The following is a 288,358-nucleotide window of genomic DNA, read 5'->3' as shown; positions in this document are numbered from 1 at the left end:
TGTTATATGTCACCTAGAAGGCATTTATGTAGAGTTAATAAGGTCTAAAACGGTTTGGTTATGAAAACAATGTCTGTGCGTGATGTCTGTTTATGGCTCAAGGCCTTGACTGAATTCCTTGCTGTGCTTCACACAGCCCTGATGAGGAACAGTGGCACAGAGTGAAAAATGATGAATTAATAGTGTAAGTTTAGGTTGGAGTACGGCATTTTCTGTAATTGAGATTTGATTCAAGGAGGAACAAAAGGTGTTACGGCACCTGAGGTTCTCATTCCCACACAATATTGTCCCGGCAGGAAGCAAAATGTTCCTGTGAATTTCTGGTTGATTGTTTGGTTTTGCTTAGCGCTAGCTTGATTTTATCAGTGCGCTTTGGCTTGTGCTCTTTCTCGTAAGCGAGAGAGGATAGTTTTATGCTTGGACATGTCTGCAACGGGCCCTAGTTTATGTTATTGTTATTAGTGTTTTGTTGGTTACGTCTGTTTTCGTTTTTGTTACAGTGCACGGGAGAAAAAACATCTGAGAGGTGTGATCCACCGGTGGTGATATGGTGATATTTTGTGAGTTCATGATTTAACAATCAGCTCTTTAAACCAGGCCTGAAAGATTGAAATTTAAAGCGCTATGAAATATTCTTACAAAAACAGTTGCAAAGTGTGCTTCTCCATGATTGTAATTGGCTTGGGAGAAATTCACTTATAGGGAACACTGAGAAGTTCTGAGTCTAAAAGGATTGCACCGAGTCAATCCGGCCCAAAAAACAACAAGGAATTGTTTTCCTTTAAAATGATGACGTCATCTTGCTGGTGATGGAGGCTCGAATAGGTTGCGCGGGAGACTCCATTATCAGCAACATCTGGTATGAATGTGTATGGAGGTATGCATGTGAATGGACTGTGATGGACTGACGACTAAAAGTTTTGACTGACTTGATACTGAGACAATGACTGCACTCACTTTAGGATTAGTAAATGCCAATAAACAATTCATAAACAATTCACCCAGCCGACAAGAGAAGGGTGGATGCTTCGCTTTGTTTTGTTTTGTTTTTTCAGGAGCAGGAGGATAAGAGAGACTGGAGGAGGAGACTCTAGCTTCACATAAGTATGAACTGCAGACTTAACACTGTGGTTGCTGATTTTGAGTTACTGATGTTTGCATTAAGAAAACTGTGCTATATTAGCTGTGTTTTGATTAAGGTATCATGTTATATTATTGGGAATGCCAAATGCTACAGTGGAGAAGACTTTTGATACCACTCATGACTGGAATATGTTATTATTAACCATAGCAGGCCACTGTAAAAAGTCAATTAAATTTTATAGAGGAAAATCGCCAAAACCTTAACAATACCTATGAATGGCTTGCCACATTCAGAATAGAGATATGCACTAACAAACATTGGTCCACGTGATTTAGGTTCTCATTTGAAATAGTAAGTTATTAGATGTAGAATATAATTGACAGGGACATTTGATAGGATGTGGTACTGCAAAAGAACAAGAGCAAAGTAAATAAAGAAAATATTGTGTTTAGTTTGGATAAATTCAAATTAAAATGTACCATTACACTCAGAGGATCAATATGGAATAAAACATATGCAAAATTTGTAGGAAGTACATGACTGATAACTGTTCTGTCCTGAGCGTTTGTTTCTAGAGCACCCACTTGACCACACCAACAGTTTCTCGCCACCGAGGAGGGGTACTTGCAAAAAGAATAAAATAAAAATCTGAGTTTAACAAAACATTTTAAATGTAAATATCAAGCTTACCTTTCTTTTTCCATGAAATGTGCTTGTGGGCACGCCAGCCATTTTGAAAAGGTGGGCAAAACAATTGGCAAGGCCACACCCCCACACATGTGATATAATTTTAAAGGTACTGTTGCCCTCTCTAAGAAACATCAGGACTTAGAGGAGTGGCAAGTAGAGTATGCGAGCTACAAGCAAAAACTAAAATGTGTACTACAGTGTGCAAAAATGAAATACTGGGTCATCAGGGGGTCATGAGGGACATTTATAAAACTAAAAGTCCCACTAACCTTAAAGTGCACTTGAAAAGCTCACACAAGAAGGTTAACCTAGCTTACCTAGAAGACCTCATCAGGGGGAGCACACTCCCCCTCCTTGAAGAGCTCACCCACTCAACCCGCATCCCCAGAAAACAGCTAACCCCAGATAAGGCAGCGTGATGTATCCCGAGACAACAGGACTGGGACATCTAAATAAAGGTGTGAAACAATCGCCTTCAAAAGGTTATCAATTCACTTCAACCAAAATTAGGACCACTCGGTGCGGCAAGAGTTAATCGTTATTAGTCTCAACACCCAAGGATAACCAGAAGAGCATGACTGATATGATGGGACTGGGATTTTGCTACACTTAAGTATTGCAGACACAACTAAAACTAAACTAAACTAGCAAACAATTGGTAAAAACTGATTAAAACTGATATAAAATTGAAAATCTGAAGTAGAAGCTACATAAAAATAAAAACTAATGAAAACTGCAAAACTATTACAACCCTGGTCCAGACTAAGATGGCGTTGGACATCTTCAGGGCAGAAAAAGGGTTGGTGTGACCAAGGTGTGGTTTGGCTTGTTGTATGTACATTTCAAAATGTTACAGCTCTGGATGGACCAGTTACCAGGGCATGGAAGGATGACAGACTTTATTACATGAGGAGAAGGGAAATTTCCAGGATTGAAGATCCTCTGGGATGACAAGGCTGGAGCAACGGTACTCGAGAGAAGAATTTCTGATACTTTCTGAGATATGATGACACTAACCTTCTCTTTTAATTGTCTAGCTCCAATGAATTGACACAGGGAAGTGTGTCAAAAAGGGGGAGTTGAGTCCAAATATCAAACAATGGTTTTATGAACATCTGATGACTTTATTTTTGTGTTTAATAATTTAGGTATGGTAAAACTTAAGCATATAATGGGTTAGACTTAGAGATGATTCATTAATTTTTGATTTCTTTTACACACACATAGATTATGATTAGAATAAGTCCTGAACATAATATTTTGAACCAAATTTGAATCATTAGAAGAACAATGGATAACAATATTAGATTATCAAGGCTAGGGAGAGAGGTGGTTTGGTTTTCTCTCTCTTGCAGAGAAAGGAACAGACACCAGACGGGGACCCGGAGATATGAGGACCCTTCACAGCAGAGACAGATGTAGGGACTGCCGAGACAGCAACTGGGGTCAAGTGTCATGACGTTTGGGCTCCTGGAGAAGATGGATCCCACAAACACAGCAATAACCATGAAGGGGTTGGCGAAAACCAGGAACACCAGACCAACGAGGTTCAAGAGGCTCTTGGCAAAAAGGGGGACACGGCGGTGACCCCAAAACACACAGATCCTTGTTTGAAATCGGGGCAGAATAATCCCCAGAACTGTGCAATGACTAAAGGGTGGTCTAACCCCGGAGGTCGAAGAAAGAAGCTGAGAATCACCCAACTGGAAGACACTGGTAGCTGCAGCAATAGAAACAAAGGTTAAAAGTTCCTTAGACAGAGGTTCTAGTCTAAGTACATTTGAAAGGTATAAGGTGACATTAAAAAAGGGGTGGAAAACTGGAGCACCAAAATAAAGCTGTGGGAAAATTGGGAGTGATGGGAGTGTCATCTGTAACTGCTGTTATGGTTGTAAATCTAACTTTGCTTGCATCTGAACTGCGTGAACACAGAGGTCATCCCACATATGGTCCACCCGTTAAAGGGGGACAGAGGGCCTCAGGATCAAGAAGATCTGGACCTTGCAAATGCTGGAGTGCATGTTGTAAGTGATCTCTTTCAGAGATCAAAAGGGGGAATTGTTAGATTATTCTGTTATTATATGTTACCTTATATATGTAATCAAAGTAGTTGAATTAGAATACTGCTGTAGATCACATTATACCCTTTAATATAGAGTGTGTGAGCTGTATGTAGTTTAGTTCTCGTTATACTTTTGAGTTAACAGAACATATTCACATATTAGTTCATTAGATAAATGTGCATCACTCTGTATCCTTGATCTGCTGGGAATGTGTTACACTGTTTTCTTGACATGCTTAATTGTTGAATCATGAAGAGAAGGTTGTAAGCAGGAGACTCTGTGTCTAAAGACAGGGGAGATAGATAGACCACATTCCACACCCCCACCTTACAGAAAGCAGAGAAACAGCTGCCGAGGTCATAACTTAGGCGCTGTAACAGAGAAAGAATGTGATGTTTTGGCTTTTACGACTAGCTGGGGGCCACTAGAGAGTATAAAAAGCTGAGCAACCCGTCACCATTTTGAGACATGCTGTCGAACCTCTGCAAGCATCTCTCCCGTCCGGACGTTGTAATGCTCTGACTGTTGAATTGTATGAAAATAAATGATTGTTGATTGAGCATTTATACACCGAGTATTGTCCTTCCTTCAGCCCAAAGATTCAAAGAATTGGGAGATTTCAACAACAGCTAATTCAGCTCCCCTCAGAAGGTGATGCTAAAGTTGCAGTGACTGTGGAAAACATGACTGACCACTGTGGTCGCACTACACTGGGGTGGCTGCACAATGTTGATGCTATCTACATGCCACATGTAAAATGTATGGAGGGTGAGCTTTCTAAGACATCAGACGCAAGTACTTCCTTACCCACAGTGCAGTCCAGTCAGACAACAAAAACTGAGCCCTGGGACCCAACAGTGGATTTGAGCCATCTGACAAGTGACCAACAGCAGCAGGTAAAACAGATGCTGAGGGAGATACAGCTAAAAGACAAAGTGCCTGTGCAAAAGACATATAATGCAATCCCCAGACACCTTTATCAGGAGGTAAAAGCACACATACAAGACTTACTCAATCGGGGCTGGATCCAAAAATCTTGTTCTTCATATTCTTCGCCTGTGGTATGCGTCAGGAAGAAAGATGGTGGCCTTCGCTTGTGTGTAGAGTATAGGCTCCTGAATGCAAAGACACTGCCCGACAGACATCCCATCCCGAGAATACAGGAGATCCTGGAAAACCTTGGGGGCAACTCCTGGTTCACAGTATTGGACCAGGGAAAGGCTTATCACCAGGGTTTCATGAGTGAGAACAGCAGACCCTGTACCGCATTTATAACACCATGGGGACTCTATGAGTGGGTGAGGGTCCCATTCGGCCTTACTAATGCCCCAGCAGCATTCCATGGAGGGATGCCTGGGAGACCTCAGGGATGAAATGTGTGTCCCCTATTTGGATGATGTACTCGTCTTTAGCTCAAGCTTCGAACAACACATCCAAAATGTGAGGAGAGTGCTACAGCGACAAAGAGAATGTGGTATCAAATTAAGGCCACAGAAGTGTGACTTTTTCAAACGTGAAGTCTGCTATGTGGGGCGAGTGGTTTCAGCAGAGGGATACAAGATGAACCCCAAAGAAGTTGAAGCAGGGCAAGCACTGAAACAGGAGAAACCATCGACCGTGAGAGAGGTGAGAAAGTTGATGGGTTTCCTTAGCTACTACAGACCCTACATACAGGACTTCTCAAGGACAGCCAAACCCCTCTATGAACTCTTAGCAAAGCCTAAGTCTAAACACAAGCAGCGTGGAAAGAGTAAGGAGTGCCACCGCAAATCTGCCCAGCTGCCACCATCCCATCCAATCCAGTGGATGACAGTTCACCAAGAGACATTGGACAAAATGGTAAACCAGCTGACAAACCCACCCATCATGGCATATCCAGATCTAGAGAAGCCATTTGTTCTTCATGTAGATGCCTCTGAGGATGGTTTGGGTGCAGTCTTGTACCAGCGTCAAGGGACTGCCCTGAGAGTCATAGGCTATGGATCACGGACACTGACAGCTGCAGAAAAAAACTAGAAGCTACATTCAGGCAAGCTGGAATTTCTGGCACTGAAATGGGCCATAACAGAACGCTTTCGTGATTATCTGTTTCATGCGCCTGATTTTACTGTGTACAGTGACAATAACCCGCTGACATACGTCATGAAGTCAGCGAAACTTAATGCAGCTGGACACCGCTGGGTGGCGGAGTTGGCAGATTATTGGTTCACTCTTAAGTACAGGCCAGGGGCAACGAATCGAGATGCAGATTTCTTATCAAGAAGAGGAAAACCCATTGAAGATATCATGCAGGAATGCACAGAGGAATGTCAGCAAGATGACATTGAATGTATTGGGAAAGCCGTAGAGAGAGAGAAAACAGGGGAAGTGAACTGGATCTCAGCTGTCACCTGTAATGTCAACGCGCTGCCAGAGGGATGCATCGCCTCAGAACCAATTCAGCCGTTTGCAGTTGACGACATCAGGGACGCCCAGGATGCAGACATAGCCATAAACCGAGTTTTGTCCCTGAGTTTTGAACACACACCTACCTGAAGCATAAAGAAAAGATGGCGGCGAGTGAGGCAGTTAGGTACCTTCTTCGGCAGTGGCCCCATTTGCAGATTGATGGAGATGGCATTCTGAGGCGTGAGACCACCAGGAGAAAACAGTTTGTTGTTCCTGACTCATTAAAGCCCATGGTCTATAAACATCTACATGAGGAGATGGGACATTTAGGAGCAGACAGGGTGGTTGCTCTCGCCAGGGAGCGCTTCTTCTGGCCTAAAATGAGGCAGGAAATGGAGCACTATGTCACTCAGGTGTGTCGCTGTATAAAGAAGAAGAAGCCTAACAGAATAACCAGAACACCAATTCAGAGCATTGAAACCTCTGCGCCGTTTGAGATGATATCCATTGACTATCTGCATTTGGAGAAGTGCACAGGAGGTGAAGAATACATACTCGTAGTTGTGGATCATTTCACCAAATATGCCCAGGCATATGCGACAAGGGACAAGTCTGGGAAGACTGCGGCAAGAAAGCTCTTTGATGACTTTATCATGCGCTTCGGTTTCCCATCCAAAATACACCATGACCAGGGGAAAGAATTTGAGAACAATCTTTTCCGCAAGCTTCAAGGCTACTGCGGTATCAGCCATTCTCGTACCTCCCCGTACCACCCACAGGCCAATCCTGCAGAGCGCTTCAATAGGACCCTCCTAGGTATGCTTCGGACACTTGATGAATCTCAGAAGTCAAGATGGAAAGACCATTTGAACAAAGTAGTTCATGCCTACAACTCGACTGTGCATGAAGCAACAGGATTTTCTCCATTCTTCCTTCTCTTTGGCCGTGAACCAACCTTGCCTATCGACCTGCTCTTCCCAAAAAGAGAAGAAGAGAAGAGTCAGTCACACAGTGGCTATGCAGAGAAATGGAGAGGAGTTATGCAAGAGGCATATACAATTGCGAGGCAGAACATGAGAAAGAGTGCAAGAAGGGGACAGAAAAACTACAATCAACGTGCATGGAGCTCTGTGCTTCAGCCAGGTGACCATGTCTTGGTGAGAAATTTCACACCCAGAGGAGGTCCTGGGAAACTGCGCAGCTATTGGGAGGATATGATTCATGTCATCACCGAGAGGAAAGGTCCTGATAGTCCAGTGTATGTGGTTGAGCCGTTGCAGGGGACAGGAAGAAGACGAGTGTTACACCGTAACCTACTGTTGCCGTGTCCTTACCTGGTTGAAGAGTCTGGGGTGTGTGAAAGCAGCCTGAAAGAGAAAAGCCGTGGAAACAAACAGAGACAGTCAGCAAGAAGACATCATCAGACCAAGCCCGATACTGACCAAACAGACACAGGCAGTTCTAGTGAAGACGACTGTCACATGTGGACAGCATTCAGATATGCTGATCCACCCCTCAACCCAGAAACAGAGGATTTCTGCCCCCGGAGTGACGCACTCGGAGAGAAGTCTTTATTTATTATTATTATTAACCTTTATTTTACCAGGAAAAGTCCCATTGAGATTAAAAACCTCTTTTCCAAGGGAGTCCTGGCCAAGAGGCGACAACATGTTAAAATTACAAAGTTACATACATGATTATAAGTAACAATTACATTTTAAAAAACATTTTTCTCTGGCTCTCTCAATTTGGACTTAAAAGCATTTAATGAAATAAGATCTGCTATCTTCCAGTCTTTTTGCATCATGTTCCATGTAAAAGGGGCAGCATAAGAAAAAGCCCTCTTTCCCAGTTCAGTTCTGGCAAATGGAACATTGAGCAGAAGAAGATCGCTTGAACGCAGGCTATAAGAAACAGTACTCCTCCATGTGAGCAGATCGCAAATATAGGTGGGCATTTGTCCAAGCAGGGCCTTGTAAATAAGATGCACCAGTGATCAAACCTCCTGGAGGACAACGAAGGCCATCCCACTCGAGCATACAGATCACAACAATGGGTCAAAGCCCTACAGTTTGTAATAAACCGTAAAGAGGCATGATATACTGAGTCAATCTTAAGTCCGAGCCTGCTTTCAGAGCAGAGGGGCATCCTGAAGAGGAACAGGTGGAGGAGAGACGCAGTTTGGAGGAGGAGGTTGAAGCTCCAGCGGTTGGACCCGAGAGTGACCAGAGTGATGCTGAGACATGGAGGCACAAGCCAAAGAGAGTTAGACAGCCCCGGCGTGTCTACAAATATGAAAAACTAGGCCAGCCAACTGTTCAGCAATGGAGCACGTGCCCTGTCAGTGTGAACAGCCCTTCAAGTGCCATCCATCATTCCTCTGCCCCACCATCATTCATGTATCCTTTACAGTATGAATAGATATAACAGAAAAACACAGAGTCAACTTCACAAGAGAGTTTAATCTAAGCGTAACATTACAGATGCAGTTCATGTTGATGTAGTATTGACACATGTTACAGTTAAAAGAGAAACAGGTACTCTGAGCATTATTACTATAATAAATAGAGGGAAGGTTTATCATTCTAGCGTCAAAGAGTACAGTAGTGAGTACAATATGGGTTTAATGAACTCATGGTTTTGAAGTGTGTAATCACATGATGTTGGGGTGTAAATGGTATTTTCCTTGTCCCACTGCAAAGATTCGGCGGGCCTACCAATACTTCGAGGGATAACCCACCCTTCATTACAAAAGGACAATGAACATTTAGTTTTGTATCGTGACCATGAGAGACTTGTCCTGAGATACTAAGAGAAGGTATAGCCTCTCACCCAGTAATGTGTAATATGTGTGGAAATACTTGTTTGCTCACTCATCTTTGGTTAAATGTTCTATTTTTGGTAAATTGTCAGAGATTAGAAAGAAAAAGTGTGGCAACATTTTTCTTTTGTGGGGGAGGGTGTTGCGCTCTAAAAGTAGTTATAAAACTTAGATTTTTCCGAATTGTTGGGAAAATCTTTAAAGACTATTCTTATTTAATTGTGTTTTGTTTTTGGACACATTTCTAGTTATTTTAGTAGTTTACTGGCTCCAGGAGGTCAGAGTTCAGATGTGTGATGTCATCAGTAAGCGCAGAAAAAAAAAAAAAACAGTGTCTGAGACGTGAGGGAGCGATGTTTTGCTGATGATACGCTATTCTGCCTGTAAACTCCAAACCTGAACTGAGGAGAATAAAGTTGCAAGAAAAAGGAGAATGGAGTCATGTCTCTCTGAGGGTGCAACACAAGCGGAGAGTGTTTGCTAGCACTGTCCGTAGAAAACACAATTTTTACCGTTCTTCCCACTGTAAACACCACTGTTTTGTTCAGAAAAAAACATTGCGTGTATTTTTTATCATAACTCTGGTTTATGTGGCACATCGACACACCGAACTGGTATATAGCTTGAAGTCCGCACTTTCGAGCCAAGTTGAAATGGAGACTCTGAGTCGCTGCATCTTGTTGCTGTGTCGTCTTAAATTGGTCATGTGATTTTGATGCGCCGGCGTGTCCGTCGACCCCAGAGGGGTAATGCAGAAGGATGCAGGGGGTAGGGAAGTAGAGAAGGCAGAGAAACCACACTCTATGCAAGAAAAAGAGTGGCAGGCCGTGATTTGGGCCTTAGAACAGTTTCGACCCTATGTGGAGAGGTTTCACGTGACGGTCTTGACTGACCACAACAGTCTTAAGTGGCTGATGTCATGCCCAAACCCCACTGGCCGGTTGGCGCTGTGGTCCCTGCGCTTGCAGGACTTTGACTTTACCATTGTACATAAGGCTGGGGTGCACAGCAGGGTGCCAGTTCGTAAACCCTGAATGTAGTGCTTTAGTACCTGTAAGCTACAGCTTTAGTGAACTGGACATGTGCGTGCTTAATAAACTGGCAAATTACAGCGGGATTCAATTAAAACAATTAAAGTGAACCAAACTGGTCTAAATAATACAGAAAATCTAACTCAGAAATGACTAAACACCACCCCCTGGTGGACACAAATGTGCGGCTACCCAGGAATAGACTCCATCTTTACTTTGGGCAACTCAGTCCACAAGGGTGGCGCCATTTTGGTCAATTCAACATGGGTAACTACAGTGTCTTGTGGCTACACAAACCACTGGCAAACTCTATACAAGCATCACACAACATAAACGGGCAAGTATATGATAAGTTACAACCATAGGACAAACAAATACAAGGGACTTACTTATCCTTCACGAACACCCGCGACACATGTTCAGTGCAACAAATCAGCTCCACCAGCACTATCACGGTGAACCAGTGCAAAACAAACCCAGGAGGGGAGGAATGTACCATCTTAGCAGTAGCTAGAAGGGGTGCGTGGAACAGTCATTATACACAAATCACAAGGGGTTTTATACATTTAGCACATCTGAATCTGTAGAGTCAGAGCACTGTTTTTCATCTGCTCACTCAGAGCAGGAAATTAATCTCCTACAGACTGTTCTTTCTGAGCCCGCTTCTCAGACCCCTTGTGCTCTAGTTCTCGGGACAGCTACGAGCCAGCATTCCCCTGCACCTGTCTCAGTTTCCCAGGTAAGGGCTCTGGTTTCCAGGAACCTACACCACCGCCTGTCCTACATCCACTCCAACCATCACTACACCCTGCAGCTCATTCAGCACCCGTTCAGTCACCACTAGCTCAGTCTTCAGTGTCCCCGCTACCCGTAGCTCAGTCTTCAGTGCCCCAGCTCCCTGTAGCTCAGCCATTAGCTCCGTCACCTGTGGCACAGCCAGTAGCCCTGTCATCAGCAGCTCCGTTTGCACCTGAACCATTAGCTCAGTCACCCTCAGTATAGTCCCCTGTGCAGTCGCCCTCAGTACAGTCCCCTGTGCAGTCGCCCTCAGTTCAGTCCCCTATAGCAGTTCAGTCTCCTGGTCAGCTACACACTCGCCCACCTGGTCAGTTACACATTCAGCCAGGGGTCCCAATACCCTCTGGTCCTGCACCTGCTCCTGCTGGAGGCTCGAGTTAGCCAATCCAGTACTCTGCACCTCCTGCGCCGCCATCTGCCTCATCCGCTGGGGATTCTGGAGAGCCCGGCCAGCACGTCCTCGTCTCCGCTGGGGGTTCTGGAGAGCCCGGCCAGCACGTCCTTGTCTCTGCTGGAGGGTCTGAGGGATCCATCCGGCCAGCACCATAACCATCTGCAGCTGCCACGCTGCTGTCTGGTCCTGCCTCGTCTGGTCCTCTGGTTGCCACGCTACTTCCTCCTCCACGCCTAGCATGGCCGGCTTTTCCACAGTCATCTCCTCAACATCTCTGGCCACTTCGCCGCCATTGCCACACATAAGGTCGGCCTCCTGAACTGCTTCCATGTCGCAGCCGCTGCCTTCCGTGCGGGCGGCCTCCGGACCAGCTCTGTCACCTGCGCCACCCGCCTGGTCGACCTCCCGACCTTTTGAATTATGAACTGTTGTGCCGTCGCCCTCCAGCCCGGCCCCCTGAGCTGACCTGTTTTGAATTTTTGTGCCGGCGACCTTCGGGTTGACTCCCTGAAATGAACTGCTTTGGACCCCTGTGTCGCTGGCCTCCGTTTTGGCCTCCTCACTTGTGTTTTTGGACTCTGTTCCCTGTGACTCATGGTCGACCTTGGCCCGCCTATTTTGTTTTGGGTTGTTTTCAGGGCCCCAGTGCCTTTTGTGGACATTTTATGTTGGCCTGTTTTCTGTGCTCCCATGTTTCTAGTGGACTTTTTCTTTTGGTTCCAGACCAAAAGTAACAACTGGAAAATGCATGATAAGACAAGAAGAAAAATATTGTTTACTGTAATACAAGAAAATGTATACTAACTGTAGTAAAACACTAAAAAAATGTATCATGTGCATTGAAAAAATTCTGAAATAGTTCAGGCATTGGCAGATTTTTAAACTGTGTTAAGTAAAATATATTAAACTCCAGATAAAACAAAGTTGATGAAAAGAAGTGGCTGACTCACCAGTTTCTTTTCAAGGCCACAACATTAATGATGTTTATCGTCTTATCCACCGTGTTCTTTGTAAACTTGTTCAATGCAGAAGTTGAGAAAATATCCCAGTGCAAATACAGAGAGGACGTCTCATTGTCACTGGTGAGTGTGTAAGGGAACTATGTGTTCTGTGGTTTTGTGTGATGGTTCTGATTACCAAGGTTCCGTGGATGAGAGGACACCCAAGAAGCTTCTTCAGAGAGCTTCTTCAGTTGTTGAACTGAAGAAGCTTCTTGAATGAGAGGTGAAACGTCTTCAGGCAACTTAAAGAAGTTCAGACAATTTTCTTTCTAATACATGTTCGTCTTTCTGAACATTTACTGTATTATTTAAACCAAATGAATGGGATTAAAAATCTTTACTGAAATTATTGCATCGAATGAGGATTAGAACAGGCCATATCTGATCAGCCAAAATTAGGAATAACCGTTCTGTTATGTCTTGTGTGTGGAACTGAGCATGCATGTTTGTTGTTCTCACTCAGCTGTCCTTGAATTTTAGGTGTGGAAAAGTTAGAAATGAACTGTTTCTGTGTGTGTGTGTGTGTGTGTGTGTGTGTGTGTGTGTGTGAGTGAGAGAGAGAGAGAGAGAGAGAGAGAGAGTGTGTGAGAGAGAGACAGAGAACAGGGGCAAAGCTGATTGTTTTTTTTTTTCTTGTGAGGATGGCCTTGAAATTTGAAGTGGGAAATAGAAAGCCTCATTCTCTCCTAATCTTTGTCATCCTACTTTTTTGTGAGATACGAATAAGATGATTGAACCGCAAAAACAAAATCTCACAAATGTATACTTGCTTTTTATTAGCACTATGTGCAGCATGACATTAGACTCACTTTTTTAAACTCTACAACTACAACACATAAGCTCACTGTTTGCCAGGCACAACATATTTGAATGCTTATATTCAAATATTTACTCTGAGACTAACTAAGATTTGAATGAGATGTCCGAACCACAAAACAGCATGTTAATAACTAACCTTGTGTTGTGGCTGAATTGTCTCAGATGTTCTATTGACTTAAGTTTGGTCTGTTTTCAGCATATTTTCCCTGCATCTGATTGCATGTGTCTCTGCCCGTTGGGGACTCTCACACTGACTTTTATTAAAGGGAAAAAAGTAAACATTCATCATCCATCTTCCCCCTGCTAATGTGTTTATTTTATCCTTTACATAGCTCTGTGGGTAATCACTAGATACCATACCAGTTAGCTTAACTTCAGTTACACTGTTTAGTTTTCTGACTTCATTTATGTCCAAAATGATAGGTTTTAGTGGCTAGTGGCTACAATGTAGCTTGCCATCACCAGTGTGTGAATGTGTGTGTGAATGGGTGGATGACTGGATATGTAAAGCGCTTTGGGGTCCTTAGGGACTAGTAAAGCGCTATATAAATACAGGCCATTTACCATTTACCATTTTCAGAAGCCCCTCAATCAGAACATGGTATATCATCTTTAGATGGAAACTAGCAAGCTAACTTCAAACTTAGTTAAACAGACAGAAGTAGAACACTAGTACAGTTGTCACCACTAGAGTATGTAAGAGCATTACAACCACTACAGGGGTCAAGAGCATTAATACTACTAGGCAGAGCTATAACATGGATGACCTAGCAGCTCCCCAAATCTATAACCAAAACGTCTCTATCGCCCCCTGGTGCCTGGCTGCAGTATAGGACTGAGGCCAAACTAAAACAAAACGATCCTTTTTTTCCACCAAGGATACTTTCAACTATTATTAGTAGTTCATCATCACACTGATTTGTGTTCAAGGCATCTCTTTTCTCATAAGTTGGATTCTGATTTCTAACTTTATGCTCTTAAATTGGGGTGCTACATCAACATGACAGCTTTGATTGCCAGTTGCAGTCACAGAGAAACTTGCATACTGTATCTCTGTTCAGGAATCACAGATAAAGCAGAGAGGAGGTCCAGCGTTTACTTATTCCAAAAATGCCACTGTTTCAAACCAACAGCGTAAGGTGTTCTCCATTAAACTGGTCTAACCCTGTCTCGCCTTTTCAGTGAGGCAAATGTGTTTGTAAAATAATCAGTAATTAATGTCCTTGCTAAAATGGTTGTCTGTTGTCAGGGAAAGCCATGTTTATTACTTAATCCATGCGCATGAATGAATTTAGCCTGACTTAAGAAATCCTGTTCATTAAAGCCAGGGCTGTAGTTCAGACATTAGCTCTGCTCTGACTGTAATGAACTGAAGGATGTTCAAACCTGCAGCTGAAACAGTTTATATGAGAAAAAGAGTCATTGGGCTTGCTCAGTCACATATTAATGCTATCATTATTGTACTTAAGTATACTGTAAGAGCAATAAGCTGGACTCTTTAGCTCCTGGGCAGAGCTGTTTATTAAATATGTACAAATAGCTGCATGTTTCTTTCTCAACATCTGTAAGGATGGTAACACCATTTTTTTTAAAGTGTGGACCTCATTATGGCAAATGTCTCCTAATTTTAATGAGACATGAATTACAAAGAGGATTGAAAATATTCTCACTGTATTCTTCACTCACAGACTGCCTGTCAAATCAGTTCCAATTCATAGCTAATATCTCAGTTTGTTGACAACACAGCTAGTGTCCACAAAACAAAAATATATTTATTCATGTTTTTACTGACTTTGTTTTAAGTACTCGGGTACAAAAGCAGTCAGAATACTCTTAATGGGATATTGTTTACAAAGTATTCTGTACAGCTTAAATTTAAACACGAAGCATTAATATATTTTGTACAATGAGGCTGCTGATCAGATCACTGCTGATAATACCATATGTACATATGTCTCTGTTAGGTGCTAAAGTAAAAACTTTAATCTGTAATTCTTTCACACTGTGATTTGCCGATAGCATGTGTTATTTATAAGGTAATTCCGAGGCAATCACTTCAGAGTACCCAAGAAGATAATTTATATTTTAACTATTTAACACTATACAACTGAATGTAACATCACTATGTTAAAGTCCAGAGCCTCTGTACATTATCTGAGGATGATGTGAGTACTTCTAACATTACACAAAGCACAGGTCACTATCAGACTGTTTATGAAGTGCTGGGTTTGTCCATCTTCTGGAACGGGTCTACAGTGGAGGTCTGAAGATTTCCCTCATAGGGAGCTGCTGGTGAAGATTGTGAGTCCTGCTTGATCCCTGTGATGAGCTTCAGTCCTCTGGATGTTTCTGACAAGACGTGTGCCTCAGTGGGTCAATGGGACATCTGGAGCAGGACAGCTGGATGAAAGGGAGGATTTTTTCCTCCAAAACCTAACTTACCCAGGAAAACCAGCTTGGTCCTGATGGCCTGCCTCATTTTTCACCAGGGTGAATGTAGCTGTTGATCATATTATGGACTCTGGCTACTGTTGTAAATGAAAAGAAGGATTTACGTTTTTGTAAATGCTTCTGCCAGTCTGTTTTCAAATCCACCATTTTATTTATTGTTTTCAAGTTACCAGGCAGGAGAGTGCTCTTTGGGTGTGTAATGGAACTAAAACTGTTTAAATCTTCAACTTTATATAATTTTCAGTCTTACCCTAAAATCTGAAAGGACAACATTTCAATCAATCAATCAATCAATCAATCAATCAATCAATCAATCAATCAAGGCTTTATTCGCCACATGCAGGTTGCTTTGCAGTGAAACCTTTTAATTTCCAGATAATTTTGATAGTTGCATGCCCGCACTTCTTTTTTTTTTCTTCATCAGTTAAATTTTACTTATATTGTGCCAATCACATCAGCTGGTTCAAGGTGCTTTACATTCTAAGGTAAAGACCCTACAGTAATACGAAGAAAACAGAGAAAACCCCAACAATCATACGACTCCCTTTTTACAGGAAGGAACCTCCAACAGAGCAAGTGTCAGGGAGGCGCAGCCATCTGCTGCGACCGGTTGGGGGTGAGGGGAAAACGTTATACTTGCAGATTCAGGCATGCTAAAACAAATAAGCAGAAAATCATACTCTGTTGCTTAAAACAACTTTGAAAGACTGCATACCGAGAAACATTTTACAAATATATTTTTACAAAATATATATTAGATCTCTGTTTTAAGTTACTTTATAACTGATAAATAGAGGTACCATTTCTTTCAAAAGTGTCCCCACTTTACTTTGAAAACTTTTTCACAAGTTTATTTTTTTACTCTTTCCTAGAAACAGTTCAGTGCTGTAATTACAAGTAATAAGCTGTCATTTTAAAGAAACTGTTGTGCAAGAATTAATTATTTCCTATCAATTTATAATAATGATACAACACTGATGACATTTGATGCTTATTCAAGATCATCTCCTCAAAGGCTGGAGCTCTCACCTCTCTGAAAAAAATGGGGCAGAAAGCTATTATGCTTTTATTTTTCTCTCGAGGTTCCCACTTCCTGGTGAAAGGAGTCATGACAGTGCAGTGTCACAGTCTGGCAGAGGCAGTGTTGCAAAAAAAAAAGGACTCAAATGGAGACTGAAACAGAATGTGAAACATGAAGTGGATTAACAGAAAATGGGCAGTTTATCAAGGCTGGCAAAATAAATACAAATAAAGGGCATGGGTGAAACTAAACAATAACCTTAAATTGGGTGAACTAAAACTAAAACATGAAAAAACCTTAAACATGGAGAACTGCCATGGATACCTGGAGACACGACGTGAAAACACAGATGACCTGACAAGGAATGACTGAAAATACACAGACGTAATACACACAGGAGGATAATGAGGGAAATGGAAACACATGGGGAAACAGCTGACACACATGAACATGATGATGTCACAAGGGGAGAGTAAAACTAAACACAGAACACAGGAACAAAGGACTTCTTCAAAATAAAACAGGAAACATAATGAGACACAGACATGAGAACATGAACTTGACAACATAAGACACACGGACATGAAACACATGAAGGGCAAGGGAGACTTAATATGGGCTAAAAACACAAGGGGAAACTAATAAGCAAATGAACTTAGATAACCCAATGAACTTAAACAAAAATCATAAACATCAAAATAAACTAAAACTCAAAAAGCTGGGTCAAAAGACCCAGAATTGTGACATGCAGGCTTCTAAAAAAAGGGTGATGTGGATGTGGATCGACTGTGAAGTAGAGTAACTTTAACAAGAACATAAAAACGCCAGTGGTCAGCCAAGGATAAAAATCTGGAATAAAAATAAAGGCCTTCTGTATTATTACAGGAAGTGCACATAAACCATTGTTTTTTCTTTTTCTTTTTTGATTTTGACCCCAGAGGGTTAAGTGATCTCCGTAGCTCTGTTTTGGAAGTTCAGTTAACGTTAGAAATAAGTTTTGGAATTCTTCACAGTACAGGTGGAAGTCTTTTCTGAAAAAGACAAGAACATAAAGTCAAGGTAGCAGTCGTCTCTTGGACATTCTGTACTACTTCAACACAAACTTTCACAAAGTATATAAACATTCCCAAATAAGAGCCAACATGTACAGAACACTGCAAAGTGCCATAAAGGCACAGAAAGTGCCAGTCATGCCTGAGACAAGCCCTATTATTCCACAGTGTATTTGGTTGGTTCCATTTTTGTTGTTTCTTTTAATTCAGTTTCAAAGTAATTGTAGTTACATAGAGGAAAGAGTGGCTGATCCTGTGGGGGCAAATTTCTTAGTACCAAAAAGTGTGTGTACATTGAGGTTGTGGAAAGAGAGGGGAAGAGATATTGACATTGACAAGAGAAGGAGGAGTAATGAAAAAGAAAATGGACAAAAAGCGTCCAGTAACTCATCTTCGAATGTTTTTCCAATAACGTATGTTTCTAATAAATGCACCAGTGTTGTAAGACTTTAAGTTCAACTGGATAAATATCTAAAATCTAAGACACACAGGCAAATCTCTGGTCTGCTGGGTGCTATGTAATGAAACCAAAATACCTGCCAAAAGGTTTCAACAGACGTTCAGTACATTACTCATATTAAAAAAAGAATGATGATTACATGGTGCCCCCTGAAACAGTGCTCACCTACCCACTTTTCGTGTTGATGAATGACAGCTCTGTGGCTTTCCCCTGTGTCAATGTTATGTTACTGCTTAGTTAATTTCATGTTTTAAATGTTAGTAAATGCGCCGCCCTGTGGTCCCTTTAAGTCGATATTTTGTGACAGTAGAAGAAGAGTTAGACAGGAAGTTCATGTTTTCTTGCGATACTGCTTCAAGATGGCTGCTCCACATTCGTGTCCTTCTTTGGGTGTTTGTTAAAGCATTGTCTGTAAGTACTCAATGGTAAAAGCAACGAGGCACTCAAAGTGCTGTCTTTATGTGTGATGGACCACAGTTAACAAGTTTTCTATGTGCTATTCATATGTAAATGAGATCGCCAGTTCATATGCTAATTAACGGTGCTAATCGTCATGCTAGCTCCTCAAATGCATTGTTAGGTCATTGGCACATGTTGTTGTTAACAGTACAGATGAGTAATGTACATTTCCACATATGTTTTATTGTTACAGTTTCACAAAATGAAAGAACCAGTAAACTTCTCAAGATCTCATCTATTGTCTGGAGTTCCTGGGTTCATGTTTAGCTGTGTGGATAGCTAGTCAGACTTCTAGCGAGGCCATTTACAGTCAACCTGAATTTCATTATCAGGATGCAGGAATGGTGGCACATGTTGCAGCTGGGACCATTTTTATGTGAAGTTTGTGTAGCTGAAAAGGTTTATTGATACTGGAAATAAGTTTGTAAATTGAACTTTTCAACTTCTTACCTTAAAGAAGCCACATACAGGAACCCTGGTTAAGATATTTGGACATATGAAGACACAATGCATACTTTACAGCACCTGCATACTCAGCAAAAGAATAAGCTATGTTCTGTTATTATTCACAAGGGGTCACCACCATGCGTAGCTTTGCATGTTTGATTTTTACAGCAGATGCTTTTCCTGACACAACCCAAAAGGGAGTTGTTTCCTCCCATTTGTTGGGCAAGTCTGTAAACAAACACATTATGTAACCACAGAGCAACTGATCATAAGAAGACAGTTTTTTCTGTTCATTTGACTATTTTACATGACTTTAGTTAACTTATTTTCAACTTAATGCTAATTTTTTTTTGTGAGTCAGGGATCAGGAAGATAACGGTACTCCAGAAAATGAATCAGTGACATCAAAAGAAATAGCGACTGGGAGAACGGAGAGGGTATACGCTTCTTTTCTCTAAATTACAATAGAATCGTACTCATTTATTTACTATTAATAACCTTCACGGTAATATATACAGATACAGATGTGTCAGTATTCATTATGTGCGTGTTTCCCTGGTAGCTCTGTAAACACAGATGCAGCTCTGGCAAATATGGCAGAAAAGGACTGAAGTCATAATCAGAGACATGGCGGCATTCATCAGTGATGTATACGCTATTTAATTAAATTACGACATTTAATAATTAAAACTAAAATGCACTAGTAGACACAGAGCAAGAAGAACAAAGGGCATCTGTTATGGAAATATATCCCAGGGTGTAATAAAAAAAAATCTGAATATATACATTTGATCAATAAGAGAAAAAGGGTTTGCTTTTTTGTGTCTGTAACCTTGGTTTTCAACTAGCAAACATGGTGGATGTAGCTGTTGGCATGATGATATTGTATATCATTTCGATTAGTTCTTTATCTTGTCAAGGTCCATGTCATCATTGTAAATTGTTTAAGCTGTACGTTACTTGATGTTTTTATATTTTATGTAGTTAAAGTTTTGGTGCTTTTATTTTGAAAGTTAAGCTCGCTTACAAGTCACGCTAGTTTTCCATTTTGGGGAGAAAGAAGGAGGAAACACCTGTAGCGCGTAACAAGAATGATCTCTGTTGAAAGTCATGTTAAGTGGACTTTAACTGCACACTGTTAAAGGAAACCTCAAAAGAACGGTGACTAATTTCCTTTTTGCAGCATGCAGCCAACGAGGTATTTATTGATTTATCATGTTTGTTGTACAGTGTCACTTTTTGGTGCTGTATCTTACGTTGAGTTTTATTTTGTTAATGCTGTGTAGTTTTCACGGTGGCTTTGGAGAGAAGTCTTCAAATAAACCAGTGACAGAAAACTACTGTTAAGGTTCAAAATATTGGGGATGGACACCAGAGGAAAAACCCACAATAACAACACTGGTCCGGTCGGGTTGAATCAAACGATGATTTAATGATCACACACGTGGGAGATGGACACTGTATGCAGACAGCCTCAGATCTCAGCTCAAAAAACACATCACCATAGTTTTATGAAATCGGGGTATTAGAACGCCCCTTCATGCGTAGTGACAGGTGTAATACAATCAATGTTGACAATTTTATTTAACACAAAGAATAACATTGTCTCCTTCTCGAGGGCAGACGCTGACTGCCCCCGTCTCCTGGAACCGTCTGTACCCTGCTAAGACACAACATGGCAGCTACAAGGACTCTTTCATTTGTTAAGACCATCAGTGTGTATTGCTCTAAATCAAGTATATAATATTAAATGAATATTGCTGGATCAGCTACTTCTACTTAAAACATATTAAAACATGACTAAGCACAAAATCACCAAGAATAACATCTTATAAGTGCTGTGTAAGCGCGTGCGGCCTTCCAAGCTCAAAGCCTTTGCCCTCCATAGATCAGCCAGACTCGCGCTGGCTGTAGCTTTTAACCTTTAATTACCTTGAGCACAACTCTAGAATAAGCAACGAACTGCAATATGTATGGAATGATCATGGTTACATCTGCAATGGAAAATCATGTTATTATTCTGGTACCTGTAAGAAAAGATCAAACTAAAGTTATAACAATCACTGTAATGCAAAGGATAATGTAAGGTCAAAGACTTCAATTTATGTTTAATGCAAAGCTGGTTATATACTTCTAATGAACTAATAATGCCATATTAAAATAATGAATGATAATGAGAAAAACATCCCCTCCATATTCTACACTACTTAAGTCGGTAAGCTGACTTAGTATCCGCCCACCACTAACAAATAGTGTTGTTCAAGTTATTAAAAAAGTAATTAGTTACTTATTAGAGATAAGAGACAACTCTTTATTGTTATTGCACAGTCATACTTAGAGCTTTTTATTGTCATTGTGCGATTTCTTGCACAGCTGGACCACAAAGGTGCAAAAGTAAAGAAAAAATAAATAAATAAAAAGCAATATATATGTACACATATATGTGAGTAACTATATGCATGGTGTATGCATAGAAACATTGAAACAGAAACATTGTGGGGCTGTATAAAAGGGCAGTTATGTAATATAATAAATAAATAAATAAGGGTGGGGGGCTATTGTCATTTAGGGTGGGGGTGGTAATTCCACTGAGACCAAAATATTGCACAAAAACCAAAAATATTGCATATGAGCCAAAAATATTGCACAGAACACGGAAAGACTGGGATATTGCACATAGATGATCAATAGTAGCGTCAGAGTGGTTGCATTGGAGAAGTCTATTCACACTCTTAGTTTGCTTTAAGAGTTCCTCATGGGAAGAAGCTGTTCTTTAGTCTGTTGGTTTTGCACCTGATGGATCTGAACCTTTTTCCAGAGGTCAGGACGATGAAGAGGTGGTGGTTAGGATGGAGGTGGTCCTTTATAATTGCCCTGGCTCTGGAGAGACATCTTGAACAGGCAATTAAGTCCAGGGAGGAGAGCGGACAGCCGATCACTTTCTCTGCAGATCTGATGACCCTCTGTAGTCTCTTCTTGTCAGTTGCTGTGCAACCAGCGTACCACACAGGGATGGTGTGCTCCAGCACACTCTCGAAAGTGGCATGGTAGAAGGACACTAGGAGGTCAGTCTGCAGCCTGTTCCAAGACCTGCAGAAACGCTCCTTCATGCATCAAGGACGCAGCAGTCTGTCACTGAAGGAGCTCTGCAGTTCAGCAACATTTACATGCATGGGGTGGGAGACTCTGTCCATCAGAGATGTTATTTTGGCCAGAGTCCTTCTGTCTCCCACTACCTGCACTAGGTCCAGGGTGCATCCCAGAACAGAGCTGGCCTTCTTAATGAGTTTATCCAACCTGTTCCTCTCAGCTGCCGATAAACTGCTGCTCCAACATACAACACTGCAACAAATGACAGATGCCACCACAGAGGTCTTTAAAAGCGCTCCCTGGACTCCAAATGACCTCAGCCGCCTCAGCAGGTAGAGTCTGCTCTGACCCTCCTGTAAAGAGCATCGGTGTTGTGGCTCCAGTCTAGCTTATTATTCAGGTGAACACCCAGGTACCTATAAGACTCCACTATCTCAATGTCCACTCCCTGGATGTTCACCGGTGTCAGTGTGGTGGGTCTGCATCTCCGGAAGTCCACCACCAGCTCCTTGGTCTTCCCGGCATTGATCAGCAGGTGGTTCTGCTGGCACCAGTCCAAAAAGTCCAGAGTCCACTGTCTGTACTCTGAGTCATCCTCACCTGTGATGAGGCTGACTATGGCAGAGTCGTCAGAGAACATCTGTTGGTGGCAGCGTGGGGAGTTGATGGAGAAGTCTGTAGTGTAGAGGGTGAAGAGGAACGGTGACAGCACAGTTCCCTGTGTGGCCCCCGTACTGCAGACCAGCGTATCAGAGACACAGCCCTGTGACCTCATATACTGTGGGCGTTTTGTGAGGTAATCCAGTATCCACTGGGACATGTGGTGGTCCACTCCCAATAGCTCCAGCTTGTCCTTCAGAAGTCGTGGCTGGATGGTGTTGAAAGCACTGGAGAAATCAATGAACATGATCCTCACAGTGCTTCCAGGCTTCTCCAGGTGAGTCAGAGCTCGGTGCAGGAAGTAGATGATGGCATCCTCCACCCCGGTGCCAGGTTGGTAAGCAAACTGCAGCGGATCCAATGAAGACCTCACCAGGGGGCGCAGATGGTTTAGAACCAACCTCTCCCTGCACACCCATCCGACAGCCTCTGAACCTCAGCTCTGTATGCTGTCTGTGGTATCCTCTGCAAACTTAATCACTACATTGTCTGGGTGTGTACTGACACAGTCATGTGTGTACAGACTGTGCAGTAGGGTACATTGAGTGTCCATTACTGATTACTTATCTAAAAAAAAGCATTCTGTTACATCACTGATTACATATTTTCAAAAGTAATTAGTTAGTTAGTTACTTTTTAAAAACATGATACACAATACTTGTTAAATACTAAATACTTAACAAAGCAATATACCTTTCATCCCAATTCTATTTTTTCTGCATAATTCATCATATAAAATTGGATAAAATAGAAAAGTCTCTTTTTAAAAATTTTTTTTATTAGTTGTAATCTTTTAATTTTATGCACATTGCATTAAGCAAAATTTCAATTATTTGCAACAGTCTTGAACAGTCAGATTTGAAGTTTAATTTTTTTTGCCGTGAAAATAAATTTTCTTCCCATGCAGAGTGTACAGCAGACGCTAATGCTTTTGTCACTTTTTACAGAATCAAACTATCAAAGTAATGTAAGTACATCCACACTTTTAACGCTACATGGTCGTACTCTCTCCCGCACTCCATATTATCGCTTGTTGATCTACACACGTCTGTTGCTGCCACAGACGTTGCACGCTTGTATGTCATTGTCATGAGACACTTTCACAAACAAAATAATGGTTAAGTAATTCAGTAACGCAGTGTGCTTATGGGAAAGTAACAGTGATTAATAATCTAATTACTTTATTTTGCAATAGTAATCCCTTACTTGTTACTTGAAAAAAGTAATTGGATTACACGTTTCTGCCCGTCTCTAGTCATTAATGATGTCTTGTATTACTGAATGCAGCTTTCTCTTTATGTTTACTAAGTTGATAAGGGAATTTAGTTTTGTTTGTTTTGTTTTTGTACACAAATTGTTATACACAGGTTCCAAGAGTACATGTGCAGTCAATAATATAATAAAGTGTTATATGACTGCTTTGAGAAAAAGTTTAATCAGTGTGATATGTAAAAAAAAGTATGCAGCATGTTCTTTCTCCACAGTGCTCCAAAATAGCTTTCTCAGTTTCACAGGAATTAAATAACAGGAAATAACAAAGTCAAAATAGCAACTGAAGCTGAATAAAAAACAAATACTGTAAACTAACATAAGACAACTAAAAAAAACACCATAGCCACAGTAAACAAAAAAACTAAATAGGTACCAGAGTTCAAAGATAGTATCAAAAGAAGAATCCAAAACTGAATGTATCAAATTTAAAAATCTAAAATTTAAACATCAGCAAAACAAACCAGAAGCTCCAAACTGAAATATAATGAAATTCAAAGCGAAGTTGAGGCTCACCCATAGATCAAAGTTTTGACATAATCACTGGCTTCCTCTGCTGAAACAAAGTCCTTCTCAACACCCTTATGTGTGATGTGAAGTCGTGATGGATGAAACAGGCCATACCGAACACCTTCAATGCCATGGAGTCGCTGCTGCTGTTGAATGCAGCACGAGTCCATGCCACCCAGCAAGTTTAGTCGGGGGAGACTGAGATAGTCAGGTCTTCAACTTTAATCTCTAGCACGTCATAAAATGTCAACACAGTCAGTGTGGCAATGAAGCCTGCATACAATGACTTGTGGACAGTCGCTAGGCTTAGTTGTGGGTTGGAGGGTCCTGTGGGAACGATCCAAAAGTAGCTCCTTCCCCAGATCAAATGCTTCTTTTAGCAAGGAGGCTACGGCAGCAGTGGTTCATGTATCAGGGCCCTTCGGTACTCCCACTATCCTAACTAACTTTGTTATGCCGCGTCCTGTATGGGCAGTGTTGGGGAAATGACAGTCTTCACTGAATTGAATTATGAATTAACATACATGTTTTTATTGAGCATTTGAAGAACCAGCAAAAAAAAACATAAACTCTTGTAGAGGACATAAAGTCAGAGATAGAAATGACAAGGAGCAGGTGCATCTAGTACAGATAGAACTGCTATCTATCTGATAGAAAACCCACAGAGCTCAGCAGCCTGCGCAACAAATTCTGGATCCTTGGCTTTTAGTTAGCATTAGCAGCACATGCTGCATCCGATGTGAAAGGACCTTTACGTTGCGCACTGTGACTCACAGCAATCGTCCCGGGTCAGCCCTGACTTTGTGTTAAACTAATCTTAAAGTAATAATGGTATTTCTAACCACTGATATACCACAACTTTATCCTTTCAACAGCTACTGAAAGTTAGGGGACCTAGCTTCTATCGGATATTTATATAGAGATCCTCCAGCTTCAAACTGTATTAGCCTTCAAGGACCTATAGTTCAAAAAAGCGCCCCTCCGACAGCCAAACCCATCTGTTCTCTGACTGGATTGTTAAATTTGTGATTAACATGACATTGGCCAATCAGATGAAAGGAAGAAAAATAGGGTCAAAATTCGTACTTGTAACTTGAAACTTGAGTGCACAGTTTCACACGTATTTTTTGGCTAAGTCCACACACAAATCTTTTTTACGAACACACAAATTCTTTTTACACATACAAATCCTGATTTACAAGTACAAAACTGATTTACAGTACAAAATATTTATGACCACAATTTGAGCCCATAGTCCTGGACTCCAAGTCTTCACATTTATTTTCCAGCTTGGCTACGTGAGCTGTGAGGCCCTTGATGGTTTTTTAAAAAATCTCAGCTATATCAGCAGAGAACACAGTGAGTGCGTGCTCCATCTCCCTGACTGTACCTTTTAGCTCGGATATGGTAGCGTCACTGGAAGCTTTATTGATCGCCAGCTGCCTCTTCACCACTTGCAGGTCGAACTTAATGGTAGACAAAGCATCACCCAGAGTATCCTGAAGTTCTTTTTTAAAAATATTGGTGATATCTTTCCTCAGCGAAGCCAGCAACTCAACCTCGAGATCTTCAATACCAGGATTAGCTTGGCACGAGGGGGCTTTGCAGGAGACAATGGCTCACTCGAGGATGTGGTTGCGGTTTGCAAATTAGGCCTCAGTTGTGTTTGAATAGTACTGTGGGTTGTAATATTTTTTGATGCCATTTTACGCAGGCCCGAGTAAAACCTCTCAACACAACAAACTACAGACTAAAACAGGACTAGAATTATGGCCAAAAAGCGCAAATGAATAACAATTTAATCGAAATCGGCGGGAGCTCCCAAACTTACGTCCTACTCCATCAAAGCTCAACCGGAAATCCCCAGGGGATCAACAATATATCTTATAAATATATACTGGTAGTTGAATCTGTGATTTGATTTGGCAAAATAGGCAAACTAAAAAATTCAGCATATTTGGCCTTGTGACAGCCGCTGCCACCTATGACATTTTATTTTCTTAATACTAATTTTTGCTTACTACTTTTCAAATTGCTCTTTTCAACCATCCATCTTCCTCTGCTTGTCCGATTTAGGATTGGGGGGGGGTTATAACTTGACATAAGTGCATGCCTTTGAACTGTGGTAGGAAGCAGGAGTACCCACAGAGGACCCATGCAACCATGGAGACAACATGCAAACTCCACACCGAAAGCATTGTATTGTATTGTATCTTTATTTCAGACATATACAGAAAAAAACAATATATACACAAGTACACATACTTGCATTTACAAATACGAATATATATGTAAATACACACACGTATGTGCTCAGATAAAACAAAAAAATAAAATAAATAAATTAAAACAGAGTCTAAATGACATGAAATGACAATTATTAGGTCTGAAATGGAGTAGGAAGAAGTATAACATACTTATTAATCCCTACCCCATGCTCAACATTCTATTGAATCCCACTATTCACCTAATTCCCATCATCACTTACCCCACACAATAAACAAGGAGAACATGTATAAACATAGCTACAGTGATAGATATAATTTAGATACAATTTAGCATAGTTATATATACAATGGGTGATCAACTTTATCAGTTTCATATTCTTCCAAAAGCAGTTTTCGAAACATCTTTATAAACTGACTAATGCTTGAACATTGCTGGAGGTCCACAGTAAAACTATTCCACAGTTTTACCCCATAAATAGTAACACAAAAGGTTTTAACCTTTGTCCGTGCTTTAAGAGTCTTCAGATTTAATTTTCCCCTCAATTCATAGTCCCCTTCTCTGTCAAAAAACATCCTCTGTACATTTCCTGGTAACATATTGTATCTGGCTTTGTACATAATTTTTGCAGTTTTATATTTTATAAGATCCATAAACTTCAGAATTTTTAATTTCAAGAACATGACGTTAGTATGGTCTCTAAATCCTGCTTTAGTAATCATCCTGATTGCTTTTTTCTGAATTTTACATAGTGGTTGAAGTGAAGTTTTGTATGTATTTCCCCAGATTTCCACACAGTATTCCAAATATGGCAATATAAGTGAACAGTAAAGTACCCGGAGTGATTTGGAAGGCAAACAATGTTTAACTTTGCTCAGTACAGAGATGCTTCTTGACAGTTTAGCTTGTATATGCTTTATGTGAGGTTTCCAGCAGATTTTGTTATCTATTAGCACACCCAGAAATTTTGTATCAGAAACTTGCTCTACTTCAACATTATTTATTAACAATTTTGCTCCGGCATCTTTTTTACAATTTCCAAATAACATAAATGTAGTTTTTTTTTTCAAATTTAGTGATAACTTTAAACCCAGGATCTTCATTCTGTGAGGCAACAGTACTTCACACCATGCCACTTGAAGCCAATTTATGTAAACTTATGTCAAACTTATTTTACATCATGCCCCAAATACACTTTTACCTTGTGGACCAGACCAGGGAAACTCCTGTTTCTATCACTATACAGACATTTAACTACAGTTCCCTGAGAAGTCTTAATATACAGAAAGGATGCACAATTTTAACTGTAGGTCTCAGTTTTTCTACATAATAAATGTAAAAACAGAAAAAAAAGGTTATGGTAGCTCATTGACTACACAAATGTTTGAGTAGATATTTCTACACTAGCTAGTGAAACACGACAACTTTCGGTCATTTAACTATTGATCAATTATTTTTCCTTTGTGCAGTATCAATAGAAGTGGGAGATGTCTCTATCAATAGAAAAAGTATGGGTGCCAGGGTCAGCCTTGTGTTTGATATGCCTGATGTAAATAATAAAAATGTCTTTTCATGCCTGAGCATTTAGATTTTTCCGAGTTTAATCTTTAGAAAAGGAAGATGAGTTTCTCCCCCAACCCACTTTTCTGCATGAAAGCTAGTTTTGGCTGCAGGTGGTAGTGGGGGGCAACCACAGGGGTAGCTCCACATGTATTAATTTGGAAGATTCATTTTATTTATTTGTTTAGGAATCTGAAAATCTTTCACTGGTTGGTGAATGTGTAGACCACTATACTATAGAGCCACTAGCTCACTTAACAGATAATACCCCAATATAAAATCAACAACAAGCTTGCACTTCTCTCACATAGGGGTTCTAATTTTAATTTCCTGGCCACTCTACTCATTACGAAGTGTGTCATAGTGTTTCGGTGCCCACACTAGGCGGGTGACAAATATATCACGCTTGACCCAAATGCTCTGGTCCCAGCAGTACTTTGGAGACAGCAGCCTGCTTGGCTTATGAATCCAAAGTACTTGTTTAGGAGTTGGCCGTCCGACTGCGGTCTGGGGTGTGGGGCCTCCCTGCTGCTGCGGAGTCGGGGTGGTCTGCCTCTCCCCACCGCAGGGAAAAGGGTAACACCACCTGGGTCTGGGTGCAATTCCCCCCTCCAGGGGCAAGGGTACCTAGACCCGGTTTGTAGAGTACGCTTGGGGAGTGTGATTGTGTGTACAGCGTCTCTTTATGTCTGTCTCCACGTTGGTTAAGTGTGGAGTGAGTGCATATGAGAGCATGAGGGTGGGAATGGATGTTTGTATCTGTGTGTGCCTGTATGTCTGTGTCTATATGTCAGGCTGGGTATCAGACGCCACCTCTCTGGGGACACCTCAGGCCCTCCAAGGTTTGGAGGCCTATCTCCACCCACCACCACTTCCCCTGCCGGTGGCGGACTCCCTCAGGTGTCGGTGTGTTGGTGGTTCTTTGTGTCTGGGGGTGGGTGTCCGGGTGCACACCGGCTCACTCCTTGGCGGCCGCTTGTCGGGGCCTGGGGCCTGGGGCTCGCTCGGGCCCCTTTGGAGGTGGGGTGCCCCCGGCCTCTCGGCCTAGGGCTCGGTCACTCAGGCGCAGCTGGGGGCCGGCGGAGCTCACGGGCGCGTCACTGCAACTCCCCCTGACTTCTGCTCCGCGGCTGCTGGGCGAGCCCTCATCTGGGACTCTCCTCAGCTCTTACTGGGACAGTGGCGCGGCTGCCCCTCTGTTGGTCTTCCATGGTCTCTTGTGTTCTGGGGGCCTCTGGATGTCTGGAGTTTTGATCTCCTCCATACCCGCTTCACACCCTGGAGGACGGGGCTGTGGCCCCCCCACACTCCCTAGCAGATCATTACATGGAGAAACCTTTGGAATGCAAGCATGCTGATCCACACAGGTATGCACACATGGGTATTCACAGACGCGGACTAAAGCTTTCTTGGCTGCTGCCTCAAAGCACACTGTGCGCTGTCTATCTTGCGTGCTGCACAATATCGTTTATTACTTAGTAAATACTGATATCTATGACTAGCTAGTTTATTGTGATGGTGCTTTGTTTTCTCTATTATTATGTTGCTCTTTGTTGTTTGCTGTCTCCTCTGTTTGTTTTTGTTTGTTTGTTTTTTTTTTTTTTCTCCATACAGGTGACCCAGGAGTTTTTTTTTTTTTTCTCTCTCTTCCCCCCCCTTCTCACCGTCTCTTCTCCCCTTTGGGTTTTCTTTCTTTCTCTCCCCCTCTCTCTCTCATTCATTCCCCCTGTCCTATTTATTAAAAAAAAAAAAAAAAAAAAAAAAAAAAATGACAAAGGATGAACTGAAGCTCTGCCATCACGTAATGTCGCATACTGCTGTTTCTGTCATTTAGAAAAAAAAAACAAAAAAAACAAAAAACAAAGTACTTGTTTAGATGGCTTTCATCGTGCCACAGAGCTTCCACATTATTAATAACATGTTTCACAGTATCATTTATCAGTAATATTTCCTACAGGGTTTGTATTGCATTGAATATGTCTGTCATCACATTGACCTTTCTATTTTTACAGGTTGAGTTCATTTTATACACAATGCATAAATGTGCTTGAAGTTATTACCTTAAAAGGCAAGTAATGTAGAAAGGAGAAGTTATATGTCGGTGTAAGGTTATATGTACGTGATGTACCCTTGTCTGCACGAATTGAACTTTTGCCCGTCTGTCACCATGTATTTTTGAACTGCATTAACGTAGGTGTGATATTTTGTCCTATAAAACCAGAACCCAATGTATTCTTGTCAGAGCAACCCATTCCGTATGCTGACGGTTGGTTGTTCTCCTGTGATAATAAAACTCATCGTTTGATTGCACTTTTCCGGAGCCTCCGTCGTTTGTTGTCTGGTCTAAAGTTGATCGATCTCGCAACAATATTGTACACAGAGTCTGCTCATGTTACCTTTTTCCAAAAGACACTGTAAATAGTTTCAGCACGTCACTGCAAATAAACTTAATTCATTTACTTTATTCTGTTTCTGCATTCAACTCCTGCTTGCTGTCGGAGTATGACACTCCTATAATTTTTCACATTGCCTTTGGTGCATATCTTGAATATATGGAAATAAAACCACAGATGACCAATGGCAGATAGTAGAGAAATCCAGCACACATTGGCCTGTGCATTGAAAAGCACGTTTATTGACAGATTAAACGTGAACTCCCACTTCTTTGGCCCTGTCATTTCCCCGATGAACAACATTTTAATTGCGAAGAAAGTTGTGGCAGATAGACAGAATCAAACCTTAAAGAAAAGGAAAAAACAAACATTAAGCCTCTATTTGCATTTCTTTGTGAAAGGGATATTGCTTGAAATAAGAAATTGTTATATTATAACAGTTTGTAAGGTATTAATAACAGGCAACAAAGATTTGACCTCATTAAAAATGGTTTTATGACATTATTAATTAGTAAAATAGTAACACTTTTATTCAAATGTATGCCTATTTTACTTCATTGCCTCATTCCTTTTTCATTACATTTCCTTCATTTTGATTAATTATATTGTATCTTGTTCTAGTCAGGCACATGTTTATTTTAGTTAGTTGGTGTATTTTTGTATTTTATTCAAGTTGGTTACCGTATTTTTATTTAACATGTAGTATTCATATAACATAAAGGGATCCAGTGGCCTTTACAGCTTAAAGAGATGAAATCTTTTACAGTTATAAAACTTACACATACTTACATTAGAATTAGGGATCTCTTATCATGCAAGTATTTAATGTGGGCTAAGATTACCTAACATCTTTGTTTGCAGTAACACTTGGTAGCCACATGATAGAGCTGTGTCTCAGGTGTTCATTAAACTCGGTGCTGTTATGAGTGTCACTCTTTCTATGTCACTCTATGCCTCTTTCTCTTCTTAAGAATTGATGCTCAGTCTATTGAAGGTTTCAAGCTTCGTTTGGCGTGATGTCCCGACGATCTATTGTGTAAGTGACTTGGAGCAATGGAAGGTTAAAACAGCATTCACGCTTACAGATATGATTTAAACATAGGCCAGGCCGAAAGCCAGGAATTCATTTAGCTTCTAATTGCATTTGAGCTTGCCTAGTAACAAGTGACAGACGAAGAGCCAAGAAAGTGTAAAGTCCCCAGGGACTATTCGGAGAATGAGTTTAATTACCATGTATGGAAGAATGTCCTAGAAAGAGGAACGTCTCTGTCTATTTTAGCTATGTTTAATTGATTATTTACTGTAACTGATGCATATTATGTTCATTTGTGACACAGAAGGGGTTGAACCCTGACATGAATAAAACCATTCTGAAATGAGCTGTTTGGTGAAGATCTATGCTGATGTGTTGCAGTGTACATCTTCCCACGCGTGTGCTCAATAAAATCATCGTTTGACTATCTCTTCTGGGCCAGTGTTGGTTTTGTTCCTTGCCTCAATATTTTGCATTCATCTTCATAAATTGAACACAAATTGAAAACATATTGAACAAGCAAAGAACAACAAAACCCAATCTGATCAGATGTCTGCGTTTCCTACAGTCTATTGCTCAGGTGCCAGTGGTTAGATAAGAACCTACTCAGCAAGTGACAGCTGTAATTTATTAAAAATTCCTAATAAAAGATGAAAAGATTCTTACAAAAGTAGTTAATAACTCCTTTAGTGCATCAGCAAGAAAAACTTTGATGATGATGGAAAGGAGACAGCAGCTCTGGCCATAAAACTGTCATGCTAAAGAGGTGCAAGCTCATTCAGCACTTTTAGATTACTGTTAATGAGAATGTTTGAATGTACCAGGTCTAACAATGTGGCTCAAAGAGTTGGCAGTTCGTCTTGTAATCGGAAGGTTGCTGGTTCGAGCCCCGGCTCATGTCTCGGTCGTTGTGTCCTTGGGCAAGACACTTCACCTACCGCCTACTGGTGATGGCCAGAGGGGCCCATGGCGCTTTATGGCAGCCTCGCCTCTGTCAGTCTGCCCCAGGGCAGCTGTGGCTACAACTGTAGCTTGCCTTCACCAGTGTATGAATGCGAGAGTGAATGAATAGTGGTATTGTGAAGCGCTTTGAGGGGTCCCGAAAAGTGCTATATAAATGCAATTTATTATTATTATAACAAGATGTTTTGTCAACACACAACCTTTATTTTTCATTCATATTTTAATTCTCCCTGTAGATATTTACTGTTAACCATGTTCAAGCTTTTTAATTCAGCAGATATTTTTGTTATTAATATTTACTTCACACTTTTTTTTTCAGTTGTCCTCGCAGGAGAGCCACTGCAGACATATGCTTTATAGAATATGATGCTGAACATTAAACAGCATATAAAGTATATAAAAATTAGCTCAGTCTTAAACATATAGAGCAACAATATTAATCCAGGTGACACTGATGGGGAGCATTTCCTGCAGATTCATTGTTTTTACTTTGATACTTTTTGCTCTTTAGGCGTTGTTATAATATTTTGATGATTGTTTTCCTAAAGGAAAATTTCAGCTAATGGCAAATAATAGTAAATCATTTTTGTTAATATAGTAGATATTTATTCAACTAAAAAGGTAATAATATTTACAATTCTTCAGCTAGAAAGGAGTTCAGAAAGGTGAGGATCACAAGTGGTTATTAAAATGTGTTCAGAATTTGCAAATTGATGACTATTCATCTCATATATCATGCCAACCAAATAAGCTCCCTTTCTGATATGATATATTGTACACTTTGTTATATATTGGATTATTTAATTTAGCTCAGTCTGTTACTGTTCTTATTGTCTTAAAGCAACTGTAACAACATAATTTCCTTATGTATTAATGAACTATTCTAATTCTGAAGCCTGTTAAAATGGGGAACATAATGTGTCCAACCTTCTCACAGCAAACACAGAAAGATGGCTTTTGACTGAAAACATTAGGGGCAAACATCCCCTCCCAGATGACAGATGCTTTCCGAGATATGGATATCGGTCTTAATCAATGTTTCAAAGCATGGTTTCTGCTTATCAGCTGAAACTTGTAGATGTAGATTATCGCGCTTTCCTCACCAGTTGTTTGCACTCCTCCGCTCTATGCTTCAAATATTTAGTTACTCCTTTGCCTCCAAGAATGGGAATGGTCCTTATAATAAATGTAGCCTTTTATTTTGTTTGTCGAAGTACGTGGGCCTTATCAAAACACGGTTTCTACTTCATTAACTGCAGATTACAGGCGTAGCAATAGTTTATCTAGCTCTTGTGTCACCAGCTGAAACCTCCAGCCCTTCCCTGCTCTCTCTCTCTGTTATTTAGTTACGTCCTGCCCTCCTTTAATGGTATTGGAACTTGTAACAAATGTAGCCTTGTTGTAGGATTGGAGGTATAAGTGAAAATACCTCCAAAATACCCAGGCAGCCTCCTGTAGCCCTTTACTGATACATGCAAACATACATGGAAATCCAGTTAATAAGGTAAAAAAACAACAACAAAGAAAAAAAAAATACAATTGAAATAAACTTAAAAGACAGTATATCCCGTGACCACCTTTATTCTTGAACACAGACACACTTGGAACTCAGACAGTTTTCGTGTAATCTTGTGTAAGTAGTGTTCAGGAATAGTTCTCCAGGTGTCTTGACGGACAATCAAGATTCCTCTATGGATGTTGGCTGCCATTTATTATATTCTCTGTGAAGATGCATTGCGCTCCATTGATAATTTCAAATTAAAATTTGTGGGAAGGTCAGTCCATGACTGCTAATGCTACACTGTGTGCTGTTCCACCTAAGAATGCTTTTATGCTAGCCAATCACATTGTTTCCATTTGGTATTGCATGGTGGATCGAAATTAAATGGAATTGTTTTGCATTCATAATTACCTATCACCACCACTATTTTACAGATGACCGTAATGTTTTGCTGGATTTTTTTCCATTTCTTAAGAACATTTTATTTCACTGAGTGGCCTCTTACCCATTCGGCTACAGGTGCTTTAGTGTTAACTTTTCTCAGAAAGTTATTTCTGGTCACTCTACCTAGTACGAAGTGTGTCATAATGTTTTGGTGCCCACACTAGGCGAGTGACAAGTATATCCTGCTTGTCCCAAATGTTCTGGTCCCAGCAGTACTCTGGAGAGAGCAGCCTGCTTGGTTTATGAATCCTAAAGTACTTGTTTAGATGGCTCTCATCGTGCCACAGAGCTTCCACATTGTTTATTTTATCCTCCATGATCCCCAGATAACAGGCATCTACCAGATTTGACAGATAGATTTGGGGTTTCTGTCATAAGTAAACTGGGCCTTTGGTAATTTACAATAGTGGGCATGGAGCAATGCCACAGAATCACTCAGTGCCTCAGACCCAAATCTCCCCTTGAACTCCTGATCCACATCAAAACAGAAGACATAATGAAATCTGTGACGGATCTCTGACTCTATAGCGGACACTAAAGACTTTATGTATTTTCTTTGAGGTACCAAGTGGGTTTGCAATTTCAAAATCATCCACATAAAGTATTATTGACAATTTCTGTCCCTCTTGTGAGTAGAACATTTTCTTCAAGCACATCATTTTTTTTCAACAACAATTGCAAAGATGTGAGAATAGGCACATACATATAAGTGTGCTTTGACGATTCAATTAAATACTCCACAGGTTTGCCATATGGAAAATTTTCTTCGTAATATGATTTCCTCCTCTTTGCTGTAGATAGAGATCCTTCAGATGTGGCACATTTATGTAAAACATTACTATCAGAAACTGCCTGACAAATCTCATTCACCAGTTTATCCGTATATGTACAGTTGTGCTTTTTCAGTATATCTACAACTGATTTTCTAACCAGAGGTTGTGATAACAAAAGCAACTGATCTATATGCTCAATAATCCCCTGTGTTGCTCTCTGGGACACATGGAGAATGGTCTGCATTTTCAAGAAAAATCCAGCCAGATTGTTTTGCAAGTGCTCTTCTAAACCCTCAATTCCACTGATTTCACTGGTGGATGCCACTTGATTGTCATCTGATGACTCTATTGAATCAAGTTGCATGTCATCTTTTTGTTCTACATTTATAACACTTTGCAAAATGCCTTCATTGTAACTTGTTGAATTTTGGTGGTCTCTGCATTTGTGGGCATTGAAGGTTGAGTATACATTGGTTTTAAAATTGCAGTTCTTGAAAGGACATGGAACAGTTTCTTTTCGTTTTAAATGCCCCCTCAGATGGATAAACATTTGGCTTTCAATAAATGGCTGCTTAAAATTACACACAGGGCAACAAAATCCATAATTATTCAAATCTAGATAAGAACCGTCTTTTCTTTGCATGGGAGTGTGCATTCTTGACATGTGTATCTTTAATGAATTAAATGTACACATGCATGTGTTGTAGAGACAGGGTAAGGGTGAAATTGTGGAGTACTGACCATGGTTGAGCCGATAATTCTTCAACAACATGACTTTTATGGCAGTAGAAAAACTACACAACTTGCAATTCCACATTTTGATGCCAAATCGTTTTAAAATCACCTTTACTGGCTGTCTTTAGTGCAGTGCTGGATGATCTCTCGGCATGCTACTGCTCCTTCAATCGTCAGACTGTAATAACACAAAACCCATGAGGACAGAAAGCTAGCAGAACAGTTTTTACTTTTAGACTTTTACTTCACTTAAAAAAAGTCAATCTGAATAACACAAGCTTTGAAAACAGTAAGAGTTATTCTTGCACTACAGTTCATTTTCAATTCAGGTTGGTCAACTACTCTATACGTTATAAAATAATAAAACAATTTTACACAAGTGAAGTACACAATAGGCTAACCCTTGGAAAGTACAGAGTCAGAAACGTTTAGGTTTGATGCAGGGCAGCTTTGAAAAGGTAAATTATTTCACGACTAAAATGCCACTAACCATCATATTTAAAATTTGTGAAGGTGAACTTGTCCACTAAACTCTTAAAATTAACACTAAATAAATCTTCTACTATTTTCACTGTGTCAAAAGTAGGCTACATTTGAACTTGATAAAGTTCAGAGTCAGAAAAGCCTAAACACTGATTTTACCAAAGGTTTTGTGCCATGCAGTATGCAAAGAATAGACAACTTACTATTTGATTGAAACAAGCCACCAACCGTTAATTTTTTAAATTGTGAAGGCAGACTCCATACAGCGCTAGGCGGGAATTGTGTGCTGGCAAGCTAAGTTACGAGCTACTACAACAAAGTAGTCTGATAAATTACAACGAAGTACAACTAAAACAAAGCAATCTGATAAATGTACGTTTTGTTATGCTGTAAGCCTAGTTGTGATTGTCAAACTGAGCATAACGACCTTTCCCTACAGAAACGAAACTGGATGTGTCAACAGCTTTTATTTGTTCAGAAAAATACTCTCCCCAAATCTGTTGCCCATGAGCACAACAAAACCTACTGCCACTGAGTTGTATATATGAAATAAAGTTATTACAGTTTGGTAGAAAACACATACGGATCACAAATACTGACTATATAACAAGATGATCTTTAAATTGTACTTTTAAAGGAAAAGAGAAGTCCAGTCAAACCAGTTTTCTTTTCTGTTAACAATGACCTGTTGTTCAGTAAAATACTCGTGTGAAATGCACTATACACAGGTACACACACACACAGGTCTTTATCACCAGCTTCCACATTTCTTTATAGTTTTCCCAGGTTATGATATGAACACAGTCTGACAGCTGTCGGTCCCAGCTGATTTCCCTCTCCCTCCGCTCCTCTCCGTCTCACTATATGTGGACGCTTCATCTCTTTGCTCTTTAATGCTTTGCTTCTTTTATTGATTTTATTGATTTTTATGCTGATTTTTTCCCTTTTTTCCTTATGAGCTTACCTGCGATAGCTTCTGGACACTCATAGATCATTAGGACTAAAGTGTTCTTAACAGAAACAGCAACATTTTTATAGTTACCTTATCCTCAGCGCTCCGTGTGTCTGTGGCCTAGACACAGCTGAAGCCTGATTACAGCGTCTGGGCACCGAGCAGCCTCAATAGCCTGGAAAGGGGCTAACCGCTAGGCTAACTAGCAACAAGATGCCTTCCCTCTCCACAGATGACTACCACAGCCTCCTGCAGAAGATTGCAGTACTGGAGACAAAAATTCATCGCTTAGAAGTAAACGTGGAGGTAAATGGACTGTGTGGAAATGAAACAACCTTGCCTTTGATTCAAAACAATGGCGATGAGCAAGCTAGTACACAGCTAAGGAGCACAGATAACATGACCAAGAAAGTAGACTCTGTGCATTATTATAAATCCTCAAGTGATAATCCCCCCTTGGACTGTCTTGGTGCAAAACCAAGACATAAATCATGTCTCCTGGAAGGGGGAGGACGTACCACAGGCAGGGCACAGCGAGCTGAAATCTCTGAAACCGACTGGCTTTCACTTCCTACGAGACAGAGAAGCTCTTCTACCCCTGTATACGGGAGGAAACAGGACTGGACAACCGTGAATAGGAAGAATAACAACAAACCTCCAGAACAACTGAATGTGAAACTGCAGAACAGATTTGCTCCACTATCAAAGGACCCTGGATCTATATCGGACAACCATCCATCTAAAAGCAGCGAAGTAAGGTCTGAAAATCTGTTGAATAGCAAAAGACCACAGGGAAAGCTCTGATTGTGGGTGACTCTGCCGTAAAGGATGTACAAAGGATGTGCGGTAAGAACACTAAAGTCCTCTGCTTTCCTAAGGATATGGTCAACAACCTGAAGGAGAGAATTCTTCAAATTGCAGATGAATATCCAACTGTGACAAACATTGTTCTGCATACAGGGTCAAACGATGTGTCCAAACAACAGTCGGAGGTTCTGAAACGGGACTTTACTGGATTATTAAATACTGTAAACTCTCTGAATGCAGCTGTATTCATCAGTGGACCTGTACCGCCGGTCAGAGGAGGAGACGAGAGATTCAGCAGGTTGTTTACACTGAATAAATGGCTTATATCAGCATGTGCTGACCACTCAGTGCATTTTATCGACAACTTTAATATTTTTTGGGAACGCAGGCATCTGTTCAAAGCAAATGGATTTAATTTTAACAAGTCAGGGGTGAAACTGTTCACCTCCAACTTGTTTTATTCCATACGTCATCCATCTGTGCTTGGTGCCAAGGCTGAGATAAACGAGGAGTTATCTCATAAAGAGGAACAAACAGTACTCCAAGAACAGACAAAGCCCAGCAGAAACCTTGAGGACTCGGAGCTCCATTTGCCCCCACCCGGGAAGAGCCTCAGAAAGGAGAGACATCTAAGGCATCTGAGGAAGAGCCTCAGAAAGGAGAGACATCTAAGGCAAGAAGAGGGGTCCCTATTTGCCTCCAACTCTCTCAACAACACCAACGACCAGGACAAGGGACCACGACCTTCCCCAGTCCCCCAAACCCCTGACAGGCCATCACCCTCCTCCCCCTCCCTTTCTCCCTCCTCCCCACACCTGAAATTCACTGAGGAGATGATGGAGCGGGTCAATGCTGGGCTCAGATCTACCCCCCGTCCCAATCCCTTTTTGTCCCCCATAAACCCGCCACCAGAGCGGCCAAAGGTTCGCCATCGAGCCCCACCCTCAACAGAGCAATTGAAGTCACATTGCCCAGCCTCGCCCCCCTTCGTTCCTCTTCATGCCCTGTCTCCGCAGTCTGATGTGTGATGTGTAAAGGGTCCGGGCTGTGAGGATTATGGCAGTGGTGACTTTTCCCAGGAGAAGCTGGGACCCTGTTTACTAGAAGGTTTTAAAATTTCTGTACTTTTAGGTGACAGGAGACATGTGGCCTGGTCAAAACACAGAGAGCTGCACTCTAAAAGATCTTTAAACATAGTAAACATACCTTGTGTGCCACAGACTGCTCCCAAACACGAGGGGACAAGTAATACCTCTAAAACACTTAAGTTGGCTTTATTGAACGTTAGATCTTTAGCTGGGAAAACATTTTTAATTAATGATTTAATCACTGAGCACAGCCTTGATTTTATGTTTTTAACTGAAACTTGGTTGGACCAAAGTAACAGTGGAGCTGTTCTCATCGAGACGACCCCTCCTAACTACAGTTTTATCAGTGAGGCCAGGGTGAGCAGGAGAGGAGGGGCCTTTGGAGATCATTAAATGTCTTATTTAATGAATCATTTCAATGTAAGCAGCTATCTCCTGGAAGTTTTCAGTCTTTTGAATATGTGGCTTTACAGCTGAAGGCCCCATCCAAAGTTGTGTTTCTTAATGTTTACAGGCCTCCCAAATACTGCACAGACTTTTTTAATGACCTCAGTGAACTGCTGTCTGTGATCTGTGTTGATTTTGACTGTGTAATTATTGTTGGGGATTTTAACATTCATGTGGACAACCCTCAGGACAAAGGGACTAAAGACCTGAGTAACACTCTGGGCAACTTTGGGCTGACTCAGCATGTAACAGAGGCCACACATAATAGAGGACACACTCTTGACCTACTGATCTCCAAAGGCCTGAGCATTTCAAAGGTTACTGTGTCTGATGTGGGCCTGTCTGATCATTACTGTGTTTTCTTTGAAAGTAAAATCTCAGCCCACACAAATATATCAACAACAGTGATCACAAAACGGTGTATAACTGAACACAGTAGTGCAATTTTTAACCAGGTCTTCCCATTAACACCTGACCTGTCCAGAGGGTCAGTCAATGAGCTCGTCAATAGCTTCAATGCTAACATGTTAAATGTAATGGACACTATTGCTCCCATTAAGGTGAAGGTTATCTCTGGAAGGAAAAAGTCTCCATGGAGAAACTCCACACTGGTGAAAAATGAAAAAAGAGAGTGTAGGAAAGCTGAGCGCAGATGGAGAAAAACAAACCTCCAGGTTCATTATGACATTTATAAAGAGAAACTTCACAATTATAATTTACAACTGAGGAATGGAGGTCCTACTTCTCTGACATCATCACTAAAAACAGCCATAATGCTCGGGTCTTATTTTCTACAGTTGACAGGCTAACAAACCCTCCTGTGTCAGTGGCAGCTGAACTTCATTCGACCATGGCCTGCAATGACTTTGCCAAATTCTTCACAGAAAAAATCCAAAAAGTTAGACAAGCAATTGGTACATCAACAGCAGATCCAGGATATGTACTGTATCCACCAAAAAACTGTTTAAACACCATGAAACAGTTTCAACCTATTAACAGCAAAGACCTGGAGGACATCTTAGGTAAACTGAACTCCTCCTCCTGCTGTTTAGATGTCCTGCCAACAAGTTTTTTCAAAAAGGTCTCAAAGACTTTAGAGTCAGACCTGTTACAGATCGTCAACTTTTCTTTATTATCAGGTGTGTTTCCAGAATCACTAAAAACTGCTGTAATCAAACCTATACTGAAAAAGGACAATCTTGACAAGACACAAATGAACAACTACAGGCCGATCTCAAATCTCCCATTTTTAAGTAAGATCATTGAAAAAGCAGAATAATTGCTACGATGCCTTCCAGTCAGGTTTTAGACAGAACCACAGCACTGAAACCGCTCTGACCAAAGTGTTTAATGACATATGTCTGAATACAGACAGTGGAAAAATGTCAGTCCTAGTTTTACTGGATCTCAGTGCAGCATTTGATACAGTTGACCACAACATATTACTCAAACGACTGGAGAACTGGACAGGTCTTTCAGGAACTGTACTAAACTGGTTCAAAACATACTTAGAAAACAGGAAATACTTTGTATCAATAGGTAACTTCACATCTGAGCAGACAAGTATCACATGTGGAGTTCCCCAAGGTTCCATCTTGGGACCCCTTCTGTTTAACATCTACATGCTCCCACTGGCACAGATTATAAACAACAACAAAATAAACTATCACAGCTATGCAGATGACACACAAATATATATCACAATGTCACCAGGAGACCGAGGCCCTGTACAGGCTCTTGGTAAATGCATTGAGGAAATCAATGACTGGTTGTGCCACAATTTTCTCCAGCTAAACAAAAACAAAACTGAGGTAATAGTCTTTGGCGCCAAAGAAAAACGATTACAGGTCACCAGAGAACTTCAATCTATACATCTAAAAACCACAAACCAGGCGAGAAATTTGGGTGTAGTGATGGATGCAGACCTAAACTTAGAAAAACACATTAAGACAATAACAAAGTCAGCTTACTATCACCTCAAGAATATTTCAAGGATAAAAGATCTGATGTCTCAACAGGACCTGGAAAAACTAGTCCATGCATTCATCTTTAGTAGGCTTGATTACTGTAACAGCATCTTTACAGGTCTACCTAAAAAATCAGTCAGACAACTACAGCTCATTCAGAACTCTGCTGCTCGAGTCCTCACTAAGACCAAAAAAGTGGACCACATCAGTCCAGCTCTGAGGTCTTTACACTGGCTGCCTGTCCGTCAGAGGATAGACTTTAAAGTTCTGATGCTGGTCTATAAAGCTCTGAATGGTTTAGGACCAAAATACATCAATGACCTCCTGACCCAGTATGAACCTTCCAGATCCCTCAGGTCATCTGGATCCGGTCTTTTATCAGTTCCCAGAGTTAGAACCAGACACGGAGAAGCTGCATTCAGCTTTTATGCTCCTTATATCTGGAACAAACTCCCAGAAAGCCTCAGATCAGCTGAAACACTCAGTTTATTTAAATCCAGGTTGAAGACTCATCTATTCTCAGCTGCATTTGAATAAAGCACCAAATCCACACTTTTAAGCTTAAATTTCAAAACTTACATTTAACTACTGATTTTATCTACTGTTCTGATTTTATCTGTTTTGATTTTATATACTGTTTTGTTTGTTTGTTTGTTTGTTTGTTAATTAGTTAGTTAGTTTATTTGCTTGTTTTAATCAATTTTAAATCATGCTTTTTATTTGTTCTTGTTTCTAATGTCTCTGTAAAGCACTTTGAATCACCTTGTTGTTGAATTGTGCTATACAAATTGCCTTGCCTTGCCTATAAAAAAGGAAGGAAACCATTATCAGTCCAAATCGCCATCAGCTGTTCTCACCGGCATCTCCAGCACCGCCCCGTTGAGCCCACTGCACCACTCCTCCCCTGCAGCCGCGCCCGGGACCACACCTCTGCCACACGCCACACACCCCCACCGCCCGACTGAGGCCGGGGAGCCGTCCGGCCGAACCTACCCCCCCCCCCCCCCCCCCCCCCCCCCCCGAGCGAGAGAGGAAATCGGCCACTGCCATCTGCGCCCCCGGCCTATGGACCACCTTGAACTTAAAGGGCTGTAAAGCCAGATACCACCGGGTGATCTGGGCGTTGGCATCCTTCATGCGGTGGAGCCACTGCAGCGGGGTGTGGTCCAAGCAGAGGGTGAATGAGCGCCCCAGGAGGTAATAGCGAAGGGAGTCGACCGCCCACCGGATAGCCAAGCACTCCTTCTCCACAGTGCTGTACCGTCTTTCACGCTCTGCCAGCTTCTGGCTGATGTAAAGAACGGGACGGACGGGCCCCCCTTACCTGCTGGAACAAAACGGCCCCCAGCCCTCTGTTCGAGGCGTCAGTCTGCAGAACAAAAGGGAGGGAAAAGTTAGGAGTGTGAAGCAGCGGCTCCCCACAGAGAGACTTTTTCACCTGCACAAACGCCGCCTGGCACGGCCCCGTCCACTGAACCAGATCCGGAGCACCCTTTCGGGTGAGATCAGTCAAGGGGCTGGTCAGCTGCGCAAACTCTGGCACGAAACGGCGATAGTAACCTGCCAGTCCCAGAAACCATCTCACCTCCTTTTTAGTCTTGGGGCGCGGGCAGGATGCGATAGCCGCCGTCTTCTCCACCTGTAGACGCACCTGCCCGCCCCCCAAGTGGTACCCCAGATACTGTACCTCCCTCCGTCCAACCGCACACTTCTTCGAGTTGGCCGTGAGCCCCGCCCTCCTCAGGGACTCCAGGACCACGGCCACCCGCTGCACATGCTCCGCCCAGGTGTCGCTGTGGATGATCACGTCATCCAGGTAGGCAGCAGCATATGCAGCGTGCGGACGCAGCACCCGGTCCATGAGGCGCTGAAAAGTGGCAGGGGCTCCGAACAAGCCGAACGGAAGCGTAACGAATTGGTACAACCCGTACGGAGTGGAGAAGGCCGTTTTCTCCCTGGACTCGGCAGACAGGGGAATCTGCCAGTAGCCCTTGGTTAAATCCAGTGTCGTGAAAAAACGGGCCGTGCCCAGCCGATCCAGGAGCTCGTCGACCCGGGGCATGGGATAAGCATCAATACGTGACACTTCATTCACCTTGCGATAGTCGACACAGAACCGTATAGACCCATCCTTCTTTACCACAAGAACGATGGGGCTACACCAGGCGCTGTGCGACTCTTCTATCACTCCCATTTTCAGCATTTCAGCCAATTCCCTCTGAACGATTTGCCGTTTATGCTCAGGAAGCCTGTAGGGCCGTGAACGCACCGTCACGCCAGGCTGCGTTACAAAATGATGCTCAATGAGAGACGTTCGGCCGGGCAGGGGGGAGAACACATCTGCAAACCGCTGTTGTAACGCGACAACGTCCGCTCTCTGGGCCTGTGTGAGATGGTCATCACAAGGGAGGGAGGCGGGGATGATGGAATGTGGCACCTCCGGCCCCAACTCATCTCTCTCCTTAACCAGGCTTACCAGAGAAGCGGTCTCAACCTCTCTCCACTCTTTAAGGAGATTGAGGTGATAAATCTGCGTGGCCCCTCCCCTGTCCGACCGAGCGACCTCATAGTCAACGTCCCCGACTCGCCGTGCAACTTTGAGCTGGAAGAAGGGAGTAATACAAGCACTTTGTCTCCCGGTGAAAATTGCCTGAGTCTAGCCCCTCTGTCGTACAGGCGTTGCTGACGCTGTTGAGCCTGGAGCAAATTCTCCCATGACAACCTCCCCCAAGTGTGGAGTTTCACTCTCAGGTCCAACATGTACTGAATCTCATTCTTAGCGGGGCTCGGACCGTCCTCCCAGCTTTCTTTAATCAGGTCGAGCACCCCACGCGGCTTCCTGCCGAACAGCAATTCAAAGGGAGAAAATCCCGTGGAGGCCTGGGGCACCTCCCGCACTGCAAATAACAGAGGGTCTAGCCAGCGATCCCAATTGTGTTCATCCTCGTTAATGAACTTACGAATCATGGACTTTAAAGTCTTATTCAGCTGCTCCACCAGCCAATCCGTCTGAGGGTGGTAGACGCTGGTCCGAATAGATTTAATGCCCAGTAATTCGTACAGTTCCCGCAGTGTACGAGACATAAACGATATGCCCTGGTCAGTCAGTATCTCTTTCGGGATTCCGACTCGGGAGATGACCTGAAACAGTGCCTGCGCCACACTCTTTGCAGAGATGGTGCGCAGCGGGACTGCTTCCAGGTACCGCGTAATTGCATAATCCACCAGGACTAATACAAAGCGGTAGCCGCGTGCACTCCGATGAAACGGCCCGATGAGGTCCATGCCAATGCGATCAAACGGGACCTCTATGAGTGGGAGCGGGCGCAAAGGCGCTTTTGGTATGGCCGGCTGATTAACAAGTTGGCAGTCCGGGCAGGACGCGCACCAGTGGCGCACATCCGCTCGGATGCCCGGCCAATAAAATGAGAGTTTTTTCGTATCCCATATGCCCTGCCATGGGGTTATAATGAGCCACCTGGAAAATCGTTTCCCGGCGGCCCTGCAGCACCAACAACTGGGTGTGAGTCTCCTCCGTGCGAGTGTCACGACTCACTCGATATAGCCTATCTTTTGATAAAATGAAGCGCGGGTAGGTCCGCACGGCTTCAGGGCGCACCACGTGACCATCAATCTCAATCACCTGGTCAAAGGCTGAGCGTAGGGTGTCATCACGAGACTGCTCCAGTGGGAAATCACCCATGGGGGAAACCTCCGGAGCCGGCGGGGCTTCCCGTGAAGGACCCGCCGTCTCCCCCTCCCCGGAGTCAGTGTCGGACGACCCCGCGTCACCGCTGAGCGCTGCACAGACACTACATGCTACTAACGGTCGTGATCGCATCCCCGCATACTGTCCCAACAGATGATGAAACCCCGGCCAATTTGTGCCCAGAATTAGGGGATGCGACAGGCGCGGGCTAACCGCAGCCGTTACTCTATGCGTTTTGCCCTTATACTTTAATAACAGCGGCACTATGGGATACCTGTGAACATCACCATGAACACACTTCACCTCCACCTATTCTGCCTCCAGCAATGCCCCGGGGGCGAACCAAGCCTTGGTCACCGGGGACTCCTTCAGGACCAAGCGTTCAGTTTCAGAGTCGGTGCGTCCACGGTGAGCCAGATCACCCCCCAGGCAGCGACGGCCATCTGGGACTGTCTAGTGGACGACTTCATGGCTGTGCCTTCACTTGGAGACTGGCGGTCCATCACAGAGGGATTCCATGAGCGCTGGAACTTTCCTCTGTGCTGTGGAGCTCTGGATGGGAAGCACGTCCAGACAAAGGCACCCCATATATCATATAGGAGACACACACATTGATATACACTAAATATTTTTTTCATTTCTTTTTTGTGGTGCCCAAATTTATGCACCTGCTTGATTTTGTTTAAACAATTATTGCACACTTTTTGTAAATCCAGTAAACTTCTTTTCACTTCTCAAATATCACTGTGTGTCTCCTGTATGATATTTAACTGACATTTTTTATTGTAACAACCAACGATTTATACAGGAAAATAATGTCTATTAACAAGGTTGCCCAAACGTTTGCATCCCACTGTATTAATATATTTTCTCATTAGTATAATATGAAATAAATTCTACATGTGTCAAGTCGTGTGCCAACATTTGCTGTGTAGTAGAACTGAGACATTAGTCATTATAAAAAATTTATTTGAAATAATATTAAAATTCTCAAACAGAAAAACATTAAACATAAATATATGAAATATAAGAATTTACAGAGAGACAGGAATAAAAAGGACCAGCTGCTCTCCAGAGCAGGAACAAGGCTGAGGAGGAAATGCTCCATTGGAGACTGGTGTGGCCTCTTCAGGGATACCAGGATGGCCAGTCAAACTCCTGAAACGCGCGTCAGTGTAGCGCGTTTCAGGCGTTTTCGCGACGCAAATCTGCTTCCGAATTTTTGCGGGAGCCGCAATCGCGGGTCATCGCGCTTTTCCATTAACTTTACATGTAAACCTGACGCTCTGGCCGCCTCTATCGCGTTCGGTGTGAACACACCGTTAGACTAAAACTGACATAGTTACGTTTATCCTACCATAAAACAAAGAGAAGGTACGAACTCTCCCATGCTCCAAGGATGTGGGTGTGAATGACCGAGCACTCTGGAATGCACACAAAGTCTTGTAGTGAACAACAGCCTAAGTCATCAAAAGGTCAACATGCAGTATTCTACCATATGCAAACTTATATCATTAAAAGATTATACTGACTACTAAGTGCAATTTTCTATTGACACTGAGATACCGACGAGGCCTCCTTGCAAGTAAATCGATCGATCGCTGTTGCCTTGTTTTTCTTTCACGGGAATAAGTCCTGGATACAGCGGGGTCTGAGTTTAGACCCAACAATAAGGCTTATAGGTTCAGAAATTGGTCAAACTACCAAGAAGTTGAGTTATGAAAATAACCCAGCATTTTTTAGTATGTATGCCATTATGTTTTTGTTTTTGTTGACAATTTTCCTGCAAAGAAAAATGAGGTAATCTATCTTTTAAAATGGAGCATTTTATTCTTTTTCTACTTAACCGATTCAAGGTGAGTATATTATTAGAATTAAAATTTTGACTAAAATGAAGTTTGTATCTCCATCTAATAATAGCATTTTATTATTACATTAATATAACACAAGGTAACACAAGGTCCATTAGGTTTTGACAGAAATAGCTGGTAAAAACATCTTCCAAAGTACTTACTTTCACTTTTACATCAGTACAGACGCTCAGTTCAACTTCAACTTTCTTTTTCTAGTATCTGTATTTCATAAATACAGAATGTCTGTACTTTTGCCACCTGTTGTGGTCTGTACTTTTTTTTCCCAGCAGTGTACAGTCTTAAAGTACACTGAATGTTTACCCTTCATGATACGTGTCATATCAGTTAGACCAGGTGTCTGCAACCTTTCACATCCGGGTCCACGCAAAAGAAAACACTGGGAACCGCAAATACTTTTGACATCTAAAATGAAGATAACACTGTATATATTGTTTTTTTTACCTTTATGCTTTGGGTGAACAACTAAGGTGTATTGCTTATGAAATCCATGAAGTGCTACAGAGAAAATTACATTTTATTTATGTAATTAACACATTTTGAACTATTAAAGAAATATAACAAAAGGAAAGACACCCAGCTGAACTAAAATGATCCAGCAAACAAAAACTGCTGTCAGCCGCCACCCTTTGGGATTTTGGAGCCTTGACCTGACTTTTAAAAAATAATTGGAAAAAAAAGCACTATGCTGCTAAAAGATGAAAAATAGATATTTGCAAAATTCTGCCTAAATATGTATTTTACCTGGTTAATGTGTGTGGCGGGGCGTGGTCTGCAGCGCTGCTGCAGGGGAGGCGGACGCACCTGAGCGGCACCTGCAATCACGCCTCGCCATCTTTACGTCTGTGCTATATGCTGTTGTGTTGGTGTGTGTCGGGCTGTGATCAGCAAAGAGTTTTTATACAGTTAAATCGAGGTGTTGGATATATCTGTGAATCCAGGTAAGTTTACTTTTTTACTTTACTTTCCTACAAGTGAACACGTACAAAGTAACTCTGCCAATAATAATAATAATAATAATGTAAATAAAATTAAAAAATAAAATGTACTCCTGACTCCTCATTAAATTTCTACATAAAAGAGTTGTCACTCACCTACTCTGTGACTTATATAGTAACAAATTTTATCTGTGGAAAAAATGTAGAAAATGTAAAATGAATTAATAGGATGTATTATTATTTAGTTCACAGCAGATAGTAGGTATTTCATCCTGTTCTTCATGTAGTGGAAACAACACTTGTGATACTGTAGTTTTTGTAGTTTGGGGCCCTCTGGAGATGAAGTCCAATTTAAATAATGACCCTTCACAATCCTTCAGTGAATTTTCACATTTTATGCACTATAAATACTGAGTGTTGTTCAACTGGCAACCATGTATGAATTTTGTTTAAATTTTAAGCATGGAAGATTTAGACTACAGTACTTTTTTTTCATTTCATTTTTAACAAATTTCTTGTTATTCTCATCATTATCACTAACACAGGTTTTGGCCAGGAATCTCATGGTAAATGGTTGCTGTCTCTCAAGAGGTACAAATAAAACTGGTTTTACTGGACTTGTGCATTCAACTGAGTCAATGGCACCAGAGATAATGTAAAAAAATATGTATGTTCCTCATATTTTTAATAAGACAGGTTGTACCAGTTTAAGACACTCCATTTTGTGCTCCCTGTCTTTTGGAAAAACATTTTTGAACATGTCGATGAAATTTCTTGAGAACCCACAGACATTATCAAATCTATGGAAAGTTCATAGAAGGGGCCAACTGAACCTTCAGGATTTGAAAACTGTTTGTGTAGAAGAATCAGCTAAAATCACAGTTGATGCATGCGACTAGTTTCTCCATACAGGAGGTGTGTTGAAGCTGTCATCACCAGCAAAGGATTTTGTATGAAATATTAAATACATTTCTGTAAACATATTCGATACTTGACTGGTTTTTCAGTTCTCATTATTACGCAATTTTTATGGACAGCTATGGGTTGATTTATTTGAATGTGTTGATTCGATGGGTTGCTACCAACATGCCAGTAGCACCTTTAGAAATACTTTTACTTAGAAAATTGATGTGTTCAATACTCATTTCACCTTCTGTATGCTACACTATACTGTCACTCAGTTCTAAAGCTACTTCCCACCAATGTCCATCTGCCTTAATTAAGATAGCCACAATTTTATGACATAATGGTTTAAGTTTCAATGGTAAAAACATTAATGGTAAAAACAAGCTATAGATTGGAGAAATTAATCCTAGATGGTCAAAGGAGCTTGCAAAGAAAAGCGTCTGGACTTCTTTAAGTTGCTTGAAGACGTTTCACCTCTCATCCGAGAAGTCAAAGGAGCTTGCAAAGAAAAGCGTCTGGACTTCTTTAAGTTGCTTGAAGACGTTTCACCTCTCATCCGAGAAGTCAAAGGAGCTTGCAAAGAAAAGCGTCTGGACTTCTTTAAGTTGCTTGAAGACGTTTCACCTCTCATCCGAGAAGCTTCTTCAGTTCTAAGGTCAAATGGTGGACATATTTCCATACATTTTGGGAGGAACACCCTTCAACTGGTGCGGGAGTATGAAAGGGAATAGCGGATTATAGGAACCATCTCCGTTTCAACCTAAGATGTAGACAAAGCAGAGTTGTTCCTAAGAGCCTGCGCCTTGGATCCACTGTCAGGGGATACAGAGCAGACTTGATTCTACAGAGAGCACAAAATCACCTTTTAAGTGAAAGGATAAGACAGGTCCATTTCACCATAGATGCCCTCCAGATCAAGATCAGCCAGACCCTGCAGGAACTGGAAACCCTTCTACCCTCTCCAATCTTAGAAGAGGTTTACAAGTTTGTGGACAAGGTTCCTATAATCCGCTAGTTTCCTTGATTCCCTTTCATACTCCCGCACCAGTTGAAGGGTGTTCCTCCCAAAATGTACGGCAATATGTCTGTGAAGGTTCTCAGTCATCCAGGTCATCGTAGTCAAAGGAGCTTGCAAAGCGTAAACCCCCGCCTCTGCGAGGGAGGATAAGAAGGACAGACGCAACAACATTGTCATCCCCTATGTAGCCGGTGTATCAGAAAAACTCAGGAGAGTTTTCTCCAAGCATGACATCCCGGTGCATTTCAGACCCAGCAACACGCTCAGACAAAAACTGGTTCACCCGAAAGACAAAACGCCAAAACACAAACTTAACAATGTGCTGTATGCTGTACAGTGCAGCGAGGAATGCCCAGACCTCTACATTGGAGAGACCAAACAGCCACTTCACAAGCGCATGGCACAACACAGAAGAGCCACCTCCACAGGACAAGACTCAGCAGTCCATCTGCATCTTAAGGATAAAGGACACTCTTTCGAGGATGCCAATGTTCACATTTTGGACAGAGAGGACAGATGGTTTGAAAGAGGAGTGAAAGAAGCCATCTATGTCCACTGTGAGCGACCATCTTTGAACAGAGGCGGGGGTTTACGACACCAACTCTCTGCCATCTATAATCCAGTTTTGAGATCCCTTCCCAGACGCCTTAACGCCCACTCACATCCTGGGCCATCTGACCTCAGGAATTCGCATGATAAGGTGGGGCCAGGTTTCACAATGAACACACCCGAAACTCTGGCTGATTGGGACCCACACCCAGTTTCCCACCTTGGCTCAGGCGATTAGAGGATCATCAGGGGGTCCCTTTGTCCCTCTGTGGGGGGATACTCCCACTAGGTTTATATCTGGGACTCTCCACCATTTGACCTTAGAACTGAAGAAGCTTCTCGGATGAGAGGTGAAACGTCTTCAAGTAACTTAAAGAAGTCCAGACGCTTTTCTTTGCAAGCTCCTTTGACTACGATGACCTGGATGATTGAGAACCTTCACAGACATAATCCTAGATGCCACTAGATCATTTTGATGTTTGGGTCAAAGTATAGGATAGTATAGGAGGAGTTGCAGATGTAGCTTAGACTTTGGATAAAATGAATCAAGCTTTCACATTCACGGATTTACATCAATTGATCTTAATTGTAAAAATGAGCAATAGACTTTGTTGGTCTAAAACAGTTTTGAGCAGTTTATAATTTATGGATATGGCAGGTTATGCAGGAAATGAATGCAAGATAATGAAAATATCTTACATGAAATAAGATACTTTATTACTTTACTTTATTTATCCCAAGGTTGGGCTCACTATTTTTTTTCTTTTCAATAATGTCTAATTCTGTCAACCAGCCATCCCTTTCTCCTCCATCAGAACGCCGCTTAAGAAGAAAATGACAGGGCTGTTTTCCCTAACAATGAGGTAGGAGCGTGGGCCAAGATGGTGGTGCTGTTGGTAGGAATGTGTGTGTGTGTCTGTGTGTGTGTGTCTGTGTGTGTGTGGGGGTGGGGGTGGGGGGGGGGGGGGCATTATTATTATAGAAACTGGATTTTGAATTGTGAGTTGACAACAAACGAGACTCTTCCATTGTAATCAGAGGAGGATTGATTTCACTTTGCCTGATTCTATTTTATACAAACTTGTATCAAGTGAAGGAGAGAGCATTTCCAGAAATCTTTCTAACTTATTGTTTTCCTTACCTTGTTGTTTTATCTGTAGGTATAAAAAACATAAAAATAACCATAATGTCCTCAATTGATTTTAGACTTTCTGGAAAACATTTTGGCTGCCACCATGTCAGTGTTTTGGAGCCAGACATTATTATTACTACCTACTAGCCCACTAGTGACCTAACCAATTGCAAGGAGGTTTTCAGTGCAGTACCATATACAGCTTTTTGACTAGTTTCACTACAGTGGCTTTTAGCATTGCAAGCAATAGCGGAATACACATTTTTCCCCATTGATTGATGGTTCCCAAAATGTTCACCAACAGCATTGTAAGCCTGCATGACTCGGGCTTTAGCAATCTTCATGAATTACCTATGTAAAGATATTTATCTGTTAATTGATGCTAAATATTGGTATACCTGTCAAAGGAAAAACAATGAAGTGAGGCCCAAACTTTATTTGATTTATTTAGTATTATTTTTAATATTATTATTTTTTATTAATTTCTCTAAGTAAAAAAGATGGAATCCTCTACTGTCTGCTGTTGGTCATCCTCGGTTCTACTTCCTTATATACAAGGTATGTATTAAGGCACTATTTTCAAAAACATATTGATACGTAATATCTATATGATGTAGCAACCTTTTCAAACAATTTATTTTGTTGTTATGTCTTGTGGTGCTTATTTTTCCGGTATCAGATATTTAAGGAACACTATCCTAATGATAAAATTGCACCCTGAACGAGAACCAAGCCAGCGCATTAATTTGGATGACACATTTGACTTTGGGTAAGAGATATTCAAAATTTGGACACCATTGTCTGGTAATTATAATGTCCCATACTTGTATTTGATTTTTAAGATGTTGTTTTTAGTAGAATAAACACATGTAGCTTGTGCACACAATTTAGGAAACTTCTGCATCAAAGTACAGTTAAAATAAAATATTTTTGGAGGTTAATGTTACAATAGCACTTGTGACAAGCAGACAGTAACCAAATTTGAAAGTGTGTTAAAAAAAGAAGAAAGAAAAACCAGAGCGACATGATTAAAGAAGCATTTACACAATAAAACACAAACTAACTATAGAATAAAATAACCTGCTTGGGAGTATTCATAATAGGGCTGCCACGATTAGTCGACTAGATCCCAAGATCCCAAAAGACGCAGGAATAAGTAGTAGGATTTAAGAGTGTAATAACGGACTGAAACAGAAGATGGCAGCACTGCATGTACAAGGATGCCAGCTGCCGTTAAACCCCGAAGAAGAAGAAGCTGTGTCCCAGAATTCATAGCACAGCCCAGCCTAGTTTCCAACAATGGCGGCAGCTAGTTAGTTTTAATATTACTCTTATTATTCTTTCTGGGTCACAAAATAAAGTTTAACATATTTTTAGGCGAGAATGTAGCTGTGTAAACTTCTGCTCAGTTTATCAGGACGGCACATATTTTCAAAAGCGCTCCGACGTTTTCGGAGACGTCTGTTACCCACTAGCTCGATAGCTAGCCGGGGGCAAGGCTCACTAGAGCCCGTGAGAACACCGGACACCCGGCTAATCATTTTCAAACCCACTGCCGTCTTTCGCTACTCAGGTTAAACATGATATATAAGTCACTTAGATAACTTGAAAATGTTATAGTTTGGCTTTTTTTTTTTTTGTATTTTATTTGTTCCTGAGTAAATCGGTTTGGCTGAGATTAAAGTTATAGTTTTTACACAGCTGAATAAACCTCGAGCAGACAACTGATTATCAGAAGTGTGAGATGCTCGAGAATTTACTCCGGTTTCCTGTTATATTTTAGATAGCAAGGAGTTTATTAAACTTCACCAAAACAATCTGCAAATTTCATTAAAATTTAATAAACTATCATCTCGTCTTTATTTTTAGTTAGCACATACAGGGCTCTAGAGTGCGACCAATTTGGTCGCAAATGCGACCAAATTTTTCAGTGGTGCGACTAAAAAAAATATTTGGTTGCACCTGTGCGACCAACTGTTCGGGTAGCAAAAAAAAAAAAAAAATCTGCAACCTTCCCTGTGGTCAACAACAGACACACATTTTGCCCCTATCGTGGACTAAACCAATCAGAGATAGTCAGGGGCGGGACCTCTCTGATTGGCCGTGGTCCAGTTGAAAGTGCAGGTGGAAGTGGGAGGTGAGTAGCTTGAATAAAGCGATATCAATTCATTAAATCCTGAATCGACTTTTAAACATAACTGTGTTTTGCCAGAAACGCCAGATTCTCAGATTAAAGCTCACAAAACCATTTCAACAACAACCAAACAGCAAATGAGAGCAGGTACACGGATTCTACACAAAGACGTAAACATAGACCTGACGCATCAGAATCAGCTTTGTCTTTCTCGGCTTTCTCACCCGATGGCCCGCAGACGGACACGCTGTCGGAGCTTAGCGATCCTGATGCGTCCGGTCCACGCTGTGTTTACGTCTTTTTGCGCTGATTCTGAGCTGCAGGTTTTGTCTCTCTCCAACCAAAATTCACCGAGCCAGCAGCAAAAGAAGCAGCAAACTGCACTTCACATTTGATCAATGTCATCATGAATTTTGCTGTTTTGCTTCCACGACTATTAAAACCACACTCCATGCACATCCTGCTCTCTCTCTCTCTCTCTCTCTGTACTTCAAGAACAGTTTCCCGTCTCCAATCTCTGTTTTCTGTATTATTCATTTGCTTATTACCCACCAGTCTACCGTTGTTTACAGCGCTGTGGCTGCTGTCTTTTTATTTTCTTTTTCTTTTTTTCACTTAAATGACCTCGGACAAGAAAGCCTATTTTTTCTGTTGTTCAATACTGAAGAAATTTAAACTTTATATGCAGAACATTGTAGAATATTTTTAAGGTTATCTGCTATAAAAAGCCAGACCAGGAAAATCTCCTTCATGTTTTTCTGTGTTTTATTCTCAGTTACTTTCACACAAAGGCATCTGCTGTGATGTTCACAATTCTGAAGAAGTCAGTACTGATAAATGATCAGAATTATAATATTTCTGACTCTCTGAGGCTAAGTTGAATCGAATCGGGACTTTGAAAACCGGAATCAAATGGATTATAGAAATCAGTGATGATACCCAGCCCTAGTGAGCAGCCTAGGCACGACAGAAGTGGATGTAGCTGTAATAGGAAAAGAACTATTGCTAACTTTTCTGTTAAGGCCTGATCCTTCTGAAATTCATAGCCAGTGCTCTGACACGGTGTCATCAATCTTTGAATGCTGAAAAAGCACAGTGTATCCAGAAAAACACATTATATTATATAAATTATTATAAAATTTGTGTGCGCCTAACTTTTGTGCTGGTACGCCCATGGCAAAAAGTTAGTCTAGAGCCCTGACATACCTTAAACACTTAAAGCTGTAAGCTAATGATAGTTATATAAGAGCAGATGCTGCTGGTGCGATAAGCTGTACGTTTTACGTCCAATGGATTTGATTAGTTGACTAATCGCAAAAATAATCGGTGACTAGTCAACTATCAAAATAATCGTTTGTGGCAGCCCTAATTCATAAGTAAGATTTTTTTGTGTTTTAATTTGTTTTGTTCTTTTAATCCAGGGCCAGACCAGCAGTTCAGACATCAACATCTTGGAATGCTCCTATCATCTGGGAGGGAATGTTTGATCCAAATCTTTTTGATCAAAAGCACATAGGAGAATAGTCATCAGTGGCCCTTACTGTGTTTGCTGTGGGACGGTCGGTTCCTCCATAAAAACTGTATTCCTTGGCTATTATACAGTGGTGCCTTCTAGTTAATAGAATTGAATAGAATGAATAAGAAATGTAGGCATGCCTACATGGCTGAATCAGTTCAACATGGCGAATTTAAACTGTAAATTCACTAGCCCACATAAGTAATCATGAGGTGGTGACTCTAGTTTTAGTTTATGGGGGGAAATATGCCTTATACCCCTGCAAAAGGGTTGCAAATGCATACGATAAGATCCACAAGCACAAACAAATGTTTACAAATGTGTACATGGATTTCTGTGTAACTTTTGAGGAGTCACAAATATGTGCTCCAATTCATGCTCAAATACAAAGAAATTTGGCCAAATTTGACCAAACTGTTTTGAAATCCAGACATCTAAACCTGAATAAATTTGCGCACAGACATCAACGGTTAATATTATTATTATTATTATTATTATTATTATTATTATTATTAGCATTATAGTCATGTCTAGGTCTTTTCTTGCTTTCTTGCATGTTGCCTTCTTTGTTGCTATATTTTTTTTTTAGCTTTTAAAAATGTAATTGGTAATTAGTATCTGGAGTAGTTGGCCTTTATGACCCATAACCAATAAACACCAGCTTGCCTTGCTGTTTGTTGGGTGTGGACGATTGAACCTTGGCTCAGATTGAAATAATTACTTTTTGTGCATCAAAGATAGTGAAGAAATATACAAACAGGATGGTTTTTGTATTGTTTTGCAATAATTTACAAATAAAAAAATCATTTGTTTTTCTCTGTCTCTCATTAAGGTACCTGGATGCCTACCTCAAGACTTTCCTCATCTCAGCAGAACAACATTTTATGTTGGGATTACCAGTGACGTATTATGTGTTTACAGACTTACCAGACAAAGTACCAAACATCACACTTGCTTCTCACAGAAACATAAAGGTTATCCAGGTGGGAAAGCACACCAGGTGGCAAGACATTTCTATGATGCGAATGAGGACAATATCAGAAGCTATACAGTCAGAGATCCGTCACAGATTTCATTATGTCTTCTGTTTTGATGTGGATCAGGAGTTTAAGGGGAGATTTGGGTCTGAGGCACTGAGTGATTCTGTGGCTTTGCTCCATGCCCACTATTATAAATTACCAAAAGCCCGGTTTACCTACGACAGAAACCCCAAATCTAAAGCCTTCATGGAAACTGGCGATTTCTACTACCATGCTGCTATCTTTGGAGGAACGTGGCAAAATGTAAAGCATTTGGTAGATGCCTGTTATCTGGCTATCATGGAGGATGAAATAAATGATGTGGAAGCTCTGTGGCACGATGAGAGCCATCTAAACAAGTACTTTTGGATTCATAAACCAAGCAGGCTGCTGTCTCCAGAGTACTGCTGGGACCAGAGCATTTGAGACAAGCAGGATATACTTGTCACCCGCCTAATGTGGGCACCAAAACATTATGACACTGGCTAGATCGAAAATCAAAGTTGGAATTATTTTATAAGCAAGGGGCTAGCTTGTTAAACGTATATATAGACTTAATTTTATTGGATTATTTGACAAGTGAGCTAGTAGAATAGCTCGTCTTCCTTTTCTGAAAACTCATCTAATCCAGCTAGGTAAATCTAAATGCTTAGGCTTGGAGGACTGTTGTTCCTTTCTGTAATTATGTTGCAATATTATATATTATTTTGTAAATATTTTAGGTTGTGACTAAATCTGGAGACTTTAATTATAGCTTGGTGGCTAACAAAGGTGAAAATTCTGCTCATGTACTAAAATCTTAAAATACCATAAAGAGAAGCATATCCTCTGACCAGTAGGTTTTTGTGGAATATTTATGGTGTCAAGAAGACAGACAGAAGTGAATTAAAAGGCCTAAAATCCAACTTTCATGGGTGTAATGTAACAAAGAGTGCAGTGACAGAGATTTATGCTTGTGCTTTTGCTGATAGTTATTTTTGCTTTAATCAAATCATGACTCTAATCAAAATATGATCAAGAGGTAATAATTTAAAAACGAAGTGATTTTATTATGCATGGGCAATCAGAAGAAGTAATTTTTGGGTGTATTGTGATAAGGAGAGAAAGCAAATTCTAAGTTACAATGAAGTAATCAGAATTGAAAACTGTATGTGAAGTACAAAGCAATGTATTTCTAATCAAGATGATAAGAAGATGATAAGAAATCAGGCTAAAATTATGCAAACTGAAGTGAAATTATGTTGAATAAATGTGACAATTGTAATAAAGTAACTCTTACTACAGAGATAAAGTGAGGCAGAGAAAGAACACTGAGATGTGCTCAACATCAAATGGTTGGACTGACAAAACACTGGATGATGGCCATGACATGAAGGAAAGGTGAAAAGAAGAAGAGGACTATAAGACCCTTTGCAGACGGTGTCCTCTGCTATATAAAACACTGCATAGACACTGTTACAGCAGTCAAACGGATCCGGGCTTATCCCAACCAAAAGCCCTGGATGACCCGGGAGGTCAGGCAGCTGCTGAAGGAGAGGAACATTGCGTTCAGGTCTGGCAACAGGGATTACTACACCACAGCCCGATCCAACCTGAAGAGAGGCATCAGAGAGGCAAAGGGGGACTATAGGAGGAGGATCGAGGACCATTTGAAGAGTAATACCAGCCGGCAGGTGTGGCAAGGCATCCAGCACCTAACCAACTATAAGATCAATCTCGGAGCTGCGGACGGTGACCTGGAGCTGGCAGAGGAGCTGAATATCTTCTTTGCCCGCTTTGAGACCAGGGTACCGGAGGTATTGGAGCCACAGCAGCAACACGCCACCCATAGCAGCACCACCCTCACCCTGGAAGAGCACGAGGTGAGGCGCATGCTGCAGGCTGTTAACCCGAGGAAGGCGGCGGGTCCTGATGGTGTGCCAGGTCGAATATTGAGGGATTGTGCAGGACAGCTGGCTGGGATCTTCACCAGGATTTTCAACAAATCCCTCGCACAGGCGACTGTCCCACTCTGCCTGAAGTCCTCCACCATAGTCCCCTTGCCTAAGAAGCCCCACATCACCGGCCTGAATGACTACAGACCGGTGGCACTCACCCCAGTGGTAATGAAATGCTTTGAGAAGCTGGTCCGCAGACACATCACAGCAGCCCTGCCCCGCAGCCTGGATCCACACCAGTTTGCCTACAGAGCAAACCGATCCACGGAAGACGCTGTAGCCACAGCACTCCATGCTGCATTAACTCACCTGGAAGAGCATGGTAGCTATGTGCGGATGCTCTTCGTGGATTACTGCTCAGCTTTTAACACCATCCTTCCACACAAACTGGTGGCCAAGCTACAAGACCTGGGGCTTCCATACAGCACCTGCATGTGGATCAATAGCTTCCTCTCGGGCCGTAGACAGAGAGTCAGAGTTGGCCATCACACATCCTCAGCCCTGAGTCTCAGCACTGGCTCACCCCAGGGCTGTGTGCTCAGTCCACTGCTCTACTCTCTCTACACACACGACTGCACTCCTCGCCACCACAGCAACATCTTTGTGAAATTTGCAGATGACACCACAGTGGTGGGGCTCATTTCCAAGGGAGACGAGTCTACGTACAGAGACGAGGTGGAGCAGCTGACGTCATGGTGTAAGGCCAATAACCTCCTCCTCAACACTTCAAAAACCAAAGAACTCATAATAGACTTCAGAAGGAAAAAGGCAGAGATCCAACCACTATTCATAAATGGGGACTGTGTAGAAAGGGTGGCAAGCTTCCGCTTCCTGGGAGTCAATATAGAGGAGAACCTTTCCTGGAGTGTGAACAGAGACTGTACTTCCTGAGAATTCTCAGGAGGAATAACATCACACAGAGACTGCTGGTGTCCTTCTACAGAGCCACCATTGAGAGTGTTCTAACTTACTGCATATGCATCTGGTACACTAGCTGCACAGGGGCTCAGAGGAAAGCACTCCAAGGGATCATTAACACCGCCCAAAAGATCACTGGCTGCCCTCTCCCCACACTGGAAGTTCTACACAACGCCCACTGTTTTAAAAAGGCCCAAAACATCATAAAAGACACCTCACATCCTGGCCACTCCCTGTTCGAACTGTTGCCCTCAGGCAGACGGTACAGGGCAATCAGAGCAAGGACTAATAGACTCAAACACAGCTGTTATCCAACTGCAATAACACATCTGAATACTACAAAAAAATGTCCATCACGCCACTCTTGTGTTAATCTATGCACGGTCTGAAGCATGTGTGTGGGAATGTATGTGAATGTTTTACTGTTATATCTTATTAGTATTTTAAGTATTCTATCTATTTTATTTATTGAATTTTATTGTTTTATTTATATTTTGATATTGCTAGGGATGATGCAATGATCGGGGACCATTCTTAATTTCGTTGTTCTCATGACAATGACAATAAAGTTTCTGATTCTGATTCAGATAACAGTAAATTACTTAAATAAGACATTCTATCTGCAATTAAAGGTAATTTTGTGGATATTCCCTTTTTTGGATTGTTTTTAAATTCTTTTTTAAAAACTACTTTTTAAGTAATTTTGCAGCAGTCATGAAAGAATGGGGTATAATAAGCATGCTGGTGTTTTGGAGAAGGTGACTATTGAAGATCAGTTGGAGAGAAAGAGTCTCGATAAAAATCCATAACTGTATGTAATGATGTGTCTGTGAGATGGTTAGAAATATTTGCTTCTCTAGTGGCTAAAATTTTATTTGTGAAGACATTCATTAAGTCATTTCTAGTTAAGGTTAAAGGAATGATTTGGTCAACAGAGCTGTGACTCACTGAGCTTAGCAATAGATAGCGAAGAGAAACTGATGAGTTTCTTGTATTTTCTTCAGCCAGAGATAAATAGTATGGAAATCTTTTTGTACCATTCTCCTCGTGTGTACACCAAGGAAAGTGGTACAAAAAGGAGGACTGATGTTTTGTTTGAATCAGAGTCAAACAAGAATACAACAGCAAGTTGAATTATGCAGTGATATAGTACTCCATATGTATCCATGTGTAGTTTGACCATATAGGCACTACTATAATTCTAAAGCAAAGAGGAGTGAAGTCCCTCTACATTTCTTTATCGACTCTACAACTAGTCAAGGGTAGGGATGGGTACCGGTATTGGTTCTGACATAAACGGTAGTAACCAGACCGAAAAGCAACGCACATTTCTGTGCTTTATTTCTGTGCTTTTTTCCCCCTGAGATGTCATACACTTTGGATTCCAGCCAATCATTTTACCTTTGCGAGCGTAGTAGGCGGGCCCAGATACGTACGTTCTTTTAGAGCAGAGCTACAGATTAAAAATTCCCAAAGTGAAGCGGTCAAAGTCTGGCTGTACTTCACAGCAAAAGATGCAAACTCAGCAGCCTGCAACAAGTGCTTTAAGGTGATACTGTGCAACCGAGGTAACTCCTTGAATCTGATGAAACACCTGGCGACGTATAGCATTTTGTTAAAAGCCGAGAAATGCGCCGTATTTGATAGCTTGCTGCGAGACCTCACACCGTGCACATCGACTGCGCGTGGGTTGCCTGTTGTCTGACCCAGAGTTAGCAACATCCCCCAAAAACACGAAGAGGAGAGTCCTGGCCCCTAGCCCTGCCAGTGTAGCAGAAATGATGACGGATGATGATGGCAGCAGCAGCCGTTCTTCTCTGCATGAGTAGCCTAACGTTGTTCGTGTGTAATTTACGTTGAGTAGGCTAACCACGTTATTAAATTAATGCATGTAAGGTGAACTAGCAAACACTGTCGTAGTTACATGCGGCTGTCTTCTTGTTTGATGGCAGATACTCCCTTCACCCTGGCCAAAAAGGCTAAAATGATCAAAGAAAAGGTGGAAAACAGCTAAACATGAGAGGTTTTTGGACAAAGTTTGTTTTTTCCATTGTTTAAGCACTGCTTCCAGCCAAGAGTGATGCCATAAATCCCCTATAGCTGCAGAAAAGGCTAACATTGTTATCTTTTTACAAAAAAACAGCTGAACATGAGAGGTTTTTGGACCAATTTTGTGTTCTCCATTCTTTAAGCACCGGTTTGAGCACCGTTTAAGCACCGGCACCGTTTCAAAAGTACCGGTTTGGCACCGGTATCGGATAAAACCTAAACGATACCCATCCCTACCCACCTGTGTACAAGCATGTGCAGCAGCTGTAGAGGCAGTGCAAAAATCTGCTGACATAGTTTTAGGACACACTCTGACTGTTAGAGTACCTCAAGCAGTAACTTTTATACTGCTACAAGCACATTTGCCTTTCTTAACACATGCTAGACAACTCTCCTATGCTGGCACACTGCTTTTGCAATCCCACATCAACATAGTGAGATGTGGACCTTTAAATCCTAGCACATTGTTGCCAACGCCTGTTGTGATATTTTGATACCATGGTAGCATTTACAGGATATTGTTTTATAGTGATATTATACAGGAAAACTGTTACTCAATAAGGCCCATTTACTAGTTGTTTTTCTCTTTCTCTGTGACCCAAGAATTAATGTGTAAGAATCACAGGATGGTACCTCAAGGTCGAAAACACCACAGAGATCACTTCCTTACTCCCATCTTCCCTTCTTTATCTCCTAGAAAAGAGCTTGTTAAAGGCCAGGTGGTTTGTTTCAGAATTCACTAATGAAAGAACTCTGTATTCTATGTCTAGGAGTGTATTTTGCTGGGATAATCATAAATTGTAGCTGAACTGATAAACTATACAAAGGATACTTCTTTGCTCAGAGGGCAGGAAGACGCTTCCTTATTTGGTCTGTACCGGTTTGAACTGAGAATCTGCTGACACACGAACCTTTTTCCTCTATATAAACTGTTGTCTGATGAATAAACCTTTGAGTTGATTTTGGGAAAGCAACCTGAAGCAGTCTGTGTTTCCTTGTTCTCCCAAGCTACTCCCGGCGCTGTAACTAACCTGCTGAACGGCATACCTGAGTGTTACTTTGAATAATTTTGAATCTTATGGGGTAAAGACAAAACTCTGCTTATAGGTGCCCACGCCTCGGAGGAAACCCGATCCACGGAGAAACCGGGGACCGAGATTTCTTTCAACGTCCATAGAGCGAAAAGCACATTGCTGCGTTGAAAAATTAGAAAAGGAAAACTAAGCCACGTGCTGACATTTACAGTACACCACAAGAAGGTTTCACTGACATCTTTGTTGACGGTTCAGCATCAAAAAATGCACTGGGGCGTAACTGTGTAGGATATGCAGTAACCACAACAGACACTATAGTGGAAGCAAGAGCCTTGCCACACATTCAGCTCAGAGTGCAGAACTGACTGCAGTAATCAGAGCATGTGAAATACATGAAGGACAGGACATTAACATCCACACAGACAGCCAGTATGTATTTGCGGCAGTTCACCACTTTGCAAAAATATGGGATAACAGAGGAATGGTTACCTCCTCTGGAAACCCAGTTCAGCATGCAGATTTGCTGAAGCAACTGTTACAAACAGTACAACTGCCGCGACATTTAGCAATTTGCAAACGTGCAGCACATCAGAAGGATGACAGCAGCCATAGCAACCACAGTCTTATTAACAACTCGTGAAAATCACACCATTCCACTGTCTGTAATGCAGGACGAACAAAAAGGAGCACCATCAAAAGGACAAAAGCAATGGCTAAAACACGGAGCAGTACTAGACACTGATGACATAATGAAAATAGCAGGAAAACCCATTCTTCCCAAATCATTACACAAAACAGCCGCTCTAGTGAGCCATGGTTTAAGCCATGTCTTATTAGGAGGGATGATCTTTATAATAAACCAACAATTCTACACTATAAATTTTGAAACTTCAGCAAAAGAATATGTGAGAACATGTATGACCTGCCAAAAACACAATACCCAAGGTAACTTAAGACCAAGAGGAGGACATTTTCCTACACCACCTCACCCATTTCATACAATTCACATGGACTTCATTGAATTGAATGAGTGTCAGAGCTCAAAATACGCTCTAGTAATTATAGATGTTTTCTCAAAATGGCCAGAAATCTACCCAGTGAAAAAAGCAGACGCAATCTCAGTTGCAAAGTGTCTATGCAACCATTTCATTCCAACATATGGAATTCCTACTCTGATAAGATCAGATAATGGAACCCATTTTGTAAATGACGTGATTCAATTCAATTCAATTCAATTTTATTTATATAGCGCCAAATCACAACAAAAGTCGCCTCAAGGCGCTTCATAGATACAGAGAAAAACCCAACAATCATATGACCCCCTATGAGCAAGCACTTTGGCGACAGTGGGAAGGAAAAACTCCCTTTTAACAGGAAGAAACCTCCGGCAGAACCAGGCTCAGGGAGGGGCGGCCATCTGCTGCGACCGGTTGGGGTGAGAGAAGGAAGACAGGATAAAGACATGCTGTGGAAGAGAGACAGAGGTTAATAACAGATATGATTCAATGCAGAGAGGTCTATTAATACATAGTGAGTGAGAAAGGTGACTGGAAAGGAAAAACTCAATGCATCATGGGAATCCCCCGGCAGCCTACATCTATTGCAGCATAACAAAGGGAGGATTCAGGGTCACCTGGTCCAGCCCTAACTATATGCTTTAGAAAAAAGGAAAGTTTTAAGCCTAATCTTAAAAGTAGAGATAGTGTCTGTCTCCCGAATCCAAACTGGAAGCTGGTTCCACAGAAGAGGGGCCTGAAAACTGAAGGCTCTCCCTCCCATTCTACTTTTAAATACTCTAGGAACAACAAGTAGGCCTGCAGAGCGAGAGCGGAGCGCTCTAATAGGGTGATATGGTACTACAAGGTCATTAAGATAAGATGGGGCCTGATTATTTAAGACCTTGTATGTGAGGAGCAGGATTTTGAATTCAATTCTGGATTTAACAGGAAGCCAATGAAGGGAAGCCAAAACAGGAGAAATATGCTCTCTCTTTCTAGTCCCTGTCAGGACTCTTGCTGCAGCATTTTGGATTAGCTGAAGGCTTTTCAGTGAGTTTTTTGGACATCCTGATAATAATGAATTACAGTAGTCCAGCCTGGAAGTAATAAATGCATGAACTAGTTTTTCAGCGTCACTCTGAGACAGGATATTTCTAATTTTAGAGATGTTGCGCAAATGGAAGAAAGCAGTCTTACATATTTGTTTAATATGTGCGTTGAAGGACATGTCCTGGTCAAAAATGACTCCAAGGTTCCTCACCGCGTTACTGGAGGCCAAGGTAATGCCATCCAGAGTAAGAATCTGATTAGATACCATATTTCTAAGATTTTCAGGGCCGAGTACAATAACCTCAGTTTTATCTGAATTAAGAAGCAGAAAGTTAGCGGCCATCCAGGTCTTTATGTCTTTAAGACATTCCTGCAGTTTAACTAATTGGTGTGTGTTATCTGGCTTCATGGACAGATAGAGCTGGGTGTCATCTGCATAGCAGTGAAAATGTATGCTATGTCTTCTAATGATACTGCCTAAGGGAAGCATGTATAATGTAAACAGAATTGGTCCTAGCACTGAACCCTGTGGAACTCCATAATTAACCTCAGTGTGTGAAGAGGACTCTCCATTTACATGCACGAATTGGAGTCTATTAGATAGATATGATACAAACCACTGCAGCGCAGTACTTGTAATACCTACAGCATGTTCTAATCGCTCTAATAGGATATTATGATCAACAGTATCGAACGCTGCACTGAGGTCTAGCAGGACAAGCACAGAGATGAGTCCACTGTCAGAGGCCTTAAGAAGATCATTTGTAACCTTCACTAAAGCTGTTTCTGTGCTGTGCTGAGCTCTGAAACCTGACTGAAACTCTTCAAATAAACCATTCCTCTGCAGATGATCTGTTAGCTGTTTGACAACTACTCTTTCAAGGATTTTTGATATGAAAGGAAGGTTGGAGATTGGCCTATAATTAGCTAAGACTGCTGGGTCTAGAGATGGCTTTTTGAGTAAAGGTTTAACTACAGCCAGCTTGAAGGCCTGTGGTACATAGCCGATTATTAGAGATAGGTTGATCATATTTAAGATCGAAGAATTAATTAATGGCAGGACTTCTTTGAGCAGTTTTGTAGGAATGGGGTCTAAAAGACACGTTGATGGTTTGGAGGAAGTAATTATTGAAGTTAACTCAGAAAGATCAATTGGAGAAAAAGAGTCTAACTTAATATCAATGGTACTAAGAGTAGCTGTAGATAATATTACATCTGTGGGATGATTATTGGTAATTTTTTCTCTAATGATAAAAATTTTATTTGTGAAGAAGTTCATGAAGTCATTACTAGTTAACGTTAAAGGGATGGTTGGCTCAAAAGAGCTCTGACTTTTTGTCAGCCTGGCTACAGTGCTGAAGAGAAACCTGGGGTTGTTCTTATTTTCTTCAATCAGTGATGAATAGTAAGATGTTCTGGCTTTGCGGAGGGCTTTCTTATAAAGCAGCAAACTATTTCTCCAGGCTAAATGATGATCCTCTAGATTTGTGACACGCCATTTCCTCTCCAGATTACGAGTCATCTGCTTTAGGGTACGTGTTTCAGAATTATACCACGGAGTCAGGTACTTCTGATTTGAGGCCTTAGTTTTCACAGGAGCTACAGTATCCAGAGTCGTACGTAGTGAGGAGGTGAAATTATTAACAAGATAATCGACCTCTGTTGGGGTAGCGTTCAGATAGCTGCTTTGCTCTGTGTTGGTACAGGGCATTGGAGATGATAACAGTGGGTGGATTATATTCTTAAACTTAGTTACAGTGCTTTCAGAAAGACATCTACTTTGATAAAGTCTACTCTTCACCGCTGTGTAATCAATTATTGTAAAAGTAAATGTTATCAGGAAATGATCAGACAGGAGAGGGTTTTCAGGAAACACTGTTAAATGTTCAGGTTCGATGCCATATGTTAAAACAAGATCTAGAGTGTGATTAAAGTGGTGGGTGGGTTCTTTTACATTTTGAGAGAAACCAATTGAGTCTAATAACAGATTAAATGCCATGTTGAGGCTGTCATTTTTAGCATCTACATGGATGTTAAAATCACCCACAATAATTATTTTATCTGAGCTCAGAACTAAATTAGATATAAAGTCTGAGAAATCAGACAGAAACTCTGTGTAAGGCCCAGGTGGACGATAGATGATAACAAGTAAGACTGGTTTCTGAGTTTCACAGCTGGGGTGGACAATGTTAAGCATCAGGCTTTCAAATGAATTAAAAGTCTGTCTTGGTCTTTCATTAATTAATAGGCTGGTGTGAAAAATTGCTGCCACACCGCCCCCTCGGCCTGTGCTTCGAGGTTTCTGGTAGTTAGAATGGCTCGGGGGTGTTGATTCATTTAAACTAACATAATCATCCTGCTGCAACCAGGTTTCTGTAAGGCAGAGTAAATCAATTTGTTGATCAATTATTAAGTCATGTACTAACAGAGACTTGGAGGAGAGAGACCTAATATTTAATAATCCACATTTCACTGTTTTACTCTTTGGTTCAGATGTGGATACTGTATTGTTCTTTCTTTGTGATTGTTTATGTTTAAGTTGTTTGTTGCTGGTTTTTAGTTTGTTTTTTGTCTTTTTGGAAGCTGACACAGTCTCTATGGAGATGGGTTTTTGGGGGGGTAGCAGGAGGAGCAGCAAAGTATCTGAAGCACTAGGTTTCAGTTTGAAACACCATTGTGCCTACCATCCACAGAGTGCAGGATTAGTGGAGAGAACAAATGGCACTATAAAGCAAAGGCTCAGGAAAACGATGGAAGAAACTAGCAGACCATGGTCAGAATGTGTAGGCCTAGTCAAAATGTGGATGAGAATAGCACAAGGAAGTAACAAACTGTCCCCATTTGAAATTATACATGGGCGACCTTTTCCACTACCAGTTACTAGCGAGCCACTAGATAAATCAATCTGTGAAACCACTCTGGCGGATGGATGACTTGATTGTTGATAAACAGAGAAGTTGTTCTGAACAATAAACTGCCACAAGACTCTTTTTCACCTATTTCTTGCAGGTTGAAGCCAGGTGATTGGATCCTTGTCCGAGTACTCCAAAGGAAAAATTGGAGCTCGCCGCGGTGGGAGGGTCCATACCAAGTGCTTCTGACCACTCCAACTGCCTGCAAAATAGTGGAGAGACCCTCCTGGATACATCAGAGCCACTGCAAAAAGGTCGAGGTCCCAGAGGATTCCACTTCCTCCACAGAAGTCAACTAGTAAGGGAAAGTTTCACCCTCACTTGGTTGCTTCAGTGGTGAGGGGTAAGTGCTGATTGAGCATTGCTTGCACTTCAACCTCCAGCCATTGGCCAACTCTGAGGGTGTGACGGACCTGTACACAGCCATGGGAAGGTGGACCCTCCTGGTTACCTTGACTACGACGCTCACCCTTACAGGACCCCAGCTGATGCCGGAAACCGTTGAACCTCGAGGCAGACAGAAAAGATGGACACACGACAACTCTCATCTAAGAGACATGACACAAGACCACATCCACCCGTGGATGAACAATGCCTGGTACCGTTTTATCCACAACAGGACAAAGGCAGAATCTGCAAATACACTGTTATGTCTGTTCTCATATGCCCAGCGCGTCGACACACCCCACACTATATGGTGAATATATGAACAACACTCAAGCAAAGTGTGCAGCTAGCTTTGCTGGCATTGGATTCCAACACAGCCAAATCACCACCAACAATACAATCTCACATGCTGTTGGACTTAGTAATGGAACATGTGATCAACTCTTCTGGATCGATTTCAATGTGACAAACACATTATACATCCATCCACTTCCCAGTGTTCCTGGACCAACTCCCAGGGAAGAACCACTCCATGTGTTATCAACAAGAGAAAGGTAACAGACCCCTTGGAAACACCACAAACTGTGTCCAAACTGCAGGCCATGGAGAGGGCGCCCCTGTGAATATGAGTGGACCTTCTAACGGCATGTACTGGGTGCAAGGAATGGCCTGGCTATGTGGACAACGGGCATATTTCATACTGCCCCCAGGCTGGACAGGAACATGTGCTCCTATATTCCTGTCAGACCACACTTTCAGGATGACCGCAGTAAACACCACTTCTACAGCACTCCGGAAAAGAAGATCAACGTTCCCAAAACTTCAACCACATGACCCGATATGGGGAAGCGACGTACCCAAGGAATTCAAATTATGGACTACCGGACAGTAAGTACTCCATTCATTGTTCCCCTGGGTGGGAACTGGAAAAACATGCTGAGGATTGAAACTCTGGACTATTGTTTTGTACTCTTCTTGAAGGCTTCGTGCAAGATCAACGAACAGCAGAATGAGGAAAGCGATGCATTACGGATTGCAGTGATGCAACACCGAGTAGCTCTGGTGAGGTCGTACCTTCTCTTTGTTTTATGGTAGTGTAACCCAACCAGTGCAGGGGCCTCCCTACACCCCGGACTCTGCATTGTGTAAGTTTGTGTTGGATTGGGGTGCACAGTAGAGAGACCAGTCGGACACAGGCGTTCAATTTGTGGCTCGGACCGTGCCGTTTATTCAGATGCTGGGGCAAACACCACTCCAACTCTGCTGCTGGCCCTTTGCAAATCACAGTAAACACTGAACCAAGATGGCGCCCGCGCGAATGAGAAATCTGAACTACGGTGTCCTGCAGAGGACAAATAGTCAAAATTGCTTAGCTCTACCATACATATGCAGCTCAACAGCGACACCTTGTGACTTATTCCAGTCACTGCCTTACAGTAGGATAAATGTAACTATGTCAGTTTTAGTCTAAGTGCCTTTTGTTTAGATGAACTGAAGTCCTTATGGGGTCACACTCTGACCCCCCCCCCCCCCCCCCCCCACACACACACACACACACGTATAAACATCCACATTCCAACGTATACACATCCACATTCCAATGTAAGGAACAAACGCACCTACTGATGTATAAATAAAGACTAGGGCAATGGCAGAGCACGAGTCCCTGAGCTCTCACTCTCGTGCGAGCGCTCTGTGGCTGCATTTGCTGCAAGTAAAAGCTGTGTGTTTCTCCTCTCTGATTCTCAGCTGAAGAAGTGTCTTAGAATACATCTCTTGACACTCAGAAACGCACTTCGAATCTCATTACGAATGACCCCGACGATGGCCTCCTCTCGCTGCCTTTTATTGAAAACGTTCACACAATAAACAATAGTTTACATGCACCTCCCCTCGTAACCCCCCTTGGTTACAAAGACAAGGCACTGTATGTGTGTGTGTGTGTGTGTGTAGGTGTGTGTGTTCTCTTCAGCACTGTAGCCAGGCTGACAAAAAGTCAGAGCTCTTTTGAGCCAACCATCCCTTTAACGTTAACTAGTAATGACTTCATGAACTTCTTCACAAATAAAATTTTTATCATTAGAGAAAAAATTACCAGTAATCATCCCACAGATGTAATATTATCTACAGCTACTCTTAGTACCATCGATGTTAAGTTAGACTCTTTTTCTCCAATTGATCTTTCTGAGTTAACTTCAATAATTACTTCCTCCAAACCATCAACGTGTCTTTTAGACCCCATTCCTACAAAACTGCTCAAAGAAGTCCTGCCATTAATTAATTCTTCAATCCTAAATATGATCAACCTATCTCTAATAATTGGCTATGTGCCACAGGCCTTCAAGCTGGCTGTAGTTAAACCTTTACTCAAAAAGCCATCTCTAGACCCAGCAGTCTTAGCTAATTATAGGCCAATCTCCAACCTTCCTTTCATATCAAAAATCCTTGAAAGAGTAGTTGTCAAACAGCTAACAGATCATCTGCAGAGGAATGGTTTATTTGAAGAGTTTCAGTCAGGTTTCAGAGCTCATCACAGCACAGAAACAGCTTTAGTGAAGGTTACAAATGATCTTCTTATGGCCTCTGACAGTGGACTCATCTCTGTGCTTGTCCTGCTAGACCTCAGTGCAGCGTTCGATACTGTTGACCATAATATCCTATTAGAGCGATTAGAACATGCTGTAGGTATTACAGGTACTGCACTGCAGTGGTTTGTATCATATCTATCTAATAGACTCCAATTTGTGCATGTAAATGGAGAGTCCTCTTCAAACACTGAGGTTAATTATGGAGTTCCACAGGGTTCAGTGCTAGGACCAATTCTGTTTACATTATACATGCTTCCATTAGGCAGCATCATTAGAAGACATAGCATACATTTTCACTGCTATGCTGATGACACCCAGCTCTATCTGTCCATGAAGCCAGATAACACACCCCAATTAGTTAAACTGCAGGAATGTCTTAAAGACATAAAGACCTGGATGGCCGCTAACTTTCTGCTTCTTAATTCAGATAAAACTGAGGTTATTGTACTCGGCCCTGAAAATCTTAGAAATATGGTATCTAAGCAGATTCTTACTCTGGATGGCATTACCTTGGCCTCCAGTAACGCTGTGAGGAACCTTGGAGTCATTTTTCACCAGGACATGTCCTTCAACACACATATTAAACAAATATGTAAGACTGCTTTCTTCCATTTGCGCAACATCTCTAAAATTAGAAATATCCTGTCTCAGAGTGACGTTGAAAAACTAGTTCATGCATTTATTACTTCCAGGCTGGACGACTGTAATTCATTATTATCAGGATGTCCAAAAAACTCACTGAAAAGCCTTCAGCTAATCCAAAATGCTGCAGCAAGAGTACTGACAGGGACTAGAGAGAGAGAGCATATTTCTCCTGTTTTGGCTTCCCTTCATTGGCTTCCTGTTAAATCCAGAATTGAATTCAAAATCCTGCTCCTCACATACAAGGTCTTAAATAATCAGGCCCCATCTTATCTTAATGACCTTGTAGTACCATATCACCCTATTAGAGCACTTCGCTCTCGCTCTGCAGGCCTACTTGTCGTTCCTAGAGTATTTAAAAGTAGAATGGGAGGGAGAGCCTTCAGTTTTCAGGCCCATCTTCTGTGGAACCAGCTTCCAGTTTGGATTCGGGAGACAGACACTATCTCTACTTTCAAGATTAGGCTTAAAACTTTCCTTTTTGCTAAAGCATATAATTAGGGCTGGAGCAGGTGACCCTGAATCCTCCCTTAGTTATGCTGCAATAGACGTAGGCTGCCGGGGGATTCCCATGATGCATTGAGTTTTTCCTTTCCAGTCACCTTTCTCACTCACTATGTATTGTGGAGCAGGGAAATTATTTTACTGCTATTGTTAAATAATTGTCATCATTACCATTGCATTAATAATATAATCTGGAGTTTATATTGCATTCAGATGTTTAAACAGTGTGTGTCTTTCAGAGAGACTAAGTTGCAGGCTGACAGGAAGTTGCAGGTTTGCAGAGTGTGCCTTTTGCAGAACTGAAACCGAAAGCAGAGTCTAAGTGTAGGTTATTTTGAGGAGCATTTGAGGACGAGACACAGACAGTTAAGAGGTGACACAAAGAGCATGTGAGGTCAACACATACACACATATTAGTTAGACTTATTTAGAGGAGAGATCAGTTATGTCTAGACAAGAAAGAGGAACAATTCACTTTGAGACAAGAACGGAAAGTACCAAGCCATGAAAATAGAAGATGATTTTCTGGGTGAAAAGTCATGATGATGTTGATCTGATCTATGTATAAAATGTACCGGTGACGCATGAAGGGGCGTCAGTAAACAAACCCTGATGCTATAAAATATCTGTTCATGCTTTGATTAAGTCGAGGACTACTGGCTGTCTGCGTACAGAGTGTCTTCCCACACGTGTGTTCATTAAAATCATTGTTTGACCAAAGAGCTTCTGGACCAAGGCTGGTTTGTACTCTCCTTCCTCAATTTTGAACCTTAACATTTGGGGGCTTCGTCCGGTGGTTGAGGAGGGAGGATTGGAGGTGTAGACGGTGATGTATGGTCCGTTGTGGTCAGACAGGCAGGCGTGACCCGGCAACCAAACTGAGGGGACAGGCGCCTTTAAAAAGAGGTAGGCACAGGCCTGTTGATTTTATCCGAAGTGTGCTGAATTGGATGATAAAATTAAATGTCTATTCAGTAAAAGTTGCCGGTAAATGTCTGCTTTGATTTTGATGAGAATCTCATGACAGTACTGAGGATTTAAAAGCAGTTGGACTGCTGGTAATGATTGAATGCGGTTGGACCGCTAAAAGGAAAAGCAGTTGGACTGCTGGTAATGATTGAATGCGGTTGGACCGCTAAAAGGAAAAGCAGTTGGACTGCTCAATGTTTTTAGTATCTTAGGGAATTTGGTTATTTTTTGGGCAGCAAAGGTTGGACCTTGGGTGTTGGACACTTTTAAATTGAGTTAGGGACTTTAGAGATGAGGCCAGAAACTGTTGGACAGATACTGGTTAATTGATTACAAAAAAGTTGGACTTTTATCGGTTAGACCGTTAACTTAAATTTTTCGAAATTCGGTAGGTGTTAAAAGGCATAAAATCTGTGCAGTTGTAAATATAAGACGTCTTTGTGAATATAAAATAATAGATCTCTGTGTGAAAGGAGTCTGAGGCAATGCTGGAGCTATTTTCAGACGGTGTGTGTGTGAGTGAAAATGCAAATGAGTAAGCAGTGAACTGTTTAAACCACGGTTGGTTTTACAAATACTGCTGCAAACATTGCTGAGTGTGTGTTTAAAATGCCATTTATGTTTATTAGAGGACTATAAATAAAGTTTTGAGTTGCCGTAGTGGATGTATAGTAATTGACTGAGTTTGGATGCAGATATATAAATATATTGAGTGCACTGTATATACTTAAGACTAACAAATCACTTTCAGTAGTAACTTTTCTCCAGCATTAGTTGCTGGTGTGTTTTATTTTTAATTTCTTGTGTGTGCGGTGAGAATTAATGGAGGTTTCAATTTTTTGTTTGTTTGTTTTTTACTTGCTCTTTTTGATTCCTCAACTCTGGTCACACTTTAGGTGTGTGAATGCGGTGACTAGAAGGTTTTGAATGATGAATAAAGGTGTGAGAGGTATTTCTTGGGTGATGTAAAGTAGGATGTTTTAAAGTTTGAAAGTGTTTTTAATTTAAGAGAGGCATGAGTGATGTTATAAGAGTTTAGTTTATTTAAAAGGTGTGTGTGAGAGGATTATGAAATCATTGTGTGAATGATGCTACATTTTAGATCAAAAGTTAGTAGAATTACAGAGGGTTTGTAGATTGTAAATACAAAATAAGTTTGATTAGCCTGGAGAAACAGCAGAGCAGCTGCGTGCTGTGTGTGTGTAACAGGAAATGGTGTGGGTGACAGGAAGTTTGCATGCCCATATAAGGTGACGAGTGAGCACCCAGAGAGAGAAACAGATGAGCTAAACTCTAGGCAGATAAAGCGAATGGAGGTTTTGAGAAAAGAAATGAAAAGGATAGTAATCGTATGCTTTAGTGTGTTAATACAGGTTCCAGATAAATGAAGGTGGACTTCTCTCAACCTGGAATTTTGAGTACGGCGCCAAAACCACTAGAGTAGCATAATTGGGAGAAAACAGGCCAGATTTTGGCTTAAAATTTTACAGCTTGACCTCGCACTTGTCCCCATCCTGAGAAGAAGCTCAAAGGACAGTTAATCTCCTGATGAAGACCGACAGAACATCGTGGACTTGAGAAGAATTAATAGCAGGCAAAAGACAGTGCAACTGAAACCACACTGACGACACCAGCAGCAGCATGAAAGGAACCACGAGGTGGAAACATGTACTGTAAATTACAGGCTGGGCAGTTGAACAGTGGGATAATGAACGGTGGTAAAGCACTGGACACTGATTGTCAGATTTGTCTTGCTTGGAGTAATCTTGAAAGGGACGAGTGAAAGGATCAACAGAAAAGAAGAAACCACGTGATGAACCATGCACGGTGGACAGCAGGCTGGTAAGAACAGTGTGACATGACTGTTTAAAGGCACTGAATGTGGTATTTTGCCAGGCTGGGACTTGATCCAAAAGGAAAATACTGAAGAGAAACAGAGAAGAAACAGACTGTGTTTGCTGGAATTCAAGACAACAAAAGGACACTGAGAGAAGAGGACGGTGACCAGTGAGAGGCGAAGCTGGACGAATTCGACTGTGAGAATAGAGGGTGTAATTGGACTGAAAGTGAAGCTTGAACTCATGATGGTTTAGAGATGTCCACCGTCACAAAGAAAAAGGGGTAAACAAGAATAGAAAACACACATACACAAAGTGTTACATGTGAAATTATTTCTGGAAAGAATCAGAAGTGAGATAGTTTTGAATTAAGAAATCAGAGAAAAGATGCATGAATTAAACCTGACTATAACATATAGAGGCAATGAAGAAAGCAGCTTACACTTACTGAACATTAACAAAATACATAGGAAAAGCAATGAAGACCTGCTTACACGTATATACATGACATAAGTTGGGATTTCTGACCAGAGAAAGGGAAACGGGTAGTTTATGTACTTATGATAATAATGAAAATGTCTCAGTTGTGTTTCTATAGGGGCGAAACAGATCTGGATCAATTTTCCACGTGCAGCGGTCGGAAGAAACCTGTAGGTTAACTTGACTGGACATGCCAAGGCAAGTTTCTGGTTGAATTGTTCACAGCGCCATGTCTCCATAAACCTGACAAGTGGGCCCTAACTTCTGGCTGAGGAGCAGGAAGGGTGTTAATAAGGTGGGAATTTAGAATTTGGGTTAGCAAATTTGGGAAAGAGAACTGACGGCTTAAGTGGAGAATTGTGCAGGAGTCTGACACACTGCAAAAGCAACATATGCAAATTCACATACACAAACAGAAAATGCATTAACCTTATAAAGACAAGACAAGCTCATGGAGTTTAATGCATAGACACTGATTAAACCTGGCTAAGAACACAAACATATGCAATGAAGAACAGCTTGCTATTTTGTATGAATGACACAATGGTGTGAATGTTTAATAAAATACATTTGAGTTTGTAATTGAGGAATAGAAGAAGCCATATGACAAAGGGAGTTATGAAAACAAAAAAGTGATTAAAGTAGTTTTAAAAAGAGTGACTTAGGAGTGCTCTCGTACTGAGTGATCAAAACCAGTGATAACTGTAGAAAGAAATAACATAATTTAATAAGTTGGGAATGTTTAAACATATGTTTCTGTTGTTACAGCTTTTTGAGAGATGACTCAGTATGCACATTAGCTGGAGTGAGTGGTGACGTAGGAGCTTCCTGTATGTGTGTGACTGAGGAAGTGACTTTCAGGAGAGGAAGCATGGCAGACAAGAGAAGTGCAGATTTGGGTAGGAAATTTATAGTTTAGTGATATGTTGTTGTAAGGGGGTTATGTTTTATGCTGAATTGAAGTATGTTACAGAGCATAAGGGGGTGATTTTTGTGTGCAAATTGTGTGGTTTTAATGAGACTTTCGGTGTATTGAGGAGGTGAAATTATGTGGTGGCAAGACTTGTGTGTTTAAGGTTGTTGAGGTTGTTGTGGTGAGGGGTTGATTCTGTCAGTTAGGTTGTTGTTGTTATTTTTGTTTTTAATAGAGGGAGTTTTAGGAAACATGGACATGTCTAAAAATTGGGCCCATTATTTTGTAACAGTGCACTTAAAGAAAACCTGTCGGGTGATTTTGTTTTGTTTTTATGAGCTAACAATCAGCTCTATTTTTTCATTTCTGTTTTAAGCAGGCCTGCAACAGTGAATAACGGCGCTGAAAATATAAGGGGGCTCTCCAGATTACAATTGGCTGAGGAGAGCTACCTGTGGGGACTGATCAAGGTCGTAAGTCCCTGTAAAAAGGATTTTATGCGAGTCGATCCAGTCCAAAAGCATAAAGAAATATTTTCCTATGGAAAATAAAAAATGACTGAGCTCATTTTGCTGAGGGTGGAGTATCTGATCGTGCGGGAAGCTCCACTATCAGCAAATACATGGTGTGACTGCATGTGAGTGAATGTGTGACTGCATGTGAGTGAGGATGAATTAATGTGGACAAACAATTTGTTTTTACCAGAGAAAATTTCTGTTTTGTTTTGTTGACTGGGGTTAGATTATGGGATTATAGTATATTGTTGGGAGAATGCCAAATGTTAAAGGGGAAATATTTTTTGATGTAACTCAGTTATCATTAATTGAAGAAACACATGACTGATAACTGTTCTGTTTTAAGTTTATTTTTATGACATAGATTGGATCATGAGTGGGGAAAACTGAGCATTTTTAAGTTTTGTATAGTATCTTGACACATGAAATGTATCAAGATAAAGGGGGGTTTAGGGTTTAATAATTTAATTGTTTAATAATTTAGGATCATTTTAGGACCTTTTGGGTTTTTGATCATTTGGATATGGTAAAACTGAAACTGTTATTTTTAAGTTAAGGTTAAAGGATTAAAAGTGAACTTGTCACGGTTTGCGAGGCAAGCCGTGTGGAGTTGTAGAAAAGGACCCAAAAGGCGGCAGCTCTGGTGCAGGTGAATATTTATTTACAACGGTGGGCACAAAACAGCACTGGTGGAAAAACAAGAAACCGGAAACCTAAACTGGGTAAGCTAATAACACAAACCAGAAACGAGGATGCAGGGAGGTCCGGGGAAATACACAAGAGACGCAGGGAGACCGAGGGGAAACAACACAGACGAACCAGTAACTACCATAACAGAAGACACAACTTAAATACACCCAGAGAACACAGGGAGATTACACACAGGTGGGGAACACAGGTGACACTGATAAACATAACGAGACAGGGCAGGAATGAACACAACATTACGCATACTGACGAGAGACTGTCAAAGTAAAACAGGAAGTACACAGAGGTTCAGACAGGAGGAGAGAAAGCACGGGGAGAACACAGACATAACAGGTTGGGGGAAACATGGAATAAACACAAAGAGAGACGAGAGCTCATAAATAGACAGAGGGGCACAAGGGGGTAAGAGTCACAAAGGGAAAAAACACTTAGGGAACACCACAACAGGACACCTCAGAAAACCTGGCCTAAATAAGGAGCGAAAATACAAGGAACCAAGAATACTGGGCCAACATGGCCCAGGACCATGACAGAACTGAATCCTGTTTAGAAGATAGAATGCCGGTTTTTCAAAGCTGTGAATAATTCTTAGAGGGAAAATTAGTGAGGGTTGAAGGGGTAGAACAGCTTTGATTTCTTTTTGATTTCTAGAAGTAGTGGTTATAATGTAGGCTTACACATAGAGATATTACATAGGAGGTATTTTTAGGATAAAGGGGGAGCTTATAAATAGAAATGATTTTTATACATATTGCATTTTGTGCTTTTAAAGGAGTTGTGGCTCAAATTTGTCTCTGGAGGGTCACGAGCCTTTGGCTAGCGCTATGATTAGCCAATCTACTGTGAGGATAATATGAGTTCATGAAGGATTGCACACGCTTACAGACACAGAGTTAAGAAACACACATGACAGTATTGATTCCAGGCAAAAGGCCTTAAATTCATTTAGTTTTTAACTGAACTTAAAGAAGGACCTAAGAGGAAGGAAAGCATATATTTTGGTTAAGTCTGATAAACTAGAATTAGGAGGTATGGTTACATTAAAGGAGCAAAATGAAATAAAAAGGCTATACCAAAACGGGTTATAACATAGGAAATGTGAGGTTAAAATGAAGTTAACACATAGGAGTTGTTTCAAGGCAGCATTTAGCTATGATGAAATGTATACAGGAGTGATTGCTTATATGCTTAAACTTAATTGATTAGAATGGTTGTTTTCTTTTGGAGTAGAGGAACTTGCAGCAGCGACAATTTGTGCACAGGATGTTGATGATCAGATAAGGGAAAATAGAGCGAGCAACCGGACGTGAAAGCAGGGCTTAAAGAGTTTAAAGGGATGAGTAACGTTGAAGAATATATATACATATAAGTCAATAAGTTAAGAAGATAATTAGGATCAGGCTTTTGATTAAAGAGTCCCAGATAGGATAGGTTAGGGAGGTGCAGGAAAAGGTGTTTTGTTTCCTTTGCAGAAGATCTCGGCGACCACAGGAGGGACGAGGATCCTGGAGATCTCGAGGTCCGAGACCACCAGAGAGGGTCTGAGCGAGGACACAATGTATTGCGACCTCTGGTGTTCCAGAGGTCGAGAGAGGGAGTGTGGAGCAGGGAAATTATTTTACTGCTATTGTTAAATAATTGTCATCATTACCATTGCATTAATAATATAATCTGGAGTTTATATTGCATTCAGATGTTTAAACAGTGTGTGTCTTTCAGAGAGACTAAGTTGCAGGCTGACAGGAAGTTGCAGGTTTGCAGAGTGTGCCTTTTGCAGAACTGAAACCGAAAGCAGAGTCTAAGTGTAGGTTATTTTGAGGAGCATTTGAGGACGAGACACAGACAGTTAAGAGGTGACACAAAGAGCATGTGAGGTCAACACATACACACATATTAGTTAGACTTATTTAGAGGAGAGATCAGTTATGTCTAGACAAGAAAGAGGAACAATTCACTTTGAGACAAGAACGGAAAGTACCAAGCCATGAAAATAGAAGATGATTTTCTGGGTGAAAAGTCATGATGATGTTGATCTGATCTATGTATAAAATGTACCGGTGACGCATGAAGGGGCGTCAGTAAACAAACCCTGATGCTATAAAATATCTGTTCATGCTTTGATTAAGTCGAGGACTACTGGCTGTCTGCGTACAGAGTGTCTTCCCACACGTGTGTTCATTAAAATCATTGTTTGACCAAAGAGCTTCTGGACCAAGGCTGGTTTGTACTCTCCTTCCTCAATTTTGAACCTTAACAGTATTAACAGACCTCTCTGCATTGAATCATATCTGTTATTAACCTCTGTCTCTCTTCCACAGCATGTCTTTTATCCTGTCTTCCTTCTCTCACCCCAACCGGTCGCAGCAGATGGCCGCCCCTCCCTGAGCCTGGTTCTGCCGGAGGTTTCTTCCTGTTAAAGGGAGTTTTTCCTTCCCACTGTCGCCAAAGTGCTTGCTCATAGGGGGTCATATGATTGTTGGGTTTTTCTCTGTATCTATGAAGCGCCTTGAGGTGACTTTTGTTGTGATTTGGCGCTATATAAATAAAATAGAATTGAATTGAATAGGTAAGGATGTGTGTGTTATGTGAGAATGTATGTGTGTTCTCCTGCTGACCAAAAGGGTCATAAAAGCAGGAAGCAACATCCAAGGCATAAAGAGGGTAGTGTCCACCACACCCAATTTATGGTTCACCCTAGATAACACAGTGAAGCCACAAAAAGGGCAGGAAGCTTACCAAACATCAAACAAACAGTCACAAGGATGTGCTTGTGATAACACTACAGCCCCCACCCAGAACCTCAAGAATCTGGGGAGGGGGACAAAAGAATTCCTTTCATCACAGAGTTAAAACAATGTAGAGATGGTAAGCATAAAAATGACAACATTTAATAATTCACTCTGACACTTATAGGTTCAGAAGTTGGGTTAGTTTGACCAAAAATTGGTTCAAAAGTTGTGACTCAGGAGTTGGGTTGGCGATGTGCTGGGTTCTTTAATTAACTCCCAGGCTTGAATAATTTTGTCTGTTTATAGGTTGGGTGACTTTGATCAAATATTGGGTCAAAATTTTACCCAATTGTTTGGATTGAAGACAAACCTCAGAGAGAGCCAAATCATTCCTTACAAACCACCATTTTCAACTAGACTGTGACCTGATCAGATATCACTGGACTTCTCCTCTACTGTGAAGTAAAACATGGTAAGTACTAAATGCTAAAGTACAGCAACTGCAAATTTCATTGCAATAATTCAAAATTTCACTCAGTAGTTTGTATGGCCCCTACATTCTTGTATGCATGCCTGACTACGTTGGGGCATGCTCCTACTCAGATGACAGATGGTGTCATGGGGCCTCTACTCCCAGTGAGGCCAGCGCTTCACTGAGCACAAAGTTGTATCCAAGTTTCAAGCTGTGCTGTGCAGGCATCACTGGTATGTAGGTGCATAGCAGTACATTACAGTAGGCCTACTGTTAATTTATACATAAATACCCATTAAGATGTAATAAAAAAGCAGTATAAAAGCACAAATTCTCTTGCAAGTTTCATTAACCTTTCTTATCTTTCTTTTATGTAGAGATGCAGCACTGTCACTGGAGTTTGAATCAGGCAGCAGGAGCATGGCAGCAATATATGTTTGTATAACTGATCCCAGCACATTAATGACAGCACACCATGAGATCTGCAGTAAAACTTTTAAATCCAGAATAATTCACAGCTGAAAGAGAAAAGTCCAAAATAAAGAGAAATTTCACAAACTACATGTTGAATCAATACAATGTCATATTTATAATTACAGAAATTAAATTCTTGATTTATACACCCATGTCTGTACACTCTTTGTATAGCCCCTGCTGCAGTCCACGTTCTCCTGTCAGTCTGATCGGCTCTTAAGAGGGGAATTCATAGAAAAGTGAGTGTTGATCTCTCCTGATACAAACACAATGGCTTTCAACAACAGCAGACAACTTGTTTTCTTCAAAATGATTTTTTTTCTGTTTTTGACAATGAAAAACTGACAACTGGTGAGACAACTGCTGAATAGAACATTTTCAATATTCTTCATTAGTGAATCTTGCTTTTACATTTATTTAATTGTCTGATAAATATTGACCACATAAAATATTTAGTTACAAACCGGTGTTAGTGACAAATGATGTAGAAAGAATACTTTGTTTTTAACTGCAAAACAACTGTGCTGTACGTGTGCTGATAAATAAAAAAAATCTCATTATCACAAAAAATGGTGTAACTTAATGTTCATTTCAATAATTCAGATTACCATGAACAATCTGGGTTACTAAAACGTCTATAAAGCTCTGCAACAAGCACTTCCTCCGAATAATTGGTATAACAGCTCAAAAATCATTATTGCTTATTAACCATTATGGCACATTTTACAACATCAAGTCTCAGTGATTATCCACTGTATGCGTTTTCACTGGTTTCACATGTTCACAAACAGGACATTAATAGACTTCCATAACACTTGGGTCAAGTTTTTGTTTCTTTTCATTGTGACTAAGTTCTCAATCAAGCCCAACTTGTGAAATCTCAGGCATGAGCTAATTAAACACAGCTCCTTCTCTAATAATAAAATTCATAATTTCCCAAGTATTATGTAGACTCCTGGGGATACCAGAGACATAATGAGAAGGTGTATTTGAAATCTTTTGGATAAAATATTCACTCTGTATGATCTGAAAGGAATTTTGAAACAGAAACTACAAACACTGTTGCTGTGAACAGTGAGCTGAGTGTCACAAAATTGTTAACCTACAGTTCAATCCATGTTTCTACAATCATCTATGGCAATGAGCAGAAATAAGATGATCACTGATATGGGTGTTAGCAGTGTGTTTACACTAAAGGCCATCCTGGCTCTGCCAGGCACAGAGTTAGGAGCCCAGTTATTTGTCTCACACCTCAATCTTCACCGGGACAGTGGCGCAAACGATAGAGCTGCAACTTTGCACTGAAAGGAGCTGTTTTGAGTTTGCTGTTTGAGGATGGCCTGCAGAAATGAAGGTTTGCTGAAAGTGTAACCTTAGAGGAGCTGGAGGAGCTTCTCTACTGGTCTCTCTGATGGCAACAAATGGTAGAACGAGGATGAATAGAGGAAAAACTGACTATTACCAGCACATGTACAGCAAATAATGTGTAGTGCAGTGGAATGAAGAGCAAATCACAGCAAAACAACTCAATTTGCATTCATCACCTTAAAGTCAACACACACTCAATGGAAAACCCTTAAAAGATTTTAATAATGTTGACTCAAAAAAGTAACAATGATCTCATGAAAAAGAGGCACTACTAGTGAAGATCTGAAGACACCAGTTTTGTTTTTGCTCCCTCGTTAGCACCTGTACCTACTGCACCAAGTATCATTTTCTTGTCTCTACAAGTCTGAGAATGTGTCATATTCTAGTTGCAGAAAAATGTCGTATGAAGGAGTAAACAGCCGAACTCAGATGGGGTTTTTTCTCTGTTAAACATCTTTATCACTAATTTCACACCTAATTAGAGCACACAGTAAAGAAGCATTGCATGTCTGACATTAGACAAGGAATTACTAAGGCTTTACTGAACATATGGACAGAGCTGTGCACGATAGCACCAATAGATGTTTGCTTAAAGTACACACTTGTGTACCTCTAAACATTCTCTGCATGGACAATGCTCAGTACATTTAAGGAGTTCTTTATTCTGCCTTTGTCACAAAGAACTATTCAATGTAGCATCAACACTTTGCTGTTTTTCAACTATGAAAAAAAGTACAAAAGGGGCTGGGGCCATTAGTAAAAAAATACAACTAGTACATCATCTAGAAGAAAAACCCAAGTGTCAGTATGGATGATAATTTAAGCAGACTGGCAATATTAAATTAAAAAAATCAAGCAGCAGCAGTTATACAAATACACCTCTGTAGTTTTCCAGCAGTAGTTAGTGAGAGAGACAAATTGTCTCTTTTCACTTCATTTCTCAACAGAACTTCAGCAAAAAGCTGAGACCTGTAATGCTTTCTCCCCTAGAGATGACATTTGTCAATGTCCCCTGTAAACTTAATGATGGTTTTTGACACCTAAGTCTCTTTCTCTTTCATATATATATATATATATATATATATATATATATATATAGAGAGAGAGAGAGAGAGGGGGGGGGGTTATTTCTCATTAACTTCTAATGCCACAAAATAACAGAAACCATTCAGTCATGAAAAGAACTTCAATGTTTACTCCAAAGTAACATTTCAAAGAGTAAAGTGTTAATCATTTGATGTGTTCATAGTCTTATACATGTGTTGTAAAGTTAAAACTACAAAGGCTCGTGAAAAAGCTGACCAACATTTGGAAAGCCCAATTGCACACTACCACTAGCACAAAAGACTTGAGCCAGCACCTGGCTCACCTTGGTGGAAAGGGGGAATATGAGATTTTAGTATTTAACTTACATTACATGTTTGTACCCTCATTTTAGGCTTTAACCTAAAACTCCAGTGCATTTGGTCACACTAGCCTCCATCAGGAAGTGAAATCATCAATCCATGGTTTGTCCGTCAATCTTTTGTTTTGGTAGTTTTCCACCAGGAGCAAACTTACACAAGTGGCGAGAGTGAAAAAATCCACCAGTAAAACTCCACCAGTGTGAATCTCCAAATACTGAGCCGCACACATGCAAGAGAAAAGTAGTTTAAAGTCTACTTTAATTAAGCATTAGCATGTAAAGTATATAAATCAATCGGCAAAGTTTACCTTCTGCCTGTCTGACTGAAAAGTGAGAAGCTGAAACCATCTTTTAATTTTATTCAACTAAAACTATTTGAAATTAACTTTAGATACTCAGCTGTTCCTTTACTAGTTAGCTCCAACTGCTTAATGGAAAAGCAAACCTATTCTACTCTTGTGTATTCACACTGTGCTTACTGTACCTTGAATATGCAGTACAGATCTGTGTCTGGGTTTAACAAAAAGCAGTAAAAATGTGGCAAGAACCCCCAAAATGCAGAGCACACCACTGCATCTGATTTTCATTGAGATTTCTCTCTCTCTCTTTGTTTTTTTTTTTTTAATAAATGTGGATACGCCTTCATATTAGGTGTGATAAAAGGATAAAATTAACTGTTCCTACATGGGTTTTATTTAGTTTAGTACTCCTTTTTCATTGTGAGGTTGTTACGTCTTTAGTAAATAAACACCTCTCTCGTGCTCACACCCTGGTTACAGTATTTCAAGACAAAATGAACCAACATCACTTGTTTGTTCACTTCCAAGTCAAAAATTCTGCTTTTTCTTTCTTTTTTCCAGCGTACAAAGTGGTCCAGACTGACTCCTGGGCTTTCAGCTTTGCCTCTGCTGACATGATGCTACAGGCTAACAAGCATTGCAGAAACTGATGAGTTAAAATATTTGTGCTTTCCATTTTTGCCTCATCACTGATGCCATTTTGCATATTTTCATTTGCCAGGAAACCCCTCCTTTGGCTCATTTTCATCTCTGGTTGCTGCACAAGGTTTTCACCACAGGTCTGAAACTTGGGCCTTCTATACCTGTTCGTTTGTCAGATGTGTTAATGTTTAATTTTTCTCTTTTTTTGTTTTTGTTTTACCAATTAATGTATATCTGTCCTTCATGCAACATTATGTTATGATACAGCGTACTTTACAGGGTTGTGGTTAAAGGCAAGGCTATTCCAGGTAGATGTCCTCTGTAGGGCATGAGAACTCCACAAACTCTTTATAGTACAGCTGGAAGGCTTTCCTGAAAAGAAAAACACATCACGTCACATAAACTTAATCACAACATAAACATTTCTAATCGAGAGCCAACAGGTGCAGAACATTACAAAGTGCCAGACATGCCTGAGAAAAGCCTTAAGGTTTTGTTTTTGTCATGATCCTGGGTCTTTTGACCCAGCGTTTTGTTTTCTATTATTGTGATTTTGGTGCTGTTCCTCCTCAGTTTAGTGTTTATTCTTTTCTGCCCGTGTATTCGTGTGTCAGGTCCGCGTTTCTTTGTCTGTGTCCTTGCATGTGTAAGTTCCTGTTTTATAGTGAAGGTCTGCGTCTTATGTGAGTGCTTTCAGTTTGACTCCCTTGTCTCGTCACGTTAATCACTCCAAGCTGTGTCCCCCACCTGTGTGTAATCTCCCTGTGTTTCTCTGAGTGTATTTAAGTCGTGTCTTCTGTCATAGTAGTTGCTGGTTTGTCTGCGTTTCTCCCGCCGTCATCCTGTGTGGTTTTCCCTATGTTCTCTACGTCTCCCTGCATCTTGCTTTCATGTCTCAAGATTTCAGGTTTGTTTTTTGTTGTTTAGGTGTTCTTAGTTTTAAGCTCACCCTTGCCATCTCTGTTTGTATCTACATTGGCTAAATAAACTCACTTGCACCAGAGCTGCCGCATCTTGGGTCCTAAATAATTCACACACGGCTTGCCCCGGCAACCTGTGACAGTTTTCTATTTTTTATTCCTTTGAATGAGCTCAATTAAGTTTAAATTGATTTCTGCAGTGTATTTATTTGGTTCCATTTTGTTTTAGTGATTGTTTAAGATCACTTATCACTTTCAGAATAACAGAAGATTTGCTGAGAAGAGAAAAACTGGCTGATCCTGTCAGGTCAAATTTCTTAAAAGGTAAAATGTTTCTAGTAAATACTGCACCCGTATTGTGAGACTGATGGGGGTTACGTTGACTTGCCTGTTTTCTTAACCTGCAGTACAGTGCACTTTCGTGGACACACTAAGGATCTGAAGGGCCTAGTATGAATCAAGATTAATGGGTTAGTGTACCTGGCTTAAACACCATAGTAACTTATACAAGTATTATTTACAGCAAGTTTCAGTGCTGTAAAGATTCTCTGCTGGCGGGATATATTTATATATGCAACTTGTTAAACCGTATCTCACTAAAACCACCAACTGATGCCCAAAGGAAACTTAAAAAAACACAACTCACCCTACTGACTCTGCAAGAGGTTTGGTAGAATTTTCAGACACAAATACGTGGCAGGCAAATCTCTGGTCTGCTGGGTGCTTCGTAATGAAACCAAAATACCTGCAGAGAAGTTTTAAAAAAGACATTCAGTATATTACTTTGACACCTAATAATGATTAACTCCTGCTTTGTTTTATCAGAGAGCAGGAAGAGGTCCAATATTCTTGAATATTTATCTAATAGTGAGACCTTGTGGCAATTTTAGTCTCGACAGAGAGAGCAGCATAACTGCTCTCTCTGCTTCAGTTTTTACTTACCTGCTGTTTTTTGGGTGATAGCCACAAAAGGAGACGTTCTTTAACTGGAAGAAGTGACTGCACTCGTTACTCTGTCAACAGAGGATGCATAAACGTCTAAGATTAACACCAAGAAGCAAACATTTCAAACCCTGTTTCATATATTTTACTTTTATTGATTTTTCTTTTTTTTGCTTGCTGATAAAATAATTAAAGCTTTTAATTTAGACTAGTTGGCGACTGCAATATTAAAATATATCAAGATTGTGCATCACATTGTATTATCTGAACATCAGATCTTGATAAAAGTAAAACATTAATTTCTCAATTGTTTAAACAGATGAACTTTAAATTGATAATGATCCCATATACATACATAGAATTCCCACAGAATTCTTAGTTTCTTTTCGCTGAAGTAATTACTCTGGCCTGACACTAACACGTTTGTCTGCAGTACCAGTCGGCAGCCACATGGTGGCGATGTGTCTCATGTGTTCCTTCAACACTGTGCTGATAGATTATAGCTTCTCGCTCTCTTTCTCTGCCTTACTCTTCAAATATACACTCGCCAACCTCTTTATTAGGTAAACCTGTTCAACTACAAAAAAATGCAAAAATCTAAATAGCAAATCGCAGTGTAGTAACCCAATGCATTTAGATGTAGACATGGTTTAGACAACATGCTGAGGTAAAACTGAGCATCCCAGTTATTTCTGCCACACAGGCTGGTTTGAGTACTGCTAACAACTAGGAGCCTTTTCTTCTTCAGAAACAAAATATTTTAATTTGAAAGAAAATCTTTATCAGTTAAAAACACATGAACCAAACCATGCATCACTGAAAAAGTGAGATCCTTAACCTTTTCACCTTTCCAAAAGATTGCTGATGAGCTTTTATTTGATTAGTCTGTGAAGTTGCATGTAATTATTTCACAGTAGACATACACAGGCTCAGTAAACGTCTTACTCTGTCACAAGCATAATAATCCTCTTGAACTGAAAGCTTGATGCCCTTCACACTGATCTCCAGGATGCATGAGGAAGGTGGGTTATACTTGACTGTCATCCTTCGGTTAGTAGCAATCTGTAAGACACGTGTTAGATTGTTTTTGAAAATGTTACTAGAATAAAGCTCTTCAAAAGTTTCCTTTACCTGTGAATATGCAAACAAACAAATTGCAAACCTCTGCCAAGGCAGCTCTAGCTCTGGGCAGTATTTACTTTTAAGGGGATAATATTGTAGTTTGAATGTATTAACTTTAAAGTGCAATTAAAAAAAATTCAATTTGGGGTTAACTTGAAAGTAAAATATAGGCAGTGAGGTCAACTGAAACAAAAGGCACTAGAATTTAAAACAAAGGTAAAAGACGTTTTTCAAAGGTTTGACCTTAAAAAAAAGAGGTCAGAGTAACGTTATGCAAAACTTATGATCCCTATATATCATTCCCTATATGCGTATATGTCGTCAATAAGTAAGAGACATAGTCTTCTGTTGAACTTAAAGGAGAGGTCAGAGGTCAAATGTGACAAGATAAAAACAACTCCAAGAATAATAGTTACTAAGTTGTAAAGGCTTTAATGGATTGTTAACATCACAACTTTTTGAGCTATCAAAGCAAAACAACACAAAGGCACACAAATGCAACTTAAACCCCTATGGTGTTGAGTTTAGTTCTTTTATGCCTCTGAGTTTATTTGTATCTCTCATCTCTTGTTTTCTTGTCTCTGTCTCATCCCTGTGTCTCCTATGACAGAGACATGTTCTCTGTGTATGTCTCCCAGTCATGTCTGTATTTGGTCTATGTCCCTCTCTCTCTTTCCCTTCCGCGTCTCTTGCTCCTCTTTCCCCCCACATGTCTCGTCTCCTATAACTTACACATGCGTGAAAAACATGAGCTTACCTTCTGCATAGCTGCACACAAAACATCGTTTCCTTTGTGATAGGGTACTTGAACTGACCCCAGAAACTTTAGGCGGTATCTGTCAATCCATTCATTGCTCTTTACTGCACAGAGAAAAGCAGAAAAACAACAACAATGACAATAAACACAAGAAGCAAGATGTGTAAAATGTAATACTTCATACAGCACTATATTCCAGCTACAATTCAGTCACTAGCTCCTTTAAGGGAAAAGAATACATTTTTGAGCTGTCGATCAGTACCACTGACTAATAATCTGTTATAGCATTGCACTTCACATCATTTCATACTTTATCCCCTGTTGCTTGCTGCATACACCACCTTGGGATTTCAAAAGTAGAGTAAAACACTCCCTGGAGTGCACATTAACCCCACATATCAGAGCACACTCCATGCAAGAACCCTGATAGGCTTCCCATCCACAAACACAACTATGCCAGAGGTACTGAATCTAGAAAATCTGATCACTGATGACATTTCTGATGTTCATGGCATGTAAACAGCCCCCCCCCCCCCCTTTTTTTTTTTTTTTTTTTTTAAGCCTAAAGCAGCCATCTCTCTCTTTACTAACATATTCGTGGCCCACTCCTACAAATCCCAGCACTATTGGTACCTTTGTAGTTCTCCGTGTCCTTGGTCACCTCTACAGCGTAGTAGGCCGGGAAGACCCCACGAGCACCAGTTCGCATATTGTAGCCCTCATACCAGTAATCCTCTGCCTGGACCTCCACCAACAGCGGGTCATCCACCTCTAGCTCCAACTCATCTTCGTGCCGAGGGACAAACCTGTCGAGAAAGATGTGAGATTTTTATGTGCTAACTGCTCCACAAAGTAGCTCTGAATTTAAAATGAAATTTAAGGTTTAAAAGTCAAACACGGGTTTCCTACGCCTGCTTGTCGTTACAAGGAAATTTTTAAACAGTGTAAAGAAAAAAATAAAATCAGTGACTTAAATGCAACTTATGTCTGTTAGCTGGTCAGGTGTGTTGCTACACAATATTACACACAACCCAGGGTAAAAATGAACTACAATCAGTTCCTTGCTTACAGCTATATATTAGTAACACTGTATTTTTCCATTTGATGTACAGTGTGAGGACACTTTAAAGAAGGCCTGTCAAACTCATTTTACACTGTGGGCCACATCCAGGTCATTTTGATGTTAAGTGGGACAGATCTAAAAACTCCCCTTTCTAAAGACATTTAACCACAAATTTAATCTCCAATACAGTAATATCAGAAAAAGGAAAAAAAAAAAGGAATTTTTGTCATTTTCATGTTTTACATGTTACTTGTTTACTTTGATGTAGTATGAATGGCTATGGGGGAGGTCTGTATTACTGTGGAAAGCTGTAAAACCTATGCAAATACAGTTACAAATCCAAAATTTACACCCTCCTTACCCTTTTTCTAAAGCCATCCATTGGGTTGGACTGAAGTCTTTTCTGGGCTGAATCTGGCCCCTGGGCCTTATGTTTGACATACCTTATTTCCGCCACTAAATTTATTTGTATATTTTTTCTTTGCCATCCATAACTCAACATCTTGAGCTATATGTCCAAGCTAAAATTTCAAGAAAATAACTCAAGATTTTAAGGTAGCTCAGTCAATCAGGAAGCTCTGTGAAGGTACGTCATTTCCTTGTTACCTGTAAGCAAAAGGTGGAAGGCATTAGCTACCAAAGCTGAAGCTGTAGGTCATGATTGAGTCAACTGCTGAGTTCTTTCAGCATGGTTTCAGAAATGATGAAATCTCTGCGTTATTAGCTAAAAGGCATGCTGTTATTATCAGCACGCAGCAGTTTGTACATGTTTACACTGGTAGCTCATGGATACTATCACTACCCAAGGTTGAGTGTGCCTGTGTCACTGCCATCTGTTTTCAGGTAACAAAGAAATGTCAACTTATTAACTAAAAATTTGGAGAAAATAACTCAAAATGTCAAGTTATGGATGGCATTTTTTTCCAGTGGTGAAAACTTCCATATGACAGAAAAAAACCCCAGAAAGCAACTGGTGCAGTTATAGGAAAGTCTCAGTTTTCTTTTCCCAGTTACAATTACGTCATTCTTGGATAATAAAAAAGTAGGATCTCCCAGTTTCTTCCAGTTAAATTAATGCAAAACTGAGGTCATACTCTTTGGCCTTCTACTTTTAACTGAGTGCTTGGAAGATGACCCGGGCTCTTTGATACTATTAAATTACAAGTTATATAATTCTAAACTAACCTCATCTTTGACACAAATTGGAAATTTACCAAACAAATAAATGCTGTAGTCAACAATCTGCAGACTAAAATCTTTTCTTAAAAGAACAGGGAGTACAGGGAGTTTTAAGAACCCTTTTTTAGTTTTATTGAAGCACTTTGGTTTTAAATGTGCTGTAAAATCTACTTATTTATTTTAATAAATAAGTAAGTAGGTCAGGATGGAAAAATTGCGATGATGGTTTATCATTAAAACACTTAAAAAACACACCTTTCTGTTAAATGCCTGTAGATTGGCTCATTCTAAAAAAAAATGCTGTTTGACTTATTTGAGTTATCTGAAAGCTGCTGGATGAATTACTCATTTCTACGAAAGATTCATTAGTAAAGATGAACACCAAGCATTTAATACTTCAGGTGATCATCTTTGCTTACACAATCTGGTCTGTTTGACCAAAGACATAAGAGGCTGGATAGGAAAAATAGAATCTCAAATGTTTATAACGGTAACTGACTGGGAGATGAATGCCACACTTTATTGATAATATAAGCATAGTGTGTCATTTGATATTACCGCAGTGTTATTTCATCAATCCACACAAGTTTTAAACATTATTACAATATCAAACCCTAAGACTTATTTTTCCCATTTCTTTACTATGGTTTTCACAATTCATTAACATCATAATCAACAGAAGTGACAGCACACACTACATACTGTCATTTTTCACGGTTTTACAATGTCTGTTGGGATTACAGCGAGGATGGTAGTGTAACTGTCATTACCTATAGACTGCTCGGTGGCTCTGATCCTTCTCCTCACCATTTATGATACAGGAATATAAACCAAAGGATTCTGCACCTTGAATACCAAAAAAAGGACAAAAAAACAAGAGAGATTTATTTTAAAATAGGAAGTAAACAGTATGCAATGTCAGCCTTTGTGTCAGGCTTGCAAAAAGATTAATGACACAGGCTTATAATTTGTAACACAAGTCCAAAAAAGACCACAGAGAACATAATTAGGAGATGCAGCATTTACATGTATGCATTCTCTGAGACATAAATCACACTTTAATCAGGCATGAAGCAAACGTGCATTGTGTATTTCTACCTACATTCCCCTGAGACCTTTGTGACTGCTGCCTGAACTGCTCAGAAAAACTGCTGCAGCATTTCTAATGAGACTAAAATACATGGATCCCTTCCAAGAGACCGGCCTGGACTATTAGAGCAAATACTGTAAACACGCGTATCTCCTAATCTCTGTCTCCATAACATGAATTGCCTCTTGTGCCCATTAATGCTGGCTCTTTAACAGACACTATGATGAGGGTCAATGTGTGGCTGGCAACAGCAATTGAATCAGTCCTGCAGTCCTCAAACAGAGAATTCTCATCTCCCTCTCAGTGCAGCGCTCTTTCTCATTGAGAGATCACAGATAGTCTGTTTAAGCAACATCTCTTAGACAGAGCCTGCAGCTTTAATAAGATATGACAAAGGGATCTTCATTGTCCCCACAAGATTTCTAATTCTTTAGACCCCTTATCATCAAAATAGTCCAAATTTACTCTTAAATCTTACAACTTAGATAACATTTTTAGGTTTTAATGGAATTCACTAAAAGTTAACTGTGTTAAAACAAAACTTTACAGTCGTTTTACAGATGTTGAGCATTTGCAAAGCACTGATTTATCTGACAAATCATATCATATCTCTGATAAAATAAACCTTGTTGACTAAATATGGTGACACAAGAAATCAATTTTGTCCCGGCTAAATACTTAACCACATAAGTGGGCATTGGGTGCTGTTGGAATACTACTACAAAAGTAGTAGTTAATAGCTAATTAAACAGGTAATACTTACAATTCAATTAGACTTTCTAAGTCTCTTCTAGGCTATTAATACTCAGTAGAATATCTGAGTAGATATTTTCTGAATTTCACAATCAGTGCATTGTTGTTCTGCTTCCTACTGAAAATGAATGAATCTTCCAGTGGAAGTGACACAAAATTACATCAAGCAATGCGCCTTTAGTCAGTTTGGGAAGTTTTACAGTTTTATGGAAGTGTTATGTCTAGAACTTCAAATGCCTCACTAACTTCTTTCTAGATGTGTGTTTTCTCACATCCCCTTAACAAGCTGGCTGAGCACCTTTTCACTAAACAGGTAATTTAAATGTCCAGTCTACTGCTTTTATTCTCGAGACTTAAAAGCAGAAGTGACATAATTTTAAAATAAATAAAAAAAATACTACTGCTTTGCAAATACAGTACATAGTAAATGTAATAGCCAATGGTTATACTGTGTATCAGTACGGCTTAGTATTGTATTACTCCACAGTTAGGACAGCCATGTGGATGACTGTGTTTAGTGTATGACAAAATTTTGATTCCTGAACATTCCTGTGGCTTTGCTTCATCAGCTGCGCTGCTTTAAGCCTTGAATAGCAATTGTTGCCAGTTTGGCTAGACACCACTGACAGTGTATATTTAAAGAGAATTAGGCAGAGCACCAGCCAGTAGTGCTGATAAACTTCCTGGCATTTACAAGCAAGTCTCAGAAATGTAGTTAATGGATTAAAGGGAAAAATGTAAAAAAAACCAAAAACAAAACCCCAAACTGCCATCAGCACTGTCAGACGACCACATTTGCTAACCAAAGTGAGTTTCTTCAAGAAGTCTTTATACTACTACTACTACTATTACGCAACAAAAAAACAAACCAAAAGCTAAATGCTAGCCATCGCCACCATTTATGTTTGGAATTGAGTTTTTACCAGACTTACTGGAGGAGCGAGAGCGCCCATTCATGAAGACATTGAGGAACTTCTTGGAGAAGTGGAGGTCCGCCTCTGGAGTAGAATCCTCAGATAGGCACGCTGTGGCCTCTCGACGCACTCCTCCCATACGAGGGTCATGCTCCTCTTCCTCTTCCTCATACTCCTCTCCGATGGCTGACTCGTATGGAGACGAGACACAGTTGTCATAGACGGTGGCCGAGTCGCTGTCATCGCTGTAGCCTTGGTAACACTGCCGGAGACTGACTAACTCCAGCTGAGCATGTTCATCCACCACCAATGTATATTTAACTGAGTCATATGTCAGGCCGCTGGCCTCTGAGCTCATGGAAGTCCTCGGTGGGGCAGCTCCCTTTACCCCTCCCTTTCTCATCTTTGCATCCATTATTAACCTGTCCACATCCTCGTCGTCCCCACAGTAGCTTTCATCTGTGGCATCAACGTACTCAACTGATGACCCAGCCCTGAGCATTGCCCCAGCTCCTGTACTTGTCCCCTTTAGGCTGAGGTCCAGTGCATGGGAGGAGTGAGCTGACACAGCCATGCTAGGTGGCGTGATGAGGGACTCTACACAGGAAGCGTATGACGGTGGGGGGACATAGATCTCGTCTTCCTCATAGATGGAGGGGTTGGTCCGGTCCGGGAGGGGCTGATAAGGAGGTGGTCCCTCTGTGTCAGAGCTAATGGACATGCGTCCCTGCTCAGTCTGCTGTGAGAGGAAAGGCCGGTCCTGGACGGTGGGGGGTTCCAGGGGATCTGCGGAACGTTGCACAGGAGTCAGATAGATCTCCTCTGTTGGCTCTATATGAACATCTGTGTGGTATCTAATCCTCTCCCTGTGGGACCCACTGCCATCTGCTTTCCCTGAAGGATATAGAGGAGCTGGTGCATAGTTCTGTGGTGGTGGTGGTGCCGGTGGCTTCTCCTGAATCTTGGACCGTGTCCCAGCCCCTGCAGATGAGCTGTGCGAGTGTCCCGAGGTGTGACTGTGTCTGCAGGGGGCGTCGGTGGAGGTCCCGCGGTCTTTGGTCTGCGCTCCCCCACCGTGCACCTTGTCCTCGTCGCTTAGACAGCTGTGCTCACGTGGAGGGGTGAGGTCACCTAGAGGGAGTGCGGGCGTGAGCAGAAACATGCAGACACCCAAGCAAACACACATGCAGACGCAGATGCACAAGCAAAGCCCAGACGCGCACACGGAGCAAACATACGTGATGCAGAAACGCAAACATGATGGACAAACAAATGCGCACACATGCACGAAGACAGACATGGCAACGAATGCACAGGCAGATAAAATAAAGCACACACAGAAAGAGAGAAAAGTAGAAATGGTTAGGTAACGGATGTCAGGATTACACAGCCAAATCCCCATTACTCATCAAATTCAGAGTGTGGCCAGGAGAAGGTGATTGACGTGTTATGTCATAATCCATTGGCAGGGGATTCAGACATCATTCCCGAGTATTTTAAATGGTATTTAAATAACAGAGGGGCTAATTCAGGACAGGACTGATTTCAAATTAAATCTGTTTCATTTTCATTTAAATGTTAAATCTGTGCACACAAGAAGCACTGCAAAATTGAAAGAATTTTTTCATTCAGTGGCGGTCCTAACCTGTTTGGCGCCCTGGGCGAACACACCCTCTGGTTCTAATTTTGCACTCCAGTATGAACACAAATCCCCCATATCGAGGATCATCACAATTAACCTAATAGACCTAAACCTTAGTTCACAGATTGACTTTGTCTAAGGTGTATTTCTGGGATTTCACACAACCCAGGATTCAAATCATGAATACATAATGGGCTTGGATTTACAACATTATGAATGAAATGTGCTCTACTTGGAAGCAGCAGGGCCCCTCCCCTTTCGACGGGTTGTGTGTGAGACTTTAAATCATCAAACTGGAAAATATAAATTTTTAATTGTTATTGATCCCTTTACCCCGAGTCCTAAAGTGTATATTTATTTTCTTACTCTTCTTATATATATTGTTTGTTTACTTGCACTGCTGTAACTGAAGCCTACTGTACTGTATGTAGCGGAGATGACAAAGTTTTACTTTGACTTCAGCAGTAAGCAGGCGCACCGAGGGCTCTCGCGCTCACTTTTCACGTACAGAATTTCGAAAAAACATTGGTGCAAATTATAAGTCTGTATCATAATGTCTGGTGTTTTCGTGTTTGTTGGGTTGTTTTTATTTTGCGAGTTGGTTATTAGATGCTGCTCCAGCCAGCCAGAGAATCCCCCGCCGCCCCGCCCTCTCCTCCCTGTGCCGCAAGCACCAGGCGCACCTCGCAAACGGAGGGCGCCCTTACTCCCAGCAAATGGGCGATAGAAAACCGATCGGTGCCTATGCCATTCCTAATATGCGCTGGCATGACGTCGGGGCAGCATGAATACGAGCAATGATCTGGCAAACAGATTTACATTTGTTTTGTTCAGTGAGTCTGACATATCAAATGACAAATCGACTATAGTGCTCGCAGTCACACCTAATGAAATTCAATCCAATCCAAATAAAACCAAACTACCCAGACAGCAACACTGTAACACTTGCCATTATTTCAATTTATATAATTTATAGGGCATGGAATAAAAGGGCATCATCTCACAACAATGTGCTTTAAAAGCTCTAAAGTTTGTCCCTATTACTTGAATAGAACATAAAAGTTCATTTCGCCTGAATTTGGAAGCTTGTTCCCCAGATTTGCCTTTAAAAGGTCGACTTAACACCTAATATTTACGTTTTTCTAACTGTTGGCTGTGAATCTGGTTACTCTAGCTTTGGATGGTGCTCTTCAAAGAACAGCATCAATGGGCTATGACAGCCTCTAGCTAGCTTTAAGCCTCAGCTGGCTTCCAAACACGCACAATATACAGCATAGCCTCAGCTAGCTCAACTTGTCCCAGCAGCTAATCCAAGGCTGAGCAGTGTCCCCAAGGTTCAGAGGGACACACAAGCTGTCAGACTCAATGCAAATCACACACGCCGACACTGACTGAATGTTACTAACACAACAATGGATTCTGTCCAGCACATCCCAGTTACCATCAACTAAATGAGAAAATGTGTCTAAACTAAAACATGACTCATAAACATGATGTGGGGAAGCTCACCTGTTTTAAGGGGCGAGGATGAGCCTGAAACCTTCTCCTGCCAACTGTACTTCTTACCAAGGGAGTTGTTGTTTAACGTGTCCTGAAAAAAGAAGAAGAGGAAGGAAGTTGAGAGAAGGAACAACAGATGGATAAAAGAGGAACAGAGATGGGTTTGCTCACTGAATTCTGGATCCTGACACAACATATACAACTTCTCTGTGTGTGAGTGTGTGTGTCTCTCTCTTCCTCTCGCTTCTCTCTCACTTCATATACACACATGCACACACAAACCTTTTATTCTGTTGAATGAGCAGGAACTCTTTTGTCCATGCTCCGTGGTGTGCATTTAAAGGGACCTGACATTTACACAAGCCACTGGGAAACACACTCACGCAGTCAGACAGCCTCTTTAGGCTGTTTTGGGGGGTAATTGCTGATTGAAGTCATGAAACTTGTGAGGTTTCCTTTCTTTCTATACATTTCTAAATATGGAAATCAAGAAAGAATAAAAGCAAAATCAACCTTGTTACAAAAATCTATATGAACATCTTTGTGGTATCTATATGACACTTTCATTTATAAGTACAGAAAAAGAGAGGTTGCTGATCATTGTCACTGATGAAAGGAGTCATTTAAAGAGCAGCTTATCAGTGATTGGTGAACAGATCATAAAGGGTGTGGCTGCTCACAGTGACATCTCTGCTGAATTAAATACAACTCAGTGCATCCAGTCCACACCCACAATCAGTCACAACACAGTGACTGAAACACTTCTCAGCATGATATTAAAGTTGTTCTTAAGCCATGTTTTAATCTCTTTTTAAAATATATGTATAAAAATGCAGCAACCAATAAACTAATTGATCATGGCATCTAGAATAGGCCGAAGAAGCCAGCAGTGTTTCCAGAAAATTTGGCATTTAGCCACCAAATAGGTTTTAAAAGGAATTATTCAAAACCTGCCAAACACGCTTATGAATCTAATCATTATCACGACTGATATATTTTGTGACTCAGTGGCTTATTTTAACGGCTTCCACAGAAAGACTATGGTTTAACACTCAGTTGTAGATAACAGAAGAGTTAAACAGAGATTTTAACAGATGGAGAGCTGGAAACTCCTGTGACGACAGCACGCACAAAATAACATCTTTTCCTCCTCCGTCCACCCACTACGTGTGACTCACTTTTCCATCTACGTGTACCAGGCGGAGACAGGGCTGTTGCCATGGTAAAGAGTGAATCAGCAGGTAGGAAACAACTGCATATATCTGAGGACTCAGAGTCCATGACTAAAATCTGTGTGAATTTGATACAACAGAACACAAGCTTGCCAAGTTGAAGTGTTTGGAGACCTTGGAAGCTGAATGAATGAGATGGGGCGCCTTAATTGACAGCTGTCTCAGCCTATCACAGCTGCATCTTGTGTCACCCTGCCATATTTGGATTTTCTGCATGAATTTCATTGCAAATTGAGCTAGCTATTAAAACCAGGTCAGCTTGAAACTTTATAAATCAATTTTAAATGACAACATGCTACTTGTTCTTGCTGGTATCTAAGCAGACCTTCCTTATAGTCACACTGCCACACAAACACACATGCACTTCAACATATGGAGCATGCCCGATAAGTAATTAGAGTTAGATTAATCCTTTCTCGGAGGGACATCTGTCTCTCTGCCCACTGAATCACTTCAATTGGGAAGCAAAAGTGGACACAGTCTGTAAAGCAGCACCCTCCTCAGTACTGCAAAAGATTTATTATACTGTGCATCTTTGACTACTCGATATTTCAAATACTATAACAACTAAAAGGTGGACAGAATCAGAACTGGTTATTCATTTTAAAATGGATAAAGAAAACTAATTTTACCTCATTTATTTGACCACTGCACAAGGAAAAAAGGTTTTTAAATGATGAAATTCAACCTCTTAACAGTCTGACTCGATGTGGCACTATTGACATTACTGGATTAAAAAATACTGCTTTTGAAAAAACCCTCAGTGTGTTAACGCTGATCAGAGATGCTTTTGTTCAGACATGGGACTCGCTGCAAAACGATGCAGAGCAAATATGCCGTATACTTTTGCATTTCTGCACACTCATTGACCTGGAAACAGTCGCCCAGTGTACACAACCTACTCATCTTCTAACAATTCAAGGTCTGAGAAAAAACATTAATGACTGGAAATCATCCTAAATCTTCTGTCTCATTCCTGCTGTGTAAGGATGCACACTGTGAAAGTCTTCACTGTCACCTCTGCCTCAACTGATTTAGCCATGCTGTCTCAATAACAGAACAATACTTTAATAAATCTACTTCAGCGATGACAGATCAGGTTTTTTTTTTATAATGCCATGTGATCTTCTCAATCTATCAATTTTGATGGTATTTCAGACACAGATTTTGTTTTGTGTTTCGTTTTACTAAAACATAATATTACCCCGATTTCCTTGATCACACCTGATGATATTTTTTATGACCAAAAAGTATTTTAAATAATAAGTATCTAAGTAAAAACGCGACACCCGCAACTGCTAATGAATTTATCTGGTATAAAATGCAGCCTGTTGATCTGTGTCTTCACTTTCATTGCATGTATTAAACTTTTTAAAGAAACCTCAACAGTAAAGTATTTCAGCACTGGTTTAAATGTTTTTTTTCTAGTTGCTGTATAAAAGGTAAAAATGAACAGTGCTGGAATAGACAAGAAGATTTCCCCAGTTGAAACATAACTAAGACCAATTACTTCCTTTATACTTTTCATTTTTGACAGCTCAAACAACCTACAGGAACAAAGCGGAGCACTGAGCAGAGCAGACTTTGCTTCCAGATCAAGTGCAAAGCAAAGGCAAACAGGCTGTAGACGCTTGGCTGATCACGCTGACTGCCTGCACTCAAGGAGGCCAAACTCACTCACTGTATACATTACTATGTATATGACATAGAGGTAGTTCTACATTTCAGTGAATCAAAGGAAATATTTCTAGAATTCAAATGTAAACATGAATAAAATGATTTAATTTGTTTTCTTGAATGACATGGTTTTGCCTTTTTTCTCTCAAATTAATTCCATCACATTAACAAGTCATGGCAACAAATCCTTTATTATCTGAATTAACAGTGTAATGTATCATGTAACATTATTTCTGACTCTTTAGCCCATTTTATAGTATTTTGTTCGGTTATAAGGCAAAGTATCTGTATTGTTCATCCAACCATATTCTCTGAAGCTCTTTTCACCTAACAAGTTCTAATCCACTCACTACATGCTACTTTTCCTTCCCAGAACTGAAAGAAACATCAGTGACGCTTGTGCAGGTGTTGAAACATCTCCTGGAGCTAGCTAAAGGTTTTGATTTTGTGCACATTAGATGTGTCTTATTTGAACTTGGACACTGTCCTCAAGTCAAGAAGATCAACGTATTAGCAAGAGGCTATAATGATGAATGTCCTGGTCTAGTAATCATTACGGATATAAAGGAGGGAGTCAAGAAAACAATAAGATGAGGACCTCAACTTCAAGTAACTCAATAAGTAATTATTAACAAACTACAAACACTATCTGAACCAAATCAGTTCATACTTTACCATGACAACCAAGGCTTTTATAACCTTTTGATCCAAGTCATAATGTTTTCCTTATCTGAACAAAGTACTTCAGCCCTCATCACTATCTTTCACTCTGATGTCTACCACCTACTCAAACCATAACTATACCACTGTCATTATCAAAACTTAATTAGCAGATTGTAATGCTCAATTTTTAATTCATAGGTTTTACTGAACAAAAAAAGAAAAATCTAAATGTGTGCTCTATAGTGCAAATACATTTTTTAAACACACCTTCACTGTCGCAGTAAACCCGAACATGGTTGCGCACATTTGTATGGCTACACCGCTGCTCTTTATCGATACTTTACATTTTTTAGTTCCCATTCCAAAACTAAAGCCTAAAACTACCCTAAAATGTCTTCCTTCTTAGTGCTGGTCCTCACTTAGATTGATTTACATGGACACACACACACAGACACACACAGACACGAATGGTCACGAGCTCAAGCGCCATTGAAGCAAACAGAGACGGGCACCAATAGAAAAAAAGAAATGACAGTTGAGGCTATTGTTCAGTGGAGAAAACACATCCTGTCAGAGAAGCAATTGTAGTGAATCCAGTGGTGATGTCAAGTAGGTTATCCAGTTATATTTACAATTTCAAACATAATATTTGTGCGAGAGGAGGCTCCAATATAGGTGGAGTGAAAAAACACTGAAAGAAAAACACTGAAACATTCCCACAGTCCTCCAGAATTACTCATCAATATTTGTCCACCTGCCACAAACTGTTTAACTGTGTGAGTGAATGTGTGTGTGTGTGTGAGAGAGCGAGAGGATAAGATTAATTCAGGCTATACCTGTGTGCGTGGCACGATTGGGAAGAGGTTAAGGGTCGTGGGTCTCTTGGGCCGGTAAGTATCCATGGTAACAGGTGCTGCAGGGTCCTTGGTGACTGGCGGAGTTGAAATTGCAGACGCCTTCGAGGATTCTTTGTCACCGCGGTAACCGTCAGCACCATCGATGAGGTCCAAATGCAGCATCTCTGCCTGAAGCTGGCCGACTGCTCCTAGCTCCGCCTTCCCCGACATGCTATTGGTTCCTCGTCTCACACGGCTCTGCAGGGATTGGAATAAGCCCGACATCAGTCAAGACAGGGAAGAGAGAGAGAGAGGAAGACAGTGAGAGAGAGTGTATGTGGATGGGATGAGGAGATTTAGCTAGCCAATTGGAAGCAACTCTGTCTTCAACAGGAACACATTCACTGCCAACACACAGTGCCGTTTAAAGCTGAGACGGACTATTTCTAGCATCAAGCTTTTCTACCTGACAGAATTTACCTGCAGTAATGAGGTTAGAGTAAAAACTCAATCTGCTCTGCTATTTCTCATTTTATCTTTTTACTTTTAAAGCTAAGAAACCTATTCTATTAAGAAAATTAGTACAAAAATTTCAAAACAAATTCATGATATTGACCCTGGAAACAGGAAATTGTTAAAAATATTCACGCCCCCAAAAGAAACAGATATAATACCTCTGGCCTTTCGTGCAGCACTGCAGTTGAATCAATTTGTTAATTGCTTTGATGATGAAACCTCTCAAAATCGATGACTCCGTTAGGCTAAACAATCAATTCATAAAACAAGAGTTGGAAAATTAGGCACATTTATTTACTCTAACGCTAATCATACACAGTGTGCAAGATATGAGTTTGTTGGCAAAAAAGAAGAAGAGATTCACTGCTGCTGAAACAACACACAAGCAAAGCATTTGAGAGACAGTAAGTCAGAGGGCACTGGGACAGTACAGTCTGCTTCACTTATCATCACTATCCCTGCAGCTACACATACAAAACAGACACACACACAGCACATGGCAAGTCGTTGCTAAGCCTATTATAGTCTTTAGTGCTCTCTGTTTGCCTCACATACAGAAAAACCTGTAAAAAAACAAATGCAAATAAAACAAGAACATGAACAATGTTGAACAACTGTTTTGGAGGTCTGCCACCTTCTACAGCACAATCAGAAAAAAAAGTTATTTAGAGTTATTTAAAGTTATGAATCTAAAATAATCTATTTCGTTTTTACAATTTGAGAGACATGAGCAAAAAAACAAAATGAAACAAAAACAGTATAGTTGCTCTAGAACTAAAACCTAATTAAACTTAATGCTATAACATTTATTTTTGATACTAAGTAATATAGTATTATCAAACCTTTATTTATTTATTTATTCATTTTTGTTTGTTCATTTGTTTTGTCAGTTTTAGCATCTATAAAATTTAGTTTGGATCCAAGTCATATTCTTTTTAAACATCTGTGCTAGTCCAGATTAAAGTTAACGGTGTTTTCTCTAGGCTGACTGTGGGGTGAGGCTGCAGTACTGGATCGCCCCCTCAAGGCAATGGTAGGAGAAACACTGGTGTAATTCTCAGCTGCCATACAAAACACAGTCACAGTCACCTTAAACTATTTTAGGAAACAAACCTCACAAAGGAAACTGTGAGGAAGAGAAAAAAACCCCATAATTTAATAAGCTACTGTTCTGTAAATACTTCATACACCGAGAAATCACAAGTACCAGGAATGTATTATAACCAATATCGTAAAGATTTAAACCTTTGTTGTAACAGACAGCACTCCTATTAACCGAATTTACTTGTTGCAGACTGTAAGGTAACAGTTGCTGAATGGAATGGAGGTTAATTCATTTCTGTTGGCTAAGTGTTGCCTTCAAGCACATTTGTATGCAGTGAGACACTCATCCCAGATATCCAGAGGTCTCTCACTCCCAAGAAAGAAAGAAGCCTGCCTGTCTTTGAAATAGGACTGCTATAATGGTTTGCTGAACAGCCAAAAGCTAAAGTGGAAAATGTTCATCTAATTGCATTCATACTCAGTCCACATTTATTAGACTTATATGGTTTAGTCATTTACCCATACAACTGTTTTGAATCAAAACGAGGGCAAAAGCAAGAATAAAAGCTCCTTTAAAAATACAGACATAAGCCAAACACAAAGATTGCCAAGATGCAGATATTAACTGTATATGGAGATCGGTTGTTTACTGCCGAGTATATATCAGACCATGGATTACTTTCAAAGATGATACAAGAAAGGACTGACACCAACATGTAAAAATTTAAAAATATATATATTTTCCATAATCTTAGATTGCAGACAATCATGAATTCTATGTTTGGAGTGTGAGTTTACATGTAATCTCTACTAGAGGTGTTTTTATTATTTAGTCAGCTTGATGCCAGCTGTCGTAGATCGGATGGTTGCATGTCTAATATGCTGACAATAAGTAACTGCAACAATATTTGCAATAAGCATGTTTATATGCATTTACATGTGACAGAGCCATGACTTAAGTTCATGGGAAGAGGCTTGAAGTGAGGAGGAAGAGGATATCATTGTCTTTTTTCCTATGTGTTTTCACACACATAGTGAAAACACATAGTGAAAACACATAAATAAAACAATAAAACATAGGTACGACCCTTCATATCTTATGTCTGAAGTTGCAGCCATGAATTAAAATGTTCCTCCCTGCAACTTGAACACCTACAAGTTTTCTTCCCTTCCATCTTTGGCATGCTACATATGTCTCCAGCCACATACATAAAATGTGATTAGACAGAACATCCATGTCCATCTCCACAACTGTGGCTGGGCAACATGATGGCTTACAGCTCTTATAGTGTTACTAGATTAATTCTTTATTTGTGAGAATGCATCAATTTGTTGGAAGACACAGTCACACCTTATTCAATGTATATTTATGAGTATAATTCTTTTTTAATGCCTGACTATATCTTTAATCCTTTTTTGATCATCCTGTATAGCAGGGATCAGGCACAGGGGGGATTGGGACTGCTGTTGAAGGTCACTCTAAGATAATATTAATACTGAGCAGATCTGAGATCAGTTTATTGGTGTGGCCCTCCACAACAGGTCCAGTTTCTCATGTGACCTCCTCGGTTAATTAATTGCCCACTCCTGCTACATAGCTATCTGTATGCTTATCTACCTTTCCATCCTCTTATCCACTTAATAATCTTCCATCAATCTATTATCCACCCATTTATCAAGCATCCAGCAGTCTAATGTTCTATATTCGATTCTTGTTCATTCATCCATCCATTTCAGTCTAGCTGGCATTTATCCCATCCCATCTATATACCACCTTTCATCATTCAGTCTAACAGTTATACTGTTTATAAATAACTGATGTTGTTGATGTCTTAAACCTGTGTTTTTTTCACAGCAGAGATTATGGGAAAATGATGCTTTTTTTTAATACAGTTTGATGTCAATTTTGTAAACTATGGCTAGACTTATAGTAATACCGGTGATCAAGTAGGGCACAGTTTGGGGCCTGCAGCCTTCGCTGCCTCTTCTTCCCAGCTAGTGTTGTCATGGTCACTACTGTTCATCGTTCATATGCAGTCATGATTTATCCAGCTATCTATTCCTTAAACAATCCAATTATCAATTGGTCATCTTTAATCTACAGCCATATCCAACCAACCATTTACACACACTGCAAACACCTGTAAGTGGCATGTGATGAGCAGTGAGTTTGTGTTGTAGGGCAGCAACGTCATGTCAGTGTCTGTCTGTGTCTAATAACAACAATCCTCCCACCAATATTTTTCTTTTGTCTACCCTCACTCTCCTTCACTTCACCTTTTCACCTGCTAAAAATCAATGCCTCCTAATGGAGCCTGCAAATGCTCTTCTCCTCTTCTTGTTTATGATGAGAAATTATTACTGGACTCTGAAGAGCCCTGCCCCCTGTTGCTAGGAGACAAGGGGATCAGTGACTAAGGAAATGATGCTGCCTTGAAGACGTGATGCTCTTCTTTCTCCCAATCAGAGCAGCCGGAGCAGGGGAAACACAAGGAAAGACTGAAAATGTCAAATCACCCCAAACGTACTGCTCAGCTGCAAACCGAATGCCAGAAAAATAAAATATAGAAAGAGAACATTTGAACCACGCCGACTTTGAAAGGACCTGTATGTGTTTGTCAAATCCAGAGTTTTGGCTTCACTCTGCTCTTATAAAATACAGTAAAGTATTGCATTTTATTTCATTTTTATTAACAAACGAGCAGATAGATAGATATCTATATATATATATCAATTTGGCTTAAATGAATCATGCAGGAGAGGGTCGGGCCTTGTAAGCGTCTGTTCATGTCAATGGGAATACATAAAGGTAATATCAGAACACTGCTGTCATATCAGTTGCTCTTTATTAACAGTAGCAGAGCCAAACAGGGCTTCTCCTGTTTCTGTTTGCATTGATGAAGCAGCTTCCTCTCCACTGTTACCATGTGTGGATGAGATGACGTGAGCGGTATCCATGGGGGCAGTGTGCGTGTGTGTGTTTGTGTGTGTATAAGTGCCAACACTGCATGTATTTTCAGCTTTGACATGTGCAGTAGGTGAGAGAAACACTGTTGCCATGGAAATGGGTCTGCTTCTCCACTGGTGTTTTGCTAGACCCTCTTTCACTCCCTCTCTCTCTCATTGCTCCATTTATTTTCTATTGCTTCCGTCCTCACTCTCCCTCAGTATATCACTCTCCTTCTACCCTTCTGGATTAAGGGGATCTGTTTCACTGATACTTATTTATACAGGTTCACCTTTAAAACATTTTTATGGGCACCTTATATTTTAAGACAATACTGTTGAAGTGCATTGCAGTGCATTACAAATATCAGTAATTAAAATAACACACAAGGGACATGACACCTTTTTATGAAGTTCAATAGCTCAGATTTTTCCAACTTTCTCTAAAAGGTTTTTCTCTTTTTGTTTCTGTAAAATAAAAAAATTAATCATTTCAAATATTTACATTAAGCAAGTGAATTTAATATAAATAAAGCAGAATCTAGACATAATACAAAGCCTTGATTCTCCATGTGTGGTAAATCTGTGTGTAGATGCTGCTTTTTGTGTGTTTTTGCAGTCACTTAAATATAACTGGCCATCCTATCTGACTCCACCCTGACATACGACATTTCAGCCATCCACACACAGCAAATGACTCCTAATCAAATCCATTCACCCTTACACTTGGGCATGAAAGCACTTCCCTTTCTCTCTCACTGATTTTTATAATGCATGTTGTCACTTTATGTCTCTCAGAAGCACTAAATATCTTTAAGTCTCATTCTGGACATCAGCTGCTCTCCATTAACCCTTCAAGAACCCTTCACAATAGCCATGTGCACACTAATTTAGATAAAAGCCCATTTTCTCTGTCTTCTTCAACAGAAGCTTCTTAACTGTGGAATAACAAGTGACTTTTGTTTCATGTTTGTGTGTTCACCACAAAAATGAATCAAAGAATCTATTTATTTACATTGTCATAAGAGCAAAAGAAGCAGAAGTTTTGTTTGAGAAGAACATTTTGGGATAAAAGCACCTAAATAGTCTAACAATTCAGGCCTATTTGGTGGTAATTTGGATTTCTTCAAAAATATACCTACAATCTTGTTGATCATGACATCTCCTCAGGCGCAGGAGTGTTGTTTTCCAGATGGCAGAGACTTTATGGGTGAAATGCACGTGGTTAGCTACAATGATTAATATCAGTTAGCTCAGCTTTTATGTCCTTTTATATTAAGTTTATATTTATTATCATATACTGTATACCCCAATAAAATGCCAGGAAATTATGGAAAAATATATATATTTTCTACCCAAGTCTAATAAAAAGAGATATAAATCAAAGAGAGATTCTGATACAGAAGGAAAAAAAACACACCCATCTGTCTCCCTGTGTTAGCCCTGCGACAGACTGGGGACCTGTCCAGGGTGAACCTTGCATCTTGCCCTGTGGTACCAGGGATACCCCCCCGCGACCCTGATAAGAATAAGCAGATGAGAATGGGTGGATCCCGTCCCATCAATTATTTGAAGTACTGTACAAAATATCTTGTTCCTACCACTATTAACACTACTTTCAATCTGTGCTTACTTCTGCCTCTGGTGGCCAATTTGGGCCTATTTTTAATCAGCCAAGCTACAGGACTGAACAAGCCCCAGAGGAGACATGGCTATGTGGTTGATGGTATACGCCTGTGGCAATGGGACTCAAAACACCTGAACTTAAAGATTAAAAGGTCAGGTGGAAAACTTCTGTCCTTATAATGTTGTTAGCCCACTGTCCATCCACCCACCGAGCAAATACCACAGTGCACACCTCTGTGGCCCCCTACTCAGGCAGGCACCACACATGTCTGGTGTGTGTGATGTTCCTTCCATGTGACCGTTCATTATTGATGAGACCAGATACATTTTCAGTCTCCCATCGGATGATGAGATCACTGATGAATTCAGCTCTGTGTGTGTGTGTGTGTGTGTGTGAGGGCTCCCTACCAAATATTCTAAAGCTGCCCTGCCTCCTCATAAATTTTTAAAACAGACTGGGCCTCTAAAACTCTGTGCACTTTAAAATGAGAAGCAAAGACAAGGCAGTGCCCCTAAGGTCTGTGATTACAGCTGAAACATAAAGAATGTCAGTCTGTTTCATCAAGCTGATTCAGTCTTTGATCCTTGCTTCTGTTTTCCATGGTTAAACATTCTACAAGAAATGTTTTCAAGCACATCATAGTTCACATGACAAACTGAACAAAATTAGAAGGACGTGGAAAAGAAGGACACAAAGACCAAATCAGTGGCTAATAAGGTTCTTATGGTTAATGTCATTTAAAAAAAGCTGAACATTTACACTTCCAGCATACTGAGGAAGATGATATGCCATTTGTTGAATTTGTGTCTACTATGGTTGTCAAAAAACCTCAGATATTAACTGATAATAAAACTAATGTTTAAATACTAAATTAATCGTTTGCAACAAAAATGATTTTTTAAAAAATTTCCATCTTTACCTCCTCCAACTGGCACAACAAGCACAGAGCCCCTCCCATCACTTACAGCTAAAGGAATTTAAAGAGGAAAGCATCTACTTTAAGAACACTGAAGTATTAATCCAGTATTATAAATGCTACCCTGGCTGGTGCACATGTTAACTTGTAGTAATTATCTGATAGCCACATTAGCCATTTTAGCACAACTAAATACCACGCCCAAAGTGCTCCTCTTCTATATTACTGAAACTATGTAGATTGTTGGGTATTGTTTTAATTGTTGTACCTTTTTTTTATTAGAAGATTCTATGATCAATTACCAAAATAATTTATAAAATTATTAAAACCTCTAAACTTAATCATAAATACGTTTTTTGTTAAATCTAACTTATAAATGGGAAAATTAGTTGAAAACTAAGCAATCAACTACTTCAATAAATGACTTCTTCGCCACTTGGTAAATCTCTTCTGTTATGTGTAACTTGTTCTCTGCCAACTCTTAACGAAAAATGTTTGTTAGCCAGTGGCTACATTTGTTATTTGTCATCAGAGGTTGTTTCCTAAAAACAGCTTCCTTTAGTCTTAAGTGATGGGATTGAAGTTGGGCTCAAGACAAATATAGAACAAAAAACATGAACTGAAAGAATCAAGCTGTGTACAACTGTGGGGTGGGTGTAGTGGTTTAAAAACCTCAATGAAAATAGCAGTGGTTAAAAAATAAACACTGTGACATCTTTCTTTTTATTACTACAACCTCCCTTTGTCTGGTGTCTGTCACGATTTCATGCTGGTGACAAAAACAACAATTTCCTTTATTCTGCTAGGTGCCTTCAGTGTAAGGTTCAACACCATCTAAAAAGCAAACTGCATCCTCACTGGTGAGTCATTGCAAGATATAGAAAACACTCAGAAAATCAACACATCTTGTTACTGACTACCACAAAAGATTATACGACTCTGTCCGGTTATGTACTGTACAGCTCGGGAAACCAGCATTGTTAAATACACAATTCACTAAGCACTGGACTCAATTCCAAGCGTGTGACTGTTGTAGCTGTTATCTATCCATAAGATCGCCAAGAAATTGTTAAATTGGACATTTTGCAATTTTTCTCCTTCAACATATAGCTGCTAAAATGATCTTAGAACAAGAACAATATACTATATGCGATCTACACACTAACTATACCTTAACTTTTGAGTAACATCTAAATTTTTAGCCTAAATGGTCTCCTACAGGATCTGTACTGTCATTAGAAGAAAATTGCACAATAAGGGGATTGCATTTCTGTCCTTCTTTCTTTTTTTCTTAAATAAAACAACAGTGCAATTATTTTGCCCCCTAATCACTGGTTGACATACTGAGGAGATAAACAAGAAGCAGTGCGAGCGGATCACAATCTCCTGATTCTTATAGAACCTTAACAGCCTTAACTTTAAATTGCAAGTTTCGACCAGTTCCTTGCTCCAAAAGAAAGTTAATCTTCTTAGACTAGATATGTAAAATGATGTATGTATGCCAAATGCTTTGCTCTAAAACAAACATGCTTAGATGTCCAAAAGTGAAGATGCTTGGCCATAATGGACAATATAACATTTGGAGAAAAATAAACAAACCCTAATCACCCCATATCAATTATAACACCATGGCAGAGAAATGAATGACTGTACTTTGCTAAGGCTTGGCCAACACTGGCACATGCAACCGGACAGTGATCACAACAACAGAAGCAAATCTACAATAGAAAGACTGAAAACGTATGGCCCAGTCCAAGTCCAGACGTCAACCCAACTGAATTGCTGTAGCACAGCAAAATCCCGCCAACTGCAATGAACTGCAGGTATATGGTAAATTAGACCAAAGGACACGAGATTTCCAAATGGAGGGGAGTGACATTACTAGGACCAGTGAGCTGTCTCTTCCAGCAGCAAAACAGTTTGTTTGCGCTTCCTGAGAGTGACAACACGTGAGATTTGTTGTTGGCTGCGCTGTGAGATTTGTCTTTTTTGCCATCCATGGGGCCATTTTGGATTCTGCGAGGCTCTTCAAGGAGATGAGTCATCTGTCTTCACACACATAGACACTTCCAGCAAAAAGTGCTCACATTCAGCAATGTGAGCTATAATTAGCTCCCAGGATAGCAAGACAAGAAAAAAAGAGTACTGTGTGAAAGAGTACTGGCTTTTAAAACCCCAAAATATTCCCACCACTCTGCATTATTAGAGTCATTTTTGTCCCATCAGTCAAGTCACTGCCTCACTAAAATGATAAAATATAACTCACAGAAATAATGAAAAAGGAAAAGAAAGATAGAATCTTATTTACTCACACAAATGCCCTGTGAAAAGCCTCTCGCCCTCTAGTTGCCTTGGTTACAGCAGTAGAGTTAAATAGAAGATGATGATCTGACAGAATAACAAATTTAACTCTATTTATTTTCTCCTTCAGCACCACTCCACTACTATTTCTCTTATAGTTACATGTATATATTCCTTACTCAGTTCTGTTAGTGACCCCCTCATTTCTATTCTTAAAAACAAAACAAAATAAAAACTCCCAAAAAAAAACTCTTGGTGGATTTCAACAAACAGTAAAAAGCTCAGAGTGAATTATTTAGATGCCCAGGATGGATCGGGGCAATCGCATGTGATCACATTCAAAGTTCTTTCAGCGAGCGCCTCCGACACCGTCTGTCAGGCCTGTCTGCCTCGGGCTCCTGTTCTCTGCTGGCAGGAAGCTGAATGCAGCAGCTGTTCATTACAAAACACTACAGAGAGGAGAGACTGACCCTTAGCTGTACTCAAACTTTGACAGAGTGTCACCGAAAGGAGGCAAGCCCAATTTTTGAAGGATCGCATGATGAGTTTGACGAATAACACTGGAGGTTATGCATGAGTGGAACGTACAATACGATATAATTTTTTTTTTAAAACTTTGTTAGATAAAGTTAAAAGGCTTTGGTGTACGATCATTTTGACCTTGTTTGTCAGCGGCCTTTTCAAGTGGACGACCATCTGATGTAACTTAAAAGCTTCCCAAGACACTCAGAAAGTTCCCAAAGTCCCACCACAAAAATAATGTCATAATCTTTGCAGGAGGACTCACGAATGCTTTCTATAAATGACAAATAGCATACACAAACAATTTGAACCTCCAACCCAGCTTTACATAACTCAGCGGATCCTCTAGTATACTGCAGCTCTCATTCAGAGCTGCTGATTATTTTTTTCACCAGCAGCTGATAAAGAATAACTTGAAGATGAACACTACATCTGCAGCTATGACAAGACATCTGCCAAGAAGCAGCTCTTCATGGGGCCATCCTACCTTTATATCTGGGCCATTGCAATTGAGGCTCATCCCACACTCATCTGTGATCTCTGTGATTTCGGAGAGGTCGTCGTCCTCAAATTCATCAAGGCTGATGTCATGGGTCAACCTGAGTGAAAGGGTAGATTAGGGTGAGAGGGACAAGAAGAGGATAGCGCATAGATGAGTCATATATATTTAAAAAAAAAAATATATATATATATATATATATAATCCTCAAGCCATAGTACATCTCAGAATCTCTTGTTGACCCAGTTATTTGTATCTCCTATGCTCAGTCCAATGACAATTTGAATATAGGTCGCTATAAATGACCAAAATATAACAAGCATAGGCATCTACATTAATACTTATAAGAGATAAACAGATCTAAAGCTATTGTTTTGTGTCATAGTACTGTTCCTAACAAATGGAAACATGGCGTTTGACTCTTATACCACATAGTTTTATACACTTCACTCAGACCTCTAAAGGATTTATATTTAGTATTAAAGCACTTACTAAATGTTTCAAGCACTGATTTCAGGCAGATCTAAATCAAGCACTACCTGCTCGTTTAGAGCAGAAAACAATGAGCATCCAGGATTTTATCGGCCTGTTTTATTTTGTGAATATCTCCATCTGCTGTTTGTAAAAGTGATTTTCTTTTGGCACCACTACACTTCATTCATCACAAGTGGGACTAAAATTAATACACACAGCATAACTCTTTTTCTTCTCCTTCTCATACTTTGTCAGTGACAATGAGCTATAGGGTGATTATTCAAGGAAAGTAATGTATTACACATAATTCATTATAATGTATCATGCTACTTATTTAAAGAAGGTAATGCCTTACACCACTTGTAGCATTACCTTTGGATTACTCGTTGGATTCACTGTCACATAAAGCCACCGCTGGCAAAAATGCAGAATAGGAAACTAAGAAAAGTGAACTTGTGTTTTGCAGAGAAGTACAAACGTCTTGAATGCTCCTGCAGCAGAAAGGGAAATGTACGGTCCTGCTGTCTGTGGCAGGATTCAATTAACATCCAGTAAACAATGGTTCAGTTTTCCCCATCTGCAATTATGGCTGCATGTTGTCCCTTTACCCTGCAGCCTCCGGGCATAACAGACTGAGTCAGAGCAAAATGTTATTTGAGATGCAAGACAAAGACGACAGAGCATGGGAGCAAGCCGTCAAATAAACCTTGTAAACCTGTGCAGCTACCATCCCCCCACTGATGCATCATGGTAATGTCATTTCTGACTGCTAGCGTGAGTGTACATACAGCTATTACAGTCTTTAGCCATCACATGTCAGAGGATGGGAATAGAAAGTTAAATAGCCTGAGAAAAAGCATCTGTTACCTCCATAATGAAGCCCTGAAGGAGGTGGGAGATACAGACTGAAGGAAGGACAGAACAAAGTGAACAAAAGAAAAGAAGACAATGGGAAAGTAAAAAAAAAAAAAAGGAATACATGTAAAATAAAAAACTTTTTACAACACAGCTATACACAGTGTATGTGAGTAACTTAGATGACCTTAAATAAAACTACTTGTACTGGTATTTTCATTTTTAGGCAATTTGTGGTGAGGAAATATTGATTTACATCATCATTATCCTTAAATCTTTTTCTGACACTAAAACCTATATATCATAGGTTAATGATTTTATTCTGACTAACCTATAGGTAAAAATACCTAAATTTAAAATGATGAAATAATGTTAGCTTGTTAGTTTGTCCAATTACGTTTGAGCACTTGGGGGAGTGTGTAGAAAACTGGCAATAATTCCTCAACAGTTAATGCAGTACTTTTGGAAACCCACTCAATTAAAGCCAAAATTCTGAACTTTAATCACATCTTAATTGTTTGGTTTGAAGCACCCTGTGGTGGTGTACAGGGGCAAATACAAAATGTTAATAATGTTAGTCCTGCAACAGGTTGACAACCTGTCCAAGACAACCTGTAACCCTGGGCTATTTCACCACAGGTTTGCATATATTATTAAACTACAACTGAGGAAAAGTTATCAAATACCAGACTGAATATGCCCTCTGACCAAAGCTATCAAAAAACAACATTTTAACTGGTTTAAATTGCAAGTTTTGAGCAGTAATCCGGGCTTTTCAAGGGATATTATGAAACGGTGAGTCTACAGAGTTATAAGTGAGAGGGACTGAGTCCATAACAATTAAGTCAACAGTGAGAAAAGTGTGAAGATGGAGAGAGTCATGGAGGGAGGTGGGAAAAAGAAATAATTTAAAAAATAAACCTCTTTGTCTGCAGCCAAAGAGAAATCCCAACAGACTCTATACCACAAAGCAAATTACATTGTCACACGTCGAGGTTCACAGGGTGAAGGGTTGAACAGTTCTCAGATAAGATGGGCTGCACGGGTCACATCGCAGTTAAATAAAAACGGAATGCAATTATTTGCAAATCTTATAATCCCACATATTTTCTTCAAAGTAGAAAACAGATAACTTTTTGAATTTGATGGCAGCAACAAGTATCACAAAAGTTGAGACAGGGGAAACAAAAACCTGTAAAACTATGTGGTAGTAAAACAAAACATCTGGCAACAGGTGAGTAACATGATTGGGTATATATATAAAAAAATAATAAATCTTGTGGCGGTAGAGTCTCACAAGCAAAGAAGGACACAGGTTCCCCAATCTGCAAAAAAACTCCAGATATAAATTCTGCAACAATTTGTTACTCAGTATAAAATTGTCACAACTTTGAATATCTCATCATCTACAGTATATACAGTAACATCATGAAAAGATTCAAAGAATCAGTAATGGGTGCTTGTGATCAAAACAGCATCCCAACTTTTCTAAAATTGGAGTTGCAAATGCACTCATTTAACAGTTGATTAGGTACACTCAGCTAAAGCTAAGACGATAATACAACAGTTCTCCAATAAATCCTCCCTTCATCAATGTTAAGTTTTCAGTTCAGTGGAAATTTTGCTAAAGAATTTTATTAGGTAGTAGAATAAATTATTATGAATCATGTATTTTTTGCCTAAGCATTATAAATGGGATAAGCAGTAGAAACAGCTGCCAGTTTCACACAATCCAATCAGCAGCTGTCCATTTATGGGCTCAAATTGTGGTCATAAATATTTTGTATGTGTAAATCAAATGCATATTTGTGTACTGAGTTTTGTAACATGGTAAACCAAAATATCTGAAAGTTTTGTGTTTGTGCATCTACAGATGAGAATTTGTGTGTGTGTAAAAAAGATTTACACGAGTTACAAAATGTTTTGTTAAGATCTGGTTACAGATACAAAGCAAAAAACTACGTGTAAACCTCTGCACTCAGGTTTCCTGGCTGCGTGTGGATTTCAACTTAGAAGTACAAATTTTGACCTGATTTTTCTTCCTTTCAGCTGATTGGTCAATGTCATGTCAATTACAAATTTGACAATCCAATCAGACAACAGATGGGTTTGGCTGTTGGAGTGATGCTTTACTGAGCTTCAGGTCCTGGAAGAATAAATGCCCTTTTACATGCCAGCCCACCATTTTCCTTCATCACCAAGAAGGAAAACAGTCTGTGTGTGTCTGAGTTCGGTCACAGGTTTTTTGTGTCACAGGTTTACGCGTTTATGCAGAAACCTCCAGTATGGGCTACTCCAGAGCCTTTTCAACAGCGCTGCAGACCTCGGGGGGAAAGCTGTGGAAATGACACAGTCTTCACTAGTGGGGATAGTTACAAAGCTTTCTTCGTTATGAATTAGCGATACATGTTTTTGTTGGATATTTGAAGATAAAACAACACAAACTCTTGTAGAGGACATAAAGTCAGATACAATTTTTATACTTTTATACTTTTATACAATTTTTATACTCAAATACAATATTTTTTTAAACACTAACAACTGAATTTAAAATTCACCTTCCTGAAATTGAATTTGTATTTTTGAAAATTGTAATATTAATAGATTGAATTCTATTTAAATGTGTACACTGATCAACAGGAAGTTTGCTGGACCAGATTATCTAGGCAGTACTTGATGTGGTAAGAAGACTGTCATTGTTCCATAGTGCCACAAAAGTATACAGTGTTTGGATTGATCTTAATCAGTATGTAATGGTAAGGTTTTGACCCCCAGCCCACTGACACAGTCCAGCTCTATCGACCTTTCAACATATGTCTGCAAACACTCGATGCACCTTTGCTAGCTTTGCCTTGAGGCAACTGTTGTTGTGGTTTGGCAATGAATAAATACAACTGAAAACAAATGGAATTCCCTTGGGATTATATTCCTGCACTATGTATACTCATCATCTCGCTACACTTACAACCTTACCAGCGATCAATGCAGGCTGACTCAGCAGACTGCTTGGGCTGTCCAGGTCAGAGATTCCTGTGACACATTTACTGTGTCATCATTACTGAAAGTGAAACATGGCAAATAGGGTCAAGATGTAGTAACAACCGGCCGACATCAACATCATCACCATGACACAGCAGAGAAAACCAAATAAATTCAGCAACATCTCACACAGGACGGGACTCGGGATTCGACTTGGAAACTAAAGGCTTCATATTTTGGCAAAGTTTAGAAAGAACAATTCAAAAGTAGTTCTGTAATAAAAAAGAACACATTCAAGGATTGAAAATTGACTAATATGTCTCAAAACATAAATTTCTCTCTACAACATGTCAAAAAAAACTTAAGTTCACCTCTCCTTGGCTGATTTGAGCATTTCCTGCTCAGATCTGTGATTTTGATCCCATTCTCAGCACATTTTATCTTTCTGCTGAGATTATTTAATTTGATTATTCGCTTTAAGTGATGTGGGTTTTAAACTGTTCAGCTTTTAAACGGTCCCTGAAGACAAGTCCCATCAGCTCATGTTGTAAAACAACTTCAGATTGTAACAACACTGCAGGACGGATGTTTCAGTTTTATATCGCTAAGGATGTGGGACAAACTGCAGCATTATTGTAACAGCAGGTGGTGACAGGGCAGCTTGCTGCCATGTTTGTGTCTCCTCGGCCTGTCTCTCTGCTTGTGTTAATGAAGGGCAGAATGACCTCACGCTCAGGCCATGATGTGCTTGGCCAGCTCAGTAATATATAAATATCTCTATATATGTATGTATATAAGAAACAACCCAATATAACCCTGATAGAACTACATTTATCTAAGGCTTGCTTGCAAATTCACAAATGGCAAACAAGGTCAAATACGGGTATTTTCCTTTTAACTCTTTTTTATGTTGATCTGAATTTGATATAATCTCTGTGATAAAAAGACATTTTGCAGTTTATCATAAAGGAAGGTCACACAGCAGTGAGAAGACGACTTCTGTTAATAGAAAGAGATAAGAAAAATATGCAGAATGGAATTAAATCTCCTGACAAAGAGCAATGAGAAATAAATAGTGCTTCTATATCTTTTATTACAGTGAAAACAGGAAAACCATGCTCCCCACATAATACTTTTCTTAAATGCTACGATCACATGTGTTTCTGTGTTGTGTTGCTCTGATCGTGCTATTCTACCTTTCAGCCCAGTATTTAGTCATCACAGCAGCTCCAACTATACTCTTTTCCCTTCCTTACTCACGTTTACACTACCACTAGGAATTATGAGGCTGCATGCTCTCTGTCATTCATTAGCTTCGCCCTCCTGCAAGGACAGGAGCACAATCAGGACCGTCCCGTCCAATTCAACAGATCCAAGTACAATCACCCTCTTCTCCATCATCAGCTGCATGAAAACAAACTCTGAAGACAACAATCCGTCTACACAGTGCTTCTCCTACACCGGCAGTTCCACTGTAATACACATGCAGCAGGATAACATGTGATTGCCTCTATGGTCCTATTTTTGGTCATCATAAGGCAGCAACCTCCGCTGCACGTTCTACCTCTCTTGTTTAGGTACAAACGTACACACAGTCATATAAAGGCGATCTCCTTCAAGGGCATGCTGTACCGAGGAGATGCCAAATAGCAAGAAGAAGAAACATTAGCAGTTACACACTTGCAAGGTCACACACAGCCATGTTGCTGCATGCCAATAAACTGAAAAAAGAAAAAACAAGAGAGAGAGAGAGAATAAGACAGATGTCCTACCATTTCTCCCACTGGTCCTCCATCCAGCCCTCTCCTCCTTCCCCTCCCGAATCCATGCTGTAAGTGAGGAGGGCATCCACAGTCAAGAGGAGAGGAGGAGAAGAAGGAGCAAGAGGGTTAGAAAGTGAAAGAGGCAGTGAGGGAGGCAGAGAGGGAGGAGCGAGTGTAGGAAGAGAGCTGGGGGAGAGGGAGAAGGGGAGCAGCTCGTCCAGGGTCGATGGAAGCGGCGTCTGATTCAGAGCCCGGCTGCTGCTGCTGCTCATTGGGAGGGAAGCGAGATGGATGGAGGATTTTTTTCCCCCCAAAGAGAGGAGCTGAAGCCACCAGAGAACAGTAGTATTATATAACCCTCTTTCTCTCTCCCTCTCTCTGATGTTTACTCAGATTTACTATGCCAATGCTGGAAACTGCTGGTGTTAGCAGATCATCTAACAACACGGGAAGTCCAAACAGGAAAAACATCAGCACAGGAGGACACTCCTCTCTCGCTCTCTCTCTCTCCTCTATCTGTGTAAAACACGGTCACCCTCAATTATTCATGGGGCTCATTGATCACAGAAGACTTCTAATTTTCCCTTTTCCATCGCTCTTTTTCCCTATTCATCTTCTTAAAAGAAGATTCTAGCTTATCATCATTCATGAAACTACTGCACTCAGTGCTGAGATCTGGCAGCATGGCGACAGTGACAAAATAAGAAGGCTGACAGGCCATAAAGCAAACGTAGACAGGTGCCCAAACAGTCACACGGTATATTCAGATAGTCTGCAGCACTTATCGTAAAAGACGTCATTCCTTTATGTCTGTGAAATTTCTGACGCAAAAAAGATGTTGTTGTGTGATGTATTGCTGTATTATTTCATAAATAATAATACTGTTATTAGTAAAATTTAAAAATTTCACTTCAACAAAACCTCTGACTAAACAATACAGGGAGTGCAGAATTATTAGGAAAATGAGTATTTTGTCCACATCATCCTCTTCATGCATGTTGTCTTACTCCAAGCTGTATAGGCTCGAAAGCCTACTACCAATTAAGCATATTAGGTGATGTGCATCTCTGTAATGAGAAGGGGTGTGGTCTAATGACATCAACACCCTATATCAGGTGTGCATAATTATTAGGCAACGTCCTTTCCTTTGGCAAAATGGGTCAAAAGAAGGACTTGACAGGCTCAGAAAAGTCAAAAATAGTGAGATATCTTGCAGAGGGATGCAGCAGTCTCAAAATTGCAAAGCTTCTGAAGCGTGATCATCGAACAATCAAGCGTTTCATTCAAAATAGTCAACAGGGTCGCAAGAAGCGTGTGGAAAAACCAAGGCGCAAAATAACTGCCCATGAACTGAGAAAAGTCAAGCGTGCAGCTGCCAAGATGCCACTTGCCACCAGGTTGGCCATATTTCAGAGCTGCAACATCACTGGAGTCCCCAAAAGCACAAGGTGTGCAATACTCAGAGACATGGCCAAGGTAAGAAAGGCTGAAAGACGACCACCACTGAACAAGACACACAAGCTGAAACGTCAAGACTGGGCCAAGAAATATCTCAAGACTGATTTTTCTAAGGTTTTATGGACTGATGAAATGAGAGTGAGTCTTGATGGGCCAGATGGATGGGCCCGTGGCTAGATTGGTAAAGGGCAGAGAGCTCCAGTCCGACTCAGACGCCAGCAAGGTGGAGGTGGAGTACTGGTTTGGGCTGGTATCATCAAAGATGAGCTTGTGGGGCCTTTTCGGGTTGTGGATGGAGTCAAGCTCAACTCCCAGTCCTACTGCCAGTTTCTGGAAAACACCTTCTTCAAGCAGTGGTACAGGAAGAAGTCTGCATCCTTCAAGAAAAACATGATTTTCATGCAGGACAATGCTCCATCACACGCGTCCAAGTACTCCACAGAGTGGCTGGCAAGAAAGGGTATAAAAGAAGAAAAACTAATGACATGGCCAACTTGTTCACCTGATCTGAACCCCATTGAGAACCTGTGGTCCATCATCAAATGTGAGATTTACAAGGAGGGAAAACAGTACACCTCTCTGAACAGTGTCTGGGAGGCTGTGGTTGCTGCTGCACGCAATGTTGATGGTGAACAGATCAAAACACTGACAGAATCCATGGATGGCAGGCTTTTGAGTGTCCTTGCAAAGAAAGGTGCCTATATTGGTCGCTGATTTGTTTTTGTTTTGTTTTTGAATGTCAGAAATGTATATTTGTGAATGTGGAGATGTTATATTGGTTTCACTGGTGAAAATAAATGATTGAAATGGGTATATATTTGTTTTTTGTTAAGTTGCCTAATAATTATGCACAGTAATAGTCACCTGCACACACAGATATCCCCCTAAAATAGCTAAAACTAAAAACAAACTAAAAACTACTTCCAAAAACATTCAGCTTTGATATTAATGAGTTTTTTGGGTTCATTGAGAACATGGTTGTTGTTCAATAATAAAATTATTCTTCAAAAATACAACTTGCCTAATAATTCTGCACTCCCTGTACTACTGTTTATTTGTTTTCACCAACTGGAACATTTTTTCTGAAAACATGTAGGGGCATTCCCATTTTGGACATCCCAACTTTTGACAAGGAAGTTCTTAAAATTCGCTCTCACTAGCGTTTCAGTTTTATTTTCAGTTGTGAGCATTTAGGTTAGGAAATCACAATGAGTTCCAATATGGTTTTACCATGTTAAAGACACGTTACAAAGTTCCATTCCCTTATTTTCCAGGGTGCCCGTTTACCTCTCATGTTCTAGGGATGTAGCATTTCTCTAGTTGAGAATAAATCTACAGTCTGCTTTTCACAGTCTTTTATAGCTTCCCACTTGATGTTATCCCACCACTGTCGCTGCTGTGAAACCCTTTTGATATTGCTAATGCAAGCATAATAGGATGGTAAAAAGTGCAGGTCAGTGCATAAATGTAAAGGACACAGGGTGAGAATTACCTGACATTCATTGCGCAAAAATTAAAAGATTACTTCATTACTAAACTGGCCAAGCTTTCACAATTTTACAATTGTTTTTCTTTCCTTAAAAAACCCCCCATTGTTTTGCTGTAAGCAGAATGTCTGTAAATTGAAGCTAAGAAATAGCCTCAGTAAATGTATATGCAATCATATTCTCATTAGCCATGTGGCTGAAAACTTCATTTTAACACACAGCTGTAGATCATAATACCAGTTTGCATGGACTGTAGATAAAATATGCATATAGTTGTTTCCACTTTGGTTTTTTGAAACCAAAGAGGTGTCTCTAAATTTGAAATGATTGGATGGATGAAAGAACTGCCAGGTATATATAAATGCCTTAATGCACCTTTAAGACTGATTGTCTGCATGATCAACTCGGTCACCTATAACATCTCCAGGTTTCTGGTTTCGATCCTCAACCCGCTGGTGGACAGCTCTGAACACCACATCCAGAACACCCTGGATTTTGTTGAGAAGGTGAGAGATGTCATTATGGAGGCAGATGAAACCATGGTCTTGCAAGACGTTACATCTCTCTTCACGTGCATCCCAGTCACGGAAGTGTTGGAGGTAGTCTGTAAGAGATTACAGGATGACACCAACCTCAGCAACAGGACCACTCTCAGCATCGACCAAGTGTGTTTGCTTTTGGAACTGTGTCTTCATTCCACCTACTTCACATACAAGGGTCAGTTCTACAGGCAGAAACATGGGTGTGCCATGGGCTCCCCAGTTTCACCCATCGTGGCCAATTTGTACATGGAAGAAGTTGAAAAGAGGGCTTTGCTATCCTACCCTGGAACACCACCAAGCCATTGGTTCAGATATGTGGATGACACCTGGGTGAAAATTAAATCTCAGGACGTACCACAATTCACGGATCACATTAACTCAGTGGACTGACACATCAAATTCACCAGGGAGGATATGAAAAGTGGCAGGTTAGCCTTCTTAGACTGTGAGATTTCCATCAGTAATGGGGGACATCTAAAAGCTGACGTGTACCGTAAACCTACACATACAGATCAGTATCTAAGGTTTGACTCTCATCATCCACTGGAGCACAAACTGGGTGTCATCAGGACGCTACAACACAGATCGAACACCATCCCCACTGACACAGCGGCCAGGGAGGCAGAAGAACAGCACATCAAGAAGGCCCTGAGTAAATGTGGTTATCCCAGCTGGACTTTTGTCAAAGCTGGAAAGGCATCTAAAGAAAGCTCCAGCCGATCCAGGAGAGAAGGACAACCGCTGCCCAAGCGAAAACCTCTAGTGATCCCATAGGTGTCAGGAGTATCTGAGCAGTTGAGACGCATTTTTTCTAAACACCGGGTCACTGTGGCTTTTAAACCCCAAAACACGCTGCGCCAAAAACTGGTCCACCCCAAGGATCGGGTCCCCCGACACAAACAGAGTAACATAGTGTATGCTGTTAAGTGCCAGGAGAATTGCCAGGATTTATACATCGGGGAAACCAAACAACCTCTGGTGAAGCGGATGGCACAACACAGAAGAGCTACCTCGTCAGGCCAGGACTCTGCAGTCTATTTACACCTACAGTCCAGTGGACACTCTTTCAAGGATGAGGATGTTCACATCCTGGACAGGGAGGAACGCTGATTTGAGCGCGGCGTCAAGGAGGCCATTTATGTGAAAAGGGAAAGACCATCTCTGAATCGAGGAGGGGGCCTAAGGGTACATCTTTCGCCATCTTACAATGCTGTGATTGCAGCCATTCCCCAACTCTCTGTGAATGGTACTCATGGCCATTGATCAGTGGTCTTTGATCAGTGGGTTTTGGTCAGTGGTTGTTGATCAATGGTCATGAGAATTTGCATAATTAAGATTAAGGAACTGACCTCCCAGCCCATTGTTCCTCAGTGGGCTGGTTTCAGTCATTATGCGAATGTACTGTTTATAAGATTGGGGAAACCTGCAGTCAGCTGAGACTCAAGAAGTCACTTGGATGAGTGCTGAAACGTTTCTCCCAAATGCTACGTCCAGATGAAAAGAATCAACTTTTGGAGGTTTTCTTTCCTGGATGATTGAAAATGCATCAAGACCTACCATAGGTAAAACAGACACCTTGTCATAATTCTTTCACCATCTTGGTGAAACCAGATGTCACAAGCGAAGCAGGGATCTTTTAGAAAAACTAAGGGAACGTTAGCAACTTATCTTTCTCTAAATATAACTGTAACTCCTAAATTAGGTTTTACTTGTGCTGTACTTGCTTTTAAAGAGAGAGAGAGTGACAGAAAAAGAAGAGCGAGAGAGGGTCCTGTACTGTATAAACAGAACGGAGTGCTGTCAAGTCAAACATGCATTGTTAGCAGAAATGAGACACAGCAGTAAATGATCATCCACTGGGAACAGCAAGCAGGGCAATTACTGTCCACTAGCTCCTACTACAGGTGAAATTCAAATCAACCAACATTAAAGCTGCAAATGAAAAGGTGAAAGTAGAGAAAGAGGGTCAATGGATAAATGACTCAAACACTTTTGTGGATTTATAATTAAGAGATTACTGATAAACTTTTGATTTTTAAGTAATTTGGGGAAAAAATGGAAAGATGTGCCTACGAGTTCTGATTCCTCGGGACATAAGTCATGCAAAATGCAAGAGTATGGGTGGGCAATATAGCCTCCAAATTAAATCACAATGATTCAAGAAAAAACTAGAAAAAATCCTGAACAACATTTAACTGATGTTTGCAGCAACATTTACAAGAGAAATGAAGGGCCTTTTCCAACTTTCTTTACCAGAGAGCTAGTGTCCCTGATGACACACTACCTAATTTGAAATGTAAATCTACTGAAACAAGGTGGCAGCAGCAGCATTATAGCAACAGTAGTGACACAGCATAAGTCAAATGTAAGCATAAAAGTACTGTTGTCAATGTTAATTTTAAGTAAAAATATAATATGACTGCTTAACGCTGCAGTTAAAGTAACTTAATGATGCAACTCTTCTGCTTTTGCATTATTGTCACATATTAAAATTGAAAAATATTTTCTATTATGGATGCTGAATTTGGATCAACCTTTTTAACCAACTGCACAATGCATCCTTTCGACCATGAAAGAGCATCAGTAATTGTATTTGAAATTTCACAAACTGCTAGCCAGCTAGGGTCCTCCTTGGCATAGTAAATCTGAGTAAACATGATCTACAGTGAGCTGGAAAGGCATATCTAACCAGAGCCTGAGGAACGAGAAAAGCTCTCGCCACTTTATCTCACTACGGCTGTAGAGCAGAACAGGCAAATACCTGTGGAGTTCATTCAACGGATTGGAAACTTATTAGCAAGGCAGTTGATTATTTCTTTATTATTTATAATGTGGTTAGTGTATATGCTATTATTTAATAATTCATGAAATTTGTGAGTGTGCTCAACAACATTTAAAATATGTGCACACATGATCTGCCTCGCTGCCACAAATACAATCTAATTCTGAGGGAAACATCCCTAATTATTTTAAACATAATCATGTGTAAAGACTTTTCCTTCAGTTTATGCTAACATCATTCAAAGTATTATCCTTCTTACTTAATCCTGAAATATATATTATCATAGCTGGCAATACTGTTGTGAAATCAGTTTCTTCCACAGGTTACAATCCTTGCTGTAACGTTACTAGACTATTCGACAACCACCCTAACATTTCAATCTGTGTTTTGTGAGCAAATTTTAATGTTAACATTTTAAATTAAAATTATGCCAGTATGTCAGTGTTTTAAAATACCTTTTAATAAAGGAGTCTGTTTAAGTACAGTACATAGGATAATAATTGTGGTTTGGTAATGAATTGGGCATGGAGACTCGTATAATCCTACTGGTACCAACTTCTAAATTTCTGGTATCATGACATCCCTAGAACAAACTCCAGCTGCCTTCTACTTATGTTCTTTAAACACGAAACAGATGAATGATGACCTACAAAGGTATTTTCCGTGCCCTTAAGGTGGAAACTTTTATGAGCAATATTGGAAATGACAGCCAGTTTAATGAAATACATAACAAAAACTACTGGCAACTGGCAACACACCTGAGTTGCCAATTTCAAAATCTTACGTAGTCCCGTTTTCAAGTTTTTGCATTCACAAGATTTTCAGAAAGCATACTCTGACCATGAGGTCAAGATCACTGACATTCAAACTTATCCAAGGTTTTTAGTAGATGCACCTATGGCATCAATTTGAAAATCCTACGTATCTTTGTTCTCGACTTATTACATTCACAAACTTAGATGTCCACTCCACCCGCCTTGTCCATCTGTCCAACGGGGTGATGACAATACCTTTATTTCAGCTCCAGTTGTTGCTAACAGAGTGAAAGTTCCAGCTTAGACAAGTTAACCAAATCAAATTAATGCTACTGTATGATAAACCAATCAAATAACTTACTAGAACTCTCAAACCCTATTCACAGAAAGCTATTTTATAACTCTAACAAGTGATTACAGTTAACTTGCACCTGTTGAGAAAGACAGGCATTACCTGATCCATCAACAGGGATCTCAGCTGGCTGATGTCTAATGAGTTTTTCCCTTAAAGCACCCTAGAGTAGTCTGCAATCCTATACTGTTGTTCTGCTTCATATCTTCTTAATTATGCTTAACTACGCACACTTGCACAGATACAGATTTCCCACTACGCCCTCTTGTGCCACAAGTGAGTTATGTGAATAATGCATGGCAGGTAATTTTAAAACAAAAGTTCACATAAATGTATAGCCCAGCCCTCACCACACCACTCCCTCTAAAATGAAAAAATACAATCCAGGTTTGAGACTTCCTGAACACCTAATTTCACATTAAATATTACAGGATAGCTGAAGATTAAATTCTGTTTGGGGATGACTAGTTGAAAGGTCTAATTATTTTATGCAGCCTTTATAAGTTTTTTAGTTTTCCTTTTTTTGTAGACTACATTGTGCAGCATTTTGCTGTCCATTGCTTAATATCAGTTACAATACTAGAAAGTGCATTTTCTGAAGAAACTGCAGTGTGAATGCTTGAATCTGAATGTATGCATTGAAATGAAATAATTACTGAATTTAAGTTAAAAATTTTGAATGAGATAAAAAAAAAAACCCGAATTTAACCTGAAAACAAAAGTGCTGAACTGCTAAAAGCTGAAGGTTACACAGAGGAAGAAGTTGGAAAAAAGCTGAAAATGTTTTAATTGTAAATTAGAAAAACCTAAGAAATGAGAAAAGAACATTTAGAGTCAGAAAACATCTGAAAGAATATTAAAAGGTCATATTCTTTGAATCACTGAATGAAGAAAATGTGATCCCTCCACACAGTTTAAAAAGTTGACATCTCTGAGCTTTGAAAGACAAGATGTTGGAAAAAGAACAACGATGGCGACGTTTTGAGGGTAAAATGATGGCTTTAACACTGTGGACACAGCAGCAGTTGAAAGAGAAGTGTTTAAGATTAATTTTGGCACAGTGGCAGGCAGAGCTCGTTAAGCAGGCAGGTGTGAGCCTGGTTGCTATAGTGACCGCACCCAATGGCTCCATACACACGGACACAGACATGCACCTCACTTTTGCTGCTTAAAATGAACAGAAAAGTCAGGCCCAAACAAATCGTTCCCAAATGAAAAGTAAAAGTCGTATTGACAAAATTCTTTCACTGTGAGCGACAGCAATGTCTAGTCTACCAAATTCTCAGTTTTCATGTCTGTGGAGTTTATTATATGGACGTGGTGACAGTGGAAAGACACCATGCTCTTCTGATTTTCAAACGAACCTTCTGAGCCATTTTAACATTAGAGTCTATGGAAGAGTTGGAGGGAGGAGGCTGTGCATTGGTGACATTTATGAAAGAACCATAACACCTAGTACAATAGTAAACACATTGGATGAAAGAGGACAGCCATGGCTACGTTTTGAGGGTAAAATCATACCTGTAGAGCAAACGCTGTGGACACAGCAGCAGTTTTAAAAAAGATTTTAAGATTAATTTTTTTGCTCCTCTCACTCTAGCAGTTGAGCTGTCTCACTCTAGCCCCAACATTCCGTCCCATAGACACCCATTATAAACTCTGAAACGGGTGAAAAAACATCATGAAACTTAAACTGGAACTGAAGAAAAAGTATAATAGATATTGAAAAGATAAATACAAGTTGAATAGTTGAATGTCTTGTCTTCGTTTTAAAGTTTGAATGGTGGCTCTATGTCAATGTATGTGGAAGTAGTAAGAGTTTAAAAATGAGTAAGTTGAATGAGGATTTGAAGGGTCTCCCCATTGAAATACATTATAAATTTTTGTTGAATAAAGTTGAATAAAATTAAAAATATAAATGTTAAAAATATGAAAAATAGAAGCAGTGTTGTCCAAAAGAATAGGAATCTAACGGTGTTTGAATGGTTTTTCTAAGTTGAACGGTTTTGAAGGAGTAGGATTACAAAAAACGTACGGAATAGATAAAATATAATAACTAGAAAGTGCATTTTCTGAAGAAACTGCAGTGTGAATGCTTGAATCTGAATGTATGCACTGAAATGAATTAATTGCTGAATTTTGAGTTAAAAATATTGAATGAGATTAAAAAAAAACAAAAAAAAAACGAATTTAACCTGAAAACAAAGGTGCTGAACTGCTAAAAGCTGAAGGTTACACAGAAGAAGGAGTTGGAAAAAAACTGAAAATGTTTTAAATGTAAATTAGAAAACCCTAAGAAATGAGAAAAGAACATTCAGAGTCAGAAAACATCTGAATGAATATTAAAAGGTCATATTCTTTGAATCACTGTATGACTCAAATGTGATCCCTCCACTTTGATCTACACAGTTTAAAAAGTTTAAATGCCTGAGCTTTGAAAGATACGGTGTTGGAAAGAGAACAATAATGGCGACAATTTGAGGGTAAAATGATGGCTGTAACACTGTGGACACAGCAGCAGTTGAAAGAGAAGTGCTTAAGATGAATCTTGGTACAGTGGCAGGCATAGCTCGTTAAGCAGGCAGGTGTGAGCCTGGTTTCTATAGTGACCGCACCCAATGGCTCCATACACACGTACACAGACATGCGCCTCACTTTTGCTGCTTAAAATGAACAGAAAAGTCAGGCCGAAACAAATCGTTCCCAAATGAAAAGTAAAAGTCGTATTGACAAAATTCTTTCACCGTGAGCGACAGCAGCTTCTAGTCTACTGAATTCTCAGTTTTCATGCCTGTGGAGTTTATTATATGGACGTGGTGACAGTGGAAAGACACCATGCTCTTCTGATTTTCAAACCAACCTTCTGAGCCGTTTTAACATTAGAGTCTATGGAAGAGTTGGAGGGAGGAGGCTGTGCATTGGTGACATTTACGAAAGAACCATAACACCTAGTACAATAGTAAACACATTGGATGAAAGAGGACAGCGATGGCTACGTTTTGAGGGTAAAATCATACCTGTAGAGCAAACGCTGCGGACACAGCAGCAGTTTTAAAAAAGATTTTAAGATTAATTTATTTGCTCCTCTCACTCTAGCAGTTGAGCTGCCTCACTCTAGCCCCAACATTCCGTCCCATACACACCCATTATAAACTCTGAAACGGGTGAAAAAACATCATGAAACTTAAACTGGAACTGAAGAAAAAGTATAATAGATATTGAAAAGATAAATACAAGTTGAATAGTTGAATGTCTTGTCTTCGTTTTAAAGTTTGAATGGTGGCTCTATGTCAATGTATGTGGAAGTAGTAAGAGTTTAAAAATGAGTAAGTTGAATGAGGATTTGAAGGGTATCCCCATTGAAATACATTATAAATTTTTGTTGAATAAAGTTGAATAAAATTAAAAATATAAATGTTAAAAATATGAAAAATAGAAGCAGTGTTGTCCAAAAGAATAGGAATCTAACGGTGTTTGAATGGTTTTTCTAAGTTGAACGGTTTTGAAGGAGTAGGATTACAAAAAACGTACGGAATAGATAAAATATAATAATAATAATAACTAGAAAGTGCATTTTCTGAAGAAACTGCAGTGTGAATGCTTGAATCTGAATGTATGCACTGAAATGAATTAATTGCTGAATTTTGAGATAAAAATATTGAATGAGATAAAAAAAAAAAAAAAAAAAAAAACAAACCCGAATTTAACCTGAAAACAAAGGTGCTGAACTGCTAAAAGCTGAAGGTTACACAGAAGAAGGAGTTGGAAAAAAACTGAAAATGTTTTAAATGTAAATTAGAAAACCCTAAGAAATGAGAAAAGAACATTTAGAGTCAGAAAACATGTGAAAGAATATTAAAAGGTCATATTCTTTGAATCACTGAATGACTAAAATGTGATCCCTCCACTTGGACCCACACAGTTTAAAAAGTTTACATCTCTGAGCTTTGAAAGACAAGATGTTGGAAAAAGAACAATAATGGCGACGTTTTGAGGGTAAAATGATGGCTGTGACACTGTGGACACAGCAGCAGTTGAAAGAGAAGTGTTTAATATGAATCTTGGCACAGTGGCAGGCAGAGCTCGTTAAGCAGGCAGGTGTGAGCCTGGTTGCTATAGTGACTGCACCCAATGGCTCCATACACACGACACAGACATGCACCTCACTTTTGCTGCTTAAAATGAACAGAAAAGTCAGGCCGAAACAAATCGTTCCCAAATGAAAAGTACAAGTCGTATTGACAAAATTCTTTCACCGTGAGCGACAGCAGCTTCTAGTCTACCGAATTCTCAGTTTTCATGCCTGTGGAGTTTATTATATGGACGTGGTGACAGTGGAAAGACACCATGCTCTTCTGATTTTCAAACGAACCTTCTGAGCCATTTTAACATTAGAGTCTATGGAAGAGTTGGAAGGAGGAGGCTGTGCATTGGTGACATTTATGAAAGAACCGTAACACCTAGTACAATAGTAAACACATTGGATGAAAGAGGACAGCCATGGCTACGTTTTGAGGGTAAAATCATACCTGTAGAGCAAACGCTGTGGACACAGCAGCAGTTTTAAAAAAGATTTTAAGATTAATTTTTTTGCTCCTCTCACTCTAGCAGTTGAGCTGCCTCACTCTAGCCCCAACATTCCGTCCCATACACACCCATTATAAACTCTGAAACGGGTGAAAAAACATCATGAAACTTAAACTGGAACTGAAGAAAAAGTATAATAGATATTGAAAAGATAAATACAAGTTGAATAGTTGAATGTCTTGTCTTCGTTTTAAAGTTTGAATGGTGGCTCTATGTCAATGTATGTGGAAGTAGTAAGAGTTTAAAAATGAGTAAGTTGAATGAGAATTTGAAGGGTCTCCCCATTGAAATACATGGGAAATTTTTGTTGAATAAAGTTGAATAAAATTAAAAATATAAATGTTAAAAATGAGAAAATTAGAAGCAGTCATGTCCAAAATAATAGGAATCTAACGATGTTTGAATGGTTTTTCTAAGTTGAACGGTTTTGAAGGAGTAGGCTTTCAAAAAACGTACGGAAAAATAAAATATAACTAGAAAGTGCATTTTCTGAAGAAACTGCAGTGTGAATGCTTGAATCTGAATGTATGCACTGAAATGAATTAATTGCTGAATTTTGAGTTAAAAATATTGAATGAAATACAAAAAAAAACAAAACAACCAAATTTAACCTGAAAACAAAAGTGCTGAACTGCTAAAAGCTGAAGGTTACACAGAAGAAGAAGTTGGAAAAAAGCTGAAAATGTTTTAATTGTAAATTAGAAAAACCTCAGAACTGAGAAAAGAAAATTCAGAGTCAGAAAACATCTGAAAGAGCATTAAAAGTTCATATTCTTTGAATCACTGAATGACTAAAATGTGATCCCTCCGCTTGGATCCACACAGTTTAAAAAGTTTACATCTCTGAGCTTTGAAAGACAAGATGTTGGAAAAAGAACAACGATGGCGACGTTTTGAGGGTAAAATGATGGCTGTAACACTGTGGACACAGCAGCAGTTGAAAGAGAAGTGCTTAAGATGAATCTTGGCACAGTGGAAGGCAGAGCTCGTTAAGCAGGCAGGTGTGAGCCTGGTTGCTATAGTGACCGCACCCAATGGCTCCATACACACGTACACAGACATGCACCTCACTTTTGCTGCTTAAAATGAACAGAAAAGTCAGGCCGAAACAAATCGTTCCCAAATGAAAAGTAAAAGTCGTATTGACGAAATTCTTTCACCGTGAGCGACAGCAATGTCTAGTCTACCTAATTCTCAGTTTTCATGCCTGTGGAGCTTATTATATGGACGTGGTGACAGTGGAAAGACACCATGCTCTTCTGATTTTCAAACGAACCTTCTGAGCCATTTTAACATTAGAGTCTATGGAAGAGTTGGAGGGAGGAGGCTGTGCATTGGTGACATTTATGAAAGAACCATAACACCTAGGACAATAGTAAACACATTGGATGAAAGAGGACAGCGATGGCTACGTTTTGAGGGTAAAATCATACCTGTAGAGCAAACGCTGCAGACACAGCAGCAGTTTTAAAAAATATTTTAAGATTAATTTTTTTGCTCCTCTCACTCTAGCAGTTGAGCTGCCTCACTCTAGCCCCAACATTCCGTCCCATACACACCCATTATAAACTCTGAAACGGGTGAAAAAACATCATGAAACTTAAACTGGAACTGAAGAAAAAGTATAATAGATATTGAAAAGATAAATACAAGTTGAATAGTTGAATGTCTTGTCTTCGTTTTAAAGTTTGAATGGTGGCTCTATGTCAATGTATGTGGAAGTAGTAAGAGTTTAAAAATGAGTAAGTTGAATGAGGATTTGAAGGGTCTCCCCATTGAAATACATTATAAATTTTTGTTAAATAAAGTTGAATAAAATTAAAAATATAAATGTTAAAAATATGAAAAATAGAAGCAGTGTTGTCCAAAAGAATAGGAATCTAACGGTGTTTGAATGGTTTTTCTAAGTTGAACGGTTTTGAAGGAGTAGGATTACAAAAAACGTACGGAATAGATAAAATATAATAATAATAATAACTAGAAAGTGCATTTTCTGAAGAAACTGCAGTGTGAATGCTTGAATCTGAATGTATGCACTGAAATGAATTAATTACTGAATTTAAGTTAAAAATCTTGAATGAGATAAAAAAAAAAAACCCGAATTTAACCTGAAAACAAAAGTGCTGAACTGCTAAAAGCTGAAGGTTACACAGAAGAAGAAGTTGGAAAAAAGCTGAAAATGTTTTAATTGTAAATTAGAAAAACCTAAGAAATGAGAAAAGAACTTTTAGAGTCAGAAAACATATGAAAGACTATTAAAAGGTCATATTCTTTGAATCACTGAATGACTAAAATGTGATCCCTCCACTTGGACCCACACAGTTTAAAAAGTTTACATCTCTGAGCTTTGAAAGACAAGATGTTGGAAAAAGAACAACGATGGCGACGTTTTGAGGGTAAAATGATGGCTTTAACACTGTGGACACAGCAGCAGTTGAAAGAGAAGCGTTTAAGATGAATCTTGGCACAGTGGCAGGCAGAGCTCGTTAAGCAGGCAGGTGTGAGCCTGGTTGCTATAGTGACCGCACCCAATGGCTCCATACACACGTACACAGACATGCGCCTCACTTTTGCTGCTTAAAATGAACAGAAAAGTCAGGCTGAAACAAATCGTTCCCAAATGAAAAGTAAAAGTCGTATTGACAAAATTCTTTCACCGTGAGCGACAGCAGCTTCTAGTCTACCTAATTCTCAGTTTTCATGTCTGTGGAGTTTATTATATGGACGTGGTGACAGTGTAAAAACACCATGCTCTTCGGATTTTCAAACCAACCTTCTGAGCCGTTTTAACATTAGAGTCTATGGAAGAGTTGGAGGGAGGAGGCTGTGCATTGGTGACATTTACGAAAGAACCATAACACCTAGGACAATAGTAAACACATTGGATGAAAGAGGACAGCCATGGCTACGTTTTGAGGGTAAAATCATACCTGTAGAGCAAACGCTGCGGACACAGCAGCAGTTTTAAAAAAGATTTTAAGATTAATTTTTTTGCTCCTCTCACTCTAGCAGTTGAGCTGTCTCACTCTAGCCCCAACATTCCGTCCCATACACACCCATTATAAACTCTGAAACGGGTGAAAAAACATCATGAAACTTAAACTGGAACTGAAGAAAAAGTATAATAGATATTGAAAAGATAAATACAAGTTGAATAGTTGAATGTCTTGTCTTCGTTTTAAAGTTTGAATGGTGGCTCTATGTCAATGTATGTGGAAGTAGTAAGAGTTTAAAAATGAGTAAGTTGAATGAGGATTTGAAGGGTCTCCCCATTGAAATACATTGTAAATTTTTGTTGAATAAAGTTGAATAAAATTAAAAATATAAATGTTAAAAATATGAAAAATAGAAGCAGTGTTGTCCAAAAGAATAGGAATCTAACGGTGTTTGAATGGTTTTTCTAAGTTGAACGGTTTTGAAGTTATAGGATTACAAAAAACGTACGGAATAGATAAAATATAATAATAACTAGAAAGTGCATTTTCTGAAGAAACTGCAGTGTGAATGCTTGAATCTGAATGTATGCACTGAAATGAATTAATTGCTGAATGTTAAGTTAAAAATTCCGAATGAGCTGGAAAATACAGAAATTTTCACCTGAAAACAAAAGTGCAGAACTTTTGAAAGCTGATGTTCACACAGAAGTTGGAAAAAAGCTAAACATGTTTAAAATGTAAATAATAAAAAGATGAGTAATGACAAAAGAAAATTTAGAGTCAGAAAACCTCTGAATGAATATTAAAAGTTCAAATTCTTCTAATTGAAATGAACTTAAAAGATGAACAAAAATTCTGGAGAAAATACAAACTTTAATATACAGCATAATGTTTTTCAGACATATACACATGTGTATATCATGTTTAATAGTATTACATACATCAATTTGTTTTGTATGTCATAGAAAATAACATAAAAATCTTAAGTCATATTTTACAGCTTCTTTCTGAAAAGGACTAGTAGAATAAATAAAAATAACTAAATTAAATAACTAAATAAAAAATAATAAGCAAGATATGAAATACATGAAAATTCAACTTTTAAAACCACAATCCTGAACCTTTAAATTGTGTTGGTTTCTTAGAACATGGCTGAACAGCTGTTTCTATCGTCCTACTTAATCTGTCTACACATCTTTTTATTACTCATTCTTCTTTATGTTTTAATGTAAACAGAGTCCACACAGTGGTAAAAGAGAACTGTATAGAGATTTGTGAGTAAACTCAAATGAAAGCCTAAGGTGGTGACACAGTTTAACACATGCAAATAATCAAATAAACACATTAGTTCTTTTTGTGAACATGGATAAATAAGTATCAATACAGCATTGTTCAGCCATGCCACTAAATGCTTTTTTACACATTGTTTTAACCTGGGCTCAGACACAAAGTCCCAAAATTAGTTAGTCCCTGACTTTGAGTTGTGGTTATGACTAATTATTATACACAAGGCTTTATCTATCTGAACTCTAAGGACACAAATATGAAAAAAAAAACTATACTTACCAGCTGATACCCCACACTACACACTAGGTGTGCCATGTGACCTGAAACTTTGGTACAAAATCATCATAATCATTCTGTTAACACTGTTTTTTAACGCTGTTTGTGTTGCTGTTCAGCAGTTTAAAATGTTTTAGATTGGATTACATGGAATGAATTTGAATTTTCTTGGGGGGTTTTGTGTGTGTTTTGTTCTTAGCAGATTTTTTCTTCCATACTGTTGAATTCCAGTTACCACATTTCTGGTCATATGACATCCCGAGTGCCCACTTAAAAAAAATCCCCACAGTTAATTCAACATTAGAACAAAATAAAAATATCCATCCATCCATCCATTCGCTTCCGCTTATCCTTTCCAGGGTCGCGGGGGGCGCTGGAGCCTATCCCAGCTGTCATAGGGCGAAAGGCGGGGTACACCCTGGACAGGTCGCCAGTCTGTCACAGGGCCAACACACAGGGACAGACAACCATTCACACTCACATTCACTCGCACATTCACACCTAGTGACAATTTGGATTAATCAATTAACCTATCCCCACAAATAAAAAAATAAAAATATGTTAAAGAAAAAAAGGTTTGCTCTGTGATGAAATACTAAATAAGCATACATTGTACAGAGCACTAACAATGACAACAATCCTTTAGCCTGTTGATCAGAGAGAGGCAGTCATTATGTCCATTTAAAACCTGTAATCACAGAGCACATCGTTTCTGTGAAACTATAAAGTCCCATATGATCCTCATCATGTCCAGTGACTTCAGAGTGGATCCTCCCTGTCATCCGGCCACAGTTTGATGTGTGGCAAGCAGCACAGAAGCAGGATAGCTGAGGACTTTAAAAGAAGAGCAGAAAACAGGAATATGTAGTTGTAAATGTAAATATCAGTGATACTTGTCTTGTCAAAGGGAATAAAATAATGAAAATGTTAACTTACACACTCATTTAGGGAGGATCTTGACACTGCACAGAGGAGGCACAGTCAGTCTGACAATGATGGTGATCTCCAGGGATGTTTTCCTGCAGCAACATTCCTGCCAACTGGCCATATAATCCAGAGTAGTGGGTTTGTAATGAACAGAAAGGTGTATATGTTAGGTAGTGTGCACTCAGAGCTGGTCCTAAGAAACAAACACATCCTGTAATAAACTGAATACCTGTAGTAGTGCTGCTGCAAATATGAAGCCCTTCTATCATGAGTGGTTTCAAAGAAGGTGTTTTGGAGGCTCAGTCACAGAAACTGTGCCGTCTGTTCAGTCCTGAGTGTCTCAGCTCTGAAGGGGATGGATCACAGAGGGAAACACCTGAGTACAGACATTACAATACACTCTAACACTCCTAAGGTCAAGTGAAAACACAATTTAAACACTTCACAAAGAATGAATACATGTTTTCATGGAAATTATGTCATTAACCCTTTTTGTTGTGAGTAAATCTCACCGGCTGCTTGTGGGACAAGCTAGAAGGAGGACTTATCACAGAATGTCTCCTGTGCTCCAGATGTGAAGTCTCACGCTCTGATTGTATGGCGATGAAGATGGTGATGATGAAGTTTCTCTGATCTGTGGCATTACAGTTTCTGGCTGCTATGTGCTTCACATTGTTGGATTTTACATGTGAAGCTTGGAGAAGACACAGGAGGACTGTGTCTCTCTTAAAAAGAAAAAAAAAGAAAAACAAAGGAAACCTAACAGGAAAGGAAACCCCCCCCCCCCCTCAACTCCCACCGTACCCTCCCCCCCCTCCCACTCAACTCCCCAACCTCACACCATCAAATGTCTATACAAATGTAGGGTATCAGCTGGTAACAGAAAGCAAGTGTAACATATGCACTACATATGTAACACTGCTGAAACATTTCTGGCCAGAAATGTGCAGTTATCAACCCAGACCCACCCTGATGATTGCACTGGCCAGAAACATGATAAAAGCTCATAAAAATTTATGTTTCATAGAAAAATTTGTCCAAAAATATAATTGTGTACTTTTGAAAAAGTTTAAAGTTTATAACAAACCAAAATAATAATATTTTTGTAAATATTATTTCAAAATAGAGGCACACATAAAGTGGCTTAACTGTCATTATTGCTGTAATTAGGTTTGTTTGTTTGTTTGTTTGTTTGTTTGTTTGTTTGTTTGTTTTTTTAAAAAGCAACCTTTAGTCATTATTGTTCTCTCAGAAACAATGAAGAAGCTGTTGAACATTTATGTGTTGTGTAGGCAATCCTCTGGTCCACCCTCCCTCCCTCCCAGCCACAGTGAGACTGGGGCAGCCTGGCAGGATGTTGAAGCCTGGCTGCAGAGAGGATATGCCTACACTGTTCGTTTCAAACTGCTATATTTGATTTTTCTGACATTTATAGGTTACTGTTAGTGAATTTTAGATTTTCTGTAATAAATAAAATTGTCATCTTTTACTGATATCATTACTTAATTCATGTAATTGTATTTTATGTAAACAATTCAACCATTATACTGCAATGCAGAGCGTCAACTTTTAAATATCGCTCTACTTTCTTAAGTCATTCAAAAATATAGATATTACTTACTGTATTCAAAGATCTAGATCATGAATCATCACAGGACAATACACAGTATACTGGGTCATGGTAACTATGGTATGTCTTCATGACTCCAGAATGGAGACATCGATCTGACTGAGAAATGAAAATTAGGTCAAGCAGTGTGTTCTTCTCTGTGGTAGGGGCAGTGATGACCTGTGCGTATCCCCTAGACTCAAACAGCTCCAGGATTAGTTTGTTTGCACTGGATAAAACATTCTCATTAAAATCACCACAAACTATGATGGGATGACAGTCCATGATCTCCAATGAGTCTAATAGGCTTACCAGGTTTTTCAGGAATGGCCTCAGAGTGTAGTCTGGAGGTCTGTATACAACTGCAATCAGAGCACTGACTGGTGCTTCAACCTTTAAAGCCAGAAATTCAAGGTCAGTTACATTATGGATGTACTGTTTTTCATGCACTTGAATGTCACTTTTCACATAAACAGCAACTCCACCACCACTTCTGTTTGCCATCTGGGGAAAGTTTGTGTAGGACAGGTGTCTGTTGCGTTTGAACAAATTGTAATTTTCCAAGTGGAGACTCTCTGCGACAAAAGAGCCCCGCAGGTGTGTTTCTGTTAGGCACAAAACATCTGCTAGACACAATTCATGGTGACTTTTGATGTCATTAATGTGAGCTGGCAGTCCCTCTGTATTATGATGAACAATGGTGAAAACCTCTGACCTGCTCAGTGTTTGCCTCACGTGTAGAAGAGGCATCATGTCATCAAGGTTGGCTTGTCTCATGTTCTCAAGCGCTGCAGTGATTTCTGGGTTGGTGAATATTTTTTTCTCCTCCATATCAAGAAGATACAGTCCACTGAGAGACGTCACTCTACTGACAGCTACGTAGGCCATGCCGGGCTCAAAAATGCTCTTAAGAGAGACAACAGCTGATGTAGTTGTCATACCCTGTACCTTATGTATTGTACATGCAAAGGCCAGCTTCACTGGGAACTGTCTTCGTACCACTCCTTTCTGCTTCAGATTCTCCTCTGCTCTCTCAATGTACACCATATCGTCTGCTGGTGTGCGGTTATTCTTTCCAGATGTCTCATTATCCATTTTAAGTCCAAGCTTGATGATGTGTTGGTCATTTTCAGAGTAAACTACTCTAAGTAGTATTCCAAAAGCTCCATTAACCAAACCATTTTGTATGTCAATGTTTCTGGTGAGCATGACACGAGCTCCTTCTGCAACTTTCAGTGTGTCTGGTAACTCGTTTTTACCTCCTTTCAATGGTCTGTCTTGAAGTGCCATTCTGCCAGTTCTAGGATCTTTTCTATAATCATCTGCATGGATGTCAATGATATGAGTGTGGAGCAGAGCCAGTGTTGAAGAGTTGTGTGCATCCACTTCTTTATTAGTTGCAAAAATGTGCAATGCATCAGTCGGACAATGGGCTGGTTCAGTTATGGCCTGTAACAACAAATTTCTATCTGCTTCGCAAAGCTCATCCAACTTTCCTTTTACACGAATTCTGTTCAGCATCTCAGCAAAGACAACATCATCTTTCTGACGCATAATCTCAGTCAGAGTGATCATCTGAAAATGCTCCCGCCACAGGTCGATCTCAGACGGGTCGTGCACACAGAGAGGTTTAGACTGTCGCACTGGGGGTAGCTGATAGAAGTCTCCGACAGCAATGACTGACATGCCTCCAAAGGGTCTCCGAGTCCCTTTGATCTGTTTGAGTCTTGCATCTACATATGCAAACAGATGTCTTGACACCATAGACACTTCGTCAATGACGATTATTTCAGCATTCAAAAGTTCTGATCTGACTTCATCCAGCTGATTGCCAAGTCCCTGAATGGGAGGTTTTAAGCTTCTAGGCAGCTTGAGAAGAGAATGCAGTGTTGTTCCAGAAATGTTAAAAGCTGCAGTCCCAGTGAAAGCAGTTAACAGGACGGTGGGTTTTGATATGTCAACGTCGTCTGCATATCTGGGCACTTTGCTCAGTATCTTAGATGCTTCTGAGTAGATGCATTTGATTAGATGTGATTTTCCTGTTCCAGCACCACCATTAATATAAAAGAAAAACTGCTCTGGATTTAGAGCACAGACTCTTTTAATGCACCAGTCTCTAACTGCATAAAATATGCAGGCTTGCTTCTTATTCAGATTTTGAAACATCTGACGTAACAATGTGGGATCAATAGCAGGGGGTTCCCTGATGGCTCTGACTTCTGTTGAAGCATCAGCCTGACGGCTGTAGTCGGGCACATCTTCCTGTTCATTTTCATTGTCTCGCTCTCTTTCTTGTTCGACAAGTGGCAACCTTACGAGATCTGATTCAGGTGCCAGATTACACCATTCGTCAGTCACACCTCTGTTCTGCTCATATTCCTCAACAGCGCTCTCGATCTCCTCACTGTTTTTCTCATATTTTTCTCTGTTTCTTTTGACAATGTGTTGCACGTACTCAAGATGGTCAGTACCTGGTAGCTGTACACAGCCAGCACCATAGAAAGCCTGATAGGTTGGCAACGATGGTGTTTTCAGTTCGTGGTCTGAACGATGAGGAAGGTACAGTTTAAGCAGTCTTCCGTAATATTGCTCTGGATGTTTTTCTTGTGAGCAGCGGTGAAATCTGATGATAGCAGGCTTATTGTTTTTGCGCCTTTGCACAAACCCCATCTCATTGAGAAGGGGCAAAACATCTTTACCTTTTTTCTGTTGGCCATAGACAATCCTGCAAGTAGCAGCAAAGTCTGCCATGCACATCTCCTCATACTCTGGTGTTTCAGGTCTGGCTTTGTATTTGTCATTCAAAGATGTCATCCAAACATTGGAAGACTCAGGTGTTGTGTTGTCCAGAACTGACAGGGGACGACTCATTTTCACAGGATTATCATCAGTTGGAATGAATATTACAGCACGTGAGCATTGCTTCATGTGAAGACCACATGCACGAGCAACACACTCCTGTGCACTGATCTCTCGCTTCTTTGAATATGCCTGCATGACGGCTCTCATTTCATCGCACTCATTTACACTGTCCTTATGGGAGTTCTCAATGACAGTTTTCAGGTACTCAGATAGCCCGCCCTCTTTTTTTGATATATATTTCATTAAATAATTTGCAGCACCAAAAGCATCTAAAACAAAGCTTATGTCGATATTACTGTTCCAGGCTTCAAGCAGATGTGGATTATAGCCGTTTATCCAAGAGTCTTTTGGATCACGCTTTAGTATGATCGTACTCCTCATGTTCATTTTATTCAGGTATCTCTCATATTCTGCATGTGTCAACTTGCATCTTTCCAAGAGCTGCTCTAAACTCATGGAAGCAGTTTCAGGTTCATTCAGCAGCTGGTTCAGTGGTCTGAGCTTGTTCTTTGCCGTTTCTACTTCCAGTGCATCATCCTCACTGGGTCTTGTGATCATTGTCTCATTGCAGGGTGGTTTGGGAAAACCAAAACGGCACCCGGAGCTTAAACTCCTAAAGCACGTCTTTGTGTGGTTCTTACTGTGTTTTTGCACTTCTGTTACTTTTTTGTACAGTTCAGGTTGTTTATGTGGATCAGGCAGCTGAGCTGTGATGTATTTGTTTATAAAATCAAGAACAGTTTGCTCATCATCCTCCTCAAACACAGGAGCACCTTCTACCCACAGGAGGCAGTGTATGTGTGGGCTTCCTCTGTGCTGAAACTCAACTCTGTAAAAGTAGTCAATGACTTTGCCAAGGGGCTCTGCAGGAGATAAGAGTAAATCTCTGAATAATGCTTCAACTCTCTTGTCAAACATGCGCATTGTTGTGACAGGATTGCTTCTCAGGATGTCACACTTTGCTGACCAGTCGAGTCCTTCAAAATTCACTTGTTCACCTTGCTGCCTTGTTATTGCCTCGATCACTTCAGGCCAGCGCATTTCAGCAGCTGAAAATGTGCAAAAGAACGTGGGAGTTCCCAACTGTCTGATCATGGCAAAAAGATCTCTTGTTGTTTTCTCCCAATAGGCTGGGGTTCCTCTCAGAGGCTGCATGAATCTCACTGCATCTTTATTTCGCACCAGTTTCTCCACCTCATGTTTATCTTGTAACATGCCTGAGGTTATTTTTCTACCATCTCTGGTCAGAGGCTTTGCCTTCCTTAACTGTACTGTCATGCTGGATGTAGCCAAGTGTATTTCAGTCACAAACTGTGCAAAGAATAAATAGTTTGTGTCTTTGGCAAAACGATCATCAATGCAGAAAAGTCTTGATTTGAAATACCCACTGGGGGATACTTTGATCAGCCTTCTTTCATCAAGTGTGTTTTGGCCTGTAGGAAACTGCACAGGGAAGGCCATGGCCTCCAGTTTAGGTGTTTTGAAAAAACTTATTGGATTGTTTCTCTCTGCAGGAGCAACAGAGTAGATTCCTTCACTGAAACATAATATCTCCTCAGCCACATCAGGGGGCTGCAAACAGGACTCGAGTGCAAAACCACCATTAGTCAGTCCATCTTCTTGCTCTGAATCATCTCTCATCCGTTCATGTGATTGTTCACCATCACAGGGTAACATGTCAATATCCTGTTCATTTTTATTTTGTGCTTCACTCAGTGCATTTTTCTCACAGCTGTCAATTTCCATTAAATCAGCCTCATCATAATCGTCCTCATTCATGTTTTCATCATCATCATCATCATCATCTTCATCAGGAAGTGTTGGATCACACAGCTCAGCATCATCTCTGATGCTCACATCCTTATACTGTGGATGAATCTGCTTGAGTTTATGCAGTGCTTGCACAAGTTTAGACCAGCTTACAGTCTGAAACAGCTGATGACCTTTGTAAGACAAGCGTCTCTTCAATTTTACTCTGATCACCTGAGAATTAATTCTCAATCGAGGTAGTGTTTCAACAGTTTCCTGTACCTCTGATGGGACACAGACCACATTTCCTCTAATTGCTCTTTGTCTGCCTTTGGGAAGAGGAATGATCTTGGCAAATGGTATGCACTTGGCTATGAGATGTCTCTCCAGTATGTTGAGATCAGACAGTTCAGGTGGAGTATCAGCAAGATCCAGTTTATTGGCAACAGCAAGCGCTGGCATGGATCCATTTTTAAGATGATCGTGGCAGGTGTGACAAATCCACTCTCTCTTTCTCTCATCGGGAACATTGCACTGCTCATTTCTGCAGTTTTCATCACAAACATGAACAAATCTTCCAGTCAAACATGTTGCAACCACATGTGGGTTTTTGACATACTTTGACCTTGTGCAGGGTCGCACTTGGTTTGGAAATGAAGCCTTGAAGCATACAGTACATGGGTATGATGGTCCAGCTTTGATTTGTGATTTGAACACAGATATGGCCTCGTTGATCACACTGTTGTCACTCTCTTGGGTTTGTCTGTTCACCCATCTGTATTTCCTTTTTATTTTCATTGCACATCTCATGTTGTGCATAATCCTGAATGCAAGATTACTTTGATACCTGTCTCGCATTAGTTGTTTCATTAGTTGTCTGTGTCTTACTCTGAATGCGTTATCACGTGCATAACGCTGAGTCACTCGAGATCTCTGTCTCTCTCTGAATTCAGGGTTTTCTTGATACCTTTTAGTGATATAGTTTTTTTGTTTTTGTCTAAATTCAGCATTGTCACAGTAGCGTCTTTTAATATATTGTTGTTGTTTCTTTCTAACTGTAGCATTCTCAGAAAAACGTTTTTTAACATATTGTTTTTGTTTCTTTCTGAATTCATCATTTTCACAGTAACGTCTTCTAATATATTGCTGTTGTTTCTGTCTGAATTCATCATTTTCACAGTAACGTCTTCTAATATACTGTTGTTTTTTCTGTCTGACTTCAGGATTGTTTTTATATGCCTCGCTTGTGCAAGACTTTTTCTTTTCTTTGTACTCTTTGTTTGAAGCATACTTTTGTCGTTCTTTCCTTTTTTGGTTTTCTTTTCTCTGATTTCTGGGTTTCTCTGATGCCATTAATCTTCTTCTCATTTTTTGCCTTTGTTGTTTATTAACTTTTTTCAGTTTTTGTAAAACTATATCAGAAAGATCACAGGAAGCAACATTTGTTATTGCAGCATTTGATTGACATAAAAAAGCATCCCTTGATGGAAGGAAACTTAATTCACTGCATAGTTCTTCAGTTGGTATATTAGGAGGTTCATTCTGATCTTCATATGATGTGAACTGAGTCACGTGGACTTCTTTTTGTTTCACCGGTGGCGTACAAATGGACATTTGACAAAAGATGTTCTCAGTCAGATCAGTCGTTGTGTTTCTCCTTGGAGTAGAGGAGTTTGCTTCATCAACAGTTGTATCAGAGTGAGTAGATGCCACAGCAGTGGCAGCTGTTGGTCTGCAGACTGTGTCTGTGATAGTATCACTCAGGTTGACTGTGCTCATACTGTAGAACTGCACAGGCTTCAGTTCATAGTTACAAGAGGGTGATATCTCCATCATTTCATAAGAATCTTGGATCCTCTTAATCATGTCACTGAGGAGAGTGAATTTCAGCATCACTGCTGTACCACGATTACGTGACTGTAGTAGTAGAGGAAGACCACTGGGTGTTCTGGAGTGTGGATCAAAGAAACCATATTTGCCTGATGTGGATCGGAACACTGCGATACACAATCCACTCATAATCAATAAGGCATACTGCACATCTGACAACAGGCAGCTCAGTCCTGCTTCTAAGCTGAGAAAGGTATCTACTGCCTCCTCTGGAGGTTCTTCAAATGTCCCATACCGGGAAGGCTGTGTCATGTCGACATCATACATAGACCAGCGAGCATCAACTTTGTCTGGCAGCTCATCGGTTGCCAAATGAATATTTTTAGGAAATCTTTTCTTGGCCTCTTTGTACATCACATCACCTTTATCCAAGACCAGATTAAGGTCAGCTGTAGTCATGTTATCATTCTCATGAAGGAAAGCAAGAAATGTGAGTGAGTTACATGTGCACTGCTTGTTTCTGGAGTCTCCATATTTGGGATGAGCCTGGCTGTGAGATGCACAGATATGTGTAACAGAGGGCTGGTTTTCAAAGTTCACTCTTTCTGCATGAGATGGTCCTGCCACATCACTGTGACGGCCTCTTTTTACAATATCAGCATAACCCACCTGTGGGGCACTTGACACCTCAGGTTGGTCTCTATGGTTTACCTGATGATCATTAAATTCATGCTGCAATCCAATCTTTACAGCATCTGCATAGGATACCTGTTGTACATGTGCAGGAACATGTTGACCTGCCTGTTTGACACCATCAGCATTGGTCTTTGCAGACACAAAGTCTTCTGCAGAGCTCTGAGGAAAATCACACTCAGCTTGTTCACATGTTGGTACTTCATAAAACTCATGGAACTTCTTCCAGCGTTGTTTTGCAGCTTGTGACTTTTTCTGCTTCCTTGGCATTTTTACACAAGTGTTTCTCGTAGTCTTTAGAAAATATGTTTATAAAATAAGAGTGGCACAGAGCAGGAGATGTTTTCTTTGTCTTTATATTTCAGTTTTTATTTCTCAGAAACAGATGTCTTTGTTTGTTTGACAGTTTGTCAGTCAAGAGAATAATATGCACTCTCTTTATTGGCTTGGCACAACTTAGCAGCAAGCGCAAAGTGAAAAACAGCTAGAGAGAAAATTTAGAAGAGAGAACAGACAGAGCAGGAGAAACACGGCTGGGAAATCACAATCAAACCGTGAATTAGAGTTTTCTTTATTTGTTCAGTTTGTTCTCAGGTAGAGGCAATATGCACTCTTTATTGCTTTAATGGCTTGGCGTTTTTCAGCAGCAAGCCAAGAGTGAAAAACAGGTAGAGAGAAAATTTAGCAGAGAGAACAGACAGAGCAGGAGAGACACGGCTTTAAATCAAACCGCAGAGTTTTCTTTGTTTGTTCAGTTTGTTCTCAGGTTGAGGCAAAATATGCACTCTTTATTGTTTTATTGGCTTGTGCATTTTTCAGCAGCAAGCCAAAGAGTGAAAAACAGGTAGAGAGAAAATTTAGCAGAGAGAACAGACAGAGCAGGAGAGACACGGCTTTAAATCAAACCGCAATAAGATTCTTGGTTTGGCAAAATTTCTCACAAACCACAGGGTGAAATACAGATGGAAAGAAGGCAGAGACAACAGGTGGAGTAGGACAGAAGATAGAGGGGTTGGGGGGTTGGGATGTGAGATAGAAGACTGGAGATCTGGTCCTTGTTCTTCTTCTGCACACTGTGAACAAAAAACAAGAAAAAAAAATAATTTTAATAAAATTATATCACATGGTAATTGTATGAACTAATTGTGACTACTGAAAAAGGACAAAACAAATATTCAAGCTAAACTGTTGTCGGCTGCCATGTGCAAAAAGTTGCACAATTTGGCACTTTTTAAAAGAATAAATATTTAATTAAATTCAGCAATAATATTTTTAAATACAAATATGACTGAGTGAATTGTTAACTAATCACATGTAATGTGCAAAAATGTACGAAAAAAATATTTTAGCCCAATTGTTAAGCTGAACTTATGTGTCTTTATTATAAAAATGTGTTTAAAAGGTCTAGCACAAAGTTTGAACCCATCACTTTAAAGCTTATATTAGTCAGATTATTTTTTTAAAATTTTGGTGTACTTCTCTAACAGTATGTGCACACCTACCAGGCAAAGCACAGATGTGAGTCAAGTTCCTGAAAGTGTAAGACAAGAAATAACATGTTAGTTGTCTGTACAGTTTTATCAGACTAACAAAAAAACAAAGCCCACACGACATGATACACTGAACTTATAGTCAGCAGGGTAATTATAGAGTAATATAGCACACCAGCTGATACAGCAGCCATTTTATAATTCAAACTAATTAACTGAAGTATTTATTTAAGTACTTATATAAGGCTACTGTTAGACTGTTACTAGCCTTAGCATCGCTGCTAACGCTAGCATTCCTGCTAGCGTTAGCACTTCAGTTAGTGTTAGCACTGCTGGTAGAACTAGCACTCTTACTGTTAAAACTAAGGCACAATGGCAATAATAAAGCTCATTTGTTACTTTTGTCTCACTGACCGCCAATAAATATCACAGGAATATCACAAGAATATTCTTTTTGTCAGTTAACAACTGCTAAGGCTAGTGTTAGCACTATAGCTAGCATTAGCATTGAAGCTAGCGTTAGCGCTGCTGCTAACAGCAAAAGTCATAAACCTATATAAATGGTAGCAAAGGTTCTTTTTTTGCTTTCTTTATTCTTTGAACTCTGTTGAACTTTAAAAAGACTTGATATGTGAGTTTAAATGTCAAACATGTATTTTTACCATCATAAATTAAAACAGTGCTGTACTGAGTGTATTGTACTTACCACAGCAGAGAGCAAAGCGGAATGACGGCAGTTGGTGCAGTGATTAGTTAAAGACTGATGAGGCGTTCAGGTGGTGCTTGGAAATTTGAGCATCAGTTTGAACATCAATAATGAGCATATATATTTCTCTGTCATAGAGAGACAGAGAAAAAAATACACAAGACTCACCAGCATACAAATTGGTACTTTTTCTCTTTATGTCACTCATTCGCTTATACTCAGGAAAGAGGGCAACTGGCATTAAATTAGCAAATAAAAAGTATGTCATCTTGAACTGTTTTATGGATTTTATTTTAAGACTACTTTGAGCGTATTCGTGGGGAGATAAACTATACAGACATGCACCTCACTTTTGCTGCTTAAAATGAACAGAAAAGTCAGGCCGAAACAAATCGCTCCCAAATGAAAAGTAAAAGTCGTATTGACAAAATTCTTTCACCGTGAGCGACAGCAATGTCTAGTCTACCTAATTCTCAGTTTTCATGCCTGTGGAGCTTATTATATGGACGTGGTGACAGTGGAAAGACACCATGCTCTTCTGATTTTCAAACGAACCTTCTGAGCCATTTTAACATTAGAGTCTATGGAAGAGTTGGAGGGAGGAGGCTGTGCATTGGTTACATTTATGAAAGAACCATAACACCTAGGACAATAGTAAACACATTGGATGAAAGAGGACAGCCATGGCTACGTTTTGAGGGTAAAATCATACCTGTAGAGCAAACGCTGTGGACACAGCAGCAGTTTTAAAAAAGATTTTAAGATTAATTTTTTCGCTCCTCTCACTCTAGCAGTTGAGCTGTCTCACTCTAGCCCCAACATTCCGTCCCATACACACCCATTATAAACTCTGAAACGGGTGAAAAAACATCATGAAACTTAAACTGGAACTGAAGAAAAAGTATAATAGATATTGAAAAGATAAATACAAGTTGAATAGTTGAATGTCTTGTCTTCGTTTTAAAGTTTGAATGGTGGCTCTATGTCAATGTATGTGGAAGTAGTAAGAGTTTAAAAATGAGTAAGTTGAATGAGAATTTGAAGGGTCTCCCCATTGAAATACATGGGAAATTTTTGTTGAATAAAGTTGAATAAAATTAAAAATATAAATGTTAAAAATGAGAAAAATAGAAGCAGTCATGTCCAAAATAATAGGAATCTAACGATGTTTGAATGGTTTTTCTAAGTTGAACGGTTTTGAAGGAGTAGGCTTTCAAAAAACGTACGGAAAAATAATAAAATATAATAATAAAGATTAGAAGAACAATACTGTGAATGCTTTTCAAGCATTCACACTAATAATAACTAGAAAGTGCATTTTCTGAAGAAACTGCAGTGTGAATGCTTGAATCTGAATGTATGCATTGAAATGAAATAATTACTGAATTTAAGTTAAAAATTTTGAATGAGATAAAAAAAAAAACCCCGAATTTAACCTGAAAACAAAAGTGCTGAACTGCTAAAAGCTGAAGGTTACACAGAAGAAGAAGTTGGAAAAAAGCTGAAAATGTTTTAATTGTAAATTAGAAAACCCTAAGAAATGAGAAAAGAACATTTAGAGTCAGAAAACATCTGAATGAATATTAAAAGGTCATATTCTTTGAATCACTGAATGACTCAAATGTGATCCCTCCACTTTGATCCACACAGTTTAAAAAGTTTAAATGCCTGAGCTTTGAAAGATACGGTGTTGGAAAGAGAACAATAATGGCGACAATTTGAGGGTAAAATGATGGCTGTAACACTGTGGACACAGCAGCAGTTGAAAGAGAAGTGCTTAAGATGAATCTTGGCACAGTGGCAGGCAGAGCTCGTTAAGCAGGCAGGTGTGAGCCTGGTTGCTATAGTGACCGCACCCAATGGCTCCATACACACGTACACAGACATGCGCCTCACTTTTGCTGCTTAAAATGAACAGAAAAGTCAGGCCGAAACAAATCGTTCCCAAATGAAAAGTAAAAGTCGTATTGACAAAATTCTTTCACCGTGAGCGACAGCAGCTTCTAGTCTACCTAATTCTCAGTTTTCATGTCTGTGGAGTTTATTATATGGACGTGGTGACAGTGTAAAAACACCATGCTCTTCGGATTTTCAAACCAACCTTCTGAGCCGTTTTAACATTAGAGTCTATGGAAGAGTTGGAGGGAGGAGGCTGTGCATTGGTGACATTTACGAAAGAACCATAACACCTAGGACAATAGTAAACACATTGGATGAAAGAGGACAGCGATGGCTACGTTTTGAGGGTAAAATCATACCTGTAGAGCAAACGCTGCGGACACAGCAGCAGTTTTAAAAAAGATTTTAAGATTAATTTTTTTGCTCCTCTCACTCTAGCAGTTGAGCTGCCTCACTCTAGCCCCAACATTCCGTCCCATACACACCCATTATAAACTCTGAAACGGGTGAAAAAACATCATGAAACTTAAACTGGAACTGAAGAAAAAGTATAATAGATATTGAAAAGATAAATACAAGTTGAATAGTTGAATGTCTTGTCTTCGTTTTAAAGTTTGAATGGTGGCTCTATGTCAATGTATGTGGAAGTAGTAAGAGTTTAAAAATGAGTAAGTTGAATGAGGATTTGAAGGGTCTCCCCATTGAAATACATTATAAATTTTTGTTGAATAAAGTTGAATAAAATTAAAAATATAAATGTTAAAAATATGAAAAATAGAAGCAGTGTTGTCCAAAAGAATAGGAATCTAACGGTGTTTGAATGGTTTTTCTAAGTTGAACGGTTTTGAAGTTATAGGATTACAAAAAACGTACGGAATAGATAAAATATAATAATAATAATAACTAGAAAGTGCATTTTCTGAAGAAACTGCAGTGTGAATGCTTGAATCTGAATGTATGCACTGAAATGAATTAATTGCTGAATTTTGAGTTAAAAATATTGAATGAGATAAAAAAAAGAAAACAAAAAAAAATGAATTTAACCTGAAAACAAAGGTGCTGAACTGCTAAAAGCTGGACGTTACACAGAAGAAGAAGTTGGAAAAAAGCTGAAAATGTTTTAATTGCAAATTAGAAAAACCTAAGAAATGAGAAAAGAACATTTAGAGTCAGAAAACATCTGAAAGAATATTAAAAGGTCATATTCTTTGAATCACTGAATGACTAAAATGTGATCCCTCCACTTGGATCCACACAGTTTAAAAGGTTTAAATGTCTGAGCTTTGAAAGACAAGATGTTGGAAAGAGAACAACGATGGCGACGTTTTGAGGGTAAAATGATGGCTTTAACACTGTGGACACAGCAGCAGTTGAAAGAGAAGTGCTTAAGATGAATCTTGGCAGAGTGGCAGAGAGAGCTCGTTAAGCAGGCAGGTGTGAGCCTGGTTGCTATAGTGACCGCACCCAATGGCTCCATACACACGTACACAGACATGCGCCTCACTTTTGCTGCTTAAAATGAACAGAAAAGTCAGGCCGAAACAAATCGTTCCCAAATGAAAAGTAAAAGTCGTATTGACGAAATTCTTTCACCGTGAGCGACAGCAATGTCTAGTCTACCTAATTCTCAGTTTTCATGCCTGTGGAGCTTATTATATGGACGTGGTGACAGTGTAAAGACACCATGCTCTTCTGATTTTCAAACGAACCTTCTGAGCAAGTTTAACATTAGAGTCTATGGAAGAGTTGGAGGGAGGAGGCTGTGCATTGGTGGCATTTATGAAAAAACCATAACACCTAGTACAATAGTAAACCCATTGGATGAAAGAGGACAGCGATGGCTACATTTTGAGGGTAAAATCATACCTGTAGAGCAAACGCTGCGGACACAGCAGCAGTTTTAAAAAAGATTTTAAGATAAATTTTTTTGCTCCTCTCACTCTAGCAGTTGAGCTGTCTCACTCTAGCCCCAACATTCCGTCCCATACACACCCATTATAAACTCTGAAACGGGTGAAAAAACATCATGAAACTTAAACTGGAACTGAAGAAAAAGTATAATAGATATTGAAAAGATAAATACAAGTTGAATAGTTGAATGTCTTGTCTTCGTTTTAAAGTTTGAATGGAGGCTCTATGTGAACGTATGTGGAAGTAGTAAGAGTTTAAAGAGGAGGAAGTTGAATGAGAATTTGAAGGGTCTCTCCATTGAAATACATTATAAATTTTTGTTAAATAAAGTTGAATAAAATTAAAAATATAAATGTTAAAAATGAGAAAAGTAGAAGCATTCATGTCCAAAAGAATAGGAATCTAACGGTGTTTGAATGGTTTTTCTAAGTTGAGCGGTTTTGAAGGAGTGAGATGCCAAAAAACGTACGGAATATATAATAATAATAACTAGAAAGTGCATTTTCTGAAGAAACTGCAGTGTGAATGCTTGAATCTGAATGTATGCACTGAAATGAATTAATTGCTGAATTTTGAGTTAAAAATATTGAATGAGATAAAAAAAACAACAAAAAAAAAAAAACCCGAATTTAACCTGAAAACAAAAGTGCTGAACTGCTAAAAGCTGAACGTTACACAGAAGAAGAAGTTGGAAAAAAACTGAAAATGTTTTAATTGTAAATTAGAAAACCCTAAGAAATGAGAAAAGAACATTTAGAGTCAGAAAACATCTGAATGAATATTAAAAGTTCATATTCTTTGAATCACTGAATGACTAAAATGTGATCCCTCCACTTGGATCCACACAGTTTAAAAAGTTTACATCTCTGAGCTTTGAAAGACAAGATGTTGGAAAGAGAACAACGTTTTGAGGGTAAAATGATGGCTTTAACACTGTGGACACAGCAGCAGTTGAAAGAGAAGTGTTTAAGATGAATCTTGGCAGAGTGAGAGAGAGAGCTCGTTAAGCAGGCAGGTGTGAGCCTGGTTGCTATAGTGACCGCACCCAAGGGCTCCATACACACGGACACAGACATGCACCTCACTTTTGCTGCTTAAAATGAACAGAAAAGTCAGGCCCAAACAAATCGCTCCCAAATGAAAAGTAAAAGTCGTATTGACAAAATTCTTTCACCGTGAGCGACAGCAATGTCTAGTCTACCTAATTCTCAGTTTTCATGCCTGTGGAGCTTATTATATGGACGTGGTGACAGTGTAAAGACACCATGCTCTTCTGATTTTCAAACCAACCTTCTGAGACATTTTAACATTGGAGTCTATGGAAGAGTTGGAGGGAGGAGGCTGTGCATTGGTGAGATTTATGAAAGAACCATAACACCTAGTACAATAGTAAACACATTGGATGAAAGAGGACAGCGATGGCTACGTTTTGAGGGTAAAATCATACCTGTAGAGCAAACGCTGCAGACACAGCAGCAGTTTTAAAAAAGATTTTAAGATTAATTTTTTTGCTCCTCTCACTCTAGCAGTTGAGCTGCCTCACTCTAGCCCCAACATTCCGTCCCATACACACCCATTATAAACTCTGAAACGGGTGAAAAAACATCATGAAACTTAAACTGGAACTGAAGAAAAAGTATAATAGATATTGAAAAGATAAATACAAGTTGAATAGTTGAATGTCTTGTCTTCGTTTTAAAGTTTGAATGGTGGCTCTATGTCAATGTATGTGGAAGTAGTAAGAGTTTAAAAATGAGTAAGTTGAATGAGGATTTGAAGGGTCTCCCCATTGAAATACATTATAAATTTTTGTTGAATAAAGTTGAATAAAATTAAAAATATAAATGTTAAAAATATGAAAAATAGAAGCAGTGTTGTCCAAAAGAATAGGAATCTAACGGTGTTTGAATGGTTTTTCTAAGTTGAACGGTTTTGAAGGAGTTAGATGCCAAAAAACGTACGGAATATATAATAATAATAACTAGAAAGTGCATTTTCTGAAGAAACTGCAGTGTGAATGCTTGAATCTGAATGTATGCACTGAAATGAATTAATTGCTGAATTTTGAGTTAAAAATATTGAATGAGATAAAAAAAAACAAAAAAAACCCCGAATTTAACCTGAAAACAAAGGTGCTGAACTGCTAAAAGCTGAAGGTTACACAGAAGAAGGAGTTGGAAAAAAACTGAAAATGTTTTAAATGTAAATTAGAAAACCCTAAGAAATGAGAAAAGAACATTTAGAGTCAGAAAACATCTGAAAGAATATTAAAAGGTCATATTCTTTGAATCACTGAATGACTCAAATGTGATCCCTCCACTTTGATCCACACAGTTTAAAAAGTTTAAATGCCTGAGCTTTGAAAGATAAGATGTTGGAAAGAGAACAATAATGGCGACAATTTGAGGGTAAAATGATGGCTGTAACACTGTGGACACAGCAGCAGTTGAAAGAGAAGTGTTTAAGATGAATCTTGGTACAGTGGCAGGCAGAGCTCGTTAAGCAGGCAGGTGTGAGCCTGGTTGCTATAGTGACCGCACCCAATGGCTCCATACACACGTACACAGACATGCGCCTCACTTTTGCTGCTTAAAATGAACAGAAAAGTCAGGCCGAAACAAATTGTTCCCAAATGAAAAGTAAAAGTCGTATTGACAAAATTCTTTCACCGTGAGTGACAGCAATGTCTAGTCTACTGAATTCTCAGTTTTCATGCCTGTGGAGTTTATTATATGGACGTGGTGACAGTGGAAAGACACCATGCTCTTCTGATTTTCAAACCAACCTTCTGAGCCATTTTAACATTAGAGTCTATGGAAGAGTTGGAGGGAGGAGGCTGTGCATTGGTGACATTTACGAAAGAACCATAACACCTAGTACAATAGTAAACACATTGGATGAAAGAGGACAGCGATGGCTACGTTTTGAGGGTAAAATCATACCTGTAGAGCAAACGCTGCGGACACAGCAGCAGTTTTAAAAAAGATTTTAAGATTAATTTTTTTGCTCCTCTCACTCTAGCAGTTGAGCTGCCTCACTCTAGCCCCAACATTCCGTCCCATACACACCCATTATAAACTCTGAAACGGGTGAAAAAACATCATGAAACTTAAACTGGAACTGAAGAAAAAGTATAATAGATATTGAAAAGATAAATACAAGTTGAATAGTTGAATGTCTTGTCTTCGTTTTAAAGTTTGAATGGTGGCTCTATGTCAATGTATGTGGAAGTAGTAAGAGTTTAAAAATGAGTAAGTTGAATGAGAATTTGAAGGGTCTCCCCATTGAAATACATGGGAAATTTTTGTTGAATAAAGTTGAATAAAATTAAAAATATAAATGTTAAAAATGAGAAAAATAGAAGCAATCATGTCCAAAATAATAGGAATCTAACGATGTTTGAATGGTTTTTCTAAGTTGAACGGTTTTGAAGGAGTAGGCTTTCAAAAAACGTACGGAATAGATAATAATAAAATAGAATAATAATAATAAAGATTCGAATAACAATACTGTGAATGCTTTTCAAGCATTCACACTAATAAAGATTCGAATAACAATACTGTGAATGCTTTTCAAGCATTCACACTAATAATAAAGATTCGAATAACAATACTGTGAATGCTTTTCAAGCATTCACACTAACTAGAAAAATTTGCATTTCCTGCGAAAATGCAGTGTGGATGCTTAAAGCTGAAGCTGTATGCAAAAACTAGCTGAAAAAGCTGAAAAGTTGCAGAAATTGTAAAAACTTTGCAGAAGCAAAAGAAGTTTGCTAAAATGGAATAACTTAGCAGAACTGCAATATCTTAGAGGAAACATAATACTTGGCAGAAATACAATAGCATAGCAGAATTTAGCAGAAATATTGTAACTTACCAGAAACATGATAACTTCTCAAAAATACAAGAATTTAGGAGAAATAGTATAAGATAACAGAAAGAATATATTTAGCCAAAAATACTTAAACATTACAGAAACACTATGATTTAGAAAAATAGTACAACAGAGCAGAAATATTGTGATTTACCAGAGACACTGTGATGAACTATGAATATTGTAATTTTAAATTAAGACTATGTTTTAGCACAAATATTATAATTTGGCAGAAATACTATAATTTAGCACAAATACTATAAAAAGCAGAAATACTATAATTTAGCAGAAATACTATATTAAGCACAAACCCTATAAAAAGCAGAAATACTGTACTATGATTTGGTAGAAAAAACTATAATTAATCAGAAATACTATATTTGGCAGAAATACGGTATTTGGCACAAATCTTATAAAATAGCAGAAATAGTATGATTTAGCACAATAGTAATAACTTAAACAGAAAAATTGGAAAAGCAAAATGGACAGCTGAAAAAATGATGAACATGCTGAAGGTCCCTCAACTATACTTGTTAAATGAAAAAAATCAGCAAAAAAATGCACAGGGAGAGAGAAGTAAGTTTCTAGGTCAGCCTGGGAGCTGCTGAATTTGAATCCACCAATCAGAGAGCCTGTGTACTTTTTCCCGCCAAAACAGGTGCATCTTTTTACACACGCAGCAGAGAGAGGCACAGGATTATTGCAGCCTATTTCTCATAGTGAGGACTCCCCTCAAACAAATGACCATAATTTCCAAACCGTAGGGGCTAGAGCGGTCATTCTTACACCGTTTTGTTCAGAAGAGATGGGGGAATCTTCCAGTGTTAACAATTTATCATTAAAATGTGAATTTTTAGAGATATACGACATGGATGACTTGTTGACTTAGAAGCCACGAATTCCCCCAATATGCAAATTTGAATGCCTGAGGCCACATATATGATTGGCTGCCTGGGAAGCCGTGCAGGCCCTGATTTGTGGATTTGAATTCCTCAGCCCTCAGATATGATTGGCTGGCTTAGAAGGCATGAAGGCCCCAATATGCAAATTTGAATGCCTCAGGACACATATATGATTGGCTGGGAAACCGTGCAGGCCCTGATTTGAAAATTTGAATGTCTAAGTCCTCACAGAGGATTGGCTGCCTGGGGACCTGGCAGAAATATATAGAAATACTATGATTAAGCATAAATACTACATTTAGTAGAAATACTATGTTTTAGCACAAATACTATAAAAAGCAGAAATACTATAATTTAGCAGAAATACTATATTAAGCACAAATCCTATAAAAAGCAGAAATACTATATTAAGCACAAATTCTATAAAAAGCAGAAATACTATATTAAGCACAAATCCTATTAAAAGCAGAAATAGTATATTAAGCACAAATCTTATAAAATAGCAGAAACAGTATGATTTAGCACAATAGTAATAAGTTAAACAGAAAAATTGGAAAAGCAAAATGGACAGCTGAAAAAATGCTGAACATGCTGAGGGTCCCTCAAATATACTTGTTAAATGAAAAAATCAGCAAAAAAATGCACAGGGAGAGAGAAGTAAGTTTCTAGGTCAGCCTGGGAGCTGCTGAATTTGAATCCACCAATCAGAGAGCCTGTGTACTTTTTCCCGCCAAAACATGTGCCTCTTTTTACACACGCAGCACAGAGAGGCACAGGATTATTGCAGCCTATTTCTCATAGTGAGGACTCCCCTCAAACAAATGACCATAATTTCCAAACCGTAGGGGCTAGAGCGGTCATTCTTACACCGTTTTGTTCAGAAGAGATGGGGGAATCTTCCAGTGTTTACAATTTATCATTAAAATATGAATTATTAAAGATATTTGACTTCTAATGCACCATAACTGAGTAGAGCGAAGCAAAAACTGCCTTGACTTGCCCTCAAACAACGCTTTGTGACTTGAAATCTATTTGGAGTATCGATATCATTCTTTCACCGTAAGAGACAGCAGGCTTTGGTGAACAATCATGGAAATTTTCAGGTCTCTGTGGAAATCCAACAAAAAGTTATGACGAGAGAAAAAAGTGGTTCATTTCCACAGCTTGAAATCTGAAGAAATCTGAGCGAAGGACGAATTTCCTACCCTCAAACAAGTCCAACTCATTTCAGAACGGTAATAGGTGAGAAAGAAATTCTTGAATTGTGAGCGTCAGGGGTGTCTGAAGATATTCGGGGACAAGCCTCATGTCTTAAAGTCGCTTCGTTAAGGAGATATGACGATTCGAATATGCCTCTCATTACAGAAATCCAGCGATGATTTTGAACAAGCTCTCCATTGACTTTATATGGAGAGTTTTGAGACCTTGTGTTGGTCTGAGGAGATTTGCAAAAATTCTATAAATCCCACAACAATGATAGTGACATTTTCTGAAAGCCAGCAAAAATACCTACGTTTTGATGTATAATTTGTGGAAGTTGAGTGAAAATTGAGCAAGTAGCAAGAAGTTGTTCGGACATGAAGTGAAAATTGCAAAACCTTCAGTGACACACTGGAAGCCAAGAGCATAGCAACCATAACAACGCATGTATTTTGTGAAAAATCACAATTTTGCAACTCAAAACTTTAAGAGGCATAAAAGTAAAACAGTAGAAGATTTGAAAAAGCTGAATCATACCTGAATAGCCCAATAATTTGTGAACATTTTAAAATTTGAATGGTTGTTCTAGGTGAAAATATGAGGAAGTAGTTAAGTTTCAAAAACAAGCAAATTTTAGCAGAATTGCAGAAGTTTCCCATTCATTTCAATGGGACAAATTAAAGGAAAAAAGCTTAATATTTTAAAAAGTATAATAGTTAAAAATAGCAAAAATCGTAGCAGGAAAGAGCAAAAATAGCAGAATAGTTTAAAATTTGAACGGTGAAAATCGGCTGAAAATTGTGGAAGTAGTTTAACGGCGAAAAGTGTACGGAAGCAACTAGAACTAGAAAAATTTGCATTTCCTGCGAAAATGCAGTGTGGATGCTTAAAGCTGAAGCTGTATGCAAAAAGTAGCTGAAAAAGCTGAAAAGTTGCAGAAATTGTAAAAACTTTGCAGAAGCAAAGGAACTTTGCTAAAATGGAATAACTTAGCAGAACTGCAATCACTTAGAGGAAACTGTAAAGCTGAAGCTGTCTGCTGAAAATAGTTGAAAATAGCTGAAGAAGCTGAAGAAATCAAAGTCAGTGTTTAAAAAGTTGTTGAAATTTTAATAACTTTGCAGAAGAACATCAAGTTAGCAAAAATGTAATAACTTAGCAGAAATGCAATAACTTAGAAGAAACATAACAATTCAGCAGAAATGTTGTAGTTTACCAGAAGCTACAACTTAGCAGAAATGTAATAATTTATTAAAAAATTAATAACTTGGCAGAAATATTACAACTTACCAGAACTGCTATAATTTTGCAGAAATGTAATTATTAGGAAAAAAAATGTATACAGATAACAGCTGAAAACGATGACGTAACCTCAAAGTTACTTGTTTAACTGTGAAAAATGACCAGAAACATTAGAAAAGAAAGAAAACCAATTCAATTCAATTTATATAGCAACAAATCACAACAAAAGTCGCCTTTAGGCGCTTCATAGATACAGAGAAAAACCCAACAATCATATGACATATGACCCCCTATGAGCAAGCACTTTGGCGACAGTGGGAAGGAAAAACTCCCTTTTAACAGGAAGAAACCTCCAGCAGAACCAGGCTCAGGGAGGGGCGGCCATCTGCTGCGACCGGTTGGGGTGAGAGAAGGAAGACAGGAATACCAGCCAGCAGATAAACTGATGTGAAACAAAACCAAGGTAAAATTGCAGAATTTACACAGTTGGTGAAAGGTAAAAATGGCAACAAAAAACCCCCAAACAAACAAACAAAAAAAACAAACAAACAACATTTAGTTAATAAGTGCACAAGATGATTCGATGATAAATATGGACAAAATACTGTCAAAATGAAGTCCACATTGTGATATATTTCAGGTGTGGAGAGTCACAGAGCTAAACAATCGATGTGCATATTTAAAGAATCAAATAAAGAACATTGTTGTGGAATAAATTACAGTGAATAATAATCACTGCCCTGCGTTAGAGAGTGACTTATGATGATGTATTAATTGGCTTAACTTTACCTCTAACAGCTTTTCACATAGTGCTGTGACCAGGGTGAAATCCATCATAAAGTAACTGTAAACAGTAGAACCATTAGCATGAATGTTATGGTTCTACTCTGATCAAAACTCAAGTCAGCTGTGTGACCTGATATAAAATGATAAAGAGGAACACATATAAATGACCTTTATGAACTTTTCAAAATGACTTTATATGTCTGACCCATTATCTATATATATTAGAGCAGATGTGGAAAACCACTGTTAGACCTACTCTATACTAACACAAACACAGTCAAAAATTCATTGCTAGTGTGACATGTGGTCCTTTTTGCCTTTGACCAATGATATGCTGGTTACTTGGACCAGTTTAGTATTTGCTGTCACAGAGGAATGTTAACCATAAATCCAAAAGACAAAACTGAAAAAATATGTTAATTGCAAACATGTTTTTGCTTAGTAAGAGGATTGAAATTACATGGAAACTGTCACCTTAAAGCCTCATTGTAAATATCATCACAAACAGATGTTTTCCACACGGTTAACAAAGCTCCACCACATCCAATCACTGCATATAAATCTAAAAGAAAACAACAACAAATAAAATGTAATTAACACAAGTGAAGTCTAAGGAGCTTGCAAAGAAAAGCGTCTGGACTTCTTTGAGTTCCTTGAAGACGTTTCACCTCTCATCCGAGAAGCTTCTTCAGTTCTAAGGGTCAATGGTGGAGAGTCCCAGATTTAAACCCAGTGGGAGTTTCCCCCCAAAGAGGGACAAAGAACCCCCTGATGATCCTCTACCTAATCACATGAGCCAAGGTGTGAAAGTGGGTGTGGGTCCCAATCAGCCAGGGTTTCGGGTGAGCTCATTGTGAAACCTGGCCCCACCCTATCATGTGATTTCCCGAGGTCAGGAAATCACCCACGCCCACTCCCAGGATGTGAGTGGACGTTACGGTGTCTGGGGAGCGAACTCAAAACTGGATTATAGATGCCAGACAGTTGGTGTCGTAAACCACCGCCTCTGTTTAAAGATGGTCGCTCACAGTGGACGTAAATGGCTTCTTTCACTCCTCCATCTGTCCAAAATGTGAACATTGGCATCCTCAAAGACTGACCTTTGTCCTTTAGATGCAGATGAACTGCTGAGTCTTGTCCCGTGGAGGTGGCTCTTCTATGTTGTGCCATGTGCTTGTGAAGTGGCTGTTTGGTCTCTCCGATGTAGAAGTCTGGGCATTCCTCGCTGCACTGTACAGCGTACACCACATTGTTAAGTTTGTGTTTAGGAGTTTTGTCTTTCAGGTGAACCAGTTTCTGTCTGAGTGTGTTACTGGGTCTGAAGTACACTGGGATGTCGTATTTGGAGAAAACTCTCCTGAGTTTTTCTGATACACCGGCTACATAGGGGATGACAACATTGTTGTGTCTGTCTTTCTTATCCTCCCTCGCTGGTGTCTGATGTTCTTTTCTGTGAAGCTGGAATGCAGCCACACTGGACGAGCTTATTCTAAAAAATACAGAAAAAGGAACATTTTAGTTGTGTTAAGGCCTAAAAACTACAAATAAGTTATACAATGAACAATATTGAAATACCTTATAGGTGCTGCAGGCCATATAACCAGAATCCAGAGCAATCTCACACTCACATGATGGTGAGGAAAGACATGAGCTCTGCAGTGAGGTTTGAATGTCTCAGTTGGAACACTGAAGAACTCAGAAGACAGCAATACCTGCACAGAGAGACAGAGTAGAAAAAGCATAGATTTGTAATCCATAATGTGAATTAAAACTCAAAAAGTGTCAACAAGTATAATCATTTGAGTGTGGAATTATTTATGCAATAAACAGGATTTAAATTAATTAATTGAATTAAAAACCACTGACATTTTTTTTTATCAAAGATAAAGAATCATACCGCTCTCTGCTCTGAGGATCACTGAGCATCTCTGACAGGAAATACAGTTTCCTCAGTATGAGTCATCATTGATGGTCTCAGAGGTGTGTAGTGTGGCAGCATGATGATGGTCTCCAGATCAGGCAGGAGGTCAGGTGATGGGTGTGTCATCTTCTCCATTGAAGACACACTGGTATGGCAGTTCATAACACAGCAGTCTCCTTGTGGCATGTAGTTATCTGTGCAGTCCAGCACTGATGGATCAGGTTTGGCTCAGCAGTTCATGAAGATGGTGTCTGAAAAAATATATCTAACAAAACACGTGCTTATAACACCACCCACCCAGCTCAGCCCCCAAGTGTCTATATAATGCTGGTATGGGGTGTCGGTTACTAAGTCTAATTAGTGCATCAGAAAGCGGGGGCTACACCTAAAGCCCACACTTTTTGATGTCTTTGTTTATTAGCAGCTTTTTCCAGCTGCTCAGAGAATTCTGACTTGGCCTTTATCCACCCAAACCCAAACCCACCCGGATAAAGGCCAAGTCAAACTCACACACCATACCAGCATTACATAGACACTTGGGGGCTGATCTGGGTGGGTGGTGTTAAACTGTAGTCGGGAACTTTCAGAAAACTATCCATTTACTTCTAAATCAGTTTTTATACATATTCTGTAAGCTGTACTAATGTTTTTCTCTACATAATGTATCATTATAGACATCTCTGGTAGCCTAAAGATAGTTTATAACTTTTGACATTTTTTTACCTGTAAAACATGATAAGCAAAAACTCATTCATCACAAAAACTTTTGATTCTACAAAAGCTACTATAATCAAGAAAATATAATTGTCTGTATTTATTCATGTGACCCATAATAAATACCTGCATTTATGTGGGATTTATTTATTTACTATTTCATATTTTCAAGCCCTTGGAGGGGAAGATCTCGTTTGTTGAGCTACATACGTCACAGTAAAAAGATTTAGTCATTTAAAACATGAGAATAAAAGAAATGATGTTGGTTTAATAAATGTTGCAGCACATTTCAGATCAGAGGTGCATGATAGCAGATGTTCTCTGCTCTGCATGAAGTTCAGCAATGATTTGGTGAAATGATTAATAACATTGCAATAAGAAAGGGTCTTCTTACAGACAGAGTAGGGAAGACAATTTTTTCAATGAAAAATATTTTTCATGCTCTACAATCAGTAAACTCTGTAACAAACATGATCTGTAATTGTTTCAAAACTCACCAGACGACTTCATGATTGGCTCGAGGACAGGACACAAAACACAGGGTTGTGGTAACTGTAATATGATCTCAGAACACCTGAATATAGACATTTCTGTGGCTGAGAAATAAAAATGAGGTCAAGCAGGGTGTTCTTGTCTGTAGTGCCAGAAGTGATCAGCTGTGAATACCCTCTCGACTGAAACTGCTCCAGAATCTGTTTTCTTCCACTCTGCAACTGGTTCTCATTAAAATCTCCACACACAATTATTGGGTGACAGTCCATTATTTCAAGTGAATCTAAAAGACTTACCAGGTTTTGCATGAATGGTGTCAAACTGTAGTCAGGGGGTCTGTACACAACAGCAATGAGTGCAGGGAATGGAGCCTGAACCTTCAATACTAAAAACTCAAGATCAGTGACATTATGCAGATACTGTTTTACCTGAACCTGAAAATGATTCCTCAAATACACAACAACTCCCCCACCACTTCTGCTGGCCATGTGAGGAAAGTTTGTGTAGGACACATGTCTGTTGCGTTTGAACATGGTGTAGCCATCCAAATGAAGACTGTCTGCAACAAAGGAGCCTTGAAGGTGAGACTCAGTGAGACACAAAACATCTGCTAAACACATTTCATGATGACTCTTGATGTCACTGATGTGAGATGGCAAACCCTCCGTATTGTGATGGATCAGTGTAAGAGTGTCAAGTCTGCTGGCTGTTTCTCTGACCTGAAGAAGAGGCATCATTTCCTCAACACTGGCTTGTCTCATGGTTTGGAGCGCTGCAGTTACCTCGGGATTGGCATAAATCTTTTTCTCATCCAAGTCCTGCAAATAGAGTCCACTGAGAGATGTCACCCTGCTGAGAGCAACGTAAGCCATACCTGGTTCAAAAATGTTCTTCATTGAAACTACAGCTGTCTGTGTTGTAAGACCCTGAGTTTTGTGAATTGTGCAAGCGAATGCTAGCTTTACAGGAAACTGTCTGCGTACTGCTCCTTTAAACTTCAGACTCTCCTCTGCTCTCTCAATGTAAACCAGATCATCAGAAGCTGCATTAGCACTGCGGTTGTGTCTCATAGGCTGCCGGTTGTCCATCCTGAGCCCCAGTTTAATTATGTGTCCATCATTTTCAGATCTCACCACCTTTACCAGTATACCAAAAGCACCGTTGACCAAACCGTTTAGTGTGTCCAAGTTTCTGGTCAGCATGACTCGAGCTCCTTCAGCAACATTCAGAGTGTCAGGTAAATCATTTCTCCCACCTGTAAATGGTTTGTCTCTTCGTTCCATTCTGCCTGTACATTTATCCTTCTGGAAATCGTCTGCATTGATGATTATGATGTTTGAATGAAGCTTCTTCAGGGTATCTGTGTTGTGGGATTCCACATTCTTGTTGGTGGCATAAATGTGTAAGACCTCAGTTGGACATTCTTCTGGTGCAGTCACAGCCTGTGACAACAAATCTCTGTCGCACTGAGAAAGCTCATCTGTCTTTTCTTTGACTCTAATCCTGTTCAGCATCTCTGCAAAGGCCACATCATCTTTCTGACGCATGATCTCGGTTAGAGTGATCATCTGAAAATGTTCCTGCCATAGGTCAATCTGTTCTGGATCGTAAACACAGAGAGGTTTAGACTGTCGCACTGGTGGCAGCTGGTAAAAATCTCCAACAGCTAAAACTGACATTCCACCAAAAGGTCTCTGAGTGCCTTTGATTTGTTTCAGTCTTGCATCCACATAAGCAAAAAGGGGTTTTGAAACCATTGAAATCTCATCAATAACAATAATTTCAGCATTCATCAGCTCAGATCTGACTTCATCCAGTTGGTTACCAAGTCCTTGAATGGGTGGTTTCAGACTCCTGGGTAGTTTCAGTAGAGAATGTAATGTAGAGCCATTGATAGAAAAAGCTGCTGTACCGGTAAATGAAGTCAGTAAAACAGTTGGATTTGATATGTCAGCTTCTTCTGCATTAGCAGGCAGTCTGCTCAGGATCTTTGATGCTTCAGAATGAATACACTTAATCAGATGTGACTTTCCAGTTCCTGCACCACCGTTGATATAGAAGAAAAATGGATCTGGGTTCAAACCACAAACTCGCTGAATACACCAGTCTCTTATGGCATAGAACACGCAGGCCTGCTTCTGGTTCAGATTCTGATACATTACACGTACCACGGCTGGATCTACTGCAGGTTGTTCTCTGATGGCTCTGATCTCTGTTACAGCATCAGACTGACGACTGTAGTCGGGGACATTCTCCTGTTCGTTCTCATCATCAGAATGTCTCTCAGGAAGATTCTCATCACATTGCAGCCTCACAACTTCAGATTCAGGAGCAAGATTACACCATTCATCAATCACAACATCCCTATTTTGTTCAAACTCTTCCAGTGCACTCTCAATATCCTCAGAGTTCTTCTCATACTTGTCTTTATTTCTTTTCACAACCCTTTTCACAGACTCACTGTGGTCTGAACATGGAAGTCGTACAAAACCTGAGTTGTAGAAGGACTGATAGGTTTGGAACCCTTGTGGTTTCAGTTCCTGCTCTGATCTGTGTGGAAGGTAAAGTCTCAACAGTCGACCATAATATTGCTCAGGATCTTTTTCCTGTGAACAGTGGTAATATCTGATTATAGCTGGTTTATCATTCTTTCGCCTTTGTACAAATCCAAGCTGGTTTAGAAGAGGAAGCACATCTTTTCCTTCATTTGGACCACTCACCAACCTGCACAAGGCAGCAAAATCAGCCAGTGACATTTCCTCATATTCTGGGGTCTCAGGTCTGCATTTGTATTTATCACTCAAACTTGTCATCCAAATATTACAACTGTCGTGTGTTGTGCTTTCCAGGAAGCTCATGGGCCGACTCATTTTTACTGGGTTATCATCTGTTGGTACAAATACAACACTGCGGGAACATTTTTTCATTTTTAGGCCACAGACTCGAGTCACACACTCCTGTGCGCTGATTTCTCTCTTTTTTGAGTAAGCCTGCATCACAGCTCTCATTTCATCACACTCATTGACGGTGTTCTTATCAGAGTTGTCAATAACTGTCTTCAGGTATTCAGAGAGGCCAGATTCTTTCTTTGTTATATATTTACAGAGGTATTCTATACATGAATAGGCATTCAAAATGAATGAGACATCTAAATTAGAGTTCCAGGCTTCAAGCAGGTGTGGGTTGTAATTGTTGATCCAACACTCATTTGGGTCACGTTTCAGAATCAGAGCTGTTTTCTTGTTTATGTCTTGGAGGCATTGTTCATACTCATTCATTGTCAAGTTGCATCGTGACAGAATCTGCTCTATGGTGAGGGAAGCAGCTTCAGGTTCCTTCAGCAGGTTCAACAAAGGTCTGAGTTTGGCTTTTGCAGCTTCAGTGTCTGAATCCTCATCCTGTCTCACAATCATTGTTCTTGTGGCTGGTGGTTTGGGAAACCCAAATCTACAACCAGAGTTCACACTCTTAAAGCATGTCTTTGTGTGGTTTTTGCTGTGCTTTTGTAGCTCAGTGACTTTTTTGTGCAGTTCAGGTTGTTTTTCTGGATCAGGGAGTTGAGCTGAGATGTATCTGTCAACAAAGTCACAGACAGTTTGGTCGTCATCCACATCTGCTTCTACCTTTTCTCGAATCCACAGCAACATGTGTATATGTGGACTACCTCTGTGCTGGAACTCAACTCTGTAAAAGTAATCAATGATCTCACCAAGGGGCTGTGCAGGAGAAAAAAGCAAATCTCTGAACAAAGCCTCAACACGTTTATCAAACATTCGCATGGTGGTTACTGGATTTGATCTTAGAATTTCACACTTTTCTGACCAGTCCAGGGCTTCAAAATCAACCTCTTCACCTTGCTGTCTCTTTATTGCTTGAATCACTTCAGGCCATCTCATCTCAGCAGCAGAGAAAGTGACAAAGAACTGAGGTGTTCCTATTTGGCGAACCATGCTGAATAGATCTCTGGTAGTTTTCTGCCAGTAAGCTGGAGTTCCTCTGAGTGGCTGCATAAATCTGATTGCATCTTTATTTCTTACCAGCTTCTCTACTTCTGTCTTACTTTGTAACATTCCTGATGTGATTTTGCGTCCATCTTTGGTCATAGTTTTACCTTTCCTTAGCTGTATTGTCATGCTGGAATTAGCCAAGTGTATTTCAGTGACAAACTGTGAGAAAAACAGGTAATTTGTGTCTTTAGCAAATCTTGCATCAATGTTGAAAAGCCTTGACTTGAAGTAAGCACTTGGTGTGAGTTTAAGACGTCTCTTTTCATCCAGTGTATTCTGACCAGTAGGAAACTGCACAGGAAATGCCATGGCTTCCAAATGAGGAGTTCTGAAGAAGCTAACAGGATTGTTTCTTTCTGCAGGAGCCACACAATATGTGTTATCAGTGAAACAGAGAATCTCTTCTGAAATGTCTACAGGCTGCAGACAACTTTCTAGAGCAAAACCTCCATTGTTCAAATCACTTTCTGGTTCATCTGGATTTTGTTCCTCTGGTTGTTCATCACAGGATTGCATATTAATAGCTTGTTCACTTTCAGACTCACTTTCGCACAAAAGGGCATCTTTTTCATAGTTGTCAATTTCCATTAAATCTGCTTCATTATAATCATCACTTGCCATGCTGGCTTCATCACTGCTGTCATCATCAGGTAACGTTGGATCACAAAGCAATGCATCATCTCTGATAATAATATCTGTGTACTGTGGATGAATTTGTTTCAGTTTACGCAGAGCTTGAATGAGTTTAGACCAGGTGACAGTCTGGAACAGCTGATGGCCTTTGTAGCACAGTCGTCTTTTCAGCTTTATCCTCATGATCTGTGATTGGCTTCTGATCCTCGGTAAAGAGTCAACTGTTTGTTGGACCTCAGATGGTACACACACCACATTACCACGTATGAGTCTCTGTCTCCCCTTTGGAAGAGGAATAATCTTAGCAAATGGTATGCATTTGGCAATCAGATGTCTCTCCAGAATGTTGAGATCACAAAGTTCAGCTGGAATATCCTGCAGTTCTAAACCATTAACAGCAGCAAGCCTGGGCATGCATCCACTTTTGAGGGAACTGTGACATGTGTGACAGATATACTCTTTTTTTCTCTCAACAGGAAAGCTGCAGTGATCATGACATGCTTCATCACACACATGAACAAATTTACCAGTTAGGCACTGATGAGCTACAGTCTGGTGTTTTGAGTAATTTTCTCTTTTGCAGATTTTCACCTGATTAGGAAAAGAAGCTTTTAGACAAACAGTACAAACATAAGATGGTGCTGACTTAATGTTTGATCTGAAACGAGATATGGCCTCATTCATTAAAGTGTTCTCTGGATGACACTGTAAACTCTCAGCTGGTCGATGCATCTGGCGATATTTCCGTTTTATATTCATTGCACATCTGATATTATGCATCTGTCTGAAAGAAAAACCGTTCCAATATTTTACTCTCATTCGTTCTCTCATATTGTCCTTGTGTTGTTGCTGAAATTGTTTTTCTTCTCCATACCGCTTTGTCATATAAGATCGTTTTTTCTGTTTAAAATCTTCGCTTTTTTTATATAGGTTATATACATATGACCTCATGTAAGCTTTATGTTTCTCTCTGAATCCAGCACAAGTTCTGTATATTCTTCTTATACGCTCTTTCTGCTTTTCTCTGAATATGGGAGACTCTCTATATGTTCTTGTTACACGTTCCTTCTGCTTTTCTCTGAATATGGGAGACTCTCTATATGTTCTTGTTACACGTTCCTTCTGCTTTTCTCTGAATATGGGAGACTCTCTATATGTTCTTGTTACACGTTCCTTCTGCTTTTCTCTGAATATGGGAGACTCTCTATATGTTCTTGTTACACGTTCCTTCTGCTTTTCTCTGAATAGGGGATTGTCTTTATATGTCCTTATGACACATTCTCTTTTTCTCTCTCTAATTTTAGCACTTTCCCTATACATCTTTCTAAAATGTTCTCTCTGTTTCTCCTTATAGGTAGCATTTAATTTATACAATTCATTTTTGTACATGCTCTTTTTCTGTCTGTGATCAGGATCATTACACTTCTTAGTTGAGTTTTTTTTCTTTGTCTTGAAGCTTTCATCAAACCTGTACATCTGCCTTTCTTTCGTCTTCTGATTTTCCTTTCTCTGTGGTAGCTTTTGTTGGGTCAATAATCTTCTCCTCATTTTTTGCCTTTCATGTTTACTATATTTCAGCAGTTTATCTGAGAGTTCCTCTGTTATCTTAGTTGAACTGGAGGCACTGTTTGAATCATTCTGAGGAACAGAATCTGATGTTACCTGAGTGTCTCTTACAGAAGATGCAGAGGTTTCTATTTCTAAATAATCAGAAGGACGATTGTTCAGCTCAGCAGCTGGCTCATTTGAATAATCCACTCTGGATGACATCACTTCAGTAGCTAAAGTGTCGGCCACAGTGTTCTGTGTCTGCTCAGTGGACTTTGGAGTTTCAAATTCAGGTTCATTTAAAGCTGGTGCTGGAACAGTTGTAGCTGTTTGTCTGTTTTCATCAGCATCTCTTTGGTCAGCAGCGTTTTCACTGTGAAACTCGATGGGCTGTAGCTCATAAGTGCAGCTTGGTGCGATGCTGAACATTCTGTACAAACGTTTGATCCTGTCAATCATGTCATTAAGACGTGTGAACTTCAACATAACTGCAGTTCCACCACTTGCACTTAGCGACAATGGCATACCAGTAGACTTACGTGGGTGAGGGTCAAAATATGCATATTCACCTGAAGTCAGCCTGCTAACAGCGATGACTGTTCCTCCCATGACTAGCAAAGCGTAGCGAACGTCTGAAGCCAAACACTGTAGTCCCTGTTCAAGGCTCGGAAAGTGATCTGTACCATCAAATGTGCCGTAATGAGCAAACTGAGACATGTCGACTTGATACTCGTGTCTGCGGCTGGTAACAACTGAAGGAAGTTCATCGCAGGCTAGAAACACACTGTTCACAAACCTCAGTCTGGCATCTGAATAGACTGCATGGCCTTTGTCCAACACACGGTTTAGATCTGCTCTGGTAATAAATTCATCCTCGTGTAAGAATGACAGGAAAACCAAACTGTTAGCCATGCATTGCTGATTCCGGTACTTTCCATACCTAGGAGCGGCCTGGCTTCGGGAAGCACAGACGCTACTCACTCGTGGACTTTCACTGTTTGTAACCTGTACATGAGACTGTCCTGGAGCTTGTCCATCATGCTGTGTTTGTACAGTTAGCTGGGGTTTAGTCTGGATTACCTGCATAACTTCAGGCTCTGGGACAGACACTGAGGGAACACTTCTTTTTACCACATCTGCATAAGACACTGTGGCTGTCTGAACACTGCTCTGCACTTCTGTGCTGGGAAAAGCTGAAACACAAACCTTTACCTGCTCACTGCTCTGAGAAACATTCACCTGTTCTTTCTGCTTTTGCCATCTAAGCTTCAAGGACTGCGACCTTTGACTTTTTCTTGGCATTTTGCTGAAGTACAATCTGGAGCTTATATGTGGTTATACACAAATATAAACAAAACTGAACCTTGAAACACAGAAAAACTTATAACTCCTTAAGTTACTGTTAAATCTGAGAAATGTACTATTATACTATAAAATGTTTTTATGAATATATGAATAGATGTTAAAAAGCTGATTTGTACTCCAAACTCAAAATAAAGGAAATTCAAAGTTCTCTGGAAACAATTTGGTCCGTTTTATTGTACCTCTTTTAGAAACGGGGTTTCTTCAGCTGGATGTTCTGCAGCAGTCAGGAAACAGGAAGTCTGGGTCCTCAGGCACTTCTCGATGACAATACTGACTGAATACTTACACTGAGTGACAAAATGGGTTAGTCCTTAAATAATAATACTATAAACTTGCAGTCAAATGTTATAGCCAATGAAACAGACTAACAGACTGGATCTGATTTATTATTTATCTGAATGTATGTATTACAAAATAACCAGATTATCTTATTACAAATAAACTTATAAAAAGGTGATATTTTATACAATTGATCAAAGTAAGCCAAACTAGCAGTCCAAACTAAAGTCTAATGCAAAATTAAAATGACAAATGTAGGGCTGTGTAAGTAGTTTCTACTATAAGTTCTACTGTACTGTAATTCTACTACTGTATATTCAACTTGTAATTTAAAGCAAAATGACTGAATGTGAGAGAGCTTAATGACAGGAAAGAAAGAGCAGTGAGAGCAGAGATCTCTCAGAATTCTGTAACAGATAGATCAAGTTCTGGTAACTTGGATTTCTGAAAATTGGATTCTGAAAGGATTCTCAAAACTTGGATTCTCAAATTAGATAGAGCAGTAGAGATAGAGGGATACAAGATGGAATGGCTTTCAAATTAGATAGAGCGGTAGGGATAGAGGGATACAAGATAGAATGGCTTTCAAATTAGATAGAGCAGTAGGGATAGAGGGATACAAGATAGAATGGCTTTCAAATTAGATAGAGCAGTAGGGATAGAGGGATACAAGATAGAATGGCTTTCAAATTAGATAGAGCAGTAGGGATAGAGGGATACAAGATAGAATGGCTTTCAAATTAGATAGAGCAGTAGGGATAGAGGGATACAAGATAGAATGGCTTTCAAATTAGATAGAGTTGGGAGAGTGATAGGATAGACAGAATTGCTTATAATGATAGAGAGAGAGAGAGGATCTTCTGCAGCAGGTCACCTGTAAGACACAAAAGGCATGGAATTAGTCATATTTCCAACATGCTTGGATTTACCATATTCTTCAGACTATATGGCACACCTAAAATCCTGTCATTATCTCAAAAACATACAATGTGCCTAGCGTATCGATTCTGGTTATGCTTACTGACCTCAAACGGGATTTCTGTGGTACACAGCGCTCAAAATTCTGTCAAATATTTTAGTAAGACTTCGTAAGCTACAAAGCTGCGCTGCTTGATGTATTGTCAGAGCATTATGGCTACCATAGTCAGGACCCTCGCAGAGTAATTCGTACGGTGCTTCAACATAACATTATGGTGTGTGTACAAGGACCTGGCACGTGCTAAGAGACATGCTTAAGAAGCAGATTTCAAACTGATCAACCCATGAAGAGTTTGATGGATTTGTGGATGAGGAATGAACTGAAAAAGTGAGTGTATTGTTCTGTATTTTATGTGTTACAACTGAACAGTGTTGAGAGTTGTTTGTGAATGACTTGAATAAAGTTTGACTTATCTGACTGTTTGTTTGGCTTAATCTGCCTTAAAAACAGGCTTGTTTATTGACATTATGCCTTATAATCTCAAAAATACAATACATGTAGGGCTTTAAATACTAAAGACTTCTACAGTAAATTATTGGACTGAACAGAATGACAATGTTTAACAAATGATGGTGGAACTGTTATAAGGACATTTTTACATTCTATTAAAACAATAAACGAAGTCTATAAACTCAAACTAAGACGTGCTGCTACAGTAACTTACTGTAAATATTAAATGGTCCAACAAAACCAACACACTGAGGTTACAGCACAGTTTCAGGTCACTCTGTATGAATTTTGGCAAAATGAGAAATTTGGAGACAGCTAGTTTCTACATATTTCAGTCACATTTGGGGCATGTTTGATGCACAGCAATAAGCACTACACTAAATCTATAATAAACTTATCATAGCTGATATAAAGGCCTAATTAGCAAAATTTAGTATGATGATCATTTCTTTGTAGATCATTTCATGATAAAAAGAACAGAAGTGAGTGCTGTATCTGAGCTGTTGCATGTAAGATCTTTGCTGGACATTCCCACATTTCTTAAACAAACAAACAAACAAACAAACATGACTTTCAGACAGTTCATCTTTTGTAAATTAGGCCAGGATTATTTTCAAAAAACAGCCTTGATAAAAATATCAGGCCACTATAAAATGTCTTATGTTTTCATCCCACCTATACTTTGCAAGTCATTATGACAAATTACAAAAAGCAGTTTTTAGGCAGTGATTTAAGGGAAGAAGCTTTTGAAATCCACAATGCCCTACCACCAGTGGTCTCAAACTCTGGTCCTTAAGGCCTGGTGTCCAGAAACTTTTCTATGTGTCCCTGTTGCAACACACCTGAATAACATTAGTAGGTCATTAGCAAAACTCTACAGAACCTGACTGCATGCTGAGGTGGTAATTCAGGAATTTGATTCATGTTATAGCAGCTCATGAGTGAATGAACATGATGCAATGAAAGTACTTTTAGAAGTACATTTTTCCAAACACTTAAATTACTTACATTTGAGTAGTCTTAGGGGATGCCACTTCAGCACACAGTCAAATTCTATACTCTCACTAATGACCTACAAATGTTATTCAGGTGTTTTGTAACAGGGACACGTGGAAAAGCTTCAGGACACCGGCACTTGAAGAGTGGAGTTTGAGACCCCTGTCCTATGTGAATATTTAATTGTCCCTAAACTGCTAGTCGTGAGCTGCTCTAATGTGAAACAAACACATATAGTTCTGTAAAGGTTTACAAAGAGACTACTAAGGATCTGGAGACCTCAGAAAACAGAAACCCTCCCAGATGTTGTAGCTGAACATGCAAAAACAAGTTGCCTAATAATATCTCGATGATAACCAAGAGCTGTGCTGACTAACTGCACTAAACTGAATCATCTATAGTGAGAGAAAAACACCAGCATTAAAGTCAAACATGGTGCTGTTACTGTGATGTCCCAGAGTTCCTTTACTACTTCAGGACCTACATCAACTCATCAGGTCCTGGGCTTAAGTTTAATCACACTTAGGATCTGAAGCACACAAGCAAGTCCAATTGAATGAATGAAACAAAACACATGGTGTAAACTAATCAGTCTGGACTTTAATGAAATTAAGATTCTTGGCATGACTTGAAAACCCTATATTGGGCCTTAATTAAGACTTTTTTCTTTTCTTTTTTTGCCTGTCCTGTTTGGATCTAATTATGACAATTCTGAAATTATAGTGGACCAAAATCAACCAGTGATGTAAACCAGTCATTACCAGTTACTGTAAATGCTTGATGGTAATTGTTGCTATCAGGGCATCCACAGCTGGGTATTAGAGACCAACATGTTTTTACATTAGACCAGGTTGTTCTGGTTCAAAAATGAAATCATCACTTTAAAACTGCTTTTTGTATTTATCCAGGTCATCCTTGTTAGATGATTTGAAACATGTGAAAAAAGCATAAACAAAATAAATCTGCAAGGAAGAAAGACCTTTCTCAGCACTGTACCGCAGACAAAACCTTTACTTACCAGACTTGCGACGATCAGATCAGTATCCTAGAGAAAGGAAACAACACATCAGATCACTGTTTAATGACTTACACTGTTGAACCTCTTCGCACACAATCCAATTTACTGTGACATGAAATAACTAGTAAAATCCTCAATTTCTTCAAGCCTTTATGAACTCACTGTAGTCTAAAGAGGACAAACTTCAGTTACAGAGTCTCACATGGTGATAACATGTGTAATAAAGGCATGCATACTACAGAAGTGCAAAAAAGAGGCACCAATATTTGTTGGTACAGATTATGGCTTTTTAGCTCCATCATTTTCTATCACAAGACAGTGCTTAATAAAGTGTGAAAAAACCACAACTGTTAGAATCAACGGAAAACCTCATTAGGTTTTAGTTCTGATCTGAATATGTAAATCCTAAAATACATGTAAATTCTGACATGTTATAGTAACAACAGTGGCACACCATTTTTGCAATTACAAAAATTATAATAAAGAGTCCTTCCATTGTACCTGTTGGCAGGAATCTTTTTGTATTTTTCAATATTTCCCTTTTATATAAAATTTTAAACACATTGTATCAAGCAAATTATTAAGAAACTGATTTAAACTTATTGTATATAAATTACACACAGGCTTTAACATACACAACATTGCCTACTCACAACTCTGGTCCTCTGAGTTTTTTATTATTGCTTAAATGTTTAACCTACCACTTCTGTTCACTCAGGCAAAAATACTTCTATAGTGGTCTGACTTTAATGTAATACATAAGCAGAATATGAGTGAAGATATAAATCAACAACTGTGGTGCTCTGCTACGTAAATCCACAAACAAACGGAGAACACAAACAACTGTATAAAAACAGTTGTTTGTGTTCAAACATAAAAATCAGACACAAATGGCCTGTTAAACTTCAGGGACAGTCAGAGGTCATGTGTGGGGCCTTTGCTGCTACAAGGTATAAATTCTGACCATTTGATTTTGCCCATAAATAAATGGTAATGTCACAAAAACCAAACTACGTTAGGTAAGTTGCTAAACATGTTACACAGTGACAATGTCATATTACTGCAGTTACAATTGCTGCTTACTTACCAGCAAACGCAAAACCAAAGTTCTGTTTCACTCTGTAACAAGAGAACAAAAATACAGAATCAGACAACTAAAATCAGCATCAGAGTCAATACTGCATCACAATCTGTAGTGAAAAAAAAATCTGTTAAATTCTTTGTTTACAACAGCTTTACTATAAACACCCCATCTTCTCTTTCTGCACCTTATTAAAGATTTCTGTCTTTATTAAGGTGATGTGTCGTTTTATCCATCTGCAATAAGCCACAGAAATTCCTCATTAACGTAAAGCTCTAATACTTTGGTGCTATTACATAACACATCAGATACCACAAGCAAGGATTTGCTCGCACTGCACACTTGATCAAATGATAACATCACAGTTTCAAAGCATGCAACAATCACAAATAATACTTGATACTATAAATGCTTGATGGTAGTTCTTCGTATCAGGGCTTCCACAGCTGGGTATTAGAGACCAGCATGTTCTCACATTAGAACAGATAGCTCTGGTTTGGTTTTCTCTGCTTCATACGTGAAATCATCACTTTAAAATGCTTTTTTGTATTTATTCATATCATCCCTGTTAGATGATTTGAAACATGTGACAAAAAAGCATGAACAAAATAAATCTGCAAGGAAGAAAGACTTTTCCCAGCACTGTACCTCAGACAAAATGAACTCACTTTAGTCTAAAGAGGGCAACATTTAATTGCAGAGTCTCAAATGGCCTTAACATGTGTAATAAAAACAATAATTACTACAGAAATGCTTTGATAAGCCTTTAAAATTAAAATTAGACATAAATGGCCTATTAAACTTCAGGGACATTTTTAGGGACACTCAGAGATCTAGTGGGGGGGGGGGGGCTTTACTTCTTATAAATCCTAAATGTGTTTTTGCCCATGAGCAAATGGCAAGATATCACAGAAAGCCAAACTATCGTATATAAATTGCTAAACATGTTACACAATCCCAATTTCATATTGCTTCAGTTACAATCACTGTTTACTTACCAGCGAAGGCAAAACCAAGCTTCTAGTTCACTCTGTGTAACAAAAGACAAAGAGCAAAAATACAGGATCAGAAAACTCAAATCAGCATCAATACTGCATCACTCTCTGTTGTCAAAAAGATTCACTAAACTTCTTTGTTTACTACAGCTGGAATACAAACAACAACTCTCCTCTGTTTTCTTTGGTCTACCTCTCATTTAAGATTGCAATAACACTCATACATGAAAAACTGCACGGTGTATATTTTTAAGGCTTTAATATTTGAGGTGGTCTGCATTCAAATTCTACTTCCTAAAATATTACCAACTGCACATAGTATCATTAAATATGCTGTTATTTTAAAATAAATATCTATATACCATATTAATAATAATAATATACTGACATATTTTATTAATGTGAAGGTGGGCTGTTGTTTATTTCATTAATTTTCCACAAAGTGAGAATTTAAACTGTGCTGCAGATTTAGGTTGGCACAAACAAGCCTTGTTAAACAGTTCTTAAAAATTAAAGTCTACAAATTAGGAGTTCTTATTATTCTTGGGCTATGTCCACATGTACACAGGTACTTTTGAAAATGGACATTTTTCTATCCGTTTGCACCTTTCGTCCACACTTAAACGGCGTTTTCGGTCACTGAAAAACTAAAAACGCTTGCCAGGATATTTTTGAAAACTCCGTTTTTGCATTTATGTGTGGACAGGGACACGGAGAAAACGCAGCGCCTTTTTTGCCGTCACACTGTGCGCCACGTTATTGTTTCAGTGAAATGCATTTCTACAATAGGTTACTGTTAATTGTTCTCTCTGCAGTGTTTAAATGCTTACATATACACACACACAGTTACTGTCCCCCCACACATATGACCCTGTTCTGCTTTTATGCCCCATCTTTGTTTGCCATTTCCCACCGAGGCTTCTAGACTTCTGATTGGCCAACATTTCTACACGGTTAGGAATATATCGCCACCTGCTGCGTTGGTATGTTCCTAGCAGAGTTTTCCTTCATTTCTGCATTCATGTGTGGACGGGATTGTTTTTTAAAATGAAAACGTAAAGTCTCAGTTTTCAAAAATACCCGTGTATGTGGGGACATAGCCTATGTTTAATCCTCAGTTTCTCCCCCCCTCCTTTCTCTTAATTAATCCACAAGACCTGCACACACGCGACTCTTTTTCTCCCGTGTTCGGTCAGAGGCGGTAAAATGGCTCCTTTGATCTTGCCGACAGCTGACACTGAATCTAAGATGGCGGTTCGTTAAAAACTTTACAGCATAAAGAATGAGGCTGTTTTAACCAACTGATTTGTGAAGAGAACTAACTGCACCTTATGTAACAGACTGACAAACACGAACACACCAAATGTAATTAATAAAACAACACAATAACCGTGGTTTACCGTCAAATCTTCATTTCACACTGGGCTCATAAGAACGCTAGTCGTTAGCATTGGGTTGTTAGCTTTAGCTCATCAAACACTGCTTTTACATACAAAAATGACAACTTTTCACTAAAAAGCAACCATTGTGTTACTTTAACATGAGTTATACCTCGGCTGGCTTTATAAATCACTAACAAGAACTTGTTACATCGCGCAAACAGAGTATAGACATTTAGAAGAGGAGAGGACAAGCAGAGGAGCAGCACTCACCCAGAGCAGACTCAACGAAGTGTGCAGAAAGGCGGATGTCCGGCAGTCAGGTAAAAGATGAGGCGTTCACGGGTCATAGGAAATTCCAGTATTACACACAATGGGCATTGTAAACATAAAAAATGTAGGTGATTTTTAAATATTTTATACAATATCTATTTGCTAAAAACTAGCAGAACTTTAATTCTATAAGTTAAATAAATATTATTAGAAGGCTCTTCTCCTGAACACCCACACCAAATAGCTGGTGATAGAGTTCACCAGACCTAAAAAAACAAACAAAAAAGACAACCAGTCCAGGACAGTCTGCAAAGATGTTTTAAAGACAATACATATATATATATATATATATATATATATATATATATATATACATATATATATATATATATATATATATATATATATATATATATACATATATATATATATATATATATATATATATATATATATATATATATATATATATATATATATATATATAAACCTTATCCAGTAAGGATTCCCCTCAAACAAATGACCATAATTTCCTAACCGTAAGGGCTTGAACGGTCATTCTTAATTCTTACACCGTTTTGTTCAGAAGAGAAGAAATGTATAGAAATAGTATGATTAAGCATAAATACTACATTTAGCAGAAATACTATATTAAGCAGAAATCCTATAAAAAGCAGAAATAGTAAATTAAGCACAAATCTTATGAAATAGCAGAAATAGTATGATTTAGCACAATAGTAATAACTTAAACAGACAAAATGGAAAAGCAAAATGGACAGCTGAAAAAATGCTGAACATGCTGAGGGTCCGTCAAATATACTTGTTAAATGAAAAAAATCAGCAAAAAAAATATAATAGCCACACAATCACAAATATGTACACATAAGGAAACACACATGCACAGAGAGACACACACACAAGATCCAATTCAGTCGGCCAGTCTAAATATATTGAATTTGAATCTTAGAATGAGATCATCCCATTAAAGAAGCTTTCTTTCTCTCTCTCTCTCTCTCTCTCTCTCTCTCTCTCTCTCTCTCTGTCACACACACACACACACGCACACACACACACACACACACACACACACACACACACACACACACACACACACACACACACACACACAGGGAGAGAGAAGCAAGTTTTCAGTCAAGCAGCCTGTGAGCTGCTGAATTTGAATCCACCAATCAGAGAGGCTGTGTACTTTTTCCCAGCAAAACAGGTGCACGCAGCACAGAGAGAGACACAGGATTTTTGCAGTCTATTTCTCATAGTGAGGACTCCCCTCAAACAAATGACCATAGTTTGCTGCACGCTGGAGATGAGGCTTCATTTCCGGCAGGTCTGTCCAAGCAGCCCGCTGTTTTCCAGCAGAGGTCAAATGTGAAGCAAGGGCGCCACCCGGTGGACAAATAAAAAAATTACAACTCTAAGGCCTGTAGTCCAAAACGAAACCTAAGCTGGAGACCTGACTTTCCCTTTGGCCGTAATTTTTCTGGCGTGAAAAATAGCGTTTATAATGGGTTTCAATGTGGACATTTTTGTCCAAAGGGACTAATGTGGATGGATTGCTGTAACTTAGCCATTTTAGGCTGATTTAATGAATTGACACCACAATTAAAAAAAATAAGTAAAAAAAACATTCTTTGACAAATTTGGCTATATTCCACTCAACACAGTGAAGATGGTTTAAAACTAAAAATAAAAAAGACAATAAATGTCCTTAGGGATCTCCAAGGGTTAAGCACAAATCTTATAAAATAGCAGAAATAGTCTGATTTAGCACAATAGTAATAACTTAAACAGAAAAATTGGAAAAGCAAAATGGGCAGCTGAAAAAATGCTGAACGTGCTGAAGGTCTCTCAACTATACTTGTTAAATGAAAAAAATCAGCAAAAAAATCTATAACAGCCACACAATCACAAATATCTACACATAAGGAAACACACATGAACAGAGAGACACACACACAAGATCAAATTCAGTCACCCAGTCTAAATATATTGAATTTGAATCTTACAATGAGATCATCCCATTAAAAGGCTTTCTCTCTCTCTCTCTCTCTCTCTCTCTCTCTCTCTCTCCCTGTCACACACACACACACACACACACACACACACACACACACACACACACACACAGGGAGAGAGAAGTAAGTTTCTAGGTCAGCCTGGGAGCTGCTGAATTTGAATCCACCAATCAGAGAGGCTGTGCACTTTTCCCCACCAAAACAGGTGCTTCTGTTTACACACGCAGCACAGAGAGAGACACTGGATTATTGCAGTCTATTTCTCATAGTGACGACTCCCCTCAAACAAATGACCATAATTTCCAAACCGTAGGGGCTAGAGCGGTCATTCTTACACCGTTTTGTTCAGAAGAGATGGGGGAATCTTCCAGTGTTAACAATTTATCATTAAAATGTGAATTTTTAGAGATATACGACATGGATGACTTGTTGACTTAGAAGCCACGAATTCCCCCAATATGCAAATTTGAATGCCTGAGGCCACATATATGATTGGCTGCCTGGGAAGCCGTGCAGGCCCTGATTTGTGGATTTGAATTCCTCAGCCCTCAGATATGATTGGCTGGCTTAGAAGCCATGAAGGCCCCAATATGCAAATTTGAATGCCTCAGGACACATATATGATTGGCTGGGAAACCGTGCAGGCCCTGATTTGAAAATTTGAATGTCTAAGTCCTCACAGAGGATTGGCTGCCTGGGGACCTGGCAGAAATATATAGAAATACTATGATTAAGCATAAATACTACATTTAGTAGAAATACTATGTTTTAGCACAAATACTATAAAAAGCAGAAATACTATAATTTAGCAGAAATACTATATTAAGCACAAATCCTATAAAAAGCAGAAATACTATATTAGGCACAAATCCTATAAAAAGCAGAAATAGTATGATTAAGCATAAATACTACATTTAGTAGAAATACTATGTTTTAGCACAAATAGTATAAAAAGCAGAAATATTATAATTTAGCACAAATAGTATAAAAAGCAGAAATATTATAATTTAGCACAAATAGTATAAAAAGCAGAAATACTACATTTAGTAGAAATACTATGTTTTAGCACAAATAGTATAATAAAGCAGAAATACTATAATTTAGCAGAAATACTGTATTTAGCACAAGTACCAAAAGGTACCAGAAATACTATGATTTAGCAGAATAGTAATAACTTACAAAATTACAAATATGGAGGCATATTGAAACAGAAATGCACAGAGGGACACACAAACACAGGCTCTAATCCAGTCAACCAGTCTAACTATGTTCAATTTAAATCCTACAATGACATGCTGTCAAATAAGGGCAGGGTCCTCTCTCTCCCACTAAACACACACACACACACACACACACACACACACACACACACACACACACACACACACAGGGAGAGAGGACTAAGTTTCTAGGTCAGCCTGGGAGCTGCTGAATTTGAATCCACCAATCAGAGAGGCTGTTTACGTTTTCCCGCCAAAACAGGTGCATCTTTTTACACACGCAGCACAGAGACATAGACCTGCTTCTTTCAGTTTATTTCACATAGTGAGGATTCCCCTCAAACAAATGACCATAATTTCCTAACCATAGGGGCTAGAGCGGTCATTCTTACACCATTTTGTTCAGAAGAGATGGGGGAATCTTCAAGTGTTGACAATTTATCATTAAAATATGAATTTTTAGAGATATATGACATGGATGACTTGTTGACTTAGAAGCCACGAATTCCCCAATATGCAAATTTGAATACCTGGAGCCCACATACATGATTGGCTGGCTGGGAAGCTGTGCAGGCCCTGATTTGTGGATTTGAATTCCTCAGCCCTCAGATATGATTGGCTGGCTTAGAAGCCACGAAGGCCCCAATATGCAAATTTGAATGCCTCAGGACACTTATTTGATTGGCTGGGAAACTGTGCAGGCCCTGATTTGAAAATTTGAATGTCTCAGTCCTCACAGAGGATTGGCTGCCTGGGGACCTGGCAGAAATATATAGAAATACTATTATTAAGCATAAATACTACATTTAGTAGAAATACTATGTTTTAGCACAAATATTATAAAAAGAAGAAAAACTATAATTTAGCAGAAATACTATATTAAGCACAAATCCTATAAAAAGCAGAAATACTATAATTTAGAACAAATAGTATAAAAAGCAGAAATACTATAATTTAGCAGAAATACTATGTTAGGCACAAATCCTATAAAAAGCAGAAATACTATAATTTAGCAGAAATACTATGTTAGGCACAAATCCTATAAAAAGCAGAAATACTATAATTTAGCAGAAATACTATATTAGGCATAAATCCTATGAAAAGCAGAAATAGTATGATTTAGCAGAAATACTGTATTTAGCACAAGTACCGAAAAGTACCAGAAATACTATGATTTAGCAGAATAGTAATAACTTATTGAAACACAAATGCACAGAGGGACACACAAACACAGGCTCTAATCCAGTCAACCAGTCTAACTATGTTCAATTTAAATCCTACAATGACATGCTGTCAAATAAGGGCAGGGTCCTCTCTCTCCCACTAAACACACACACACACACACACACACACACACACACACACACACACACACACACACACACACAGAGGGAGAGAGCTGCCGAATTTAAATCCACCAATCAGAGTGGCTGTTTACGTTTTCCCACCAAAACAGGTGCATCTTTTTACACACGCAGCAGCACAGAGAGGCACAGGATTATTGCAGCCTATTTCTCATAGTGAGGACTCCCCTCAAACAAATGACCATAATTTCCTAACCGTAGGGGCTAGAGCGGTCATTCTTACACTGTTTTGTTCAGAAGAGATGGGGGAATCTTCCAGTGTTAACAATTTATCATTAAAATGTGATTTTTTAGAGATATATGACATGGATGACTTGTTGACTTAGAAGCCACGAATTCCCCAATATGCAAATATGAATGCCTGAGACCACATATATGATTGGCTGGCTGGGAAGCCGTGCAGGCCCTGATTTGTGGATTTGAATTCCTCAGCCCTCAGATATGATTGGCTGGCTTAGAAGCCATGAAGGCCCCAATATGCAAATTTGAATGCCTCAGGACACATATATGATTGGCTGGGAAGCCGTGCAGGCCTTGATTTGAAAATTTGAATTTCTCAGTCCTCACAGAGGATTGGCTGCCTGGGGACCTGGCAGAAATATATAGGAATACTATGATTAAGCATAAATACTACATTTAGTAGAAATACTATGTTTTAGCACAAATACTATAAAAAGCAGAAATACTATAATTTAGCAGAAATACTATATTAAGCACAAATCCTATAAAAAGCAGAAATAGGATGATTAAGCATAAACACTACATTTAGTAGAAATACTATGTTTGAGCAAAAATCCTATAAAAAGCAGAAATACTATATTAGGCACAAATCCCATAAAAAGCAGAAATAGTATGATTAAGCATAAATACTACATTTAGTAGAAATACTATGTTTTAGCACAAATAGTATAAAAAGCAGAAATATTGTAATTTAGCAGAAATACTATATTAGGCACAAATCTTATAAAATAGCAGAAATAGTATTATTTAGCACAATAGTAATAAGTTAAACAGAAAAATTGGAAAAGCAAAATGGACAGCTGAAAAAATGCTGAACATGCTGAGGGTCCCTCAAATATACTTGTTAAATGAAAAAATCAGCAAAAAAATGCACAGGGAGAGAGAAGTAAGTTTCTAGGTCAGCCTGGGAGCTGCTGAATTTGAATCCACCAATCAGAGAGCCTGTGTACTTTTTCCCGCCAAAACATGTGCCTCTTTTTACACACGCAGCACAGAGAGGCACAGGATTATTGCAGCCTATTTCTCATAGTGAGGACTCCCCTCAAACAAATGACCATAATTTCCAAACCGTAGGGGCTAGAGCGGTCATTCTTACACCGTTTTGTTCAGAAGAGATGGGGGAATCTTCCAGTGTTTACAATTTATCATTAAAATATGAATTATTAAAGATATTTGACTTGTAATGCACCATAACTGAGTAGAGCGAAGCAAAAACTGCCTTGACTTGCCCTCAAACAACGCTTTGTAACTCGAAATCTATTTGGAGTATCGATATCATTCTTTCACCGTAAGAGACAGCAGGCTTTGGTGAACAATCATGGAAATTTTCAGGTCTCTGTGGAAATCCAACAAAAAGTTATGACGAGAGAAAAAAGTGGTTCATTTCCACAGTTTGAAATCTGAAGAAATCTGAGCGAAGGACGAATTTCCTACCCTCAAACAAGTCCAACTCATTTCAGAACGGTAATAGGTGAGAAAGAAATTCTTGAATTGTGAGCGTCAGGGGTGTCTGAAGATATTCGGGGACAAGCCTCATGTCTTAACTTTGCTTCGTTAAGGAGATATGACGATTCGAATATGCCTCTCATTACAGAAATCCAGCGGTGATTTTGAACAAGCTCTCCATTCACTTTATATGGAGAGTTTTCTGACCTTGTGTTAGTCTGAGGAGATTTGCAAAAATTCTATAAATCCCACAACAATGATGGTGACATTTTCTGAAAGCCAGCAAAAATACCTACGTTTTGATGTATAATTTGTGGAAGTTGAGTGAAAATTGAGCAAGTAGCAGGAAGTTGTTCGGACATGAAGTGAAAATTGCAAAACCTTCAGTGGCACACTGGAAGCCAAGAGCATAGCAACCATAACAACACATGTATTTTGTGAAAAATCACAATTTTGCAACTCAAAACTTTAAGAGGCATAAAAGTAAAACAGTAAAAGATTTGAAAAAGCTGAATCATACCTGAATAGCCCAATAATTTGTGAACATTTTAAAGTTTGAATGGTTGTTCTAGGTGAAAATATGAGGAAGTAGTTAAGTTTCAAAAACAAGCAAATTTTAGCAGAATTGCTGAAGTTTCCCATTCATTTCAATGGGACAAATTAAAGGAAAAAAGCTTAATATTTTAAAAAGTATAATAGTTAAAAATAGCAAAAATCGTAGCAGGAATTAGCAAAAATAGCTGAATAGTTTAAAATTTGAACGGTGAAAATCGGCTGAAAATTGTGGAAGTAGTTTAACGGCGAAAAGTGTACGGAAGCAACTAGAATAATAATAATAATAACTAGAAAAATTTGCATTTCCTGCGAAAATGCAGTGTGGATGCTTAAAGCTGAAGCTGTATGCAAAAACTAGCTGAAAAAGCTGAAAAGTTGCAGAAATTGTAAAAACTTTGCAGAAGCAAAAGAAGTTTGCTAAAATGGAATAACTTAGCAGAACTGCAATATCTTAGAGGAAACATAATACTTGGCAGAAATACAATAGCATAGCAGAATTTAGCAGAAATATTGTAACTTACCAGAAACATGATAACTTCTCAAAAATACAAGAATTTAGGAGAAATAGTATAAGATAACAGAAAGAATATATTTAGCCAAAAATACTTAAACATTACAGAAACACTATGATTTAGAAAAATAGTACAACAGAGCAGAAATATTGTGATTTACCAGAGACACTGTGATGAACTATGAATATTGTAATTTTAAATTAAGACTATGTTTTAGCACAAATATTATAATTTGGCAGAAATACTATAATTTAGCACAAATACTATAAAAAGCAGAAATACTATAATTTAGCAGAAATACTATATTAAGCACAAACCCTATAAAAAGCAGAAATACTGTACTATGATTTGGTAGAAAAAACTATAATTAATCAGAAATACTATATTTGGCAGAAATACGGTATTTGGCACAAATCTTATAAAATAGCAGAAATAGTATGATTTAGCACAATAGTAATAACTTAAACAGAAAAATTGGAAAAGCAAAAATGGACAGCTGAAAAAATGATGAACATGCTGAAGGTCCCTCAACTATACTTGTTAAATGAAAAAACTCAGCAAAAAAATCTATAACAGCCACACAATCACAAATATGTACACATAAGAAAACACACATGCACAGAGAGACACACACACAAGATCCAATTCAGTCAACCAGTCTAAATATATTGAATTTGAATCTTAGAATGAGATCATCCCATTAAAAGCCTTTTTCTCTCTCTCTCTCTCTGTCACACACACACACACACACACACACACACACACACACACACACACACACACACACACACACACAGGGAGAGAAAAGTGAGTTTCTAGGTCAGCCTGGGAGCTGCTGAATTTGAATCCACCAATCAGAGAGCCTGTGCACTCTTTCCCTCCAAAACAGGTGCATCCTTTTTACACACGCAGCACAGAGAGACACAGGATCATTGCAGTCTATTTCTCATAATGACGACTCCCCTCAAACAAATGACCATAATTTCCTAACCGTAGGAGCTAGAACGGTCATTCTTACACCGTTTTGTTCAGAAGAGATGGGGGAATCTTCAAGTGTTGACAATTTATCATTAAAATATGAATTTTTAGAGATATATGACACGGATGACTTGTTGACTTAGAAGCCACGAATTCCCCAATATGCAAATTTGAATACCTGGAGCCCACATACATGATTGGCTGGCTGGGAAGCTGTGCAGGCCCTGATTTGTGGATTTGAATTCCTCAGCCCTCAGATATGATTGGCTGGCTTAGAAGCCATGAAGTCCCCAATATGCAAATTTGAATGCCTCAGGACACATATATGATTGGCTGGGAAACCGTGCAGGACCTGATTTGAAAATTTGAATGTCTAAGTCCTCACAGAGGATTGGCTGCCTGGGGACCAGGCAGAAATATATAGAAATACTATGATTAAGCATAAATACTACATTTAGTAGAAATACTATGTTTTAGCACAAATCCTATAAAAAGCAGAAATACTATAATTTAGCAGAAATACTATATTAAGCACAAATCCTATAAAAAGCAGAAATAGTATGATTAAGCATAAATACTACATTTAGTAGAAATACTATGTTTTAGCACAAATCCTATAAAAAGCAGAAATACTATAATTTAGCAGAAATACCATATTAAGCACAAATCATATAAAAAGCAGAAATACTATATTAAGCACAAATTCTATAAAAGCAGAAATAGTATATTAAGCACAAATCTTATAAAATAGCAGAAATAGTATGATTTAGCACAATAGTAATAAGTTAAACAGAAAAATTGGAAAAGCAAAATGGACAGCTGAAAAAATGCTGAACATGCTGAGGGTCCCTCAAATATACTTGTTAAATGACAAAAATCTGCAAAAAAATTTATTACAGCCACACAATCACAAATATGTACACATGAGGAAACACACATGCACAGAGAGACCCACACACAAGATCCAATTTAGTCAACCAGTCTAAATATATTGAATTTAAATCTTAGAATGAGATCATCCCATTAAAAGCCTTTCTCTCTCTCTCTCTCTCTCTCTCTCTCTCTCTCTCTCTGTCACACACACACACACACACACACACACACACACACACACACAGGGAGAGAGAAGTAAGTTTCTAGGTCAGCCTGGGAGCTGCTGAATTTGAATCCACCAATCAGAGAGCCTGTGTACTTTTTCCCGCCAAAACAGGTGCATCTTTTTACACACGCAGCAGAGAGAGGCACAGGATTATTGCAGCCTATTTCTCATAGTGAGGACTCCCCTCAAACAAATGACCATAATTTCCAAACCGTAGGGGCTAGAACGGTCATTCTTACACCGTTTTGTTCAGAAGAGATGGGGGAATCTTCAAGTGTTGACAATTTAATATTAAAATATGAATTTTTAGAGATATATGACATGGATGACTTGTTGACTTAGAAGCCACGAATTCCCCAATATGCAAATTTGAATGCCTGAGACCACATATGTGATTGGCTGGCTGGGAAGCCGTGCAGGCCCTGATTTGTGGGTTTGAATTCCTCAGCCCTCAGATATGATTGGCTGGCTTAGAAGCCACGAAGGCCCCAATATGCAAATTTGAATGCCTCAGGACACTTATTTGATTGGCTGGGAAACTGTGCAGGCCCTGATTTGAAAATTTGAATGTCTCAGTCCTCACAGAGGATTGGCTGCCTGGGGACCTGGCAGAAATATATAGAAATACTATTATTAAGCATAAATACTACATTTAGTAGAAATACTATGTTTTAGCACAAATATTATAAAAAGAAGAAAAACTATAATTTAGCAGAAATACTATATTAAGCACAAATCCTATAAAAAGCAGAAATACTATAATTTAGAACAAATAGTATAAAAAGCAGAAATACTATAATTTAGCAGAAATACTATGTTAAGCACAAATCCTATAAAAAGCAGAAATACTATAATTTAGCAGAAATACTATGTTAGGCACAAATCCTATAAAAAGCAGAAATACTATAATTTAGCAGAAATACTATATTAGGCATAAATCCTATGAAAAGCAGAAATAGTATGATTTAGCAGAAATACTGTATTTAGCACAAGTACCGAAAAGTACCAGAAATACTATGATTTAGCAGAATAGTAATAACTTATTGAAACACAAATGCACAGAGGGACACACAAACACAGGCTCTAATCCAGTCAACCAGTCTAACTATGTTCAATTTAAATCCTACAATGACATGCTGTCAAATAAGGGCAAGGTCCTCTCTCTCCCACTAAACACACACACAAACACACACACACACACACACACACACACACACACACACACACACACACACACACAGGGAGAGAGGACTAAGTTTCTAGGTCAGCCTGGGAGCTGCTGAATTTGAATCCACCAATCAGAGAGGCTGTTTACGTTTTCCCGCCAAAACAGGTGCATCTTTTTACACACGCAGCACAGAGACATAGACCTGCTTCTTTCAGTTTATTTCACTTAGTGAGGATTCCCCTCAAACAAATGACCATAATTTCCTAACCATAGGGGCTAGAGCGGTCATTCTTACACCGTTTTGTTCAGAAGAGATGGGGGAATCTTCAAGTGTTGACAATTTATCATTAAAATATGAATTTTTAGAGATATATGACATGGATGACTTGTTGACTTAGAAGCCACGAATTCCCCAATATGCAAATTTGAATACCTGGAGCCCACATACATGATTGGCTGGCTGGGAAGCTGTGCAGGCCCTGATTTGTGGATTTGAATTCCTCAGCCCTCAGATATGATTGGCTGGCTTAGAAGCCATGAAGGCCCCAATATGCAAATTTGAATGCCTCAGGACACATATATGATTGGCTGGGAAGCCGTGCAGGCCCTGATTTGAAAATTTGAATTTCTCAGTCCTCACAGAGGATTGGCTGCCTGGGGACCTGGCAGAAATATATAGAAATACTATGATTAAGCATAAATACTACATTTAGTAGAAATACTATGTTTTAGCACAAATACTATAAAAAGCAGAAATACTATAATTTAGCAGAAATACTATATTAAGCACAAATCCTATAAAAAGCAGAAATAGGATGATTAAGCATAAACACTACATTTAGTAGAAATACTATGTTTGAGCAAAAATCCTATAAAAAGCAGAAATACTATATTAGGCACAAATCCCATAAAAAGCAGAAATAGTATGATTAAGCATAAATACTACATTTAGTAGAAATACTATGTTTTAGCACAAATAGTATAAAAAGCAGAAATATTGTAATTTAGCAGAAATACTATATTAGGCACAAATCTTATAAAATAGCAGAAATAGTATTATTTAGCACAATAGTAATAAGTCAAACAGAAAAATTGGAAAAGCAAAATGGACAGCTGAAAAAATGCTGAACATGCTGAGGGTCCCTCAAATATACTTGTTAAATGAAAAAAATCAGCAAAAAAATGCACAGGGAGAGAGAAGTAAGTTTCTAGGTCAGCCTGGGAGCTGCTGAATTTGAATCCACCAATCAGAGAGCCTGTGTACTTTTTCCCGCCAAAACATGTGCCTCTTTTTACACACGCAGCACAGAGAGGCACAGGATTATTGCAGCCTATTTCTCATAGTGAGGACTCCCCTCAAACAAATGACCATAATTTCCAAACCGTAGGGGCTAGAGCGGTCATTCTTACACCGTTTTGTTCAGAAGAGATGGGGGAATCTTCCAGTGTTTACAATTTATCATTAAAATATGAATTATTAAAGATATTTGACTTCTAATGCACCATAACTGAGTAGAGCGAAGCAAAAACTGCCTTGACTTGCCCTCAAACAACGCTTTCTAACTCGAAATCTATTTGGAGTATCGATATCATTCTTTCACCGTAAGAGACAGCAGGCTTTGGTGAACAATCATGGAAATTTTCAGGTCTCTGTGGAAATCCAACAAAAAGTTATGACGAGAGAAAAAAGTGGTTCATTTCCACAGTTTGAAATCTGAAGAAATCTGAGCGAAGGACGAATTTCCTACCCTCAAACAAGTCCAACTCATTTCAGAACGGTAATAGGTGAGAAAGAAATTCTTGAATTGTGAGCGTCAGGGGTGTCTGAAGATATTCGGGGACAAGCCTCATGTCTTAACTTTGCTTCGTTAAGGAGATATGACGATTCGAATATGCCTCTCATTACAGAAATCCAGCGGTGATTTTGAACAAGCTCTCCATTCACTTTATATGGAGAGTTTTCTGACCTTGTGTTAGTCTGAGGAGATTTGCAAAAATTCTATAAATCCCACAACAATGATGGTGACATTTTCTGAAAGCCAGCAAAAATACCTACGTTTTGATGTATAATTTGTGGAAGTTGAGTGAAAATTGAGCAAGTAGCAGGAAGTTGTTCGGACATGAAGTGAAAATTGCAAAACCTTCAGTGGCACACTGGAAGCCAAGAGCATAGCAACCATAACAACACATGTATTTTGTGAAAAATCACAATTTTGCAACTCAAAACTTTAAGAGGCATAAAAGTAAAACAGTAAAAGATTTGAAAAAGCTGAATCATACCTGAATAGCCCAATAATTTGTGAACATTTTAAAATTTGAATGGTTGTTCTAGGTGAAAATATGAGGAAGTAGTTAAGTTTCAAAAACAAGCAAATTTTAGCAGAATTGCAGAAGTTTCCCATTCATTTCAATGGGACAAATTAAAGGAAAAAAGTGGAATATTTTAAAAAGTATAATAGTTAAAAATAGCAAAAATCGTAGCAGGAAAGAGCAAAAATAGCAGAATAGTTTAAAATTTGAACGGTGAAAATCGGCTGAAAATTGTGGAAGTAGTTAAACGGCGAAAAGTGTACGGAAGCAACTAGAATAATAATAATAATAATAAAGAATAAAGAGAAACAGGAACTCAATAGTGTGGATGCTTAAAGCATCCACACAATAAAGAATAAAGAGAAACAGGAACTCAATAGTGTGGATGCTTAAAGCATCCACACAATAATAAAGAATAAAGAGAAACAGGAACTCAATAGTGTGGATGCTTAAAGCATCCACACAATAATAATAATAATAATAATAATAAAGAATAAAGAGAAACAGGAACTCAATAGTGTGGATGCTTAAAGCATCCACACAATAATAAAGATTCGAATAACAATACTGTGAATGCTTTTCAAGCATTCACACTAATAATAATAACTAGAAAGTGCATTTTCTGAAGAAACTGCAGTGTGAATGCTTGAATCTGAATGTATGCATTGAAATGAAATAATTACTGAATTTAAGTTAAAAATTTTGAATGAGATAAAAAAAAAAACCCGAATTTAACCTGAAAACAAAAGTGCTGAACTGCTAAAAGCTGAAGGTTACACAGAAGAAGAAGTTGGAAAAAAGCTGAAAATGTTTTAATTGTAAATTAGAAAAACCTAAGAAATGAGAAAAGAACATTTAGAGTCAGAAAACATCTGAAAGAATATTAAAAGGTCATATTCTTTGAATCACTGAATGACTAAAATGTGATCCCTCCACTTGGACCCACACAGTTTAAAAAGTTTACATCTCTGAGCTTTGAAAGACAAGATGTTGGAAAAAGAACAACGATGGCGACGTTTTGAGGGTAAAATGATGGCTTTAACACTGTGGACACAGCAGCAGTTGAAAGAGAAGTGTTTAAGATGAATCTTGGCAGAGTGAGAGAGAGAGCTCGTTAAGCAGGCAGGTGTGAGCCTGGTTGCTATAGTGACTGCACCCAAGGGCTCCATACACACGTACACAGACATGCGCCTCACTTTTGCTGCTTAAAATGAACAGAAAAGTCAGGCCGAAACAAATCGCTCCCAAATGAAAAGTAAAAGTCGTATTGACAAAATTCTTTCACCGTGAGCGACAGCAATGTCTAGTCTACCTAATTCTCAGTTTTCATGCCTGTGGAGCTTATTATATGGACGTGGTGACAGTAGAAAGACACCATGCTCTCCTGATTTTCAAACGAACCTTCTGAGCCATTTTAACATTAGAGTCTATGGAAGAGTTGGAGGGAGGAGGCTGTGCATTGGTGACATTTATGAAAGAACCATAACACCTAGTACAACAGTAAACACATTGGATGAAAGAGGACAGCCATGGCTACGTTTTGAGGGTAAAATCATACCTGTAGAGCAAACGCTGCGGACACAGCAGCAGTTTTAAAAAAGATTTTAAGATTAATTTTTTTGCTCCTCTCACTCTAGCAGTTGAGCTGCCTCACTCTAGCCCCAACATTCCGTCCCATACACACCCATTATAAACTCTGAAACGGGTGAAAAAACATCATGAAACTTAAACTGGAACTGAAGAAAAAGTATAATAGATATTGAAAAGATAAATACAAGTTGAATAGTTGAATGTCTTGTCTTCGTTTTAAAGTTTGAATGGTGGCTCTATGTCAACGTATGTGGAAGTAGTAGGAGTTTAAAAATGAGTAAGTTGAATGAGAATTTGAAGGGTCTCCCCATTGAAATACATGGGAAATTTTTGTTGAATAAAGTTGAATAAAATTAAAAATATAAATGTTAAAAATGAGAAAAGTAGAAGCAGTCATGTCCAAAAGAATAGGAATCTAATGGTGTTTGAATGGTTTTTCTAAGTTGAACGGTTTTGAAGGAGTAGGAGTACAAAAAACGTACGGAATAGATAAAATATAATAACTAGAAAGTGCATTTTCTGAAGAAACTGCAGTGTGAATGCTTGAATCTGAATGTATGCACTGAAATGAATTAATTACTGAATTTAAGTTAAAAATCTTGAATGAGATAAAAAAAAAACAAACCCGAATTTAACCTGAAAACAAAGGTGCTGAACTGCTAAAAGCTGAAGGTTACACAGAAGAAGGAGTTGGAAAAAAACTGAAAATGTTTTAAATGTAAATTAGAAAACCCTAAGAAATGAGAAAAGAACATTTAGAGTCAGAAAACATCTGAATGAATATTAAAAGGTCATATTCTTTGAATCACTGAATGACTCAAATGTGATCCCTCCACTTTGATCCACACAGTTTAAAAAGTTTAAATGCCTGAGCTTTGAAAGATACGGTGTTGGAAAGAGAACAATAATGGCGACAATTTGAGGGTAAAATGATGGCTGTGACACTGTGGACACAGCAGCAGTTGAAAGAGAAGTGCTTAAGATGAATCTTGGCACAGTGGCAGGCAGAGCTCGTTAAGCAGGCAGGTGTGAGCCTGGTTGCTATAGTGACCGCACCCAATGGCTCCATACACACGTACACAGACATGCGCCTCACTTTTGCTGCTTAAAATGAACAGAAAAGTCAGGCCGAAACAAATCGTTCCCAAATGAAAAGTAAAAGTCGTACTGACAAAATTCTTTCACCGTGAGCGACAGCCATGTCTAGTCTACCAAATTCTCAGTTTTCATGCCTGTGGAGTTTATTATATGGACGTGGTGACAGTGTAAAGACACCATGCTCTTCTGATTTTCAAACGAACCTTCTGAGCCATTTTAACATTAGAGTCTATGGAAGAGTTGGAGGGAGGAGGCTGTGCATTGGTGACATTTATGAAAGAACCGTAACACCTAGGACAATAGTAAACACATTGGATGAAAGAGGACAGCCATGGCTACGTTTTGAGGGTAAAATCATACCTGTAGAGCAAACGCTGCGGACACAGCAGCAGTTTTAAAAAAGATTTTAAGATTAATTTTTTTGCTCCTCTCACTCTAGCAGTTGAGCTGTCTCACTCTAGCCCCAACATTCCGTCCCATACACACCCATTATAAATTTTGAAACGGGTGAAAAAACATCATGAAACTTAAACTGGAACTGAAGAAAAAGTATAATAGATATTGAAAAGATAAATACAAGTTGAATAGTTGAATGTCTTGTCTTCGTTTTAAAGTTTGAATGGTGGCTCTATGTGAACGTATGTTGAAGTAGTAAGAGTTTAAAAATGAGTAAGTTGAATGAGAATTTGAAGGGTCTCCCCATTGAAATACATGGGAAATTTTTGTTGAATAAAGTTGAATAAAATTAAAAATATAAATGTTAAAAATGAGAAAAATAGAAGCACACCATTCCAAAAGAAGAGGAATCTAATGGTGTTTGAATGGTTTTTCTAAGTTGAACGGTTTTGAAGGAGATAGTCGGCGAAAAACGTACGGAATAGGAAAAAATAATAATAATAAAGATTAGAATAACAATACTGTGAATGCTTTTCAAGCATTCACACTAATAATAAAGATTAGAAGAACAATACTGTGAATGCTTTTCAAGCATTCACACTAATAATAAAGATTTGAATAACAATACTGTGAATGCTTTTCAAGCATTCACACTAACTAGAAAGTGCATTTTCTGAAGAAACTGCAGTGTGAATGCTTGAATCTGAATGTATGCACTGAAATGAATTAGTTACTGAATTTAAGTTAAAAATCTTGAATGAGATAAAAAAAAAACCCGAATTTAACCTAAAAACAAAAGTGCTGAACTGCTAAAAGCTGAAGGTTACACAGAAGAAGAAGTTGGAAAAAAGCTGAAAATGTTTTAATTGTAAATTAGAAAAACCTAAGAAATGAGAAAAGAACATTTAGAGTCAGAAAACATCTGAAAGAATATTAAAAGGTCATATTCTTTGAATCACTGAATGACTAAAATGTGATCCCTCCACTTGGACCCACACAGTTTAAAAAGTTTACATCTCTGAGCTTTGAAAGACAAGATGTTGGAAAAAGAACAACGATGGCGACGTTTTGAGGGTAAAATGATGGCTTTAACACTGTGGACACAGCAGCAGTTGAAAGAGAAGTGTTTAAGATGAATTTTGGCAGAGTGGCAGAGAGAGCTCGTTAAGCAGGCAGGTGTGAGCCTGGTTGCTATAGTGACCGCACCCAATGGCTCCATACACACGTACACAGACATGCACCTCACTTTTGCTGCTTAAAATGAACAGAAAAGTCAGGCCGAAACAAATCGCTCCCAAATGAAAAGTAAAAGTCGTATTGACAAAATTCTTTCACTGTGAGCGACAGCAATGTCTAGTCTACCTAATTCTCAGTTTTCATGCCTGTGGAGCTTATTATATGGACGTGGTGACAGTGGAAAGACACCATGCTCTTCGGATTTTCAAACGAACCTTCTGAGCCATTTTAACATTAGAGTCTATGGAAGAGTTGGAGGGAGGAGGCTGTGCATTGGTGACATTTATGAAAGAACCATAACACCTAGTACAATAGTAAACACATTGGATGAAAGAGGACAGCCATGGCTACGTTTTGAGGGTAAAATCATACCTGTAGAGCAAACGCTGCGGACACAGCAGCAGTTTTAAAAAAGATTTTAAGATTAATTTTTTTGCTCCTCTCACTCTAGCAGTTGAGCTGCCTCACTCTAGCCCCAACATTCCGTCCCATACACACCCATTATAAACTCTGAAACGGGTGAAAAAACATCATGAAACTTAAACTGGAACTGAAGAAAAAGTATAATAGATATTGAAAAGATAAATACAAGTTGAATAGTTGAATGTCTTGTCTTCGTTTTAAAGTTTGAATGGTGGCTCTATGTGAACGTATGTTGAAGTAGTAAGAGTTTAAAAATGAGTAAGTGGAATGAGAATTTGAAGGGTCTCCCCATTGAAATACATGGGAAATTTTTGTTGAATAAAGTTGAATAAAATTAAAAATATAAATGTTAAAAATGAGAAAAGTAGAAGCACACCATTCCAAAAGAAGAGGAATCTAATGGTGTTTGAATGGTTTTTCTAAGTTGAACGGTTTTGAAGGAGATAGTCGGCGAAAAACGTACGGAATAGGAAAAAATAATAATAAAGATTAGAAGAACAATACTGTGAATGCTTTTCAAGCATTCACACTAACTAGAAAGTGCATTTTCTGAAGAAACTGCAGTGTGAATGCTTGAATCTGAATGTATGCATTGAAATGAAATAATTACTGAATTTAAGTTAAAAATTTTGAATGAGATTAAAAAAAAAACCCGAATTTAACCTGAAAACAAAAGTGCTGAACTGCTAAAAGCTGAAGGTTACACAGAAGAAGAAGTTGGAAAAAAGCTGAAAATGTTTTAATTGTAAATTAGAAAAACCTAAGAAATGAGAAAAGAACATTTAGAGTCAGAAAACATCTGAAAGAATATTAAAAGGTCATATTCTTTGAATCACTGAATGACTAAAATGTGATCCCTCCACTTGGACCCACACAGTTTAAAAAGTTTACATCTCTGAGCTTTGAAAGACAAGATGTTGGAAAAAGAACAACGATGGCGACGTTTTGAGGGTAAAATGATGGCTTTAACACTGTGGACACAGCAGCAGTTGAAAGAGAAGTGTTTAAGATGAATCTTGGCAGAGTGAGAGAGAGAGCTCGTTAAGCAGGCAGGTGTGAGCCTGGTTGCTATAGTGACTGCACCCAAGGGCTCCATACACACGTACACAGACATGCGCCTCACTTTTGCTGCTTAAAATGAACAGAAAAGTCAGGCCGAAACAAATCGCTCCCAAATGAAAAGTAAAAGTCGTATTGACAAAATTCTTTCACCGTGAGCGACAGCAATGTCTAGTCTACCTAATTCTCAGTTTTCATGCCTGTGGAGCTTATTATATGGACGTGGTGACAGTAGAAAGACACCATGCTCTCCTGATTTTCAAACGAACCTTCTGAGCCATTTTAACATTAGAGTCTATGGAAGAGTTGGAGGGAGGAGGCTGTGCATTGGTGACATTTATGAAAGAACCATAACACCTAGTACAACAGTAAACACATTGGATGAAAGAGGACAGCCATGGCTACGTTTTGAGGGTAAAATCATACCTGTAGAGCAAACGCTGCGGACACAGCAGCAGTTTTAAAAAAGATTTTAAGATTAATTTTTTTGCTCCTCTCACTCTAGCAGTTGAGCTGCCTCACTCTAGCCCCAACATTCCGTCCCATACACACCCATTATAAACTCTGAAACGGGTGAAAAAACATCATGAAACTTAAACTGGAACTGAAGAAAAAGTATAATAGATATTGAAAAGATAAATACAAGTTGAATAGTTGAATGTCTTGTCTTCGTTTTAAAGTTTGAATGGTGGCTCTATGTCAACGTATGTGGAAGTAGTAGGAGTTTAAAAATGAGTAAGTTGAATGAGAATTTGAAGGGTCTCCCCATTGAAATACATGGGAAATTTTTGTTGAATAAAGTTGAATAAAATTAAAAATATAAATGTTAAAAATGAGAAAAGTAGAAGCAGTCATGTCCAAAAGAATAGGAATCTAATGGTGTTTGAATGGTTTTTCTAAGTTGAACGGTTTTGAAGGAGTAGGAGTACAAAAAACGTACGGAATAGATAAAATATAATAACTAGAAAGTGCATTTTCTGAAGAAACTGCAGTGTGAATGCTTGAATCTGAATGTATGCACTGAAATGAATTAATTACTGAATTTAAGTTAAAAATCTTGAATGAGATAAAAAAAAAACAAACCCGAATTTAACCTGAAAACAAAGGTGCTGAACTGCTAAAAGCTGAAGGTTACACAGAAGAAGGAGTTGGAAAAAAACTGAAAATGTTTTAAATGTAAATTAGAAAACCCTAAGAAATGAGAAAAGAACATTTAGAGTCAGAAAACATCTGAATGAATATTAAAAGGTCATATTCTTTGAATCACTGAATGACTCAAATGTGATCCCTCCACTTTGATCCACACAGTTTAAAAAGTTTAAATGCCTGAGCTTTGAAAGATACGGTGTTGGAAAGAGAACAATAATGGCGACAATTTGAGGGTAAAATGATGGCTGTGACACTGTGGACACAGCAGCAGTTGAAAGAGAAGTGCTTAAGATGAATCTTGGCACAGTGGCAGGCAGAGCTCGTTAAGCAGGCAGGTGTGAGCCTGGTTGCTATAGTGACCGCACCCAATGGCTCCATACACACGTACACAGACATGCGCCTCACTTTTGCTGCTTAAAATGAACAGAAAAGTCAGGCCGAAACAAATCGTTCCCAAATGAAAAGTAAAAGTCGTACTGACAAAATTCTTTCACCGTGAGCGACAGCCATGTCTAGTCTACCAAATTCTCAGTTTTCATGCCTGTGGAGTTTATTATATGGACGTGGTGACAGTGTAAAGACACCATGCTCTTCTGATTTTCAAACGAACCTTCTGAGCCATTTTAACATTAGAGTCTATGGAAGAGTTGGAGGGAGGAGGCTGTGCATTGGTGACATTTATGAAAGAACCGTAACACCTAGGACAATAGTAAACACATTGGATGAAAGAGGACAGCCATGGCTACGTTTTGAGGGTAAAATCATACCTGTAGAGCAAACGCTGCGGACACAGCAGCAGTTTTAAAAAAGATTTTAAGATTAATTTTTTTGCTCCTCTCACTCTAGCAGTTGAGCTGTCTCACTCTAGCCCCAACATTCCGTCCCATACACACCCATTATAAATTTTGAAACGGGTGAAAAAACATCATGAAACTTAAACTGGAACTGAAGAAAAAGTATAATAGATATTGAAAAGATAAATACAAGTTGAATAGTTGAATGTCTTGTCTTCGTTTTAAAGTTTGAATGGTGGCTCTATGTGAACGTATGTTGAAGTAGTAAGAGTTTAAAAATGAGTAAGTTGAATGAGAATTTGAAGGGTCTCCCCATTGAAATACATGGGAAATTTTTGTTGAATAAAGTTGAATAAAATTAAAAATATAAATGTTAAAAATGAGAAAAATAGAAGCACACCATTCCAAAAGAAGAGGAATCTAATGGTGTTTGAATGGTTTTTCTAAGTTGAACGGTTTTGAAGGAGATAGTCGGCGAAAAACGTACGGAATAGGAAAAAATAATAATAACTAGAAAGTGCATTTTCTGAAGAAACTGCAGTGTGAATGCTTGAATCTGAATGTATGCACTGAAATGAATTAATTGCTGAATTTTGAGTTAAAAATATTGAATGAGATTAAAAAAAAACAAAAAAAAAAAAACGAATTTAACCTGAAAACAAAGGTGCTGAACTGCTAAAAGCTGAAGGTTACACAGAAGAAGGAGTTGGAAAAAAACTGAAAATGTTTTAAATGTAAATTAGAAAACCCTAAGAAATGAGAAAAGAACATTTAGAGTCAGAAAACATCTGAATGAATATTAAAAGGTCATATTCTTTGAATCACTGAATGACTCAAATGTGATCCCTCCACTTTGATCCACACAGTTTAAAAAGTTTAAATGCCTGAGCTTTGAAAGATACGGTGTTGGAAAGAGAACAATAATGGCGACAATTTGAGGGTAAAATGACGGCTGTAACACTGTGGACACAGCAGCAGTTGAAAGAGAAGTGTTTAAGATGAATCTTGGCAGAGTGGCAGGCAGAGCTCGTTAAGCAGGCAGGTGTGAGCCTGGTTGCTATAGTGACCGCACCCAATGGCTCCATACACACGTACACAGACATGCGCCTCACTTTTGCTGCTTAAAATGAACAGAAAAGTCAGGCCGAAACAAATCGTTCCCAAATGAAAAGTAAAAGTCGTATTGACAAAATTCTTTCACCGTGAGCGACAGCAGCTTCTAGTCTACTGAATTCTCAGTTTTCATGCCTGTGGAGTTTATTATATGGACGTGGTGACAGTGGAAAGACACCATGCTCTTCTGATTTTCAAACGAACCTTCTGAGCCATTTTAACATTAGAGTCTATGGAAGAGTTGGAGGGAGGAGGCTGTGCATTGGTGACATTTATGAAAGAACCATAACACCTAGTACAATAGTAAACACATTGGATGAAAGAGGACAGCCATGGCTACGTTTTGAGGGTAAAATCATACCTGTAGAGCAAACGCTGTGGACACAGCAGCAGTTTTAAAAAAGATTTTAAGATTAATTTTTTTGCTCCTCTCACTCTAGCAGTTGAGCTGCCTCACTCTAGCCCCAACATTCCGTCCCATACACACCCATTATAAACTCTGAAACGGGTGAAAAAACATCATGAAACTTAAACTGGAACTGAAGAAAAAGTATAATAGATATTGAAAAGATAAATACAAGTTGAATAGTTGAATGTCTTGTCTTCGTTTTAAAGTTTGAATGGTGGCTCTATGTGAACGTATGTTGAAGTAGTAAGAGTTTAAAAATGAGTAAGTTGAATGAGAATTTGAAGGGTCTCCCCATTGAAATACATGGGAAATTTTTGTTGAATAAAGTTGAATAAAATTAAAAATATAAATGTTAAAAATGAGAAAAATAGAAGCAATGTTGTCCAAAATAATAGGAATCTAACGATGTTTGAATGGTTTTTCTAAGTTGAACGGTTTTGAAGGAGTAGGCTTTCAAAAAACGTACGGAAAAATAAAATATAATAATAATAATAAAGATTAGAAGAACAATACTGTGAATGCTTTTCAAGCATTCACACTAATAAAGATTAGAATAACAATACTGTGAATGCTTTTCAAGCATTCACACTAATAATAAAGATTAGAAGAACAATACTGTGAATGCTTTTCAAGCATTCACACTAATAATAAAGATTTGAATAACAATACTGTGAATGCTTTTCAAGCATTCACACTAACTAGAAAGTGCATTTTCTGAAGAAACTGCAGTGTGAATGCTTGAATCTGAATGTATGCACTGAAATGAATTAGTTACTGAATTTAAGTTAAAAATCTTGAATGAGATAAAAAAAAAACCCGAATTTAACCTAAAAACAAAAGTGCTGAACTGCTAAAAGCTGAAGGTTACACAGAAGAAGAAGTTGGAAAAAAGCTGAAAATGTTTTAATTGTAAATTAGAAAAACCTAAGAAATGAGAAAAGAACATTTAGAGTCAGAAAACATCTGAAAGAATATTAAAAGGTCATATTCTTTGAATCACTGAATGACTAAAATGTGATCCCTCCACTTGGACCCACACAGTTTAAAAAGTTTACATCTCTGAGCTTTGAAAGACAAGATGTTGGAAAAAGAACAACGATGGCGACGTTTTGAGGGTAAAATGATGGCTTTAACACTGTGGACACAGCAGCAGTTGAAAGAGAAGTGTTTAAGATGAATTTTGGCAGAGTGGCAGAGAGAGCTCGTTAAGCAGGCAGGTGTGAGCCTGGTTGCTATAGTGACCGCACCCAATGGCTCCATACACACGTACACAGACATGCACCTCACTTTTGCTGCTTAAAATGAACAGAAAAGTCAGGCCGAAACAAATCGCTCCCAAATGAAAAGTAAAAGTCGTATTGACAAAATTCTTTCACTGTGAGCGACAGCAATGTCTAGTCTACCTAATTCTCAGTTTTCATGCCTGTGGAGCTTATTATATGGACGTGGTGACAGTGGAAAGACACCATGCTCTTCGGATTTTCAAACGAACCTTCTGAGCCATTTTAACATTAGAGTCTATGGAAGAGTTGGAGGGAGGAGGCTGTGCATTGGTGACATTTATGAAAGAACCATAACACCTAGTACAATAGTAAACACATTGGATGAAAGAGGACAGCCATGGCTACGTTTTGAGGGTAAAATCATACCTGTAGAGCAAACGCTGCGGACACAGCAGCAGTTTTAAAAAAGATTTTAAGATTAATTTTTTTGCTCCTCTCACTCTAGCAGTTGAGCTGCCTCACTCTAGCCCCAACATTCCGTCCCATACACACCCATTATAAACTCTGAAACGGGTGAAAAAACATCATGAAACTTAAACTGGAACTGAAGAAAAAGTATAATAGATATTGAAAAGATAAATACAAGTTGAATAGTTGAATGTCTTGTCTTCGTTTTAAAGTTTGAATGGTGGCTCTATGTGAACGTATGTTGAAGTAGTAAGAGTTTAAAAATGAGTAAGTGGAATGAGAATTTGAAGGGTCTCCCCATTGAAATACATGGGAAATTTTTGTTGAATAAAGTTGAATAAAATTAAAAATATAAATGTTAAAAATGAGAAAAGTAGAAGCACACCATTCCAAAAGAAGAGGAATCTAATGGTGTTTGAATGGTTTTTCTAAGTTGAACGGTTTTGAAGGAGATAGTCGGCGAAAAACGTACGGAATAGGAAAAAATAATAATAAAGATTAGAAGAACAATACTGTGAATGCTTTTCAAGCATTCACACTAACTAGAAAGTGCATTTTCTGAAGAAACTGCAGTGTGAATGCTTGAATCTGAATGTATGCATTGAAATGAAATAATTACTGAATTTAAGTTAAAAATTTTGAATGAGATTAAAAAAAAAACCCGAATTTAACCTGAAAACAAAAGTGCTGAACTGCTAAAAGCTGAAGGTTACACAGAAGAAGAAGTTGGAAAAAAGCTGAAAATGTTTTAATTGTAAATTAGAAAAACCTAAGAAATGAGAAAAGAACATTTAGAGTCAGAAAACATCTGAAAGAATATTAAAAGGTCATATTCTTTGAATCACTGAATGACTAAAATGTGATCCCTCCACTTGGACCCACACAGTTTAAAAAGTTTACATCTCTGAGCTTTGAAAGACAAGATGTTGGAAAAAGAACAACGATGGCGACGTTTTGAGGGTAAAATGATGGCTTTAACACTGTGGACACAGCAGCAGTTGAAAGAGAAGTGTTTAAGATGAATCTTGGCAGAGAGAGAGAGAGAGAGCTCGTTAAGCAGGCAGGTGTGAGCCTGGTTGCTATAGTGACCGCACCCAATGGCTCCATACACACGCACACAGACATGCACCTCACTTTTGCTGCTTAAAATGAACAGAAAAGTCAGGCCGAAACAAATCGTTCCCAAATGAAAAGTAAAAGTCGTATTGACAAAATTCTTTCACTGTGAGCGACAGCAATGTCTAGTCTACCAAATTCTCAGTTTTCATGTCTGTGGAGTTTATTATATGGACGTGGTGACAGTGGAAAGACACCATGCTCTTCTGATTTTCAAACGAACCTTCTGAGCCATTTTAACATTAGAGTCTATGGAAGAGTTGGAGGGAGGAGGCTGTGCATTGGTGACATTTATGAAAGAACCATAACACCTAGTACAATAGTAAACACATTGGATGAAAGAGGACAGCCATGGCTACGTTTTGAGGGTAAAATCATACCTGTAGAGCAAACGCTGCGGACACAGCAGCAGTTTTAAAAAAGATTTTAAGATTATTTTTTTTGCTCCTCTCACTCTAGCAGTTGAGCTGCCTCACTCTAGCCCCAACATTCCGTCCCATACACACCCATTATAAACTCTGAAACGGGTGAAAAAACATCATGAAACTTAAACTGGAACTGAAGAAAAAGTATAATAGATATTGAAAAGATAAATACAAGTTGAATAGTTGAATGTCTTGTCTTCGTTTTAAAGTTTGAATGGTGGCTCTATGTGAACGTATGTTGAAGTAGTAAGAGTTTAAAAATGAGTAAGTTGAATGAGAATTTGAAGGGTCTCCCCATTGAAATACATGGGAAATTTTTGTTGAATAAAGTTGAATAAAATTAAAAATATAAATGTTAAAAATGAGAAAAATACAAGCAATCATGTCCAAAAGAATAGGAATCTAACGATGTTTGAATGGTTTTTCTAAGTTGAACGGTTTTGAAGGAGTAGGCTTTCAAAAAACGTACGGAATAGATAAAATATAACTAGAAAGTGCATTTTCTGAAGAAACTGCAGTGTGAATGCTTGAATCTGAATGTATGCACTGAAATGAATTAATTGCTGAATTTTGAGTTAAAAATATTGAATGAAATAAAAAAAAAATCAAAAAATCAAATTTAACCTGAAAACAAAGGTGCTGAACTGCTAAAAGCTGAAGGTTACACAGAAGAAGAAGTTGGAAAAAAGCTGAAAATGCTTTAAATGTAAATTAGAAAACCCTAAGAAATGAGAAAAGAACATTTAGAGTCAGAAAACATCTGAATGAATATTAAAAGGTCATATTCTTTGAATCACTGAATGAAGAAAATGTGATCCCTCCACTTTGATCCACACAGTTTAAAAAGTTTAAATGCCTGAGCTTTGAAAGACACGGTGTTGGAAAGAGAACAATAATGGGGACAATTTGAGGGTAAAATGATGGCTGTAACACTGTGGACACAGCAACAGTTGAAAGAGAAGTGCTTAAGATGAATCTTGGTACAGTGGCAGGCAGAGCTCGTTAAGCAGGCAGGTGTGAGCCTGGTTGCTATAGTGACCGCACCCAATGGCTCCATACACACGTACACAGACATGCGCCTCACTTTTGCTGCTTAAAATGAACAGAAAAGTCAGGCCGAAACAAATCGTTCCCAAATGAAAAGTAAAAGTCGTATTGACAAAATTCTTTCACCGTGAGCGACAGCAGCTTCTAGTCTACTGAATTCTCAGTTTTCATGCCTGTGGAGTTTATTATATGGACGTGGTGACAGTGGAAAGACACCATGCTCTTCTGATTTTCAAACCAACCTTCTGAGCCATTTTAACATTAGAGTCTATGGAAGAGTTGGAGGGAGGAGGCTGTGCATTGGTGACATTTATGAAAGAACCATAACACCTAGTACAATAGTAAACACATTGGATGAAAGAGGACAGCCATGGCTACGTTTTGAGGGTAAAATCATACCTGTAGAGCAAACGCTGCGGACACAGCAGCAGTTTTAAAAAAGATTTTAAGATTAATTTTTTTGCTCCTCTCACTCTAGCAGTTGAGCTGCCTCACTCTAGCCCCAACATTCCGTCCCATACACACCCATTATAAACTCTGAAACGGGTGAAAAAACATCATGAAACTTAAACTGGAACTGAAGAAAAAGTATAATAGATATTGAAAAGATAAATACAAGTTGAATAGTTGAATGTCTTGTCTTCGTTTTAAAGTTTGAATGGTGGCTCTATGTCAATGTATGTGGAAGTAGTAAGAGTTTAAAAATGAGTAAGTTGAATGAGAATTTGAAGGGTCTCCCCATTGAAATACATGGGAAATTTTTGTTGAATAAAGTTGAATAAAATTAAAAATATAAATGTTAAAAATGAGAAAAGTAGAAGCAGTCATGTCCAAAAGAATAGGAATCTAATGGTGTTTGAATGGTTTTTCTAAGTTGAACGGTTTTGAAGGAGATAGATTACAAAAAACGTACGGAATAGATAATAATAAAATAGAACTAGAAAGTGCATTTTCTGAAGAAACTGCAGTGTGAATGCTTGAATCTGAATGTATGCACTGAAATGAATTAATTGCTGAATTTTGAGTTAAAAATATTGAATGAGATTAAAAAAAAACAAAAAAAAAACGAATTTAACCTGAAAACAAAGGTGCTGAACTGCTAAAAGCTGAACGTTACACAGAAGAAGAAGTTGGAAAAAAACTGAAAATGTTTTAAATGTAAATTAGAAAACCCTAAGAAATGAGAAAAGAACATTTAGAGTCAGAAAACATCTGAATGAATATTAAAAGGTCATATTCTTTGAATCACTGAATGACTAAAATCTGATCCCTCTGCTTGGATCCACACAGTTTAAAAACTGTAAAAGTCTGAGCTTTGAAAAACAGTGTTGGAAAAAGAACAACGATGGCTACGTTTTGAGGGTAAAATGATGGCTTTAACACTGTGGACACAGCAGCAGTTGAAAGAGAAGTGTTTAAGATGAATCTTGGCAGAGTGGCAGGCAGAGCTCGTTAAGCAGGCAGGTGTGAGCCTGGTTGCTATAGTGACTGCACCCAATGGCTCCATACACACGTACACAGACATGCGCCTCACTTTTGCTGCTTAAAATGAACAGAAAAGTCAGGCCCAAACAAATCGCTCCCAAGTGAAAAGTATAGGTCGTATTGACGAAATTCTTTCACCGTGAGTGGCAGCAATGTCCAGTCTACTGAATTCTCAGTTTTCATGCCTGTGGAGTTTATTATATGGACGTGGTGACAGTGGAAAGACACCATGCTCTTCTGATTTTCAAACGAACCTTCTGAGCCATTTTAACATTAGAGTCTATGGAAGAGTTGGAGGGAGGAGGCTGTGCATTGGTGACATTTACGAAAGAACCATAACACCTAGGACAATAGTAAACACATTGGATGAAAGAGGACAGCGATGGCTACGTTTTGAGGGTAAAATCATACCTGTAGAGCAAACGCTGCGGACACAGCAGCAGTTTTAAAAAAGATTTTAAGATTAATTTTTTTGCTCCTCTCACTCTAGCAGTTGAGCTGCCTCACTCTAGCCCCAACATTCCGTCCCATACACACCCATTATAAACTCTGAAACGGGTGAAAAAACATCATGAAACTTAAACTGGAACTGAAGAAAAAGTATAATAGATATTGAAAAGATAAATACAAGTTGAATAGTTGAATGTCTTGTCTTCGTTTTAAAGTTTGAATGGTGGCTCTATGTCAACGTATGTGGAAGTAGTAAGAGTTTAAAAATGAGTAAGTTGAATGAGAATTTGAAGGGTCTCCCCATTGAAATACATGGGAAATTTTTGTTGAATAAAGTTGAATAAAATTAAAAATATAAATGTTAAAAATATGAAAAATAGAAGCAGTCATGTCCAAAAGAATAGGAATCTAATGGTGTTTGAATGGTTTTTCTAAGTTGAACGGTTTTGAAGGAGTAGGAGTACAAAAAACGTACGGAATAGATAAAATAGAATAACTAGAAAGTGCATTTTCTGAAGAAACTGCAGTGTGAATGCTTGAATCTGAATGTATGCACTGAAATGAATTAATTGCTGAATTTTGAGTTAAAAATATTGAATGAGATAAAAAAAAAAAGTCCGAATTTATCCTGAAAACAAAAGTGCTGAACTGCTAAAAGCTGAAGGTTAGACAGAAGAAGAAGTTGGAAAAAAGCTGAAAATGTTTTAATTGTAAATTAGAAAACCCTAAGAAATGAGAAAAGAACATTTAGAGTCAGAAAACATCTGAAAGAATATTAAAAGTTCATATTCTTTGAATCACTGAATGACTAAAATGTGATCCCTCCACTTGGATCCACACAGTTTAAAAAGTTTACATCTCTGAGCTTTGAAAGACAAGATGTTGGAAAGAGAACAACGTTTTGAGGGTAAAATGATGGCTTTAACACTGTGGACACAGCAGCAGTTGAAAGAGAAGTGTTTAAGATGAATCTTGGCAGAGTGAGAGAGAGAGCTCGTTAAGCAGGCAGGTGTGAGCCTGGTTGCTATAGTGACCGCACCCAAGGGCTCCATACACACGGACACAGACATGCACCTCACTTTTGCTGCTTAAAATGAACAGAAAAGTCAGGCCGAAACAAATCGCTCCCAAATGAAAAGTAAAAGTCGTATTGACAAAATTCTTTCACCGTGAGCGACAGCAATGTCTAGTCTACCTAATTCTCAGTTTTCATGCCTGTGGAGTTTATTATATGGACGTGGTGACAGTGGAAAGACACCATGCTCTTCTGATTTTCAAACGAACCTTCTGAGCCATTTTAACATTAGAGTCTATGGAAGAGTTGGAGGGAGGAGGCTGTGCATTGGTGACATTTACGAAAGAACCATAACACCTAGGACAATAGTAAACACATTGGATGAAAGAGGACAGCCATGGCTACGTTTTGAGGGTAAAATCATACCTGTAGAGCAAACGCTGCGGACACAGCAGCAGTTTTAAAAAAGATTTTAAGATTAATTTTTTTGCTCATCTCACTCTAGCAGTTGAGCTTCCTCACTCTAGCCCCAACATTCCGTCCCATACACACCCATTATAAACTCTGAAACGGGTGAAAAAACATCATGAAACTTAAACTGGAACTGAAGAAAAAGTATAATAGATATTGAAAAGATAAATACAAGTTGAATAGTTGAATGTCTTGTCTTCGTTTTAAAGTTTGAATGGTGGCTCTATGTCAATGTATGTGGAAGTAGTAAGAGTTTAAAAATGAGTAAGTTGAATGAGGATTTGAAGGGTCTCCCCATTGAAATACATTATAAATTTTTGTTGAATAAAGTTGAATAAAATTAAAAATATAAATGTTAAAAATATGAAAAATAGAAGCAGTGTTGTCCAAAAGAATAGGAATCTAACGGTGTTTGAATGGTTTTTCTAAGTTGAACGGTTTTGAAGGAGTAGGCTTACAAAAAACGTACGGAATACAGAATAAAATATAATAACTAGAAAGTGCATTTTCTGAAGAAACTGCAGTGTGAATGCTTGAATCTGAATGTATGCACTGAAATGAATTAATTACTGAATTTTGAGTTAAAAATATTGAATGAAATAAAAAAAATAAAAAAAACGAATTTAACCTGAAAACAAAGGTGCTGAACTGCTAAAAGCTGAAGGTTACACAGAAGAAGGAGTTGGAAAAAAACTGAAAATGTTTTAAATGTAAATTAGAAAACCCTAAGAAATGAGAAAAGAACATTTAGAGTCAGAAAACATCTGAATGAATATTAAAAGGTCATATTCTTTGAATCACTGAATGACTCAAATGTGATCCCTCCACTTTGATCCACACAGTTTAAAAAGTTTAAATGCCTGAGCTTTGAAAGACACGGTGTTGGAAAGAGAACAATAATGGCGACAATTTGAGGGTAAAATGATGGCTGTAACACTGTGGACACAGCAGCAGTTGAAAGAGAAGTGCTTAAGATGAATCTTGGTACAGTGGCAGGCAGAGCTCGTTAAGCAGGCAGGTGTGAGCCTGGTTGCTATAGTGACCGCACCCAATGGCTCCATACACACGTACACAGACATGCGCCTCACTTTTGCTGCTTAAAATGAACAGAAAAGTCAGGCCGAAACAAATCGCTCCCAAATGAAAAGTAAAAGTCGTATTGACAAAATTCTTTCACCGTGAGCGACAGCAATGTCTAGTCTACCTAATTCTCAGTTTTCATGCCTGTGGAGCTTATTATATGGACGTGGTGACAGTGGAAAGACACCATGCTCTTCTGATTTTCAAACGAACCTTCTGAGCCATTTTAACATTAGAGTCTATGGAAGAGTTGGAGGGAGGAGGCTGTGCATTGGTGACATTTATGAAAGAACCATAACACCTAGTACAATAGTAAACACATTGGATGAAAGAGGACAGCCATGGCTACGTTTTGAGGGTAAAATCATACCTGTAGAGCAAACGCTGTGGACACAGCAGCAGTTTTAAAAAAGATTTTAAGATTAATTTTTTTGCTCCTCTCACTCTAGCAGTTGAGCTGTCTCACTCTAGCCCCAACATTCCGTCCCATACACACCCATTATAAACTCTGAAACGGGTGAAAAAACATCATGAAACTTAAACTGGAACTGAAGAAAAAGTATAATAGATATTGAAAAGATAAATACAAGTTGAATAGTTGAATGTCTTGTCTTCGTTTTAAAGTTTGAATGGTGGCTCTATGTCAATGTATGTGGAAGTAGTAAGAGTTTAAAAATGAGTAAGTTGAATGAGGATTTGAAGGGTCTCCCCATTGAAATACATTATAAATTTTTGTTGAATAAAGTTGAATAAAATTAAAAATATAAATGTTAAAAATATGAAAAATAGAAGCAGTGTTGTCCAAAAGAATAGGAATCTAACGGTGTTTGAATGGTTTTTCTAAGTTGAACGGTTTTGAAGGAGTAGGCTTTGAAAAAACGTACGGAAAAATAAAATATAATAATAATAACTAGAAAGTGCATTTTCTGAAGAAACTGCAGTGTGAATGCTTGAATCTGAATGTATGCATTGAAATGAAATAATTACTGAATTTAAGTTAAAAATATTGAATGAGATAAAAAAAAAACCCGAATTTAACCTGAAAACAAAAGTGCTGAACTGCTAAAAGCTGAAGGTTACACAGAAGAAGAAGTTGGAAAAAAGCTGAAAATGTTTTAATTGTAAATTAGAAAAACCTAAGAAATGAGAAAAGAACATTTAGAGTCAGAAAACATCTGAAAGAATATTAAAAGGTCATATTCTTTGAATCACTGAATGACTCAAATGTGATCCCTCCACTTTGATCCACACAGTTTAAAAAGTTTAAATGCCTGAGCTTTGAAAGACAAGATGTTGGAAAGAGAACAATAATGGCGACAATTTGAGGGTAAAATGATGGCTGTAACACTGTGGACACAGCAGCAGTTGAAAGAGAAGTGCTTAAGATGAATCTTGGGACAGTGGCAGGCAGAGCTCGTTAAGCAGGCAGGTGTGAGCCTGGTTGCTATAGTGACCGCACCCAATGGCTCCATACACACGTACACAGACATGCGCCTCACTTTTGCTGCTTAAAATGAACAGAAAAGTCAGGCCGAAACAAATCGCTCCCAAATGAAAAGTATAGGTCGTATTGACGAAATTCTTTCACCGTGAGCGGCAGCAATGTCCACTCTACCTAATTCTCAGTTTTCATGCCTGTGGAGTTTATTATATGGACGTGGTGACAGTGTAAAAACACCATGCTCTTCTGATTTTCAAACCAACCTTCTGAGCCGTTTTAACATTAGAGTCTATGGAAGAGTTGGAGGGAGGAGGCTGTGCATTGGTGACATTTATGAAAGAACCGTAACACCTAGGACAATAGTAAACACATTGGATGAAAGAGGACAGCCATGGCTACGTTTTGAGGGTAAAATCATACCTGTAGAGCAAACGCTGTGGACACAGCAGCAGTTTTAAAAAAGATTTTAAGATTAATTTTTTTGCTCCTCTCACTCTAGCAGTTGAGCTGCCTCACTCTAGCCCCAACATTCCGTCCCATACACACCCATTATAAACTCTGAAACGGGTGAAAAAACATCATGAAACTTAAACTGGAACTGAAGAAAAAGTATAATAGATATTGAAAAGATAAATACAAGTTGAATAGTTGAATGTCTTGTCTTCGTTTTAAAGTTTGAATGGTGGCTCTATGTCAATGTATGTGGAAGTAGATACAGTTTAAAGAGGAGGAAGTTGAATGAGAATTTGAAGGGTCTCCCCATTGAAATACATTATAAATTTTTGTTGAAAAAAGTTGAATAAAATTAAAAATATAAATGTTAAAAATGAGAAAAAATAGAAGCAATGTTGTCCAAAAGAATAGGAATCTAATGGTGTTTGAATGGTTTTTCTAAGTTGAACGGTTTTGAAGGAGTAGGCTTTCAAAAAACGTACGGAATAGATAATAATAATAATAAAATATAATAATAAAGATTACAACAACAATACTGTGAATGCTTTTCAAGCATTCACACTAATAATAATAATAATAATAAAGATTCGAATAACAATACTGTGAATGCTTTTCAAGCATTCACACTAATAATAATAAAGATTAGAATAACAATACTGTGAATGCTTTTCAAGCATTCACACTAATAAAGATTAGAAGAACACTAGAAAGTGCATTTTCTGAAGAAACTGCAGTGTGAATGCTTGAATCTGAATGTATGCACTGAAATGAATTAATTGCTGAATTTTGAGTTAAAAATATTGAATGAGATTAAAAAAAAACAAAAAAAAAAAACGAATTTAACCTGAAAACAAAGGTGCTGAACTGCTAAAAGCTGAAGGTTACACAGAAGAAGGAGTTGGAAAAAAACTGAAAATGTTTTAAATGTAAATTAGAAAACCCTAAGAAATGAGAAAAGAACATTTAGAGTCAGAAAACATCTGAATGAATATTAAAAGGTCATATTCTTTGAATCACTGAATGACTCAAATGTGATCCCTCCACTTTGATCCACACAGTTTAAAAAGTTTAAATGCCTGAGCTTTGAAAGACACGGTGTTGGAAAGAGAACAATAATGGCGACAATTTGAGGGTAAAATGATGGCTGTAACACTGTGGACACAGCAGCAGTTGAAAGAGAAGTGCTTAAGATGAATCTTGGCACAGTGGCAGGCAGAGCTCGTTAAGCAGGCAGGTGTGAGCCTGGTTGCTATAGTGACTGCACCCAATGGCTCCATACACACGACACAGACATGCACCTCACTTTTGCTCCTTAAAATGAACAGAAAAGTCAGGCCGAAACAAATCGTTCCCAAATGAAAAGTAAAAGTCGTATTGACGAAATTCTTTCACCGTGAGCGACAGCAGCTTCTAGTCTACCAAATTCTCAGTTTTCATGTCTGTGGAGTTTATTATATGGACGTGGTGACAGTGGAAAGACACCATGCTCTTCTGATTTTCAAACGAACCTTCTGAGCCATTTTAACATTAGAGTCTATGGAAGAGTTGGAGGGAGGAGGCTGTGCATTGGTGACATTTATGAAAGAACCATAACACCTAGTACAATAGTAAACACATTGGATGAAAGAGGACAGCCATGGCTACGTTTTGAGGGTAAAATCATACCTGTAGAGCAAACGCTGTGGACACAGCAGCAGTTTTAAAAAAGATTTTAAGATTAATTTTTTTGCTCCTCTCACTCTAGCAGTTGAGCTGCCTCACTCTAGCCCCAACATTCCGTCCCATACACACCCATTATAAACTCTGAAACGGGTGAAAAAACATCATGAAACTTAAACTGGAACTGAAGAAAAAGTATAATAGATATTGAAAAGATAAATACAAGTTGAATAGTTGAATGTCTTGTCTTCGTTTTAAAGTTTGAATGGTGGCTCTATGTCAATGTATGTGGAAGTAGTAAGAGTTTAAAAATGAGTAAGTTGAATGAGGATTTGAAGGGTCTCCCCATTGAAATACATGGGAAATTTTTGTTGAATTTTTGTTGAATAAAGTTGAATAAAATTAAAAATATAAATGTTAAAAATATGAAAAATAGAAGCAGTGTTGTCCAAAAGAATAGGAATCTAACGATGTTTGAATGGTTTTTCTAAGTTGAACGGTTTTGAAGGAGTAGGCTTTCAAAAAACGTACGGAAAAATAATAAAATATAACTAGAAAGTGCATTTTCTGAAGAAACTGCAGTGTGAATGCTTGAATCTGAATGTATGCATTGAAATGAAATAATTACTGAATTTAAGTTAAAAATTTTGAATGAGATAAAAAAAAAACCCCCGAATTTAACCTGAAAACAAAAGTGCTGAACTGCTAAAAGCTGAAGGTTACACAGAAGAAGAAGTTGGAAAAAAGCTGAAAATGTTTTAATTGTAAATTAGAAAAACCTAAGAAATGAGAAAAGAACATTTAGAGTCAGAAAACATCTGAAAGAATATTAAAAGGTCATATTCTTTGAATCACTGAATGACTAAAATGTGATCCCTCCACTTTGATCCACACAGTTTAAAAAGTTTAAATGCCTGAGCTTTGAAAGACACGGTGTTGGAAAGAGAACAATAATGGCGACAATTTGAGGGTAAAATGATGGCTGTAACACTGTGGACACAGCAGCAATTGAAAGAGAAGTGCTTAAGATGAATCTTGGTACAGTGGCAGGCAGAGCTCGTTAAGCAGGCAGGTGTGAGCCTGGTTGCTATAGTGACCGCACCCAATGGCTCCATACACACGTACACAGACATGCGCCTCACTTTTGCTGCTTAAAATGAACAGAAAAGTCAGGCCGAAACAAATCGTTCCCATATGAAAAGTACAAGTCGTATTGACGAAATTCTTTCACCGTGAGCGACAGCAGCTTCTAGTCTACTGAATTCTCAGTTTTCATGCCTGTGGAGTTTATTATATGGACGTGGTGACAGTGGAAAGATACCATGCTCTTCTGATTTTCAAACGAACCTTCTGAGCCATTTTAACATTAGAGTCTATGGAAGAGTTGGAGGGAGGAGGCTGTGCATTGGTGACATTTATGAAAGAACCATAACACCTAGGACAATAGTAAACACATTGGATGAAAGAGGACAGCCATGGCTACGTTTTGAGGGTAAAATCATACCTGTAGAGCAAACGCTGCGGACACAGCAGCAGTTTTAAAAAAGATTTTAAGATTAATTTTTTTGCTCCTCTCACTCTAGCAGTTGAGCTGCCTCACTCTAGCTCCAACATTCCGTCCCATACACACCCATTATAAACTCTGAAACGGGTGAAAAAACATCATGAAACTTAAACTGGAACTGAAGAAAAAGTATAATAGATATTGAAAAGATAAATACAAGTTGAATAGTTGAATGTCTTGTCTTCGTTTTAAAGTTTGAATGGTGGCTCTATGTCAATGTATGTGGAAGTAGTAAGAGTTTAAAAATGAGTAAGTTGAATGAGAATTTGAAGGGTCTCCCCATTGAAATACATGGGAAATTTTTGTTGAATAAAGTTGAATAAAATTAAAAATATAAATGTTAAAAATGAGAAAAATAGAAGCAGTCATGTCCAAAATAATAGGAATCTAACGATGTTTGAATGGTTTTTCTAAGTTGAACGGTTTTGAAGGAGTAGGCTTTCAAAAAACGTACGGAATAAGAAAATATAATAACTAGAAAGTGCATTTTCTGAAGAAACTGCAGTGTGAATGCTTGAATCTGAATGTATGCATTGAAATGAAATAATTACTGAATTTAAGTTAAAAATTTTGAATGAGATAAAAAAAAAAACCCCGAATTTAACCTGAAAACAAAAGTGCTGAACTGCTAAAAGGTGAAGGTTACACAGAAGAAGAAGTTGGAAAAAAACTGAAAATGTTTTAAATGTAAATTAGAAAAACCTAAGAAATGGGAAAAGAACATTTAGAGTCAGAAAACATCTGAAAGAATATTAAAAGGTCATATTCTTTGAATCACTGAATGACTCAAATGTGATCCCTCCACTTGGACCCACACAGTTTAAAAAGTTTACATCTCTGAGCTTTGAAAGACAAGATGTTGGAAAAAGAACAACGATGGCGACGTTTTGAGGGTAAAATGATGGCTTTAACACTGTGGACACAGCAGCAGTTGAAAGAGAAGTGTTTAAGATGAATCTTGGCAGAGTGGCAGGCAGAGCTCGTTAAGCAGGCAGGTGTGAGCCTGGTTGCTATAGTGACCGCACCCAATGGCTCCATACACACGACACAGACATGCGCCTCACTTTTGCTGCTTAAAATGAACAGAAAAGTCAGGCCGAAACAAATCGTTCCCAAATGAAAAGTACATGTCGTACTGACAAAATTCTTTTACCGTGAGCGACAGCCATCTCTAGTCTACCTAATTCTCAGTTTTCATGCCTGTGGAGCTTATTATATGGACGTGGTGACAGTGTAAAGACACCATGCTCTTCTGATTTTCAAACGAACCTTCTGAGCCATTTTAACATTAGAGTCTATGGAAGAGTTGGAGGGAGGAGGCTGTGCATTGGTGACATTTATGAAAGAACCATAACACCTAGGACAATAGTAAACACATTGGATGAAAGAGGACAGCCATGGCTACGTTTTGAGGGAAAAATCATACCTGTAGAGCAAACGCTGCGGACACAGCAGCAGTTTTAAAAAAGATTTTAAGATTAATTTTTTTGCTCCTCTCACTCTAGCAGTTGAGCTGCCTCACTCTAGCCCCAACATTCCGTCCCATACACACCCATTATAAACTCTGAAACGGGTGAAAAAACATCATGAAACTTAAACTGGAACTGAAGAAAAAGTATAATAGATATTGAAAAGATAAATACAAGTTGAATAGTTGAATGTCTTGTCTTCGTTTTAAAGTTTGAATGGTGGCTCTATGTCAATGTATGTGGAAGTAGTAAGAGTTTAAAAATGAGTAAGTTGAATGAGGATTTGAAGGGTCTCCCCATTGAAATACATTATAAATTTTTGTTGAATAAAGTTGAATAAAATTAAAAATATAAATGTTAAAAATATGAAATTTAGAAGCAGTGTTGTCCAAAAGAATAGGAATCTAACGGTGTTTGAATGGTTTTTCTAAGTTGAACGGTTTTGAAGGAGTAGGCTTACAAAAAACGTACGGAAAAATAAAATATAATAATAATAATAATAATAATAAAGATTAGAATAACAATACTGTGAATGCTTTTCAAGCATTCACACTAATAACTAGAAAGTGCATTTTCTGAAGAAACTGCAGTGTGAATGCTTGAATCTGAATGTATGGACTGAAATGAATTAATTGCTGAATTTTGAGTTAAAAATTTTGAATGAGATAAAAAAACAAAAAAAACAACCTGAATTTAACCTGAAAACAAAAGTGCTGAACTGCTAAAAGCTGAAGGTTACACAGAAGAAGAAGTTGGAAAAAAGCTGAAAATGTTTTAATTGTAAATTAGAAAACCCTAAGAAATGAGAAAAGAACATTTAGAGTCAGAAAACATCTGAATGAATATTAAAAGGTCATATTCTTTGAATCACTGAATGACTCAAATGTGATCCCTCCACTTTGATCCACACAGTTTAAAAAGTTTAAATGCCTGAGCTTTGAAAGATACGGTGTTGGAAAGAGAACAATAATGGCGACAATTTGAGGGTAAAATGATGGCTGTAACACTGTGGACACAGCAGCAGTTGAAAGAGAAGTGCTTAAGATGAATCTTGGTACAGTGGCAGGCAGAGCTCGTTAAGCAGGCAGGTGTGAGCCTGGTTGCTATAGTGACCGCACCCAATGGCTCCATACACACGTACACAGACATGCGCCTCACTTTTGCTGCTTAAAATGAACAGAAAAGTCAGGCCGAAACAAATCGTTCCCAAATAAAAAGTAAAAGTCGTATTGACAAAATTCTTTCACCGTGAGCGACAGCAGCTTCTAGTCTACTGAATTCTCAGTTTTCATGCCTGTGGAGTTTATTATATGGACGTGGTGACAGTGGAAAGACACCATGCTCTTCTGATTTTCAAACGAACCTTCTGAGCCATTTTAACATTAGAGTCTATGGAAGAGTTGGAGGGAGGAGGCTGTGCATTGGTGACATTTATGAAAGAACCATAACACCTAGTACAATAGTAAACACATTGGATGAAAGAGGACAGCCATGGCTACGTTTTGAGGGTAAAATCATACCTGTAGAGCAAACGCTGCGGACACAGCAGCAGTTTTAAAAAAGATTTTAAGATTAATTTTTTTGCTCCTCTCACTCTAGCAGTTGAGCTGCCTCACTCTAGCCCCAACATTCCGTCCCATACACACCCATTATAAACTCTGAAACGGGTGAAAAAACATCATGAAACTTAAACTGGAACTGAAGAAAAAGTATAATAGATATTGAAAAGATAAATACAAGTTGAATAGTTGAATGTCTTGTCTTCGTTTTAAAGTTTGAATGGTGGCTCTATGTGAACGTATGTTGAAGTAGTAAGAGTTTAAAAATGAGTAAGTTGAATGAGAATTTGAAGGGTCTCCCCATTGAAATACATGGGAAATTTTTGTTGAATAAAGTTGAATAAAATTAAAAATATAAATGTTAAAAATGAGAAAAATAGAAGCAATGTTGTCCAAAATAATAGGAATCTAACGATGTTTGAATGGTTTTTCTAAGTTGAACGGTTTTGAAGGAGTAGGCTTTCAAAAAACGTACGGAAAAATAAAATATAACTAGAAAGTGCATTTTCTGAAGAAACTGCAGTGTGAATGCTTGAATCTGAATGTATGCACTGAAATGAATTAATTGCTGAATTTTGAGTTAAAAATATTGAATGAGATTAAAAAAAAAACAAAAAAAACGAATTTAACCTGAAAACAAAGGTGCTGAACTGCTAAAAGCTGAAGGTTACACAGAAGAAGGAGTTGGAAAAAAACTGAAAATGTTTTAAATGTAAATTAGAAAACCCTAAGAAATGAGAAAAGAACATTTAGAGTCAGAAAACATCTGAATGAATATTAAAAGGTCATATTCTTTGAATCACTGAATGACTCAAATGTGATCCCTCCACTTTGATCCACACAGTTTAAAAAGTTTAAATGCCTGAGCTTTGAAAGATACGGTGTTGGAAAGAGAACAATAATGGCGACAATTTGAGGGTAAAATGATGGCTGTAACACTGTGGACACAGCAGCAGTTGAAAGAGAAGTGCTTAAGATGAATCTTGGTACAGTGGCAGGCAGAGCTCGTTAAGCAGGCAGGTGTGAGCCTGGTTGCTATAGTGACCGCACCCAATGGCTCCATACACACGGACACAGACATGCGCCTCACTTTTGCTGCTTAAAATGAACAGAAAAGTCAGGCCGAAACAAATCGTTCCCAAATGAAAAGTAAAAGTCGTATTGACAAAATTCTTTCACCGTGAGTGACAGCAATGTCTAGTCTACTGAATTCTCAGTTTTCATGCCTGTGGAGTTTATTATATGGACGTGGTGACAGTGGAAAGACACCATGCTCTTCTGATTTTCAAACGAACCTTCTGAGCCATTTTAACATTAGAGTCTATGGAAGAGTTGGAAGGAGGAGGCTGTGCATTGGTGACATTTATGAAAGAACCGTAACACCTAGGACAATAGTAAACACATTGGATGAAAGAGGACAGCCATGGCTACGTTTTGAGGGTAAAATCATACCTGTAGAGCAAACGCTGAGGACACAGCAGCAGTTTTAAAAAAGATTTTAAGATTAATTTTTTTGCTCCTCTCACTCTAGCAGTTGAGCTGCCTCACTCTAGCCCCAACATTCCGTCCCATACACACCCATTATAAACTCTGAAACGGGTGAAAAAACATCATGAAACTTAAACTGGAACTGAAGAAAAAGTATAATAGATATTGAAAAGATAAATACAAGTTGAATAGTTGAATGTCTTGTCTTCGTTTTAAAGTTTGAATGGTGGCTCTATGTGAACGTATGTTGAAGTAGTAAGAGTTTAAAAATGAGTAAGTTGAATGAGAATTTGAAGGGTCTCCCCATTGAAATACATGGGAAATTTTTGTTGAATAAAGTTGAATAAAATTAAAAATATAAATGTTAAAAATGAGAAAAATACAAGCAATGTTGTCCAAAATAATAGGAATCTAACGATGTTTGAATGGTTTTTCTAAGTTGAACGGTTTTGAAGGAGTAGGCTTTCAAAAAACGTACGGAAAAATAAAATATAATAATAAAGATTAGAAGAACAATACTGTGAATGCTTTTCAAGCATTCACACTAATAAAGATTAGAATAACAATACTGTGAATGCTTTTCAAGCATTCACACTAACTAGAAAGTGCATTTTCTGAAGAAACTGCAGTGTGAATGCTTGGATCTGAATGTATGCACTGAAATGAATTAATTACTGAATTTTGAGTTAAAAATATTGAATGAGATAAAAAAAAAAACCCGAATTTAACCTGAAAACAAAGGTGCTGAACTGCTAAAAGCTGAACGTTACACAGAAGAAGAAGTTGGAAAAAAACTGAAAATGTTTTAAATGTAAATTAGAAAACCCTAAGAAATGAGAAAAGAACATTTAGAGTCAGAAAACATCTGAATGAATATTAAAAGGTCATATTCTTTGAATCACTGAATGACTCAAATGTGATCCCTCCACTTTGATCCACACAGTTTAAAAAGTTTAAATGCCTGAGCTTTGAAAGACACGGTGTTGGAAAGAGAACAATAATGGCGACAATTTGAGGGTAAAATGATGGCTGTAACACTGTGGACACAGCAGCAGTTGAAAGAGAAGTGCTTAAGATGAATCTTGGCACAGTGGCAGGCAGAGCTCGTTAAGCAGGCAGGTGTGAGCCTGGTTGCTATAGTGACTGCACCCAATGGCTCCATACACACGACACAGACATGCACCTCACTTTTGCTCCTTAAAATGAACAGAAAAGTCAGGCCGAAACAAATCGTTCCCAAATGAAAAGTAAAAGTCGTATTGACGAAATTCTTTCACCGTGAGCGACAGCAGCTTCTAGTCTACCAAATTCTCAGTTTTCATGTCTGTGGAGTTTATTATATGGACGTGGTGACAGTGGAAAGACACCATGCTCTTCTGATTTTCAAACGAACCTTCTGAGCCATTTTAACATTAGAGTCTATGGAAGAGTTGGAGGGAGGAGGCTGTGCATTGGTGACATTTATGAAAGAACCATAACACCTAGTACAATAGTAAACACATTGGATGAAAGAGGACAGCCATGGCTACGTTTTGAGGGTAAAATCATACCTGTAGAGCAAACGCTGTGGACACAGCAGCAGTTTTAAAAAAGATTTTAAGATTAATTTTTTTGCTCCTCTCACTCTAGCAGTTGAGCTGCCTCACTCTAGCCCCAACATTCCGTCCCATACACACCCATTATAAACTCTGAAACGGGTGAAAAAACATCATGAAACTTAAACTGGAACTGAAGAAAAAGTATAATAGATATTGAAAAGATAAATACAAGTTGAATAGTTGAATGTCTTGTCTTCGTTTTAAAGTTTGAATGGTGGCTCTATGTCAATGTATGTGGAAGTAGTAAGAGTTTAAAAATGAGTAAGTTGAATGAGGATTTGAAGGGTCTCCCCATTGAAATACATGGGAAATTTTTGTTGAATTTTTGTTGAATAAAGTTGAATAAAATTAAAAATATAAATGTTAAAAATATGAAAAATAGAAGCAGTGTTGTCCAAAAGAATAGGAATCTAACGATGTTTGAATGGTTTTTCTAAGTTGAACGGTTTTGAAGGAGTAGGCTTTCAAAAAACGTACGGAAAAATAATAAAATATAATAATAATAATAAAGATTAGAAGAACAATACTGTGAATGCTTTTCAAGCATTCACACTAATAAAGATTAGAAGAACAATACTGTGAATGCTTTTCAAGCATTCACACTAACTAGAAAGTGCATTTTCTGAAGAAACTGCAGTGTGAATGCTTGAATCTGAATGTATGCACTGAAATGAATTAATTGCTGAATTTTGAGTTAAAAATATTGAATGAGATAAAAAAAAAAGTCCGAATTTAACCTGAAAACAAAAGTGCTGAACTGCTAAAAGCTGAAGGTTACACAGAAGAAGAAGTTGGAAAAAAGCTGAAAATGTTTTAATTGTAAATTAGAAAAACCTAAGAAATGAGAAAAGAACATTTAGAGTCAGAAAACATCTGAAAGAATATTAAAAGGTCATATTCTTTGAATCACTGAATGACTAAAATGTGATCCCTCCACTTGGACCCACACAGTTTAAAAAGTTTACATCTCTGAGCTTTGAAAGACAAGATGTTGGAAAGAGAACAATAATGGCGACAATTTGAGGGTAAAATGATGGCTTTAACACTGTGGACACAGCAGCAGTTGAAAGAGAAGTGTTTAAGATTAATTTTGGCAGAGTGGCAGAGAGAGCTCGTTAAGCAGGCAGGTGTGAGCCTGGTTGCTATAGTGACCGCACCCAATGGCTCCATACACACGGACACAGACATGCGCCTCCCTTTTGCTGCTTAAAATGAACAGAAAAGTCAGGCCGAAACAAATCGTTCCCAAATGAAAAGTAAAAGTCGTATTGACAAAATTCTTTCACTGTGAGCGACAGCAATGTCTAGTCTACCAAATTCTCAGTTTTCATGTCTGTGGAGTTTATTATATGGACGTGGTGACAGTGGAAAGACACCATGCTCTTCTGATTTTCAAACGAACCTTCTGAGCCATTTTAACATTAGAGTCTATGGAAGAGTTGGAGGGAGGAGGCTGTGCATTGGTGACATTTATGAAAGAACCATAACACCTAGTACAATAGTAAACACATTGGATGAAAGAGGACAGTGATGGCTACGTTTTGAGGGTAAAATCATACCTGTAGAGCAAACGCTGCGGACACAGCAGCAGTTTTAAAAAAGATTTTAAGATTAATTTTTTTGCTCCTCTCACTCTAGCAGTTGAGCTGCCTCACTCTAGCCCCAACATTCCGTCCCATACACACCCATTATAAACTCTGAAACGGGTGAAAAAACATCATGAAACTTAAACTGGAACTGAAGAAAAAGTATAATAGATATTGAAAAGATAAATACAAGTTGAATAGTTGAATGTCTTGTCTTCGTTTTAAAGTTTGAATGGTGGCTCTATGTCAATGTATGTGGAAGTAGTAAGAGTTTAAAAATGAGTAAGTTGAATGAGAATTTGAAGGGTCTCCCCATTGAAATACATGGGAAATTTTTGTTGAATAAAGTTGAATAAAATTAAAAATATAAATGTTAAAAATGAGAAAAATAGAAGCAGTCATGTCCAAAAGAATAGGAATCTAACGATGTTTGAATGGTTTTTCTAAGTTGAACGGTTTTGAAGGAGTTAGATGCCAAAAAACGTACGGAATATGGAATAATAATAAAGATTTGAAGAACAATACTGTGAATGCTTTTCAAGCATTCACACTAATAAAGATTCGAAGAACAATACTGTGAATGCTTTTCAAGCATTCACACTAATAATAAAGATTAGAAGAACAATACTGTGAATGCTTTTCAAGCATTCACACTAATAAAGATTCGAATAACAATACTGTGAATGCTTTTTAAGCATTCACACTAATAATAATAAAGATTAGAAGAACAATACTGTGAATGCTTTTCAAGCATTCACACTAATGACTGCCGGTTTCCCGAACATTTCAACAGTTTCTCTTCATCTCCAGGATGAACATAAAAAGGATGTTCAAATGCAGAATTCAACATCACTTTAGACTATTTTTTTAACTCTGCTGTCACGGCTCATTGTCAGCTTGAATATCATTAACACCACATGCCACAGTTTACACACGTTCTACCAAAGCTGCCTAACAGGAAACCGTTTCGTTGTTGTTATAGTGCACAGTGTTTATAACAACCACATCGTGAGTTGTAAAACTCTTACTAGATAAGAACTGATATGAATTTAGAGATTCAGATTTCCATTATCAACATCACTTATCGATTAGTGTCCTTATCGATTCTCCTGTCAATTGTCATTGGGTTGAGAGTCACCACCAGCAGCCAACACATCAAAGACATCACATTTGTGGGAAATAACTGTATGCTGTGCGGTCAAATGTTTGTGCATGCTGGAGGCTCTGATTAGTGTTGGGGTCATTACTTAAAAGTCAAAAGATGTATTACTACTCATTATGTTACTTTCACTATTCTCTGTAAAATGACATGAAAAATCATTGTCTCATAATTTACCAGTTAACAATAAAAACCTATAGGCTACAGGCCAACATACCAACACAAACCCCTATTCTAATGAGGACACACTCATGACGTTTCTTTCAGTATTAAGGTATGAACACAAAGTTGACAACACAAAGCAAAAAGATGAAAACTAGCACAGAGAGACTTTAATGCGATCGCCACAGTGATTCTACTTTAGAAACATGAACAGGGAGAAAAATGCTAGAGCCTGACTGCTCATCAATTTGTTGCCTGTTGAAGTTCAGGGTCTGACTGTTGGGCTGGGCTCTACACTCAGCTTTAACATCACACTGGGTTCTTGGCTAGCTTAGCATGCTATCTGTGCAGATAATTGCAAAGAGCTGAAGTTCTTTTAGCAGCACAAGGTTTCTGTCCTGTATGCAGTTTGCACTTTACCATTGTGCTCTCGTCCTTTTGTGTAATAAAAATAAAAGTTATGTCTATATTCATGCTGTAGCATGCACCGCTACTTTCCTCCTCCAGGACACCAACTGAAGTGGAACCAATAAGCAGAATCGATAGGAAAGCAGACTAACAATTCCAAGGAACTGAACTACTGGGAACTCAGTTTCCATCCTTAGCGGTAACATGAGTCATCCAGGGTACACCCAGTGAGAACAAACTTTTAAGTAAAGCAGAAGACACAATTTGCATACTGATAAACCAATAGAAATAAATGATTTTGGCAAAAATAATTTTACCTGCTGTACATTTTGGATTAAAAACCTAGAACCTTTACTAGAAATCTATTGTTATACAGAATGATTTTGTGCGGCTATCTGACTTTGTGTGGCTCAAGAGTTGGCAGTTCATCTTGTAATTGGAAGGTTGCCGGTTCGAGCCCTGGCTCCGATAGTCTCGGTCGGTCTGTCCTTGGGCAAGACACTTCACCCGTTGCCTAATGGTGGTGGTCAGAGGCCCAGTGGCACCAGTGTCTGGCAGCCTCACCTCTGTCAGTCTGCCCCGGGGCAGCTGTGGCTACAATATAGCTTGACATCACCAGTGTGTGAATGGGTGGATGACTGAATGTAGTGTAAAGGGCTTTGGGGTCCATAGGGACAAAGTAAAGCACTATACAAATACAGGCCATTTATCTGACTTGCATAAAAATCGAATGGGTGTCATCCTTTCTGTATAACCCAGTTCTTTATGACTAATACATAATTCAGTTGCACTCAGATTCATGCCACAAATCCTAATGCGCCACTAAAACACCAGAAATAAAGGTGAGGCGTTTATGTGTCTCACTTACTGAACATCTCCAACACAAAGAGCTGGTCTCTTAACTGCAGTGGCTTGGGCTGAGACATAGGATTTCACTGTAGCGTGCACAGGCAGGGAGGTGAGAGAGAAAAACATGACAACATATGGCCGCTCTGGGACTGGGCCAGCCCCCGAGATTTTGGATTATCTGGCTTCTTTCCTCTAGTCAGTCACATTTCCCAAATACCAATCAGCAGCATTCAATCCCCAATAACAGATCATCATGAAATCCTGAACAAAGATGTTTGGTGGTTGTTTTCAGCTCAGCTAATGAGACAAGGACAGACTGGGCCAGAGGCTGGGTGTTTGCAGGAATGTGTGTGTGTGTGTGTGTGTGTGTGTGTGTGTGTGTGTGTGTGTGTGTGTGTGTGTGTGTTGTTGTCTCACTAGAGAATATTGATCACAGGCCTCCATCCTCACAATAATCACCCTGAGGTAATGCCACAGCTTCTCTTAAAGCAGAGCTGCAATGGTCTCCGAGTGTGTGAGGCACTCAGCATGTGAGAGCAGACATCAGCGTGGAGCTAATCTCTTGCAGTGCTCAGCTCTACAGGTTGAATCCCTCTGACTGGTCACCTGACCTACCGTTTTTAAACAGCTGATATCTACATGTCCATTTGTAGAGCACAAAGATTCCCCAGACTGCTTTTTTCAGTCTGAAAATCAACCCAAGGAGCAAAACCAAAATCTAAATTATTATTGTAAGGATGTAATTATTTTACTGAATATTTTGTTTACTGAGTACATTAGGCTATTCAAAATCAGTCTGACTGTGTGGCAAATCTATGCATTGTAAAAGTGAGTAATTGGGACAAATAGTGTACTTGTTTTCTTTTTTTGTTCTGTCTTTTTGGTGTTTTATTTTTAAGCTGGTATAAGAATAATAATTCAGGAAGAATGATTCAATAATGTTTTAAAGTCTTTCCACTTAATATCAAAGTTTACTTACTGTTAAACCACAAAAGTCAGCTTATGATGACGTATGGCTCTGATAACATTTCCATAAAATCATCAACACAATCAGTCCCTTAAATATTCTTTTGGAGGCATATGCTTTACTCCTTGTCTGTATTGTTAAAATCCGAAAATATGACACTAAATCAGTGCCGGGTTTGTCGAATCAAGAGTTTTAGCAGCAAATCAAGCTCAAAATGATGCAAACGTATGATGGAGACTTGGACTGCGTCGTAAAGGAGTACCAAAGCAAAGGAAAAAATATGTATTAGACATGCACTACGACCAAGTATCCTTGTACTGTGAGGATTTTGAAGCAGACTAGCAGAAAGTAGGGCATATTTAAACCATGTTTGCAGCAGGGAGCTCATCGCTCGTGTCTGTCCACCGGGAGCAGACACGCCCAAGCACAAAACATGCGACTCAACAACACACTGCAAGTCGGAACGCTGGAAAGCTCCGCGGAGACAGACACTGTTGCTGCTGCAGCGGCTCCAATCAGCCAGCATCAGCACCTTCGGATATGCAAAACCGCAGTGGTTCATCCCTCATTCACAGCCTCCAGCCTGGTGGGCAGGCTGGCAGCTCGGTCGCTCCCTCCCTCCAACCCTGTGTCCGCCGGGACCTACCTGAAACTGGCCGGGGACTTCACCTGGATGTTGCGGCCAGACGGCGGGGTAGCTTTCCTCTTCTCCCTGTCCGCCATGCTGCCCCTTTCTCATTTCTCCGTTCCGCCGTGCAGCTGCCCGGGAAAGACACCTGAGAGAGGTCCGGCGATAGGATGCTGCCTTCGAAGACTGTGGGAAACATAGTAACTACCTAAAGTGGGGCAAGAATAATCAAAACTGGTAACGCCCAAAGATTTTGATGTATTTGGAAATTATTCGCCCTGTAAAATTATCCAGTTTGTGTTTTCCTTCATTAAATTATATATATATATATATATATATATATATATATATATACACACACACACATACATACTCTATGTAGACTTCTATAGCTGCTCAGCACAACGTTAAAGTGAATGTTGACCAAGGTGCCATGGTCTTATAATTCTGTCCCTCTCGTTTTTAAACAGAGTTACATAGCTGAGATGTAATTTCCTAAAAACATCACCTAAATTTAGAACTTCAGGAGGGTCTTAAGCATTTGCATAAATATTTCTGAAAAACATGTAAGTTGTGTACGTCCAGAAGTTGATCAATTCGATTACCTCATTCTTCACTTGAACAAGTGTCAGATTTACATTTAAGCAGGTTATTTCCAAAACAGAAGACACAAAAATAGACTTCAGACAGTCGATTTCCGTCTTTAGACAGAAGAGAAGAGAAAATTACTGCTATATGACTTATAGGACATTAACTCACTGGGTTCTGTTCTATCTGGATTTAACTCAGACTACACAGTTCAGTTTGCTGTGAGGACTTTTTTTTCATACAGGCATGAGTGGCTACAAAAAAGACTACAAAAATATATGATAATCTGACATGTATTTTTTATATGACAGCGACAGTTTATGTAATTAATAACATGTCATTTCTTTTGACTACAGGGGTTTAACAATTAACCATTCTTCATGACATTCTTCTTGACATTTACGAGTAGACCCTGAAGGCAGCATGAGCCAGCACGTAGAAGAGAGTTTTGAGGAACTGATGAAAAACTAGAGAAATACAGGGGTAGCAAGCCTATTTTAGGAGTTTGCAGATGACCGGATTGATTTGGACTATCATATTATTAAAGATCAGCTTAAATGTTTTACATGCAGCAGTTGTAATTTTTCATGTAACACTGTAAGGTCTACAACTTGTCTTCACAAAGAAAAACATAGCTGACAGTCTTCAAGAGCCAGCAGAGGCTGTCATTGTACACATAAACACTGAAACGCTGCATATCAAAAATAGAAATGCAAGTAGTCTTCTGGTGTATTTTTAAATACATCTATTACAAAACATTTATTACAAAATCAGCCTCAGCCCTGAACGTAATACTTGGTGACACTTTTCCAAATAATACTCATACCAGTCACTAAAAAAGAAGATAAAATTGGCTAGCACAAAAAACATTTTGCCACTAAACATATTGCTTAAGAGGTTGTGATGCTGTGTTTGTCTTCTTCGACGTCATTCTCATCAGTCATCACTGCGAAGTGGCAGCTTTAGAGAAAACACAGTGGTGATTAATAACAATATAAACAATGCACATGTTGTTGTTGTATTTTCCCCTTTATTTTACAGAATAAAGAAGACATCAATTTACCTTTTGGAAAAATGAATTCCGTTCGTCATGTATGGCCTCCCTGGCAAACTAATTTTTCCTCCTTCACACTGTAAAAAATAAAGAGATATAAACAATAACCAGATGAAAATACATAATAAAACAGGGGGAGGAGAAAAACAAGTTAATTCTAGTTCTGTGTGCTATCTGTTACAAGCTAACAGTAATTTGTTTTAGCACCGATGCTAATGGTAAAAGTCTGAGGGCACGGAACATTGGAATTCTGACCATTGCTAGTACATCAGAAGACTTACACACCACTTTCGCCTCATAAAAATCAGAAACAAGCTGAGTCGGACTGGAGCTCTCTGCCCTTTACCAATCCAGCCACAGGCCCATCCATCTGGCCCATCAAGACTCACTCTCATTTCATCAGTCCATAAAACCTTAGAAAAATCAGTCTTGAGATATTTCTTGGCCCAGTCTTGACGTTTCAGCTTGTGTGTCTTGTTCAGTGGTGGTCATCTTTCAGCCTTTCTTACCTTGGCCATGTCTCTGAGTATTGCACACCTTGTGCTTTTGGGCACTCCAGTGATGTTGCAGCTCTGAAATATGGCCAACCTGGTGGCAAGTGGCATCTTGGCAGCTGCACGCTTGACATTTCTCAGTTCATGGGCAGTTATTTTGTGCCTTGGTTTTTCCACACGCTTCTTGCGACCCTGTTGACTATTTTGAATGAAACGCTTGATTGTTCGATGATCATGCTTCAGAAGCTTTGCAATTTTGAGACTGCTGCATCCCTCTGCAAGATATCTCACTATTTTTGACTTTTCTGAGCCTGTCAAGTCCTTCTTTTGACCCATTTTGCCAAAGGAAAGAATGTTGCCTAATAATTATGCACACCTGATATAGGGTGTTGATGTCATTAGACCACACCCCTTCTCATTACAGAGATGCACATCACCTAATATGCTTAATTGGTGGTAGGCTTTTGAGCCTATACAGCTTGGAGTAAGACAACATGCATGAAGAGGATGATGTGGACAAAATACTCATTTCCCTAATAATTCTGCACTCCCTGTAGTCTAGATTCTGAAAAGCCATCAGGGATGAAGTCTTAAGAGATACAACACTTACAGACTGTAAAGGTTGGTGTTGTTCAGTTCCTGCCAGTCCCTCCAGGTAAAATAATGCAGACAGCCTCTCTCTGGACAGGGAGTGTGTACCTGCTGGGTCAGTCCTGGCCACTGCCTTGACAGCACAAACAGCTTGGACATCACTGCCAAGATCAGATCCCACATCTGCCGAAACTCTAAGAAAAGAAATGAGCTACATGTAGTTCTACTGTTGCTGTCGAGCTCTTTTTGGTCCTAAAACAAAAGACACCACAGATTTTTTTTTTACCTTCATCCTTCTCAGGTCTTCGGCAGCGTATCTCTATAAAGGAATCTCCATTGTTGTCCCCCTGTCTAAACAGAGCAAGTCTGTTTCCACAGCAGAGGAGACACTGCTCCTTTCCCACCCAGTGAGTCGAGTAAAGAGAGCACGTCTTAATGATCAGTCTAAGGGTTACATGTGGCAACCATGAGAGATCAGAAGATTTATGGTTCATGAGGTTTTTGAGTGGAGTAAGAATAAGAAAAAAAAAATAGAATTATAAATCAATGAAAACATTGGAAACTGAAGAAATTTACAAAGAAAGTGTAAATGTAAAAGTGTGCCATTATATATATATATATATATATATATATATATATATATATATATATATATATATATATATATAAAAGACACAATACATCTTCTCTGTAGCTTATTGAATGAGCTTTTTGTGGTGCTAGTGGTGTCTGTGAATTTCATTGTACATATTTGAGTCTTTTATATAGACTCTGCCTTGAAAATTGTGAAAACCAACATACAATTGAAAATATACTTATCTTACAGATTGGGCTGGGCAACTCCAGGCCTTAAGTGCTAGTGTCCTGCAGATTTTAGATAACACTGTTGTATTGTTTATAATGTTTGCACTTCGTGCTTATTGTCCCTTGGGGTTTGCCGTAGTGGCAGTGGGGCGGGTTACGGAAGTGGAGGTGTGTTATGTTGTACCGAGCGAGTGGTAAATAAAGAAGAGGGAGACTCACGAAGCAGTTTAAGAATATATTATTCATAAGTCAAAGAACAGAATATTACATGGTGTCAGAGTAATTCGAACTAAACGCCCTTTGACACCGCGAAATGGATTCGTCGGGAGTTCCTGCACCACGAATGGACTGGGATTCAGCTACTCTTCCCGATGCCTGGCAAAGGTTTGTGCAACATGTGAAGCTAATGTTTAGCGGCCCGCTAAGTGGCAAGCCCGAGGAGACCCAGTGCAGCTATCTTCTTCTGTGGGTAGGAAAAAGAGGCAGAGACATTTATAACACATGGCAGCTGTCTGATGAAGAAGCTAAAAGGCTGACCACCTATCTTGACAGGTTTGAACAGTACCTCATGCTGAAAACGAACACCGTTTTTGCCAGATACAAATTTAATGAAAGACTCCAAGGCGAAGGAGAGTCATTCGAACACTTTGTGACAGAGTTAATTAAAGCTACTCGTCAAGCAGTGTGGCTATGTTAACTGTGATGAAATGGTCCAAGACAGGATTGTCTTTGCAACCAGTTTCCCACAAGTCAAAGAAAAGCTGCTGAGCCAAGGGTCAGATTTGACTCTAGAAAAAGGCATAGACATTGCACGTTCCTATGAAATCGCACAAAACAGGTACTGCTTTCTGCGCCTTCCCTTTGGCATAATATCACCACAGGACATTTTCCAAAGGAAAATCAATGAGACATATGAAGGGCTCAAAGGGCAGCCATCGTGGATGACATCCTCGTGTTTGGCAAGACAAAGGAGGAACACGACGAGAACCTCCGTGCCATGCTTGAGCGCACAAGGGAGCGAGGAGTGCGTCTCGATCCAGAGAAATGTGTCATAGGGGCCACAGAAGTGAGTTACTTTGGACACAAACTCACCCGGGAGGGCATCCAGCCAGACCCAAAGAAACTACAGAAATTCAAGGACATGCCACCTCCTGAGAATAAGAATGAGCTTGAGACAATTCTTGGTATGCCGAACTACCTGTCCAGATTCGCACCACGACTATCAGAAATGAACGCACCGCTGCGTCAGCTGCTCAAGCAAGACTCTGAGTTCGTCTGGGATCAGAATCATGACAGAGTCTTCCAGCAAATAAAGGATCTCATAACCAGGGAACCAGGCCCCATACTGGCATACTACGACACGACCAAGGAGCTATGCCTACAGGTAGATGCATCAAAGTATGGCTTGGGAGCTGTGTTGATGCAGGACGGACATCCAATAGCATATGCTTCAAAGACACTGACCCCGACAGAGGTTAACTATGCACAGATTGAAAAAGAACTCTTTGCAGTGTTGTTTGGATGCAAGCGCTTCCACACCTACATGTATGGCAGAAGAGTTATCGTCGAGTCAGACCACAAGCCGTTGGAGCACATATTGAAGAAGCCAATCTCCGTAGCCCCTGCTCGTCTGCAGCACATGCTGTTACAGCTGCAGAGATACGACATGTCCAGGAAACCATTGCTCGACCAAGACAGCACGCTGAGCAAAGGCATGGAGGATCAGGTCCACTCAGTGATAAACAGCCTCCCAGTAAGTGACCAAAAGCTCTCAGAGATACAGGCTGCGACAGCATGCGACCCGCAGCTCACCCTTCTGAAGTAAACCGTGCATGATGGCTGGCCTGAGGACAGGAAAAAATGCCCCCATATCCTTTAGGACTTCTGGAATTTCAGAGATGAAATTTCACACTTCCATGGCATCATCTTTAAAGGTGACAAAATCACAGTGCCAACAGCCCTAAGAAACAATATGCTGGAGAGAATCCACACTGGGCACATGGGGATTGAGAGGAGTAAGCAGAGAGCGAGGGACACCCTCTTCTGGCCAGGCATGGGCAAGGACATTGCTGCCACAGTGGAAAACTGTTTCATATGTTAGGAGAGGTGTGCAGCGAACCCTAAAGAACCTCTCATTACACAACAGATTCCTGAGAGACCATGGCAGGCTGTAGCCTCAGACCTCTTCACATGGCGTGGACGAGACTATTTAGTAGTTGTGGACTATTACAGCCACTTCTTTGAGGTCGAAAGGCTATTCTCCACCACCGCAGGGTCCGTCATCAAAAAGCTCAAGGCCATATTCGCCAGACACGGTATACCAGAGAAGCTTATCTCAGATAACGGCCCACAGTACAGCTCTCGAGAGTTCAAGGACTTCGCAGTCACATGGGACTTTGTCCACACAACCTCAAGCCCTTTGTACCCACAAAATAATGGCCTTGCCGAAAGAACAGTCAAAACGGCCAAAGCAATTCTGGATAAAGCTCATGCTCAGGGAGTAGATCCCTACCTGTCTCTATTGGAGCAAAGGAACACACCAGTCGACGGCTTCAGATCACCCGCGCAGCTCCTCATGAGTCGATGTCTGCGCTCAGTGCTTCCCATCACCGTATACCAGTTGGTACCCCGCGTCGTAAGCCAGACGGTGGTGCAAAAAACACGGATGGAAAGAGAAGAGCACCAGAGACGATACTACAAATGCAGCGCAGAGGGAGCACATCTGCTTTCAGGATGAGTCCAGAAGTTGGAAACCGGCTGTCATCATCCGACCTGCAGAGACTGCCCGCTCTTTTGTGATCCGCACTGGCGAGGGGCAGACGTCGGCGTAACTGATGACACCTGAGAGGCGCTAAGGCGTGACCAGCACCTTCAGCACCAGCACCCGATCTGATAAGCCAGCCTGATAGTGCAGCTCAACAACAAGCAGAGCCCTTGTCGCCATCTAGAGACACTGCAACACCAACCATGGACACTAGCCCTGCCCTGACCACCAGATCAGGACGAGTGGTCAAACCAAGGGTCATCCTTGACCTGTGATTGTAAAGGGTGTAGGCGGGGTCAAAACACCTGAATCAAATGATAAGTTCATTACCAGGCCTCTGGAGAACTTCAAGACATGTTGAGGAGGTCATTTAGCAGCTGTGTGGGATCAAGGACACATCTAAAACCTGTAGGACACTGTCACTTGAGGCCTGGAGTTGCCTACCCCTGTTATAAAAGGTGACAAACAATTAAATTTTTTCCAAGCTACCTGTGAAAGAAGCCATGTGGAACCTCAGGAAGGACGTACACATGCACTCTGACATCATCCTGCTTGTTCTCACCCCATTTCTGACATACTATGAGGTCATCCTTCAGATAGATGGGGAAGAGGCAAGCTCCATCAGGGTCTCTCTTTGACTCCCTGACTGACTCCCAGTGATTTTCTCCTGGGATGAAGTCTGGTGCTTGGGGGTTCATGGGGCTTCTGACAAGAGTTGGGAGGCAAACCTCAAAGTGCTGCAACAGGGTGAGAATTATGCCTTCCTCCTTTTTGTTACCTACTACCTCTCTGACCAAATCATCATCATCTATGACCAGTTTCTCTAACTCCCTCCGGACTAAGATGCGCAGGGCTGCATTGTGCAGGGTGCCTCTGCACCGCAAGTCCTCCACCCAGATGAACCTTTGTTTCATCAGAGCTCCTTCTTGCATGAGTAGGTCTCTTGAGATTCTCTCAAGCTGCTGCACCAGGTCATGTCTCACAATGGTCTGCAATCACAGAAAGCAGTTAGGAGAGTAAGTTAGGAGAAACTGTGGTAACAGTAGTTTAGTGTAGTTTGTAAATTCTGTGGAAATCTTCAGGCAAAGGGATCAAAAGAGTGTAGCTGCTTGTTTGACCGTGGCCAGTGCTATTTTTTGGTCTTAACCTAACTGCATTCTGATCCATGTATACATTATATTTATTGGTAATTTGTTTGGAATTAAAATTAAAGTGGAAGCGACACTACCAGGAATCTTCACATTAATGCTTGTAAAGGAAACCATTGTACTTCGAAAGGGTAGTGTCTGCATACATAGGTCTGAAAAAAGAAAAACAGCCACTGACCTTGAACATAGAAATGAGGAATGAAGGCTGGATAAACACATGGTCACTTAGTACATCAATATCTTCATACCAAATAATAACCCCAATTCTGTGCAGATATCGCAAGAGGAATTGCAATATGGAGTGGAGGTGCTCTCTGCTCTGTGTTACATGGTTCATTATTAAATCACAGAGTTCTTCAAGTAGAACAATACCTGACATAGAAAATGGATACTTTTTATTACAAAGCAAAAACAACTTCTCCGTGTTACTTAAATAAAGTGCACAGTCATTAACTGGACTTACCATGTTGAGGAATCTGTTCTAGTGTAACAAGGTTTTGGATGGCTTGTTCCACTTCTTCATAACTTTGTGGTAAGATGGTCTCAGAACACAGGAAAGCGCTTTCTGATTGAATGCATTTCAAAATATGACTTCTGAATCTTACAATATCCTGAGTCTTTGTGCAGTCAAGAGTTAGAAGATCCAACACCTGAAGGGAAGGTAAAGGAAAACTGTAAAAGGTTCTGCATCCACAGTAACACCCCACTGGGCCTGTGTGGCATTTAAAATGGTATATTTTAATCATACCAATCATTACCTTCAAACTGTATTCTAAAAGGGAATCAATCTCATCCACTTGATCCATGTAGAGAAATGGGTCTGTATTTTCTTCCAGATTTTTCTTCTGGTACTTTAAAACCATCTTTCTGTTTACCAGCATTATGTTAATCTTCTCATCAATGTCTTTCTTCTTCTCCATTACCTCTTCCAGGTCTCTGCACTGATCACAATGTGTTCCCACAAGCATGACCACTGCATTTGGCACACGTAGCTGTATGTTGTTTAACCAGAACCAAATCTGGTCTTTGAAAGACTCTGGGTCTACAGTGCTATAGCTGATAGAAAATCAGAATCATTATTGTCTTTTTTTTTTTGCTATTGGTCTCTAAGATGCTGGGTGTCATTGGTACTTACACATAATGTCAGAATGCTGCTGCTCGATAACTGGCATACACAAATATTAATTTCACATTTGTCATATCTTGGCTAACTAGCACTAAACTCAATGTATAGTTTTTGTTCAAGTAAATATCAGTAGGGTGGAAGGTGTTTGGTCATAAAGCACATTAAAAAAAACTGTTTCTTGACTGAAAAAGTAGGGTTTTTTTTTGAAGCTGTAAGTACAACATTCATAAACTAAGCGACATATGGCAGCCATGTGAATATTGAAAAAAAAAAAAAAAAAAAATATATATATATATATATTTTTTTTTTTCAAGGCCGGACAGTCCTGATCCTCAAGGACCGGTCCCCTCCAACTGACACATGGGTCAATACATGAGCATGGGCAAGAATACCAGAGGCGCAAAACACCAGCTACTGGCAGACCAAGCAGCCAGACTGACCAACCTGTGTATATATATATATATACACAGGCTGTGTGTATATATATATATATATATATATATATATATATATATATATATATATATATATATATATATGTTAACTTCCACAGATTTCCCTTGCTTTCTAAAATAAAGACTGAATATACAATTGCAAAGCATTAAAAAGACTTTCTAGTGAAAGAATTTCTTTTAGAAAGATAACTTTTAGATAGCTGGAAGGGCAACAAAAGAACTATAGTCACATTAGTCATATTATTTGACTATTAGTCATATAATTTAACAAAATAACCATAAAAAAAAGAAACAATAATTGTCTCACCTGGCCAAATTGACAGTGAGGATAACAAGTGCTCTTGGTGTGATAAAGATATGATGTGTCAGATAGTACTCCTCCTGCCCTGCAAAGTCCCAGAGAAGGAAGCGGACTTCATGGGTGTATAGCCGAGTGATATCTATTCCTTCCGTCCGATCTTCATTGCAACTGCCACAGGCTTCCCTTCCCTAAGGCTGTGGCAGAGTGTGGACTTCCCGGCCATGGAAGAGCCCAGAAACATTGCTTTAACTGTCCAGGTAGTGTGAGCATTGGGGTTCTCCTCCATTTGAAGGAAGTAGCTCTGAATGTCCATGACCCCTCCAGCACAGACTTCCTCTGGTGGACACCTTAGTGGATTACACATGGCCTTGAACTTGGTCAGCTCACAGCTACCTTTCTGGAAAAGCTGGGATGGTAGCTCTGTAAGCTGATTCTTCTCAACCAATAACTCCCTCAGTTTTGGTAGCCCAACTAGTGGTTCGATGTTTTGCAGGCAGTTTTTGGAAAGGTCCAGGTAAGTAAGACTGGTATACTGGTTTATATCTGAAGGAAGCCTTGCCAGGCGATTGGTGCTGAGTTTTAGGAACTTTAAATACCTAAGATGTGGGAAGATTCCTTCTGGAATTGATCTGACATTGTTATGATTCATATAGAGTGTCTGTAAATTTTTCAAGTTGCAGATTTCTTGAGAAAACTCGATTATCTTGTTCCTGGACAGATTAAGCTCTGTGATGTTGGTGTTTTTGGAGATGCCGGTGACACGTTTTAGTTTGTTCCTCTGCAAATCCACACTTGTATACAAAGTAACTGGTGCCAGAAGGTCCCGAGGAAGGTACTTCAGTTTTTGTCCTGATAGATCCCATACCTCCCAACTGGTTGCTGTGTTACAAAAATAGGTTAACAACTAGGCACCGTTTCATAAAGCAATTTTACTGACTTGTGTGGTACAACCCTATAAACCATAGACTAGATGCTGGATCTACCTAAAAGCTTTGCAGCCATCTCCTCCATCTCATATATGGTGTTTTGGCTGTGGGCAGGCAGGCAGGAAAAGGACCCAAAATGCAGACTCCAGGAAATGAAATGTAAACTCCAAAACCAGCTTTATTGCTGAACAAGGAAAAAACGAAATACAGATACAAATTAACTAGGCAGGTTGACGGACCGAACACAGAGTGAGGCATGATGGAGATCACGACAAGAAGCAAAGGAACATGAAGACAAATACAAGTGGGGAAAGGGCAAGAGGAAATACCTGGGAACATGGCTGGCACAAATTACACAGACAGTGCAGAGCCATTGCAGCGGGGGCACGGTGTGAAAAGGGGGGAAAGGAAACAAAACGCTTGGACACTGCTAGCACGGGGCGCCTACAGAAACGCAAAGCAGGAGATGAAGCATCACTGAATATGTTTCCAAACCAACTTCATTCTAAGCCAAAAAATATGGTGAATATGGTGAAATATGGTGGTCTTTCCTTTGGCTTCACCTGCACAAGTGCCGAGGTAGGTCTCCCCTGCAGAATTGGTTTTCCCTTTGTCGGGAGCACGCGCTGGGCTCTCCAAATGACGGACAAACAGTATCCCACATTCTTGATTTTTAGTTCACAAACACTTGTTGTAATAACTAACTACTCCTGACATTTTGGAGATGTTAGCTAGTATACAGTAAAGTTACAGTGGGATACAAATAACATCAGGCTGATCCTGCCACGATTTGTTCCCCCTGTCTAAATCACTGACAAACAATATCCCACAGCTGTTTATGTTTTTGAACCCATTTTGCACAGAGAGACATTTTTTGAAAAATGTATTGATAGCAATGTTGAATATTATTACACAGGAAAAAAACAACTACACGTAAAATAATCACATTGTGACGCCTCTGCCTTTCTAAATAGAGGGACAGTAACTGCGTGTGTATATGTAAGCTGTAAAACCTGACGATAGTCAGATTAACAGTATTTTGTCTCTATCTGCTACTCTGCAATTCATCTCATGTAAACAATAACGTGGTGCACAGCATGACGTGAAAAAAGGCACATACCTTTGACGTTGTGTGACAAACTCTGTATTCCTCGTCCACACGTAAACGCAAAAAAGGAGTTTTAAAAAAATCTCTGTTTTCGGTGATTCGAAACGCCGTTTACGTGTGGACGAAACAGCTGCGTTTTCAAAAATACCTGTGTAGGTGCGGAGGTAGCATAAAAGAGTTAGACTTATTTTATTACTACCTGTAATTTATTGCAGATTACTTGCATTTGCTTAATTGCTTACTAGATGTTTGAAGTATGAAATAAACCGCAATGGAGCAAAATATTGGTGTGTGTGGTTGTAGGATGTGTGCGTGCGTGCGTGCGTACGCGGGGCAGCATTTTTCTTGTAAAACAAAGGGGGGCCTAGCAAAAAAACTTTGGGAACCACTGCACTAGAGGTAGGCTGATTGATCCAAATATTCATCATACATTAAAATATGAAAGCTGAGTTTGTATTGTATTAACTAATTATTGTGATTTAGTGGTCATACAAATTTTTGCAGAATTTGCAAATTAATGATGTTTCATCTCATAAATCATGACACAATGTTCTCTCCTACATAAGCTGCCTTTATAGGGTATTGTAAAGTATCATATAGCACTACCATACATGTATTTTGGCAAGACAGCTTCTTTTTTTCTTTCTAACACAATGACAACAGTAAAAGTGTTTTTGGAACATGAAAATTCTCTGATGCTAGGGAAGTTCCCTTAAAATTGTCTTCACATCTGTTTTCACAGCCACACAATCTCAGCTTTCTCTAGAATACATTATGGGACAACACCTTGAAAAATGTCTCATTTAACAACTGTCACAGACCTAAACAATATTAGCACTAGAAGTAGAATTTAAGTTACCTACCAGCCATTTGACTGTGGAATTCTTCTCATGCAATTGAAGGACGGTTTACTTCTTGAGCGTTTATATCAGGAAGTGAACAGCTCTGACTGTTCCTGCACACTTCCTGATTCTGAGGCAAACAGGTCACTGATGATTAATATCCCTCTCACTCACTTACAAAACCTTACCGTAAATGGACTGATTCTTTCTTGTATAGCGTTTTCTACTCTCCTAAAGTACTCAAAGCGCTCTATACAACACAGCCAGGAATTGAACCACCAACCACCCCACACTGTGCAGTGCGTGTGCAATTATGCTTGTGGATCATACCTTATGCATTTATAACACATTTGAGATTTATTCCCTATATGTACAACACTAACCAGTGGCATCATATACATATTTTTAAACAGGATTTTTGTTTCAGCTGACAGCATCTATGACGCACAATCCAAAGACAGTGAAAGTTACAGGTCTGTTGCACTTAACTATAGTAACAGAGCTCATAGTGTGTAAAGGAGGTAGCTTTTGAATACAGAGCACATTGAAACATTGTGTGTTTTAAGGTCATATGAGGATTTTAGGAAGGCTGCTAAACAGAGAGGGCTTATTGCTCATTATACAGGCCTATATCTCACACAGCAGAAAAAGGGAAGTTAACTGATAATAGTATGCAATCACCTTAGCTGAGTTGATTAACCCTTTAAGACCTACCATAGAACCAAGTCTGCCAGATCTTATATTATATTTTTACATGCTATAGTGCCATTTTTGGGAGCATTTCAAGTTGCTATACATCAATACAATCATTATAACCCAAATTTTAATAATATGTTTGCATTAAGTGCATAGTAACTACATAAATTGCAAAAAATGCAATAAATTACAAAAAATTTGAAAATTGTTTTTGTTTTTTAACATATATTTAACCCTGAACCCTTATGCTTCAGTCCCACACATTAATACAAATGCCTCTCCTAATGAGGACACAATCTTTATTTAAATTTTTATGTATAAACACAAAAATGACAACACAAAGCAAGGATAAAACCAGGCTAAAGTGCTATAAAGTGATTCCCACAGAGTACTCTAGAAACGTACATTTGTGACCTGGTCTATAGTTCAGGGTCTGACTGCTCAGCTGGTTTAGGCATTCACTCAGTTTTAACATCCTTCTGGGCTCTTGGCTTACATTGTGTTAGTGTAACTTCGTGCATTCGGTCTGTGCAGGTGCTTGTCAAGAGTCGAAGTTGTGTTAGCAGTGTTATACATTTGTTTGTGTCCTGGATGCAGTTTGTGTTTTACTATCTTTAGCATGTAACTAGCACTACAGAAGCAGAAAAAGAGCAAAGAGCAGAAGATAATGGATGGAAATGTAAATATAATATTATTTCATTCCCAAAGATAGCAAGAGTTAGCAGATAGAGAGGACAAAAGACAATGATGTAAGATTGTGTTCAAGGTTAAAGTCTTACATGCCTGGTATATGTCTTTGACAATCAGTTAAGGTTAAGGATTGCGTTAAATTCATAGTTTGTGTGAGAATAATGCGTAAGAGTGCAGACTCTAGAATGAGTGTCTTCTCAGTTTTGCAGTTTTATAGAAAAGATTGAAGCAATGGATTGATTTGGTATCTATTTTGGAAGATCTGTCATGGTCCTGGGCCATGTTGGCCCAGTATTCTTAGTTTTTGTATTTTGTTCCCTATTTATGCCTTGGTTCCTAGGTTATTTAGTTAAGATGTTCCTTATTTGGTTACCTCCTGTGTGCCCCTGTGTATCTGTGAGCCCTCGTCTCTCCTTGTGTTTTATTCCATGTTTTCCCCAGCCTGTTATGTCTGTGTTCTCCCCGTGCTCTCTCTCCTCCTGTCTGAACCTCTGTGTACTTCCTGTTTTACTTTGACAGTCTCTCGTCAGTATGTGTCATGTTGTGTTCACTCCTGCCCTGTCTCGTTATGATTATCTGTGTCAGCTGTGTTCCCCGTGTGCTCCCACTTCCCTCGTTAACCCTCTGTGTATTTATGTGCATGTCTCCATCAGGTCAGTGTCGCGTCGTCAATGTCTTCTCTCCGAACCTGTGTGTCTTTCTGTGTTCCCACGGTCTTCTGTTAGTATTCCCAGTTTAGTTCTGTTCCTTTGTGAAACCTGCAATAAAGCAGTGATTTTGAGTTCAGTTCCTGCCTCCGTGAGTTTTGCGTTTGGGTCCTCATCTGCCTCCACACAGCCGGTTCATGACAAGATCAGGTCAATTCACATACTAAATTAGTTTTTCCATTATCATGTGTAAAATTTAAAACAGAATGTTTTGTGACAACAGCCCAAAAAAGCCACAAGCAGATCCACCTCCTGTTGTGTTACTCCATGGCGCTAGTCATAATGCCTCTGCTAACACACTAAGACCTCCACCAAGGATTCCATACTCATCTTATTCTCCCATCTGCCCTTCTGCCCATCGTGACTCTCTTGGAACTGGACAACTCTCCCCCCCCGGTTCATTTCCCAGGATACTCTCACGGACACAGCGACCAGGATTCAACAGACTGTGTTCCTCTCGTGTAGCATTCTTTGGCCTCGTTACCTTCCTCGTTTCTCGGCCATTTGTGAATGTTATAGGTTGGGTCATGTTCTAAGTCTTGAATTTCTGTTTTTGTTCATAAAACCTGTAAACAGTTCTTCTAGTCCATTGAGTCTGCTTTTGGGTCCAACGCTCTCATTTTGACCAGTTCATGACAACTACTTTGCAATTTGTTCATTTGTTCTGTCTCAATAAAGAGTGCCAATCAAAGACAACACTTTAGTATTTAGGATACTTGATTTAAAAAAAAAATCACACAAATCACAGGTTGTATTTTTTACTTTCTCTCTCTCTCTCTCTCTCTCTCTCTCTCTCTCTCTCTCTCTCTTTTATTATTATTTTTTATCCACTTTAAATCCCAACTTGTAATGAGACTTGGTAAGAGGACTGCAGTTCACCTTTAGATGGCACCATTGATCTTCACAACATAAACTAGTGGATCTCTGCACACAGAACAGGTTTATACATGTTGGATATATACAGCATGGCAGCATGACTTATTTATCTTATGTTTTTGTTTTTCTTAAAGAAAAAAAATATTTCTGTACTACACTTTCATTGATATGCACAATAATCATGTAGTTATCAAAAATAAAAATATATATTTTTTCAAATGATTCAATAATTACATCATTATTTACAGCATAAACTTTATAAAAAGAAGGCTGTACTTGTCTCTCTCTCTCTCTCTCTCTCTCTCTCTCTCTCTCTCTCTCTTTTTTATTTTTTTTTTGTATCCACTTTAAATCCCAACTTGTAATGAGAGGACTGCAGTTCACCTTTAGATGGCACCATTGATCTTTACAACATAAACTAGTGGATCTCTGCACACAGAACAGGTTTATACATGTTGGATATATACAGCATGGCAGCATGACTTATTTATCTTATGTTTTTGTTTTTCTTAAAGAAAAGAAAATATTTCTGTACTGCAATTTCATTGATATGCACAATAATCATGTAGTTATCAAAAATAAAAAAATTTTTTTTCAAATGATTCAATAATTACATCATTATTTACAGCATAAACTTTATAAAAAGAAGGCTGTACTTGTCTCTCTCGCTCTCTATCTCTCTCTCTCTATATGTGTGTGTGTGTATGTATGAGTTATTAAAGCTGTTTCAAATCATTTCAAATAATGTATACAGTGTATGAAGAACAAAAAGAGCATATTATAATGACAGCACCAATGAAGTTGAGGGAAGATGATGGCTGAGGGAGTTAAAGTTAGGCCACATGGTATAGAAAAAAGGTGGACAAACAGAGCTAAACATGCAGCTTTGAGGTTTTTGGTACCTCTGCATTAAAGTAGGTGGGGCAGAAATACAGAACTATGACTCTAGATCCCATTCTGCAATCCCATAACCATCCAGGAGAGCTCTTATATGTCAAGTATAGAGATTGCTTAGAGAAAAGATATTTTCTACCTTACAGTAAGACCAAAAGCGAATCTAATTCCATTTCATAAACAAGGTCCCTTGATAATAGTCAAGATTGTTCTCTCTGGGAAAAGCTGCTTGGATAGTTCAGAAATGTGCACTCTTTCTCCTTTGGTCCATCACCCATCTGGCAGGGTTCATGTCCAGCTTTAAAATATTAAGCAGCCAGGGGTCCTGCTGTGCACCTCTAATGAATTCTTCCATGCTCACAGTACCTGTAAAACACAAAAAACAGCAAAACCCGACTCATTTTCTCACCTTTTCACCATTTCCACTCTTGTCCTATCTACATTTGCATTCACTGCAAATTAATTATCATTATTAAAAAATGCTCACCATCCCCATCAGTATCAACAGCTGCTAATATTCGATCAACAACCTCATCGACAGTAAGACAGGAATCACTTGTGTTGTCCTTGGAGATTTTCTTAACCCGATAGATGCTCTGGATAAAAGCAATGATTTTTATAAAATAAGAAAATATATAGTTAGGTCTTAGGAATTTTAGTACACATCGTTATGTAAATAAAACAATAATTAAGGCAATAATAATAATGATAGCAGAAATCAATACAATATTGAACTGAAGATTTGGAAATGAGCAGAATAAGAGACAAAGAAATTCATTTATTAACTGGAAATATTATGGGCATCACATAAATAACAGCATCACCAGAAGCCATTACATTCTTCATCAGAAATAGAAATGTCCAATAGTTAAAATTCATTCTTAAAAAAAATATCTTAAAAATTTTCTTTTTCTCTCTTTCCATTGTCCTTAGCTTCTGAAATACAAAAATACAGTATATGAGATTTATCAGGCTAAACATATAACACAGTTTAATTATCACGTATTTAGAGTTACAGACTACCATAAGTAATTTGAAATGTATATTTGGTAGAGTCACGTTTGGTTAAAAAAAAGGTTTGTTGTCTTTTTTTGTACTTATATTCTCAGCACTTACTCTGTTAGGAAATACAGTGAAATCCCAAGGATACAGTGCTTTTAAAGCATTTGCATACTCTCTAAAGCACTTGACAGTAAAAGCAAATATTAGGAACTTTGCTAGGGAAGTACATATCAAAGACCACAGCTTGTTAAGTATATGTAAACGCTATCATAGACAAAATGTAAAAAATAAATACACTGAGATGCATCATTCTGAACATAAAATTTCTATTTTATAAAAAGAAAATATTTTTCCTTTGGTTCACATTTAGGACTTACATCGATTATTGACCGTAGTTCATTCCTATCCACGTATCCATTTCCATCTTTGTCGTACACCTTGAATGACCAGCGCAGTTTATGCTCCAGGTCTCCCCGGAAAACAAGATTTAGTGCTGCCACAAACTCAAGGAAATCAATTGTATTGTCCTAAAAGAGAGGTTAGATGAGAACATTTTGGTTACTTTATCACATTTCATGATATGACTGTAAGCCAGGCTGTAGCAGGTTTCATTCTCTCACCCCATTTTTATCAAACGCTCGAAACATGTTCTCTGCATAATCAGAAGCTTCTCCTGTAGATTCCACACCAAAGAAACGCTTAAACTCATGCAGAAAAAGTAATCCACTCGGGCATTCCAAAATAAACTTTTTGTACATATCCTGGATGATTTTAATGTCTATCTGCTCAGTGCTCTCTGTTTGCTGCGTCTGCCCCATGTCTGTCATGTAATTCAGTCCATAGTCCTGAAACCTTTCTGTACAGCTTCCACGACGAGTTGGACAGATTTAAAATGGACGTCTGACACTCTTAGGTGTTTTTTTTATAACCCGCTAGAATCACAGAGCTCTACTTTCTTTATGGGGCAGGTGATTAGTGGCCTTGGGATTACTGTGGTAATACGTTGCTAGGGTTTCCTCTTGCTGAGTTAATTAGGTTTGTAGCTAATTGTGGGCCTAGGCCAAACTCAGAAGAGCAACACCAGTGATATTCCAACATTAACATCAAAGGTGTGTGCATTCAGATTGGCATACAGTACACTGGTGTCTGTAAAAAGAACAAAAATAAATTAGCGAATATTAGTGTAATAGCAATAGATGGGAGTTAAATAGCAAGGGACAAAGGACACATCTTGTCTTTTTTTCAAATGTATTAATTTATAAATAAAGAAATGAAAAAAGAAAGTCAAAAGCTTGCACAATTTGGTTCAATGAGGCAAAAACAATGCAACAAGCTGAAATGCAATATTAGCCACAATGGGAAGTTTGAAGCTTGAACTTTGGTCATCTGTACTTCCCAAACACAGTGTGTTGTTAAAAATCATGACCAACATTGCTGGTGCTCCTGCCCTTATTTTTGGACTCCGGGCTCAAATTGTTTTCCGAAAAACAACCAATTTTCAACCTTTCAAATGTCGTTGTTGAGTGATTTTGAAATGAATAACTTCAAATTTACACTTATTTATCTCTGTAGTCTTTTTCAAACTATAAAGAAATAGATAGATGTGCTGCTTTGTTACATAAATTCTTTTGCAGATTTGCTGAGCAGTTTAGGTTTTGTCACATTAATTTGCAGACAATAGCAAAACAACGACCCAAAGGAGATCCTTCAAGATATATTATTTTCCTTTTTACTGTTTCAATTATTAACCAAATAGCCAAATCATTTCCAGCAGCAGTCTCAGCTGCAGTTCATGATTGCACTTTTCATGCGAGAGGAATCACCAAAGGTTTGTTCTAAAGCTCCTATACAGACATATAGCTTCGGCTGACTCTAAAGCTGACTTACGTGTTCATGTAACTGCTGACTGGGTCATGTTCACGTGGCAATCCTTAACCAGTGCTTCTTTTCTATTTAGAAAAAAGAAGCTAAGCAACTAAGACGCTTTAGGTCATCTTATAGATTGCATTAGCACCACAGGCTAGAGAGCCAAATCCTATAGAGTGAAAACATCCCTAAATGTGTCCAAGTTTGCCATTAGTATGTTGCATCATTTTAAGAATAGCTTAAAATTATTTGTTTGATGCTTAATAATTCTATTAAAACATAAGCAATACAAAGCAAGAACTACTTACATAGTTGCTAGGGATTATTTGTAATATTCTGTATCTCTTATTCTCTGTCTTATTATATGTTTTTAAGTAATTCTCCTTTTATTTTGAGTTTTTTCTTTCTCTGTTTTTAGTACTTCTAAGATTGTAAAATATTGTGACAGGGTTGTGGTCTCTGGCTCTACTGCAATGGAGGGGTGGTATGATAAGCTCATGGGATGGTCCTGAGAGGTCGTAGGGGACAGGTGAGATGGATGAACTAATGAACTCTGCCCCTTTTTAGTATTTGGAGTCGGGAAGGAGGAGTGTGTTGTGTGGGAAAACCTGTTTCCCAGTTGAACATAAGGTGCAGAACCAGTGGATAGTGCTGTTTCAAATTAAAAGTGCTACGACTGACACTCAAACGCTGGTGTGGGTCCTGATCCTTTCACAAACATTTTGTATATTTTCTTTGACTATAGCTACTGAGAAGTATGTCTGAAACCTCAGCGTGAAGTGACTTCTCACTTAAATTGTCATTTTAGGGCCCTGTTAGATGATATTACACACTGTCAGTCAGTTTTTAACTGCAAAGCATGAGCAGCAACTATTGACTTTCTGGAGTTTTTTAAAGTGTACACTATAAAAAAATTGTAATAAAAATAGTTTACTGTGTATTTTACAGTTTTGTACTGTTCTTTTAGAATATCATTAAATTTACATAAATAGACTGTGATTTTACATTTCAAATGTGAATTAAAGGTAAAATCACTGTAAATCTAATAAAACATATTTTTCTTGTTTTTTAAATGTATTTGTCTGTACATATGCATATTTAGATTGTTAAAATACATTCACAAATGTATCATAATTTCACAAATATTTGTCCGTTATTTGAAAGATTGAACTGTTAAATTCAAATGTAATGCTATGGAAAAGTATATAACATGATTCTTATAAACTTTTTTACATCAAATAATAATAATTATTATTGCTATTTAGGGCGATCGTGGCTCAAGACTCTCGGTCGTTGTGTCCTTGGGCAAGACACTTCACCTACCACCTACTGGTGATGGCCAGAGGGGAATTATAAAGTGGAATTATAAAGCGCTTTGAGGGTCTCAAAAAGCGCTATATGAATGCAATCCATTATTATTTAAACCAACTGTTAACTGTATATTTCTGTACATTTAAGTATTATTATTCATATTGCCGCATTCATTGACCTTGTTTACAGGTAATTTCATTGTTTAATCACGTTAAAATGTTCCTAATTTAATGTTTAAAAGCACTTGAAAAAGGCAAAATCCCATGTAAAATTAGGGCAACAAACTGTATTGTCATTTCTGAAAATAACCGTATTTTCATGTGAAAGTTATTTTCTGGTATTATTTTGGCGCCCCAGCTGCCGGAATACTACTGTTTTTATAGGATTTTTTTTTTTTACGGTGTACCCTGAATCATTTCTTCTTCTTCTTCTTCTTCTTGAAATAATAAAAATGTGAATTTTGATTAAAAAGCTTTTCAGAAAAATAAAAATATTTTTGTATTGTATCTTGAATCCTTTCCAGCATATACAAGCAGACACAAGTCCAGTTGCTTTTCATTTGTATTGCAGGAAAAATGGCATTGATAAGCAGTGTTTAATCGTGTTTTCAATCACAATGAGGTGGTATTAAAAGCATCATCTGCCCAAGATCACTGATGTAACTTGGAATTCCCTTTTTGCTGATGTCTCACTTGTTAGCTGGCAGTTTAACAGTGTGATCCACACTTAAATCCCTGAGATCTGATTAGAGGTTACTCTAGATTATCACACAGGTCCAAAAGAAAAATATGTTCACTTGCTATGTGTAACTGCATGTATCAATCGTCATGATATGTATTTTTGTGTTATGTATTTCTGTCTGTTAACCATAGCAGTTCTCAAAGTTGCAGCAAAAGGTTATTGTATTTTAGTTGTTTTAATGCTCATTTGGAATGCATCAAAAGGGAAGGTTGTAGGAGAAGGAAGACAACCATCCATACAACTTTCTCCATATTTAACATGCTGCTGCCTTTCCATAAATATGTTTTAAATTCAGATCATCACTGCTTCATCGCTGGCTTGAATCTTTAAGAGGTCAGTGGCTTCTTCTTTTGTTGATCTGATTATGTTGTTGTGTTAGACTTTATCTGCAAATCCCTTTTTGCACTGAGATTAGCATACTTCCCCAACGTGCAACAGGGACAGACTCTGGCAGTGACTCAGAAAGTGGATTTCAGTACATGCTATTGTTACACGGGGAATGCAATTTTTAAATTTCTATTTATTTATTGTATTTATTTATTACATTGGCTGTGTTCTTCTTTAATTGTTTTATTTTTTTGTGTAGATAGATTAAGAAATAAAAGTAATCAAAATCCTAATTAAAATTATGCATCCCTAAACTTGCTCCAAACTCTTTGCCATCTTGACTGGATGTTACGGTCGCTGACCTCTAGTGGCTCTCCCTCTGTGGAAGAGTTTTTTTTCTCCTTTTTCTTGTGTTGCAGGTCTGCCTCATGAGCCACAGCTGAGGTGTGTTCCAGCTCGTCAGCCACAGCATATAGTCTGCCATCCTAAACTGCCACACCCCTGCCACTTCCCCCATTTTTGCCAGAGCTGTGAGCTATAATGTTTTGGGCAGCAGGTGTGTGTGTGTGTGTGTGTGTGTGTGTGTGTGTGTGTGTGTGTGTGTGTGTGTGTGTGTGTGTGTGTGTGTGTGTGTGTGTGTTTGTGTGTGTGTGTGTGTGTGTAAGTAAGTGTAAGTAAGCAGGTAGGGGTTCTCTGCCATTTTTGTTTCAACTGTTTTCTCCTGTTTTTGGTTAGACAGGGAGCTCAGCCATTGTATTTTGTTTTGGTTAGTGAGTACTTGGTTTGATTTTTAGCTAAAGGGGGTGTTTTGTTTGTTGTTTTGGCCTTGGAGACCCTGAAGAAGAGAGCTTCCCTGTGTTTATTTTTACTGTAGTAGTTTCGGGCAATAAATCATGTTTAATGACATCTATTCTCCAGTAGTTCACGTTTTCTCTTTCACTCTGTGTTACCCCTCGCCCCAGTCAACACTTCGTTTTTAAGTGGGGCGTAACACTGGAATTGAAATAATCATTTGTAAATGTAATCTTAGTTATAGAATTAATCACACATTCCCCCCCCCCCCCCCCATTTCTTGTGTATGACTTATTATAATTTGGAAGTTGGCTTGCTCAAGGTTTGCTAGACATTCTCAGCAGAGGTTGATATGCCACCACTATGTCTGATGTAATCATGTCAAAGACTTTACTGACTCTGTTTTATCCATCCTTCGATTTTCTACCGCTTATCTGGGTTCAGGTCACAGAGACATGCAGTCTAAGGAGAAAAGCTCAGACTCTCCTCACCACAGTCACCTCTTTCAGGTCATCTGGGGGCACACTGAGCCAAGCCAGCCAAGATAATCTCTCCAGTCAGATGCCCGAACCACCTCATCTGCCTCCTTTTCTATTTCTACAAGAGAGCAAATGCATTTAAATACTGAAAGCTAGAGTAACACATTCCATTTGGTAGCTACTAGAACAAAACAAAAAATTATTTCAACAATATGACACTTTGCTCTTACACTCCTTTCTCTGTAAAGAAATATGAAATGTGCCTTTCTAGAGTCTTTTTGTTCAGTTGTTATACGCCTGTTTCCATTAAATGTTGGGTACAGTGTGTAGTTAGACTTATAAACTAAAATCCACTACTGAGTACCTATAGTACAGATCATCAGAAGATAAAGAAAACTGAATATGTGAAATAAATTCTTGTTGTTGTTCTCTACCAACCACCAGAGGGCGCAGTGCCTCTGTCGCTCCCGTCATGATGTCATTATAACTGAATGAGTAATGGCGCCTAAAGAGTCCTCTCTCTTTTTTCTTTCTTTGTTGTAGAAGCACAGTATGTCAGTAAATGGAAAAGCGTGCCTATGAACAATTTTTATAATTGGAAATTTCATCCCCCTAACTACATATTTGTGCACAACACTTTTTCCCAGGTTCAGTCTGGGATGCTGCTGCATTTGCGCTCCATAAAGAAACTCAAACAAGACTTAAGTCTTGTTTGATTGTTTTCCTTCATCTTTTTCTTCTTCTTAATTTTAGGTTTATTGAGAAGGCAGGTCAATCAAATTCTTAATTAAAATTACACAACAAGCAACAAACAACATAGTCAAATCTCTTGTCTCTTACTGAAAATACCATCATGTATTCTGCTCTGGCTCACTTTCACTAGCCAAAGGGATATTTAACTTATTAACTGAAAGCTATGACTCTGCTTCTAAGGTCACAAGTCAGTTAAGACCTGGTAATGAAGCTTGGCAAGTTGTTTAAATGAGCAGAACTTTGCACTTTAATCCTCATCTGGGCTTTTATTTGAGGTTTTCTTCATGGTAATAGTGCTTTAATATATGTATGGTAAGTTATTCAGCATGATTTAGAAGCCCTCTAGATATTCGGGAAACACACCGTAAAAAAGTACAAGCACCCTACGGTCTTAAATAGCCACAAGATTATAGATCTAAAGTTAGAAACACAATTGTGCTCATGTTGAGTGAAGTTTACTGTAAGGATTGTCTGAAAGGATTAAATGAAAGGCATCATGGACTATTCTATTTATGTCTTGACGTTGTCCTGCCAATTCCAGTTGTACCATGCACTTCAAAGTATGCTCAACTTTTTAATTATTCAGTTTGATAGATATTTAAAATCGATTAGCTTGTGCTACTTTATTTTAAATAAAGCAACAAAACAAAAACCAACAAAACTACAACAAAATGGATAATAAGGTTTTTGCTGCCTTTGACAAGATTATGCTCTTTAATAAAAGATTCTAATCGTGATGTCTAATGAGCATTCCAACATTATTTTTATATAAACTTTCAATTTGTCCACTGTTATATAATGTATTATCAAGTAACAAAATAATTTTTAACAATAACAGAAAACATGTGGTCTGAATTTGTATTATATTAATGTGCTTCTATGCTCTCTACTGACTGATGCTAAAGAAAGGCAAAATATCAACAAAAAAGAAAGAAAGATCAGAACACTTATGTGATTATGTTTCAACCACAATATACTGTTGCATTATAAAGTTAAAGTATTAGGTTTCAGATAGTAATGCATTAGTGTACAACAGTTAGGCCCCACTTTATTGGTTACACCTATACTGTGCTTGAATTTGACGTTTATGATCAACAAAAAAATCGAAAGATAGTAAAAAAGAAGAAAAAGAAAATTATTTTTTTTGTCAGATTGTGTCCACCAGATGGTGACATTGGTTCACTTTTTGAGCTACCTGTCTGCACACTTCAGTGTGGGTTAAGTACCCCTGATACAGGTTCTGAGACTAAGCACAGAGTGAGTTGTGCATTTACTGATCCATTAATCAGTTTGTAACAATCCAAATGCTTCACATTCAGAAAAACCTTGAAGAAAAAAAGTTGAATGGATTTGGTTATTAAAGTTTCTCGTAATGTAAAGCACTGAAAGCAAGTAGCATATACAGTAAATGCTATTGGGAAGCTGTCCCAAAACACAAAACAATACATCACAACTGACAACACAGGCACAGCCCAACAATCAAACTTTGCTCACAATTGAATTGTGGCAGAATTTATAAAATGAATTAAATCTATCTTATTGTCAAATATAGAATCATTCATCATTACTCTTTTCCTATCTTATTTACATATAATATAACATTATCAGAAGAATTTTGTTTTGTCATATACTTAAAACTGCTTAATACCATAGAAGGTGCAAAAAAATGAGTGCAAGAAAAGCATTCATAATTTTTTTGTGCCTTCCATCTACACAAAACAAGACTCGTTTATGATATTGCAGATCCGACAAGGGAGCTGTGCATCACACTGCATGTCTACTAAAGCTTACTTACTTTACAATACACCGTTTCAAATTACATCCAATGTCTTGCATGATACAGCATTTAAAGTTATAAAACTGCTAAAAGATTGAAATACTAAAGCTCAATTTGATCTTATATCTTTTTCTAAATTAATGGCACCAGTAATGTCATGAAAGATTGTTTATATTGTATCTCAAATTGTACTGTATTTATTTATTTTTATTTCATATTATATGTTTTCTTCTAAGGCTTTTAAACTTTGTTTTCAAATTCATCAAAATGACTTATTATATTATTATATATATTTGGATAACTGATACACTACAACTCATTTATAACACTTTGCATAATGCTTTAGATAAATTTCAAAATAGGATCGCAGAGTATAATATTTTTGCGCTCTGCTGGTAAATGTCCACTGGGTGGTGGCAAAATATCACTTCAAATTCGACACCAATGTTCTATTAACCACACCATTTGCATCTATTACTCATAACTTATAAGAGCTTTCTGTACTTGTGAGTGTTACTGCCTCCATCTGTTACCATCTGTCACTATATGGGATGAAAGTCTTTACTTTTTTCTCCCAAAACTGATAATAAAAAAGTTATTTTTTAATATGAATGGATGGATGTTTGTGAGTGTTTAACTGGAACAAAAAATAACCACAATAATGATTTAAAACACATTTTTATCATCACTTTTATAAATAATTGTTAAAGCACAGCACTTATAAGCTCTCTCCAGCCTTTCTCTTTGTGGGTTTAGTGTTTATATAATTGATTAAAGCAGCCAGAATGCCTTAGAGCTTTTATAAATGATCAGCCACAGAATGTGAGCAAGAAAAGAAGATTTATCACTTCATTCGTTTTTTGAAGTGATAACAAGAAATCAAAATATTTAAATTCCAAATAACTTGGAGGACACTTCCATTTGAACAAACATTATTTAAGGAAGTCAGACTTGAATTTTGAAATAAAATTACAGAGGTGTGGACTCGAGTCATATGACTTGGACTCGAGTCAGACTCGAGTCATTAATTTTATGACTTTAGACTTGACTTGAAAAAATGTTCTAAGACTTGTGACTTGACTTGGACTTTTACACCAATGACCTGGGACTTGAATTGGACTTGAACCGGTTTACTTGAAAAGACTTGATATTTTACCCCAAATATAAAATTTAACATGCATATTATATAGAGATTGAAAATGTGACGTCATTCACGGGTAGAACCGCAAAGGATTCTGGGAACTCGTGGCAAGCGGTACTAGCGCACGCAGGCTTTCAATTAAAATCAGTTATACAGCGATAAAAAGAAACACAAAAATGTCAAGAAGCTGTTGTATTATTAACTGCAATAGCCGGTCGCATGACAGCCACGGGAAGCCGACGGGTAAAGAGATCGGTTTGTTATCGGATTACGTCGTTGAAGAGAAATTGTTCGAGCCATGTTTCCGAAGTAACAAAGACGCGACGGATGGCCTGGATTGCAGCCATTCAAAGATCAAATATAACGTCCCAGAACACTCCAGCTCACAGGTTAGTCTGCTCCAAGCATTTACACGAAGGTCAGTGTTTTTTAGTAGTTAATACGTCATTTTTCTTAACATAATTGGTGATATAGGTTACAAGCAAGTCTGGCGCTGAACAGAAATTGTCGCGCTATGCTCCTTTGTTTATTGTGCATAAATAGTGAATTGTCCTGACACAATATTGCGTTTCGCCTCTGTTATTATGGCACATTGACAAAAACATATACTTTTATTCACAGGATAAAACAGGTTTTTTGTATCACTAATTGTCCAGTACGATTACAGCATACAGTATTATTGTCACTGCTACATTTCTGTGATGGGTACCAGAAATTATTTCCACTACTAATTAATTACCGTTGAGCTCAAAGGTCCTATTAATAAACGGTTAAGGAATGTGTATTTATGACGACAATTTGTGAGACTGGTAAACTTATGATACGTACGATGGTCTTTCGTTCTACACGGTGCATTTCAAGGTCCTGCACCCATCCGTCGGTAAACTGTACCTGGGCTTGTTGCAGTGACCTGAAGTTACTAAACTTCATGAGTGTATGCACTCACTCCAAGAAGCGTATAATTATAAATATGCATATAAATATGCTAAGATGAGATAGCTGACTTCATCTAACTAGCAAATGTTGTCCAGGCTACGTTGGTGATACAGTTTTTTTTAATGTGTATGATATTTTTGTCATGCGATTTTAAAGCTGGTCCTAAAACCGCATCCAAGAATAACATGCAGCTTATCTCAGAACTGTTGGTGAAAATTATCCTTGGAGCTAGGTTTAACTGAGCTGCATTTTAAAGAGGTGCAATTTCACAATTTGTGTATATTTTCTAAGTTCACTATTTTGTCATGTGTTGAGAAAAACACAGATTTTAAAATTACATGGTCTAATATTTACATTTAGCATATAACTGCAACATTATTTTTTCGTTTTTTTTTTTTTTAAAGACTCGAAAGGACTTGAAATTCAAAGTTTCAGACTTGTGACTTGACTCGGACTTTTACACCAGTGACTTGAGACTCGACTCTGACTTGCCTGACATTACTTGAGACTTGACTTGAGACTTGAGGATAAAGACTTGAGACTTACTTGAGACTTGCAAAACAATGACTTGGTCCCACCTCTGTAAAATTATACCAAACTTTTTTTTTTTTAGAGAATTTGGCTATATTCCATTCAACACAGTGCAAATAGCTTGTAACTGAAAAACTAAAATGTACAAAAATGAGCCCAGGGCCTCAGAAGGGTTAAGGCTAATAAACCAAAGCTCAGGTAATCTAGAAAGAGAGGTAGCAGTAAGTCAGAGAAAAATCAAGCAAAGAAGCATGGAGGTGTACGAAGGGCAATAAAATGTAAGTGTAAATGTTTTCTGTGGGACTACTTAAGCAACAATGCAAAACAAATCAACGATTGGTCTGGAAGCTTAACATATTTTGGGAAGACACACTGGAAAGCCCAGTGCTATTTGTCCAGCATTACCAATCATTCAGCCTTGCTTCAGCATATCTATCAAGCTTCCCCATCTGCCCTGATGGAAAGCTATTGTTGACATAAAAGCATTTAGTCCACATTTAGCATATTGTGTCATGCAAGAAGGCTTTACATTATACTAAACACTCAGATAGTGAAAAAGGTGACTTCAGTTGCCGATTGAAAGACCCACAGTGGATGTTACATGTTTCACCAAACAGAGTTCACACAGTACTTTGATGACACAGCTTCTAATTACACAGTTTTTTTTTCCCTCAGCAACCCTTCTGACATGATGTAGAAGGTACACACAAATGTTACTAATGACATTGGTGAAGGTACTGCTCTAATTAGGCTCAGAGCCTTAACTAATGTGAATAATAACAGCTGTGTTTTCTTTGCAAAAATGCCTGCAGTGGAAAAAAAGAAAACGATTTATCATACCTTTGTGCATTACATCCTGCTTAAAGATACTTTTGTTTGTATTATTTTGTTCACACCTACTATTGAAATTTGAATCCCTTTTCTGCCAGAGTAAAAAAAAAGGTCTGATATAAAGCTCATAAACTGCAGTTTGTGACTAATACTATATTTAGTACAGCCATAAGATAGTTTTGGGGATAGATTTAACTGTTAACATTTGAAGGTTTTCAACAAGTTCGGCTTATCATGCAACTCTTTATTTATTTGCTAAATTTTGGTTGTAAACAGAGTATATAGGGTATATACAGCATTGCCAGAAAAGTTCCACTTCAGTAAAAGAGCAACCCAAATCCTCTTCCTTATTATAAAACTGCAGAGAAAGTTGTAATCCATTTTAATATAATTGTCCTTGAACTGGACATTCTGAAATGAAAAAGAACAGGTGTATAAATCTCCTGGGTTAAAACCTGTGAGGAGGAATCTTGATTATTTTTATGGTTTGCTTTCAATAGAGATTTATGTAGAATTTCCAGTTAATGGCTAGTTTTTTCCAGTTAATGGCTACTTTCAATTATGCTTGAGAAAAAAAAATCTTCAAGGTCAAACCAGTGTTTTTCCAGACTTTTTCTCACTTGACATCTCATGATGAAAAATCTGTGGAGGTCAACAGTCACCACTGTTTGTGATTAAAAAGAAGAATGGCTCAGATGAAAGGAGGACACATTGATTTTTAATTTCTCTCTGCACAACACTCTGTCAACATATAGTTTTAGTCCATCCTTTGTCTTTTTTAGTTCACACAAATACACACACATATATAAAATATCTCAAGGACGAGGGAAATATCTCTCTAGGTTACAAACAGAGGACTTTGGTTCTTTTGCAAGTTGTTTTGCATTTCTATTTTTAATGTGCTAAAGAGTAAAGTCAAAATTGGTTACAGTGAAACATACTTAATAAACCCAAGACTTATGCTCCCTTACACCACTAATGATTAGAAAATGTCAAACTGTGTATACGTCTGTATACATACAGTATTTGAAAGGCCTTGATGTAATGGATCAGTTTAATCAATTTACATCTGTGTTTAATGCTGTTATAACATTTCTGAATATGCAAAATGGCTAAAGAAGCGTTTCTTTGTGGTGCAAAAATTAGTTTCAACACAATAATAATTAATTTCTACAATCTATATTTCAAAAAGGAGCTGATTTTTTTTTTGCCACTAGATCTACTGAAGTTCATCACATAGTTAGGCTTGTACACCATGGATCTCTGCTTCAGGATCAAAGTGTGAATGCTGAAAAAGAATCTGGTGTCTGCACTTTTTAGTTATAAAAAAAAAAAGTGCTTTGGGTTGAGCACTATAGGAAATTCCGTATTTCATCCCAGAAGTAATGCTGAGCTAAAGAGGGAGAAGCCCTAATGCGCTTACAAAAAAGACTACACAAAGACTATTTTTTTAAACATTGGTCAGCACTGACTGTCTCAACATGTTGTTACATGGATCTTGAGTTTTCTCTCTTTATATTTTTCCCTTGATGCTTAAATATCTGCAAGAATTTTATTCAACTATCTACATTGTTCTTTTGTGGCCTTGAGCGTTTCCACATTGCAAACAGTAGATATCCAAGCAAAAACATCCTTTTCTATGCACCATAATAATTTACAAAAGAAAATGCAATAATAAACGATTTAATCAAGGCCGGATTGTATTGTATATTCCCTGATGGTACTCCCCTCAGTGTCTTTGTATTATTTATACTTTAAAGCTACTTTATCAGTTCTATCTTGCTAGTACGAGGTTGAATCTCTTGTTGCTTTAATTGCCTTAATTCTTTTCCAGCAACATGCTGACAAATGTATAATACAAAACTTCTGTTTACCCAAAGATGCTCTATTGGATTACGATTTGGTGACTTTTGAGGCAGTGTTTAGCACTGTAAACATACCACCATGTTCAAGAAAGAATTATAACATAATTTGAACTTTGTGATAGTGCTGCTGAATTATCCTGCTAAAAGCAAACATTAAAAAAGGGAGATGTCAGCCATGGTACGAATATACAGTAGGATTTAAATGATCCTCAGTTAGATATGTGCCTCACTGTGCCAATAATTTGCCCCCCACACACCAACATTGCCATAAGCCTGAATGTTAGTATTGATAACGATATTGATAAAATTAAATTTAGACTCCTCAGATGCTCTTTAAAACTTTTATTCTCCAATTTTCATGACCCTGTGCAGTTTTGCCTTAGTTTCCTGTTTTTACCTGGCATCCATTGTGGCATTGTTGTATTAAAATGTCCTCTGGATTTTTCCCAGTAATTTTTAAATTCCAGGAGAAATTCTTTGACTTAAATAGGTTTCACAACCCACAGCAGGGTTAACTGAATAAGGCTGCATTCAGACCACTGTTAGCAGCATTTAAAACGTGTACCCTGCTCATTGTTTCAATGAAGGCACAGTGTTCATATGACAGGGTGAATACAAAATTGCGGGATTGTCCTGAGAAAAAACAACAACACAACAACAAGCTTGTGTTTGACAAAGGAGGATATAATGTGTCAAAGAAGTTCATTCATGAAGAAAATAATTTTAGGTCGAGTTAAATTAAGGTCTCAAAGCAGAATATGAATTACGATTACCTGTGTAACACGGTTTCACAGTTGGTCACTTGAAAGTTAAGAGAGCACTCATTCACTGTTTTCATAATGGCTGGGGTGTACAGCCTGACTGAGAGTTAGTAAAGCCTTCACATAAATGCAGAAATTTCCTTTGTTTGGAATAAAAACATTGCGGCGACGTTAAATGTTGCCATGCTGTCCTGTTTTTGTGACCAGCTGTTGATGTGTTATGTTCTCTCCTACTCTTTCTGTCTCTCTGTTTCGCTAATTCACACTCCCCATGAGCAAATTGTGAAAAGCTGTGAGCCAAATGTAAGTCTTTGCTGATGAGCTAAGCAGTAGAAAAATTATTTTCTGTGTCCAGTTTCTCTTGGTGAGGGAAGCAGGGTACAGTTACAGAGGATTAAAGGCACAGGGACTTCCAACTTGAGTATGCTTTGACTGTAGTCCTGGATTCATTAATGTAGAACTGACACAACAAAGAAAACTATACAAAGGTGGGGTTTTTTCTACCCCTTTAAAGTTTTTACACAAGTTTATTAAAGTATATATTTTTTCTGGTCTGCCAATGTTCCTGGGTGTTTGAGTTCTTCTGTTGTTCAGTTCTTTTTGTCACTTCTGCTTTGCTACGCTGTCAAACTCAATTCTCTCATCACTCTGATCAAATATTCTTCTTTCCTGATAAGCCAGTCAGTCTCTGTTCCCAATTCTTTAAAAGTCAGATTCTCATTCATGCAACCTACATCCTCCCCATCTCCACCTTACTCTATTCAGAAAGCCTCCATCTTCCAAATACTTTATTACCAGTGTCTATTCTTGGTTTGGGTCCTGTCCTTAGTTTCCTGTCTGAGATTCTGCAACTGGTCATTTAACAAAACTTGACATTCCTGCATGAAAATGTATGTTTTTTGCACAATTTATTCTCTGTTATATCATTATTATTATTATTTGTGGTATAGCCATAATAAGATTACATACTATAGCTATTTTAATTGTTTCATTACCAGTGTTATTTATAGTTTCAATTTTAAAGGTGGAAGAAACATATTCCTAAAACTGATACAAGAAGAATAAATACTTAATTTATGTAAAGGTGGTACAAATACATTTTAAATATACATCACATTACAGGGTATTTCAGACATCCTTCTTCCCACAAATACATTCCAGTTCCTTTTGGGGCATCCAGAGGTGATCCCAGACCAGATTAAATATCCTAATAAGTTTCCTTCCGGCTAGGAATTACTTGAAAACCTTTAAAGGAGGCACGCGGGAGGCATCATGAGACACCAGATGCCCAAGCCACCCTGACAGGGGAAGACACACAGCAAATGGCTGTGGGTTGGACTCAAACTCAAGCCATCCACTCTCTGCCACATGGTATATGGTCACCCACTCATCCAAGTGAGCTAAACTGGTGCGCTCAGGTGCTTATATTAATGACGTTATGCTTCCAGTCATTACTAAGTCTCATTACCAGTTGAAGGTTGTAATGTAGATGGACTAGTGAATTGAAAGCTTTGGCTTTTGGCCCAGATATCTCTTCATCTTGCACCAATCAGCTTGTATACCTCACACTCCACCTTCCCATCACCCAGTAATAAGATCCCAAGATACCAGAGCTCCCTCACTTGTGAAAACAACCCTCGCTCAACCCAGGGACCCCATGCTACCATTTTCTGGCAGTTTTCCACGATTGTATGCCACCTGTAAGAAAGCCTGGTTTTACAGCATGTCCTCATCAGACACTACAACATATGGGGTTTTGTTTGCTGCCTGTGCTGTGACACACACTGCTCATGGTAAGTCAGACAGGACTTACTTTCAACTGATTTTCAATAGAAACTCAGACAGCATCCCTTAGCATCACACTAAGATGCAGTGGGTGCAAAACCCATCTTCATCCACTGGGATAACCCATTTTAAAGACTGACCTTTGCTGAATAACAACATCTTCACATAACAAAGGACAATGCAAACTTTTCATTCAGGAAAATCCCCGTGGCCACACAAATATTTGCATCATGTGTTTGCATTTTAGACAAGACAATCAAGTCACATGGGCCAGAAACTGTTTGCAATTATGTGGTACATGCAGTTTCTCTGAGATTTTTTGAAGAAAAGAACAAAATCCCTCTGTACATCAGTTTTAGTGCCTTTTTAGCTTTCTGTGGTGTGTTGCCTGTTTCTCTTCTTAAAATGGGCACAAACTGCACATAGTGGAGGAGGGAGAGGTTTGCCCTTTTTACCCTATCATTAACCTTTGTCTCACTTCCCCAGACACAGTGACATGCACTGGTGAGTATCGACCACATGGCTAAGCAGACAGGAAGGATCGGTGTGTGTATGCGTGTGTGTGTGTGTGTGTGTGTGTGTGTGTGTGTGCACCCATTGTGGCTGTCTGTAAATCATGTCCTTTGTGTTTAGGAACAGTGTCTGGGTCAGTGAACGAGGTCACAGACACGGTCCTAATTGAGTTTCCTGGAAATACTGACTATGGAACTCCGCTGTGAAATTTTCAAAAATAGATTAGTAGTTAGATTGGTAGCAGTAGCATTTGTGTGTTTATGTATTATTTAACTGTTATTGTTGTTGTGGTGGTGTCTTGTTTTTTCCAAAATGTTGAAAATATTTGACTTTTTAAAAAAAAGAAATAAACATACATTGTGTATCTGTTGAGAAAATGTTGTTATATTTCATATAGCATCCATATTGATAATGTTTGTGATTTAAATTATATTTAAAAGTCCCCCAAGCCCTGTCAATTGCCTTGCTTTTAGGAAACTCAAGGCTGTGTGTGTGTTTAATCCTGATTATTATTCAGACCAGAACCTTTCTCTTATCTGTTACTGTCCAGAAGCTTAGTAACGCCAAAAGCATTCTTATTTGTAATTACTGCCTTGTGAAATTGTTCTAGAAAGAGCTAAGGAGGGTAAGATAAAAAAAAAAGGCAACAACTCAGTAGTACTAGGACTCCAACAGTAAGGTTAGAATGCTAGTGTTATTACCTAAAGAGATAAAAATGTCTCTTTCATTGCTCTTACTTTTATATTACACAATACCAGGTTTAAGATGTGGGAGGGAGGTTAAAAAAGTGAACAAAAAAAAGGGGGAAATAAATGCACTGAGTTCAGATTAGCTCAAATTGAATTTGTTTGTGTGATCTATAAAAGTGAGTGAGCATATATAACTCACCACACTACGACTTCTGTGAGTGAAAAGGATGTGAACAACTGCACTATAGTCTTCCTGCATAATTTCGCATTCCATCGTTACTACCAGCGTAATATTGAGAGAGCAGTGAGCTTAGTGTACAATCAGGCGTGCAGCTCTGAGAGGATGCACAGCTAAATGTTAATATCAGCTTGAACACATGTTCTTGTTCTCTGGGGGTAATGTTTACCATGTTTCTACAGTATCTTAGCTTAATTTCAGGATACAGACATTAGCTCATAACCTCTAGATTGCAAGCACAACTGAAGGTCAGTCCCTTCAAGATATTTGATAATAAATGCATTGCACAAAATAAATAAAACAGGTATGTTAAGAAATATACTCTAAAACACTTCTTCAGTAAAGACTCAGAGAAGAGAAACACACAGAACTTCTTGCTAGCAAGGGCAGCCTCCAGCACTGAGGCTCGCGCTGAGAAACTGCCCCGGTCTTTATTTATACTTCAGTGAGCGTTTGTTCCTTACATTGGAATGTGGAGGTGTGTGTGTGTGTGTGTGTGGAGTCAGAGTGTGGCCCCATAAACGACTTCCCTTAACCTGCTGGTCTGGAAAATCCAACAGTTCATCTATATGTAAAAAAGCACTTAAACTAAAACTGACATAGCTACGTTAATCCTACCGTAAAACAATAAGACAAGGTACGACCTCTCTCATGCTCCTAGGATGTGGGGGTGAACACCCTAGAATGTTACAGACCTCCTAGGATGAGACATTCTTTCAATATGCCACCAACTATATACTTCTACACACAAATGATTACATGCAGCATTCTACCATATGCAAACTTATATCATTAAAGTATTATACTGACTACTAAGTACAATTTTCCTATTAACAAGGTAAAAAGTATGAATTCAAAAACAGTATCCCTGCTCAGTATCAGTTTTCATTCCATTCAATAAGTGTTGATCAAAACACTTGTGTAGATTCTTGTATATTGAATGCATAAAATGTTATACAATCTCCTCAACAGTGGTGTGAGGGTGTGGGGAAGAAGCTCCCTCACTAAGGTAAAGCACACACTTGTCACACATGTCTGAAAGGAAGTTTTGATTTTGTTATGCTTTTATTTTGAAGTCCACTAACCACTCTTCCTTTTGAGGACAACTTCCTGGAGCCATGATTCATGGGCTGTGTCCCAATTCAGGGTCTGCACGCTAGAAGTACGCGCACTACGCGTACTACGTACGGTGCGTACTATAAGTACGAGAAGTGCGGAAGTGAGAGGCTTGTGAAAGGGGACGGTCTAGCCTTCGTCGTGCTGCTCAGGTTGCCTAGCAACCATGATACTAACTGCGAGAAATGTTACATACAGCTTTGTTTGACAGAAATAAAAGGAGAAAAAATGTTTTGTTGGTCATTCATTTTTGTCATGAAACCACTTTGATTAGTTGAGTATCTGAGGCTGAGACCACGGGACTGTAAAACATGATTGTTGGGCTTCATTTCTGTACTGAACAGTCATTTTAAGATTAGCTAGTAAATAACAATTAGCTAATGTTGTTCATGAGACTAATACCATCTAACTGTGGTAATGTAAATATAATATGGCCAATATTATATGTATTTGTAACGGAGCGAAGGTGATTTTTGCACAGTGTTATTAAAAGAGGGAAACCTTCCTCAAAACGGACAGAGCAGTGGAGCAGCCAAGGGAATGCACACGAATTAAAAACTGTATGTCTAAAATATAATTTATTATATTTAAACAGTTAAAAATGTAAAATGAATTAAAACAACCCTGGCCAGGGAACAACACAATAGAAATCAATAGAACACAACATTAAAAACCCAGTGGCGTCCGCCACAGTATAAAAGTCACTAAAAATTAAAAATCTAGGCAAGCGGTGCAGAAGGGGGAAACCCGGCGGCGTCCTCGCCTTCCTGTCCGTGTTCTCCGCTCTGGCGCGCTAAACACACACACACACACACACACACACACACACACACACACACACACACACACACACAAAAACGGGCAGCGACAGTAACTACTCTTTTAGCGGCTACCGTTCATTAAAGTGGGATAAGTCAGAAGACTTACCCCGGGTGGGCAGAGCTCTCAACTCACTCTCACTCTCTCTCTCTCTCTCTCTCTCATATATATATATATATATATATATATATATATATATATATATATATATATATATAATCATCACTAATGTCACATAACTTTGCTGACATGTGGCCAACAGTAATGTTTTAATGTTCTTCATTATTAAACATTCGCACATGAATAAGTGACATCATATTCAGTACTTACTTTTGATAGTTCACTCTTCGGCCGCTCCCTTCTTGCGGCAAAATTATCCACGCCCACCGCCACGCGATGAATTGTGGGATATATGGGACCACGAAGCGTGCACCGGACCACGCTTGATATTTGGGGAAATCGACGGCGCATTTGGAGTATGCATTTGAAGTACACTTCGAATTGGGACAGCCATCGTCGCGTGGCGGTGACGTAATCGCACTTAAAATGCGTACTTCAAGCGTGCAGATCCTGAATTGGGACACAGCCATGGAGTGCACACATGATTATGTCCTAATGATGTGCACCTGAAAGGAATTTCCTAATTATCAACTATTAGTGGGGTAAACTGTTACATGAGAGCTGAGGGTGGGAGCGAGCTGAATCTTCAGTTTGAGTTGATTTAGCTAGTATCTATATTATTTAACTGGGGATTTGTTTTGTAGTCAGATGTATGTGGGTGTGTTAAGGAAGGTTTTTGGGGGGCAGGGGCTGGGATGTTCATGTTGAGATGTGCTGTTGGTGAGAGTGTTGAACCTTTGTTTCTGTAAGAGAAATATAATCAAAGCTCTGGAAAAGGATTGAAGTCTGTTGTGGTTGTTTTTCTGTCATCTGGTCCTCTTCACATTAATTCCTGACAGCTACAAGTTGTTTCAAAATTTTGAAATTATGAGTAAATGCAGTTTCTTCCCCAGATCCTTGCTGTAGTGGGTTGAAATAACAAATTTAACTGAATTTTATTATATTTTTATTATAACCAGTATACCAGTATGTACGACTAGGGGTGGGTTTTTACAATCGATTTATCGTTTAAAATCGATTCTGGCTTGGATAACGTGAAACCGATTCATTAAAATCCTGAATTGATTTTTTAATATAAATTTATTTTTTCCGAAATGCCAGAATTTCAGGTGAAACCTCACAAAATTTCAACAACCACCAAACAGTTAAGACAGTAAATGAGAGCAGGAACACCGATTCTGCACAAAGACGTAAACACACAGCACGGACCCGCGGATCAGAATCAGTGAGATGTCGCCTTTCTCACCTGACGGCACGGACACGGTCGGGGCTGAAAGCCGACAGCTTGCTGATTCTGATCTGTCGGCGAGTCACGCTTTGTGTTTATGGCCTTTTTGCGCTGATTCTAAAGCTGTAGTTTTATCTCTCTCTAAACAATATTGACCGAACCAGCAGCAAAAGAAGATCCAAACTACGCTTCACATTAACATCGTCATGAATTTCCTCTGACTTTTCCTGTTTTGCTTCCACCACGATAAAATCACACTTCATACACAGCTCTCTCTCTCTCTCTCTCTCTGTACTTCAATAACAGTTTCCCGTCTAAAAATCTGTTTTCTGCATTATTTGCTTGCTTGTTACGCACAAGTCTACCGTTGTTTACAGTGCTGTCGGCCGCTGTTTGTTTCCTTTTACATACTTCCGAAAAGAAAACCTAATTTCTGCTGTTCAATACTGAACAAATTTAAACTTTTTAAAATTATGCAAAATGCAAAACGCTTAGCTGTGTCTCTAATAAAACCGCTGTAACTTCAGAGGTAACGTTCATATGTTGCTTAATGGTTTTCTTTTGTTTTTGATGTACTGCAGAATATTTGTATAAAATCCCAGGCCAGGAAAAATCACCTTCATGTTTTTCTGTGTTTTATCTTCAGCTACTTTGACACAAAGGCATCTGCTGTGATGCTTACACCTTTGATAAAGTCTTGCGTGTGTCAGCTTCCTTTTTATAGATACAAAAATATGTAAATGTACTGATCTGAATTATAATATTTCTGACGAATTTAAACGAATCGTGGATCGAATCGATTCGGGACCTTGTGAATCGGAATTGAATCGATTCTAGAAATCAGTGACGACACACCTTGCTAGTACTGGAGTTGGTCCCCTTTTTGCATTCATGACTGTCCTTATGACATAGATTCTGCAAGGTGTGGAGACATTTAGCCCATATTGACAGAATAGAGTTATGCAGTTGCTATCGCTGCTGGTAATAATCATGATCGTAATCATAGTCATAATAACATTCATACGCCTTCATGGTGTACAGAGCTATGCAATATGACTGCATTGTTTCTGTTTTCATTTTTACATTTTATGAAATAACTGGCTGTGTAATATTATTTCATACATTGTTCTTTAACTGTATGTCTTACTACAGACTCATTAGCTTTCTAATGTTTCTATTGTTTCAAAAGTGTTTCAAAATGGAGTTGGAGTTTCTGAGCATTTGGTGAATAAGCAGTGTGCACATTAAAATACACAACCTATGCACACAGCTATGCTTAAGCAGGAGGTGTATTGACTCGGATGTACACATGCACACTCATAGCCTCGCACTTCGTGCAGTGCACACACAGATTGGGTAAACATCCTGGAATTGAATCCTCCCCCATCTCTATTCCTGCAGTTTTCAGGATATTGAAGTATTGTGATGGTTAACGACAAAATTCTGTTTGTATAAACCTGGACAGGCTGCTAATTCAGATTATGTGAAAACACACATTTTGTACCTCCTCCCATTTAGTGCTTGCTTTGTTGTCAGCAGAAGCTTGGATTATTGTTGTAGCATATAATGTCCATTTGCTCAATTCATGCATAAACAAATGCTGCTCTTCAAAGTCACACCGCCTTTTTGAAGATGTCGTATTACTTCCACGCATAATCACGTCTGTCTTGAGGACATTGTAATGAAAGCCACACAGGATTGTCACTGGCATCTGATGCTTATGCTGCATTAAGCTTGTAGCTGATCTGAGCCATTGAAGCTGTCTGGTTTAGGAGATGGGTGTGTCAGGATGTCAGATTTAAAGGTTGAAGGCCAAATACTCTGCAATTTGTACTTCAAGATGAGGAATTGATTTTGTCTGGATGTGGAAACCTCTATTGGTTGGTGTGTGTGCCTGACTATTACGGTGCATCAGTGCTCTGACAGCATGAGGTTTTACAACTACAATGCAATTTTAATACTCAACAGAGTACCCCTTTAATGAGCAATTAAGTTAAAAACCCCATTTGTCCTCTTAATTATTGTCCATCTGCCGTCAGTAATGTTTGACTGTTTCTGTTCGCACAGAATTATTCGCTGAATTATAGCACTGACATCAAAATCAGTAATTGCCCTTGAAGGAACCCCTGAGTTGCTTCAGCACAGGTATGAAAAATAACGAGCAATCTGGAAGTTCCCCAGAGAGACAGTGGAGTGAGATGGATTGTCAAACTTGTCACATCGTGAAACAATCTGTGAGGAAAACATCTCAAAATCATACCTGCATATTTTCATAGCCAATCAAGATCATTGTCAAAGTGTGAGAAGCCAACAGATGAAAAAAAAAAAACAGAACAAAAAAACATTCCAATCCTAACAAACTGAGGTTGAATACAGAGTCAACAGCAAACATTAAGTCCACACATTCAGCATTGCCCTCAAGGCAAATATCTATATCTATAGCTATAGCTATATCTATATTTATATCTATCTTCTCTCTCTCTCTCTCTCTCTCTCTCTCTCTTTCTACATATATATATATATATATATATATATATATATATATATATATATATTAGGGGTGCAACGATATTCGTATCGATATTGAACCGTTCGATACAGTGCTTTCGGTTCGGTACGCATATGTATCGAACAATACAAAATTTGCAATTTATTTTATCAACTTTCCTTCTGACGATGCTGTCTGTGTTGAGCGCTCAGCGGATCTGCGTTCGACAGTGCAGCCTAGGCGGAGTAGTCGAACGCAGATCCGCTGAGCGCTCAACACAGACAGCATCGTCAGAAGAAAGAGCGCAGGGCAAGCTAGCGAGACAGAAGTTAAGCTCTTCTTGCAACATGGCAAATTGAACCTCCCCCACCCTCATTCAGATCTGGTGTTTGGAGCTATTTTGGTTTTCATGTGAAGTATGACCCTGAAGGTAAGCGCGTCATGGACTAAAGTAAAACAGTATGTTGGATGTGCCACGCAATGCTCAATTACATGGGCGGGAACTAGTGTGTTAGCGCAGTTAGCTCGTTAACGTGTTGGCCATCTAGCCCCATGCACGAAGAGATCAGGGGTAGCTCGTTAATGGAGATTTGCCGTGTTGTGGCGTTAAGGTCATTTCAACGAGATTAACCTGACAGCACTAGTGGGAACACAACGAATATGACTGCACATTTACGCTGACATCATCCTAGTGCAAAGACAAGCGGAAGCAGACAAAAACAACAAGCGCGCATGCTACAAACTTTAGCCGAGTCATTTAGACAGCTGTTAGCACATGATTCTCCTTATGGGGACCTGATATGTTTAATATGCTGCTGAGAATATAGCCCAGAAGAAGCGTATAGTATAGCTTTTATTTTGGAAAGAGCCATTTCTCTGTAATAAACTCTCTTTTCCAAACATGAGTGATTTCTCGATCAGATAGATGTATTCTTTTTTTAATTTTGTTGTTTCAGCAACATTACATTTAAAAACTGTACTTTTGAGTTAAAATATATATTTATAATTTTAATAAATGACAAATGAAAAAGGCATGAACATTTTTTTGTATCGAAAAAAAAATGTATATATATATATGTATGTATATATATAATTTTATGAATGCCTCCACAGTCTGTAAAGTTCAAAGATCATCAGCACAAAGAATAAAAATGAACACCCTGGTGCCACTGCATGTCCATCTATAGTAGTGTCCGAAAGGAATGGCAAGATGTCAAGGAGTGTGTGGTGTAGACTGCAGCGCTCTGAAAAACCAAATATAACAGACGCCAATAAAGTTTATACTCCTGCGAGCAACTTACGTTGCGTAACAGTTACTGTTCTCAGATTGGAAAAAGGCAATTTGATGGGCTTCGCTCCTATTTTTTTTTTCCTGAGAAAGGAAGGTAAGAAAAAATGAACTCAGTAGCTTCACAGAAGTGTTATGAAGAATATTATGATGGTATTGTTTATTATGTTTTACAGAAAATACGTTATTTTTAACTGAAAATATTAAGTAAGATTGGTTTATCAGTAACAATAGTTAAATTATGCAGGTGACAAAAGACAGTTATTGCATTCAAAGCAAGTTACCCCTTACAAAAAATTATAATTATTTCTACCAGACATACAGCATTTACCACATAGCTGCTGTGACTCTGTGGTTTATTTGGACTTCAACCAAGTCATTTGGAGATATTTACATAAATGAGGAGTCACCCAAAACACTGTAACTGCATTAATCAGAAAAACTAATGTAAGGTTCTTGAACCTTTCCAGCTACACATTAGTGTTTTCCCCCCTTTACATGTACCTTTGGTATCAGAGAGAGAGGCAAAAAAGAGAGTAATTAAACTGGGAACATGAGTGAAAAGATCAATGAAGGAGTCTCTGGCCTCAGGTATTTTACCAACTTGAAACTAGATCCTAAATGGAAATGGCTATCAATACCCATCCCTGCTCTCAGAGTTAGCTAAAGTAATGGACCCAAGATATATAATGGTTAGTAAACCTCTGCAGTCATAGTTAAAGTAAAACAAAGAAAATATGGCGGGACATTAAAAATTCTATGGACAATAGTAGCATCAAGTGAAGTTTTTAGTTTTTGGACCCAAGAAAAAGCAATGGTGGCAAACTTTGGTATATAATGACCTGCAGGTCATCCGACATTCACATTATCGAATTTTGATTCTAAATTTCTAGCTTAAACAGCTCAAAGTTATATGCGTCTATATTCTGTCTTTAATGCTTTTTTTTAATTTCCTATCCGTTAGCTAAAGGTGTGCAATTCTAAAACGTACAGCCCTGAGAAGTCAATTTTGACATTTTCTGCACAAAAGACAACCTCATTAGAGCCAGAAAAACAAGCTGCAGGGGTTCAGCCACCAATCACCAAGTGTGACTGTCTCCTCCTCAAACACACAAGTCAAAATTTGAATATCTGCTGCTTTAGCCTGCTGAGACAGTCGGTGCCATCACAACCCTATGAAATCTGATTTTCCACAAGCGATTACTCACTAACCCTCCTGATCCAATCTAATAATTGCAACTGGAAATGAGCTTGAGCGAACACCTGGGGCTGTGACACCTCCATTTGTTTCTAAAGAGCAAAATTAATTTCTTTTATACTGTACAATTTCCATAGAATCTCTTATCCTTATGAGCAAAAAGACAGGTGGACTATTTAAGACGATGTTTGGATCTTTGTTAATGTTAGCAAGTGTTAACACGTAGCTTACACGTGTCCTGGACCCTGGTTTATTTAAAAGATTATTCATGCCACAGTATTAATGGTTAAAAAAAAATAGATTCTTTGTAAGGTGAACACCTGACCACTTTAGTCCATCACCAGACAGACAGTATTGGGAAGTGAAGCACAATACTGGAAGTATTGAAGTGTATTGAGTATGAAAGTGAATGTGGATACATGATTATCATTAAAATGCTATAAAAATTGAAGCATTGTCTATAGAGGTTTTGCAGACATGTGACCGCTTACCGCTTGACATTTAACTTGTCGGCCATTTTGGATGTTTAATAGTCCTGAAACATAGTGGAAAACCTGCAAACCATTATGTAGATGAGATACACTATGACAGCTATGAGTAAACGAACAAGTGCATATATACTCTCAGAGGAATTAAAACATTTACATGTCTCTGTGCATTATCCTTTACACAAGTCAGTGTAGGTCATTTCTGATCACACCTGTTTGCGGCTATTCATTGCTATTACTGAAACGTTATTAACGTGGGCAGAACCACACTTAGCAAATAAATTCTCATGATGTGAGAATATAATAAAAGTGTTGATCAAAGGGAAGGTAGTTTTAAAGTTTTAGGACGCTAGAGTCTAATGTTAGCTGGCACAACGTTAGCTTGTAACGCTATGTTGTTGTTTAACTATCTCTTGTCAGCTGTCCAGAAATGTGAGGGTCACATATCTCATCTGCTGACAATAACTAATTGTGACAGTTTTGAGATTAAGTTAACTATGTTCATTTAAGATTTCTTCCCCAAACTAGAGTTCAGGAGTTAGGCTTAAGATGAGGAGGAAGAGGATGAGATGGAGATGAAAAGGTAAGAGTAGCGGTGGAGGAGGCAGATGAGGTAGATGAGGAAGACAAAAAATAGAAAGAGCTAATGAAAATATAAGTATAAAAACTAAGTAATCATGATAAAACAGATGCTGGTTATTTTAAAAAGTCAAGTAACTTGTAACTCTTATACTGTTTAGCTATAAATATATATTTTTGTATTCTTCTATCTGAAACAACAGGAAACTGTCACCATGCAGCAGAATATAGGCATTGTGAATAGTAATAATTTCTATGTAAAGTATGTATAAAAGGTTTGACATCACAATAACATGGCCGACAGTTCTTGAGCGACATGTGCATGAGGTCACATGCAAAACCTAAATTGAGTGATTATAAAGCCTGCAAGCCTAGTTTATTTCTTTGAAAGTAACAGTACAAATTTTGCAATCACGACAAATTTGCAACTCCTTTGAAGAGGTATATATTCAAGAAAAATTAAGTAGTCCAGAAAATTCAGTGTGCTGACATTTATCTAACTGGGCATCTACAACATCCTTTACCTCTCTGCATTCTGCTCTTCATGCACAGATGGACTGGAGAGAAGATGGATTTCAATGGCAAACGGTTACTGTGTGTCTGCCCTTTCTCCATTTTTTTTGAGTCAATGTATTGTTTCATGTTTTTGTTTTTGAAATGCTTTACAAGGGAAATCCTGCTGTCAAATTGTATTATGTAGTAATTTATGATGTTTAAATTTATGATGTACTGCAAACTGAAACTGAAATAGCTTTGATTGATGCACTTATACAAATGGCTTCATCAACATGTTTTATTAGTTATATCTATCATTATGATACACGTTAAATAAACCCCCCCTCACACCATCTGCCTCTGGCTGCAGATAGCAGGGGTTGTGTGTTCAGGTCGTTGTGCTCTGCACCATCCAGATGCCAATCTGATTTCCTGGAGCTGTTGTTGAGCTGCTGCCATGCATCACTGTGATTGGCACAGCTGTTTCAGAACGATGAGGCCATTAATGAGACTGGCTAAGAGTGGATTTATTAATCACCACCATATTCAACTTCTGCCAACCCTTTTTGTACATTGCAGTGCACATACATGTTCCAAAATAGCTAGTGCGCTTGTAGACATGCACATTGCAAGTGACAAACAAGTCGTAAGCAGTAGTTCTTGGGTGCATTGGTTAAGTTTTTAAAGGCTCTAGGTCTTTCATCTATTGGTCTTGGTGAGGGATAACAAAATACCTGCTTAGTTTCACAAAGGAAAAGCGATTTAACAACACATGGTAATGATCCAAGACTTACTGCTGCATAACAGAACACTACTGTACCTTGTTTCTGCTCAGTGCTGGATAGCTCTTAAGCAGTGACTAACAGACTTGCATGTAATTCAAAATTTTTAAGTATTTCTTTCTCTCGTTTAGCAATGCTCACTTCCATTTATATTTTTAAGAGACTTGCTTATGGTATCCTCCTTCCTTCCCTCTACAGCTGGATTATCTTTTACTTAATTCCTAAAGTCAGCACTTTAGATTTGTCCATTGCACCTCCTTACGTGACATTTAACAACTGCATCTTGCGTTAATTCTTGCAGATCAGGTGTGGGTTTGAACTACATATTTAACTGTTGGAGTAATTTTTTCTTACTCCAGGTAGATACACAAAGGCAGTGGCAAAAGACAGTATTAAAAGATGTGATTTCAATCACATCTTTTCAAACAGCTACCTACCTGTGTAGGTTTTGTGTAGGTTTTTCTTTATGCTGACAGCACTGCTCTGCACAAGGGACTTAGGAGGAACTGTGGTGTCTGTGATATCTGTCACCACTAATGTTGGTAGTAGATTGTTTGGACCTCAGTGTATCTTGCTTTTTCCAAATATATTGAGATGTATGAAGTCTGGAGCAAGCTTAAGGCCTTGGGCTCTTTGTCATTCATGAAGAGAAAAGCGTATCAAATAAAGGTTTATGGAATTAAGCATCATATACAAGATGTCTTAAATTTAAAACAGGATGCCATGTTCTGCATTTGAAGGAAGTAGCCATGGCTCTAAATACAATAAAAACTGCAATTGCTGCCATGTTTTTGTACCTTTTAACCAGTCGGCATTCTACCTACACGCAAATTCACTGTCACAGAACTGTGTGCGTGTTCTTGGCTTTTCGGAGGAGTGCATGAAAGGACATCTGTCTGCATTACCTAAATAGCTAAAACACATCTTTGTGCATGAACAGAAATAAAAGATCTATTAAAGTAATGTATGGTAATGTATAGCATATAGTGCACATAACAACAGGGTTCTCAGAACCTCTTTAAACAAGTGCTGTTGTTTTTTTTAACCTTTTAAAGCTTCTGTTTAAACATGTTGTTTACAATGGTGTGTGCCATGTCTGCTGTTTTTCACTAAAGCACTGACTGGCACTGACAGTGATTGGCCCCATTCCAAACCCTTCCACGTCCATACCACAGTTTGCTAGGTTTTGCAAACCTGACAACCCGTTAACAGCTGTTACCTTTAACGGCAGCAACTTCTAAGGATTGCAAGTAAGTTCAAGTATGAATCTAAAAATATTTTGTAAATCAGCCCCTTGATCACTTAGGTGGCTGAGTGTGCTGCTCTGCTTGGGGAGCCCAATATTGTCTTGAAGTGTTGCTTCCAAGGGGGGTACTGCAGTAATGGTAAGGTGATTGGTGTTTGTTGGACTAACATCCAGGTGAATTCCATGACTTATTACAGTGTTGTGCTGTTCTTGATCACCATTATTCAGCCTAACTGTAAGTGTATGACTGATTCCAATTTATGTAGCTTTCAGCAAAGCACCATCTCGGCCAATGTTTTTAAATGTATTATTTTTATGGAAAAACATCAACAACACCCAGTTTCCTCAACCTACATTTGTAAATTTGCACAAAATGTGATCTGACACACTCACATACTGAGTGGGGTATAACAGATTTTTGTCCTTGGAGTTGTAGACATTCAAAAAGAGATGTGGTTAATATTAATAATGTTAAAAATACAGAAGATTATTGTGTAGATGATTGTGTAATGTTGTGCTACCCAGTTACTCAATTTTTTCATAATTATGGATTTCTTTTTATTGTCAGAATAGTTTGATGAAGTTATTGAGAATTCCTTATTTAAACAGACATGGACTCTGCTCTCAGATGACTCCTTGAGGCATCATTCCCAACAGTGTACTTATATTAATTTCATTAAATATAGCTGAAAAAAATTGCGCATGTAAGTTCTAAGAATACAAGGCCCATGGTCATTTCTTCATTGGCAGTGTGGGATTGTAGGGGCAGAAGTGGAGAGCTGGAAGCATGAAAAGCTAATGAGATGGTAAGATTCAATTGATGGGATAAAATTAAACAGGAAATGTGCCTGTGGGCATTTGCATAACATACACAAACAGAATTGCCCCAAGCATTTTGCTTTGAAGTATGTTATTACTGTACTGTGAGATTTTCTTGGCATTAATTGAAATTCTGTATTACTTGCAGTGGATTCATAGGGGCTATGATAATTACTTTTAATTATGAAACCCTTTCAAAGAAATGAATGGTTAACATGTCAACTTTTAAGGGTCTGTAAAAAATTCACTTCTTCTTCTTGATTTTTCCCCTTCCCCTTTCTTCTTTCTGAACCCCCTCTGATAAACTTTTACATTTTGTGTGCACTTTGTCTCTCCCGGTATGTGCGAAGTTCCCATATGACATATCACATTGTACTGGCTCTGTTATTTGCCTTCTAAACATAAACTGCTGCCAAACATTACAGAATAAAAAAAAATCACCACTTCTTCTTTCGACTGGTCCCACAGTGAATCATCGGCTTCCATCTCACCCTATCCCTTGAATCCTCTTCTGTCACACCAAACCTTTGCATGTCCTCCTTCACGCAATCCATAACATGACATAAAATCATGAATAACACCTTCAACTCTACCAGCTTTAAATGTTTGACCCCAGGTATTTAAACTGATTTACCAACACTACCTCTCCTCATGTCTCTCTCTCATTTACACACATATATTCTGTCTTGCTTCTATTAGTATTCATTCCTCTTCTCTCCAGTGTATAGCTCCATCTCTCCAGACTTTATTTCACCTGCTCCCTACTCTCACTACAGATTACTAGGTCATCTGTGAACATCATAGTCCACGGAGACTTCTGCCTGATCTCTGGTCCCTGATGCAAGCCCACCGCACCTTCTTTCACCACCCCATCTGTCTTTCCAACCGCACACCTCACCCCTGTCTCGCTAACCTGCATGTCCTACATCCCCAATCACATAATTCTTTGCCAGTACTGACTTCTCCAGTAAGCACCACAGTTCCCCTCCCTGTCACCTGCTGTCTCTAGATCTACAAGGACATAATGCAACTCCTTCTGGCCTTCTCTGTACCTCTCTATTAACAGTCTCAAAGTAAAGATTGCATCTATAGTGTGCTTTCTCTGCATGAAGCTATACTGCTGGTCACTGATTGACACCTCTCTTCTTAGCTTAGCTTCAACAACTCTTTCTCACAGTTACCTGGTATTGCTCATCAGCTTTACCCCCTGTAGTTACTGCAGCTCTGTACATCACCTTTGCTCTTAAAAATTGATACCAGTACACTTCTTCTCCGATCCTTAGGCATCCTGTCACTTTCCAGGATTCTGGTTAACTGGTTAAAAAGTGCAGCGACCTCTTTCCAAGACATTTTCTTACAGACACCTGCCCTCCATCTTTTCAGCTCAGTCTGTCCGCATAGCTAATACAGCCTTTGTCACGTTTCTCTTTACTGTATGCCTAGCCTCAAAGTACTCCTGTCTACTTTTTTCACCTCCCTGACTATCTCACTTTTTATTTGCTGAACTCTTCTTTCCAGAACTGCCATCGAGTCTCCTTGTCCTCTTTCCTCTGTCAGAGGCAACACCAAAGACCTTCTTGGCAGTTTCTATCCCAGTCATCTGGTAACCTTTCCCTAACACCCAGAGCCCGTCTCAACTCCTCAGCAAACTCTGCACATCATTCTTCCTTCTTTAACTTCCATCATTTAATCTTTGGCTCGCTTCCTCTCAATTGTTTCCACAGTCATCCAACAGACTACCATTCAATGATGCTTAGCTATAGTCTCCCCTGACACCACCTAGCAGACTCCTATTTTTTTAAAGGTAGCACCTTCTGCAAAGGATATGTTCCCCCCTCTTCTTGAAGTATCTATTCACAACAGCCATTTCGATCATTGTCACAAAATCCACCACCATCTGTCCTTCTGCATTTCTCTTCTTAACACCAAAAGTCCACAAAAGTCATCTCCAATCACCAGTCTCTCCGTTCTGAGGACGCTCTCTACTACTTCATCCAACTTATTCCATATTTCCTCTTTCTCTTCCAATGACAACATTTAACACCACCCCTTTGAGGAACTCCTGATCCTGTCTGACACTCTCTTCACTTCCACAACACTATTCACATTCCTTCAACATTACCCCTACTCCATTTCTCTTCCTGTCTACACCATTGTAGAACACTTTGAATGCACTTTCGGTGGCCTTGGTTCCCTTCCACCTGGTCTCCTGGACAAACAGCACACCTGAAATATATTATTTATGTGGATGAACATTACAATTCACTCGTTACTAATAGCTAAAAAAGAAAATATGTAAATCTGACAGAAATCTGAGTTCATAATGTGTTAAACTGCTAAGCCCAATAGTGTGTTTGGCACCAACATTTCAAGAGAGGAAATAAAAAGACCTGCAGATATCAAAATAAACTGAGAAAATTGGAACAGCAAAATAGCAGTCATGAAATGATTCTTGTTATGGTCTAGCAATATTTTCAGATAGATAGTGCAGAGATGCTAATGGGTGTCTCTCCTATTTTAACTATTATTTGCAATGGAACACGAGGAATGTGCTTTTTTTCATCTTTTAGCATTATGCAAGCGACTGCTTTAATTCCCCCATCATACTCCAGATACAATCTAATAATTCAGATGATTCATTTGGTTTAGAGAAAACTGTTTGGAATAAATAAACTACAGCGACAATAGCATACTTAGGGTAGTGTAATTCACCCTAAATAGTAGAATTTGTTTTGCTCGTGCCTCTTTTTTTTTTTTTTTAAATAAATAGGACAGGGGGAATGAATGAGAGAAAGAGGGGGAGAGAAAAAAAGAAAACCAAAGGGGAGAAGAGACGGTGAGAAGGGGGGGGGAAGAGAGAGAGAGAAAAAAAATAAATAAATAAAAAAAAATAAAAAAAACTCCTGGGTCACCTGTATGGAGAAAAAAAAAAACAACAACAAACAAACAAAAAAAACAAACAGAGGAGACAGCAAACAACAAAGAGCAACATAATAATAGAGAAAACAAAGCACCATCACAATAAACTAGCTAGTCATAGATATCAATAGTTACTAAATAATAAACGATATTGTGCAGCACGCAAGATAGACAGCGCACAGTGTGCTTTGAGGCAGCAGCCAAGAAAGCTTTAGTCCGCGTCTGTGAATACCCATGTGTGCATACCTGTGTGGATCAGCATGCTTGCATTCCAAAGGTTTCTCCATGTAATGATCTGCTAGGGAGTGTGGGGGGGCCACAGCCCCGTCCTCCAGGGTGTGAAGCGGGTATGGAGGAGATCAAAACTCCAGACATCCAGAGGCCCCCAGAACATAAGAGACCATGGAAGACCAACAGAGGGGCAGCCGCGCCACTGTTCCAGTAAGAGCTGAGGAGAGTCCCAGATGAGGGCTCGCCCAGCAGCCGTGGAGCAGAAGTCAGGGGGAGTTGCAGTGACGCGCCCGTGAGCTCCGCCGGCCCCCAGCTGTGCCTGAGTGACCGAGCCCCAGGCCGAGAGGCCGGGGGCACCCCACCTCCAAAGGGGCCCGAGCGAGCCCCAGGCCCCAGGCCCCAGGCCCCGACAAGCGGCCGCCAAGGAGTGAGCCGGTGTGTACCCGGACGCCCACCCCCAGACACAAAGAACCACCAACACACCGACACCTGAGGGAGTCCGCCACCGGCAGGGGAAGTGGTGGTGGGTGGAGATAGGCCTCCAAACCTTGGAGGGCCTGAGATGTCCCCAGAGAGGTGGCGTCTGATACCCAACCTGACATATAGACACAGACATACAGGCACACACAGACACAAACATCCATTCCCACCCTCATGCTCTCATATGCACTCACTCCACACTCAACCAACGTGGAGACAGACATAAAGAGACGCTGTACACACAATCACACTCCCCAAGCGTACTCTACAAACCGGGTCTAGGTACCCTTGCCCCTGGAGGGGGGAATTGCACCCAGACCCAGGTGGTGTTACCCTTTTCCCTGCGGTGGGGAGAGGCAGACCACCCCGACTCCGCAGCAGCAGGGAGGCCCCACACCCCAGACCGCAGTCGGACGGCCAACTCCTCCTACTAGCCCTCCCACTCCAGCAGGCCGCAGAGAATGGGGGTGGGAGAAGACTCCAAACCTCCCTCCACCCGCTCATTGTAGTGTTGATGCATATGTGTTCTAAGGTGCAATTAAAACCCAGGAGGGCATGGAGCTACCTGCCAAGGAGCAGCAGGTAAGCGCATAGTCCCTCCTGCTGGCCCTCAATGACTAAGTGTATTTAAAATTGAGAGGTGGGCAACGACGTCAGGGGTGAGGTATACACCCTGATGGTAATTTGGACTCTGTGATTGTGCCCACCCCCAAGATCCTATATGTATGTGTAATGAGAGTGTGAATAATGTGAATGTCTAAGTTGTGGGATAAAATTGAGGCAGAGGCAGCCAGAAGGGGACAGGGGGGGGGGGGGGGGGGTAGCCTCCTCTGCACCCTGGTGACATACCCCCACTCCAAGGCCCTGCATGTGTGGGTGGTTGTGGAGGAGCGGGAAGAGGGAGGCAGCTGGAGATGGGGAGGGAAGGAAGGGAGGGGCAGGTAACCCCTCCCTGGGGCCAGCTCCCCCGCTGACCCCAGTAGGCACTCCCACCCTCCGCGACCCACCAGGGAAGGGGGGCCCAGGCCCATCAGACCGGGGCCCAGTGCAGTAGCGCCCTCCGGCTCCACAGAGCCCTGGACAGTCCACCCAACCCCACCACAGAGAAAACTGCACCCACCCCACCATCCACACATCTTCCAGACTACATAAGACGGTAAACGCCCAGGCTGAGATCTTCCTCCACCTCTCCTGTATCTCCCCCTCCTGCAGAGAGTTCCTGAAGAGAAGAAAGCTCCTGCAAGATGTGACCATCCCCCCCACCAGTTGAAGAGCCCCCCAGGTGGCTCGACGCACCGGCGGCACCCTGCTCCAGGGCCGGGCCCCCATGCACCCACCCGCCCACAACCCCGGCAACACACCAACCAGGACCCAAGCCCCCGAGGCCCGGCCCGGGCCCCAGCCCAGAGACGGAGCGCCCCCAGAACCTCACGCCCATCCCAGACCGACCCAGGGGCAGCCAGGTTGCCAGGTCAGTAACCCACGTCCGTCAGCACAGACCCTCCCCTAGCCCCGCTGCACGCAGCCGCGAGGAAACAGTCACCTGAGAGCCAACAGAGCCCCCAACCGGACGTGACCGCTACCCCGGGTTGAGCCCCCCAAGGAAGATGCCTCCGGGGAACCCCCCGACGCCCTAAGCCTGTCCCTACCCCCTCACCAATCACAACAGTGAAGGCGGGACCAAACTATGACCCCCCACCCCCACTAGGTGATGGAGCTGATAAAAGGGGCCCAGAGCAATTGATCTAATGTGGTGGCAGAGGCTGTGTCAAGACTAATGTAATCTAATAGATAATTTCTATATTGGTTAGAATTAAGATTATTTTTATTTTTCCAGTTCATGAGGACTGTTTTCTTGGCTATGCATAGGGCAGTGAAGATCATATGGGCTATATTCTTTTCTGAAGTGACATTATCTAAGCTGCCCAGTAGACACACTAAGGGGGAAGTTGGAATGTTACATTTCAGACACTTTGATAAGTCTTCACATATCTCGCGCCAAAACTTTTGCACTGGTGGACAGAACCAAAGAGCGTGGATGTAATTGTCTGGTGTATTGCCTTGACAGTGTGAGCAGTTGTTGGAAGATGTAAAGCCCATCTTGAACATCCGATGACCTGTATAGTGCACTCTATGAAGTATTTTGTATTGTATTAATTGCAGACTGGGATTTTTAATTAATTTAAAAGTTTCGTGCCTCTTTTTGCCCCTATGTGTCTTCTGGCTTGCACCCTTTTCCAGATTCATTTCTTTTCCACCCTGTGTTTCTAGTCTGCTGCTCACCCCTCCCCCTCTGCCCGTGCTCTCTTCCCTGCTGTCACTGTGTGACAGATCGATGCTGTATCCGTTCGGCTTCCCCTTGCAACTGTATTCTCCTGGTAATTGAGCTCAGCTGGTCTCCCAGGGGGCCACTGATTTTCACAGGCGCTTCTAGGAGCACACTCCCTCTTCTGTCATCTACATCATCCCTTGCTCCTTCCATCCAGCCTTTTATTTTGCTTTCTTCTGCCATCCCAATTGCAGCTGCCACCTGTAAAACTTCTAAAACCAATACCCAAAAGCTGTAATTGGTTTTGATTCCACCTGCTATGTCATCTCACTCTCCTTCTACTGCCTACTGAGTATGGCTACGCTGCACTCTCAAACAAATATTTCCCCCTTTTACAAATCCAAAATTTGGGATTTCAAACAATGACACAGAGAGAAGAAACAGACTGTCAGCTTCTGCCAGTTTGCTTGAAACTTTGTGGGGCTGTAAGCCTTACAGATGGAAATTTATATTAGGGCTGGCTGCCAGAGCCCCTTAAACCATGACATTTTTAGTTAGAAAAGCCATTTAATTTAAAGTTAATCCTATCAAATGGGGTAGGACAGGCAGACCTCAGAGGTATACTTTTTTGTCTTATCATGTGTACGTTATTTTATCATTTTTCCCAACTTGGTCAATCACTTTTCTCCTTATGGCTTCATATCAGTGTCTCAGATTGTATTAATTATTTTTGAAAAAAAGCCACATCAGCCATTTTGAAGATAATGCAAATTATTTTACTTAATGAAATGAAATGTTTCACCACTTTATACACTTTATTTTTGGCTTAAACACCAAAAATAAAGTGTATCAAGTGGTGTTTTTGGTGTTGGCAAAAGTTTTTCCTTAAAATCTTCCATTACGTGATGCATGTTGCATCTATTTTGTGATTATGTGCATGCATATATGTGTGTGGTAGAGATGAAGTATGAAACTGAGCGTGGAACCAGAACTTTACAATTATATTTTAATTACACTGTGATTGGAGGATTCCTATGGCTGCATTAATGAATTAATTATTTTTAAATGTGCATGAGGAGATTTTAAATGTTTGGTAATATGTTGGACAGCTGATAGGCAAAAGAGATTTGTTAACAAAAAAAAGCCCCAAAAACAAGACAGGGAAACAAGATGATTAAGATAAATGATTGATTAATCAGACTGGGAGGACAAAGTGGCAGTCATATAATGCATGAGAGCATTTCAATTGTATGGAGTAGAAAAGGCTAAAAATATGAATCAAAAAATGACATTTACATATTAGACTATCTTTTCATAATTTGAAATAACATGAAATATAGAATATGTGACATGGTATTATAAATGTTCTCTGACATGTGTCTAGCCAGTGCAGATGAGCATTATTTAATGAGTTTCTACTCTCCAAACAACTTTGTAAGTGCTTACACCTGCTTTATCTGTGTGTACCAACTTCACACTGTCACTGATGTCACATTTAAAGGAGCAGCAATTTTTTAAAATCTAGACATTTTCTTAGGGATCCCTTATAGACAACAAAGGTGGGCATGATTTTTTTTGTTTGCAGCACCCTGGGCTCCTGTCAGTTACAACAACCAGTGTGGTGCATATCTCATGACCTGCACCTCCATGTCCAGCAACATATCCAGTTTTCCTTCAAAACCTTTGTTTTTTCGTGTGTAGAAAAACCTTTAAACTTGTTGTTAATGTTGAGAAAGGGTACATTTTATTCAGAACCATTTCCTAAACCAAAACAAATAGTTTGGATGGGTACAATGAATCAAATTAATGAAAAAAAAAATACAATCAGCTATGCTTTGAAATAAGTTAACTATGATCTTCTGTGTTATGTATGATTCAAAAGTGTTGTTGATTCAGATCTTACACATACAAAAACCTAATTGGTTTCTAACTTACTTTGTGAAAACTATATAATGCAATGGGCAGCAGAGTGTATCTGGACAGCCTGTGGCTCTGAAGGTGCCTGCTGATAGAAGACTAATGTGGCATAACCATGTCTATCAGCATGACCTCTTCTCTTTGTCCAGTGGCTCATAAATAATGCTAGCAGCTTCTTGTACATTTTTCAACTGATTTTCAGTTTAACTTTTCCCTTGACTGAGTACTCAAACTCAAACATTTTGGATACTCTATTTTAAAATGGGAAAAAAATTGAACCACAGTAAAACGAGTAGCTAACAGGACTAAGTGCCAGAAAAATGCCCCTCAGCTGAAATTCACAGGTGTTGTTTTTTTTTTTTAATTTATGCTAGTTTTATTTTTTCTGTTAGCTATGTTTAATGTTAATGCAAATCAACTAGAGTTCTGTTGTACACACCCTGCCAAGCTTCATTTGAAAATTTGTAGTTGAAAGTTTGTCATTAAAGCCACTAAATAGCACACTATTGCCTGTCTCAGTTTCACTGAATATGTAGGGGAGAATACAAGGGAACAAAACTGTAAGTTACAACAGAAATCCTGAGATCACTGCCCTTTGATGTCTATCAACTATTGTAAGCACACTACTGAAAATGATTTTTAGAATAAATAGTATTTTAAATTATCTTTTATTCTCATGGCTGCTATAAATATCTAGTGCTGTTTCAGAATGTAGAGCATTTGTAAGAAGTATGAATTGGAAGGTCACTTGGAGCAGCATTGAAGAGTGAGTGATACATGCTGTTGAGAATGAAACATATAAAGAAGAACTGGGCCCTCTTCCAGGGCCCTATTCCAAGAAGCGGGTTTAACAACCTTGATTGTTAAGGCTGAGTTGAGGGAAACTCTGGGTTTTTCTGTTCCAGAAAGAGAGTTAAGTAAAACTGTACAAACTTTGTCAGACTTTGTGAACTTAACCTGCTCCCTGGAAGGTTTTCTTCAACAAACTTTCTTTCTGACTCCTCCCTCCTGTTGCACCTGAAACTTCTGACTGACACAATTTTTAATGTCTTCATTCAGAAAGTCGCCATCAAAGAGCATAGCAGAGCAAATTAATCTGCATAAATTTACATTTTTGCAATCCGCGAAATCCCATGTCGACATCCTTATTTTTATTTTTTCTACTAATCAGTCGTCAACGTAAGGACAGAGAAAGCAACTGCATTGCAGTCTGTAACTGTTAGTAGTAAGAGCTGTTAGGCCCATTTTCTTGCACTGGAAACATCTATTGTACATCACTGGATCATTTACCATACTGTATATTACTGTAGCAATCACTGTCGTGGCGGCTGCAGCTCACGAGGTAGAGTGGATCATCAACCAACTGGAAAATCGATGGCTCGATCCCGGGTCTCTCCAGTCTGCATGTCCTTGGGCAACATACCAAGCCCAGAGTTGCCCCTAATACATCCATTGAAGTGTGACTGTGTGTGTGAATGTTGGACAAGGTGCTTGGGTACAGAAAAAAAGAAAAAAACCCTTACATATATCAGCGAGTACGCAATTGGGTGACTGAGGCTTGTAAACATGTTTTGAGTGCCCAGTTAGAATATAAAAGATAAATAATAAATACGTTTTATTTAAATAAAACTTATCTCCATCCACCCATCTTCTTCCGCTTATCCGGGGCCAGCCTAGGCAGAGAAGCCCAGACCTCCCTCTCCCCGGCCACCTCCTCTAGCTTGTCTGGGAACACCAAGGCGTTTACAGGCCAGCCGAGAGATAGAATCCCTCCATGGGTCTGCCCCAGGGACTCCTCCCATTGGGAAATGCTCGGAACACCTCACCTAGGAGGCGCCCACGAAGCATCCTTGGCAGATGCCTCATCCACCTCAACTGGCTCCTTTCGATGTGGAGGAGCAGCAGCTCTATTCTGAGCCCCTCCCAAATGGCCATACTTCTCACCCTATCTCTAAGGGAGAGGCCAGCCACGCTTCGGTGGAAGTCCATTTCTGCCGCTTGTATCCGCGATCTCATTCTTTCGGTCACTACCCACAGCTCGTAACCGTAGGTGATGGTAGTGACATAGATCAACTGGTAAATCGAGAGCTTCGCTTTTACACTCAGCTCTCTCTTCACCACGGCAGACAATTACAGCATCCACGTCACTCTCCTGCTCCATTCTCCTGGCACTGATGAACAAGACACCTAAAATACTTGAACTCCTCCACTTGGGGAAAGAACCCTTCCCTAACCTGGAGTGGGCACTCAAATGTTTTCCAGCTGAGGACCATGGCGTGAGATTTGTAGGTGCTGATTCTCTTTCACACTGCTTCACACTCTACTATGAACCATTCCAGTGGGAGCTGGAGGCCATCATCCGATGAAGCCAAAAGAACCACATCATCTGCAAAAAGCAGAGATGTAATTCTGAGACCACGGAAGTGGAAGCCTTCGGCTATTTGGCTACACCTAGAAATTCTGTCCATAAAAATTCCGAACAGAATCACTGATAAAGGGGAGCTCTGACGGAGTCTATTACCTAATGGAAACGAGTCTGACTTATTATAATCAGTCACATTGATGGAAAAACATTTGTCACAGGTGAGATCATCAAGATGGTGTGTGCATTAAAGTGAAGTCGAGGCTGAAATGACTTTAAGACTATAAAACCGAACTAAACATGTTTTAAAGTGACCTCTTATATGCAGACAGCAAACTGTGCCTTGGTCAGAGTCCATTTGGACAGCAACAGAGATCTCAAATAGATAAGGAAAATAGAGACATACTGGGTCTGTTCATTGTGCCCTCGTTTTGTCCAGACACGATCTCTATTCCTTATTCAAAATGGCTTATCTTTCCAAATTCATATTGAAATTATTCAAATCTAGGAGGCTATCATGCACATAGTTTTGTAAAAACTTTTTTTTGACACATTTTCTTTATTTATAAAACTTTACATTAATTGAACATTAATTTTCTTTTATTAACGCTCTCTATTATTAACAGCCACTCAGCAAAATATCTCTTCTACTGTTGTGAGGGAGCCATCATCAATCAGTGAAGACTGATATTAGCTTCTATTATCTACATTTTCATCAAACTAATAATTGCATCCTGTTTAAGATAAACGTCATGTTCCTTAGTGACACATATTGAGATCCCTTGTTCCACTGGATTAAAATTTAGCTGTTGCTCTTTCTTTACACATTACCATAGTGAATCATGGCCACAGCTCATGATGGCTTTCTTTTCTCTAGTTATACACGCCAAGTTTCTGAAATGAGTAGACGATGTCAGAGTTAATAAAGTTTGAGTTGAGTTTAAATTTAGTTTAAAATGTTGAACATGCTTCCTGGAATAGGGCCTGGTTAGAAGAAGTCCCAAACACAGATGAAGTGAAGGGAGCCAAATCCAGGGAAACACACGAGACACTAGAGACAGAAAAAAGAATGAGAATAAAATCAAAACTCAATATTATCACAAAAATCAGACCTAAACATGACAACAACAGAGCAGAGGTGGAACAGTACTGTTTATATAATATTTGATATTATTTATTTAAAAACTTAAAATAAGGAAACTTGTGTTTGGTTGATTAATCCTTTGCTGTAAAAAAGCTTCTTGGCAATAAACCTTGGTGTTGGAAAACCTAGTTATCTCCCTGTAAATGATGCCAAAAACTTGCCAAATCTTCTTTGCCAATGCCAAACAGCTTTATTCTGCTTATGACTCTTATTTTGAGTTTCTCGTACCTCAGGTGTTGACAATCAGGTGCCCTATTGGCATCACATCTAGGCCCCTTTTCTTTTAGATTTCTTTTAGATTTTTGATCGACTCACCACAGATCTCCATGGCTGGTTTCTCCTAGACTGGTTTTCCACACACCCCGGAAAACCAGCCTGAGATCAACTGGTTTTCCGAGGTGTGTGGTTGTCGTGATAGCAACACGTCCGAGCGTAATTAATATGTGACATGAATGCTACAACAAAGGTGGAGTTCAAGGCAAGAATATACCTGCTGCTCGGTCTGTGGCTTTTTGTCAGACTTGAGGGACCACAGTGTTGTTTTTTGTTGCCATTTCCCTCGTTACCGGGTTTCAAAAATGGCGGTTTTGATTTTTGTGAAAAGGTCTCTCATGACTCATTGAGTGACACTACTGACCAGCCAGTCGATGGCTGGCGACGTCACATTTTCGCACCTTTAGCTGCTCTATTTCCATGTTGTGGACCCAAAAAAACAGGGTTTGACCTTTGGTTTCATTCTATAATACTGGAGTTGAAGGTTTGAGAGTGTTTGACCTCTTAAGCCCCAACGCCCCCTGATACGGGGGCAAAAGGCAGGAGATCAGGTAGGCTTGGGGCTTAAGAGGTTAAACAAGAGAGAAAAGTATGAAAATGTTCATGCCTGTCTGAGAAAAGCATGTAGTGAGGGGTTTTACAGCCTTTAAACATCTATAATAATTGTAAAAAATAAAGCTGGCTACTTCGCGGATTTCACCTATTTTTGGAAAGTAACTCCCGGGATAAACGAGGGACCACTGTACTTACTGAATACACTTGAACCCATGTGAGAGCTTGGTTCTCCTGTTTGTGCTGGAGTGACCAACACAACCTCATTGGCTGACTTGCAACAATAATGGTTGAAGAATGGGCTGGCCAACAGTAGCAAGTGATCAAACTGGTTACCAGCATGAGGAGGAGGTACCGGGCTGGTGTGGCTGTGTGTTATGTGTATTATATTTTCCACATGCTACTGAAGCTGCTGTTTGTTAAATGAAGAAGTTGTTAGGTAGTCAGCATATCTTGTGTCTTCACACAACCAATCAATCTAATAAACAACACCAAATGAGAGTCAAAAGCAGAATGAGCTGCTTGGCAGCAGCAAAGAAGATTTAGCTTTTTCATGGGCACAGCCCACATACTCGACTCTAGAGTTCAACCCACAAATGCACAGTTTAAGGGGGAATAAACAGGCTTTCCAAAGGTATAAGATGTATTGCCAAGATGCATTGTACAAAAAATTTATAATAATAACCAAACACACATTTGCTTACTTTTTATGCCAAGTTTATTTAGCAACATTTGCCTGTTTTACATCATCGCCTTGCTCAAACTCCCAAACTCATTCTCAAGGTTTACCAAGTAGCAGCGGTCCCCAGCCTCGTCCGTGAGTCGTTTGGTACCGGGCAGCGAGAGTTGAGGCTCAGGTGTGAAATGTATGGTTTTCAGGGTTTCTATCGGTTTCCAGCGTTATTTTGTTATCATTTTTATCATTAACTCGGTTTTCCTGGGTCTTTTTACGTGTGTTATGAATAACACTTCTATTTTTCAGTAGTGATACTACTTTTATTTTGTTGTATTTATCCACGACACCTTAAAGGTCCGTGGCGCAAAAAAGGTTGGGGACCGCTGCCTTATAGCATTGTTAGGCACTAAAACTGATTCAAGTGACATTTCAATTGAAGCAACAACAAAATTTGATTAAATAACAGACAATGGGAAAGAAATATATTCAAAAGAAAAACAATTTTTCTGACACTGGAAGGTTCAGAGCATTCCTTTTCATCATATTATACCTAAACAGGACCTCTCTGTCTGTGTTCTTTGTAATACAGTTTCCGAGATATCTCTCAATTGAATGAAGGTGTGCACTCTGTATAGTGTTCCTGTTGCCTCTCTTATGGCAGATTTACTGAACACTTTGTCTGCTGTAGCCTGTCTGAGGCACTGATTCACAATGCTTTTGAACATTGCTTTCTAGTGTGCAACTATTGCCTGTACATTGCGTGTACATGATTTATCATGTGAGTATTAGAAGTTTCACTCTGAAGTGTGAACAAACCTCTCATTAACTTCAACTAGATTTTAGATCTAGATTTTTTTGCCACTGGAACACCTGGATAGGTTAATCTGAAGCTTTCATTGCTAAGTAGCTGCACTATGTGGGCCAGTCTGTTAGGGTCAGACAATTGTATTTTTTTTATTGTGATATTGTATATCATTTACATTATCAGACTGCTAATTGATGTGCTTATTACTGATGACTGGACAGAGGGTAACAGCTGGCATAATTCATAAATGTTAGCATAGCTCATCTAACAGCACATGTACTGTGTTTTTGGTTCATTTTGTCAGATGCATATACCTGTGAAGAACTATACAAGTGCATTAATTTCTCTGTTTTAAAACTGAGAATATTATATGTTATACTTAGGATTAAGAATGCCAGACTACAAATGTAGCTGCCAAAGGACTGGGAGGAAAAATGAATACAACAAACATAAAAAGCTGTGAAGTAATAAAAGGAGCATTAAAGTATTCCAGATAAAATGCTGTGACAGACCACAGGGTGATACTTTTTAAATCTCCCTTCAGGCATTGGGTGAATGGCTAGCCTGTCCAATGTGAATAAATTAGAGGATAGTTTTATATTTTATACTGAATGAGCCAAGATGAACTTGGAATAGGAAATCAAATGGCAAATCCCTTTGGCTGATGCAGAAAACAAAGAATACTGTGTGCATATTCTTTGACGTTTTTCTCTGAATATTTTTTAAGATTCCTGGAAGCACAATTAGACATATCCAGAATGGCTAACTGATGGTTCAACAATCCTGATCCCTAAGGATTCCCTAGTTCAACTAGGCCAATTATCTGCCTCAGCTCCTGTCAGGCGTCAGATACCCTGCTGGGATTATAAACATAAGCGGACATATAAGCCAATGACATCTAAATATGAAAGCTCATAGCATGCATGGAGTCCAGCACCATGTAAGACTGTATGCTAAGCTGAAGGACTAGTGAGTTTCAGAACCTCGATCTAGGGTGAAACAACAAACAATGAATACATCTATAACATGACCAAAACTGATCACGTGCTTAGTGAATACCTAAGACAGCAGAAACCTGAGAAAGGAGCAAGAAGAGGAACAGACCCATGCACAGTATGTACCACTGTCAGACAGAAGAAAGTTTCTGATATCAAATATCTGTCATTAACTCTGTAATGTCACCACAGTGCTCCATGATCTCACTTAAGTGTAAACATGGACCTAAATTTGAAAGTTTAAAAAATGTCATCTGGATGAGACAAACTGTATTACTGACACAGTCACAAATATTGTGCAGGATGAAAACATTCTGTAAGGACTAGGTGAGAAATGCTTCTTTAAACCTCATAATGTTAAGAGACTTTTAAAGCACAAATTTGCAGTAAATGTAAAATTTGCTCATGCTCACCTGTCTGTGTTTAAGAGATATGGTGGACTGTGGCAAAGTGTCTGCAGCTTTAAGGAGGGATTATGTTTTTTTTTAGACATTACTGTAATAACAGCATTTGGAATCAATCTTTTATTCAAACATGAGAGGTAACCTTGCCAAAGAAAAGCAATTAAATTGACAAAATTAAACTGTGACAGTAGGGTGTCTTGTAGCAACTATAAAATGAGTTTGGTTGTTGTTTTTAAAGCTGTCTCAGAATTTAGATGCTTAAGTTGCTTTGGGAGTTGCTAAGCACTTTACTGTGCAACGACAACATTGATGACTATATTAAAAACTTGGCAACTACAGTTCTCGGCATCATTCCTTGCTCTCTGTTCAAAGTTCTGATGGTTTATTCATTACAGCAAGTTTAATAACATATGTAAACATTCTATATCATGAATCGGTACACATACAGTCACTGGACACTTACTACTTCACTTTTTTACTACCTTCCCGGACATACCTGGATTTAATACCTGTTTTCCTTCAGAGTAGAAAACTCTTTTTGGAACAGATTCAACAAGGTGCAGGAAAAATTCCCCAGAGACTTTTTTCCTTATTGACATGATAACATAACACATTTGCTGCCACTGGACATCCATGATGGGAATCTCCTGTTACAGCATATCCCAGATATGCTCAGCTGGATTTAATTTTGTGACTTTGGGGGCTATTTGAGCACAGTGAACTGTTGAAAAAAACGAGTTCAGACTAAGATGATATGAGCTTTGCGACATGGTGTGTTATCCTGATGAAAGCAGAGGATGGATGAACTGTGGTTTTAAACAGATGCATTAGGTCAGCAGCAATACACAGGTAGGCTGTGGCATTTAAACACTACTCAGCTGGTAAGAAGCGCAGAGTGTACCAAGAAAATCTCCCACCCATCATTAAACCACAACCACTAGAAAGAGTCAGGATGGATCGATGCGTTCATGTTGCTTTGAAATTCTCACCCTACCATCTGAATGTTGAAGCAGAAACCCAGGCTCTTCATATGTCTGTGACGGTTCTCAGTCATCCAGGTCATCGTAGTCTAAGGAACTTGGAAAGAAAAGAAGAAGAAAAGAAAAGAAAGTGTACGCTTTAAAAGCGTCTGGACTTCTTTAAGTTGCTTGATACTTAAAGACGTTGCTTCTTCATACAAAGCACAATTTTTTGACAGTCTTTTATTGTCCAATTCTAGTGAGCCCAGACGAAGGAGATTCAGTTTCCTATTCGTAGCTGAGAGCAGTGACACTCAGTGTGCCTTCTGTTGTTGTTGCCATCAGTTTCAGGGTTCAACATGTGATGCATTCAAAGATGCTCTTCTACATAGCTTGGCTATAATGAATGGTCATTTGAGTTACTGTTGCTTTCCTCTCAAGTCTAAGCAGTCTGACCATTTTCTGCTGACCTCTGAGAATAACAGAGAACTGCAGCTCACTGGATATTTTCTCTATTTCAGACTTCTCTGAAATGCCCAAATGCACTGGGTTGCTTTGTTACCATATAGGCTGATTAGGTATTTGCACTAACAAGCAGTAAACAGGTATAGCTAACAAAACCGATCACTTTGTTAGGTCCAGAAAGACAACCGATAGATTACAAAACATGACTAGACTAGTGCTATAACATCAAAGGAGATTTTTTTTATCCCTACAAGAATTTTTTTTAAGTTATGCCTATGGGATCAATGCTTTGACTTGGACATCCCCCAAGTGTGTCTAACATGATCAAAGGGCCAGAATTTTCAGATATTCAGATCAATATCACAAGAGTTATTGGATGTATTGGCACACAATTTAGTACAGATTTTGTACAGATATTTTAAGTGAATATTTTTAATTTGTCGAATTCAAAAACCATTTTCAAAAACCATTAAATGGATTTTAATGCTTTACAATAACCTGCAGTTATGATAAACGTATTGTGTGGCACAGGGACTATGCTGGAATCACCTTAAATAAGCGACATTCCCTTTTGCTCCAGCTCTGAACTGTATTTAGTAATTAAATGATTGCACGTTAATGAATATTGTATTATACTCCCTGAACATCATTTTGCTACAAATGTCCAGTTATAGATAACTGAAAATTCAGTTGCTTGGGCTAGTGTAAAATTGACATTGGTTCTAGTGTTTATTGAGAGCAGATGGCCAATGAAAACTGAAACTTAGAAAAACACAAAAAGTGAGGTTTTTTTTACCCTTTATCTTGGTGTTCTCAACTTTAGCTATTTTTAGTCTGATGGAAGACAAAATATGACATATTGGGTTAATGATCTGTGATAAAGGTATCAAATTTATTTGTTTTTAGACTGGGCCAAAAGTGTCACATTGCCACATCAATCTTGATAAAGTGACACAGGAGAAATTTAGCATTTGACTCCCTGGCAGCTGTAACTTCTTGATTCTAGTAGACTAAAACTAGTTGTAGCGTGAGTTAAAACTATTTGCCTTTCTACAAAATAAATGAGAGTAAATGTCTTAGAAAGTATGCTAAAGACACAGGTCACTCAAGTAAGGTCTGTAAATGATTTAGTAGTGGTACATAGGTCAGGTGTGGGTTGAAGACTTGCTCTTCCATCTCTTGGCAGTTGGGTTGTCTTTTGCTTTTAGGATGGATGGTAAAGAAAAAATCCTGAATTTGAGATTTTATGATTGGAAAGTCTGTGCAGCATACCACAAATTAACAGGACCTTTAATAATATCAGTTTCTCGCCTTCAAACTGAGCTTATGTTCACTGGTGTATCATTGCAGCACTGGTTTAACTAACAGTAA

The 288,358-nt window shown here is 39.0% G+C and overlaps 7 protein-coding genes across 13 annotated transcripts; 1 reads left to right on the top strand and 6 right to left on the bottom strand.

Annotated features, from left to right (window-relative positions):
- Window positions 1-48,371: 48,371 nt before the first annotated feature.
- LOC146583675 (N-acetyllactosaminide alpha-1,3-galactosyltransferase-like) lies at window positions 48,372-57,407 on the top strand. Its single transcript, XM_085275874.1, has 5 exons — window positions 48,372-48,401; window positions 51,687-51,734; window positions 52,496-52,561; window positions 52,683-52,772; window positions 56,486-57,407. The coding sequence occupies exons 2-5, from the start codon at window positions 51,706-51,708 to the stop codon at window positions 57,096-57,098; spliced, it is 798 nt and encodes a 265-aa protein (XP_085132000.1). The 5' UTR covers window positions 48,372-48,401; window positions 51,687-51,705; the 3' UTR covers window positions 57,099-57,407.
- A 23,389-nt stretch (window positions 57,408-80,796) lies between these two features.
- On the bottom strand, window positions 80,797-223,639 carry mapk8ip1b (mitogen-activated protein kinase 8 interacting protein 1b). Of its 2 annotated transcripts, none has more exons than XM_085275862.1 (12): window positions 223,487-223,639; window positions 111,153-111,264; window positions 100,794-101,051; window positions 96,395-96,476; window positions 93,262-94,374; window positions 91,257-91,332; window positions 88,878-89,050; window positions 88,245-88,348; window positions 87,311-87,427; window positions 86,366-86,436; window positions 86,070-86,168; window positions 80,797-84,875 (listed from the first exon to the last, which is right to left on the bottom strand). In XM_085275862.1, the coding sequence occupies exons 1-12, from the start codon at window positions 223,561-223,563 to the stop codon at window positions 84,803-84,805; spliced, it is 2,355 nt and encodes a 784-aa protein (XP_085131988.1). In that variant the 5' UTR covers window positions 223,564-223,639; the 3' UTR covers window positions 80,797-84,802. The 2 variants fall into 2 exon arrangements, with proteins under 2 accessions (XP_085131988.1, XP_085131979.1); XM_085275853.1 differs by lacking the exon at window positions 223,487-223,639 and adding an exon at window positions 117,245-117,616.
- LOC146583674 (uncharacterized) lies at window positions 134,165-139,942 on the bottom strand. Of its 2 annotated transcripts, XM_085275840.1 has the most exons (4): window positions 136,546-139,942; window positions 134,854-134,970; window positions 134,634-134,737; window positions 134,165-134,531 (listed from the first exon to the last, which is right to left on the bottom strand). In XM_085275840.1, the coding sequence occupies exons 1-2, from the start codon at window positions 139,651-139,653 to the stop codon at window positions 134,965-134,967; spliced, it is 3,114 nt and encodes a 1,037-aa protein (XP_085131966.1). In that variant the 5' UTR covers window positions 139,654-139,942; the 3' UTR covers window positions 134,165-134,531; window positions 134,634-134,737; window positions 134,854-134,964. The 2 variants fall into 2 exon arrangements, with proteins under 2 accessions (XP_085131966.1, XP_085131957.1); XM_085275831.1 differs by lacking the exons at window positions 134,165-134,531; window positions 134,634-134,737; window positions 134,854-134,970 and adding an exon at window positions 135,955-136,353.
- On the bottom strand, window positions 139,790-145,948 carry LOC146583673 (uncharacterized). Its single transcript, XM_085279442.1, has 4 exons — window positions 145,564-145,948; window positions 144,870-144,898; window positions 139,880-144,440; window positions 139,790-139,802 (listed from the first exon to the last, which is right to left on the bottom strand). Exons 3-4 carry the CDS (start codon window positions 143,635-143,637, stop codon window positions 139,790-139,792), a joined length of 3,771 nt encoding a protein of 1,256 aa, XP_085135568.1. The 5' UTR covers window positions 143,638-144,440; window positions 144,870-144,898; window positions 145,564-145,948.
- Window positions 156,346-175,523, bottom strand: LOC146583672 (uncharacterized). Of its 5 annotated transcripts, XR_014892624.1 has the most exons (7): window positions 175,507-175,523; window positions 173,858-173,889; window positions 172,866-172,897; window positions 171,779-171,805; window positions 168,236-169,209; window positions 161,223-161,321; window positions 161,025-161,062 (listed from the first exon to the last, which is right to left on the bottom strand). XR_014892624.1 is itself a non-coding variant. In XM_085275815.1 (3 exons), the coding sequence occupies exons 1-2, from the start codon at window positions 167,991-167,993 to the stop codon at window positions 160,952-160,954; spliced, it is 6,882 nt and encodes a 2,293-aa protein (XP_085131941.1). In that variant the 5' UTR covers window positions 167,994-168,144; the 3' UTR covers window positions 160,703-160,839; window positions 160,932-160,951. The 5 variants fall into 5 exon arrangements, 3 of the variants coding, with proteins under 3 accessions (XP_085131941.1, XP_085131926.1, XP_085131934.1); XR_014892619.1 differs by lacking the exons at window positions 168,236-169,209; window positions 171,779-171,805; window positions 172,866-172,897; window positions 173,858-173,889; window positions 175,507-175,523 and adding exons at window positions 156,346-158,865; window positions 158,952-159,088 and having other exon boundaries at window positions 159,274-168,131; XM_085275815.1 differs by lacking the exons at window positions 168,236-169,209; window positions 171,779-171,805; window positions 172,866-172,897; window positions 173,858-173,889; window positions 175,507-175,523 and adding an exon at window positions 160,703-160,839 and having other exon boundaries at window positions 160,932-161,062; window positions 161,223-168,144.
- A 648-nt stretch (window positions 223,640-224,287) lies between the features above and the next one.
- LOC146583670 (malignant fibrous histiocytoma-amplified sequence 1) lies at window positions 224,288-234,255 on the bottom strand. The gene is given in 11 exon segments (XM_085275789.1): window positions 224,288-225,016; window positions 225,120-225,187; window positions 226,215-226,389; window positions 226,482-226,639; window positions 230,253-230,752; window positions 231,090-231,283; window positions 231,375-231,561; window positions 231,670-231,967; window positions 232,800-232,953; window positions 232,956-233,672; window positions 233,777-234,255. Coding segments are annotated over 10 exon segments (2,454 nt in total). The 5' UTR covers window positions 233,805-234,255; the 3' UTR covers window positions 224,288-225,016; window positions 225,120-225,144.
- A 3,214-nt stretch (window positions 234,256-237,469) lies between these two features.
- On the bottom strand, window positions 237,470-241,452 carry LOC146583669 (guanylyl cyclase-activating protein 2-like). The gene is made up of 4 exons (XM_085275776.1): window positions 241,155-241,452; window positions 240,912-241,061; window positions 240,020-240,128; window positions 237,470-239,898 (listed from the first exon to the last, which is right to left on the bottom strand). Exons 1-4 carry the CDS (start codon window positions 241,359-241,361, stop codon window positions 239,771-239,773), a joined length of 594 nt encoding a protein of 197 aa, XP_085131902.1. The 5' UTR covers window positions 241,362-241,452; the 3' UTR covers window positions 237,470-239,770.
- Between the last annotated feature and the right edge of the window lie 46,906 nt (window positions 241,453-288,358).

This window comes from Mchenga conophoros, linkage group LG1, assembly GCF_057382185.1.
Source record: "Mchenga conophoros isolate Kocher_MC1m ecotype Shallow Benthic linkage group LG1, M_conophoros_male_GT1.1, whole genome shotgun sequence".
NCBI lineage: Eukaryota > Metazoa > Chordata > Actinopteri > Cichliformes > Cichlidae > Mchenga > Mchenga conophoros.
The sequence above is the reverse complement of the archived record's forward strand: the minus strand, read 5'-3'. Positions and strand labels throughout refer to the sequence as shown.

Coding starts and splice junctions, on each gene's coding strand:
- LOC146583675 (XM_085275874.1), top strand. CDS start 51,706: ATGACAGGGCTGTTTTCCCTAACAATGAG. Junction 51,735..52,495: donor CTGTTTTCCCTAACAATGAG/GTAGGAGCGTGG, acceptor AATTTCTCTAAG/TAAAAAAGATGGAATCCTCT. Junction 52,562..52,682: donor TCTACTTCCTTATATACAAG/GTATGTATTAAG, acceptor TTCCGGTATCAG/ATATTTAAGGAACACTATCC.
- mapk8ip1b (XM_085275853.1), bottom strand. CDS start 117,507: ATGAGCAGCAGCAGCAGCCGGGCTCTGAATCAGACGCCGCTTCCATCG. Junction 96,477..100,793: donor CAATCGTGCCACGCACACAG/GTATAGCCTGAA, acceptor TTCTTTTTTCAG/GACACGTTAAACAACAACTC. Junction 88,349..88,877: donor GGACACGGAGAACTACAAAG/GTACCAATAGTG, acceptor TTCTCTGTGCAG/TAAAGAGCAATGAATGGATT.
- LOC146583674 (XM_085275831.1), bottom strand. CDS start 139,653: ATGATCACAAGACCCAGTGAGGATGATGCACTGGAAGTAGAAACGGCA. Junction 136,354..136,545: donor GGCCATTCCTGAAAAACCTG/GTAAGCCTATTA, acceptor TTCATTTCTCAG/TCAGATCGATGTCTCCATTC.
- LOC146583673 (XM_085279442.1), bottom strand. CDS start 143,637: ATGCCAAGGAAGCAGAAAAAGTCACAAGCTGCAAAACAACGCTGGAAG.
- LOC146583672 (XM_085275800.1), bottom strand. CDS start 167,993: ATGCCAAGAAAAAGTCAAAGGTCGCAGTCCTTGAAGCTTAGATGGCAA.
- LOC146583669 (XM_085275776.1), bottom strand. CDS start 241,361: ATGACAGACATGGGGCAGACGCAGCAAACAGAGAGCACTGAGCAGATA. Junction 241,062..241,154: donor GAGCGTTTGATAAAAATGGG/GTGAGAGAATGA, acceptor CCTCTCTTTTAG/GACAATACAATTGATTTCCT. Junction 239,899..240,019: donor TGTTGATACTGATGGGGATG/GTGAGCATTTTT, acceptor TGTGTTTTACAG/GTACTGTGAGCATGGAAGAA.